The following is a 288,358-nucleotide window of genomic DNA, read 5'->3' as shown; positions in this document are numbered from 1 at the left end:
CAGTCCCACGAATGGGTTTGCCTTTGCCTGAAGGAGGGAAAACCCAAACAGTTTTCCCCACCATATTCCTGTCATGCACCATAAGGATTTTATCCCCTTCTACAGCATGTAAAATGTCTGATTGAGCAGGACCAGCTCGATTGATGGATCCCCTGGTGTTAACTAACCAGGTAGCTTGTGCTAGATGCTTGTCCCAATTTTTAAAGGTTCCACCCCCCATTGCTTTCAGGGTGGTTTTCAATAGTCCATTGTATTGCTCAGTTTTCCCAGAAGCTGGTGCATGATAGGGGATATGATATACCCACTCGATGTCGTGTTCTTTTGCTCAAGTACTTATAAGATTGTTTTTGAAATGAGTCCCATTGTCTGACTCGATTCTTTCTGGAGTACCATGTCGCCACAAGATTTGCTTTTCGAGGCCCAGGATGGTATTCCGGGCAGTGGCATGGGACACAGTAGATGTTTCCAACCATCTGGTGCTCTCTCCAATCATTGTAAGCACATAATGCTTGCCCTGGCGTGTTTGAGGGAGTGTGATGTAGTCAATTTGCCAAGCCTCTCCGTACTTGTATTTCAACCGTTGTTTGATTTTGGCGCACGTTTCACAATTGTGGATAACCTGCGCAAGAGCGTCCATGGTTAAATCCACCCCTCGGTCACGAGCCCATTTGTATGTTGCATCCCTTCCTTGATGACCTGAAGTGTCATGAGCCCACCGAGCTACAAACAGTTCACCTTTATGTTCCCAGTCCAAATCTGTCTGGAAAATCTTAGCAGCCTGGTCCACTTGCTGATTGTTTCGATGTTCCTCAGTGGCTCGACTCATGGGTACATGAGCATCTATATGATGTACCTTTACAACTAGTTTCTCTATCCATTCAGCAATATTTTGCCACAATTCAGCAGCCCAGATGGGTTTACCCTTGCACTGCCTGTTGCTCTGCTTCCACTGTTTTAACCATCTCCACAGAACATTTGCCACCATCCATGAGTCAGTACAGAGATAGAGTACTGGCCACTTTTCTCGTTCAGCAATGTCTAGGGCCAGCTGGATAGCTTTTACCTCTGCAAATTGACTTGATTCACCTTCTCCTTCAGTTGCTTCTGCAACTTGTCGTGTAGGACTCCATACAGCCGCTTTCCACTTTCACTGTGTTCCTACAATACGACAAGATCCATCAGCTGCACTGGAAAACTGTAAGTAATGTATTTAGTGCAATTGTTTTTCTTATGAAAATAAGACAGGGCATAATACAAGAGTGAGGAATAATCGTATCAATAAATTATTTAAAACCCAAAATTTCCCTACATAGTTTTTTCCTGATAATTGATACAGTTCTTTCAGAAAAGTAAAATAGATTCTGTGTTTATGGTCCATAGGGTCCAATATGAATTTGACGGTTCACACCCTGCCATTCCCCACTATAGTTGTTGAGAACTTTATGCAAAAGTAGAGAGATAATACATTCTTTAGGCAGCAATCAGATGTTTGTCTTTACTGTAATGTAGGATTCTCACATAATTTTACATGTCTGAGCATGGTATATTCAATAGCCAAAAGTTAGATACAAAGTTAAACACACTGGAAAAAGCTTTATGTGACCTATTTTAATTGTCTGCTTTTGGATTACATATATTTCTTTCTGGAAGTCTATCTTCCAGGGATGATTAATTCTTAATTTACCATATCCAGTGCAGCTTTCCACATTTGATCAGAGGAATACCATCTCTATTGCCACAACCCCAATCACTGAGTGAGAAAAAGTAATTCCCTTTTAAGTTCCTAGGTGTTCTGAACTTTGGTTCTTCTTCTTCTTCTCAATTTTCCTTCCTTTGTTTCTTTCTTCTTCTCAATTTTCCTTCCTTTTGGTCTCATTTCTGACATGTCATGTTGTCAGAGAATACTGTAGTGCTATTAAATAATAATTACAAGTTTTCAGTCCCTTTTCTCCTCCTCCTGATATAGTATGTGATGATCTACAGTCAATCCATTTTCTTAATCAAAATAATATTTTCCTCAAAGAAGACAATAAACTGAGTTTCATGTCTGGAATATAGCAGCTCTATTTAAACACAGAAGGTACCAATCTGTTTTGTCTTTAAGTGCTTAAATAGTTAAATGAGTACAATTCAGTGGACTTTTTTCTTTACAAGCTTTAATGAATCTTTTCCCTTCTGATTCAGTAGCATCCTCTCCTCCCTCCACTCCAAGGGGAAACAACAAGGCCTGGCCTTTCATTCATAATGAAGGTATTCCCTAATATATCTAGGCCAAAAATGCTACCTTATCCTAACTTTAGTACTTTGTGTAAAATGAGCATAACATGTGATTTAAGCTTTATGAACAATTTAATTGTGCTGACTGGTTGGCCAAAAACTGGCCCATTGGATTTCAAACAATGTGCTTTGGTAAAGCCAGCTGTGTTTAATCTGACCATCCTTTACTGAGATTTACCAGATATCAAGGGCAAGCAATAGAATGAATCATAGAATCATAGAATGGTTAGAGTTGGTAGGGACGTTAAAGATCATCTAGTTCCAACCCCCTGCCATGGGCAGGGACACCTCCCACTAGACGAGGTTGCTCAAAGTCCCATCCAGCCTGGCCTTAAACACTTCCAGGGATGGGGCATCCACAACCTCCCTGGGCAACCTGTTCCAGTGCTTCACCACCCTCACAGTAAAGAATTTCTTCCTAATATGTAATCTAAATCTCCCCTCCCAGTATCTAATCTAAATCTCCCCTCCCAATATTGCTTTTGAATAGAGAATACAGAACTATTTGATGGACCTTACCTGGAAACATAAAAATGAAATTACTTTTCTATATTCCTAAATTAAATTATTTACTCAGTTAAGGCTAACTCGCTAGTCACTATTTCACTTACTATTTATCTATATCCTTCACCTTATAATTTAAAGGAAGCATTACAGCATCTAATTTTCAATGTCATTTTTGGAGCAAGACTCTTATTGCTCAACATTTCCTGTCGTTAGTACGGAAACTAGCTCTTGGCTCTAAGTATAGTACAAACATAAGAGCCTTCCTGTTTTCTCTGCTGTGCCCATTGACCAGTGACAATATCCTCATTCCCAAGACTTCCATATAGTACTCATTATCTTAAGAGGAAGTAGCAAACATCTTATTGAAGATTATTACTCATAGCACATAAGAATCTCTGTATCCCGACAGCTCCAAATCCTTCGTAGTAAAGCTTTTCCATTACTCTTACAATTTATTTATATGCATTTGCTGTTGGGATATTAAAGAAGTTTACTGAGGAAGAATATGAGAAGATTGAATATAGACACATACTATAGTTTCTAAGGTACTGGGACAGCTTTATAAAAAATTAGGAAGGATGCATATACCTCTAGGAATGACTAGGTGGTGAGTTTCAGTGACAGACAAGTATGTCAAAATTTCTACCCTCACCCTCAGGGCCTTGCTTTGCAACCCAAAATTTAGAAGCCTAACAAATTATCAAGGCTTATTTAACTCACATAATAACAACCATAGTATTATCATGCTTTCAGTGATCAGCTTTCTAAAAAAAATTCATCCCACATTCTCATTTGAATTTTGGAAGACATTTTGGTTAGAAATTATAACCTAGCTTAGTTGAAGAGGGTATCATAATTCAAAAAGAATTTGGGCAGAACTGAGGTGTAAGGTAATGTAAACCTGGCTTCTTCTAAAATCTGAACTGTTCACCTATAACATCAAACTGCTTTAAATTTTGCAAGTAAGTCTTCAGGCAAGGTCTGGGAACTTATGTACGAGGAATAGGAAGTGAAGCCTAAATATTCGGCCATGAAGAACTGCTTAAATTACCAAACCAACTACATCATCTAGCAGTAGGGGGCGCTTTGTTTTCCCCACAGGGCCACGTAGCGGGTTGGATGGAGTCTAGTTGGATCTTCTCCAGCTTCAAGGAAGTACAGTGAGGACAGGGGATTTTTCCAGAGAAAAGAGTAACTATTTGGATTATATATTGCTTTTAAAAAAGAGGTTGTTAGGAAATTCAGGCTTTTCCACCCTCACAAGGAGACAGCCTGCTCTCAGGGTTCTCAGCTTGACTAGTGTGGCCAATACTTAACTTGGCAGACTGCTACAGATTTTGCTCATTATGCAAATACCAGGAAGGAAATGGGGATTTTCAGAGGGAGATGAGGATTTTTAAAAGAAAATGGATATTGTTACCTCTTGTCTGATCCAGGCATCATTCTGTGGGACAAAAAGGAGGAACACCTCTGAATATCGGTTATCTGTCTGCCAGATTCTAAAGCTTCTTTACACATGGAGTGACAGGGTTTATTACATAAGTTTTACTGGGATCTTTATACTGGGTTGTGCTAAAAAAAGTAAATAATTAGCAGCTCTTTATATATATAATATAAGAGGACGTATTCAAGACGATCAAATCTGCAAGAACTGTGCATAGTTTAGAAGTGTTGCCAACTGTTGTGATAAAATTCTTGTGATATATGTTGTTTCTTCTTACGCCTCATTGCTTGAACTCATCCTATTATGTGAGAATGTCAGCTTTTGTTTAAACACAAATACATCTTATCCTTGCAGCTAAAGAGATTAAGTAAAAAATACGACATTCAAAAGGTCAACACAAAATAAAAAGGAAGGCAAATTAAAAGCAAACATTTTTTATTCACTGAAACCCGACAATTATGAGGAAAGAGGCTGACTCACTATTTTTCAATACTTAAAGTTGACCATCTTGTTCTAACATAATACATTACACATATTTGAATACAGCATACAGGGTGGAAAGTCCAGAGCCTTTGCCTTTTGTTGGAAGGCACCAGTATGGATCAGAAAATTGTGCTCTATTTCTTACCCTTTCATCAAAAATGGGGAAACAGATTATATGACCTTGTTATTTTTCTTCTCTTTTACCAATTTTTTGCAGTTGGAAACAGAGCTTTGAGACGTGGATTAGTTTACACTTCAAGAAAGAGTTAAAATGTTTTTTTAAAACTTAGAGCTGAAATTCAGCCCTGTACAGATGGCAAACAAAAAGGCTTGTGAATCACTTGCATAGGACCTTGTGCAGGTGATAACCTAATGAAAATGTTCCAAAGGAAAGGAATGGTAAAAGCTTCCTGTGTTCAATGCAATTCAAAACACTCAGATGTGCGAAGAGGCAGTTTTCAGGGAAGCACTGATCCAAAAAAATATGCTACATATCATTGGGTGAAGTGAGAGATTTGCCATTGATTTTGGAGGGGTAGAATTTAGGGTCACTGTGCTTTCTTCACTTAGCCAGTGGAAAAGCTTTCCTTGTTGCAGTTGGGCAATATGAAGCAGGTGGTGGGTTTTTTCCTCTTTACACAATAGAAACTATGCAGAAGTCAACTGGTTCACAAGTTGGGTCCCCAGTAATCTACCCTCCATATTTACTAAGACTACATAAATGTTTCTGATTTTCTTAAAGTTTAGCAGCTTACAAAGAAAAAAATTAATAGTGACAGCACTTATCAGAGATACCAGGAATACTGAAAGGGCTATAGGATTGTTCTTTTGCATCAATATTAAAGGTTCAAGCCTAGAAGGAGGGATTAAGGACAAGCTGGTGTTCATTTCATCATGTTCATATAATCCATCAATTATCCTGTTAAGAAACTGCAATAAAATATGTACTTTATATACTGCCATTGGGCACCTGCCAGTTATCATGGACCATCTGAGTAATAGTTCTAAGAATCACATGAAAGAAGTCGGTAGGGGCCAAAATGTTGAAACTTTAATAATACCTTGGGATCAGAACTGCCTTTGGCCTAATACCATGTACCATACATTTGTTTTGAGAATTCATCACATTTTGAGTTTAATGACCAAATGAATATTAATTTTCCTTGATGTGCCGGCAAAACACGGGGACCTTCTGCTCCCGAGTGTAGGCGCTTTACTCAGTTTCCAGCAGTGTTCTACTGGAGTCACAGGGCCAGATTTTGACGAGTGATTTAGAGGTAGGCACCTGAGACCCCAGAGCTGGGAGTCCAGCAGCCTGCATTAAGCCTGTCTGCAATACTGCAGCAGCTGAATTAGGCATCTTAGAATGAGGTCCAAAAATTACTAGGAGCCTGCCAGGAGGAATTAGCACTTTGAGACACTGATGGCTAGCCAGTAAGAAATACTGAAGGCAGAAGTGGAGAGGCAGTTCAGGATCCACAGCCTGGAGTGGGCAAGACCCCAGTTGTGTGGTTTTCAGTACTCACCTGGGAAGAAGGAATCTCAAATTGCAGTCCCAGGTCCAAGGACTGCTCAAGTATTTTATTCAATGTCTGTTTTATTGAAAGTACATAAGGGTTGTAGACTCCTTCATCACCGGACACCTCACTGACCCAAGTAACCTTAACTTTTTTTTTGCAAAGCAGAAAAGCTTACAAAGAAAGAATTGAAGCGTATTCCATTTTACCTCCCTTCTCCACAGGATCATACCTAGTACATAGACAGTTAGGACACTCCAGAGTGTGGTGCAGCAGCAACAATGCAGTCAGCCATGCTGTTGAACCTCATATCCTGCTTGTTACATTCTTCCTGTATCCTGCTTGAGATGAGCAGACAGGCTCACTGCTGCAAAAGGGCAGCAGAAGTCCCTGCCTGCAATTCTCAGCCACTTTGGGTTTCTGGGCTCTTTTTTGAAGTGATTGTCCCTGTTTCAAGCCTCTATGCTGACATTGGGTATAAAGGTCTGATTTTTGGAAAGGAGTGGACAAGCTAGCCAAAAATGTAAGAACGTCAGTCCTGGGCTCACATCTTACCCCAGTTGCTTCTGGCCACTCAGTGAATATGGCTGTCTTCCACACTCCTTCATTTACCATGTCTTAGCATATGGTTCCCCATATTCATTCAGCATGTCTCAATGCTGAATTCTCATTCTCCATGAATTTTTTCTTACCCACTTTCCTGTCCCCTCTACGAACTCATGTCACATTTGCAGGGTGATCTGTACTGAAGTCCTATTTAAATACACTTTCCAGGAGTGTATTCTCATAAGAGAACAGCCTTACAGGTCAACCATTTGCTGGCCATTCAACTCGGGAATCAGCTATGAGGATAGTGGAGCTAGTGGTGCTTCAGCTACGCGAGTAATTTCATTTGAAAAGTTATGACCAGGGATTGGTTATAAAGAAAACCCACAAAAGTTTCTTCAAAACTATTCTGCCCTCCCAAAGGTGAACCAAAATGATCCCCAGAAGCTGAACCAAGGTCCATCTAATACTGAGGAAAGGAAATACAAGTTCCTTCACTAGCTACCAGTCAATATACATCCTACAGACCTCTAATCTCTGATGTGAAGCAACTAAATTTGAGTCAGCATCACCTGCCTTTGCCATGTTAACCGCCAGCCTAATCTTTTGTACTGAGTTATCTATAAAGCAGCTGTTCTGGCCTCTCCAGCAGCCGCTTAGCTGCCATTTGTGCGAGCTGCTGCATATTTTAGGTTTGCTAGCAATAATAAATCATACAGGCCTTCTATCACTGTCATAAGAAAAAAAAAAGTTCAATTTTTCAACATCTACATTTTTTGTTTCCTATTTTTTTCATTTTACCCAAGTTCAATACTAGGCAAAAGACTAATCAGGGATTTTTAGTGGCAGTTGGTGCCAAATCACATAATACCTACCAATTACAATGAATCAACCCGTTTTAACAATCTTGGCTCTTGTTTCTAGTAAAGTTCACTTACTGATTCCTGAGTTGAAATGTTTGGAATGCAAAAGCTGAAAGGGAATGCTCAAATTCAAAGAAAAACTGTTTTTCTTGGATTCATAATAGTTATAGGAAATTAAAGTTTCCTACTGAAGTAGTGACAAGATGACACTAAGTATAAGGCCTAAGCTACCTGAAAACAAACTTTGAACTAAAATATTTTCTGTATCAAAAAACCAACAATGGCATAAAATATAAAAATTACCTCTCAATTTCCATAATTGTGCATTCCTTTCTATTTTTAATAAATAATCTCCTGGATGTTGTTACAGAAAATTTGAAGCTACATGATAGTTGTCAGAAGAAATCTGACTTGGGAGTCTTTAGCGCAATTTTTCCAGTACGCCACGTCTTCAGTGTGTTGGTTTTTTTGACATATCAGTGATTCAACAAGAACATTTCACTAAACTTTAGCAGAGACTCCAGCTGATTAATAACTGCAGATAAAAATTCAACTGCCCTTTTAAATCTGGCAGATAGACAACAGCCCCCTTGCAACAGAAGAAACTGCTGGTAAAGCGCACCTTCTCCCAGGAACCAGTTTTGCCCACTTCTTGGGGAGAGGAGGTAGGTACTTTTTGATCTCACTTGCTGAAGCCTTGTAGATGAACTGCATAGTTTGGCACAATTGGTAGTTGTCACCGAGGGTAAGACTGGAATAGCAAAGCTGTTGCATAGGAAGTACACTGGCAGAGGATATGTGGAGAAACTAGAAACTCGAATAATGGCAGGCTATGTTATAACTAACTTTAATACACCATCTTCTACTCTGAAGTTCAAGATGTACTTATTTTTTTTAAAAAAACACTATTTAAACAGGAGCACTTCTTACATCAACAAAAAGTTTCCGTACACAAGGCTGACCAAGATGTAGTTTTGATTTAATGCCCCTTAAAAAATTTAAATGAGGAAATATTTCTACATTTGTATACTAGGCTTCAAACATTTTTCCTGAAGCAAACAGTATGGATTATTCATTATAGTACTTTAAACAAATTGCAAAATGTTTTTTGCTTGCCTAGCTAAATATTGAGGTTCTCCGGTAATTTTTACCTGGTCCTTATGCAGGGACATTTGCATTTATCCTTGACTAGGCAAATTGGCAAAACTTCTATTTCTTCTACAGTTAACCTGAATAGCACTGCTCTATGTCTTTGCACAGAAAAGCAACACTGTGTTTCTAGAGCTCCTGCCTGTGGCAGAGACTTGCTGAGGGTCACTTCTGCTGCCTGCTGCACGAGCCCTTCTGCTTGGCTTCAGCATAGGGGGAATACAAGGGACAGAAGACTGTGATATTGCCCAAGGTTTACTGACTAACTCCTGAAGATCAACAGCAGGCAGTATATATACAGCCCTGGTGCCAAGCTGCAAGCTCTTTGGGTTTCTGGGGCCCGATCAAAAGAGTTTATGCTCAACATACTTTCAGTGCTTCCTTTGTAGTGACTCTTGTGTATCTACACATACATACAAACATATACGCACATGCATATGTGTAGCCATATGTGTGTGTCTGTGTGCACTTTTTTCTTTCATAGAAACAGAATCTGAAAGGACAATGTATATTAGGATTATGACTGTTGTCACAAGCATATTGTCAAGGACCTCATAGGTCAGATCTAGTCTTCTGCTATGTTCTGGGTCACACACTTCCATCAGCCTATGTACTCCCTGTGCAGTGATGGTCTGGAGGTTTTTGATCAGGTTAAAGGAGTGCAAAAAATGTAGAACAACTGAGAAATCTGGAGGGAGATCTTCATATTTTCACTGAACTCTAGCAATTTTGAGTTTTCACTGTTACCCTTCTACCCTCCCATTGCTGCTAGCCTGGTATTTTTCTTGGTCTTCACAGCTTTTTAAAGCAGAACTGATTGGGGGCTTTCTCCAGGAGCACATCTTTAGAAATAATCAGCTATTGTAGCCAAAATGTTTTAACCATTCAAGTCCTACAGAAAGAGTTGAGATAGCTCAGTTCTTGTTGCAAGATCTAATTCAAGTTTCTTCTCTGCATGTCTGCTCTCGAACATAAGGACAGAAGTGTTCTTTAGGAGTGTTAAAAGTTGAAACAAGTTCTGCCATTTTATACCAATTGAAGCTTCATCCATAAAGTTACAAGATCGAATAGACCTACACCATTTCTACAACTTGAACTACTTGAATCTACCATTCGATTTTGAGAAAACATTACTGAATGATGGAAGGAGGAGATGAAAGGAAAAGAAAGGGTATTTTCTTCTTCTTTTAAAAGAAATCTCAGTATTAAACAGTACAATATACAAATCACCGGCTGACTATCCCTCTGAACTCAGTCATACTCGCAGGAACACAATGGGGTTCAGAAAATGCTGAGGATGCCAGAGACGAACCCAGAGTGCTGCACCTGCTTTGCCCAGGAGCATCATCAGAGCAGGCAGTTCAGACCACCTGCAGCAGTGGTTCAGACTCCAGTGCATACTGCCAGCTCCATGCCCTTCAATAGCAGCGTTCAGGCTTAGGTTTTCATTACAATGCAACAGTAGCTTTTCCACAACCATTTCCATAGAAACATAAAGCAAATTCTTTCCCTGAAATAATAACTTCTGGTTATTCATTGGTTGCAGTTCTGTTTCCCAAGTCTTCAAAATTTCTGCTGAAATGTTTCCCTCAGTTTGCAGAGGGAAGTCATCTTGTCCTCAGACACTGGCACTGGCCATGGGGCCCTTCAGCAAGATTGAGGGTACTCATGGCACTAGTGGCCCGGTAGGGTTTATTTGTTTCACCCGAAGCCCTCTACTGCATTTCATTTGAGTGCTGCAATCTCCTTGTTTTCCTCAAATAGATTTTTTTCCCCCACCCTTGTTACTTTCTTTGTGAAGTGACTTCGTAGCAATGGGTGAGTGACTTGACCCCACCAATCAGGTTTATTAGAATTGTTTCATGTTTCCAAAGAAGTGGTCCCAAATTAATTTAGCACTTTTTAAGATGCTGTGAAGTATTAGCATTACAAGAATTCTATGGTCTTGTCACTTGCAAGAGATATGAGCTCCGAGTGGTAAGTGTATAACAACTGGTATTGGAGCACCTCATATCTGATAAACTATGTTAACGTTGGGCCAAATTTTATGCCCAGCAGTTACAATGGGCTTTACAAGCCTGCACTAAGCCACTGATGTCAATGCTGTGACTGTGGCACCACTGAATGGATGCAAGTAAATATTGTATGGATTGCAGTTGGATACCATGTTTGTCACTGTTTTTTTAATGACAAGTGATTGGTGTTAAATGTCTTAATTAATAGGGGGGAAGATGTTCTGCTTTAAGATGAAATTTATGATAAATTTTAACAGCTGCACAGAGGCAAAATTCAGCCCAAGAAATTAGCTGTGCAAATTTAGCATTTCTTTGACTTAAACTTCAACTTAAACTAAGCAAACACTTGTTTAACAACTCTTTCTTATTCAGCAAATTCTCAGGAGCTGAGAAATAGAAATCTCCTATCACTTTTCCTTGTTTTTCCTCAGTAATTGCAAATGCCTTTCCTCCCCTGCTATTCAGTCTCACTGAGGGGCCTGCAGGGAAGAGTCAGCGTGCGAGCAGCTGAAAAAAATTCAAAGCTTTCCAAGTATTTAGAGAGCTTTCTGTAGCTCTGGCATGTCCTGCCCATAAGGACTGGCTGATTACAAAAGCCTACCTGCCTTGATTAATGCTGTCTGTTCACCTTTATCTTGATTCAATTTATACTTGTCTCCTTAGTTCCTTGTTTTCTGCCTTGTTCTTCCTTTAATGTTGCTTAAACTTTTGCTTTTACATTCTGTTTAATTTTCCACATTATTCACTTGGGGTTTGTGCTACAAGCTTTTCTCTTGCCTTGTACCAGTACCAGCTATTTCAACCATAAACACTTTAGAACAGCTGCACTCTGAGACTTAGCCCTATTGTGAGAAGTGCAAGTATACTGAGGGCAGATATTTACTAACTATAACAAAAATCCCTCAATTTTTAAATGATAATGCTGTTATTTGATATATTGAAGCCTATAGTGATTCCTTTGTTGATGTATCCAGAAATAATACCTACAGCAAAAGAAGTTATCTGGAGCTACCTGGAACAAGGATCTTTTTAACTCTCTGCAGAGCTCCTGCTTGAAACTCAAAACATTTTAGCCAATCTGTGGCTTTTAGAGGATGTCTATTCCTGCCATTCTTTCCCTTTGCCTCCCCCAGAGACCTAGGAGAAATTGTAAACCCACATTGCAGGCCACAGAAAAGCTCCTTTCAGCCTCAATAAGCTTCCCATTTCACATTTTTTTCTATGGGTTTCCCAAACAAGTGAGAATTTAAAATAAAATTCAAATTAAATTAAATTAAAAATTTAAATTGAAAACAACATATCACAGGGGTTGGGTTGGAAGGGACCATCATCTAGTCCAACCTCCCCTGCAACGCTGTCACTGACATCAATACATTGCAAGCACGCAAATCTGTTTCACAGTAAGGGACAAAATCAGTAAGACCACAGTGTTAGTCACATGAAATTTGTCCTGCCTTTAAAAAGACACAGGTCTTTCAGTTTTATAGTTGGTTGGAAGGCCGGAATGCTGGAAAGCTCCCGCGTTCAGCAATTGAAACTTTTCACAAAAGTTTTCTGTCAGACAAAACATTTTGGAGATAAGGTTTTTTGAGGAAATTCACACCTGTTTTGATGAAACTTCACATACACAGTTGATTCTTTTCCTTTGGAAAAAATCTTAAATCACGTTTTATATGATGCTCTGTTGCAAAATGTATTTTACTTTGACTTTATTTTTCTCCTGTGTTTGCATGGTGATAATGTGTGGTGATGTGATAAGTCACTTGCCTGTTATTTTTCACTTAAATGACAACATATAGAACTGTTTATGTACAACACAAACAACAAAAAATCTCATTTAGTAAAATAAGCAAAAATGTTTTAATATTAAGTAGAAAGTGTTCTTAATGCTTTCCAAAGTAAAAGTACTATCAATTAAATAGAAAAGATTGACTAGTAAAACCTACTGCTTGAAATCTGTAATATGGCATGACTTAGCATATATTATACGTAATCAAATACTCATTGAAACGAAAATTGCATTTTCATATTTGGAAGACCTTTTGTAAACTGAAACATTGCAAATAATACTCTTTTTTTGGCCAAAATTCCTTTTTACAAGCAAGATTCAAATAGGAACTTGGAAACCAGTTTCTAAATGCTGGTATTTCATGAAACAGAAAGTCCAAGTTTGATCTGTTCTGTAAAGAGACACATACTAAGATAAAGGTCCAACCTTTATAGTGAGTGGGAGTGGATATTAATTTTAAGACACTCTCTGTGCAGTGAAGTACTTCCTAAAAGATGATGGCAGGGTTAGCCTTGAAACTGCCTGCTGGGCAAATAAATTTTAATTCAAATATGCCTTCAGAACTAAGCACTGATCAATAACTAACAATGATTAGCAAGAGGCATACTTTCAGAGAAGAGGTCAGGAGTAAAAAGGGTTAAAGGCAAACTATAAAAATGGGGGATCCTTCCTCATAGACTTTGTTCTGAATTTTTCTGTTGGTTTGAGTACAGCCAAGACTATTGAAGCTGTTCATTACAAAAGCAGACATTGTAAGAAAATGTAACTAAGTATGTCATACTAAAACTGTTACTCAGTCTCCAGCTTTTCTGGATCATCAAAGTGACCCCCAGGACTTGAATAAATTTTAAATTTTTTCCCAATTCTTTAATTTGCCCTGATCTTAAGATGCTATAATTTCATCTATTTCAATGCGGAAGTATCTGCTATGTAATGTTTTTTGAAAAAAAGCAAAATCAGGCTTCCTGTATAATCACAAATTTAATCTTTAGTGAATATTCAGCATTTAGAAGAAACTGAATGTTGGCCGACATGTACTGGCAAGCTGACTGCTGTGCAAAAAAGACTAGTAGAAATTGAGTTCATGTAATGTTTGTCACAAAGACAATTCAGATGTTCTGTGGAATCTCTTTCCTAACCTACCCGTATGTCCACAGGTTTATGTCTAGAAACAGTAGTCTGTCCCCATGCATTACAGTGTGCGCCACTGAAAAGTTTACCTGTATTATTTCCATCTTCATTTTTTCTTTCCATTTCTCTGAACTGATCTGCTTTCATAGCAGTGCATTGGTTTGTGGTGTTACATGGACTACAATTAGGTTGATTTCCCTGAAAATTTTAGAATATCCTTATCACAACAATCAGAAAAGCCTTGTCCCATCCTGCTTTCTATAGCTAGGTTACAGTTCCCATCCCTGGAGTCACCGTCAGAACTACTTACCCTTTATTTCTGGCAACTCCCTTCCACTTCTCAGCTCATACATGTAACTGACCTGATGACCTACTTTGTGCTCCTCAGGGGTCTGGATTTTTTTTTCCTTTTGTGTTTTGTTAAAGTAGAGTTTAATTGTATTTTTTCTTCCTACACCTCTTTATCATCCTTGGAGCCACATGCCTTCATGTGTTATCCTCATGCAACCTGTCTGTGGTTTTATTTGCTGCATCTTTCCCAAGGCTCATTTCGTTTGGTCTTCCTGGTAGAGAAGCAGAATATGCTCTGCCCATTTGATTTTTCCTTATACCTTTTAGAAATAACAACCACTGTCAGCTTTCTATTTTTGATAACCCTGGAGTTTGCAGAGATACAGGAGAGTTCTAATCACTGAGCTCTTAAAGAAAGTTTGACAATGCTTCATTTTTCTTTATCACTTAATAAATGCTAGCCTTCCAGAAATATACAACCCACACATCTTAACTAACTTCAAACTAACAAAGAGACTCATAGTTGTACTAGTTTAGAATATCATATGGGCAAGCTACATTTTTGCGCCTTGAGGACCTTGTTGAATCAATGTTTAACGTAGCCCATACAGAGTAAGAACTAAAGGCTCTAAAAATGTGGCTTCCAGAAAGTTCTGCACTGACAGGCTGTGTCCCTCTTAGGTGCAAATGTAAATGTGTGGTTGCTTTCAAGGTTTCCCACTCTGTGCTTTCTACTCTGTGCTGGAACAGAAAAGAAATGTTTGAAAACTTTGGCAAAAATTACATTATATTGTTGTTTGCCATTTTCAGAATGTAAATTGCCATTTTGAAAATTTTGAAAATTTGCCATTCTGAATTTGTGAGTCAGAAACCTTGAGAGGTGCATAGGAAGGTAAAATAAGGACAGGGAGATATTTTCTTGTATAACAAATCTTTTCTAATAAAGCTAACTTTTTTTTTTTAATATAGATCTTCATGGACTTAGCTATTGCCCCTGGAAAATATAACAGCTTGTCCAGACATGGAAGGAATATGGCTTGCCATAACTCTCTCATTTAAAAGGTTTCTGTTTGTCCTATAAAAAGGTAGTGTTTCAAATTAATTTTCTTATAAATAACTGACATCACATATAAATACTTATTTGAGCTAAATAGATGTCATCTACCTTTTTTATATTTCTAAAAAGACAGAAAGTAGTCTCCTGCAATAGTATGTAAGATATATGCTTATGTTCTATTACTGATTCTTGTTTAGCAAAAATTGAGTTACAAAAGACTTTGCACTAGTCAGCACTACAGACTACTACGGACTACGGGTTTTTTTCAATGAAAACCTAAGTTAGTAGGAAAAATGTCACAGCAATCTCTAGCTGTCTGTTGGAGATAATTTTCTTATCAAATTCTGTTATGCCTTTTGAAGATAGAAATAAATTAACTATCAGCCTGTGTTACAGTATTACAGCTACAAGTGCAGAGCACAGAAAACTGAGAAACGTATTCCACTTGAATTATAGTCAGTGCTAGAAACATCATGTAGTATTTATGGGTTACTTTCCTTTTAAGTCACTAGGAATACACTTCCCCACAAAAATTATATATAATCTTGACTGTATATTAAGATACAATCATCAAGTTATTCTCAAATGAAGGATTAAACCCAGGGAATTCAGACTTAAATGTACATGAAGTTGCAGTATATGAAGAATTAGAAACTATATTTTACCTTGAAGGAACTTAGTAAAACAAATGGAGGATTATGAAGGCTTTTTCTTATTTATGGGTCTAAAAGAAATGTGATTTCTAAAATATTTTACTGAAGGCTATAATATTAATTTTCTTCCTCTTTTTATTCTTGAAACAGAATATTTTCAAATACAGAATCTTACTTCCTTAAATATTCCCCATAAAACAATATTTCATATGTATTTAAGCCATTTTTCATTGTAGAGTAGATCTGTTGAGTTTTGTAACTAATCGTTTATCTTAGCCATTTTTCCTTTTTTCTTTTTTGTTACATCTGTCATTTGTTCTACGGAAATAAAATGAAATGCACTTTTTTTCAAAATTGCAGTTGTGCCATTTGACTTAACTAAATTAAGTTAGTTAATGACTGGCTCTGATTAAGTTAGATTTAGAGTAAATGATGACTTTTTAAATGGAATAGGTACTGCTATTGCCAAAATAAGTGTGTGATCCCAAGCCCACAAGTGAGTTTTGGAAGAGGGTAATTCTTTGTGTCGTTTTCTGAAGGTTATTTTCAGCTTCCCCTGAAAGACAGTATTTCAGTTAGAAACATGAAAATGAAGGGAACTGCAAGACTTTTTTAAGCTTTAACTACAGTTACATACACAACACTGAATAATCCTTGCATTGGCTGTGTGGAGAACCCATCATTAAGATAGCCAAGGACAAAGGAGATCTCATGCAAGACAGTAAATTGTTTAAAGGTAATAAACAAGCTTGTAGATTTGTTGGTATATTTTTCAAAAGCATTCTGTTGCCAAGAAATATAGAGAGTAATTTTGGAGAAATATGCTCCTTTTGTCATATAAAGCAATGTGAAAAACTTTGTCCTCCTTCTAGCTGATGATTCCACCAATACTTGCTTAATTTATAATGACCACAGTTTTGTAGCAGGGAATTTGTGTGCAGTCATTTGCATCTATATTTTCTGTATATATATTAATGGGCTTCCCAGAAGCAAAAGGGCACAGTGTCTATCTGGGTAAGACAGCAAGACAGCAAGGCATTATTGCACTAAGAACTTGAACTAGTTTTCACTTACCTGGGGCATCAAAGATGAGCTACATGCTTGTTTCAGCTCCAAGGCTTTGCACAACTGTGCCTTTTGTTTCCATTTCTTCTCTCATATTCCCCAGGGTGCCAACAGCTTTTCCTACCTAAGGCAGGAGTCTGTTCTTTATTTGCTCCTTTTTCACCCTTCACACACACTCCAAACCTTGCATCTTACTCTGTGTTGTCCGGTTGGCTTGGGAGAGAGGAAACAACAACAAAAAAGCCATCCAAAAAAACATTCTGTCAGGCCCTTCCTCCCACTCACTTCAAAGATCCCAGGGGCCCACCTGCTCCACACAGCATTCCAACTTTCACCCCAGCCCTGGGCTCACCCTGCTCCAGTCCACATCACCGGCATTGTGCTGACCTGCAGGCTGCACTCCTCCTGGTGGGGTTATGGTTATCTCTTGGTCAAAGATACCCTGTGCTCACTCTTACGATGTCAAACCAGCAAATTGCTGATATTAGGAGGATCAAATGGAGAGTAATTTCTCTGACATTCTCTGATGTTTTTCAGTAGAGAAAAAGAATGTCACATCTTCTGAATGCTCCTTGGCTGAAGTAAAGAATATAGCAGTTTCAGGGAGTGCCTCTTACAGCCCATTGCTACCTCCCCAACTTGCCTTGGCATGAAAGTGCACAGTGGAAGTTGTATACTTTTTTTCAAGATTAAGACTTTATTTTTGTGCACAGGCCTGAATTTGGACAGGTTACTTTACTCTTGAGGTATGGGTATTAGAGAGGAAAAACTGAAACACGTTGCCTAACTTGAGTCTAGGCATTCATGGTAATCCAACCTTATTGCAGTGTTTTGTGATGTGTTTTGTAGGGTAAAGACCACAGGGGCTTTCTAAATATTCTTTCAAAGGACTTTTTGGATGTCTGGACTGCTTTGAATTGCAAAGAAAACATCAGTAACTATGATGCATGAATTCATTTTTCTGCTTTTCAGCTTCTTATAAAAACTTACTCAAAATGAGCAGTTTCTTACCCCTCAAAGCTTTCTACCTGTCCAGATAAAGAATTCCTAAAATCTGAGGAACCTGTCCCCAAACAGGCATTCTCTGTTGAAAAGAGATTCACTATCTGGCCCAGAGAGGTGTTATTTTTACTCATACAAGTTAAAATTACTTAAAAGCATTTAGGAGTGCCTAAACTGTGTTGAGATAACCCACAAAAAGCTCAGGAGGATTTTATCAGGACAATTCTCTCATGGGGGAGGGACCTTACAGAGCCTCCTTTGACATGTCTGTGCCACGTCTTGGCAGTTACCTCTTGCTCAGGCTCTTTGCTGCTGCTGCCTCTATTTAAGTAGAGGGAGAGAGGCAAGATGGTATAGGAGGAAGGAGTGGGAGAGCTGCTGTGGAAAGAGGAGAACTGCCAGGAAGCAGCAATGGCAGGGTCTGGATATTTTATTTGGTCTCGTACCAAACGAGGCCAAAAAGGCCTTGAAGGCTTTGTCCGTAGCTACTTGAATATAACTAACTTACTTAAGTTTCCAACTTTTAATGCTTCTCTTTCACATAAACTCCTTTTTATCTATAGGTGAATATCATAATTTTTCCCTCTGAGAAGAGTGAATTTGAAATGCTAGATTAAAATCTACCCATTCAGCTCTTACACAGCTTTGAATAAAGTATTCCTGCAAAACAAATGTACATAATGCTTTCCTATCGTGACTCTAATTAACTTGCTAAAATACTCTGACTAGGTATACTGCCCTAGCACATGATAGGCTTAACAATTTGGCTTATTCAATTACTTATCAGGAACACTGAAAAACTGTATTGCCACAAACTTAGAATTTAATTTTAAGTGCCTTTTTGTCAAGAAGAGAGGAAAATCTTTTACATTGTTTTCTCCAGTACAATGAATTTTGTTTAGTCTTGGAAATTGTATTTATACACCAGGTGAGCACCGTTGGCACAAGTCCAGCTATCAGATATGCTGTAAATACTGTAGATCCTTCAGGACAGTATCTTTAAGATCTCTTTGCTAGCAACAATGAGCATGTGAAGACATGCTGATGTGTACTGGTTTGTCTGTATTTCTGCTTCATATATGAACTCACAGTCATCCTGTTTTAAACCATCAGACTTTTCAAACTTTTTTTTGGCTTGCAACATGAAGACATCTGTGTTGTGTTTAGTTTCCTTTCCAAAGATTTTCATATTTCCAAAGATGAACTGACAATGAGACTGTGGCTCCATGATCTTTAATACGGGATCTACATATTTCTGCCACCTGTGGCAGTGCAAGTTTGACACATAGTTCATGTGTACCCCCAGTCATACCTTTTCCAAATTAACATGGCAATTCCTGTGCAAACCAGCATTCATCAAGGGACTAATGCTACATATCCCAGAGTGTATAGTTCATTTATTTTGTTTGTTAGTTATGTTTATGCATAGGAATGTTAACCCTGCCACCTTGGGGGGATGATTCCCAAGGAATGTGGTTTTCTGGTTTTAAAAGGTTACTGGGAGCCACCACTATGCCTGGGGAATAAGAATTTACAATGTGGAGAAAAGAGGTGACTGGGGATGACAGGTCATGTAGACATGCTCCTTGGGATGGCAAGTTGGCCAACTGAAGATAATAATTCTTTGCAGACTAATATTCTGCCGAATAGTGAGAAACCAATCTACGCTATTTCCAGTCGGCAGAATTTCCCCTTCAAGCCAATCAAACAATCCCAAACAAGTGCAGTCCAACACTTTTATTGCACGTGACAGTTGCAGAAGTAGTGAAGTAGCAGACTTCAACAACATAAAGGGGGTGCTATTTCCCTGGCTCATGCTCAGGTCTTTAATCCCTAATGCAACAGCTGAGATTAGAAGCATGATTCATGCTTACCTGTTTTCTGGAAGCTGCCAGGGAGATGGATAAAGGCCATTGCTCTTTTAATTAAAATCTCTTTGGAGTAACAAATGTCTGATTCATTGTCAGTGCCAGCATCTGCATTCTGAAAATTGCTACCATCTAGTTCAAGTATGAGTTTGGAAGATGCATCACATCCCAGAGCATAGAGGCACCTGGAGACAGGCCTACTGGTGTGATGAGACTGGACATGATGTGATGTGTCAGCCTTTCGGGGTGAGTTTGGTAAGCACAGATCCACAAATTGGGAGCAGTTTCCAGCAATTCAAGAATTCAGTGTTCCCAGAAAATTACTTGTCCCACACCTACTTTCTGACTTTGGCCCACTCAGATGCAGTGGTCTGACTATTGTCCTCATGCTTTCCACTTTTCTAGGAGGGGTGTATTGTCATTATACAAAACACAGGCCCAGATACCACCCAGGGATCCACCTGGTACCTGAAATCTCCCAGCTCAGGCTGCAGCCAGGCTCCCTGGGAGGCAGAGGGCACCGACTGTCGTTCCTCTAGGATAATCTCAGATCCTTACTCTTTTCTCTGCACTCCTATTGATAGATGGGATTTCTCCTTTTCATTGAGGACCTCTACATGGATGCTTTCTCCAGAATCTGAGCAGGTCCCATGCCTTTGTGCAGACCAGTTGAGATCATGGCAAACAGTGCTCAAAGAAAATAGTAAAAAAATCACTTTTTGGCCAGCTCTGACTGACCAGTGATGCTATTCTGTAGTTTAACACAGATGAGACAATTTTTCAGAGTTTTTGGAGATCTTCATACATGGAAAGAAAGATCCAAGGTGAAAGAGTGTTCAGATGAAACAGAAAGTATATTATCATGAGCCTGTACACCAGGGAAGGCAGTGACAGATGTCTAAGGACAGTGATCTCATAGCAATGACAGTAAAAAGGCTAGAGCATCTTGAAAATCTTGAGATAAATGCTCATTCACAGAGCAATACAGAAATGTCATGCCCACTCAGGAATAAATTCTACTGGACTCAGAGTAGCAGATTCAGAATTTTAAAATAACTTTAAACCATGACTGTGGCTCTGTGTTGCATTTTCTGTTTACAACAGGATCCGACACAAGGATCTCTCAAAATTACTTCACTAGTAATTCACCATAGCCTAAAAGAGTTAAGTTCCCACACTTACCAGTATCCAAGTGGGTGAAACTTTCATGAATTGCTAAAATCATTGCATTATGTATTCCATTATTATATTCCTTACCACAGCCCAGAAATTGATGCCTATAAAAGTGGTTTCTTGTCTCAAAGGGACTGGTCCTCTCCATCACTGACATGTAGTGTTCACATCAAGGCTTCAATATTTAAAATGTATGAGTGTGCAGAACTGCAAGACAAAAAAGGCCACTTTGTTGTAGCTACCCTTAATAATGGCTTGTCATTGTTTACTTCAAATGTGTGTAGCCTATATTTGGTGTCTTCCAAATTAAGAAGGTATGAATTGTGCCCTAAGATGACCACAACCTATGCCTTGTTAAATTAAAATCACTACTATGACAGTTGGGCTCACTCTTATTTTACTTGAGAACTGGTATCAGTGCAGCATAAAGTGAAGAGCAGCTGAAGGCTTAGTGAAGGGACATATTAAGGCATGTAGAGTACAACTGATTTCCTCATTAGCTAGGTCACAGAAGGTACATCACAACATAAGGAGTCAGAGAATGAATCCCAAGCTGTGTTTAATGGCAGCTTCTCTACCGAACCTATTTTGCCCTCTGCACAGCTGAAAAGCATCTGGTAAGCAGTGAGAAAGGTAGCTTTAAGCAACTTAAGTCCAATCCTCTGATCCTGGGCCAGCTGGGGACTGTTTAGCCCTCTGTATAATTCAAAGAAGCCTAAGGCTGTGCTTTCTGCCCTGTGCTGACATGTCTTCTTCAGAGAAGGTGGGGAGAGCAGGTGGTAGGGAGTAGGCATAGCCCTGCTTGGATTCTCCTCTGTCTGGAACTGCAGAGCTGTAGGGCAGCTCTCTGCCTGCTTTTGTGTTGTTGAGGCAAATGTTACACTAAGTGTTGAGTCTGCTCTGCATGGAGCAATCAGTTAACTTCAGAGATCTATTTATTTATCTTAGCATAAAACACTCTTGAGGGCTTCTGATCCAGATGGGTCATGAGTCACCAAATGCTTTATTTATTCCAGTATCATACCAGGTTGCTGCCCTGGGCTTGTTTCTGATCTTAGGCACTTTAAGTGGAGTTTCGATAGCCGGGCAGCTTTCAAAATCATCAACTCAGACAAAAGAAGAAAACTAACGAAGACGCAGCACACTCATTCTGCATAATTGTCTGACATCTGTATCAGTTAATAGCTGGAGATGAGAAGCAAATAAAGCTCTGTTATGACTGTACAGAGATCAGCACCATTACAAAGCAGGGTCTGTTTCACGTAATGGCCAACGAACAGGCACAAATTGATTTTAATTTCCATTGTAAATAATTTTGCGCTGCTTTCCATAGTTCTTGTAAGACAAGGATTTGGGCTCAGCCCAAGATGCTTTCAACTTTTGTCTCCAACTACATAGGTTCAAAGTGTAAAGAATGACTAACCCATCAAAAGGAGTTTGCTTTAGTTTCTGACCAGAGACTCAACTCTGACCAACCAAAGTAACATAGTTTATTTGTAAAATAAATTTTTTTTGGAGAAGTTCATCAATGTCTTACTTAGTCAAGCAGAAAAGGCTTACAATGTGTTAACAGGCCCTTGCAGGAAGGGGAGAACTAAGACAGTTGATCTTTCCCCTGCTACTTTTAAAACGTCAGTTGCACACAGAACAAAACTGTATTCTTTTAACTTAGACTGAACTTCACTTCCATTAGCATCGTAAAGTCGGTCATGCTACAGGTGCTGAAATGAAGGAGTCTTAGCCATTTAAACCAATGGGATGTTCATGTATACAAGTAGAATTGAGGTTAAAGGAGAATCAGGCACCATATGTCTCATCTATTATTCTCTCTCTCTAAATATAGCCCATGCTATTGCTCAGAAGCTATGTGATGGGCTCACGCAAGCTGGGCAACCTTCCAATCTGATGTCAATACATGGGACATCCTGCCTGCCACAGTGGGAGCCTCATCCAGCCAGCTGGCCCTGCCATTCCCATGCATGTGTATCCTCCTGGAAGTGGGGGCCAGCTTTTGCTACCATACTCAGGATCTCTCCTCATGGTTTTGCTTTCCCTTCCTGAAACAAGAATATACTGAGGAACTTTGGAAACTTACTGGAAACCACTGGAATTGCTGTGAACAAAGGTGGCCTATTAGCTTCCCCCAGCACAGATGTCAGGGCAAGTTCATTATAAACTCCCTGTCTCCCTCATAGAAATTCCTGTCAGGAAGAGAGGTTGGAAAGGGGCCCAAGCAGCTCGCTCTTCCAAAGACTATTCACAGATTGGCAGCCCCACGTGCTCACTACTTATAAATTAAGCCTATGAAACCATGCGGTTACTAAAAATAACCTATCTGTGTGTCTTTCTATTTGTTTTTCATTTTGAGGGACATGACAGTTATGTATCACATTATAATTTTTTGGCTAAACAGTCTTTTTTTCAAGAGAACATTATGAGTTCCTTGCATAGTAACTTGACTCCAGGAGCTGGGATTCTGGAGAACAAAACTACTCCAGTTAGGATTCTCATGCAGCTGTGAAAATTGATTACCATAGTCATGACTAGTGCCTCAGTACGGTCTCCCCTTGTCAGGCAATTGACTTGTACTGATTTTGCTAACCAGAAGAACAGTAATAGAAAGCATTAGGCTGACCTTCGTTAGCTAAAGGCTTGCATGTATGAGAGTAGGAGACATACTTAAATCACCACTAAATAGCTCAATTTTTAACAGGAGCTACTCTTCAACACAAAAAGAAGCCTACAATATAAGATTCAAAAAGCCATCTGGAGAAGTGTCTTGTGGAGACTGTCTGACACAAGGCACAATCTTGTGTATACAGTATGTGTATCTGGTCTTAAATAAAATTGTTAATTTACATAACATTACTTTTTAGAACTCAGATATACACTTTTTTTTCTGGCAGTATTCTTAAAATATGTATTTTAAAACAAGACAACCAACTAAGTCAGAAACTTTTGTGTTTCACAAAGTGTAAATAGATCCTAAAGATGAAATTCTTGTTCCTGCATTTATCCCCAATTTCCTGTATCTAGATATCCTGTATTTATCATAGATGCCTTTTACACACTGGAACAGGATCTTTTGTTGTGCATCTACTAACAGTCAGAGAGCAAGAGAATTCAGAGAATTAATTGTCCACTGCTAGTTTAGGTATGTTTAGAGTAGGAGAAATTTTCCTACCATAACTTCAATTCAGTAAGAATTGTTGCCTTGTTTCACTTGAGAAAACCCAATGAACAAACACAGGCTTTAGCAACCTCTAGTGTTTCAAGCGTAGCACTGGGATCTCAGTTTGCTCCTGAAGAATATTGTGGCTGTGGTGAATCCTTGTAGGCAATCATATGAGCCACCAAAAAAAAGCAGAAAAGTGAGAATGTAATAGGAAAATTGTGGGAAAGATGCTCTTGCATTGTAGAGAAAGTTGTGTAATTAATACAGAAGTAAAGCAAAAAAATGGAGGAAACTAGAAGTGGTGTTATGTTTTCAAATGCGAAGAGTTTCAAAATCAACCCATTCTTTACATATACATGGTGAAAGTTCAGTATATTTTCAGAATAAACATGTTAAAAATAGGTCTTAACAGTTCTTCTCACTGCAGCATGGCTCAGGAAAAGGGAGAGAAAACGAGGGTGAGGTGTGGGGTCTTTACTAAGAGAGAGTTAGTGGCCCAGGAGGAGGGGGAAAAAAAACACCAGTAGAAATGAATGTACATGCTTGCCACTTTCCTCCAGGGGTTTACTGATGAGAAGAAACTGTCAATATTGCAAATGTCCTTAGGGATGATGGGGTTGGTCAGCAATCAGGCTTCGGACAGAGCACCACAAAGCAAATAACAATTGAGAAAGAACTAAATGGTAGACTCTACTTTGCTGCATCATCAATATAGTACATGCAGTATATTGCCTGATTTAAACGTGTATACACCATCAGTAGTGAGAGAGCTCAGTATCAGAGGATTTAAGGGTGCTCTACTCTGATACTCTTATTTGCTCCGACTACCTTCTATTAAATGAGCGCTAACACTTCCCCATGTAGCATTGTTGCCATCCCCTTGCATTTTCACAGGCACAATAAAGGGTAGGAATGTTTTTCATGCAGAGTAAAAGTCAGCTTTCAGAGTTTTTCATTCTCACTTCTGTGCCTGCCAGCATTTTTCTTCTTTTTTTTCCCCCTCTGCTTTCCTATCATGCCTTTTTTTTTCACACAGCCTGTGCATTAATCATTATCATTGTACACAAGAGATCTGAGAGAGTATAAGCGGATCACTCAAGGTGAGCACAGCCAGTCTTACCTGAGCACTTCATCTGCAAGTGTCTTGATATCCTTGTAAATTAAAAGCAGCGTTCACCCTGTTACAGCTTGAAGAGTTATAGCTGACAATAACCACTATGCAGGATGTACACACCCAATCAATCAATCCCTCAGCTTGTTGACAAAAATGCTAGGTATGGTAATTTACTGTTTAAATATTGTGAAATCAGCTGGTGGTTTCAGCAACTCCTAGTCAGCAGGTCTTGTATCACACACATGAACAAAATGTCACAATTGCTTCTAATTGGCAACCTTGTTGACAATCTCAACAAAGGCTCTGAGAAACATGGGCAGAGAAGTTTGACTGTTCTCTTATCCCAAGAATGCAATATATTGGTAGAGACATGGGGAAAGCTGTCAGTGCTGTCATCCATGCCAGTCTTCACCTGTGCTTAAAAATCTTCAACCTCCAGAATGATTAGTGGGTCTAGAATCAGTGAGAGAAGAAGGAGAAAAGAGAGGACAAAAAAAGGTGTGAATGCGTTATTGTGTGTATAGATCTTACGTGTAAAGTTCATTCATATACTTGAGTATTGCTTGTTTTTAGCAGAACACAGTATGCAGTGAGAATGAAATTTTTATGCTTGAGTGCTAAGCTGGAACAGCCTATATATATATTATACAGCTAACAATCACTAAGCCTTTAGGGGCAATGAGTACTGAACACTTCTAGAAATCAAGCTATTTACTTGACCACATGTGAAAATATTAGCCAGAAATGACAGCATACCAGTTTTGGCAGCTAACCACATCAGTAGATTCAAGCGGGAATCCAAGATCCGCTTCAAAGGCCATTAAGCCTTTGAATTTTGGATCAGGCCTCACTTAGTCCCAGGGAATCTAACCTGATATAGCACCTTCTTCTGCCATGCTCAGCATTTAAATTAAACTAGCTTAAACTTGCTTGGGCTTGGTAAGAATCCTAAGCCTTGCATCCATTCACTGATAAGAATCTTGCATCTACTTATACATTGCCTCTCAATTTGGCCATTGAGTCAAAAGTAGATACTATCTGCTTTACTCTCCTTCCTTCTCGGATACAGAAAAGACTCTAACAGAAAAGCAACATAAGGGAGCATTTAAGTTAAACTAGTGGGTAACTCTCAGAAAATCAAAGCAGACAAACTTGTCCTTCTGGAAAGTGCAGCCTTTTTTTTTTTTTTTTTTTTTAAAGCATAACACCTTCTAGCATCTCATCAGATTGAAAGTGGGGAAGACAGGTGATAATTTCTGAATAGCTTAGGAAATGTCCGGTGATGCTATCAATAAGTTTTCATGGCTAGGATATAGCAAGACTGAAATGATCACATAAATTCTACACATTTTGTATAACATGCTGAAATAGTTTTCATTTCCTGACAGCATGAAGAAAGGAAGAAAGATGAGGGAAAGGAGACAAGGGAATGCTGACTCAGGGCTGTTTTCTCCAGCAATAGAACATGACTCCCTGAAGACTTACTTTAATATGCTCCCATGGCACAGAAGGTTCATTGTTTATTGTTCCATTTGCATGTGGATTACCCTAGAAGAAAAGTATTAAAGAATGAAAACACAGAATCATAGCTAGGAAACTCTAAAGGATTTCTAATTTCTTTTCAAAATGCACAGCAACATGCTGAGGTATTTATTCACACAGGTCTATCATTTTATTATATTGTTATGTGCTCTGAAGTGAGGAGACAAATAGCGGCAGAGAGAAAAGTAAACTCATGATAATTCTACTTCTGAACCGGCTGTGGATCAAGTGTCATATTTAGACTTGTCTTGACCTTAATAAATTCTCTCTCTGAGAACTATGTGAAGTCATCTAGCCCCATCCTTCTTTGAAATCTGTATTCCAGAGACTGAAAGATTGGTGAAATCAGTAGCTTTGTGGTATCTTAACCACTTAAAATATCACTTTTTCTGTTTATTTCAACATTTAGGCTTATTGTTAAAATTAGAGAACTTTGATTTAAAATAAATGTCTGTCCTCTATGATGGATTTACCTTCTTTTCACTGTTCGTGTAAGTCTAACAGTGCTGGCATGAAATTCAAAGACAAAGTTCAAGTGGCAAGTTACAGTTACAAGACTGGAGTCCGGTTCTTAAAAATTAGAAGCAAAAAAAACCCCAAAACCCCCTCAAAACGCAAAATACAAGATGACTTAGAAGATCCAAACCACTACCATGAAGTTAACTGAGAGTACCTGGCAACTATTTTTCTTGATTTAAAGGCAAGTGCTTAGGGATAGGATAATAATTTGTCACAGTAATGAAGTCTCACAGAATATCTCCTTCTTCTCTTATATACAGTACTGACTTTCACATAATGTATTTATGGGAGAGGTCTACTTCAAAATCAATGGCAGGACAGGACCTGCCATCTCTGTAGGCAAGAACATTAGTCTCTTTATATCTAGACTCAGATTCTGGTTCTGACTGGTAGACGAGATGTTCTCAAATTATTACCAGTAAGCAGTGCTACACATTAAGACTGTATAACCTGTTGAATCAAATGGTCTTTATTTTTCCACTACTTCCACAGCATAAATGGCTTTGCTAGTGGATATTATCAAGTGAATATAACCTGAATGAATATTATGACTGAAATGAAACTAATATTATCACTGTGAAATATTATTAGTGTGCGCTTAGAAAATGAGATCCATAGCTATCATTCAAAATGCATATATTTAACTAAGTGGTTACTAAATTAGGGCCAAATTGTGATACTCCAGCTTATACCGAACAGTAATGAATCCCAAGGTAGTCTTGTTGAAATGGGGTGATTTGCAGTAAGAGAAATGTGACTAAGGACATGAGCGTCATTAAGACTCAGTGCAATTAAGGACAACAGAACGTAGAACTCCCACTATCAGATGTCTTAAGATTGATTATTTTTTTTTGTTTCCCACAAACAGCATTGTATCATTTGTCTTTGCACCATCTGTATTTCCTGTTTTGAACTCTGTGTCTATGCAGTGTTATTTCTTCTACAGGAACAGCTAAACAAAACAGTGTATGCATCACTGCTATTTGGGTTCATTGCTGCTGAGGATATTTGAAACCTGACTAAGTCTATGTGCATGTGAGTGCATGTGATGGAGAAAGAGGATGCCATGCCATGAAAATCTGGAAAATTTCCACATTATTTTCAGTGACTTTACAAATAATGACAGAATTTGATGACTGTGTACACAAAGGCTCCTGTTCCATTAACATTAGTATTACCTAAGGCATCTTTTTAACTATTACAGTAATGGTTCAGACTGAAAAGCTATAGTGCATTTTCTTCCTCCTACACAATTCAGGAGCATGTTGTACATGAACAGCAGAGGCAGGGCCCTGAAAACAGAAAATTAATGATAATTTGGAGCATCCAGACTGACACAGAAAACCTTGGCCTTCAAGATGTAAGTACTGCCCTTAATAAAAGAAGCACATCATACACAATGCTGATTTACAGAAATACAAAGCAAAAGAACAAATGATTTTTAAATTATGGTGCAAAATGAGTGACATGCCCCATCCTTCTTAGCTGTGAAGAGTTAACGTTTCTCAACATAGCTGTCACTGGCAAGTTTGCCATTATAGATAAATATCCTCCTTACTCTTTTTAATTCCAAAATAATAATGACAACTTGTTGGTGTGAGACTTAAATATTCATCTGAGGGAACAGAAGATGGTAAAGATAATTTCTGCTTTCAGCACAACATTGCAAAGCACATTCTCCTGGCACATGACAGAAGAAAAGCAGTAGTCAAAAAGCAGTAGTCACCATTATCATAGTTATGTGAAACCCTTCTATACCTACACTAGTTGAAGAATCAAAGGGAGAAGCTGCTGTCCAACAGAATAGCCTTGTACAGATTGCAGTGTGCCCCAAGAAATTTCCATAAAAGAAAATAAAATGTGAGATGATGTGGGGTCAAATTAACCCCTGTGAAATGTCATTTCTCTAAAATTCAAGGACCCACAACACAATGAGATAGCTTTGAAAACTGACATATTAAAAACTCTCCAGATATTCACTTTTAACATTTGCTTTGGGATTTGGGGCATTTAGGGTTTTATTTGTCCATATTTTAACTTGTCGTCCCTAAAGAATATATAACTTACAAAACCAGAAGCCATGAGTATTACGTAGCAGACAGATCTGGGATACAGAAATTCTAAAAAACATGAACATGCTAGGATCTTAAATGTTGAATCTGACAGCTGATTGATTTCTCTGTTAATTAATATAACGGTTCTGGCTGGGCTGGAGTCAATTTTCTTCATAACAGCCCATACACTGTGGTTTGGCTTTGTGTCTAAACCAATGTTGGTAACACACCAGTGTTTTGGCTATTGCCGAGCAGTGATGGACAGCATCAAGGTTTTGTTTTTTCCTGCTCTGCAATTCCAAGTGAGCAGGGCAAGAGGTGGGCACGAGGCTGGGAGGGGCCATAGCCAGCACAGCTGACACAAAATTACCAAAGGGATGTTCCATACTGTACAATGTTGAGTGGGTGGATCCTTAGCTGCTGGCTGGGGTCAACCCACCACAATGAGCTAACAGGATTTCATACTCAATTTTGGAAAGCAACAAGTACCTACCTGATGGTAGGAGATAAAGCTGGATTGAAGCAATTGAATCAGAACCATGTTGGATTATATGATGTATAAAACCAGATTTTCAGTTTTATAGGAAGAAATTTTGAGTAACTGAGTACAAATTGGTGAGACTGACTAGGAAGACCTTACGGATTTGAGTACAAGCAGAATTACATGAGGTCTAAATGCCACTGCTATCCAGAGCCAGGCTTCCAAGGAAGGAGAAAAAAAATTGCTAGGAATGGGCTACAGACCCACTAAAATGAATAAATATATCAGACAGGATGTCAAAAAGACAAGCAGAATTGGAGCACAAAAAGAGTGTGATAAGCTAAGAGTGCTCTGTCTTGAAGGTTAGAAAAAAAAGAAATGCGTTTAGTTAAAATGCTAATTAAGCTTTACCTTGGAAGGAAAACAAAAACAAATGCTAATTATTTCTTCACCAGCTATATACAAGAGAAACAAGGAAAGAAAAACAAGCTGAGAAGAGAAAGATGAATAAAGATTAATAAGGGAATGTCCTATATACTAAATTGATACTTTGGTTTCCAGTAGAAATGAAGATTATAAGGGTAATGACAGGGTACCTAATCAGGAATGACAGTAGGAATGGCAATTTCATTACCATATTCAAAGCAAAAGCAGAGTTTGGGCTGCTGACTGTGGTGAAATGAAGGAAGAAAGAGAGGGAGGGAAAAGGGGATCTACTAAAACACTAAAAGAAGCACACATGAAATCACAAGTTCAGTAGCAGACATTTTTAATGACTCTATCAGTTTGGGAACGTGTGGTGTGAAGATGAGAGAACCTGCCCTCTGACTGGAGATAGCATATCCAATTACAGAAAGTTTTTGGGGAAGGAATGGGCAAAATTATCTAGTTGGCTGTATTCCCATCAGTTTAGTCACCCCTTAGCACAGATCTTTAAAGTCAAGAACGATGAGCTGTGGAGGCAAATGGAAAGAGAGATAAACTGTAATGTGGTTTTCTTTATCAGGGATGCATACTAGGTTAGTCTGACATAATTTACATTTGACAAGATAACTTTCTTGTAAGATAAGAATAAATTTCATGATTCTAAGAGTGTAGATTATGGTAAATCATTTTTTAGTTTACCACATAGGAAATTATTGTTTAAGGAGTTCAGGAAGTGTGTTAATATAGCAACTGGAAGATAGGTAAGGCAAAAACTAAGCTAGAAGGCTAAAGAGAGCATATACTGAAAAGGAAGTCCTTATGATGAAATTATCACCAATGGCATTGCATACCCATTAGTCTTAGGACTGATCCTGCAGAGTGTTGTCATTAATGAGAAATCAAGGTGTGTGCTCAGGAGATTCTAGCTGACTGCCAAATGAAGATACTGCTGAGGACTAACACTACACAGAAAGTATGACCTCGAAGACAGAGCAGCAGCAATGGGTTTGCATAGTACAAAGCACACAGGCATCCACTGTAACTGCTGACAAAAGCATTTTCTAAAAATTGGATGTTTATCAGCTGGAGTGAAAGAGAAGCATATGAAACAGGATAAAATAGTCAACCAAAGGATGACAGGGAGCTTGCCAGTGTGACATGGCTGTAGAAGGAGAAAAAAACAAGTCCAGACTCTATCATTTTCACTGAATACAAGGAAGTGCTGCTGCCTTCTATATTTTACAAGGCATTGGTACAAGCAAGAGTAGAATATATTACATAGTTCTAGTCATTTGTATTCACAGAAATATATTTTAAACTGAAATGGAGACAGAAAAGGGCCTTTGGAATGATACTGATAATGAAAAATCCATCTTGTGGCAGGAACAGAAACCTGGCAAAGGGCTATTTCAAATAACTAACTAACTAACTAAATAAATAAATAAGTGAGTAAAAGTTGGAATACTTATCTAAGTTTCCAATCACAACTGCTGTGAAGTTCTTTCTCAAACAACAGGGATAAGAAAAGAAGAACCATACTTGATCCAAGACAGACTATGGATACTTATTGAAGGGCTCTGTGTGACAGTAAAGGATGAATTTTGACATAGAAATTGGGTCAGTCAAGTTACTATCTTCCTAGAAAGTTCTTGATAGACAAAAGCAAAATGGCTTTATTTTTGATGAGGAGACATACACCATCTTTTTGCAATGGTATCACTGCGTTATTAATACCTTTAGTGCTTCAGGGAACTTGGGCACTCTGCCAGGATTATACAGTTAAACTGCATCTGGACCCATACCGGCTCATATTCAGTCAGTGTCAATACTTCTCCAATGTACTTTTGCACTTCAAGATCTTGTACTTCAAGATCTGGGTCTAGGACAGACAGAGAGAGCTTGGGTACATCCGCACCACCCCTGGGAGGGACACGCCGTCTGTGGGATGTGTAGGAAAGGCAGAAGGGATCAACTTGAGCTATGATGTGAATGCACATAACTGAATTTTGGTTTAACCATGATATAGACACACTAACTTGGAAAGTGCCTTAATTAGAGGTGATTCAATTCACCATCAGATTTGAAAGCACTTCAAACATATCAGCTTCATACCCTTCGCTACTTAGCTTTGCTTTCCTGAGCACCTTTGCATCCTGGGTATGACAATCCTTCCTCGGGCCTCCAGGAACATTTCTATCAACATCTGAAAGACGTGCAGCTTTCTTCCGACCCTGTGTCAGTTGTGTTCTGTCTGCCCACTTTTTGACAGGTCTTAGACCTCCCCCAGATCCATCTTTCAGCACAGGGAGAACCAGGTGTGTTTTTCCTGCTTTTCATCCTACCTTTGCATTTGAGACACGTTGCAGGGAGTCCTTCTGTGGATGCTGCAGTGCAAACAGTAAGTCACTGAAGACTTTTCTATCACAGCCTCTTGATAAGCATTACAACTTGGCTGCCTTTTGATTTACCTTTTTGCTATCCACTCTCCAGGTTCAGTGGATGCTTTTTAAGTGTTTAAAACTCACAAGTCAAGCTCTTCAGACACATTATGGGATTAAGGACAAGCTGAAAAGCAAAAGTGCTTGGAGTTGTTTGCCTTTAGTTTCAGAGCCTCCAGAACACCTTCAGGACACAACACCAAGCCATGAAAGCTACAGCTGTATTTCTACCTTTTTAATAAAAAGAGAGGCTTGTTTAATCACTTGTCCAGAGGAATGGACACTTTCAAATATGACATCAAGTACTGTCAGATTTCTGGATCAAACTGCAAAAGCTGGTGCTGCCAATTTAATCATTTTGACATTTTTAGACTGGAGGGCAAATGTAGAAAGCAGAAGCAACTCAATCCTTGGACACTACAGTGTAACAGGCAAAGAAGTATCTTACCTAAAGAGACAGCCTCCAGGGGAGCAGTGCAAAGCCACCTCCGTGCCCTTTCCCTACCTTGGCAGCCGACTGAAGGCTACACAAGGGAAGCAGGGGGCAGGGGAGCTGGTTTTGACTTCGCACACCCTAAAGTTATTCTGCTCATCTGTGATTTCAACTACTGCTTCTGTGGGCTGGCATTGATATGCACAAGTTGTGTACACTTCCCTTTAATGGCAACCTCTTGTTAAGGTAAGGTAAAGAGGGGACATTGACATTTATCCTCCTCTGTGTAGGAAAAGCTTTTTATTTTTTCACTAATGGAAATTCATTCCTCTTTCAAAGTATTTATGGTGCTATGTTGGGAATATTATTCTACTATAAATAAGACTTGTCTCAGGTTAACTTTTAACCTGGTCTCTGAACTAGGTTCCCCATGAGACAAATGTAACATTGTCCAAACCAAGTTTCTAAAATTCTTAACATTTGCCATCACTTGTACCTTTCCACAGAGAACTGAAGCAGATTTTCTTTTAAAACTGTAAAATCAATAAATTGGGTATTTTATTTGTTCATGATCAGTGGAACTGATGCTGAGTGAGCAATGTGGTATCAGCTGGCTACGGAGCTACAAATAAGAGACCTTTCTTCTGTTAAAACACATTTTACATTCAAATATTTCTATTGCCTACTGAATCTGTCTGGAGAAGATATATGAAATGTACCAACAACAAATTAGTGTAAAACTATATTAACATGAATGGTCTTTACCTACACAACTACGGCATCTCAACCCCATTTTGTATACACTGTCACTGAGGATCAAGTGAGTACCTTGCCACCAGGTCCTTCAATTCTTCTTCATGAATTGGCCTACCAGTTGGTGATAGGTAATGCGTATTCTGATTTGGCTATATCTGCCACTAATTGGATAAAGGACAGTCTCACACAAGTCACCTCAGTATTCATTTTGGGTAATAACTTCTGATTTGAGGATGTCTGAAATTAGGTAGTAATTAAAGGTTACCATATCAGGTCAGTTGCTCAGACGTACACAGTCTTTTAAGCTAGAATTTTTTAGCATGAATTATGTCTACAGGATCTCATCTTAAAAGCCCACTTGCTGTGAAAAACAAAGAGACTCTTTGAAGTTAAATCCAGGATAACAGATTTAATATTTTGCTTACTGTTTTTATTAGCTAGGAAAAAGAGGGTATGCCTATTTAGCTATATTCATCTGTCCAACAAATTCCCTCAAATAATTTTTACAACAAATGCAGAGTGGTAGCAATGGCTATTTTCAACCCAACTTGAAAGTAGGGCAGCTCTCAAAAAAACTAAATTACAAGTTTTGGTGTCTACAATGAAAAAAGGTGAAATTCAGCCATGACATGGTATTTAACAGTAGCTGTTAATCAGCACATATGAGCAATATGACCTGTTCAGCCAATCAATGTGACTAATTTAAGATTAGCTGAAGAACGAGAGATGACTCTTAAAACATCTGAAAACGCCGGCATTGCTGCTACACTTGAAGGAAGAGTAGAGTTTTAGTGAACAAAAATACCAACTGTGAGGAAAAAAGATAATTGGTTTAGCTGATCATAGAACAAGTTCTTCAGTTTTGCTAATACAAATGATCTAAATTCTACTGTGCAGGGCTTTTTTTTAAAAAAAAAAAAAAAAAAAAGCCTCTGCAGAACAATTTTTCAGTGATCATATTATTCAACTGGTTTCTTGAGAATCAATACGGCTGTAAGATTGACCCTGGCTAGATCACTAAGATATTTTTAACTATTTAGCTGAGTTACCTTGATATTATATTCAGTTAACTTGCTGGACTTACTTCCATTACAGTTTTATCCAGCAAAGGTACAGAAATACAGTTCATACCATTTAGGTATCCTCCTGTAAATATCTATCCTTCACTCAGTGTCATTCTCAGATTTTAATGGTTAATTTTTCAGAATTTGGTGCAAGGGTTAATTAAAACAAATTTATAATGCCAAAACTGAAACGTGCAGAGGCAAAAGTATTATCAAGATTCAGAAATGCAGACCAGCTTCAGCAAATAAACAATTAGGAATTTAAAAATAAGATTTCACAAAGTTGTAATGCTAATTCATGCTAAATGTCTAGTAAGCTGTTTTCTTTCCCTTGGAAAACAAAGACAGTGTTGTAAGCACCTATGACTAATAAGGTTCATTTACGTACCTTTCTACGTTTTTGACTATAAAATTGCAAAGGATTTGTTAGAACAGGGAAAAGACTGTATAACCTATTGCTCCACAGATATGGATGGGAGGGATTTAAGGCTTGCCATCCAATGCCTCTGGGTAGAGAAAGAGCCACTGTTACTCACCAACCACTGACCAACAGGTTTAGCATTGTCTAGACGGGGATCAGCTAGAATCTCACCAGCACATGGGAAGCTGGGCAATAAAGGCAGAAGGTCCAGGTCCACATTTGCAGGAGATTGCCAAAGAAAGCATGGGATATCTGAAAGAGATCAGAGGAAAAAACTAAGTAGACACCCCTGGACACTCGCATTTTTGACTCTTTACCCACCAAAAAGGCTGCATATGTTCAACTGTCCATTTTCAATACAATAAACAATTTGTTTATTTGTGAGAAGACAAAGAAATTCCTATTCTAGTCCCCCCAGTTTGACTCCAAATGCTCCCTAAGTTCACAGCCACGGAACATATTTTTTGAAGTCCTCCTTATGTTTATGTGTGGTTTACATTATAATTTCTAAAATATATTACAACATGCTATTTGCTTTATTTTGAAATTTCAAGACCTTTCTGTGGCTTTTCCACACCCTAGAAATTTCACATATAAATCACAGGAAAAAAAGGCAAATCTTCTCCTGTTTTCCTGTTCAGCATTCCAAAGAAAACAATTGGGAAGAAAGTTGCCAATCACTAATGTAAACTTCGACGCCAGCTCATCCCAATTATCTCAGCTGGTAGACCTGTTTCTAAAAATGGGAAACACTTGCCAACTGAAAGTACAATTTGACTAAAATGTTCTAACTTGAGTAGATTAAGATTAGGTGCCCAGGGAAAGTGTATAAATCTAAAGATAAACATATTAACTTATTTAAACTCCATTAAAGTCCCCATGCCCAGTTTTTCTTATTGGCTAGATCTTTGTGGCTTTCAACTTTGACTCTGAATTGACCATTGAAAGCCTTCAAAAAGGGGGAGCAAGTGTATTTTCTGTCTTTGTTTCTCTTATTTGAAGGAGCAAAGGCAATGTGCCTCTTCATTTGGGCCTTATAGAATCATAGAAACATAGAATTGTCTAGGTTGGGAAGGACCTTTAAGATGATAGAGTCCAATCATCAATCTAACAGTACCAAAACCACCACTAAACCATGTCCCTAAGCACCACGTCTACCCATTTTTTAAAAACCTCCAGGGATGGCGACTCCACCACTTCCTTGGCCAGCCTGTTCCAATGTTTGATAACCCTTTCTGTGAAGAAATTTTTCCTAATGTCCATCCTAAGCCTCCCCTGGCTCAACTTGAAGCCATTTCCTCTTGTCCTATTGCTTGTTACTTGGGAGAAGAGACTGACACCCACCTCGTTACAGCCTCCTTTCAGGTAATTGTAGAGAGTGATAGGGTCTCCCCCTCAGCCTTCTTTTGTCCAGACTAAACAACTCCAGTTCCCTCAGCTGCTCCTCATAATTCTTGCTCTCCAGATCCCTCACCAGCCTCACTGCCTCCAGAATCTGAATGTCTTTCCTACAGTGAGGGGCACAAAACCGAACACAGTATTTGAGGTGCAGCCTCACCAGTGCTGAGTATACTTTGTGATATGGCACACATAAGATCGGAGGCTGTAGTTAGGAAAGGGACCAGGAAGCCCCGTATCTCAGATGAAAATGTGGAGTGATATTTCATAAGAACACAGTTGTACACTGGTATTCAGTAATCCATCTAAGATGTGGCATCATCCTGCTCCAGAGGAACCTTGCTCCATCCATTGATTAAGTGCAGCTCTTAAGTGAATGTCTGGCATGTGAATACGATTAGATTAGATTATATTAGATTAGATTAGTTTAGATTTTTTTGCAAATCTTTAGATTTGGACAGTCCACTGGAAAAATTCACAAGCCACCTATCTGTACATTTACATGCCTGAATATTTTCAAAACTCTGAACCTGAATGCCAAATTCAGTTGCCTATATCACTCAAAAGCCTGGCTTTTGTATTTGTCAAGAGGTGGGCACCTTTAAAAATGTGACTTCTTTCTCAGGGTCTTAAATTTAAGCTAAGGTATCCAAATTTGCAAATATTGCAGTCTGATGTGTTGACATACACATTCACACATGCTTAGGGTGTAGTTATTGTGCAGTGTCATATTATGTTGCCTCCCTAGCTTGTCTACAGACAAAACTTGTAATGATAACACAGATTTTTTTCTGCTGTAAGCAAAGATGGCACACTGGACAGAGAATTAAAAGTACAGCACAATAAAAGTGAAAACAAATTACAGTAATAGTGTTAATGTCTACATCAGTTTTATTGGTATAATTACGATGCTATAACTGGTTGGTTGGATGAGGGGAGGGCAGCAGATGTCATCTACCTTGACTTCAGCAAGGCTTTTGACATAGTCGTCCCATCTACCTTGACTTCAGCAAGGCTTTTGACATAGTCTCCCATAGCATCCTCATTGGGAAACTAAGGAAGTGTGGGCTGGATGAGGGGACAGTGAGGTGGATTGAGAACTGGCTGTGTGACAGGACCCAAAGGGTAATGATTAATGGAGCAGGTTCAAGCTGGAGGCCTGTAACCAGTGGTGTCCCCCAGGGGTCAATACTTGGTCCAGTCCTGTTCAACATATTCATCAGCGACCTGGACGAGGGGACCGAGTGTATCCTCAGCAAGTTTGTTGATGATACCAAACTGGGAGGGGTGGCTGACACCCCAGAGGGCCGTGCTGCCATCCAGCGAGACCTGGACAGGCTGGAGAGCTGGGCAAGGAAGAACCTCATGAGGTTCAACAGTGAACCTCATGAGGTTCAAAAGTGCACCTGGGGAAGAAGAATGTTAGGCACCAATACAGGTTAGGTGTGGACCTGCTGGAGTCAAGTTCTGAAGAGAAAGATCTGGGGGTCCTGGTAGACAGCAAAATGACAATGAGCAAGCAGTGTGCTCTTGTGGCCAGGAAGGCCAATGGAATCCTGGGCTGCATAGGGAAGAGTGTGGCTAGTAGGTCGAGGGAAGTCATTCTCCCCCTCTCCTCTGCACTGGTGAGGCCACAACTGGAATACTGCATCCAGTTCTGGGCTCCCCAATTCAAGAGGGACAGGGAACTACTGGAAAGAGTCCAGCGAAGGGCAACGAGGATGATTCAAGGATTGGAGCATCTCCCTTATGAAGAAAGGCTGAGAGAGCTGGGACTCTTTAGCCAGGAGAAGAGAAGGCTGAGGGGAGACCTTATTAATGCTTGTAAGTATCTGAAGGGTGAGTTGAAGGAGGAGGGAGACAGACTCTTTTCAGTGGTTGCCAGTGACAGGATGAGGGGCAACGGGCACAAGCTGGAACATAGGAGGTTCCACTGAAATATGAGAAAAAACTTCTTCACAATGAGGGTGACAGAGCACTAGAACAGGCTGCCCAGGGAAGTTGTGGAGTCCCCGTCTCTGGAGATTTTCAAGACCCGCCTGGGTGCAGTCCTGAGTAACATGCTCTGACATGCTCTGGGCAATCCTGCTTCGGCAGGGGAGTTGGACTAGATGATCTTTATGGTCCCTTCCAACTCTAAAAATTCAGTGAAATTCAGTGAAATCCCTTTAGAGCACACCTGTTCCTTAAGCATCTCTATTTCTGTTCTCCCCTTATTAGTGCAATTTCATGGAGAGATGTCACTCATGTTGGCTCTTAAGCAAACGATTTGTCACCTCTACTATGAAATTGAGCATGGTGAGTGGCAATTCCTGCAGAATAGTCAAGGGACTGTATGGCAGAGTGGATAGCCAGCTCATTTACACTCTTTTGAAAAGTCTCACTTGAGGCTGTGGGCACCTGTGCAGGATGCTACAACAGTATTTACAGATGAGGTTACTTCCAATAATTTCTCCAGCTGTTTTTAAGTGGTGTTTTTGTGTAGTTTATTGATTCCCCACGCCCTGGAGGAGGAACACGGAAGTGCTCCTTAGTCCACTGGTGCCAAAATGAGCCCAGCTAGCTCAAATAATTTGTATGTTACACATCTTTGCTCTGGCTCATACTGACTAAGGTGAATTATTCCAAGTGCAGTTCCCCTAGCAGATATAAGAGCTAGTGTTTTCAGTCATAAGTAACTGGTACAGGAAGGAGCTATGTTCAGAGCAGAACAGTTATTGACAGCCTAAGTGTTTACTTACTATTATCATTTACTAGTAAAAAAATGTCACTAGTTCAGAATTTAGAGAGAAAAAGGCAAATGTACACCACATTTAGTGTCATATAGTAAATCCTTCTGGAGGAATTTGGGATTGTATTTATTATCTCGTTTTTCTCTAAGAAATACAGCTCTGAATCTACTCTCTCTAAATATGGCAGTTGAGTTAGTGGAGTTATTGCCTTATAAAAATGGTGCAAAATCAGAACGCTGCTAATATAATCCCTCTTATCACTAAAGGAGTGTTTCATCTAATGCTTAAAGACCTACTAGAAAACCAAGAGCTAGCAATTTATTTAAAGACTACTTATAGCAAGTGCCTTAGCATTATGTACCAGTTGGACTGGAAATGTCACTAATGAAGCTGAATAAAGAGAATAATGGGGTTTTTTTCTGTTTTAATTGTAATCTGTAAGTCCACATCCTTCTGCCAGCTACAGAGTGGATAAAAAATGAGACATTCCCTTCCCACCCTATTACACGCCTCAAAGACATCGAAATGCTCCTCCTCTTTCAATAAATTTCAAATCAATTTCAATACCTTTACATAAAGATGGCAGAATGCAGGCTGGACATAGAAAACTATATACACAAACACCTTTCAATCAGATTATCTTGGCATATTCTCCTTTAATTATTTGGTTGCCTCCTTGAACACCTCTCTGCTTTGCATTCATCCTAGGCTGTCAGAACTAAGATGTATCAATTACATTTCACCTGTTTACACTTTCTCCTCTGAGTTATTGTTATGAAATGAGTAAAGTATCTTCTGAGGCTTGGTGTGTATTTGTTTTGTTTTATTTAATGTTTTGAAAACCATAAATCTCAGATATGACTCAAAGATTAATTAAATGTCTTGCCTTCAAAATTAATAAAGGTGTTTTGTTATTTACTGTTTTCTATAGTCACTAAATAGTGGTCTGGTCCACTAAAGTGCTATGCTTTGTTTGATTCACTCTGACAGATGAGAATAGTTGCTTGCAGCTGGTAGTCTTTAAGTTTTGATGAAAGTGTTATGTAGTGATTAAAGATATGATGGAATCAATTTACTTAGATTAGATTTAACAAAAGAAACAGGTATGGTATGCTGTAAAGTATATACCTTTAATGCATAGGCCAGAAGTGTTCTGTGCAGGATGAGAGAGGAACTGGGTGAATGCTTTCGTCCAGATGGCACTGGGATTAAGTGCGAAGGGAAGATAATGAAGGACTGTTGATCATTTGTCATAAAATAAAAGTTCAGAAGAAGAAAAAGAAATAATGCTGCTGACCATTACTAATGATGGAATATAAAACAGGTAGGGTTTTGTTTCCAGAGACTATAAAGTCCAACAGCTCATGTGGAGAACATCTCTGTTTTCAAAATATATCTGTCTCTAGTGTTGATCAGGAAATTCACAGGCGTCACACAGAATCACAGAATGGCTGAGGTTGGAAGGGACACGTGGAGATTACCTGGTCCAACCCCCCTGCTCAAACAAGACCACCTACAGCTGGTTGTCCAGGACCATGTCCACAAGGCAGAAGACTCCACAGCCTCTCTGGGTAACCCGTGACAGTGTTTGCTCACTCTCATAGTAAAAAAGTGTTTTCTGATGTTCAGAGGGAACCTACTGTGTTTCAGCTGATGCCTGTTGCCTCTGGTCCTGTCACTGGGCATCACTGAGCTTGGTTCCTGAGAGCCTGGCTCTAACCTCTTTGCACTCTCCCTTCAGGTACTTATACATTGATAAGATTGCCCCTGAGTGCTCAGCCTCTCTTCTCCAGGCTGAGCTCCAGGCAGAGTCTCAGCTCTCTCAGCCTTTCCTCAGTGGAAAGCTGCTCCAGAACCTTAATCATCTTCCTGGCTCTTTGCTGGACTCTCTCCAGTATGGAGCCCAGAACTGGACACAGTACTCCAAGTGTGGCCTCACCAGTGCTGAGCAGAGGGGAAGGACTGTCTCCCTCGATCTGCTGGCACTACTTGGCCTAAAGCAGCCCAGGATACCATTAGCCGCCTTTGCCAAAAGAGTACCTCACCCGCTCACGTTCAACTTGGTGTCCACCAGTTTTCTGCAAAGCTGCTTTCCAGCTGGGTGGTCCCCAGAATATACTGGTGCATGGGGTTGTTTCTCACCAGATGCAGGACTTCGCGCTTCTCCTTGCTGAATTTCATGAGATTCTTCTCAGCCTATTTCTCCAGCCTGTCAAGGTCCCTCTGCATGGCATCACAACTCTCTGGTTTATCAGCCACTCCTCCCAGCTTTGTGTCATCAGTAAACTTGCTGAGGGTACACTCTGCCCCATCATCCAGGCCATTAATGAAGATGTTAAACAGTGTTACCCCAGTGTACCTCTGGGGTACACTGCTAGTTACTGACCTCCAACTGGCCTTCAAGCCATTTATCACTGTCTTCTGGGCCCATCCATTCAGTTTTCAGTCCACCTCACTGTCTGCTCATCCAACCCATACTTCAACAACTTCGCTATGAGGATCTTATGGGAGACAGTGTCAAAAGCCTTTGTGAGTTCAGGTAGGAAATATCCACCGCTTTGCCATCATCTACCAGGCCAGTCATTTCATTGCAGAAGGTTATCACATTGGTCAAGCATGACTTCTCCTTGGTGAAGCCACGCTGACTACTCCTGACAACTTTCTTATCCTTCATGGGACTAGAAATGGTTCCCACAATTAGTTCCTCCATCACCTTCCCAGGGCTCAAGGTGAGACTGACTGGCCTGTAGTTCCTGGGGTCCTCTTGCTTGTCCTTCTTGAAGATATGAGTGATATTTGCTTTTTTCCAGTGCTCAGGCACCTCTCCCAATTGCCAATCAAAGATTATAGAAAGTGGCCTTGCAATGACAAAGCCAGATCCCTCAGTTCTTCTGGGTACATCCCATCAGGTTCCATGGACTCACATATGTCCGGTTTGCTTAAGTGTTCTCTGCCCTAGTCCTCTTTCACCAAGAGTATGTCTTCCTTGCTCCAGTCTTTCCACCTGTTCTCTGTAGCCTGGGATTCCTGAAGGCCAGTCTTCCTAATAAAGATGGAGGCCAAGGCAGCATTGAATACCTCAACCATTTACATGTCCTGTGTAATCAGGTCCTCTGTCCCATTCGTCAATGGGTCCACATTTCCCTAGTCTTCTTTTTGTCATCTATGTACTTACAGAAGCCCTTCTTGTTGCCTTTGACATCCCTGGCCAGATCCAGTCTCATTGTGGCTTTGACTTTCCTAACCACACTTGGACAGCGTCCATGTATTCCTCCCAGCTTACCTTCGTCCACCTTTTTTTTTTTTTTTTGGAGTTTTCCCAGGAGCAACTTGTTCATGTATGCATTTGTGCATTTGTGCTTGACTTCCTGCTTGCTTGGTTGGACTATTCTTGAGCTTGGAGGAGGTGACCCGTGAATACTAAGCAGCTTCCTTGGGCCCCTCTTCCCTCCAAGCCCTGAATCTGCAGAACTGTACCAAGCAGATCCCTGAAGAGGTCAAAGCCTGCCCTTCAGAAATCCATCACATTGATCTTGCTTTTTGCTCTGCCTCCTCTCAGGGTCTGAACTCCAACATCTCATGATGACTGCATCCAAAGCTCCCTTCGACCTTCACACCCCCGACGAGCCCCTCCTTTCCTGTTAGTATTTCTGCCCATAACAGACACCCACTACAATGCCACCAGTACCAACTTGCTTTTTAATCCTTACACATAAATTGTCAGTTGGTTCATCATCCATCCCCAGGCAGAGCTCCATGCACTTCTGCTGCTCTTTCATATACAGGGAAACTGCCTCTCCTCGTCTTCCTGGCCTAAACAGCTTGTATCCCTCCATTGCAACACTTCGGTCATGGAAGCCATGCCACCACACCTCCATGATCCCAACAAAATTATAGTCCTGCAACTGCACACAGAGCTATAATTCGTTACGTTTATTCCCCATGCTGTGTGCATGACAGTACAGGTGCTTTGGAGAGGCATCCCAGCATGCTGATTTCCCAGAAAGGGTTTGGGGCACTTCCTTGCTTACACACAAGCACTGGAGGTAGCCCTCCTTCAGCCCCATTTTCTTAATTTTGTGATCTCTTCCTGTCGAATCACTCCAGGCCCTTTGCTCGTCAGACCTGTCCATCACTCCCTCACAGGGCTGCTGGTAACTTTCTCCCTCCCCATCATTGTTAGTTTAAAGCCCTCCTCACCAGGTCAGCCATCCTGCTGGCAAGGACACACAGAAAGGCTCAGGGAAAATAGCCTGAGAGCTGGCTGCTGGTCCGTTCTGTGTAGCTTTGGAATTGTTCTTTCATTGAAGAGAAAGAATCTTGTTCACATGAAAAGGATGTACATGGACTTCAAAATTATTTCCATAAATGCTGGAAAAACTGTTACTTAAACGCGCACATATTTCCATGTTAAAATATGAGGCAGAATGTGAATCTTTGTAAACTATTGTCTATTAAAATAGTACAATAATAGATCTAACATCTGATAGGTAAATATGAATATTTTTGTGTGTTTCCAGTCCTTAATATACTTATAAAAGTTACTTGCTATTTTTTGGATCTTGTTCAATTTCTTTCTCCACACAGTAGCACACTTTAGTGTCTACAGTTATATTTTATTGTTGCTACTTTGTCATCAGCAGAAGCATCATGTAAACAGTTTGGGAAGATGAAGACCTACATTCTGCTTTTGCCAGGGAGAAGTATAGTCAGTCAGGGAGGCAGCAACAGAAAAAAATTATATGTGGCTAGGGACATTTTGCTCATCAAATGACAAAGAAAGTCTGCCGCCTATCTACAGAAAGCAGAAGGCAGGCTCCATCTCAGTATCTCAGCAGCAGTTTAGGAACTTTAGTTTCATATTCTAGTTGATATAGAAATCCAGTTGATATTCCATTGGTATAATTTATCTTGCACACAATGCTTTCCTAGGTAATGGTAAATAGGGCTCTGTGTGACATTCCTCACCCATGTGTGTTAATGTGTATTAAGCCCTGATATTATTAAGAAATTTGTAGCCCTTACCTTCAGAGCTTTCTTTCAAAGGTGGAAATTAAATAACGACACCATTTTTCCAGGTGCTACATTAATGCCATGCTCCGAAACCTGACTGGCAGCCCCAGACAAATGTCCAAAACCCACTGTACACAGTGTAATTGATCTCTTACAAGTACTTTGTTATTAGTTTTATTACTCCCATCCCCAAGGGGGAATGGCTTCGTGGGATAAATTTCATGCTAGAAATATGTTGACTCTCTGGATGCACAGGTTCCAGGCTGCATGACAGACTCAGACCTTCAGCTTTCTGTGGTCAATCGAGTGACTATCATGCACTTCATTCTTTACTGTGAGGGTGGTGAGACACTGGCCCAGGTTGCCCAGAGAAGCTGTGACTGCCCCATCCCTGGAGGGGTTCAAGGCCAGGCTGGCTGGGGCTTTAAGCAAAATGATCTAGTGAAAGATCACACTAAAGGATATCAGGAAGAAATTCTTTAGTGGTGAGACACTGGAACAGGTTGCCCAGGGAAGTTGTGGATGCCCCATTCCTGGAAGTGTTCCAGACCAGGCTGGATGGGGCTCTGAGCAACCTGGTCTGGTGGGAGGTGTCGCTGCCCAGGGCAGGGGGGTTGGAACTCGATGATCTTTTAGGTCCCTTCCAACCCAAAGCATTCTATGATTCTGTGATTCTGTGATTCATTCTGTGTCCAGACAAGCACTGAAATATAAAGGAGAAGTATTGATACATCTAGGATTGCTCACTCGCTCATTGACATTTACTTTCTATCAATATTAGTGGTGTCTTGAAGAACAAAACCTTCTTCAAATTTGCCCACAAATACTCAGCCTTTTTTTATAATTGCTGTTCATAAATAGTTTACGGGCCATAGTTAGAAAAATAAGAGGTGCATGTTTTGTCAAGCCTGAGGGTGAACGCACCTGCAGGACGCAGTGGCCACTGGGATGCTTGCCAAAAGGCAGTGTGTGGCCTTGCTTCTCTCCATCCAAGGGCAGGTTATAAATCAAGAGTAGCTTCATTTAGAGCAAAAGGCTTCCAGCAGTGCAAAGGGAAGATTAAACAGAACCTTTTAGGCTAAAACACATGCCCTGAAAAATCATGTGGCTTGGCATGAAGGTTGCACCACAGCTCAAAATCCAGCAAGATACAGCAACAATTTCGGGAAGAAAGCTGTGCCCTTCAGTGTTGGAACTGCAAAGTGGAGCAAAATAAGTTATGCATGTGGCAAATAATGAGCTGGCTGCTCTCTGGGCCTGGTGAGGAACTGTGAGAATGGGGAGGGCTGAACCACAGAGGACACGAGCAAGCACGGTGGTGGTCGTGGGCCGGTGGCAGCAGCCCAGGCTCTGCTGCCCCTCTGTGTGCCCCTGTTCGGGCCAGGCGGTGACCGGCGGTCCCCGCGACTCCCCCGGCACCCCCCTGCCCAGGGCGGCGGCGGCCGGGGGAGGAGGTCAGTGGGGCTGACCCGGGCGGATGGCACCTGCTCCCAGCCGCCTCCCGAGAGCAGGAGAAGGGACAAAAGGGAAAGGTCGGGGCTCTGGTGGCCCGGTCAGATCAGGGCAGGCAGCTCTGCTGGGAGAGCCGGGGCAGGCGCTGCCGCTCGGCTGTAGCGATGCCGTGGCCTCCCCAGAGGCCCTCTGCATCCCACTGGCACTTCAGGGAGAGAAAGCACCCGGAGGCTGGCAACACCTCTGGTTTTTTACCCTGGGATTCATTTTCTGAAAACTCCTATGTGGTACCAAAGTGGGAAAGGTGCACAAATCTTGTGTTATTATATAGCTGGTTCTTGGATTTTTCTTTGGGGAATGACTGGAAGAATAGCATTTTGACATGAGTAAATTAAAACAACTGCTAAAATTTTCAAGCGGATCCTCATTCATCCACTCTCTCCACGTTCGCATCATGTTTCTCAGTGTTACCAAAGCATTTAATTCCCTGTCATTTGTTAATCTCAATTTAAAGTTATTTTATCAGGCACCTTGCAAACGAAAGCTTCTATTGCAAACCAGTGAAACACCCTAATGTACTCTCTACCTAATTAATGTGTGGGAAACTCAGGTTCAAATTTTGCACCCCTGGCTGCAGCTGAGTTGGAGCTGCAGTGACAGCACGGCTCTCCTGCCATTTCATGGTATCCTCGGTGAGGAGGAGGAGGTCTTAAAAAAAAAAGAAAAAGATGGCAAATGAATGTGCATGTATCTACATAGGTATACATAGGTATAAAGATGAAGCCTCAGGCAACAGAGCTCAGTGCTGCACTCGTGGCTTCTGTGACTCCTGAGAGCATGAGAATATCTTTACTGGTGTGGACCAAAGGTCTGTTTATCCAGTTTCTAAGACCGGCCATTGAGTTGATTCCCAGGGAAGAGTGACAACAGGACAACCATATATGACACATCTCCTCACTCTTCTCCTAATCTCTGGCTGGTTTTAGCTCAGGGGATTATCTGTAGCTGATGTGGTTTGGCTATTTAGCAGCTTTCAGTAGACCTATCTTCCAAGTACTTGTCCGATCTGCCCTTGAACCCGTCTAACCCTTTTGAATGCAGAGGACTCTGTGTTTATGCTATTAAACTAAACAGAGCCAGTTCATAAGTACAAAGCCTTGTTCTGTGGTGCTCCATACTGTCAAATTGTTAGTAAGGGCTGTGGCACAAGCTGATCATCATTCCCCCCAGACAAAGCCTGGTCGGTCTGAAGCATCAGCACACAAAACGCTTGCTGTTTCCCTCCTGTCTGTGGCAGTGAAGCAGTTGTCTACTGGGACCATTCCTGAAAGTGTAATCCCAGCAAGGCTCTGTGGTTGTGTGATGGCCTGAAGGAGACGTATTGGGCAGTCTGGATGTCGCTACTCAGTTTTAGGGGATAGGAAAACTTTGCACTGCAGATGTGAGTCTTGTCATCCTAGTTAGTCTCAAGGCCAGAGAATGGTTCCAGGCATGTTTTGCTTGCTAGCACTAGTAAAGCTAAGAGACTGGCATCATCTGTTGTGCCAAAAAGGTGCTGGGAAAATCTGTTGCACTAGGAACAGGAGCAGGATATTTAGTTTTGAAAGAGCATAGGTATTACAAACATCCCAGGAGTTTTCACTTCATGTCAGAGCCCAGTTCTTTCGATTCTTTAAGGTAAATAAGATTTGTTTATTTTCTCAATAATAAGCCCTTCCAGTTAAGTAGTGAAGTGAGACATCACTGGCTGCAGTGCAAGGAAGGAGTGGGGTATCCTGTTCAGCCCTGTTGGTGCTCCTTCTTTTTGTCTTGCTTATTGCTTAGCACCTCAGCTCCCAGGGAGTCATGAGCCCCATAATCGCTGTGTGGTTTCCCAAATAACAATGTCAGAGAAGCAATCACTCAGTTTAGCTGTTGGACTTTTTTGTTGTTTTATTGATTTATGTTAATAAAATATGTAGGCCTACTTCATGCCTTGAGGTGGTGGAGACTGTTGGTGGAGACTCTTGTCTTTACAAAAGAAAGGGACCACCACAGCACCTGTGCCTGGGTGATACAGGAAGGATCCTGTAGGAGGTTGGCATCCTTGTGGCTCAGGGCAAGTACAACATATGGCAGCAGTTCTGCTCTACTAAACAGCCTTGTCTTTAACGCAAGATCACATCAAGAGTGAGAAAAAAACTCACTGTATGCATGCAGTGTTTGTTCAGTGTTATGATATGCCAACAAAGATGCCAGTCAGCTTTTTGCTACATAGATGTTTCTTAACTAAAATCTGAATCTTGTTGACCAGCAACTCATTCCCCGTATGGCTCCATGCTGCCATCAAATAATATAGCTTTCTGTCAAAGCAAGATTCTGCAAACAGAAGTTAGCCTATGACACGGTGCTAGTGTAAGAAGACAGTATCTTTGTTTAATAGAAAAATTTCGCACATCATGGCTGACACAGTTTTGTTAAGGAGAACCCGTGGTATGGTCACAGCCATGCTGACAGAAGGCAGCTTTTGTCAATTCAGGTTAAGTCTTTGAGAGAGATAGTGTAATTACACTAGCAAAAAAATTCTGTTCTCTGTGTTATTGTGTTTTTTTTTTTTAATACATACGTACATACATACATATGTATTTTTATATATATATATAAACTGACAGTGCAGTTTAACATTGCAGCTCCTCTGGCAGCAAAGCCTCTTTATTAAGTTCCTACCCCAGCCCCCACAGCACCCCAGTTTGCTTCCCCCCGCAGCTGTGCTGCCAAAAGCAATTGCAGACCACACTGTAAAGAGGATGGCTGCTTCCCCTGAAGCCGAGTGACTCGACAGTCTAATGCCCCCTATCTAATCAAGCAAGATCATTTCACTGATTCATCTTGCAGTGTGAACAAACAGTTGCATCTGTGCTTCTGAGTTGACAAACTGCTCTCTAGGCATAGAAACAAAGCTTTGCTAAGGAATAAGTGAATGTTTTATATAGGAAATAAAACCTTTGTACAACTGTATGCAAAATCTATGCTCTGATTTAGAGCTTGGGGGAGTCTAAATCAGTATACAGTGTACCACAAGCAACCTCTTTTATTCTCTTCCTTCTGTTATTTGTAGGATGCCCATGGCAAAGACTGTCTCTTTTCTTATATTTGTACATGCACCCATGCAATCAGGCTGCCTGGTTCTAGTTCAGAACTTTCTGTTGTTGTTAACGGAAATAATAATGATAGCACTATTACAATATTGTGTAACTAGGATGGTAAGATTAGGTTGATCAAAATACTCCACTTTTAAATGTCTCTTATGGAAGTCATGGCAGAGTCTTCTGAAAATAACCCTACACTTAAGATTATACAATTTGTAAATAAAAGATTTGATGGTGCAGATTTTAGTGCAAGTACCACATCAAAGTGTTGTATGAACTCTGCCCGTGGAGTGAATTGTCTTCTTCTATTGATGTTTGTGGGCAGGAGCCCTGGAGCTCATGGTGGCAGCAACAATAAGGCACAAATAAATTTGCAACAGCCATTTTACATATCCTATTGAAAAGAATCCATGGACAAAGAAACTGTGGCAGGTCCATCTTTATTGCACTGATTACAAATAATCTGGCCTGAACAGTAAATGCTGGCTTTTCACTGTTTTTTATTTGTGGAGTAGTAGTTACACACATAGCGTAGGTGATGAGGGTTACTGGCCAATTTCATCCGCACATATGGTTAGAAGCCCAAGGTTTTTTTCTTATAAAAATATTATCATGCTCTCCATAAATGCCACCTGCAGTCATATCCAAAGTCTAACAGCCATCATCAGATCCAAAATATATGAAACAAGTATAATATTTCAGTATTTTGCCAGCTATTGACATGTTCAGGCAGCAGAGAGATTGTTTAAAATTGGAGTTTACTTGGCCAACTCAAGGTGAAAGATCCTTATGTAACTTGGTTATAAAATTGTCCAGTCACCTCAATTTATGACATATTATTCTATCAACATCTAGTCTAAAACCACTAACTTGCATGAATTTCAGAGCTGTGTAGGTTTGATCTGAAGTATTTTCTAGATTCTGTACTTAGAAACCTTGATGTGCAGCCATGGGCTTAAAAAATTATCCATTTTCATTGGCTAAATTGAAAATGGAAAGGCACAGCTTAGCCCTGACCTAGCCAAGTCTGATTCCCCACCTAAATAAATGTTTTAAGCACCGATGCTTTGTGGGGGCTGACTTCATAAAAGTTTAACAAAATATTAATGGATAAATTATCACAATTTTTAATTATCAGTAATTGATAAAAGGTAGCTGAACTCCTATGGAGAACCCTTAAAAACACGCTGACTCTTCGAAAAAAAAAAAAAGCTGGCTGTCTTTAAGACATTAAAATCAGTCACTTCTGAGTATCTGATTATTTGGTAGAAGGCCGGATTAATTTGTGGATTAGGGGTTTTTGGCTAGCTGACAATTCTTACTTTTGAGGCCCAAGAAACTACATCGTCTACTACTTTGGATTTTTATGTTCACTCTTGAAAAGAAGCAGAAAAGACAATTTTGAAAGAGTCCATCCTTCCATTGATCTCCATGGCCTTGATTGACTGTACCAAGAGCATTTACCCTAGCTGTCTCTGGTAGTTGCTGGTGTTTCTGTGGCGTTCAGGCTGCTTATTTCTCTTCTGAGCACACGCACAATGCTACTCCAGCAATTCCCAACCCCTCTGTTAGTGTTCAGCTCCCAGAACAATCCCTCCACCCACACAGCAAAGTGTCTGACCAGCTATGCATGTGACCTGTGTTTTGGGCGGTGGCTCCCTATTGCTCCAACAGTTTCATGGAATAAGGACACAACTACTAATGTGTACCCCCATGAAGACTAACTGCTACACTCAGCAGCTTCAGCTACATCCCATTCAGTGCTAGCAGTATTTTCCATTGTGAGTGATGCAAGGATTATTTGCTTTCTTACGCTTCAGCTTGTTACTGGTCCTTTAGAACAATGGAATTAAATGATATGCAACCAGCTCCCATTTCCTTGGAGTACTATAAGCCTCTCTCTATTCTGTACAGAACTACGGCAGTGTATAAACAGTGTTTATGGGATATAATCTTTGCTATTTAAAGGTGTGTGTTATTTAAATGCCTGTAATACAATAAATTCAAGTAGGCACAGTTACCATAGCAATCAGAATTACAGTATATCATAATAGTGTGAAAGGTATTGCACCATATGGAAATAATAATGTCTCCAGAAGACATAAAATAATGCCTTCATCTTACTACTACTAGCATATTTTTAATGCATGGTTGAAAATCATGGTGCAGTTGCTTTTGAAAGTGCAAAATTCACAGTTTAACAAATTAATTCCAAATGTAGATTTCTTCTAAGAACTTTTTGTTTTTATAATCATCTGTTATTGCCACATCTTGCAGATCCCACGGCATAAGACAGCAGATGACTTAGTTCAAATAATTCTCCATTGTTTTTAATATTTTTAACATCCCAAAGGGGGGGGAGGGTATTTATATGTTTAATAATTTCCAGATTTTTGAGCTGCTAGTCTGTTCAGTTGTGTGGAAAAATATCTGATGGCTATTATTCATCTTTTTCAGTCAAAGATGGTTTTGGACCTCTCATTGGATTACTAAAGCAAAACTGCTCAGTTTTGTTTAGGCGTATTTTCACTTTTTGTTTATATCTAATTGAGAATAATGAAAAAGATAGTTTTTAAAAGCATTCCATTGAGCTCCTTCTTTCGGTCACACATACAGATGTGGGAATGACTGTATGATCCACATGTTCTGATGGCAAGTTTAATATAGTTATATATGTCTATATCTGCCTACATTTATCCATATAGCTATTTTTAATTACATATAATTATTATTCTATTATATATAATAATAATAAGTATTCTGGGAGTTAGGTCCTTAGATTAATATAGAGGTTGCCTAGCTTAGAAAATATGACCTAGTCTCTCTCTAAAGTGGCTTTAAATTAATCCAGTCTCACCTGAGCAAATTCTTAGTGTAGACTGTTACAAGGGAATTTAAGCAGATTTAACTTAAAATACTAAATAACATAAACTTCAATACTAAAGAAGAAAACTATTCTGAAGTCATGAACTGTAGTCCAATAAATTGATTTTTTTGCAGTGCTAAGAACATAAAGGAGCAATGAAGATTTTACAGGAGAGTATATACTGAATGACTGTATTAGTGAGTGTCTTATGGTATGTTGGTATGTGTTATCAATAGCAAGGCTGCAACAGCCTTTTTCTTGAATTTATTGTTCTCATAATTTGGGGTTTGAGAAGTTCTGATGCAGCCTCATGTGTCAGTAGACCAATTATCATTTGTGTCAATTATAAAAGGCTGCTATGGCTGATTCCTTTCAAAACCACATCGGGCATCTATTTTTTTATTCAAATGAATAGGGATAAAATATGCAGTTGTATTTGCAGTCCATGGAAGAAAGTGACTACAATTGTCATGCTGGTGTTTTCCTTAGAGTGGTGTTTATGAACTAGAATCAATTTGAGGCAATTAATTAGGTTGGTTAAAATGAAGAGTAAACAACTTTTTAATGGCAACAGGAAAAGAGACAGCCCTTATCTTTGGCTCCTGTCCAGAAAAATAAAAACTCTTGCTAGGAAGTTTGATTGTGGATGGGCCCAGAAAGCTCAGAAAGCATCTGCTTGAAATCACTTTTCTCATAGATGGAAACAGTTGTACGTCATACAAAATGCACATAGGAGGGACACAGTTGCAGAAATAAGACTGTTATCTTCGGAAGTGCAGCCCTTTCTGTGTCCTCCTGTGATAATAAAGCTGTATGTGAGTATTTAAAACTATATATATATGAGTAAAAATTGCTATCATCATACTTCTGACCAATCCGGCTGAACTCAACAAAGACTTTTACTGCAGAAATAGTCTAAAGAAGAGACAAAGATATAGAAGCCAATAAGGACAGGAGCAGACTGATGCAAAAAATGCAGAAAGCAGACTTTCTGCAAATCTGTGAAATTCTTCTTCTTTGGGGGGTTGGGGAAGAACTGCTGGGCAATGTGAGAAGTTACATCAGATTCTATCAATTTTCATCCATCATTTAGTAGTTTTCGAAGGGAGACTTTTAGGACAGCTTCCTTCAGAGTTGAATTCTGGATTCAAAACCCCCATCCCATACATAACAACTTCTCGAACAGGTTGTACTTTGAATACCACCATGTAATAATAATGCCTAGTGTCCTTTACATTCTCTAGCTAGCAAAGTGAGAGATGTATTCATTCTTTTAATCTCCTTGTGAAGTGTTGTTTTCCCAAATTTACTGCCAAGTGAGCTCTGATACTCAGGGCTTCATTCTCTTTCCCCTCCTGCCTACTTTTCAATGTTCTAGCTCCATTAATTTCATCTGTCTTGTTCTTAATTCTTAGCAAAGTTATGAAAGGGCAATTAAACCAGTGAGAGCACAAGGTGAAATGGATTCCACAATTTATGTAACTTCCATAGTGTGCTTTCCTAAAACTAACTGCCTGTGAGAGATTATTTTGTTTAACTGAGAGCTAGTAGTGTTTCATTTGTAGAGATGTGCTCCACCATGACTTCTCTTCAGAGATCATAGAATCATTTAGGTTGGAAAAGACCTTTAAGATCATTGAGTCCAACTGTAAACCTAACACTATCAAGTTCACCATCAAACAATGTCCCTCAGCGCCCCATCTATACTTTTTTAAAATACCTCCATGGATGGTGACTCAACCACTTCCCAGGGCAGCCTGTTCCAATGCTTGATAACCCTTTCAGTAAAGAAATTTTTCCTAATATCCAAGCTAAACCTCCCCTAGAGCAATTTGAGGCCATTTGCTTTCATCCTAAATGTCAGCAGATGAGCCTCAAGTGCCTGCATTTTCAAGTTACTTTCAATATAATGTTCAATAATATACAGACCACAGTCCTTTTCCTGTAATAAACAACAGAAAATTTCCAAGGGATTGTGCTGTAACTCGAAGTGTGTATAAAAATCTACATGAACAAGTAGTTTGTTGGAGTGCTATCGGATCAGTAAATTGAAGCAGTGAGTACAGAAACTCCTATTTCTGCACTGGGTGGACTTTTGAGCTGTATTTTGGACTAGTCTGCTAGACCTCTTTATGTCTCTTTATGCACATGGATCGAAGGGGCACTCCTTAGTTCAGACCCAAATACCCCCAGATTATCAGGAATATTGCCAATGACTTCAGCAGCAGGAACAGGATTTGATTTAGCCCTCTTGTTTTCCAGTCACACCCACATATATAACAAGGACATGTACGTATCTTTCCAGCATCACTTGTGACGTTTATCCTTCTGAGAAACTACTGTACACAGAAGAAGCAGAATATTTGTTTGTATGCTGTGATTTGACTTTCCAGATTCTCCTAAGAACTGTTAGAGTTTGTGGCTCAGAGCCAGGACCAAGACATACAACATTCTTGTGAATTGGCAGAGATAGGCTTTGTGCAAGGATAACTGCTGAAATTTGGAACAAGCCTATTTACAGTATTTTTTTTAAAATCATGGTAATTTTCTGAGTAACCCTCAGGGAGATGGAATTTTGAAAAACAGAACAACAACAAGAAGCATCAGACAGTATGGGATACTAAGCTTGCATCATCAGATACGCCGTACGTATTGCTGTTCTCTTTCTAGGTATGGCTTTCCAGACTGGAGAACGTGATTGTATTTAAAAAAAAAAAAAAAAAAAAAAAAAAAAGGAAAAAGTTTACAAGTTTTTCTGTTGTGTTCCTGAGAAATTCTTCCTTTCAGTCTGTAGCAGATCTGAGGATCCCTTTCTGCAGTTTCCACATCCAGTGGCCAAATTCATGCATGAAGCTATACTCCAGCTAAAGACCCTAACTAATGGCTCCTACAAGGACAGAGATTCCTATTATATTTGATGGATTTAGGATCGGATCGCTCATAGTGATACTGTGCCAGTCTCCCATGAAGACAGGCTGAGAGAGTTGGGGTTTTTCAGCCTGGAGAAGAGAAGGGTGTGGGGAGACCTTATAGCAGTACTCAAAATTATAAAATTTATCAAAATTTAAAAATAAAATTGCTTGTAAAATTGAAAGTGTCAACACTGCTATCTTCCAAGACTAAAATCCTAGTCAAAGAAATGCAATAGGCGAGTAAACTGAAGTAGAGTGGGAACTGATGGTAATTAATATGAGTGTTTTTTCCTGATACTTGCATACCTGAGTTACTGGTAAAAATTATGTGTATAATAATTGATTATTATAAGATCATAGCCTATTACTTCCTTAGGCATTAGCACCCAGAGGGTTGAGATGCATAACAGTATACATTCATATAGGCCTGAGACCTGACAGTGTGATCAACAGAAGAAAGCACCTTAACTCCTGTGATGCCAAAGAGGCTTTGGGTATCCCATGCTACTCAATGTTGGATGAAGATGCATAGTCTGATACCCACGATAAAGCAGAACAAAAAAGTAGAGTTGCAAAGAGAGAAGTTATGACAAATATTGCCAGTTTACAATCAGTAGTTCAGTGGCTAGGTCAATATATAGGAAGTTAGAGATGCCATTCTCAGCTGGAAATGGTTGAGACTCGTGTGATTTTAACTTGGGTAACTGAAACAATGGACTTAAAATTATTTATCTTCTTTTGCACACAGATTGCTCCAGAAAACCTCATGCTTTTGGTAGGGGAAAACTTTGCAACAGAACTCACAGCATATGCTTTTAGCTCTAACACCAGTCTGTGACAGACAATTTTACAAGTTGGTATTTTTCTTGCTCAACTTACATCCTGCAAAGTTAACAGTGTCTTTTTTTTTGTGCTGTGTTCTGAAGGCCACATGGTAACAAGGCACCTAGATTTGCAGGCATTAAAATTACTGCCTTTTTTTCTAGAATATATAGGTGATAAGTGATAATGTGTATAATATACAGGTGATAAATGATAAATATATAGATGATAAATTCTCTATTACAGGTGATAATTTATAAATATAGTGAGATATTATTGTACTGTAACATAGTGTCATGAAGGGATAGGATTGGTGAATAGAGAAAAGAATCAGCTCATGCTTAAATTAATTTCTCACATATTTTCTTACAGCTTTTGTCTTCTGACCCTGATTGTATGCAAATCCACCTTAACATCAGGAATGTTCATGACCCACTCTCTTCAGACAAGCAGCAAAGGGTGGCATTTTTGAGGAATCCAGTACAGTTTTCTACTTCAGCCTGCACACTTGGCTTAAGAGGGGGTGCTGGAAAACACCTGAGATGTTCATGTTTAGCCCTGAATTAGGAGCAGGTCTGCAGGAAGTTGTCACTAAACTATATTTTTACAGACAGGTGACAAATAATGCTGAGGTCTTAATCCTCGCCTTTGTGAAAACAGTGATCATTTAAAGTATCATTTAAATTAAGTTTAAAGTACATATTTTTTCAACTGACTTCATTGTAAATCTGGGTATTCTACCTCTGGGAAACAAGAACATATTGAGGAAGTCCTACTGTCTGCTGACTTGAGAAGTTTATTGTACAGAAAACCCCAAAGTCTGCAAAAAGAAGAGCAAAGAGGCCCAGATTAAAGGATGATTTCCAAATGTGGATTTAGACCTCAGCCTAAGACGAGCTATGTATCTCTAGATTTCTGTGAAGGTTTTTTTCTGTCTGAAAAAGAAAAAAGAGTTGCAGAATTACACAAGTTTTAAAATGGCATTATATAGGGAAGCTCACATTCTTGAGAGTTAAATTTTGGGTAGTGTAGCCATATGCAGTACAACAGGACTACACTAAAAATTCTGGATTGCTCCAAAATGTATTGTGACCATGCAGCAGAAAGTAGAGCTACTTCAACCACAACTCTAGTTCCCATGTCTTGTCCCTGTAGCAAACACAGCCAACAATAAACAAGTACACAAAAGGTATTACAATAAACAAAATGTCCCTCTACTCTGCTCTTCTGAGACCCCACCTGGAGTACTGTGTCCAGCTTTGTAGTCCTCAACATAAGAAGGACATGGACCTGTTGGAACGGGTCCAGAGGAGACCCACAAAAATGACCAGAAGGCTGAAGCACCTCTCCTGTGAAGACAGGCTGAGAGAGCTGGGGTTGTTCAGCCTGGAGAAGAGAAGGCTCCGGGGAGACCTTATAACGGCCTTCCAGTACCTGAAGTGGGCCTACAGGAGAGATGGGGAGGGACTCTTGATCAGGGAGTGGAGCGATGAGATGAGAGATAATGGTTTTAAAATGAAAGAGGAGAAATTTAGAGTAGGTATTAGGAAGAAATTCTCTACTATGAGGGTGGTGAGGCACTGGAACAGGTTGCCCAGAGAAGTTGTGGATACCCCATCCCTGGAGTGGTTCAAGGCCAGGCTGGATGGGGCTTTGAGCAACCTGGTCTGGTGGGACGTGTCCCTGCCCAGGGCAAAGTGGTTGGAACTCGATGATCTTTAAGGTCCCTTCCAACCCAAACCATTCTGTGATTCTTTGATACTATGGTATCAGGTTCAGGTAATGCACCAAAGAGATGACTAAAGGAGGCGGAAGGATAAAGTGGAAGGGGAAATAAAGTGCAGACTTTTTGTGCTTCCATGAATTATGCTTTCACTCTCTAGAGCAATGGGAGGAGGATGTGAGGTTCTCTGAAGCATGGTGCCTTTCTCTTGTTCCTTTTCTGCTCTCCATGGTCTAGAAATGAATGTAGAGGTTCTGTGTAAGTCCTACATGACTTTAGTCTCCCTCTTCTCTCAATAAAACTGAATAAACAGGGAAAAGATTGGAAAGCCTTTAGAATAAACAGTAAATGTAAATGTGGAAGTTCAGATCTGGTACAGTTTTATAAGCATTGTTACTTTGCATATTTAACCCTTGGCCCTGTCAACATAGAAGAGTTCCTTGAATATTACGAAGGTTTGGTCTATATGTGTAATTGCAGTTAGCTATAGGTGTGTGTTAGGGTTTTTCAGTTTTTTTCTTCATAAATTTCATATCTGCCTTTCCAGATACATTGGTATCCATCTTCTGATTGTCAAGTAGGGCTTTGGACTAAATTCTGCCATTCATATAAATGCACTGTAATGCAGTACCCATTGGTCAAGACAGTGCAAACAGCTAATTGTTTAGCAAAAGCTGTTAGGCCGACATGATTTTTGACACATCACTGGCTTCCTACTCACTTACTGCAACAGTGTTTCAGCCACATCTTAGGTAGTGTTAATTTTCCACTTGGAGTGCCTTTTGTTCAAAGTACCTTAATGTTGCATCAACCTTGGCTTATGCTATTAAAAATATATACTAAGTTCACCAGCTGTGTATTTAAAAGGAAATAAAAGCGGACCACTTTTGTTTGGTGACATTGCAAATACTTCCTCCTATTAATGGGACTTCAAAATGGTGCACCACAAAGTTTGTGGAATGTTATAAAAGAAAGAAGAGAAAGGAAAAAAATGTCTTTCTAATTCTGGGAATCAAATTTCAGCTTTATAAAAATGTTTGTGCCACAATTTGAAATAGAAGTTACAGTGGTAGTAGCGTGTAAGTAAGTAAGAGATGAAGTGTGTGAGACTGTGGTGAAAGAAAACGGTTACTCTCTTTCATTCCTTCCATTCCCTAATTCCCTTTGGCCCATTTTACTTATCTTCTCTCAGCATTTCCTCTGCATTATTGTTTCGGTTTTGAAAGCAGCATACTATAAATCTCCCCCCAACTGAAAAGATGTCTGTGTGCATAGAGTGCACAGTGCTACCCTGCTGTGTTACTGCTGAAGCAGAAAGGAAGAAGGCCTCCTCTTTCTGCTAGACCTAATCTCAGTTCTCTTGATACACACTGCTGGACAATCCCAAAGATTTTCAGACTTCTTCACCTATAAACAGTTATTAAAACCAAAGTAAAATAAAAAGGTAACAGCAAGCCTTCCTATAATAGTCTAAAAATAAAAATAACCAAAACGCAACAACAACAAAAAAAAACCCAAACAAAACAAAATGCCCCCCAACCCTGAAACCAAACATGGAGTATATTTTGCTCGATCATCTTCCCCTTCGTAGATGGGCTCGCAGAGATTTAGTGAGTCTCTAATTCAATCCTGGACAACCTGCGACCTCTTTTGGTCAATTAACAAAACGACCAAGAGGACAAAAGAAGGCTGAAGAGCCTTGGGGCAGTCACCCATCGGGGGATTAAGCAAGGCTGATCTCTCTTCCAGCACATCTTTTTAATTTAATTTCCCTAGGAAAAGTCTCTGTCTACACTTACACCATATTTTTCGCACATAAAATCAGATACTTTTTATCCTGCTATGTACAATGTCCCTTTCAAGACAGTATCTGAAATGCATCATTATGGAATAAAGAACAGAGAAAACAAACTGAATTGTTGGTTCTAATTATCTAAAAAGATCTTATTTGTAAAAAGTGCACGTTTTGAGATTCGCAGTATCATGGCTAGTACCTTGAGAAATAACATATATACTCCACTCTTCCACTTGAATTCAGACACATCAGCTGATGAGTTACTGGAAGGTGAGCTTCAGTGTTAACGATAAAGGAGCTGAAAACAGAGAAGTAGGCTGGCTCTTATCATCCCCAAGGCAGAATATATTTGTATAAGCCAGTATCTGTGAGCATTATTGGTTTTATTTTGCATGAGGAGTGGGCTCCTATGGCTGAAACAACATATATATGTCTACATATACACACCTCACCATCCCCTTCTGCATCAGCTTACAGGAGAGCTTCAGAGAGGATGGTCACAAATTTTGGCATTTCCAATTCACATTTTCTCCATCAAAGCTAAGCCGAGTTAACAGGGGGAGTGAAACAAGCAAAGCAGAAAGGGGGTGGAATTTGCAGTGGCTACAAACAGAACATGGCTATAAGCACATAAACAGTCTAAAATCGACGTAGGGTTTCACTGTGATGGCTTTTTGGGTTTTTGGTTGGTTTTTTTTTTGGGGGGGGGAGGTGGGGTGGGGAGGGTGGGAGGGTATTGTGGATTTGTGAGGATGTTGTGGTGGAAACCATTTGTCTCCTGGACGGAGGGAAAAGTTTTAAGTGTTCAGAAAACACTTTAAAAAGAAAGTTAGGGTAGGCACATCCACGAGGGTGGGGCACCACATGGACCGAGTCCTGTGCCAGAGAGCAACATCTGTGCAAAGTGTGTGTGTGTGTGCATGCATTCCCACATCTTCCTCGGAAACGCAGCTGCCGTGTGAGCCGTGAGCCGCTCGCTCCCAAGGTGTGCCCTGAACCTGCCTCTGTGTGTGTGCGTGTGAGAAAAGGCACGCCTCCCCCATGGCCGGGGCCATCAGTCAGCCCCAAAGCAGGCAGGATTGTGGACAGGAGTCCAAAAAAGGGCACTCTCCGCGAGCTTTGCTGGTGTCTTCTCACCCGGTGCCAAGGAGACGCGCACGGCCACGGCCACACACACACACCGCGCCTTTCCTTTAAACAAAAGGCACACGACGCGCCCCCTCCCCTGAGCCCTGTTCCCTACAGCTGATTTCTAAGAACTGCCCATAAACCCCCGGCACGGCCGCCCCGTCCCCTTTCCCCCGGCACTCCCCTCCCAGCCCTCCCTGACCGAGGCCGGGATGTGAGGGGGGCCGGCGCTCCCCGCCGCGCCGCTCGGCATCCATGGCGCGGGGCGGGCCGGTGGCCGCGGCCCTATATAGGGCGGGCCGGGCGGACACGGGGACAGATGGGCGCGGAGTGGCAGGGAGGGGAGCTGTATGGCAGGCGGCAAAGAGAATAAAAAAGAGGGGAACTTTGCTTTCTTAATTTATTTTTTTTTCTCCCCCTCTCTATTTCCCTCACACACACACCCCCCCTCAGCTCTTTCTCCTTCTTTCTTTCCTGAGGCGTTTTTGGACCAGGTTTTCTTCAGATCGTCTGGGCTTGGCTTTTTAAATTTTTATTTTTACTTTTACAAGGCGTTTTATTGTGGGTTTTTTTTTTCCTGAGTATTGTTTGTGGCAAACAAACAAACAAAAAAAAAAAAAGTGTCAAGCCAAGTGATTCAGGCGCTCTGCTGGGAGGAGGGGGAGTAAAAGAAGGGAAAAGTTGCCTTTGCTGCTAGCGAGCTCTTGCTACCTTTATGTGACTGAGAGCGGGCGACTGAAGAGAGGGCCGGCGGGCCTGCGCCGGCGGCGCCGCTCTCCTGCCGCCCCGCGCCGCTGAGGATACGAGCGGCGGAAGCCTCCTCTCCCCGCAGCCCCGCGGAAGGCGGCGCGGGCGGTGCGGGCGGTGCGTGTGCTCGGCTCCGCGCCCCTCCGCCTGCGGCGGCCCCTGCGTGCCGGCGGCGGACTCTGCTCGTCCCGCTCCCCGCCCGGGGGGTTGCGCGGGGGCGCCTCCCGGCGGCCCCCCCCTCCGCCGGTTGCCATGGTGCCGCGGCCCGGCGTGCTGTGGGCAGTGGCGGCGGCGGCGCTGGCGCTGCTGGTCCAGCGGGCGGCGGCGGCGGCGGCGCTGGCGGGGCCGGTGGTCCGCTGCGAGCCCTGCGACGCCCGGGCGCTGCAGCAGTGCAAGCCCCCGCAGCCCGACTGCGCCGAGCGGGTGCGGGAGCCGGGCTGCGGCTGCTGCCTCACCTGCGCCCTGCGCCCGGGGCAGCCCTGCGGCATCTACACCGAGCGCTGCGGGGCCGGGCTCAGCTGCCAGCCGCGGCGGGAGGAGGTGCGGCCGCTGCAGGCGCTGCTGGAAGGACGCGGGCTCTGCACCAACGCCACGGCGGGCGGCAAGCTGCGGGCCTTCCTGCTGCCGGGACCGCACGCTGCAGGTAAGGGGGGGCCTGCGCCTGGGGGCGAGGGGCGAAGAAGCTTAAAGAGCGCGCCTCTTCTCTCCTTCCCTGCTTCCTCGCTTTTCTTTTGCTTTTTTTTTTTTTTTTTCCCTTCTGTTTGTTTGTTTTTTTTTTTTTAAGTTAAAAAGTAGCCTCCTGCACGTTGCGGGCGGTGGGGGTAGGGGGCGGCGCGGGCACGGTCACTGCAGACCCGCTCCTGCGGAAGGGCCGGCGCTCGCCGCCCGGCGCAGCCCCCCGGTGCCGGCCTGCGGGGGGCTCTTGGGGCAGCCGCGTACCGGGGCTGGGGTCATTTTACAAGAGGGGTACTGTTGACGAAGGAAAGGAAGATTTACCTGTTATGCCTTATTTATGTATATATTTGTTCTCTTCAGCGCTGATGCTAAGAAGTAGCTTCCCGCAGAACAGACAGAGTAGCTCTTTTTTCACAAAGAATGGGGGGTTGGGGAGGGATTGCGTGTTGTTCCTGCGGGTGCGCGGGGCTGCCAGGCTGCGGAGCCTGGATGGAGAGAGGTTGAAATCCTCGCGATTTGTCCCCAGTGTTCCTGGAAAGAGGGTACGAGAAAACTGGCGAGTGTGGGCTAACTCCTGGGCTGCAGCGCGGTTAAGTTAGGGGAATGCTAAGCACAGAGAGAAGAAGAAAAAAAAAAAAAAAAAAAGTTAAAATATGCCCCTGGCCCGGGAAGGTGGTAATTCAGAACAAAGGGTTTGCACAGCACTGTTTAAGAGGACGTTGGGGTTTTGGCTGCACTGCAAATAAATCTTTGGTCAAACAAAGCTTTCCCATACCTCTTACATGTCTTGTAAATGAGACGTTCACAGAGCAGGTTTTGTTTTGTTTGAAGAGGAAGGGACGGTTGGAAAAAGTTCTGTTAGCATGCACATTTGGAAACTTAACACAGGGAAGCTTGGGATTCAGATCAAGAAAGCACAGTCCCTCTGTGCAAACATTTCATTAAACTGCTTGCTAACCAACAGCAAATATGTTAACATTTATTTAATAGAAAAGTGTGTCAAAAGGCTTTCCACTGTTTGCATTTTTAAAAAGCCAGGAGTTTTTCGGCTAGGTTGCAGGGACTCTGGCTGGCCTCTCCTTAGCTGAGGAAGTGGAACCAGTGCTCCAGTTAACCGGCTGCTATGGGAGTAGGGGAATACCTTATTATAATTATTTCTGTGCTGCTCCCAAGCTGTGACAATTTGAATGAGGGAGAGTTAGGAGGTACTCACTGAAGTTTTAAATCTCACTGGAACACGGAGCAGCTTCCTTCATCACGGGAACCTGGCTCTGCGTATTCATCCTTCACATGAATCAGAAACGAGGGGTGTCTCTCCATACTTGAGAGCTGGTGCTGTTTGGTGGAGGGGTAGTTCTTTTAACCATGACTGCTGGATAAGGAGAAAGGGGAAGGCAGAGCTGCGCTTTGCTGAAAACCTTTCTGTTTTCAGCCTAAATAGTCAAAATGCCGAGTTTCTGCATTCTTGGCTGAAGGAGAGCTCTGATTTTGAAGTCACTAGGAGCTTTGATTCCTTAAAAAGTGCAAAGTAGGATCCTTACAGTTCACATTCAAGGAGTGGAGGTTGCAAACCTGGGGTGCAAGAAAGAAGTATACTGAACCTGTGTGACATATAGTGCCCACCTCCTCATGGGGACCGCTCCACTTTCAGCTCTAAATCCAACACTCCCTGGTATACACCCTTCCTGAGCAGGATCACATCATCGCCCTTAGGCACAGCTAGGTCCTGCATCACATGCTACACTTTTGGTCGTTCCTTATTTACAGAAATTGCTAGAAATCAGTATGGGGTGGTGTATATTACAGTAGCTTCTTAATGGCAACTGTATTAGGCTGCTGACTTACTTTCCAGTTCAGATTTTTTGGGCACAAAAGTGTTAAGTAGTAGTGTGTATGTGCAACCCTTCTAATCTGTTTTTTAAAACAGAGCAAGTGACTCCTCGTAGCAGTTTTGTTTCTGTTACAAGGGTATGTGGCACCAAGTTTTGTGAAACTGAATTATTCAAATATGCTTTACAGTTTAAAATGTGGCATTACAACTGTTCCAAATTAAAGTGTGGGAAGTGCTATTGAAACATGATGGTCTGTCTAAACTGAAATGACCAGCCTGGCAATTATTTAATGCCCATTAAGACTATTTTCTACTTATTTTTGATAGAAGAGGCAAACTAATGAACTGGACTAAATGACAGAAAACCTAATAGGCATAGTATTTATAGTTAGGAGATTCAGGTTTATAACATTTTATTGTGTAATTTCTTCATTGAGAATGTGGGAAAAAAATACCACTGTTTAAAACCAGCACATTAAACCACCAAAAATATGTTCAAATACCACTGAGAGTCTGAGTTAAACCCACAAAAGCCAGGAAATTTAGACTTAAGACTCAAACTTCCTTAATCCATTTGCACTGGGAGTTGGATTTTCCTTGTCAATTATGTCCATTGCCAGCAGTGGCTACACTAAAACCACTGGTACCAAGATGTTAACTTGAATCCCTCCTGTTCCTTGTGTTCTTTCCCTGGTCCTGTGTATTGGCAGTGCCACTATCCTGCCTGTGTTGAAATATTTAGAGTCAGTGGGCTATGTGAACATGGGCTTTCAGGTTTACCACTGAATTTCTTGGCTTTTGTGGTTTTTCAGAAAGCCATCAAGTACAATTTTAATACAGATGTCCAGGATGTTCCTTGCACATCAGTTATCATTGTACACTCCCAATATGACTTCCTTAAAATAAAAATAAAAAAAGTGGCCGGCAGCCAAGGCAGGAACTAGTGGGCCCTTACTACTTAGCTGATGGGAATATCCAAACTTGAAAAATTCCCTGGAGGAAATGCAGCTAGTTACAGTTACACTGCAGGAGTCTCATGAGAGGGAGAAATGCAGTGTAGACAAATACCTCAGAAGGTACAGGAACACTGGGCCTATGCAGTATTTTGGAAAAATGTGCTTCTGCTGTATTTTTGTGGACGGTAGTTTAAAGAGAAAATATTTTTGAAGCTTGTAATGAAAGTAGATGTTTGTCCTTTGACACCATTTCAGAATGAATGGCATTTTTTTTGTCCATTACCTGTACAGTGTATTTTGTACACCTAGAAATGTTTCTGATCTTAATAGCAGAAGAATGAAAACGTGCTAATTTTTTCTCTTTCTTTTTCTGTATGTTGAATAAAATTAAGAAAGAAAAAGTGCTAAGAATAGCTGACTAGAACCATGAAACTCAGTGTGGTAGAATTTATTGTATTAAAGACTCTTATTAAAAAAACCCATCCGGCCTTCCTGGGGAAGACAGAGTCACGCTACAGGCCCTAAGTTACCCAAGCCAGCCGCCTTTAATGCCGTTGGTGCAGCCACCCTGGCTCCGCGGGCGCGGCGGGGAAGGCTCCGCGCCCCGCCGCCCGTGTGGCCGCTGCCCGCTCCCCCTCCGGCCGCGGCCGCGTCGCCGGCGGCGCAGCCCTGCCCCCTCCTGCCGGCGGGCGAAGCTGCAGCGACACCGAGGGGCGAGGACGGCGGCGGGGTGATGTCTCGCGGCGGGGGGGAGGTGGCCGTTTCCCAGGCGTTGGGCAGCAGCACGGGCGGTGCAGGGGGGCACCTTGCGAGGCTGGTGGGAGCGAGGGGATGCTTGGCAACAAAGGTGCTGGTGCATGCGGAATGCCAAGTTGTTCATCTTCTGTATGTCGCTATTTTGTAAAGGAAAGTTAAACACATCGATTAGTGTTCTATGTTGCCCTTCCAGACGCAGCTAGCAGTTGATTAACATTGTTTCTTCACTGCGTTTGTTCTTCTGAAGGAAATTCCAGTGATTCAGAAGAAGAAGACCGGAGTACCAGCAGCATAGAAAATCAGGCCATCCCAAACTCTCACAGGGTGCCAGATTCCAAATCACATCCACCGTACACCAAAATGGATATCATCAGGAAAGTGCAAGCCAAAAATACACAGCGGTATAAAGTGGAATATGAATCACAGAGTACGGATACACTGAATTTCTCTTCTGAATCCAAACAAGAGACTGAATATGTGAGTACTTTTGTAAATGGAAAGGCATTTCCCAGCATGTGAGTGTGTGCGTGCATGTGTATGTATATGCATGTTCTGCATATGAAAAGATAAATAAATAAACTAAATAACTAAATGGTGGTAATTGTAACCATTTAGGGCATTCTGACTGTTTAATCAGTAAAACTATTGGATCTGCAAATGCAGACAATCAGCAGACCGAGCAGAGCACATTCAGAAAACACAGAGGCCTGACACAATGATGTTTACCTTGATACAATTACGATTTTCACTAAGTAATTTCTTAGAGACTAAAAGTTCTTGTTCTCCCCTATAATTATCACACATTTGTTTGAGTGGACTTGGCACAGGTTCAATAGTGTCATCATTAAATTTGGTTGCAAACAGCATTATTAGGTTGCAATAATGGAAAAAAGATGTGGTGGAAATGTTTAAGGCCAGGCTGGATGGGGCTTTGAGCAACCTGGTCTAGTGGGAGGTGTCCCTGCCCATGGCAGGGGGGTTGGAACTCGATGATCTCTAAGGTCCCTTCCAACTCTAACCATTCTATGATTCTATGATTCTGTGTTTCACATTCAGTGTAGTGGCATGGTGTTCACACTCCATGGCACAAATCAAGGGAGATTTACTTAAGATGGGTTGAAGATTAGGATCTTGACTGATCAGTGATTGATTGTGTGATGCGCTCTGCTTGCAGTCGTCATTTGGTGCCACTGCCTAAATGCAAAGGCTCATGGGCACATGAGCTGCCATTGCTTCCTACTGACTGTGCCCAGTGGATTTGCAGAGCATCCGGAGTGTGGGGAATCTGAAGGGAGGATAACTCCTCTTCCTGGACATCCTGGCTGATAACCCGGTGGTTATTCTTGTGCCTGTGCCAGATGACCTAAAAAATATGTCTGGATATACATTGGCATTTCATCAAAACAGTCATGGTGAAACCAGACATAGCTTCCCATCTGCAAAAGAAGGTTTTGAAACCTGTACGAGGTGGAAAGTTGTGTCTGAAGAGAGTTAACAAGTTAACTTGGAAGGATGGTGAGGCTGCCTGTTCAGTTTGTCACTGATGTCCAGCTGTCTAGTAAAAGCATTTCAGTATCTGCCTTCCGGCATGTCCTCCCGAAAACTTGAAGTGCCTACAGTAAATGAATGAACTTTGGTAGCTCTAAGGAAATAGGGTCCTCGTCTTAACTAGAATGAACATTTCACTTCCGTGGTAGTTGGACCCCACGAGCAAAGGCACGCTGACTTACCAAGGCTGCCAGTGTCTGTAAGAACCAGAAATAAGCCCATCGGGGACAGGTGCCTTTGTCAGCAAATGCCCTTCTAGCTGTGTCTGCCTGTTAGCTTTTGATATTGATCTCTCTGACTTTGGAAGCCTGCTTCAAAATAACAATTACAAAAAAGCTGTTGATCTTTTTGTAGGACTAACTCAGGACCAAATCTTTGAGCGTGTGTGATTTGCAGTCAGCATGTCTGACCAGTTTCATTTTTTTAAGGAACTGCCAATAAGAGCAGAAACTTAAAGCACATGCTTGGAGCTTGTGAGATTGATGCTGAAAGGAAACATATGGAAGCAGCAAGGAAGGTCTTTGCTAACAAAAAAAAAAAATCCATTTTCAACTCCAGTAGAACTGTGGAGTCTGTATGCTTTCAGATACTCACATGAAAGGCACCTTACATGAGCAAACTATTAATACTGCCACTTAAAAGTATAAATGTCATTACTTATTAAAAATTGCACCAAGTCTTTGTGTTGATACAGCAACCTAAACTTCTTAAACCCGTGCAACTGTGCAAAGGAATTTTTTTGGGTCTCTGCTGAGGAAGTGGGTTGGTGGACCCAGCCAGTAATGTGCCCAGACAGCAGTGTTGCTAAGCTCACAGTTTGTAGTCTGTGACTCTTGAATCCCAGTCCCGCTGCTGACACCGACTGCTTTCTTGGCCTCTGGCAAAATGTGAACTCCTCCGCTCCTGGCTCCTGGTTTTCTGACTGCAAAGTGGGGCTCATAATGCCTTACTCCCTGCCCTGGAAGGCTGCAGTGAGAAATAATTAGTTGATGTTTGAGACATGCTCTTAAAAGTGCTTCTGGAAATTCTTTTTGGCTCGTTGTCCTAGAGCTAATCCTCACTACATTATTGTCAGACTTTTGCAGATGGAGAAAGTTAGGCAAAAAGTGACATACTTATCTAATGAGAGTGTTGCGTGCAGCTGTTCCTTTGCATGGCTGCATGCATTTGGTCCAGTTGAAACTGTGAATTGTTGTCCAAAGTTGCAGTATTTTTATATGTACATATACATTATGCCAAACTACTTGTTTTCAATTAAATATGTTTCATTTAAGCTTTCAAGTACAGCAGAATCACAAAAATGAAATGGCATTAGGGAAAATCTACCATAGTGGTGTATTTCTAGTTGCCTGCCGCCTTCTTTACCCAGCTGGTGCAAGGCCAACTTTTCCAAACCTAAGTTAGGTTATATATAATTGATTTACATACATAATGGATAAGCCTTCCTGTGGCTGTGATTTCAACTGGAAATGCTAGTCTGTGCCTTAGCATAACGTAAGGCCTTCAGTGTTTAGAGATCGGTTTATCCTGAATAAAGCAAAAAGTCAGAATTTTATCTGTGAACGGTCTGCCTTTTGACATATCCAACCATCCCTTTTTTTAATGGATTTTGTTTGGGTTTGTGCTTCTTGCCCTTTAAAGATTTATTACCTCTTGTGTGAAAGGCAGCATTTGGGAATTAAGTTTCATCTGTGTTTTCTAAAATGTGCTCGTTAACAGGGGCCCTGTCGTAGAGAAATGGAAGACACTTTAAACCACCTAAAGATCCTGAATGTCTTGAGTCCCAGGGGTTTTCATATTCCAAATTGTGACAAGAAGGGGTTCTACAAGAAGAAGCAAGTAAGTACAGAGTCTTGATCATTTCGATGAATGCAGTTTACCTTTTCTGCATGTTTACTGAAGGATTGTGCCAGCAAGGTGCGTTATGTATCATTTTACAGAGGAACTAGTTCATTTCCAGTTTTAGGACCTGATCTGGTAGTGCTGAAGCTTGTCAAGTGGGGACAGTGTTTTTATTTTCTGTTGGTCATGACAACAGATTAGTTTGAGAAACTTCATACCTAATCACACATAGATTGGCTGGTGTCCTAGATACTAATGCCCTTTGGTTTAAAAAAAGGCAGTGCCTCTGTAATAACCCACAGAGCTAAATGTTGCAGTCACCATATGACTGCAATAGATCAATGCTTTGAATTGTAAATAGCTGCTTGAGAGTTCCTAGAAGAACTGCACTGGATCATATTACAAAAAGCAACTTGAGAAAGGCATGTATCTGTCCTTTATGTGCTACACAGATCGCTTCCAAAATCCAGGTCATGTTATCGTGAAAGTGATAGGTATAGTAGTTACTCTGCAGCAAGGATGGCTTCTCGGCCCTCTTTGGTTCTAGGGTTGTGACCTTTCTTGACAAATGCAGACTTAAAATGCAGGTATTTATACTTTAGTTGTGTCAGGTTGAGCTATGGCAGCATTCTCCATTTAGTGCTGTCCTTGAAGCTCATTCAGGAACTTGGGGATGTGCAAGACGTGCCAGGTTCTTTGCTTAGTGTGCACATTCCATCTAATTCCAGCGTTTAGTGACCTGCCTCCAAATGTGTTTCTTGGTATAATTCCAAAATTTCCTGAATTGAAAAGTGTCTTCAAGATTTTCCTCAAGGCAAACCCTCTGTAAGGACAGATTTTTGTTTGTGGACCATCTCGTCTCTCCCATTTAGGTTTACACGGGTCAGCCTCTCTCTCTCTGGTAACCAAGGGAGGGGCTCAGTGTGTTACCAGCTAATGCAGGTCGTTGGTTGGAAGTGAGAGGCTAACCTCCGGCCAGGCACCCTTATTTTAGGAATGGTATCTCTCCATTTTTTAGCTTCCAGCTTTCTTAGAAATGGTCTTTCCCTTTTGGGTATTCCCTGGAGCTCTGTGTTAAGCTGGCAGTGTCAGGTGGGGTATTTGCAATAGGGGTGAAGTTTCTAGCCTTCCCTTCTGCCATTAACCCAGCACTGACTGCACTGTTTGACCTTCCGGGCATGTTGCTGAGCTTGTCTACGCTCCACAGCCTTTCCCAAGTAGGTGGTGGCAACTCCCAAGCGGGGACAGAGTTTCTTTTTATTGTCTGGAGTTTTGAGAAGCCCATGTCATTTGTGTCCCACAGCATGTGAACTAGCAGAAAGCAGTGTGCTCACATCTCAGTCTGCATTTGTTCAGAAAATAGGTGGGACTGCTGTGTGGAGTGAGGCTAGGACTGTGTTTTGTGCCTGTGCTGTAACAGCATTTGCTTAGCTACCCTAGAACAGCACATCATGTAACTGTATTCAAGGCACACAAGCGTACTGTAGGCCTTTTCCTTCTCTAGGTATTACAGAAGACCGCAGATTGGTATTTACTTTGTTCAGTAGATCTTCCTTTCATCTGTCTTCAGACTCTGAGGTTTTTGCTTCATCAGCAAAAAGATGGTGGTTTGCACAGGGTCTCTGGCATGCGCATGGAGTAAATCAGCTTCACAGTAAGCATGTATTACAGTGCCTTGCTTTTAAGGATGACTGTACTTTAACATGAAGTCATCATTCTGCCGCTGAGGCAGAAAAAAAGGAAATACAGAGGAAAAAAATAGGAAAGACAAATAATACACTTACCTACTCTTTGTTCCTAAAAGTTGATTTACGAGAGTAAGGTGTTGGTACGAAGCAAAGACATGCTTCAGCCCTCCTGTGTAGCGTCTGTGCTGCCTGGAGACTTTGAAACTGCGTTAGGAAAGGTTCCTGCTCTGTGTGCAACAGCCCTTGGTCAGCAAACAGAGAGGATGAAGGGGCACTTTCATACCTGGCCAGCCTTGTCAAGTGCTGTGCCAATTTACACAGGTCCAGTAGTTTCAATGGTAGTTTGAGACAACTTGGGAGCTTGTAGGAAATGCCCACAAATGGAGCCCATGTGAGTAAATATTCTGCATGAAATGCAGTCGGAGCGCTTCTCCTGTCAATGAGCCTCAGTCAGCGCTGGGAACCGGCCTTCATGGGTCAGGCTCACAGAGGCAAGCTTCTCACAGGAACAAAATACAAACCAAAAATTATGTATATGAGTTGCCCTTGTGGAGTTAACTCCTAGAAAAAGACATCAGTTTGAGAAGTGAGTGAGTCCCGGACAGATTGATTTCACTGTCTGCAGGGCAATGCGACAATTGCATCTCTTTGGTTTTCTCTTTCGAGCATCAACATGTAGATCTGGTATTTTAGACACCATGAGCAGGTGTCTAATCTCATTAACAGAATGCTAGGCTGTTTTATTAATTTCCTTCATTGCTATTATTAGCAACATTCAATCTGTAATTCAGCTGTATTCTGTTGTGACATCAAAATTCAGAACAATAGGTTATGAAATAGACAGTAAATCCATCAAAAAGTGAGTGTGAGCTAGGCATTTTTAATTCTGGAAATAGCTGCCAGAACCACTGTCTAGGATGATAATGTAGATAAGTGTGTAGGAATCCTAAGAATTATGATCACCCTGGAAATCATTAAATCTCATTCAGGAGGCACTTCACATGTTAGTATATTCTGCCTTCCTGGTCACCTCTCTTCCAGTCAAGTTGAAAGCAGTTATTTTTGAAGACGTTTGTGGATATCTAGAAACTGACTTTTCAGGAACAACCATAGGGAGTAATTTGCATATGTGAAACAATTTTAAGAACATAAATCTATCTGTCAGGGTATAACATGAAAAATATTTCACACCTTGTGTTTATATGTAAACTTTTTTAAAATCAGACGTATTAAAATTTCAAATTCTTAATAAATCACACGTACTATTTAACTGTGGTGTATAGGTATATTTGCGTGGAATAGGTTGATACAGGCACATTTCTGCCTCAAGCATGGAAAAAAAAGGTTCTGATGAAATTAGAATTATTATATGGTGCAATTACTAGAATTGCCCCATATTTGTATACTGGAGCCAGATACTCACCTAAATGTGAGCTGGCATCGTTCCACTGAAAACAGGGCTGGGCTTGGCAGGAGCCAAAACGGCCCAACGTGTCCGTCAGTGCTGTATGCAGCCTGTTGCAGGAGACCACAGTTGTAGCTCCACAGAGACCTCTGGGCTGACCAGGAATTCAGTGGGATACCATATGGTTTGCTGCGCCCCACGAATGCCTCTGTGGCACTGCTTTGTAGAAGGGAGAGAGGCAGGTGGCACAGAAGCTGGCAGCTGGTGTTTCTATCAGAAGAAATTATTGGCTCCACCACTTGGGCAGTTTTCCAGCTCTTTGGACTTCTGAAGTCATACAGAAGAGCTGGACAGAGCCTTGAAATGTATGTGGAGTACAAAATTCAGAAGAGCAGATTTTTGATTTTTTTTTTTCTCATATGAACTTCTGTAGGGAATGCAAGCTAGCAGTTTCAGGATAAAAGCATCACTTTGAATCAGAAGTGCTTTACTGTTGACAGCATGGCTGCGCAGGTAGTACAAAATTGCAGATTGCAAAGGTAAATTGTTTTCTCACAGAGCATTATTTCAGCTGTAGAATGATCTAAGGGTTCCATTTTCCAAAGGGGTTGTCTAGAAGAAATAAAGAAATATTTTTAGTAGGGAAGGTGTTCCTGCACACTAACTTAATGTTGTAGTTAATTCCAAAAATTGATTATGCAACTGTAAAAAGCAATCAAAATTTCCAACACCATGAGATAACTTTAATTGATCATTTGTTTTGAGAGTGATGCAAGCCTATGAATCAGCGAGAGTTGTGTGTAACATACTTCATATAGTATTTCTAAAAGGGGAGGCTACGTTACTATTATTAGCAGAGTGTAGTTTCATTGCCGAAGCACCAGGCTGGCAGCCAGAAGCCCTGTGCTATAATTCAGGCTCCATCTGTGTCTGCTCTCTTGGAAAAAAACAACTCAAGAACTGCTGCCTCAGTTTCCTTTTCTGTAAAATTTAAATTACGTAAAGGCTATTGTTTATGAATTCCTCAGTTTCGAGCATGAAGAATTTAAGTCACTAAATGTTAATACGACTTAAGCGAGAATTACAAGAATCAGTGGACTTTGAGCAGCCATTCAGGAAAATCCTAGACAATACATGCAAGCCTTAGTCAGGCTTTTGAGACAATAAACATAAGTTGTAAAACTTACATTTAAAGATTTAGAAAAACAGCCAAACACATAACTAGAACTCAAAGGCAACTAACCATGTATTTTAGCAAATTGTTGATGTAGCTGTTCTCTCGGTGGGTTTGAACTTCTTCACCCTCTGCTAAAATAAGCTGATACGTACTTTAAGCTTGATTTTGTCATCCTGCTGCTGTCCATTTGCATAGGGCTAACGTAGAAGGGCACAAATTCAAAGAAGAGAAGGCATTGCATTATTTCTGCATTGGGCTTGTTACTCAAAAATATATCATGAGGGTAGTAGATGAATTTGCAGTTACAGTGATTAACATTACTTCATTTACTCTAGAAGAAAATAAGCAATATGGAAACTTTTTCAGAAATTTATGTCTAATGTGTGATCTGCTCCCACCTCTCTTTCATGAGCTCTTTGTGAAGACTGTCTACCCTACTCCGTGCTGCCACAAATTAGTTGGCTCAGGGGCCAACGCACTGGCTCACACTGTCCCCGGGAATGACCTGTATTCAGAGTGCTGTCCAAAATATCACCCTTTCGCCTGAGGTCCTAAACTAGACATGGAGAGGGTCAGGCACTTGGGGCAGCATGTGAAGCCCAACACTTGCTTGATGTTTCCTTGCCTACTTGCACGTGGGAGAGACCCCTAGCTTTGTGAGCCGTTGGCATACCCACATGGGAAATGGAGACAACATCTTAGACTCTGGAAAACAAGCAGTTGAGTGGTAGTGGCAAAGGTTACCTGACTTGCACCAGCCCGAACCTCTGAAATACTTGAATTGCTGTGAGTGTGATCTCAGAGGCACCATTTGCTCTGCTTGCAAGATAGCCTTTACATTGTTGAGGGCTGTAAGTGGCTTCAGTCTAGCCTGTCTTCCTTCGTGTTGGCAACGCAATGATGAAGCCTCACTCTTTGAAAAGCTAGGTATATTTGTGTCACTGCCTCCTTTGTAAGTCTGTCCTGACTAAGCAGCCACCTCTGTTAGCTTTTGCAGAGAATCCTGTATCACCAAATCTCAAAACTTGGCTATGTCTTGGTACTGAGATTGACCATGGCAAACCTAGTGAGATAATCTGTGTCCTGGAGATGCGTGCCTTTTGAGTGGGTGAAAACCTTGCAGGGTGCCAGAGGTTCACAGGGTTAACTGTGTCCAGGGTTGCACACTGAATGCAACCTGCAGCATGTCATCTCCTTTAGTCTCTTTTTTTACCATTCTTGGTCCTTGGGGAGAGAATTACTTAGTACAGACGAGACCTTATAATGCATTTTTACTGCATTACTGTTTCTAAAGAAGTTCAGTGTTGTTCAGTTAGAGTTTCAGGTTGTGGAGTTCAGTGGAGTTTCAGGTTGGTCAGCATTGCTGGCAAATTCCACCAGCCAACTTCTAAAGCCGACATAGGCTTTAGACTAGTATATAAGCAACCTTATTTATAGGAAAATATACATGTAAAGTTCTGGTACACCTAGCAGTTGCTGAAGTGGTAACTTCATTACAGAAGGATTATGTGTCTGTTAATAAATGTCAACTACAGTACTGAAATTCCTCCAGCAAACAGATGCAAGCCAAGGGTGTTTATTGCTGCAATGACTGTCTGCCAGACCTGTGCTTTAGCGTAGAACAAATCTGTTACCTTTCTTCTCCAAAGATGGGTCCCAGTCATCAGCCCCGACTGTTAAAAAGTAGTCCTGGCATTCAAGGGGGGCAGCTGTGCTGCTTAAAACAATAGGGAGCCATTCATAAAGGCTGCTTTCTGGTAGTGTTCAGAGAAGTTTTTTTATGGAGTAATTGGACCCAAAGGGGTTGATGGGCAGAGCAGGTAAGCTTTTATTGTAATACTTTGTAGTGGTAATAAATATTCTGTTTGATTTTGTTAGGTATGGCCAGGGTATGGAAGCGCAGCTATCAAATGAGTGGGAGTCCCTGCTACGTAACACTAAGAGCAGAGAAAACAGAAGTAATGTTAACTGAGTCTTTCACTCTGTTTCAGTGTCGCCCATCCAAAGGCCGAAAGAGGGGTTACTGCTGGTGCGTGGATAAATACGGACAGCCGCTTCCTGGGTATGATGGGAAGGGAAAAGGAGATGTCCACTGCTATAACTTGGAAAGCAAATGAGGGCTGGGTGCCAGCTCTTCTGGCATCTGTGCATGGCCACTGGACATCGCAGAGACCTTGGAGGGGCTGGGCAAACACTGTGGACTGCATTGTGCGTGGAGTAACGAGCTCTGCCTCCTGCGGTGATGGGGAGTCACAGCCCCTGCAGGCGCTGCTGCAGCTGCACCCCGCCACCCGCACACCTTGGGCTTCCTTTAGGACGCGTAGGGAGCTCTGAATTCCCACGTAAACCTGCACTATTCACACCCAGAGAGAAAAATAAAAAGCACTTCGGAATGGATTCAGGGAGTCTCCACTGACTTTTTAAAGAACGGCCTGTGACCAATTTGATCCCGAAAGATACTGTTTTTTTTATTTTAAAGAATATAGATTGTAAGCTTGTGAAAGTATTAAAGAAAAAAAACAACAAAGCAAAACAAAAAAACACAAGGAATTTTTTTAATTTTTTTTTTTTTAAAAAAGCTTAAAGGTTAAGCTTATTTTACAGGTCTGACGGGAAACATCTTCACGGGTAAAAAGTTTTATAAAAATCTCAACTTTTTAAAGAAATGTATTTCTAAAATAAAGACACGGCTATTTTTTCTGTAAAATATATTATGAATATTCTGCTAGTCTGTATTTAATATAATTGTTTTTTAATAAACTTTATTTAAATGTAACATGAATACCAAATACTACACAATAATTCTAGCGTATACTTCTGTATGCAAAGAGAAAGTAAGGGTATGGAATCATTTACAAATATGTATAGATCCATATGCATACACAGCGACTTATTCTAGATAATAGAAATGAATTTGTGGAGCAAAGGAAGTGTTTCCAGAAGAGATTAAGTTTTGTTATTTGGAATAACTACAAATAAGGAGATAATATTTTTTAATTTCTTTTTAAATTATTTTATTGGTATTTCTAATGTACCCATCACTGAATTATGCCACTGGAAAGGATAACAGTCGCACTGAGGCTCTCAGTAAAGCATTCTTCTGTTTGTCCTTTGCTTGAGTTTGTGCAACAGGACTTGCATTTCCTCCGTTTCTTGCTCACACTGATACAGAATATTCATGGACAAAAAATTACGATTACAGTACCACCCTTTCTATTATTTTGAAAAGCTATATCTATTCTGTGTTGTGTTTGTACACTCTACCAAAGCACACATTCTGTATGAGGAACTCCTGTTGAAAACAATGCTGACAAGATAGGGGGATCATGGTTGAGGCCCCCAAACTTCATTTACGCTACACACAATTGTTGCTTGCTTTGACATTGGTAGAAATTATTTGCCTGCATCTAAGCATAGAATAGGGATCGTTGGGTTTAAATATTTAAACCATCTGACATGATGTTATATGTCCTTTTAATTGGAAGAGAAGTGATGTGGTTTTGTTCTGGTATGTGATGCTTTCACATAAGGAACTTTGGCAGCGTTTTTTCTTTTTTTTTTTTTTGAGGCTAATTGTTTACTGAACTTCATGATAAATTCTGTATGACAATGAAATCTGGATAAGGAAAGGTGGCCTGTGAAATGTAACATCTCTCTGGAAAGTAATGCCATATTTTGTATATGTATTTATTTATATATTTTATATAAATATTTTATATATTTATATAAATATATAATATATTCTTCTATGTGTCACTATAAATGTTTGATGTCACTGTAGAAAAAAGAAACCTTCAACACTGTAATTTCATGTTGGGTTGGGAATTCTTTGGAGGCTGAGGGCAGTGGGTTTCCAGACGACGGGCCCAGGCGTTGTGCTGACAGAGGAGAAACCACGGGGCTGAGGTTCCTCTCCCTCCCTGTGAATTACAACCACCCTCGTTCCTGCCAGCAATGGCAAACGGCTTGAAATGCTGATGTGAAAAGGTTTGGGGTGTTCATCTTGGCAGGCTAAAGACAGCCAATCACCCACCATAAATCAGCTGTTTAAAGCCTTACCCTGAAATGTATTAGTGGAAGGTCCCTGTGTGCATTCTGCATATCTTCCTGATTTCTGCCTAACAAAATGAGTTCACGTCATCATTAAAACTGACATTTTTTAACCTGAGAGTAAGGAAAAAAGTATACATGGAATGATGCTTACTCCAGGCTAATGCAGATTCCCTGACAGGTGGCTGCAGAAAGCTTTGTGAGGTGAAAATTTATTGCAATATTTTTACTGCTAATGTAAATGTAATGCCTGCAAAGATTTGTTGGCAAAAAAATAAATGCTGGGCCTTTTTTTTTTATAGTTGTAAACCAGTTCCTTTCAAATAATTTTACAGAGGGAAGAAAGTTATAAATACAATATTTCGGCACATAACCATGGATATGAAAATAAGGGTTGGATTCACGGAAGTCCGTTAGTATTTTGCCCTTTTTTTTTTAAATCTCTATCTCATGAGCCTTCTGAAAAAGAAAAGTAGCTTTTCACCAAAAAACATGGATAGCTGCCTTGCAAGCCACATTTTGCCAGTATGCCAGGGGTTTTTCTAACAGCCATGTGGCAGTATTTATGACTGGTGTATTTTGTCAAGTTCGTAAGCTTTTTGTGTTTTGCCCTACCATTAAAACCAAATAACTGTAGAAGCAGCTGGCTAGTAAAGGTCCTTAAGTGATACTAAATTCTGTAATAAACTTTATTTTTAAAAATACTACATCTCAAGGAACACAAACTGATTCAAGCAAGCAATCTGTCACATGGATTATTTAGGAAATTGCATTCAGCTCCTTGAGTGGTATTAATGGTCTTTGGTATGTAACAGAGAAAACATACAACCATAAAGGGGAAAGAAAAAAAAAAGCATGGTTCTGCAAGTCAGTTTGGTTATTTTGCTTCCAACAGTTGCCTATAAAACAAAGACTGTGTCTAAAAATAGCCAACACCCCACACCCTCCCGCCCCCAAAAAGCTCACCTGTAATTTAAAGCTTCCCCCTTTTCAGAAGTTGCATTTTTGATATATTTTTCATGAGCACAGTTGCTTGCACTAGTACTTCCCATTGTCTATCTGATGTTCCTGGCAGCTGGTATTCTTGGTATGAAATGCAGAATAACATTATTTCCCCCCCCCAAAAAATCATCCTTTAAAAGGAAGAGAATCAGTGGTGGCTTTTTTCTTTTTGTGTTTTGGTTTTGTGGGGTTTTTTTTTTACATTCTTATTTCTATGAAGACAAGGGTTCAATTCAATAGACAAGTTGCTTGTCATTCAAAGATTTTTCTTATGGCTGAGAACCAGGCTGCAATTAAAATAAAAATATTTGTGGGCTACATCCAAGCAGCAGAATGTGGGCAGCACGAAGCAAATGTGCAGGTCAGGATCAGTTCAGGGGAAGATCTTTCTGTGCACAGGTTAGAAATGTTTCCTGCTAAGAACTGCAGTGAGGGGAGGGCTTTGGTTTTGGCGGTGGAAATGGAACCAATGCATTTGAAAAATGCCTCCTGTTTTGGTGCCTTCACTGCCTTCAGTTCAAGAGTTCTGGGGTTTTTTTATGTGAACAGTTTTCAGCTTTTTTTTCTTACTTTTGACAAGCTTTTTCAAGAATCTCAGGTGATCTGGGTGAAAGTTATGAAGTCTCAGAAAAATCCATGTAACTGCTAACATTATTTACATCAGGTATTTGCATGAGAAGGCACTACAAAAGCTTGACGTATGTACTGCAAAAGTTGCTATTTTCTTTTCGAGCATATTTTGTCTCTAGATGCTACATGTAGCTCAGATGCATATGTAGCTCAGATTGATGTGGTAAGTATTTATTTTAACCAGTGTAATAAATAGTTGCATAAATCCCTATAACCGACCAGAATGCAAGTTCAAGCTCCCTGCAGGCAATTCTATTATCTTTCAAACTACTTGAGAAAGTTCCTTTTTTAATAGACCTACTGTGCTGTAGTCTTTTGAGCTCAGAATATCCTTTTCCACCTTTTTGGCATGCACACCCTTCAGGGCATAATGTTAGCTATTTGTGCCCAGGGGAAGGAGGCTTCAGTGAATACCAAAACCACAGAATTAATCAGGTTTTAGTACAGTCTGAATTTTTTATGACTAAATTCCATAGAAACCTTAATACAGCATAATTCTTTATTGAACTGAGCCCTAAATTTAAGTAATGGTTTTACAAACCTTTTGGGAAATAATTTTTTGGTATCTCTAGTCATTCTCTGAAACTGTGTAAGCAAGGATGGCTCCACAGAGATTTTACGCATTAGCAATAGGAATTATATTTAAAGTATGAAAAGTGGTGAGCAATTTTCCTGGATGCCAAAGCATATTAGTATTCAAAATGAAATATTTATATGGGTAGCTGTTTTGAATGTGGTTGTATTAGGTTTGCATGGCAAGGTTTTGGTAGCAGGGGGGCTACAGGGGTGGCTTCTGTGAGAAGCTGCTAAAATCTTCCCCTATGTCTGATAGGGCCAATGCCAGCTGGCTCCAAAATGGACCTGCCACTGGTCAAGGCTGTGCTAACCAGCAACAGTGGTAGCACCTCTGGGATAATACATTTAAGAAGCGTGGAAAAATCCCAACTGTGCAATTACAGCCAAAAAGATGAGAATATGTGAGAGAAACAACTCTGCAGACACCAAGGTCAGTGAAGGAGGAGAAGGAGGAGGAGGTGCTCCAGATGCTGGAGCAGATTCCCCTGCAAGCTGTGGTGAAGACCATGGTGAGGCAGCTGTCCCTCTGCAGCCCATGAAGGTTAACAGTGGAGCAGATATTCACCTGCAGCCCACGGAGATTAATGGTGGGGCAGATATTCACCTGCAGCCCACGGAGATTAATGGTGGGGCAGATATTACCTGCAGCCCATGGAGGACCACATGCTGGAGCAGATGGATGCCTAAAGGAGGCTGTGACCCCATGGAAAAGCCTGTGCTGGAGCAGGCTCCTGGCTGGACCTGTGGAGAGAGAAGCCCACGCTGGAGCAGGTTTGCTGGCAGGACTTGTGACCCAGTGGGGGACCCACACTGGAGCAGTCTGTTCCTGAAGGACTGCACCCTATAAAAAGGACCTATGCTGGAGCGGTTTATGAAGAACTACAGCCTGTGGGAAGGAGTCATGCTGGAGAAGTTCATGGAGAACTGTCTCCTGTGGGAGGGACCCCATGCTGGATCAGGGGAAGAGTGTGAGGAGTCCTTCCCTTGAGGAAGAATGAGTGGCAGAGACAACATGTGGTGAACTGACCACAGCCCCCTTCCCCCGTCTCCCTGCACCACTTGGGAGGAGGAGGCAGAGAAAACTGGGAGCGAAGTTGAGCCTGGGAAGAAGGGAGGAGTGGGGGGAAGATGTTTTAAGATTTAGTTTTTATTTCATATTATCCTCCTCTAATTTGGTAATAAATTAAATTAATTTTCCTCAAGACAAGTCTGTTTTGCCTGTGACAGTAATTGCTGAATGATCTCTCCCTGTCCTTATCTAGACCCATGAGCCTTTCATTGTATTTTCTTTCCCCTGTCCAGTTGAGAAGTGGGAGTGATAGAGCTGCCTTGGTGGGCACCTGGCATCCAGCCCACCACAGTAGTCCTGCTGCACCTTCAGGAACTCTTCACATCTATTAATTTATATCAGAGTAACATGCTTGCTTCCTGCATTAGAAAGGACCCCTTTTTCTTCCCCTACTCTCTCTTTTTTTCTGAGACATCCAAAAAAGATATTAGAGTATTCCAAGGGCAAGCTTTTTGTGGTCAGTACCAGTAATGTTTTCATCTGCAAGTTTGCAAAATTCATTTTGTTTAAGGACATTAGAAGAGAAGTGTTTTGGTATGTCCAGTGGACCTGGATATCTTCTCTCAACTGGAAAGTATTTAACCTTCATTTGATTTTGGAGTCTCCATCCTTGGGGATATTCAAAAGCTCTCTGGATGTGGTCCTTGGCAACTGGCTTTAGGTGGTCCTACTTGAGCAAGGGGGTCGTACCAGGTGAGCTTCAGAAATCCCTTCCAACCTCAACCATCCTGTGATCCTATGAACCTGTCAGGATGTGGTAGCTTGGTATCTGGAGTTCCAGCGCATGAGATTTTCTACATTATACAACACATTGATAGAGAAGATGTTAAATCTTTTTCTGGTAAAATGGAAAATAGTACAAATTTGTTGTTCCCCAGAAGAATTTCTGGTTTTAAACCTCTGCATTTTATGTGTTACTTCTTCCAGTTCAGATTTTGCAGCTGTAGAAGCATATGCACCAGCCTTAGAGAAAATCCCATTGTAAAAACTTTTGCTTTTGTCCTGTATGTATATTAAAAAATGCAAATAACTTCAAGGCTGAAAGTTCTAGCTGAAAAAAACCTGGAGATCAGGTGTTAGCGGAAGCAAAGGGTAACGCTGCAAATCGCAGTCTATCATGCAGAATGCATGTCCTGCTGCAGTATGTGTCCTGGCTTTCCACTTCTGCTGACCTATCCAGATTCCTTAAAAGCCTTTCTCTGTCGTGGCTAATTTCACCCACCACCCTCTCCGTGAGCCGGGATGGAAAGAAAGGCAGCAAAGTTATTGATGCAGAGAGCAGTTGAGATTTCCTCCAGAAAAATCTGTGAAGCTGAAGAAAATGTCATTGAGAAAGACTGCTTCCCACAGCCACGTGGGACTTTCCAAAAATGGTGAAGGAACCTGCTTATGAGAACCAGGCTGAGTGTGCATTTCTCACTCACTGCAACTGGGGAGTGGAGGCTATTTTTGCCTGCTTATGCCACAGAGAGAATATTCAAGGCGAAGACTTGTTTCCTACATCTGGTATGTATCACATCACGTGCACACAGTAAAAAAGACCTAACTGAGCTTGAAAAGTTGATTATTGCTTTGTCACAGGGGTGCCACATGCAACCTTCAGCCCTGAGATCCTGTCATACATTTCCAAGGCTACTATTACCCTGCTACCAGTGACATGTTGCTGCTCTTCTTTTTCTGTTCCCTTGCTGCAGCTAAATGGTGAGGGCTCAGCTTCCAAAGCAGCAATAAACAGAAGCCACAGGCAAAGAGAAAATATAAAAGAAGATGATGATATAGCCAGCGTTTGCTCTAGGACTCCAGAGGCATCCCACACTAAGATGCTTTTCTGATGAATCTCAGCATCTACACATCAGCCCACTGAACTACAAAGCATCATCAGTGACAGAGAAAAAAAAATCACACGTCACCACTAGCATAATTATGCAATTAAAAACTTCAATGTAGGCACAAATGGGCTGCTTAATAGCTGGAGGAGACTGAGAGCAGGAGGAAGACTGCCTGTGCTGTGTTCTGCACGGCAGAACTGCAGCTGGGAGGCTCTGCTGGAATGGCTGTGCCCCCTGGCCCTACTGGGACACCTGGGTCGTAAGGAAGCAGCAAGGAGACAAGCCCGGGTGCAGTCCTGGCCTCCCCTGTGTGCCCTTGTCTCTGCTGGGCTTCCCATGCTGCTGCTCAGAGGTGATAATCCCACACGGAGTCTGAAAAGGCAAGCAGAAACTTTTTCAAAATTAAACAGCCAAGAGCTGCAACGGGCTAGGTTCAGATTTGTTCATTTGAATTTACTTCAACACCCATGAACACCCTTGCTCCCATGTCTCTCCTGCGGGGGGTTGCCCCTCTCCCGGTGCCCTCACAGTAGCTTACTTGCAGATGAACTTTGCACCCTGGAGGAGGAGGTAGGGCAAGGGAGGAGGAAAGGAGGGAAAATCTGTTTGTTGACAGAGATATCATCAGAGCTGTTTTCATTACTCAGAGAGCAAGTACTGGTATGTCTGGGCTCCTGCTCTGCTGCTGTTGGTTTTGGTACTTCCTGGTAACACAGAACTGGCTGTGCTCCCAGCATATCCTCTTCTTCTTTGTCCCTTTCCACCTTTACCTAAAAGCGACTAGGTAATACAGGGTGACGTGTCAGTAAGAGAAGCCCTCTACTTGCCCCAGCTCTGCTGCTGTTACTCAGTATATACTATCTACCCAAGTCTTAAGGAAGGCAAATGTGCTAAGCACAATCAGGTGTTTGTTAAGGTGCTCATACCACACTTTCCTGTGCAGTCTGAATCCCTGCCTGATTCTTGATGCAATGTACAACAAGTGCGTAAAATAATTGGTCCATAAATACGAAATGTGTTGGCAAATAGAAAGCCTAGGACCTGTTGTAACTGCAGTCTGGGGAGGCTGTTTAGGCTAGTGGTTTATCAGTGAAGTGATAGCCGAGGAAAAGTAGACCCACTTCAAAGGTGTTGTCTAAATATAGAGATAGAACTTGTCCATTCGACGTGCAGCATGGGCTAGAGTCTAGCTTGGAATGAGTCACTTGGATCTTTTTTTTTTTTTTATGGATGCTTATTATTATTGTTATTATGGGCTGGGCAGGGATTAGATGGTAGTGTTCTGCAATAGCAAGGCAGTGATGTGGGTAGAAAAATAACGTTTCTAATTCTGCAGTCAGTGCTTCTATACTGCTGGTAAAGCACGAACATCTTTGGATCTGACTTTGCAGAAAAAAACCTGCTCTGGTTTGGTATTTTTTGGGGGCTCCCACATAGTGTCTGACGCTATGGGAGCTAAGCTCTTTCCAGGAGTGCAGAAAATCCTGTGACAAGCCTATGATGTGTGCCATTCTTTTCCATCTCACTTTTCTTCCTCTTGAGGAAAGAAAGCTGTAAGTGACACATTTTCTGTTTCCTTTTTTATTTTGTCATGTGTTTAGGACTCTCATTAGCAAATGCAAGGTCAAAGGAATATATTGTTTTTGGAAAGGAAAAGGCTAAATCTTGACAAGCTTAGTATCTGATTGTGTTTTGGGCTGGGTCTGCAGAAAGCTGCTCCCTACCTAAGTTTTGCCTTTGCAGAGTATGTGTTCGTATGGCAGAGAAGTTGATGAGCTTTCAGTATTAGCATTGGCTGCCCTCCACCCCCATTTTCTTTCTCTCCTTCTTTCTCTCCCCTTGCCTTCTGCCAGCACTAGCCTACACGAATGTGCCTCTGCTGTATCCCAAAGTGATGAGCAGAACTGACACAGCGTGAGCAGAGCCCTACAGGTGACTGTAGGCTGTCTTTAACAGCTTTAGGGGAAAAGGAGGGTAGAAAATAAAGTGCAGACGGCAGTGACCTCATTTCTGTGCTATGAGCATTTTGCAGCTGGCATTAGGCCAGGGGCAAGAGGAGGCATGGCTGGAACAAACCCTGCTGCAGGAGGCCTGTCAGGGTTTTGGCAGGAAGAAGCACAAACTGGGTAGGTAGGGTTCTCAGATAACGTGAATTAAACATTACAGATGCTCACTTAAGACATTCCCACCAATTAATTCTTTTTAGGTGGGGTAGGAGAAGTGCAAGAGGATGTGAAGGGAGGGAGCTGAAATAACGAGGAACAGTACATCCCCTTTACACATTCAGCCGCATGCCAGGTGACCTGAGCTGCTAAGAGCATCCTGCAGCGCCTTTTCTGTTTCCCCACTCATTCCCACCAGGCTTGGTTCGCCAGTGCAGGTAGGACCACTGCAGCAGGCACACACTGAAGCCAGGATTGCCAGTTGACACATGCCAAAAAAAAAAAAAAAAAAGCACCCCACAAACAGAAAACAATAACAAAACCAAAGGAAGATTACAGACCTTTGATTTTTCACTGTTACGGAGGCGATCATAAAAATTAGGACAAATCACCATGCATGGCATCTATGGTCTGAACGTAATGACAGCACTGTGATAGGAGAGATAAAATTTGCCTTCTTTACCTCCTTGCATTAGTCCTAACCCCAGCATACAGCAGAGTCTGGCACAAGTCAGACAGCCCATCTCAGAGCAGCTCAGCAGAAGTCTGTCCTGGTGAGTCCTGGCAAGATGTCACATGAGGCCAGATTGCAGATAAAGAGGCACTCATCCCCTGTTGCTTTCAAGTGGGAGGTAAGGAGCTAAATCCCTCTAAGAAATTGGCCTGTCATGCCTGAATGCTATACAAAGCAATTTCTGCTCCTGGTACTTAACATTTAAAGGAAAGAGTGCCCCTAAACCCCTCTCCCTGTTCTAGTATCTTGTAGCTAGGATGAGAACCTGCCGCCAGGCTCTTTGAAAATGTTATTGCTCTCCTTTCAGGCTGTTTTCTCAGGGAGGGTTGGTGCAGACTGTTTCCACGTTTGGGATTTGCTAACTCCCACACCAGTTTCTCCGTGGCCAGAACCAGCTTGAATCTGGCAGGGAAGTCACTTGCTTTCTCTCTTTTTCTCTGCAACCACTAAGTCGAAGGAACATGTCGGGGAGGGAGAGGGAATGCATCCCAAGCCAAGGGGACCCTTTTCTCTGCTTTCAGCAAAAATAATAAGGCCACTTTTCCCCAGCCTCCCTTTTATAACCTCTGACTTTCTGTGCAGGAAATGGTTCTTCCTAGTCTGGACATTATCTTATAAATGCACAAATACTGCTGCCTCGAGCTTTTGAGCAGAGAAAGGCATCCAGCTTTCCCACCCAGAAATCTTTTACTAACTTCCCTTGGAGGCTGCTGCTTTGCCAAAAGCAAAGGCTTGCAGAGCACAGCCAGGATTGGAGAGGACGAGAGAAGGGGAATGGGGCAGGGAGAGCAAAAGAAGAAAACTTATTGCAGGAACATGGTGCGAGGAGTTCAGCAGGCAGATTTGTGAGAGGTGTGTTTTCCTCTGCACTCCCACCTGCTGCTGTGCTGTCCTGCTGAGGTCAGGCTGCTGAACGGGAACACGCAGAGAAGAGACTGGGACAGTATAGAAGACATTATTTAATAGCTCATCTTAAATAACATGACAATGTCAACATGTGAACAACTTACACCTGTCAAAGGTGGTACAGAATATCCTGTTGTGTTTTGCCATTTATCCAGTGCATATGTTTGGAAAATAGAAACAAATACTGTCCCATCAGGACCTTCAGTATATAATCAAGGTTTAGACTTACTTTTTTGAGAAACAGCTTGACATTGAAATAGAGGTGCAAAAGCAACATGATATATAAACAAAACAGGTTTTAAATAAGTTTCTAAGCGTGTTCTCTACTGAAAGCTATTTTTTAAAATTCAGTTTTTCATCTATAAATACGTAGTACAAAAATGCAAGTTTACAAGCCATTTTTCCCAGTAGAGTTATGTCATTTGAAGTAGCAACATTCCTCCAATATAAGAGCAATAATATTAAGTATTTACATATAAAGTTATGAAGTGTTTGAGGATATAAATTAGTAACAACACACAGAGACAAAAATACACGTACTGTGAAATAAATAATTCAACAGCTTTACATATGAAAGTATCTATAATATTATACAAACAAAATCTACAAGATTGTACGACTTGATCTTGCAGTTGCTCATATCTGTCACTCGAGCATCTGAGTAATCCCAGTGCAGTAAAAAAGTTACTTTATGGAGTTACTCATATGCTGAAAATCAGGGGCACAAAACCTATTGAAATGTCTTCTGATGACTAAAATGTCTCCTGACTAGATCAGGCCCCACAGAAAACTTGATGTGAATGAATGTGTTTAGTTTTATTCTTGTGAGTTGAGATACTGTTGGCATTCGGGGTCTCCTTTCATTTCTGGAGATCCAGGAATTCTTCTTCCATTTTTTGGATAGACACACCAGCATCCAGCAGACTCTCCATCCAGTGAAGTTTCACACTAGAATATTATTAGCAAAATAAACCCCACAATAAGTAACTGTAAGCAGAAGATTACCTATGAGATACTGCAAATAGAGTTCTCAGACAGAATTAGGATCAGAAGGTGGGGACCTGACATGCACAGACTTGTTCTGAATGCGGTGGTCCCTGCTCTGACAGAGCCCCTGAGGAACGTGTTTGGTTAGGAAGCCATGACCCAAGCTCAGCTACCACAACAGCAACTTCAGATTTAAAACAGTTTGTCCACTCCTTGGTGAACAGCAGCATAAAACAGCAACATCTTCCAGCGTGAGAAACCGAAGGAAGGCAGAATATACAAGCTGGTAGGGTGAGAGCAATGACTGGATGGTCTGGCTCTTCACACAAGGAGGCAAATAGGGGGTGTTTTTTCTTCGGGAGGGGGTTAAACAGATTTCTGTTTGTGCCTGATTAGATCCCAGGTCACAATGTTTGTGAGTCACACAGCGGTGCCATGCCCAAAAACAAGGAGTCACGGTGACACAGATTTATGCAGACCTACTAAATTTGTATGCATGACCTGTGGTTACAAGGGTGTGGCCCGAGGTCTGGAGCTTTAGTTAGGCTTGCAGGTTACTCTTAGTATAACTTGCAATGGCTTTTTTTGAGGCTATAATGGAAACGAGTATATAACAGAATCCATAGGTGGCACAAATCAGTATTTTTGTTCTACTTTCAGAAGGCTAATTTTGCTGCAGATAATTTTTTCACTGCTTGTGTTTTTCACTGCCTAGGAGCTGAGAGACTCCTTGCTCCGTAGTGATTATTATATATTCAAGGGGCTCTGCAGGCAGTATGGTGGATATTATGAATTAATGTCAACTGGGAATATGCTAAAATCAGGTACGTTGAGCTTGATTTGGCCGGAGAGCTGAGAGGGTTAAAAGATTTTGGAGAAGGCCTTGCATGCACCTGTTCTGTGAATGGAAAAGACTCCTGCCTCCATCGCTGTCAGCCCTCATCACACGGCTCACTTTTAAGAGAACGACAAACCATCTGCTCCCACTACTAAGTATCCCTGCTTTCACAACCTGCTTTTCCAGCAGCTGCAAACTCCTGAGTTTGGGAGCAGAGGGCTATGAAAGGCTTGGCTGTGTCAGGCTAGTCGCAGTGCTGCTACGAGGAAACATGGGAGAAGGCACGTACCTGTTTGCTGTGGTAAAATCCATTCTTGTTGCAGTTGGGCAAGTAGAATTTGTAAATCTCCCCCCCGCTTCTCTGCTGAGCCTTTGCCAGTTTATACAGGGCTCTGTAGAGCTCCTTCTGACAAGGTCCCTGCAAGAACACCATGCAAAGGTCAATACCAAAATCACAAAGAAACCAGCTAAACAAAAAGTGATCAGCATAGAGCTAGCAAAAAGCTGGAAATACTTATTAGTCATACAATCTGCACCCAGGCTGCTTTCCATGCAGTTTTTACTGTTTTTCAGTAGGAGCACAGCCAGAAAACTCTGGTGTTGCGTTTAGGCCTTTGGTTTTATTCTTTGAGGTATTTTCTGTCCTCAGAAACATGAGGATTTAAGACCTTAAATTGCCACACAAGGAAATTTAACCTGTACTAAGTAAACACATTACTGCTTAGAGGGTACAATCTCTCCTATTATGGGGAGGTGCACGTTAGGAGGCTGGTGTACGTGAGACTAGCCACATTTTTCTGGGTTGCCATGGCCCTGCGCTCTGTTGATGTATGGCAAATAGGTGCAAGACTTATATAGATGGTGCAAGAACAAACATCTGAATGTTTGTTATCTTTTGTACAGGACAGAGCTGTCGCCAAAGCAGAATAGAGAGCACCCCTGTGGCTCTGAGACCCAAATCCAATGTGCCTGCAACTGGAGATGAAGAACTGTTTGCAATATTCACTATTTTCACAATTTTCTCGTTCCTTTTTTCAAAGTCATAATGGTCTCAATGTTAATAGTACCTAATGTGTTTAAATGAGTGAAAGGGGAGAAGTGACTGAACAAATATTTTTACTTTAGAATGAAAATAATCATACCCTCTGCTTTTGCAAGACCTCCCTGTGTCAGCCCTTCACATAAGTGGTCCTATTCAAGTCAATGGACTTGTCTGTGGCTCTGGGTGAGAAAAGCAGAAGCCTAAAAATCAGAACTGGCGCTCACAGCACTTATGTATAATAGTTCAAACTAAATCAGTGATTAAGTCCTGTTCTGGATGTGGAATGAGGTTTCCTAAGGTGGGGTTGTGGTTAGTACGGTTTTTTGCCTTTTTTTTTTTTTTTTTCATTTTGTCTGCAACCATTACAAACAAAAACATTACAAAACTGGGCTTCTCTAGTGCCCGATTCTAATTCAGCTCCGTGGGGGGGGGGGGGTGCTGGCGGAGTGGGACTGGTCTAACTGTGGTTCTCTGGTGCCCTCAAGTGGAACACAGACCTGCTTGCAAAGGCCCCACACCCCATGTCCCACAGCGATTTTGCAGGTAGAAGCTTACTTTAATTTTTGCATTTTCTGTCTTTTTACATTCGTCTACCTAATAGCATTTCCTGGTGATCAGAAAGAAACATCTTTTGGTTTGCTGTATGTAAGGACTCCCTTTTATTTCACTGAGCATTGGACCAGTGACAAATGTCTTATTTTTTAACTAAAACACGAAAGGAGTCCAAGATTTTAACATGGCCTCCTGGAAACTAAGGGCTCATGTTATAATCTGATAGTAAATACACGGAGAGATTCAGTCTCTGCACGAAGTCTGTCTAGGATATATCTGATGCACACCTGTTTTTATCACTCCTGCCATTTTGCCTGTTACCCAAGCATCTGGTGATGGCATTCCAAAAGTCTGTTTGCTGGCTACCCAAAATACTGACATCCCAGTGTTGCTTCTAGAATTACACATGCATTTTTATTTTGTATTCTGAATCAACAGCATCTACTGAAATGGTCTCTGAAAGATTTGCAAAGAAAACCCACCTGCTCTTTCCATTTCTTGAGTTCAGATATTCTCTTTGCTTTCATGTTTTCATAAGCAGTGATGGCATTCCAGGGAATGGATTTGTCCTGGCCGATGGGAAACATCAACTGATAGTTCAGCAGCTGATCGTGTGTCATTTCAGTGCTTTCCAAAGGTATATCCTCAGGTTCGATAGAGTCTGGAGAAGAATGATATTAAGGTGAATATCTTCAGTGAACTTTTGCATTTATTTCTCCAAGTTAAAAAGGTAAAGAAAAAGAAGAATCAACAACAGCAAAAAAAAAAGTAATATCTAAGACCAATCCATTAAGCTCTTGCAGGAGTAATAAATTACATGTGCAGCACAGCAAATTAAACTTTTGTCATAAATTCATATGAATCATATGCATCATCTGTTCTCCAGCAAGCTGGTTATTTTATGATCCTCCAAAATCACTCTAATCCCAAAGATTAAGCTGCAGCCAGTCTGTTAGAAATGAAAAAACTTTCTTGACCACAGTGGATTGCAGAGACTTTGCTAAATGAGGAAAGACTGGAGTTAAACTTGTAATGAATTTAGATTTTTGTCAGCATGATGTGTTTCAGGTTTTATTCAGGAAAGGAACTGGTCCAGACCTGATCCCATGCCATCCTTTTCTTTGTTCTGTGGCTTGCCTCACGTATAAGAAGGGGTGTCGCTTCAGAGAGCCAGCAGCTCATGCTGCTCTGCAGTGGATCAAATAGCCAGGGAATAGCAGAAACTGTTTGGATCTGCCTGCTCATGGCACGCACGCCAGTGCCTAACCCAGTGTGTGTGAACTCTCCCACTAGAAGCAATAGAAGCTCTTTGCAATTGCAGGGACTCATCATGGGATAAAAGTTTGACATGTGTCTAAACTTGTTGGATGAAGGCTGTAAACAATCATCCGATGGACTAAAAACCACGTTTTTGGCTTTGACAACGTTTAAGCTAAAATGGAGGTGGAAAACTGAGGAGGGAAGGAAGGAAGGAAGGAAGGAAGGAAGGAAGGAAGGAAGGAAGGAAGGAAGGAAGGAAGGAAGGAAGGAAGGAAGGAAGGAAGGAAGGAAGGAAGGAAGGAAGGAAGGAAGGAAGGAAGGAAGGAAAAGAATAAAATCAAATACTAGACCTTTTTAACAGCAGGAGCCTTAAACGCTCAATTTAATCACTGTTCTCTCCCCGCCCCGCCCCCTGAAGTACAAGAGAAACTCCACTCACTGCCACCAATGGTCATTGTTATTTTGAGTCAACAACGATTATTTTTGTAATGCTACTGAGTTACCTTAATCACCCCTGCATCGACACAGCAGTAATGATGGTTGTGGTAATAATAATAGCAACAACAAGTTTGTAAAATAATGAAATAACACTGAAGAAGCAATAGATGCTTGATATGTCTTTTTGCTCAGACAGTTTAGCTAGCACTGTACTACTTCAGATACGTTTTATTCTTGAAGCCGGGCACAAAGCCCGGTGAGGTCTTTTCAGTCTCTATCATGACTTTTGGAGGTGGACATAAGCAAAGTCTAGAAAATATTCGTCCTACTATGGTTACTGTTTACTACTAGAGAAAAACTGTCTATAACTTCCCAGAAACCTTATTCTGATTATTCTGCATGGTCCCATTACTGCGCTGTAGGGTTTTCCCGCTTGCTGGCTGTGGCGTAACAGCCTGCTGCCAACAGCGCTTGGCTCCGCACCAGGGCGCGTCTCACCTCGCGCAGGCTAGAGCACGTTTTCCTGAAAAACACAGTCCGTCTTCCCCATTTTTCAAACGCCTGCCTAACTTTGCTCCTTTTTCCAAGCTCCTAACGCCCAGCGCCCGCCGCGCCTTCACAAGCATCCCGCCGCCGAGCGCTGGGCCGGGGGTTCAGCCGCCGCGCCCTAGCCCCGCGGGCGTGGAGCGGGGACGCGATCGCAAGGTACCTGCCGGCTCCGCCGTGCGCGTCCCTCCGGCCTCGCTGGCGGGCAGGCACGTCCCGCGGCCCTCGATGAGGGCGGAGAGCGGCCGGGGCTCTCCCGCGGGGACGTGGCAGCGGAGCCCCTGGCGGCAGCGGGCCGTGTAGACCCCGCAGGGCTGGCCTGCCCCGAGGGCGCAGGTCTGGCAGCAGCCGCAGCCGGGCTGCCGGGCCGCCTCCGGGCAGCCGGGCGCCACGGGCGGGCAGAGGGCGAGCTTCTCCGGGGTGCACGGGGCGCAGTGCATGGGCTGCAGGGCCACCCCGGCGGCGAGGCGGGGGCCCAAGAGCGCCGGCAGCAGCAGGTACGGCAGCCAGCAGCGGCGCAGCAGAGACCGCAGGCTACTCATGTCGATGATGAGGAGGGACAGAGAGAGGGCAGTTCAGCAGGCTGAGGAGCAGGAGGCAGTTCACATACATTCAGCTCGCCCGGGCCATTTATACAGTGCTTTGCCTGGCTATTAATCTTTAACCCCGAGTTAACTATTATCTGAACAGGAGGGCTGGAGAAGCATCATTTCACTGGCGCTTCTGGTCTCTGACCGCTCTTCCCCTCCCCTTTCACTTTCCCCCTTTATCTTTTTTCTTTCCTCCAGACATGCAGGAATGCTTTTATTCCCTCACCCCCACCTCTCTGTCCTAGTACAGTTAACAAGGAAAAATGTGGCGAGGGTGGAGGGGAAACGGGCAGAGGGGGATGGATGAGTGGGGGGTATCCCCTCCCCTTTTGCCTGTCGCAAATGTCTCCTGTTCTTGACATTTTATAAAAATGTAAATGTTTTTTAAAAAAGGGGGAGAGGGGGGAGAAGGGGGAGAGGAAGGGGAAGAGGGAAATCCCATTGGAACTGAAGCAACTAACTTTGTATTTCCACAGCAACAAATGCAACAAACCCTTGTTTAATTTTTGTCATGTGGCTCCAGGTTAGGAGTACAGTGACATACCAAAGAGGAGGCCCCAAGGGTGATGAAGCCATCAGGATCCTGTAACCACTGCACACATGCACGTAGGAGTCCTCGCGTTAACCACCGACATGGGCTGTGAGCCGAAGCTGGAGGGATCTCCCACGTCTGGGCTCAGTTTTGCTACTGCTGCTGGGGTGAGAGGAGCATCAGTCCTCAAAACATGCACTTGAGGGAAACCAGTGTTTGTCAAACAGTCCAGAAATAAATGAGATATCTGTTTTTCTGTCTGTCCTGTTCCCCTCTCCACCTCCTCATATATCACCTGGGGAGAAAAAATAATCTTTCCTTTTCTCTTTTGCATGCAGCAGTTGTCACTACAATAAAACCAAAAGTATTCAAACTTCACTGTGCTGAATAGATTATTTTATCCTGGTATTGCAGTATGTACTGAGCTGGAAATAGCAAATTTCACTGTCAAGTCATGTAATGTAGCATGGGTTTTAGTTGGTTGGTTATTTTGCATTTAGTTCTCCTCTTTTGTAAATACATCATTTGTGTGAAAGAAAGTGAAGTGGAACTGCAAAGCATTGTTTAACATTCTATTATTCACTCTTCTTTTTCTAGTATTGATGCCAAAAGTTTTGTTTATAATGTAATGAATTTTCATCCCCCTATATTCATAACAGTTCTAAAAAGTATTCTCACTGGTTACAGTCTTTTACAACTCGAGACATTTTCACTTTACTTCATCTCATTTTTAATTTTTTTTTAATTCAGGTTGTTTTAGGGAATATCTATCTGGATACACAAAGGTTGGTGGCCCTTAAAACTCTCTAGCATTTTTAACAAAACCAATTTTACAGTTCTTAATAGAATTCTGTGGACTTTTTGCTGAAAACCTAGAGCACGACAATTTCTGCAGAACGTCCCAATTAAATTTTTCGAGCTCTGATGCTCTTTTCCCCTTTCATTTCTAAGTTTTGCTTGTACATCTATCTTGGAAAATCACAATTCTTTTACCATTCAATGTGAAGTGAAAAATATACAGAAATATGTCTTCTTTCCTCCCTCAAAGAGAAAAAGAAAACAATGCAAAACAAAGTCCCTTTCATTAAGAAACATGAAAAAAAAATTACAAATGAAAAGTAGAACCAATTGTAAAATGACAAAGACCCAATGAGCTCATATGCATTTGTATATGTGTATGCATGTATTCATTCACTTATCTATGTATGTCTCTCTGCTGTTAGATAGCTTTGTATGAACAGAATTGGGGATCATTCTACTACTGACTGCTTAACATAAGCTACTTGCCCCTGAAATGACTGTCCTCCAGAGTGACTGCTACTTTCCTGCCTGCAGTTTTTGTCTAAAAAAAAAAAGGGACATGAACTGAGAGGAAATAGCTTTTAACAATACACATGAAATGTTTTTAAAAAGGATTTTTTAACACATCACCATCATTTTTACGTAACTAGATACAGAAAGACACTTAATGCAAGAAGAGAGTCCTTGTCTGACATAGTCTACTTCACAAAACTTCCATTAGTTTTAGAAGAATCTCATTTTTCCTAAGCAACATCATGTTTTCAGGACTTTGGCATGTTTTTCCTTACTGTCAGGCAGCTGGCAGTATCTGAACTGGCCAGGCAATTCCTAACAACTTGCAGCCTTTTAGAAGCTGGATTTTTTCAGTTTACCCAGTAAGATAAACAAAAGATAAATGAAAAAACCCATAGATTAAGAAAACATTTTGAAGGTGTTCTTGTTTTGTTTTCTTTATGATTACAGGTCAACTCTAAATGATGGCCCAGCCTTTTTTCCCTTGCTGTCTTTTGTACAATCAAAGTGAGGAGACCTAAAACTCTGCTAAAGCAGACTTCGTGAACCGATGTTCTGCACAAAAGGTAGACCCATAAAAATCAGTCCCTTCATATTTCATTTATATAAATGTAATGAGCATATTTAAGAACAGATTATGATAATTTAGGGCAGTATCAATCAACAAGGCAATGATTTTGTATAGGCCATGGGGCATCAATGAAGTGAAAGTAGTGTATATGTTTATGTAGGCTCTTTGATGTAATACTGCAACTCATCTACGAATCTCCATCTCTGACCCTGACATCATTGCTTTAAAGAACACAAACAGATAAGAGTCTGGAGGTGAAAACCATCCATGATGTAAAGTTGTGTTTACTGAAGACTTTTGATGGTAATTTTTAGGTGTTCCAACTGTCATCCCCTAATTTGAACCACTTGTCAGAAGACACTACATGAATCCTAGGAAAGGGTTACTTTTCTACAAGACTATTCCCATTTGTTTCTCAGTAATTCTTAGCCAATGACCTAATTTTGCATGTTAAATAAAGTTTGGGATTTTTTATTTTTTCTTTAAAGCCACATGGAGTGACTCACAGAACATAAAGTTTTATATAAGTGATCTTTATCCTCTAATCACCAAAAATTCAAGTGACTTGCCAAATAATTTCCTACTGGGACTGCTCCTCTGGATACGTTTAAAAAAACCCCAAACAACCAGTGGAATATCCTCATTATTTTTCATTGGGTAAGAAACTAATCCTGAATTGTAAGCTTAATATCCAAAACTACTATGTGATATATACACACACATATATTGCATCAAGCATATGAAGAGAAACAGCTATGACAGAAATACAAAAAACCTAATCCCTTCTCTGTCATTTATCCTCTATCAAAAATGCTTTATTTCAGGTCTATGGATTATTAGGAATTTTTTATCGAAGTAGTTGACAGTGCTTAAGTTATTGATGTATAATTTGATTCAAGCATGTATTGACTGTTGTCCCTTTGTAGCAATGGCATATATGCCATTCGGTATTATTTTTCCATTCTGGTTGGATAAGCATGACTTTTAGAATTAGATTCTGGATGCAGATAATGAGGTGTTCCAAGTTTGCGTTGCACTAATATTCTCTAACTTTTCCAGATGGACTTTTGCTATTTTTTTCCTCAGCAATTAATTTTGCTAAAAGGTGGAAAATATTTTAGATGTACTTAAAAATAAAACTGCAGAAACTCTAGTGAGAGAAGAGAAGTGAGAGGCTGTCTCGTGGCAAGTCTAGCTAGGGTGGGCTATGGACTTTCTGCATCAAATCATGGGTCATCAGGTTCAAAAAAAAAGAGAAAAAAGTAATGTATTTCTTTGGTGGCACCTAAAGTGTCTGGGCACTGTTGTAAACACCTTGTTCACAATGCTGCACATGCGTAGACCAGCCAGGCAATTATTTTCTAAGAACTATTGAGCTCTTCTGGCAAGACCGGTTCAAGTCCTGTAGTCATCCTACCATGGGCCAGCTGCTCCATGCAGTGATGGCACAGGTGCGAGTTTGCCTAGCTGGAGAAATAATCCAGAAACATTTTGAGAAGAGTCAAAGCTGAAAGCATGTTGCAGAGCATGGGTTCCTATGTGGAGAGTTAATATGAAAAAGCTTCTTCACCCCTTCTGCTGTAGTCGGCATTACTAACCCCAGGTATTTTCTGGGACCAGCCATGGAAATAAAGGCTTTTCAGTGCCTACCAGAGTGAGCTATGGCTTAGGAGGGACTTTGAAAAATGTAAATGATCCCCTTAGCACCGGCTCCAGGCACCTAGCCTAACATCAGCTGTTTAAATCTCTTTGCATTCTTCAGCCACTGTACCTCTCCAGTCCCAGAAACAGAAAAGAGCACCACCAAGTAAGGTGTCCTTTACTGCAGTCCCTGAGGGCTGTGAGCACTGATGACATGAGCCTCAAGCCTTCAACACTGTTAGGTTTGCTTTCTTAAGGTTTGCTATGTTATGCTGATAAAGGAAAAGGTAACTTCCCCAGAGATTTACTCTAAAAGCAATTTAAACATAATAGGGCTTTCAAATACATATTACAGCATCTTATATGAAGAACAGCTTGAGACAGTAACAGAAGGCTTTAATGCCTGGGTCTGTCACATGGGTTAAATGCCAGGAGGCGCACAAAACTCCCCTTTCCTCCCCAAAATGATACACAGCTTTCACAGAACAAGCGTTTTTACAGGATGCACGTGAAACTCCCTTTCCCTCCCCAAACTAATACATGGCTTTCCAGGAACAAGCCAGATGCATATGCAGTAGGGAGAAAAGTAAGCAGTACTGATGGAGAAAAAGTGAGATCCAGCCCCAGACCAGGGGCGTCATAGTCACAGCCAGTTGCACAACTTAGGGGAAAAGTGTCCGTGAGACAACAGACAACAATAGTTCATTTATATTAGTTTCTATCTCATCAAATGCAACAGCAGATATTCTCATTCACAGTAGAGAGGCTGGATTTTTAAAGGAACTTACTGCTAACCCAAAAACTGAGGAGCCCCTGATGTTTCAAATTTCTGCTCTTTTCTTCTGAGGCTTCATGGAGGCTTTTCTCCTCCATGAGTATATTTGACTGTTAGTAGTAGAACCTAAAATGCCATTATTTCATCTTTTATGCTTTTAAAAAAGCTAATAAAAATAGGTATAAGACCCAGACCACAGTAAGTCAAGAGGTCCCTTTTCTCTGGTTATCCATCCTATGAAGAGGGAAGCCAAAGCTGGGGGACAAACACACCTGAGCTGTGCCTTCTACAGGAACAGGAGCTGGGCTGCAGGCAGAGCAGAAGACAGCAGCTAGAAAATCTTAGCAAGAGAACGAGAGCGCTGTTACTTACAGCAAAATGATATGCTGTTAAAAGAGGAGGGCACATTCCTCTGGATCATTTACAATTGTTTTCCATGTTTAGGTTATTCATTTCTGCACCAGTTCTTACAAAAATAAAGCAGTTTGTCCAGCTGCTTTTGTCAAGAAACCTGTCCCTGCCTTTTGTCCTGGAGCATTTCTGATTTCAGCAATATCATTGCCATTAATTATTATAATAATATTGTTGCTAGTAATACCAAGAGTACTTTTTTTCAGGTTTCAGAGCCTCTATGGTTTCACCAGAGCATGAGACACGGGAGTCTGGGACTTAAGTTAGTTCTAGAGAGCTTGAGGCTTGTGTGGAGAACTGAGACAAGTAAGCTGCTGCTGGGATACAGGGTTGCCTGAACCATTCAAACATCACCACCACTGAATTAGTGTCTGATAGTTATCAAGCTATGAAACCTTTTGATGCTCACCGCAGCCTTAATCTACATGTATTTCCTATTTCAAGCTCGTTGCAGGGGATTCACAGTGAGGTACAAGCAAGTTCATACTGTCCAGAGGAACAAAGATGCTCATGCTGGCCTCTTCTTGGGACACCTGAACCTTTCAGTGTGAGGGGAGGAGGGCTTGCTTTCTATAGAAAGAGGTAGGAGAACAGCATGAAGACAAAGTAACTGTGAGACACAACACCCTTGTTCGGGCAGGTCACCCTGTGTGGCACCTACTCATGGATGAATACACCCCAGCCAGCATTTTAGATAAAACTGAAGCTGCTAAGTTTACTTGTCAGCAGTTTAAGGCTTCGTGAAGAAGAGCACATTTTGCAAATAGAGATGTGAAGGGGTTAATCCAACCGGTTATTATATCAAAATCACACTGGAGATAAGATTGAAAGTCATATGAATATTTGCCTGACCTACTGTATAAATAGTCTCTGCCATCAAACACAGAGATCACACAGAGTTACTGGATTAAAAAAAAAAAATCAATATAATTAATGTATAATGAAACAAAGCAAAAAGCCACAATTAGATTGTCAAGGTGCTTTGTTACAGATGAAAGCAAAGTGCATCTCTTTACAAATAGGAATTTGACTGGCTCCAATAAATCACTGTGATTTTGCCTTCTGTAGCAACACCACATGGAAAAGAATAAAACTTCTAGTGACCCACAGTTTGGTAATGATGGGCTGGTTGTAAAAACTAAGACAGACACAGAGAAGGATTATTAGATATCTCAAGTTTTTCTCTCATGAAATCTGGTTGATTGAGCTGTTGTAGAAATGCTTATATGTGTAACTATAAAAGTATGACAAATTTTATTTTTGTTGTTGCTGTTGTTACTACAATCAGTGACTGGTTGACCATGACACGGTCAACATGACAAAAATAAATAACCGCCGCAACACCACCTTTTTTTTAAACATTATTTTCTACATTTTCATATATTCCCCCCCCTCTGATTTGATAATTTTATCAGTATCAAAGATATCTAGTGAAAATGTGTTCTGCAGACTTATTAATTATATGCAAAAAAAATGACACCTTTTAAAATATTTTAAAATATCAGTTCAAGTCTTATGTTCCATTAACTCCACTGATTTTGCATTTTGAGAAACTGGAATGGCCAAATGACCTTTTAGATGTCATGAGCCTGCTATTGTTGTTTTGCTTGCCCTGTTATTGCCCTATCTGTTCTCCAGATGTAGTCATCAGAGTCTTTTCATTTTGCCAGCCTCATGTAAGGGCTTTGCTCTGTGTTTTGTTTTCTTTAATCAATTTTTATCATTACCCAGTTGTGGCCCAAAAAACCCACCTGCTACTGAATATACTAGTCAAGGTCAGGATACACTATCGGTTAGTATGTTTGCATCATAACCTTTGTAGTATTATTTTCAGTCCTATAGACTCAGTGGACTTTTCCTCAGCTAGCCAGGGGCATTCAGGATGCCAAACAGCACTTCTTTCTCCACCATCCCAGTTCCACTCCTTCTTTCTTCCCTCTAGCACAGTTACAGTTGTAACACATATACACATTAACATATGTGTTGTAATTAAAAGTTTTTGATTGCACTTGTAAGCCTTTTGTCTACTTCTAATGGCTTCCCTCCCATGGTGGCAAAGCCTGTTGCTGTTGTTGAGCTATGGTTTGTGCAGCTTTTGAATTTTTGTGTGGGTTTTTTCTGAGAGGAGTAATAAGTGCTAAAGTACCCATCTCCTTTGTATGAATACTCTCATGCAGCGCCAATTGGCTTTAATTGCATGCTGTATGATGCTATAAATTGCTTGGTGTTTTCTTGGCTGGGAAGTATATACTTTGAAATCCATTTCACCTAGGCATCTTGTAAGTGCTTTTTTGGATCCAGTTCCTCTCCCAGTAAATTTTTCAATAGTGTTGGCCATATATCTGAATTCACATCACCTTCCATACTATAAAGTTGGATTATTCCATTTCTAGAAAGAGAACATTTATTTTCCTATCCTAGAGATATAAGATATTTCTTTTCCCCTTTCACTGCTGGCATCTCTTCAGGAGAAGATGTAAGACTCAGGAGTCCAATGGGATCTGCCAGTAGAAGAGGGTCACTACAGGGTACAAACCTGCACTGACATGAAGAGGTGAAAGCAGAAGCCAGTTAGAAGAGGACAGGTAGAGCTAGAGAAGGCCAAAAGGACAACAAAACGGATCAAAATGGCAGCAACAGTAAAAAGCAGAAAAGATATGATTTATTTATTTCTTTTTTCACTCCCTGGGAGTAATGAAGGATGTTTCTCCCCCTTCTTCTTTCCATTTCTTCAATAAAACTGAATTAAAACAGAAAAAAACCCCCACAAACACCCAAGAAATAAAATACCACAGATGCAAGACAGTGAGTCACTGACCTATGATGCAAGTTCAATCTTCATTTCTAATGAATACTTCGACAAAGTAGAACAATTTTGATAGGTACCACTTAGAAGCCTGGACTCTTTAGTAGGTCCAGAGATGGTGATTTCTGCCTTGTGACCTACGATGCTTGCTGTTAAGGTCCTATCTCAGATGAGAAGGGGATTTGAAATGCGGTCTCTCACTTCCTGGAGTTTTTTTCCTGTGGGCTGTTGAAACTAAAGGCAGAGAGACGTAACTTCTGTCTGACTGGTGTTTGCTATGCATCTCCTGCTCACACATCCCGTTTCAGGATGGAGGGATGGGACTGGTGTAAAGTACCATGAGATCATGTGCATGGGCAGAGCCAGGAGACTGGTAACCAAGAGATGCTGTCAAGCTCCATGGGGCTTTGCATGCCTGCTGGGACTGATTGCACTATAAAACAAAATTCATTGTATAGGGGTATTAGGTACCTACACAGCAGTACAAGAACTGAGTAGCAGATCTGAGGTTTTCAGGGGGGTGGGGGTGGGCTATATCCTAGGTGGGGCCCTAGGATCTGTGCTTAGGTCTAGCTTTTAATAACATTTGAAAATGTTACTCAATAGCTTCAACTGCTCAAATTTTGCCAGGTGCCACTCAGTCAAAATTTCAGTATGTTTGTTCATTTCTTTCTAGTAAGTCAAAAGTGTTGAGGAGTGAACTGTTGTAATAGGCATTGTGGACTGTAACAACATATGGAGCTAAGGGGGACTTTTGTGCTTGTATGTCTTATAGAACAAAACATGCTGGAATACAGGTCAGTGACACTGCTACGTGATTTATTACTCAGGGTTTTGTCCATAACAGGAATGTAACTGTTGTGATTTAGAGAAAAAAAAAAAAAAAAAAATCTATTTAAGAGTTTTCCACTTTTCCTAGTTGTCCTAAAATTCTTCGGCTATGATCAGTGAAGAAGTAACTTAGTTACCAGTTCTCTGTTATTTAAATCTGAAATATGTTAAATATGTGTGCTAAACATTTTTCTCTTCCGTCTGGCCTCCTACAGAAGTACTGCAGCTGGGCAGAACACTCCCAACTCTGTCAATAGGAGTGTTACCATTGCTTCAGTGGGAACAAGGCTGAGCTCATAAATCCAGGGTGAAGACATTTCTGTCTCTTCCGTCTGTTCTTGGTAGTGTTTTTGTTCTTCTCCATCCAACATCATGCTTAGTCACCATCAGCAGGTAGATTGTGTAATATCCGTTCAGAGACAAGCATACTGAAAACAGTTCCCTAGGTCAAGGTCATAGCTTAACTCCTAAAGGAAAAATACTGCCCTAAAAGAGCACCCTCAGTGGGAAAGCTGTTCTGAATTTACAAACATGTTCAGTGCTGCTTTTGAAAGCCAGGACCAGAGCAAGGCTTCAGAACCCGTTACAACTCTGATTCACATTCACCCATGCAGGAAAAAAAAGGCTTTATTTTACAAAACACGATGCCTTGGGGCTTATCTTCTCACAAGAATCTGATGTCTGTAGTCCCTAATCTTTTCTAGCCTGAGCACCTGCAATCCATACTTAAGGTCACTAATAATTAGAGGCCTATTTTTTGGAGGTGTTGGACTCTCTTGCTCCCTTTAAGTTTTTTTTTATTTTTACACTGTGGTGATATTGCAATATAAATATGCATAAAGAAATTTTGCACATGAAGAGAGTTGCTAACCAAACAGTAATTTGCCATTATTGCCACTAGAGGATGAACATTAAACAACATTGAAACTGCATACTACTCATGCCTCTCTCAAAGCCTATTAATTCGAAGTATGTGTGTACTGTAAGAGAAAACTATCTCTATCATTAAACTTAAGCATAAAACTCCAGTAGACTTGGGAGTCTACTGGAGAAACAAAGGAAAGTGCAAACCCTGTAAACAAAGGAAATACTAGGTTTTTTTTAATTTTGCCCCAATAGATATACTTATATATATATATGGCAATACTAACACTCTAGTTTTGTATGTGTGGTTTGATATATGTAATTTCATATTCCCTAACAGTCTGGCTTTTAAAAAATAGAGACAAGCCTTTCTTTGGGAACATCATTTACTAGGGGATAACATGCAGTTTAGTGCTGTACAGGTCTGGTTGAATTCCCTTACTATTCTAACCTATAATTAACAATAATACTGTTGATGTAGCGTATCAGACACATTTCAGAAACCCCCTGAAGCACCAATTAATTCTATTAATATTTCCTCCTGAAAGGCTATCAGAGCAATATTGCAACTTTTGCAAATTCACCAGGACCTAAATTTCTGCAAGAGAAATGCTATAGAGTCTTTTGTATTTATATTTAAACATTGCAAAGAGAGGAAATAAAAATGGTTTCCAAAATCCTGAGAGCCTTTAGTTTTGTCCACCTGTCCGCCTGATACAGCTTGAGGACTTGCAAAGACCAAATCAAAGTCAATTCTGTGTTACCACTCTGGGCAACTGAGGAAAGTCTCTGGAATTTTATTGGCACCAGCTACTTCCATGAATTTGGCAGGGTGGCAGCCTGGTTTTCTGGAAAATTTTCCCAGCATTTCGTGCTCTGAATCTTAGAAAGTTTTGCATTGCACTTGGCAGAAACCCAAATATTTCTTAATGTTAAGCAGCCAGATACCCCAGAGTCCTCTTGCATTTAAGAAGGGAAGCAGGGCCTGAGAAGGATGTTCCCAGCAACTATATCCCAGGCCTGCTAAGGGCTGAAAGTTGGTCCAATTGACCTTTAATGACCTCTTCATTTGGCTTAACATCATGGAGGGGGTCTACAAAGGTACTTATGGGTATGGCAGCTAAGTCTGAATTTTGGCAGAAGATTAACATCAGGTATCAGATGGGCAAGGAATCCAGCAGTGAAGAACAGGCATAGAAGACAGAAGACTTCTGCGTCTTATAAGGAAGGAAGCTGCCAGAGGCCAGATTAGAGAAGACCAAGGAACTGGATGGGCTCAGGGAGGAGCAAAGAGTGACTCTGAGATGTGATTGGGAGAGAGAAATGCAGAAGCAGTACCAAGGCTTTTCGAGACCAGGATGAGAAGTCCGAAGAAGAAACAAGTGGAACTGCCTATCTGAAAAGGTACAAATAAACAAGAGCCAGAACTGGGTCATTTGGATTAAGCGTTGGGTCATGTGGCCAGACTAATCTGTGCTTGTCCCAGGAAGTAGAGGAGGGTTTTTATGTTAACCTTGCACTTGCCTGATCTTAGTTCAGCCCATGGCACAAATCATAGGTGCTGATGAAATGCTTGCAAGCTCAAGGGGAATAGCAGCATATCTGCAACCATGCCTATTTCATCTCAAAAGCAGCTTGGGATCTACATCAGCCAGAAGCTCCCTGGTTGCCAGAGGAACCTGTGGAGGCCAGACAAGCAGCCTGGGTAACACACACAAACAAATACCAGAACATTAACTAAACATCAAACCAAGCGAGCATGTCTTGGACAGTGACCTGAGGGGCAACATCGCACCACTGCCTGGCTACCACAGCGAGCCAGGTCTAAGGACAAGGCTGTTCTAAGAAACTCTGAAGAGTTTCACTTCAGGAATCATTAGTATAATAATTCTAATTGCTTTTAAATCCTGAGAGAGGTTGTAAAACCACAACTCCACTCTTGCATTTTTGAGCCTAACACAGCTGCTATTGGTTAGCCTGTCTTATAATGTTGGCTTGGGCCATGCTTCTGCTTCTTGCTGTCTTGAACATAAGATTTTACACGTTTCAGTGTGTAAGAGGGAAACGCAAAAGCTCCACTTGCCTCCATCCTTATTTTGCAGCTTCTTTTGAACAGAACTGATGCCCTTTGGGGTAATTAGGTAATGCCCGGAGCAGGCTGCAAAACCAGTATAGCCAGGAAAGTGCATGTGCTAGAGGCACACAAATACAGGGATACGTGTGTGCACGAGGTAAATTTGTTCTGGGTCCCTGTTGCTGACACCCCATATATCACTTAAAAGTGATCAATTAAACTCTGCCTAAAGATTAAGTAACAGACAGCAGTAGGAACTAAGATGAACATTATGCTTTTCACATCCTTTCTTCAATGGTGCTTCAGAAAAAGCTGTTCTGAGCTAAACTGCCATTTTGCCAGTACAGCTGCCAGGGAGACACCTTCTTCCTCATCATGCAGCAGTTCTAGAGAAAAAACAGAAAACCCATACCTCCTCAAAGCACACAGATGAGCGTTAAGGTCCTCTAATGCAACAGTGAGGTGCATTTACGATCAGGAGCAAACTCATTTTGAACCAAAACTTCAAAACAAACTGTCATTAACTAGTGATCTCTAGAGGCTGGCCACCCTCCTTGGTGCCTCTCACTATTTCCTCATCTCCCCAGCTAGCAGCAAAAACATTCCTGATTGCATCAGCTTTGTTACTCTTCAGATGAGGAGAGTCTCCTTTGGCTAACCAGGATTGCACTCTATGTGGCTACTAGGACTTTGTCACTTAAAGAACATGAGCAACCCTTGAAGATTTGAACGCTACACAAAACAGTATGGTCAGGAAGAGCTGTGGTAGGAAAAGAATGATTCTTACACATAGTTCACCCTCCCATCTTTCTTCCAGGTCTTCAACCATTATAAATAAATATTTGCTTTCATGTAGAGGCACCTGACCCCTCCTAGATTTAAGAGGCAAAAAGAATCACAAAATAACAAAAAGAATATTTTGGAAGGCAAGAGGAAACCTGATAGGCACTATAATCACGTGTGTGATTTATTGGAACCAGCTATTCCCACAAGAAGGATGCGATAGCATTAATTCCATAGGTAATTCGATCAAGCTTCTTCAATTGTCAGTTCATGTTCAGTTGCTTCCTCAATGTTTTTAAGTTGACGAAGCACCCATTCTCTTTGTTTCTTTCTCTGTCATAGAAGAGAAAATATTATTTAGACAACCTAATCCATTCAGATGTCACCTGCTTAAAAAAAAAAAAAAAAAGAAGAAAACACAACAAAAAAACCCAAACCACATACACAAAGGCATTATGAACCCAACTGAATTTTGGCTGAAGTTTTCCATCTGTTTCCATCTTTACTCTCAGAGCAGGCAAGTTTTCCTGAGTTTCCAACACACCCATGAATTGAGGACAGGGGAAAAACAAACCAGAACAGAATTTGGTGGCTTCACACTGACATGACATGTTTCAGAGCCTAACTCTGCTGCCTCCCTATCCTTTCTATGGGCTTTCCATAGGGCCCTTGCCAATAATCAGGGTTCTAGGAAATTGAGTTCTCGTGCTCCACAGAACAGAAAAGTAAAAACCTGCATAAGATCTGTTAATCTAAGCCTTCCTCAGGAAACCCTACACTAATCGAAGAACTGCACACAAGACCCCATTTACAATTTCTTTTTATAAAGCACTATGATTTAGGTTAAACAAGAAGTAGATTATTTTTTCTCCAGTTTTAGTTAACTTGCCAACATTAAGAAATGTAAGAATTCAAATCACTGATTTCTTCCCATTTTTAAGTTTCTCCTAAACAAAGATACATTAAAAAATGTACTTTTGCACTAGTCTACACAACTAGTCATATAAGTTTACAAGCTGAAGCAAGTACTCGTTTGGAAGACTGCATCCCAACCAGTCTGTGATTAGGAATGATACTAAAGAGTCTATCAGGTTATGAACCAATTAATAAATATATGTTCTTACTGGTAAAGTTGTGGAGATGTTCCATAACTAAAATATTCCCATCTGACTAGAAGGATCTGTATATGTTCAGCATTGGTAGGAAATTGTATAGCTTAGCGTTTACAGATATTTCACAACTAAGGGAAAGCAATTACCACAAGAGCTTTGTCAATTTTCTTCTTTCTGGTTTTTACTATCGGGAGATCTTTTATCCCTGGTATTCCAGTAATAAGCCATGAAGTTCCACTCCTGGGATTTACTGCAGCCTCTTCAGATGCTTCAGCAGGAGCTTGCGTTTCCATGTTCAGGTCAACCTCGTCACTTGGCTCTTCATTTGATTCATCAGAGGCCAACACCGTGGAAAGCCTCCTTCTAGAAAACACAACCCAAGAGCTTTGGCTCATCTTCTTGTTTAATTCTTGCGAGTCAAACACTGTTGAAAGCCTTTTTGGGGACACATGAGGGATGTGTGCTTCAACACGTACTGATGATACTTGAGCTAATGCTCTACTTATATTTGATTTTGGCACTGGAGATCCATAAACTCTCATACTGGCATTTTGGTCCTTGATTGAGTGATTTGTCAAATCTGTAAGAGATGGCATTGTTCTTGAAAGCATTGAATCCACTGGAGTGCTGTGTTTCACTATTCTCTTCTTCAGAGATCTTTTAACATTCAGAAAAGAATCTTCTTCATCTGACATCTTGAGGTCAGGTTTATTGCCTTAAGAAAATAAGAAGAGAAAATCATGTCATTGCTCACATAGCGAGAGATGCCATGTGAGGTGCTCAGCTGCTGCAATACCAAATCCAAGGTGTTCCTATTTTCATGTCTGCATTCTGTCTTTACATGGAATTTCTAGTTTATATAGATCAGTGTTCTTCAAGGGTTTGGAAGAGCCATGTTGAAAACAAAACATTAGAAGACAGCTTATCACACATACAACACTTAGTCCTGTCCCAGCACTCTGCACGTGGAGCTCCATATATGCTAAATTTTTTTTTAAGATATCTCATTAACTGTAACATCATTAAGACAGTGTTTTCTCCTTCAGAGTATACAAATAATATACTTTTGGGGTTGCAGCTACTAACACTGGGTAGGTAAATGAGAATTGTTACATGCCAGAGGGATTACCATAATGTAGCAAAAATTCAAGTGCTCTAGAGAGATGTGCAGAAGAGTTCTGGGTTCAAGCAAGCATCTCAACTGCCATTTTGTTTCTCTTATTTTCTTAAAAGGGGGCTCACAAACCTCTCATTCCTTGCAACTTACTTGACATTTGGCTTGCTTCTGCTGATCCTAAAACAACTATGTTCTGTGCAAGACTCTTTTCAACTGAATTTACAACAGTGGCAAGGTTGTTTCTGTTAGGATTTCCTCTACCCATTTACCAACCCACAACAAAAAGGAACTTGACTGCTTACGCATGGAGAAGCCTAAGATAAATATTTCCAATTTAAGATATATTTGAGATAAATATCTTAATCAGATAAGCAGTTAAGTACTTCTAGAAACTGTTGAACTCTTTGCTTTCATAGAATCATAGAATGGTTTGGGTTGGAAGGGACCTTAAAGATCATCGAGTTCCAACCACCCTGTCCTGGGCAGGGACACCTCCCACCAGACCAGGTTGCTCAAAGCCCTGTCCAACCTGGCCTTGAACCCCTCCAGGGATGGGGCAGCCACAGCTCCTCTGGGCAACCTGGGCCAGGGTCTCACCACCCTCACAGCAAAGAATTTCTTCCTGATATCTAATCTAAATCTCCCCTCTTTCAATTTAAAACCATTACCCCTTGTCCTGTTGCTACACCCCCTGGTAAAGAGTCCCTCCCCATCTCTCCTGTGAGGGACTACAGATGAGGCAGTACAGATACTTCACACAGGTTGATTGCATGAAGCTCATCAAGGGGCAATGTGTTTTAAGTGCCCATATTCTAAGCCCTATAAATCATAGGCCTTGGCAGGTGTTAGGGGCAGAAGAAACGGGGGCCACAGGAGAACAGGGAGATATGTTTGCTGAAGTAAAAGACATGAGTTCTCCATTCGTGGTCAATGTTTTGCATCTGTATAGGGTCTGAGTTTAGCAGAGTTTCACATCTGCTTTGTGTTTCTAAAGAACAGGGGGCAAAAGGTAGGGCACTGACTCTTCAATAAACAAGATTCAGGTGTTTTCTGGTGGTGTTTTTTTTTTTGGTTTTTTTTTTTTTTCTCCTTAGAATAAAGGCAGGGGGTGGGTGGGTAGAAAACCCCATTATCACTTTTATTTAGATACCCATTTCTCTTCTCACTCCTTAGCAGTGCTAGCTTGCGTGACACATTATAAGGAAGACTCAGCCTACAGACACTGCCTTTTTCCTTTCCCATTCAGCCACATTGATAAAGAAAGACTAAAGGAAGTCATGAAAGTTCACTGCCAGTAAGCTCGCATGATTAAATTTAGAGAGGGAATAAGAAGGAGCTTGCAACCACCCTCCCCTCTTCCAAGCCTATCCTCAGCTATACATTTTGATGCCTTCCTCCTACTGACTAAAGTTTAGATGGTCAGTTAAAAGCTTTTTTTTTTTTACAGTTAGTTTTATAAAGAACACTTTAAACCAAAGCTTCTGAGAAAAACAACAAAATGTGGTTTTTTTCCTTTCACAGTTTTCTGTGCTTTAGAGATATATACAAGCAACAAACATTTTCTGTTCAGTTATTTTAATAACACTATTACAGGTAAAGGAGGGGAGAAGTCTAAAAACAACAGAGAAAGATAAACCATTGAAGCATATCAGAGTCTACCATGGAAAATGTATCCTGCAGCAACCATGACCAAAAAAACCCCAAACAAACCCAAACCCCAGCCTTACCAGACCTACCAGGTTCCTCCTGATACCTTCCTCTGCTTCTCAGGTGTTCTGGCTTCAGCTGCTACTTGACTTATAGCCCTGCTAGCTTCCCAACATCCTTTGCTTCAGAGACTCCCTAAATCACACATTTAGCATTTTTTTAGGAATTTCAGCAGTGTTGCTAACTGAATAAACTACTAAATAGAAATCTGGACGAATTAATCATAGGAAAGTGGGCTAGCCAATTTATCTATGTGCTATGTTTATTGCTATTTCATCTCTGCTGCTTGCTGCCTATTTCAGTCACAAAAACACATCTAGTGGCTAACTGGCTTCACACAACTGTTTAAGGCACATTGAGGATCTGTCACAAGATGAATGTATGTTGATGCATATATATATGTTGATGGAGTATATCTGTTCCCATCTTAATTTTATTTTCTCACTGCTTCTCTTGCCTAAAATATAAATGAGAAAACAAATGTTAAATCTGCAATGAAAAAGCTCTTGTTTTAGGAAAATAGGTAGTGAGAATAAACTGAAGATTATTTTACTGCAGTCTGAATTTCATGGCCTTTGCAGCTAACAACTGTGGAAATGGCAACTGCATCTTTAAGTAAGTGGTTTCAAAATACCAGCTCTTGGATGAGAACAGAGAAAACAGCTGGACTGCACCAGCCTGCTGAATTGCAAGTTCTGTGGTGGGTGGTGGTAAACAGCTGTTACCACAACACTGTAGAGTAAGCACAGGCATGAGGGAGCATGTGCACAAATGTTGGGGTAGGCCCTTTTGACAAAGCATGACCTGTGGACCTTTGAAATCTAAGCTGATTGGACAGACCTAAATTAAGGGCTTTCTGTGTGTGACCTGAGGTTGTAGAGTGCATCTAGTGCAGACAGAGGGGCGAAGGGCTGATCTCGCCAGGACTTGAACTTGTGGTTCCAGGGAGTCTGGGTATTTCAAACCTAATCATATACCACCCTCTCTTGCCACATTAATAATTGCACTATGAATAGAGAATTGGAGCTACCAGTTCAATATTTAGGAATAACAGTCTGTCAGTATATGGGGAAAGTTGCTAGGTTTAAATTATGTGCCCCTAAGGACCTGAAAGAGAGCTTGAGAAATGGAGGTACTTTACAATCACATGGATTGCAGGAGTAAACATCCTGGAAATAAATAGTCTGTACAGGATAAGCTATTTATTTCCTAAACTCTCAAGGGAGGTTCCTCCAGGAATATTTTGAGAACTAAACAGAAACTATTTTGAGATATTCATGGCTGGGGAAAAAAAATAATATAAAATTCTCAGTCCTTTGTAAACATAGAAGAGACTAGACCAACCCTTACCTCATTTTGAATATTAGTAGTTAGTTTTCAAACTAGTGGCCTTGTGGCTTGGTAAGCAAACCCACCAGGTCAGCCATACTGTACCTTGCAGAACTTGGCAAGCCAGATCCTTATATAGCACAGAGCAGGGAGTGATGTCTTGACATAGTGTTGCAATGTTTGCACTCTCCTGCTGTGTCAGTGGAACATAACATCTCCTCTCCCAGCGAGGCAGTGATACAAATAATGCTGCACGGCATGAACCTGCATGAGAAGCTTTTTGGTGAGTCTGAGCAAAATTGACGTAATGTCACTGGACCCCTTCAAAAACTCCTGGCTTTGATTGCCAGCTTGTTCTTTGTGCTCCTCACCATGTTTGCCCTCACTTTCTAGTGCATCCTTTTCATGGCATCTCACTGTCCACCAGTGCTGTCTGTAGCTGCATCAGCTTTATGACTACCTTCCATGGCCTTTTCCTACAAACCTCTTAAAAAATAACCTTCCCCTTTCCTGCAAAGCTATTACTTGCTGTTTCCTCTAGTTCCTTGCCAAATGTTAGCAAGATATAAATTAGGAGATTTGCAAGTTGTTCTCACTGTTAACCTCTTATGTCCTGCAGATTTAGCTTTTTATGAAGTGGTGACAGCATGTTACAGAGAACAGGAAGGATATAACTATGCAGACACCAGACAGAAAAGAGTCCAAAATTAATGTAAAGCGTGCAAAGCTCAGCAGATCAGCTGCAGTGATGATGTTTCCTTGGCCTTGATGTATCTGTAGCCTGGACAGAAAAAACCCAATCTCTGGCATGAGTGACACCTTGAAGGCTTCTTGCATCTTTCAAAGAATGATACATACTGTGTCCTGTGTATTCATTATGAACCATTCCTTCAGTAAAATTACATTCTTTGGTATGACCATCATTGTCAGCATTGTCTACCTGATATTTTTGAGCAGTAACTTCATAGGTCTGGATCCAGCTGTTTGGCCTATGTTTACACACTTTTCTCTCTTTTGCTGTGTGATGGAAGTTGACACACAATTTTAGCAATATTATTATGCACCTCCATGTATATTATATCAGACCTCCCACTGCTTTATGTTTATGGGTTGAAAGATTCTTTGTTCATCTCATTTTAGGAGATAACTTCATCTCCCTTTCTTAATTAGTTGCAAAAATACAAAACCCACATAGGAAACATTAATTCTTAATATTTTTACTTCCAAAACTAACAAAAATAGAAAAAACAAAAACTGCACAGTGTTTTGTTCAAATTTCAGCCCTTTCATTCTAGTTCAAATGCACAAATTCACTGCAGAGACATGGGAGTTTGAGGAGCACTCATCTGGGAGAGGATGAAACTGGAATTATTTTTCAGCTTGCCAAGGAATAACATACATACAGGGACATAAAAGGACACCTTTTTCCCTTACTGTTCTGGTCTAATCTGAGAGACTGCACTTCTTTAATTGTTCTTCTTTTAATTTCTTCATTTCCCACTCTGATGATGTCGCCAGCAGCTTTCTTGAAGGGATCTTGGATGCTCAACCAGCCCTTAGCTCGTATGCTTCCCTAACATGTTATATTGAATTGGATGTGTAATTCTAGTTTGTGAAGTCACAAATCTTGCAAAAGTGTCCAAGCAGTTAGGAGTTAGGTGCAGTCTTTCCTGAGTAGAACAGTATCAGGCCTTCTCCCTGATCTTGCAACTAGTCTGATGGTTTTTTTGGTGCAGAGTGTGATTCCACAAACAAGGACATAATAGGCAGTAGGACCTAGTATATGGAGCTCAGCACTCGGGATGACCCTTTTTTGGACAATTGGAAGAAGGAAGAGCCAGAAGAAGAATACATATGGTGGTGGGGAGTAAAAGGAGGGTAAAAAGAAGAAGAAGAAATGAAGAGAGGGACACAAAGATGAAAATACTTTCCTAGATTTAGAGCCCTATGGAAAGAATAAATTAGAAGAAAGATTAAAGGAATGGGCAAGACAAAAGAAAAAATAAAAAAAAAAAGGGAAATTCAACTGTATTACCTAAATGATTTAGAAGACTTAGGTCCAGATTATGAGTCATTTATGGATGAAGCTCCATTAAAATGCAAATCTGATTCAAATTCCCAAAACCTATTCTTCCTGTATCTGTATCTGAGTTTTGTGTATAGATGAGTCAAACAGGAGTGCTCTAAGACTGCTGATCAGGCTGAACTCCCCAGTGAAAATAGGAGTAGAACATCTCCTTTATTGACATGAAGGCTGAAACCAGCAGGGACCCTCATCGTTAAGTAACCTCTGCAGATGTAGTGCCTCCCTTGGTCTTTCCAGCATTATGGTACAGTGGGCCATGCAAGAGGAGCATTCTGTCCCAATGAATTGTAAGCTCCTTGGGCAGCCACAGCCACTGAAATGGAAACAGTCCCTGTGGACATATCCTCTTTAGGTACATAAAGCTGCACAGAGGAACCCAGTGGGACTTTTCAAAAGCACCATAGCACTTTATTTCCACTTCTTTCAGTAGGAATTACATGCCTGGGCACTACTGAAAATCCTGGGATTTGTGATAGAGTATACAATGGGGACAGTTATTTTATATATGTGTTTTGAAGACACTTTAGGATAGGATAGGATAGGATAGGATAGGATAGGATAGGATAGGATAGGATAGGATAGGATGGGACATTTTTTTTCCAGTTGGAAGAGACCTACAATGATCATCTAGTCCAACTGTCTGACCACTTTAGGGCTGACCAAGTTAAAGCATGTTATTAAGGGCATTTTTAAAATGCATCTTAGACCCTGATAGGCTTGCGGCCTCTCTGGGAAGCATGTTCCAGTGTTTTACCACCCTCTCGGTAAAGAAATGCTTCCTAATGTTCAGTCTAAATCTTCTCTGGTGCAACTTTGAACCATTCCCATGCCTCCTGGCACTGGATCCCATATGCCATAACCCAATATGCTAATTGGGTTTCATGGCTGCTCAGAAAGTCAAACCCTTATTTAAACATCTAAATCACCTTCTATGTGATTCATTTCAGTGAGAGTTTGAGGAACAATGAGACTTGGCTCTTTGTCTCTGAACCATTGCAAATATTCTTAAATGCTTTTAATATAGATGTTCATGTTATAAAATTTTCACCTAGGTCTACCAATTGCAGGTAATTGAAAGTAGTATTTTAACAGCTGATTTTTTTTCTGCTTTAATATAACGTTAGGCCTGAGTAAACAAAAGCCTTATAAAAAACATTATCGCTCATAGACAAGTTCAGTGCCACATACTACCTCAGCACGGACTAGCTCTGCCCTCAGATGCAATGCTTGGTGTCTAAGTGAGCGGAGGATTAGAATGTACATATTTAAAGATGCTGCTATCTTAAGATCAACGATAAAAACGGCATTAAAGATTGTTGCATCTCTTGGTTAAACAAGGTTAAAATATACAAGTACCCACTCTAAAACAATTGTGGGGAATGTCAGATTGAGAAGACTTTTTTATCCAAAGGTCTGGTAGACTAATATTTGACTTCAAAAAGTCTAATTACCTCAGTAGTAAGAAACTAGGTACACTTTAATAGCAGTAGAAGTCATTGACCTTGATAAAATCAATGTGCCACCACCTGCCTTTGTAATTACGTCAATGACTCCTCTTCATTATATGCTTATCCACTTCAGTCTTACCCGAGTGCCACAATGTGTTCTATCTGCATGTTGTTTATTCACTAGACCCTGTCCTATACACTTTCTACGTGTTTCTACACCCCAGAAGTCTGTCTGAGTTAATATTCAACTGGGACCTTTCTTCAGTAACTTGCTGTGTGTTTTCTGATATGACTGCTCCTTTCTAATTACGTTGGCAGTGCTGCTGAGGAGCACATAATATTATTGCCAAAGTTCAATAAACATACAGAGTAACTATAGAGTTTAGGGGAAAACAGTCGGTGGTGCTTTCATGACCTTTGGCAACAGTATGAGCACAGTTTGGCCAATGCCAAACAAATGTCTAACTTCAAATCTCTCAGTGACCAGAAAATGATGGATTTGTTTTACTTTATTACATCTATTAATAAACAAAAAATGCTATGTTTATGCAGTGCAGAAGCGTGGCCAGACTGAGCATAGTCCTGTGAAGGAGGTCAGGCCAGATGAATATCAATGGCTCTTTTTTGTCATATTAGAATCGTTCAGACAAATCACCAGGTGGTCTGAGATGAGGGAATGCTAGTGAAGTCATTGGAGTCCCACTGACTTGGTGAAGCAGAGCATTGGTAGAGCTCATCTGCTCCATCTGTGGTGGTGCAGTAATTGATATGTTACACTGTTTGTATGAAAAGTCCTCATTGGCATCTTCAGACTATGCCTAGTAAATGAAAAGGTGAACATCCATAATAATCATGACTTCATCTCTAGCTCCTCTACTTCTTCATTGCGAGCTCGCTATGGCTAAACCTAGTAATAGTGGACCGAGGTCTGGTTATAAGTATAGAAACAGCATAAGCCCGGGAGGCTCATAATAATGTAATATTAAAACCCAGTTTCTATTCTATTTTAGAGGCCTATTTTAGGGGCCTGGGGCATCTCTCTAATGAGGAAAGGCTGAAGGACTTGGGTTTTTTTAGTCTGGAGAAGAGAAGGCTGAGGGGAGGATCTGATCAACACCTATAAATATTTAAAGGGTGGGTATCAGGAGGATGGGGCCGGTCTTTTTTCAGTGGTGCCCAGTGACAGGACAAGAGGAAATGGGCACAAACTTGTACATAATAAGTTCCATCTAAACATGAGGAGGAACTTCTTCACTTTGAGTGTGAGAGAGCACTGGAACAGGCTGCCCAGAGAGGTGGTGGAGTCTCCGTCTGGAAATGTTCAAAACCCACCTGGACAGGTTCCTGTGCAACCTTCTCTAGGAGGACCTGCTTTGGCAGGGGGGTTGGACTAGATGATCTCCAGAGGTTCCTTCCAACCCTGTATCATTCTGTGTTTCTGTGATTCTCTTGAGCCTTGAAAACCTACACTAACTACTGCTGCAATTGACAGCAGAAATAATCTGAGCAGAACTTGATGTTTAGGATCAGATCAGGACTTCTAAGTAGCCTGGCTATACCTGAAGATCCCCATCCTCAAATGCTCTCTCCACAGTTCAGTGGGTTTAATGGCAGCCAGAATTGTCACAGACAAGTTCCACTATTTGACTCACTTTCCAGTTATGGCTTTTTTTTCCCATTAGAATGGCCCAAATGAGAATATGGTCCTGACTGTACCTGTATAATTGTTTCCTTCCATTGCACATCATGAACATCATGAACATCATGGAATGTGTTGATGACAACTTTCTTCTTCAAATGATTGAAGAGCAAACGAGGAAAGGAGCTATGCTGGACCTTCTCCTTACCAACAAGGTGGGGAATGTCAAGTTCAAGGGCAGCCTTGGCTGCAGCAATCATGAAATAGTAGAATTCAAGATTCATAGGGCAGCGAGGAGGGTGTGCAGAAAGCTCACTACCCTGGACTTCAGAAGAGCAGACTTTGGTCTCCTGAGAGATCTGATTGGCAGGGTAGCATGGGAAAAGGAACTGGAGGGGTGAGGGGCCCAAGAAAACTGGTTGGTGTTCAAGGATCGCCTCCTCCAAGCTCAGGAGAGGTGCATCCCAAAAAAGAAGTCAGGCAAAATAGCCAGCAGGCCTGCTGCAGAACAAGGAACTGCTGGACAAGCTCAGGACCAAAAACAGGAGACCTGGCCACCCAGGATATGGATAAGGCTGAGTTACTGAATAACTTTTTTGCCTCAGTCTTCGCTGGCGAGGGCTCTAAGCACACTGCCCGAGTCACGGAAGGCAAAACCAGGGGCTCTGAGAATGAAGAACTGCCCACAGTAGGAGAAGGTCAGGTTCGAGACCACCTAAGGAATCTGAAGGTGCATAAGTCCATGGGACCTGATGAAATCCATGCACGGGTCCTGAGGGAGCTGGTGGACGAAGTTGCTAAGCCGCTTTCCATCATATTTGAGAAGTTGTGGCAATCTGGCGAAGTTCCTGCTGACTGGAGAAAGGGGAACATAACCCCAATATTCAAAAAAGGAAAAAAAGAAGACCCAGGGTGGGTGACAGGCTGGTCAGTCTCACCTCTGTGCCTGGCAAGATCATGGAGCAGATCCTCCTGGAATCTCTGCTAAGGCACATGGAAAATAAGGAGGTGATTGGAGACAGCCAGCACGGCTTCACCAAGGGCAAATCGTGCCTGACAAATTTGGTGGCTTTTTATGATACTGCCACAGACTTGGTGGACAAGGGTAGAGCAACAGACGTCATCTACCTGGACTTATGCAAAGTGTTTGACACTGTCCCACACGACATCCTGGTCTCAAAATTGGAAAGTCATGGATTCAATGGATGGACCATTCAGTGGATAAGGAACTGGCTGGATGGCCACACTCAAAGGGTTGTGGTCAACGGCTCAATGTCCAAGTGGTGGCCAGTGATGAGTGGTGTTCCTCAGGGGTCAGTACTGGGACCAGTGCTGTTTAACATCTTTGTCAGAGGCATGGACAGTGTGATGGAGTGCACCCTCAGCAAGTTTGCTGACAACACCAGGCTTGGTGGCACAGTTGACACGCTGGAGGGAAAGGATGCCATCCAGAGGGACCTGGACAGGCTTGAGAGGTGGGCTCGTGCAAACTTCATGAAGTTCAACCAAGCCAAGTGCAGGGTCCTGCACCTGGGACATGGCCATCCCAGGCACAATTACAGGTTGGGCAGAGAATGGCTGGAGAGCAGCCCTGAGGAGAAGGACTTGGGAGTGCTCGTGGATGAGAAGCTCAACGTGAGCCAGCAGTGCACAGTGGCAGCCCAGAAAGCCAACCACATCCTGGACTGCATCAAAAGAAGTGTGGCCACCAGATCGCGGGAGGTGATTCTACCCCCTCTACTCTGCTCTCATGAGATCCCACCTGGAGTACTGTGTCCAGCTTTGGAGTCCTCAACACAGGAAGGACATGGACCTGTTGGAACAAGTCCAGTGGAAGGCCACAAAAACGATCAGAGGTCTGGAGCACCTCCCCTATGAAGACAGGCTGAGAGAGTTGGGGTTGTTCAGCCTGGAGAAGAGAAGGTTCTGGGGAGACCTTATAATGAACGGCCTTCCAGTACCTGAAGGGAGCCTACAGGAGAGATGGGGAAGGACTCTTTATCAGGGAATGTAGCAATGGGATGAGGGGTAATGGTTTTAAATTGGAAGAGGGTAGATTTAGATTAGATATTAGGAAGAAATTCTTTACTGTGAAGGTGGTGAGGCACTGGAACAGGTTGCCCAGGGAAGTTGTGGATGCCCCATCCCTGGAGGTGTTCAAGACCAGGCTGGATGGGGCTTTGAGCAACCTGCTCTAGTGGGAGGTGTCCCTGCCCATGGCAGGTGGTTTGGAACTCGATGATCTTTAAGGTCCCTTCCGACTCTAACCATTCTATGATTCTATGATTCTATGTTCTGCCAGCAGAAACCGTGCATTACGTGACCCACTGCCCTAGGGAATGGCTGCAAAACTGGAATACTTTGATATGGATACCGTGGCAATAATGCCTGTATGATGTACACAATATTCTTATTTTCCATTCTCCCCTTTCCTCTAGTTTAAACTGTCAATATCCTCTGGGAACATTTTTGGACAAGAACACCAGTTCCAGTCCTGGCCGGTTAATGCTATAGAAATGCAGTCTCCGTGGAATTTCTCATTCAGGGACTGCATTTCTATAGCATAAACCAACCACAAGTGGAACTGGTGTTCTTGTCCAAAATGTTAACAGAGGATATAAGAAACCCACCTCTTATACTACCTCACTCTTTAAGCAAAACAAGTTATCATACTGTATGGTTGTGCCTCTGAAGTGATCCAGCTGTGTAACGGGGCATGGTAGAAAAATGTTTCCAAGTACCTGGCCTGGATCATTAATCCAGAATGTACACTGTCTCATAAACATATGTGTGGATATGTATTTTATATATGAGTATATATATGTGTGTGTATTCGTATACATAAAATCCCCCAAAGCAACACAGGGAGGGTTGCGCATTTTACTGCTAAAAGAAAGATTTAAAATACCAATGTGGCAGGACAGATCTAGTGAAAGATGAGGGCCAGATTTTCAGTTTATTTATGTCCTTTTGACTTCAACTGAGCTATTCTGATTGACACTTATGAAGATCACACTGTCTTTCAGGAGGGAAGAAGAAAAAAAAAATGGCTACATAAGGCCTCAAACAGTTCTTACTGGTGTAAGGGAAAACCATGAACAGTTCCATCATGCTCACTGTCATCACAATAATTCTGTACAACTCATATTGTGCTCTCTAACCTGCAAGAGAAACAGCTGGGGAGTCTTAGTCTAGTGTCTGGAATAAAACCCCTTGCATCTGAGCCCAGGCTGTTTTCCATCACAAGGGACTTCGCATTTCCAAGTTATCTCAGGGCATATCTGCATGGACAAGGAATTGAGCCCCTCTGCTTTTGCTCTGAGCTGTCCAGATGGGAGTCTGCTGTGATTTGGAAGCAGTACCATCAAATTACTTTGGTACAGTGCCCAAGCTTACAGAGTTCCTGGAGAGACATGTTACCTGATACAGCTTCATCAGTTTTCAAATCAATTTTAAGCTAAACTATGCAATTTTGCACTTAGGTTGGTTCTGTATCTTGCACAATATAATCTGCTTGGACGATCTGCCTTTGGCCTAAGTTGACCAATTATTTCTGGCTTGTGGAAAGGGAGAGATGAGTTTCCCCTCCCCATCTTCTGGTCTATGTGGCCAGTATTTTGCAAGTATTTGCACGTTTACTTTCCTGCTTGCACAATGGATGGAGCACTTGACCCAAACTGCCTTCCACTGTGGTCAATATAGAAAGTCAACAAGACTCACAAGGGAGCTAAATTGTTCCCATAAGATTCTTTAGTTCAAAGCAATTGTGAAAGTAAAATTACAGTATTTCTTGATGCGTGTTCTTAGCCTGAAAACTGTGAAGCTGTAGTTGGACTGTCTGAAAGGCAGCTTGGTATAGAACAAGGAATGCAACTTGATTTTTTTAAAAAAAAAAGCAAAACCAAAACAACAATACCAAACAGCTGTTTATTCGAGCAAATTTTTTCCCTTTATTTCTATTAGATTCCAGAAATTATAATAGTGCAAACACTCAGTATAAAAGTTGCAATAAGAAATTTACATTCACATTTAACATTTCAGTCCATTCACTTTTTAACATAAAAATAGGACAAATATTCAATTGCTCTTCTCAGTTTAACAATCCTGAAAAAGACTGGAAGATATTCTACAATATTCTATGTACATAAAAATAGACCCGTATTATTAATGCAAATCTATCATGAGAAGTTACCCAGTGTTAAGTTATTGTATTGTTATTATGTATATACATACGTATATATATATATAGTGTAACTATATAGATATAAAAATTATTTATAGGTTCAGTGGGCTACAATAGTTGGAAAAATGACATCTAGACTTACTGGTTCATTCCTTTAAGTTAGGACTATTCATTTTATTTACCTACGTAGATCTTTCTATTGTGATACACTAGGCCTCCTCCTGGTTCCTTTGAAGTCACTGGCAACACCCCATTTGACATCAGTGGGAAAGGAGCAGACCTTAGAAGAAGGCCTGATATAACAATTGAACAATCATGGAAACCAATATTTCCATTAACTTTATTGGGCTGTAAATCAGACTGAAAGATCTTCTGAAACCTCGTATGCCAATTAAATAGAGAGAAGAATACATCTTGTTTTCCATTTGAGGAATGGACTATCTCTACCTGATGCAAATAATTTTTTTTTTTCAAAGTCTAAGCAGAATATTCAAGTTAGTTCGGAAGCAATACAGAATTTGCTGCAAACATCTGCAGGTTAAGTAGCTGATATGGTTCCTCTTGCACAGTCTTCTTCCTGAATAGTTCAATTCAACCAGGCTTTATAAAACCCCAAGATTGTATCTTTCCTTGCTCTTATTTTTTAATAAAGACTGGCATAGAGACACAGATGACATGACTGCCCTTGAAATGGATTTGCACATTTAGCAAACTGCTAGGGAACATGAATTAGGCTACCCTGCTCCTCCTTATCTGTCTCTCTTTGGGCACATGAGCAGAGATGCTGCTCTGTCTGCAGCTGGAAGGGTTAAGCCTCTCTGCCCAGCGTGCTGCCAGCTGCTGGTGCCTGCACTCCCACCACAGGCTATGTTTATTCACCTTTTCAGGTTTCCTCTCATATGTACTGCTTCCTCACCAAATTATTTCAAAGCTATTTCTTTTCCCCTAAACACCTATTATATGAAAAATCTGCCTTTTGAAAAAGAAGTTTGACAACCATGTGCTGAGGACCTACAGAAGGAGTTGGTAAGTGGGCCTGAGCAGACAGTCACTGCCTGTGACAAAAATGTAATGGCACTGAAGAACTGAAGGTCAATTAAGGGCAGCAGGGGCACTGATTTCTTAAGAAGCAGTGTTTTATGAGCTGCAAGTCACGTTTTTATGTCCAAAGAATTATGTCGCATGCCTAGCTCCATTTCCTCTTAGTGCTATGGTATATATATTATTACATTTAAGTATTTCTAGGATGCTTAAAATTTTGGGTAAGCCTGCAACGGACACTGTGCCATCATGTGTAGGCAGACCAATTTTGACTGTACAACACATGCTCTGTGTGGTTTTTTGCTTCTTACCTTAGCTGAAAATTTCATTATGAAAAGAAGGAATCACATACACTTTTAAATCTTTTCAATTAACAGATCAGATAAATACTTAACATCTCATTTCCAGGCAGAACTTATGGGCATATACCAGAAGTCTCCTGACTGCAGAAAGTACAAGGACTGATCAACAGGATAAAATCCAGACAGATGTGAGTTGCAGCACAAGTTTTAGTGGTAGGGATGGGTCAAATTTGGCTGAATCGGTTTGAAACTGTGAAATACGTGTATTACTGTTTTGCATCACTATCCACATCCTATGTATAAACCGATGATTGGCACACAGACAAATCTACACACAAGTAGATTATTGAAAAAGAACCTCCAATAAGAGGTTTTTAACCTCTGCCAGAATTTCACTGAAAATAATATTACTGCTTTAGAATTCTCTGTATTGGACTAAATTACGCTAGAAATGGTAACTTCTCTTGGACTTTGGTTTTTGGACCAGTAACTCTGAAAGCATTATGTTCATTCTTACTGTATTCTGTAACATTTTCCAAGGCTACCTCTGTGTTACAACCAGCTGCTTGAATGCAGAAAAGAAATTCCTGATTTGCTTTGTCTAAGTCCAAATTTGTGCAGACAACTGTACTTGTAAATGGGAGCAAGTTACACAATCCCTTTCCTTATTTTTTCCTAATTGAACCCTAGCAGAATTACTGTTAAAGCAGGAATTCTAAGTGAACAAGAATTTCTACTGTAACAAATTAAAAATGTAATAATCATGAAGCAATTTGTGATGGCACTGGTAGTTCATTTTCATTTCCATTTCACTGAAAATTCTCGATATATTGCTCAAATGGCGTTCGAAATGTAAGAACAGACAAGGTGTGCACCCATGTGCACAAAGGAATAAAAGACACGAGAAATCACCTAAATAATTTCAATGTGCCAGCTCAAATTTTTCATAACTGATGCCACCATTGACAGGCCTAGGATCAAAGCAGTCAGTCAGGCACTTGAAAGTAAGATATGATAATGTGCACAGCCGCTGTAATTAAAACCCACCTTAGCCTTGCTCACAACGACAATTGTTAGCTGTTTTACCACCAGCAGTCTAACCTCTGTCTAACAAATGTGTCAGTGCAGTGACAAGCTGTAGGTAAGTGTTCTGCATGTTTTTAATCAATGTGTTGTGTAAGCCTGTTCTGAAGAGGAGGACAGCCAGCTTTTTCAAAGGAGCTCCAAACTATCTGGACAGATTTTCTGCAGAACCCAGCTCACTCTGTGGCGGAGCTTTCCAGGAAATCTGTTCTTATTTAGCTTGGACCCACGTATACCTGTGTATGGCCTCCCTCCAGAAACACTTGGAGTACTCGTTGCATCCACATAGCTCTGCCGGTAGTAAAGCAAAGTAGGAAAGGAAGTAGCAAAAAAGCTTCACAGTGTTTCAGCACTGTTTGTTCCTTCAGTTTTATGCAGGTGTGACATGCCTGATGCCACAGAAGGCATAAAATGGGGATCCTAATATAAAGAAGCAGATCCTCCAGCATGCAATAAGGCACAAGCAACACCAAGTCCTTTCAGCACATAGGCTATGTACATAAACTAATGCTAATTAAAATTTCAAGGTGCTTCCTCGTGGTCAGAAAATAGGCATTAAAGGTGACAACTCCCAACCATTTCTAAGAATTCCTTCTGAAATTCTGAAAGCAGTTCACCAAGAGATAATGAACACTCTTGTGAATGTGAACAGACATGAAAACTCAGAAATGGATCTGGCCATGCAGTTAAACACAAGCCTTATTTTTGTTGCACTAGGCATCTGGTTGAGTACTCTACCAGCTCAAATACTCCAGATCTGTCCCATGTCACTGAGAGCTTTACCACTGACTTCAGAAGGAGTACTGGCTTTTCACCTTTTCCTTTCAGCAATTGCTATCTCAAAGGTTTCTTTTTTTTTCCTTGTTATTTTGTGCTCCTGGTAACTTTGTGCTTTTTTTTTCTTCTTTTCCTCTTTTTGTCCTTACACCAATCAGATTATAAATCACAACAGGCCACTCAAGCAGTGTGACATTTTGAGGAGTAATTAAAGAGCAACAGACAGCCCTCCCTTATGTGTACTTTTTTCCGTTTATTTACATGTACATATTTATTCATGATTTAGATTTTAATAGCTTTTTATTTGAACAGACTTAGATTTTGCCCAGGGAAGTGGTTGAGGCACCATCCCTGGAGGTATTTAAAAGACGGGATGACATAGTGCTTAGAGACGTGGTTTACTGATGGTTTTTATCAGTTAGGTTGATGGTTGGACTAGATGATCTTAAAGGTCCCTTCCAACCCAGACAGTTCTATGATTCTATGATTCTAGATTTGGCCTGAAAACTCAGCTAAGAGTTAAAAAAAGCCTGTACAAATTTCTGGAAAAAGCTGATCATAGACAGAATTGGGGTAGAGAAGCAGAGTCCAGATTGTCATTAGTCACAACAATTATGCCACACTGAGATGTGAAACTCACTGAATTTGAGATCAATTACTTTATGACTGTTAGAAACCCTTAACTGCTCTATGAAGCCAATCATCAGTACAAGGTAGCGGTCTTGTATGCAGGCAACTGCGATACGTTGTATGAATTTACATCTTAATTTAGGATGACCGAAGTACTTGCAGAAGCTGCACTGCTTTGTTAACACCACAGTCACCTGATTAAACAAACAGATTAACAGACTTCTAAGTCCTGTATATAAAACTAGCTCAAATCTTTAAAATACAAGAAGTCCTTATTAGTCCATAGTAGAAAGTACTCACAGTCCACACCCATTTTCTTCTGCCACCAACTCAGTGTTATGCTTCTGCAATACTCCTCATTTATCATACAGCAATTATAGAACTAATTTGAGAAGTAGACCCAGGCTGTAGTGACACAGATATGACAACTTTCAAAATGACACATGTAAAGTGCCTCAGAATTTAAAGGGTTTTTTTCAGCAGCAATATGGGAAAAATCAGCTAGAGGATTGGATATTGATTTCTTATTCCTATGTCACTAACTGACATAGGCCTTGAGCTGTGGGTTTGGCTGTGATGCGTAAGGGAGGCATCCCTATAAGCATGGCTTTAGTGACAGCAGGACTAGCATCGGCAGAGAACCCAGATGGCTCAAAGCCAGAGAACCCAGTGAACCTTCTCCTAATAGATCTGTTAAATACTTTCTGCTTAGCAATAAAAGTTATTGGAAAATGAGTCAAAAAAGCTAACAAAAATAAGGTAAAATACTTAATTTTTGTATATATACATACATATATATACATATGTATGTATCTAGGAAAACAATCTATTCTCATTGTGTACTTTTCACATACAATAACTTATTACCACATTAGAAATATACTCTGGGTAACATCAATGGGCCAAACTCACCTTCTTTACCTTCCATAGTGTTGCACCTGCATACAGCAATGATGGATTTGACACTTGGTGCTTCTTGATGACACATCAAGTACTACATCAAATGCAGTACCAGAGAATACCCATTGAATGTCAGATATTACACCATTATGAACCAGAATATCTGCTTGCTTTTTATATTACAGTAAGTAGAGTTTATTGCTTCTAATGACCGGAAAGTACCTTATGAAGACAGCATAGATGTTGATAACACTTTTCATATACTGTATTATGGATCTTGGAACACTGAGCCTGGCAGATTACAATAATTAAATTATTTTTCTTCTTTATTTGCTGTCTGCATTTTGATTTTGCTTTGCTGAACGCACATGCAACTAGAGGATTTAACTCTGTGCCAGAAGTGATATTTCAAAAACATTTAGAAAACCTTACTGTTTTGTTTTGTTTTGTTTTACTGAAGTCAGGCATGAGTGGCATGCAGTAGATTGCAAGGAAAAACAAAAAGACATCCATTTTCAAAGGATTTATAATCTCCATGCACATGTAAAATGTCTCTTACAAAAACCATTAACATTTGTTAAAAGTGTGCCTTTTTGCCTCCTTTTATACAAGTGTACATGCAATTACCTGTCAGAGCTAAAACTATTTACAAAATTTCATAATACAATACATCTTTTAAAGTGAATAATACATGAAAGGCCAATGTTTTCTGTTGTTTTGTAACACTGTACAAGATTAAAAATAAATAAGGCATTATAATACAGGTTTATCACAAATTAAAAAATGTTGGTTTTCACTGTAATACAAAACTCTAACTTGAAAGAACATTATGGCTAAATACTCCTTCTGCCTGGGCAGAACACATACAGGATCTGAATTTGCTGATGTAAAGAAAATACTGTTTCCGCTACAAGCAGGAATTCAACACATGAAAATGATTCACGCTACTTACTAATGAGTTCAGGCTCCTCAAAGCACTGAAATGGCACAGGTAATATACTGTTTCCCTCCGAATAGTGACCCCTAAGTACTTCCTTTTGCCTGACAGATAAATTGCAGGCAAAAGCGTGGAAGAGATTTAGGCGCATAACCCACTCTCAGTTACAGTGCTGTAAAATATACAGTTCAGGACCAACATGAGACATCACTGTAACCCAAAGCAGAACTTGGCCTACAAAAGCTCAACTCCTGACCTTTATAAGTACGCTAAACTCCCAGTGATTTCTGCAGGCCATAAGGGATGCAGATTCAGCCATAACGAGCTGAAGCGTTTGGCTCTCAGTCTCACCTAGAGAAAGCAAGGGAGAATTTGCGCGTATTTCAGTGAAACAAGGGAGCGTGACTTGCCACAGCAGGAAGCAGCTATAAAAACTAACCTATTTTACAGGCTGGATAAAATAGCTTTCTAGTCAATGAAAATGGAAGATGTTTGGAAATATCTAGCCAGTAATTCAACTGAATGCCAGTTTGTAATCTCAGCAGAGAATAATAATTAAAAAATTATTTAAAGATAAAGATAGCATAGGAACACTTTGAAATTAACTCCCAAGACAGTGAAGTCTGAAGATTTCTCATACTTCTCTCTTTATATAAAGAACAAAAGACTTTGATTATTACTATTATCTGAAAGAGGAAACGTGCAAACTGTTGTGAAATATTGTGCTTGCTATTGACAGACACCGACATGCCAAAATGGCATCACTTTGTGATAGGGCTCATATCTTAATTTTTTCAATCTAATAGCTGCACTAAACAGTGAACAGAAGTGCAGGAGGCTATTCTGCCCACAATGCAACAAGGTACTATCCTCAGTTAATCATGAGGGACTTTGGGGTACTATAGGGCAGAACTGACTCCTCGCTGGGGCTACAGCAAGGACACCCAGGCAAAAGTTACAGAGCTTGACCAGAAAATTAATAAATGCAAGATAGGAAATACAACTGTGTGCATTAAGGTGGATACAACCCAAATCCCACAAAAATCCAAGGAAATCCTTCTGATGATTTTCAGGGATATTGGAGTGGGCTACGTATTATCTCCAGCCAATTGCCAATAAAAATTTGATGACGAGCTTCTCTAATTTGGCAGAAAATGTGCATTTGTGGAGTTATCGGAAGTGTTACTACTACCTCCTTCCATGTATAAAAATTGCCGAACATATCAAAGAATGCAGAAAAGCAGAGAGTAAATCTGTCATTTAAAGCTATCACATGAGACCTGAAATAAAACAAATGTACATAGAAGAAGAAAATGGGGAGAAATTATATAAATAGGGAGGGAAAGCATAAATGCAAGAGCACAGCTTCATTATATTGTTATTTCAATGGGCGTCTAGTTTTCTCTGTTGAAATGTGTTGCACACTGCCTATCATTTTCACATGGCCTTTTACTAATTTGTGCCTTGGCTGAACTTTCTTCATGATTCTGTACTACTCAGTCCAGGACTACATAGAAAAATGTAGTTTTCCCCATAGTAAAACCCTCAACAACAACCACAACAAAAATATGAACAATGTTAACTCAAGCAAAACCTGGAAACTGACTCCTAATAGACCATCAGTGGGTGCCAGCACACCCACACTGGACTGGCTGCAGCACCAGGAAGCCATCCTGGTCCACTCTACCCGCTCTGGAGGCACAGACCTCCTGCAAAAGGGCCCAAGGTGAAACTGATGATGGGCAGCACCTTCTGGTCCTCCCCATTCAACACGGAAAACATTCTTACTAAAGTCACGTGCGTCATTTGACTGTTGGAGAGGAGGATCAGGCTTAGAAAAACTTTGGACTAATTCTACTAGCACCTGCTAATCTTTTAAAATACTAAAACAAATAGTCCAAATTTACCTTGCTACATTATCTACTGCTGACGTTACTCCAGGTAGCCTGGAAATGATTCTGAGAATAAGAACAGTCCTGAAAATATTAACACAGGGGACAATTCACTTCTGCTCACTGTCCATTTAGTGATTAAAAGAAACAATGGCAATATGCCTATATCTTGGACCTACTAAAAAAGTAACAAAGAAATAAATTCATTGTAAGCTTTTGGGATGGGTCAATGGCTGTATTTGGTCTATGTGTTCATGTACTATCAGATCTACTGCTAGGATCTGAAGATGCTTTTAGTAAGAGTATACATAAAAATAATGTTTTATTATTATGGATGATGTTATACCAAATTCACAGATTCAAAAATTGTATAACTTGGGGTCTTTGTGAGCGGAACTCAGTGATTAATGCTATTGCACGTAATACTTTCCATTTTGCTTAAATATTTAAGTTCGCCCATGTGATGATTTAGTTCTTACAAACCAATTAAAAACCATAAATACCCAGTGTAGTTTACATGGATATCACTTATTCAGCTTAATTATATAAATATTTGTTCTTTTAAATCTGTATTCTCTACATTTATTTATTTAAACGGCTTTGAATGCCTCAAAAACAGAATTAAATTATTCAAGAAGAATACCTTTGAACTGGATAGCTGTTAGGGAGATAGAGAAATGCAGTGACTTTCCACAGATCAGTCAGGGTGCATACACCTAGTACAGTTAGGAAGCAATCCTCAGTTTTTTATAGTCACTTTAATCACAACACTAATATTGCTAGCTTTGTAATGAAGCACTTAGCTGACAGGGTACATAAAAATTAATTAAAAACCCTGCTGAAAACCACTGGAGTCCCACAGCAGCCTGATATGGCTACATGGAGAATGGAAACTCCTGTAGCATTGCTTTAACCATTTGCATCTGTTGCCACAGTATTTGTCCATATACTTTTAATACAAACAGTGACTGCTCCAAAGCAAATGCTGATTGCAGAGGAATCACTCAGAATCTCCTTTCCACTGAAATAAGTAATAAAATAGCCCCACCAGAGGGAAATGTGACATCTAGTACATGCAAGTTTTCTACCGTACATGTACAACCTGGACAACTTCTGCAGTCTTTGGTGGGTTTTTCAAGTTTGGGGTTTCTTTTTGGGGTGGGGGGTGGTGGTTTTGTTTTTGTGGTTTTTTTTTTTTTTCAGTTAAAACAAGTTTTGCATGTTTACTTCTTTTTTGAAAAGCAAGGAGGCTGGTTAGCTTGTGTATCCCCACCAGGACAGCATGGCACCTGTCCTCAGCAGGATGACCTCCAACTGCCCCCACCTCAACTACGGAGCTGCACTTCACATTTCACATCCAGACCAGCGTTTCAAGATGAAACCATGAACAACAGAATGTGGGCTGCATTAGAGGAAAAAGCAGTCAAAATATGTTCCCTTTTATGCAGTTTAAGAGCAGGCCTCACTCTCCTGGCACGTTTACCAGCATGCTCCTCATTTGGGCAAAGTTTGACTGTGCTTGTTTCTCAAAATTAGAGCTTTCTATAATTGTACAGCTTTGAAGAGTGAGCCTGGGTAAAATCAAGATATAATAAAACTGTGGCATAAATTTAAAAATCAATTAAGATGTAAGACTATGTTGGCAAACATACAAATGTCACAAAGCTAGCAACAAGCATGTTTGTCACCATTACTGGACTATTCTTTCTTAAAAAGGTAAAGCTAAATACTGGAACTGAGCCACAGGACCTGTACTGTTTGTAAAAGCCTGGAATAATACCATCCTTCTGCTCTTCAAAAATCAGCACTGTATGTAAAGGAATGTTTCTATATTGCATAACCATATTGCTGTGCTTGCAGGGTGGCTCCTCTCTCTTGCACGGAGTCAGACAACCTGTGAAGAGGCAGCAACTTCTAAACTCTACTATCCTACTATCCTGTTTTGGTTTTTTTTTTGAATTGAAAGAATATATATTGCTCTTCTGCCAAACCTTTAAGCTCTGTGGTTTATCTACTTCATATCTTAGTGTTATGGTTTGGTTTGGATTGGAATTTTTTCTTGAAGTTTTTGGAGCATGGAAGGAGAATTTTAAAAAATACATGGGGTTTAGTAATTCGCTGAATCCAGCCTTCATTAATCTGCCATTGACAGCAGAATGAACACTGTCCTCCTTGCTTTAACTCATGCACTAGGAGCACAGTTTCTCTAACTCTTGCTATAGCCCTGGAGAGTCTCCAGCTGCCCCACACTCCACCGTTAAATGCAGTTTTGCTAATCCCAGACCCAACAATGCTGGTTATGACAGAAAGAGAAATCTCTTTGCTATGTCATTGCAGGTGGATGTGTAAATAAATACATATTTTTATGTGTATCTCTATAAATCCCTATTAAGTCTACACAGGACTGTTTGTATATGTGCATATATAGATTAAAACATATATACACACACACATAAATAGTTGCTTGCACGCTTATGTCTTTTTTTTTTTCATTTACCCTTTAAAAATGCCAAGAAAATATTCCTCATTTCCAGAAAATCAGGTTTTGACTTTTCCTAACAGAATTGCTAGCCCTTATATGTTCCATCCCAAGAGTTCGTTACACAAGTCCCCAGGTTCTCTTTGGTTGGGTTGTAGTGGTCCTTGGTTAATTCCATGGCCTATGACCTCTGATCTCTTGGTAAAAATTCAGACAACCATTGCTTTCCCAGTTCACTTCAAACGGCATAACCAAATCTCCTTTGCTCTATGCCTCCTTTACAGCTGGCACAGAAGGAAGATAATGTAGTGTTTGATTTGTGTGACTGGCAGATGTTTGACCTGCTCCAAGCCCAGCTTTTACAGTAAAGCTAGCAACTGAGGACACTGATGGACAGCTGGTGCCCAGTTTTGTTTGAATGTTTGCTCTCCCATAAGGGTACATTTTCCGCTCTAAGTTTAAAGACCGTGTTTGTGAATTATTTCCATCAGCCTTTCCTTCCAGGAAATAGGTCAACATTTCACCTTTTCCCTTTACACTGACTTTACCCCTGCACACGAATTCATAACTGCACCTTTTTAGTATCCGCTGAACTTCTTCTGTCACCTGAAGACAGAAAAATAAAGAACTATTAGTTTTTCCTGCTCACATAAGGTTAATCCTAGAACTGCCCACCCCTCCCCATTTTATTTCTCTGTCATGGAATATGTATAAGCAGAACGAATTAGCACCTACTGCTGCTCTTGGGCTCACTTAGAATTTTCTTAAAGAATTAAAAATCACTGACCAAACTGGAATCTGAGAAGCAGAACTTCTGGTGTTGAGCTGACACAGTCAAATTAAGCTCTGTCCGACAGAAATGTGTAACCAGTGTGTCCACTGTTGTAAGCTGGTTCAGTTCCAGTGACGTTAATTTACTCCAGAATAACTTTTGATCCCTGGAGACTAGACAGGTATTTTGGATAAAGGACTGCAAGAGTTCATTGAGATTTTGAGAGGTGCAGCATAGCTTCTAGCCAAGCTCTAGTAGAACAACAAAGTTCTCTGTCAGTGTATCCACTCCGATCCAAAAGTATACAAGGAATTTTTAAAGCTACATAAAATGCAGCGGGATGCAAATGGACATAGATCCTTTCCTTGTAGACCTTATTCAGGCAAAATTCTTACAGCACAAGGACTAACCCATGCAGTGTCGGCATTCCCAGGCTTGCCTCCAACTTTGTGCAATGCAGCAGAGAACTCTGTTTTTTTCTGATGATTGTTTATTTGAGGATTTCATTGCCTAGTAGTAGTGAAGCAGATATGAGGGAAAACAACTATACCTTTGATGCTTGAGTCACTGGAGAATGTTGTTCTTTTCATAAGAACCACAAGATAACGTGAAGCTGCGTTTTCTAAGTGATCTTGAAAATGTAACACATAAAACAGGAGGTATATAAAGTTTGAAAAATTGTCTCAGTATGCACTGACCTGAATTTTCCCTTGCACTCCGGTACTATCCATCCGGCTGGCAACATTCACAGTGTTCCCCCAGATATCATACTGTGGTCTTCTGGCTCCAATGACTCCAGCCACTACCGGCCCAACATTAATACCTAAAATCAAAACAATGAATTTAGTTTCAAACACCACAGCATATTATCCAATCGAATCCTGCAAAATAGATTTAACACAATCTTTTCTGGTCATAAGGCATAATATGTCAAATTATGCCAATTGGACTTCCATATTTGTACGAGGTTTAGAAAGAGAATAAAGACATACACAGAGATATCTTATTGGAAATACAATATGGCACATCTGTGGATTTTCTTTTTTTGTTTGTTTTGAGAAAAAATGAAAAGCAGTGGTAGTGCAGAGTATAGCTATAGAACAATTCAGGACAAACTGTTAAAGATCTTTAATTGTTTTCTATGACTTCCACTGTGGTTGGTCATATAAGGCCTTTTAATAGAGATTTTCCAAGTCAAACAGAAATAGTGGCCTGGAAGACACAAGGAATGGGGTAAGGGAAGTGTGTCACATTGGTTGTCATTACTAGACAACACAGATCAGGGAGACACCGAAAGAAGACAAAAGTATGTGAAAATAGCTCAAGCATCTTTTTTCTGAAACCACAGGGCTTGATTCTACATTACTGACTGATTTTGACACCTTGTTTTGAAGATAAAAGAGCAGGTTCCTTCTTCTGAGTGCCCTAAAGAGCTGCAGATGCTAAATCCTGCATGAGGTTCATTGCAAGGGGTTTCCCAGGCAATTTATGCAGCAGAATGGGCATTAGATATTTGTCTTCTGCCCCTCTGTGAACATGGAAAAAGCAGTTCAAAAATAATTTGGGCTTTATAATTATTAGAATGTACAAGAGGGCAGAGATGTATAACTCTCCTATTGCTACCCTTGATGTCTTTGGTCTTTCTCAGTCTTCTGCTCTTAGCAACCTCACTTTTCTCCTGGTCCAGCCCATTATCTCAATTCAGCCATGAAAATATATAGAGAAAGAAACTGGAGAAAACTATCTGTGTTAGAATATGCAAAAAAATTAGAACAGCAGTGGAAGTACCATTGGAGAGGATTAGGATGCAAAGAAGGAAGGGAAGAGGGGAACTTACTCTATAAGAAGGCTGGGAGAAAGGAGTCTGAGAGGTTAAGACACATAATAATATGTAAAGGATTGCACGGGAAGGTTTGTGTTGTGAAGACCAGAGGATTTCTGGATTTCTTGGGGGGGACCTTAATCCATCCCACTCCTACCAGTATGATGCCAATGCCCAGAGCGATAGATGCCCAGAGGCTGGAGAAGGATTTCAGGTCAACAGAATACCTGGAGTTCAGCACAAAGGCATTCCAGACAGTCCAGCCAGTAAGTCATCTTCATCAGGGGACCAACTTAAATGCCTCTATGCAAATGGATGTAGCATGGGAAATAAACAGGAGGAGTTAGAGACGTGTGCACGCCTGAAGGGTTATGATCTTATTGTTGTCACTGAGACATTGTGGGATAGCTCCTATAACTGGAGTGCTGGAATGGAAGGCTGCAAGCTCTTCAGGAAGGACAAGCAGGGGAGACAAGGAGGAGGTGTTGCCCTCTATGTCAATGACCACCTGGAGTGGATGGAGCTCTGCCTGGGGATGGATGAAGAGCCAACCAAGAGCTTATAGGTCAGGATTAAAAGGGAGTACAGGGACAGGTGACATTACAGTGGGGCTCTGAGTGGATGAGGCCCTCTATAGACAGATAGGAGCAGCCTCATGTTCACAAGCCCTGGTCCTCATGAGGCAAGTGCTCCAGCCACACTGCCCAAATCACAGAAGGCAAAGGCAGGGACTGGGAGAATGAGGAACTGCCCACTGTAGGAGAAGACCAGTTTCTAGACCATCTAAGGAACCTGAAGGTGCACAAGTCCATGGGACCTGATGAGATTCATCCATGGGTCCTGAGGGAACTGCAGATGAATTTGCTAAACTGCTATCCATCAAATACAGGCTGGGCAGAGCCTGTACTTGAGAGGATGACTGAGAGCAGTCCTGAGGAGAAAGACTTGGTGTGTTGGTTGATGAGTAGCTCAACATGAACCAGCAATGTGCACTTGCAGCCCAGAAAGCCTGCATCCAGGGCTGCGTCAAAAGAAGTGTGGCCAGCAGATCCAGGGAGGTGATTCTGCCCCTCTACTCTGCTCTGGTGAGACCCCACCTGGAGGACTGTATCCATCTCTGGAGCCCCCAACATAGAAAGACATGGACTTGCTGGAGTGAGTCCACCCGAGTGCCATGAATATGACCAGAGGACTGAAACACCTCTCCTCCGAAGACAGGCTGAGCGAGTTGAGGTTGTTCAGCCTGGAGAAGAAAAGGCTCCTGGGAGACCTTATAGAGGCCTTCCAGTACCTAAAGGGGACCTACAGGAAAGATGGGGGGGGGACTCTTTATGAGGGAGTGTAGCGATAGGACAGGGTGGGGTAACAGTTTTAAACTGAAAAGACGGTATATGTAGATTAGATATTAGGAAGAAATTCTTTACTCTGAGGGTGATGAGGCACAGGTTGCCCAGGGAAGCTGTGGATGCCCCATCCCTGGAGGTTTTCAAGACCAGGTTGGATAGGGCTTTGAGCAACCTAGTCTAGTTGAAGATGTCCATGCCTATGGTAGGGGGGTTGGAACTAGAGGATCTTCAAGATCCCTTCCAGTTATAACCATTCTATGATTCTGTGATGCTATGATTTGATTTGTTGGAGAAAACAGATCTGGTTGAGGTGATTTGGCATCTGTGGACGAAAAGCTCCCATCACGCTTTTAATGCCAACAAAGCTTTTGCAGATGAAACTTAACTTCATAGTTAACAACTTAATAGTTAAGTACAGTCAGACCTAGTTTTCAACAGTTTAGAAAGGCAAACCAGTGTAAGCCACAAGACGGGGCACACTAGTAATATTGTATAAAATTATCGGTGCAGTTTCCTTTTAGGAAACTTTAGGACTCCTTTTAGTGTGTAGATTAATTAAACACAGTCGAATTGGACACAATTGTAATTCCTTAATACTGATGCTTACCATCCAGCCTGCTGACCTTCTACATGGATGTGACTTTACCGCTAAAGGGGGCTTTTCAATTCTATTCATGAGTGCAGGATAGGTTATTCTTTGCAGACAGCACAGGGAAAGCCAACAAACAGCAGTGTTCTGCTTGTAAGATAATCGTAGAAACGTGACTTACCAACTCGTAGGACAAAGTCATTGTAAGACTGATAGTTGATTTCATCAAGAACGTCAAACATCTCTATTGCAAAATCTGCCAGTGTACTCAGATGGGAATAAATTGATTTTTTAGCCTAGAAACAAAATAGTATTGCACATTATATTTGTATGTTTCTGAGAGGCAGGTGAAATACCAAAGTGAAAAACAATGAAAAGCTCAAACTAGATGGCTTAGGAAAAGAATCTAACCCACTTTGCTGTTTGTGAAAAGAAACTTTTGATGGTGGTACAGCACTTGCATTCTTTTCTCAAGTACTGGTTTTTTTTTTTTTTTTCCTTTCCTCTCTGTTTTTGATTTCTGGGAAGAATGGAAAACAAAATTCCCGTGGTAAAGTGATTCTGTTGCTAGAGAGCTGCAGATGTTTGTTGTTAGGGTGGCAGGGAATACAACCTGCTTTCTTACAAAACTGCTTTGCCTGATGATTATTAATAACTATAGGTTTTGCCCTCTTCTCCCCTTGGGGCTTTTGCTAGCTCCCAGCTCCATGGGGTGCATGCTGTTCCCATTGACAAAATCCTGTTTAATCCTGTGAGATGCAGAACACCCCCATTTTCTTTTTTCTTTCCAGGCAAGCTGAAGTGGTTTTACTGTACATAAATGAATTAAAACAAAAGAACCAGAAGGGATCAAATCAAATGCTGAAGTACCAACTTGTTAAAAAACCCCAAAACATAAGAAAATAATTTTTACAACTTCAGTCTAATTAAACTGTGCAACTCAGTTTCAGAGCATATTTTGGATTTCAAAAGTTAGCTAGATTCAAACATAATTACTCAAACTCATGGAAGAAATATTTGCTACAAAGTATTAAAAAGATATTATCTGTAGCTCTAGAATTTCTTAAGCAGCATATCATCAGAAAGTGGAAAAGAGAGGTTTGCATGTTGTCCTGTAACCCATACCCTTCCCGCAGGATCTACTGTTGGCTAGTTAAAGACAGGTTACTAGAATAGACCTTTAACGTGACTCAGTATGGTTGCTTCTATGTTATGCTCTGATTTGAATATTAAATATGAATTATTGAATAGATTTGAAAAGTGAAAGTGGGCTAAAGGTAAGATATGGTGAAAGAAATACAGGGTCAGTGGCAGTCTAGCTTCAGTAGGATGTTGCACAACAGGGCTGTGGCAGCTGGCATGAGATGAGAGCTCGCTGGGTTTTTGTTATGATAGTGAGATTGTATAAATGGAGCACTTGACAGTGACTGAGAAACCTGAGAAACAGATTGCTATGTGTTTTATAGTTTGAAAGGGCTCAGTTTGAAAGGGTTCCTTCATGTGACTGGGAAGTTTACAAAAATTAGAGCAAAGTGCTAGCAAAGAATTGTGAAAGTCATCCTTGGGCCAGTCCCAAGTTTTAGGAAGTATATTTTTATTTACCTGCCCTGGTCTCTCGCATTCTGCTTCTTGCAATGTCAACTAGCTCTACTCTTTTCACTGAATTTCACTGAATTTTTAGAGTTGGAAGGGACCATAAAGATCATCTAGTCCAACTCCCCTGCCGAAGCAGGATTGCCCAGAGCATGTCAGAGCATGTTACTCAGGATTGCATCCAGGCGGGTCTTGAAAATCTCCAAAGAAGGGGACTCCACAACCTCCCTGGGCAGCCTGTTCCAGTGTTCTGTCACCCTCATTGTGAAGAAGTTTTTTCTCATATTTCAGTGGAACCTCCTATGTTCCAGCTTGTGCCCGTTGCCCCTTGTCCTCTCACTGGCAACCACTGAAAAGAGTCTGGCTCCCTCCTCCTTCAACCCACCCTTCAGATACTTGTAAGCATTGATAAGGTCTCCCCTCAGCCTTCTCTTCTCCAGGCTAAAGAGTCCCAGCTCTCTCAGCCTTTCTTCATAAGGGAGATGCTCCAATCCTTGAATCATCCTCGTTGCCCTTCGCTGGACTCTTTCCAGTAGTTCCCTGTCCCTCTTGAATTGGGGAGCCCAGAACTGGATGCAGTATTCCAGTTGTGGCCTCACCAGTGCAGAGGAGAGGGGGAGAATGACTTCCCTCGACCTACTAGCCACACTCTTCCCTATGCAGCCCAGGATTCCATTGGCCTTCCTGGCCACAAGAGCACACTGCTTGCTCATTGTCATTTTGCTGTCTACCAGGACCCCCAGATCTTTCTCTTCAGAACTTGACTCCAGCAGGTCCACACCTAACCTGTATTGGTGCCTAACATTCTTCTTCCCCAGGTGCAGGACCTTACACTTTTCCCTGTTGAACCTCATGAGGTTCTTCCTTGCCCAGCTCTCCAGCCTGTCCAGGTCTCGCTGGATGGCAGCACGGCCCTCTGGGGTGTCAGCCACCCCTCCCAGTTTGATATCATCAACAAACTTGCTGAGGATACACTCGGTCCCCTCGTCCAGGTCGCTGATGAGTATGTTGAACAGGACTGGACCAAGTATTGACCCCTGGGGGACACCACTGGTTACAGGCCTCCAGCTTGAACCTGCTCCATTAATCATTACACTTTGGGTCCTGTCACACAGCCAGTTCTCAATCCACCTCACTGTCCCCTCATCCAGCCCACACTTCCTTAGTTTCCCAACAATGATGCTATGGGAGACTGTGTCAAAAGCCTTGCTGAAGTCAAGGTAGGTGACATCTGCTGCCCTCCCCTCATCCAACCAACCAGTTATAGCATCGTAGAAAGCTATCAGATTGGTCAAACATGATTTACCCTTGGTAAACCCATGTTGCCCACTTCCAATAACCCCCCGCTCTTCAACTTGTTTGGAGATGACATCTAGAATGAGTCTCTCCATTACCTTCCCAGGGATGGAGGTGAGACTAACTGGTCTGTAGTTCCCAGGGTCCTCCTTCTTGCCCTTTTTGAAGACTGCAGTGATGTTGGCCTTCCTCCAGTCTTCAGGCACCTCTCCTGTTCTCCATGACCTTTCAAAGATGATGGAGAGTGGCCCAGCGATAACATCTGCCAGCTCTCTCAGCACTCGTGGGTGCATCCCATCAGGGCCCATGGACTTATGAATGTCCAGTTTGGCCAAGTGGTCCCAAACCTGGTCCTCCTCTACTGGAGGAAAAACTTCCTCTCTCCATACCCTCCCCCTTGCCTCCAAGGCCAGAGATTCATGAGGGACAGCCTTAGCAGTGAAGACTGAAGAAAAGAAGGCATTCAGCAACTCTGCTTTCTCTGTGTCTTCCACCACTAGGGTGCCCATCTCATTCATCAGTGGGCCCACATTATCCCTAATCTTCCTTTTACTGTTTACATACCCAAAAAACCCCTTTTTGTTATACATAACTGTAGTGGCCAAGATGAGCTCAGCTTGAGCCTTGGCCCTTCTAATTTTCTCCCTGCATATCTTCAACACTTCCTGGTATTTCTCCTTGCCTGCCAGGCCCCTTTTCCAAAGATCATAAACCTTCTTTTTGTTCCTGAGCTCCAGCCAAAGCTCTCTATTTAGCCACGCTGGTCTTCTTCCCTTCCTGGTTGTTTTTTGGGATTTGGGTATGGCTCTTTCCTGGGCTTTTAAGAGTGCCTCCTTGAAGTACGACCAGCCTTCCTGGGCACCTTTGCCCTTCAGGACTGTCTCCCAAGGGACACTTTCAGCCATGCTCCTGAAGAGGCCAAAGTCTGCCCTTCAGAAGTCCAAGGTGGCAGTTTTGCTGGCCCCCCTCCTTGCTTCAGCAAGAATTGAAAATTGTATCATTTCATGATCACTGTCCAAGACGACCTCCAACGTTTACATCCCCCACAAGACCTTCTGAGTTAACTATCAGCAGGTCCAGTAGGGCACTTTCCCTAGTCGGTTCCTTCGCCAGCTGCTTTAGGAAGTTGTCTTCCATGCACTCCAAGAATCTCCAGGACTGTTGCCTCTCTGCTGTGTTATATTTCCAGCAGATATCTGGGAAGTTGAAGACCCCCGTGAGTACGAGGGGGAGTGATCGTGAGGCCTCTGCCGGCTGCTTATAGAATATTTCGTCTGCCTTTATATCCTGGTTTGGGGGTCTATAACAAATTCCCACCATGATGTCTGCCTTATTGGTCTTCCCCTTAATTCTTATCCATAGACACTCAACGCTGTCATCGTGCGTATTGCTAAGTTCGAGGCATACAATACTGCTCTTAACATAAAGGGCCACCCCACCACCTCTTTCCTTGCCTGTCCCTTCTGAAAAGTTGGTAACCATCAATCACAGCACTCCAGTTATGCGAGTCCTCCCACCACGTTTCTGTGATGGCAACCAGATCATAGTTTTCTTGCTGTATGATGGCCTCCAGCTCCTCCTGTTTGTTACGCATGCTGCGTGCATTCATGTAGATACACTTCAGCTGGGCTAATCGTCCCACTATTTTGCTGGGAGGGCAAGCACTAATTCCCACCTGTTCATGTGCAGACATTTCTGCAGTTACCATCTTATCACTACTCATGTCTTCACTGCCACATGTGTCTTTCTCTCCCACATCAACTGCCGCAACAGGCTGCAAGGCCTATTTTCCAGCCTCACCAAGACAAAGGAAGAACAAGAATGAATATTGGCTACACTTCTAACCATGAAGGAGAAGAATGTTGAATGTCTGGAGGACGGAAGGAGGAGTGTATAGTTTTATTTAATCGTCTAATCTTCTTTATATTCTTTCTCCTTCCATTTATTTGCTACCTGATGCATGCTTTGATTTCCTGCAATGTCCCCCGGGGTTTCAGGAGAGAGGACTGATGACAACTACTGGATGTGCTGAGATGCCTCTCAAAAGGATTACTTGCGACCTCTTTTGAACCTGCACTGAAGAACACCACAAAGTTAGGAGCCTGGCTCCCCATGGACAGATGCAACTCTGTAAGGCAGCTCAGGGACTGTGTGATGGCTGGCAGTGGTCATCTGCACATGGTGGGCTCCCCAGGATCATTGGACTTTTAATACATAGCTGCATGCTGAAGACCTAGTGGGAAACTGCCAAGAGAATGTGAATAATTTCACTGGTTTACATCACACGAGCAGTGGGAAGAGATCACAGAAGAGCTGAAACCCCAAGTTAAATTAAAAGATATTGACTGATTCATACAAGATCTTTAGGTTTTCTGAATGTTAAATAAATTCTACCTGTACAGATAAGATAAAAATTTGCCCCAAGATTTCAGAGAAAGGCAGAGTTCAGTACAAGACCTTCTCCAGTGATTTAAAATGCATTTCTATCATAAGCTCAGAGTGGTATTTTCAGTAATGGGCTAATTCAGCTGACCCTTCAGTTAGCAACTATAAAATACAAGAGATAAACATGTTTAGGTTTTGGAACATATACTGCCAAAGTTACCCAATAACACACTTGTTTTCAGGATTATAGTTCAAAGAGCACTTATAGCAGACACACAAGTATGCTGTTGCCTGTTTGCCTGAGATCACACTGAACAAAATTCAAAGGATCAATTTTTTTGCCTGCCTCAGGACCCAGAAGTCAAACATTTCAGCATGAACAGAGTCTTAAAAATACCTTTTTGTAATTTGTAGATTCCTAGGAATGATATAAAAGAAAGCATCAGTTGTAAATACCTTGCAGATCAGAAAATTATTTGCATGTGATACACGACAACATGATTCTAGCAGTTGATTTCAGTGTGGCCTTGTTTTTTATTTACTTAACAAGGTTAATTGTTGCTAGAAAGTTCACAGGCCATCTTCTGGCCCTTTTTGCTTTCACCCTCTAGTTTGGTGTTATTTTGCAATGTTAAACCCTATGCATTAGTGTACCTCTATAAGATATGTACATGAATCAGAACAGAGGAGAGATGTCTGGAAATTGTGGGCAGACTAGGTGCATGGATTACTTTAATTTTCATTATATTCCTCATAGTATTAATTTTATTAACTTTTCATACATTTATTTTATTAATATAATTATTAATGTGCATAGTACTCTGTATACAATATATTCAGCATACTGTCCACAGGGTTCTCTGCTTTTCCAGGTGCTACATGCAAACTTAGGAAATCTCTGTTCCAAGACATAAACTTAAGGTGAGAAACACACTGAGGAGTAGCAATGAGGATATAGAAGAAGAACTGTGCCCCAGAACTAGTGGGTCTGAAATGACTTTGACTTTTTTTACTGCTGAGTAATTAAAGGGGTAAAAAGAATGCTGGCAGTAGAGACAAAGAAGAGCTGATTTGGAGGGACCAGGGTAAAGTGCAGTAATGTACCTAGCACTAAGTTCCTGTCCATGCTGGGGGTTTGGAGAAGCTGCTTGTTTTGATTGTAGGTTGCACCCACATTTCAATATAAGAAAGAAAAAAATAATCACATTTTAATATTCTTATATTAGTTTTGCAGCGATTCATTACACCTGGAGTCTTCCCTTACCTGCATCTTATGAGGTCATCTAAGATACCAGGTTTAAAACACTACCACTCTGACTTAGGAGCTTCATATGCCAGTTTGCAGAGAATCCAGAGCTGTAACTAATGAAATCCCAAGTGAAGCCATATAAGAAATGGCTAGGATAGCAATTTTTCTTTTCAGGCTATAGTTGTTCTTTGAATTTCAGAATTAAATTGTAAAGAAGTAGTACATGTTACCTATAATCACACAGAGTTTGTTGTGTTTCTCATGTTCCTCTGGAAATTGAAGGAGAATGGTTCCTCCACAAATGACCATCATGTAAGAGCTTCTTACCTTAGTTCCTGAAGTAGGTACGAGTCCCACAGCTGCCATATATGTACTTCCAATTGTCTTGATCTTTTCTATGTCCTTATAATATTCCTTGTCCATAAGCTTTGTTTAAAACATAAAACTGTTAAATATTACATAATATTTTAGACAACAACCATAGTTATCAGCAAGTTGATTAAACCATATTATTTTTGTTAAGTTGAGCCTTGCCCAATTTGAGGTCATTGAAAAAACTACCATCAACTCACATTTTAATACTCTTGCTATATTCGAGGACTTTGAGGTCAGACTCTTGTGCCCAAAAGTACAAACTAGGCACTTTGGAGAAGCCCGGTGGACACCAACTACAATTAAAAGGAAGTTTACCATACTGTTTTATTAGGCAGTTCAAGATACACTGAATTGCTACAGATAATCTCTGTTGATAATAATTTGGTAGAAGTGATATGGTCAAAAGACAAAGTGTTTAGACCTTACCTCATCAAAATCAGCAATAATTTCATTTAACAGGCGTAAACATTCCACTCCCATATTATTGCCATCCAATTCAATGTAGAAGTCATTGAAATTTGGGATGGAAGCAAACATCACTCCCACTTGTGAATATGACTGGTAATAAAGGTCCTGCAGTTCATAATCAGATAAAATTTTTATTTAAAAATATTAATCTAAACCAGGCATCATTATTATGATATCTATTCTATTGCTAAGCAATATCTAGGAAAAAAAGCCATCATTTTTGGTAGAGAGAAAGCCAGCCTTATTTAAAAAAAATTGTTGAAAGATCTCTCCACTCAGAAACACAAAAGAAAATTGACACCTAAGCTGTTAAACCCATTTAAAGCAACTTAGTCTTTTTCTCTGCTAGACGTCGAAGCAGTGAGTAAAAATTTTTTAGAAAGTCTTAACAGTTGTAGAAATTTTATTGTATAAAAAATAATTGCATTTTCTCCATTTTGTTTTATAACTAATCAGAGATGGAACAATTTTGCCCTCCAGCACAAAACCAGCCTCATTCCTTCATGTCTTTCCCTGAGTTGCAAAGTCCTGTATTCAACATTAAAAATGTAATGCTGCTCTGTATGGTAAGGTTTCTGCTTAAGAATTTGGAGGGCTCATGGAAAGTAAAACCACTCTTCTGTGGTTCAAACATATTGATCCAAACTCTCAAGAGCAGTATCATGGCCATTACGGCTACCCCAGTGCTGCAGGTATTGCAGCTGCACGGAGAGGACTCTGGTAAGGACTTCCCAAACCACTTTATTTAATCACTGCAGCCTTTCATGTTAAAAGCTATTGTGTCTTCCTTGAGTGTGTTCAAGTCTCTGTTTTTAACTTCAAATGAATGGGTTTCGTAATGCAACGTATTTCCAGAACTAGAGTGGTTCATATGTAAATGTCTAGCAGTTCATATATTTCACCATTCAGAATTAAAATGAGCTCATGAAATACTGTGATAAATCCCAATACTTAAATTGATTGAAAAAAGAATAGTGATTTGCATGCAAACATTTGACTGCCTTGATGGTGAATGACACAACATTCCCTTACCCTGCTTTTTACTAAAATTAGTCAGAGGAAGAGGACATTACAGTGAAAGAAATAATCCCAATCTTATTCTTGGACATAACTTTTTACAAAACTATTCCTTTTAACATGAAAGAAATTTTGTAAGCCAAGCCTTTCTTGAAAACATACAGCTGAAAGGGACCCAAGCTACACAGGGTTACCCCCATACAACATCAGTATGTATTTAAATTTTATCTTGGTTTACCATATTTCTAGGATTAGACATAAGAAAGTGCTGTGCAACATGTGCTGGCAACAGGTTGAAGAGGATTCTTTTATTATCCAGCTTGACTCTCTCCATATCATCTCTCTCTTCTTCTGCCTGTGGGGACAGAAGAAAAAAATAATCTTTCCAAAAAGCAAAAAATTAGCCGAAGCAATCAAATAGCTTCTATTAATTCATACTTTGAAACTAAAACTGAGCAAAATCATGCCTGCAAGGCAGAGCGGGAACAGTTCTCCTATACTATGCTTTTACATTGAGGCAAAATCCCTTTTAAGTCCTTTGTAATTCAAGCTAACGTCTCTGGGCTGATGACTACTTTCAGGGCTTGATCAGCTAAGTCTATTGGTGTCTTCTGTAGTTGTCTGGTTTTTTAAATAGGTCCTTGATATTTTCTGTCTGTCTTGCTTCAACATGGTCATGAAACTACTGGTAGAGAAATGCCAGTGGCACTAGACTGTGTGCGCAGGTATGGATGTGACAATGTTCACAATGATGGAACCACAGCCGTGACTAAGAGGATGAGAACTGAGCTCCTGAGTGAAGTAGTGGCTCAAACCAAACCACCAAAGTCAGGATTGAAGGGGTTGCAAAATATCCTTAAGAGCAGGGGAAGGCATCAAGGATGTCACCATTTCTAGGAAACATAGTAGAATGCTACATTTCCAACACACCTAGCAAGTGTCTCTTCTGCTCTTTGGATGCAAAACTTAACTACAATTTTGACTCTGAGAAGTCAGTTGCCAGAAATGAGATGAAAGCCACTAAGGTCTGATCAACGCTTATAAATACTTAAAGGAAGGGTGTCAAGAGGACAGGGCCGGTCTCTTTCAGTGGTGCCCAGGGATAGGACAAGAGGAAACGGGCACAAACTTGAATATAAGAAGTTCCACCTAAACATGAGGAGGAACTTCTTTACTTTGAGGGTGGCACAGCCCTGGAACAGGCTGCCCAGAGAGGTGGTGAAGTCTCCTTCTCTGGAGACATTCAAACCCCGCCTGGACACGTTCCTGTGCAACCTGCTCTGGGTGGACCTGCTTTGGCAGGGTGTTGGACTAGATGATCTCCAGAGGTCCCTTCCAACCCCATATCATTCTGTGATTCTGTGAAGGTCATGGAAGGCCCTTGATAATACCATGGGGTAGCAATGGCCCTTGAATAATACTAATGGTAGCAAAACCTAAATAGAGACAAATTACAGAATCACAGAATCTTCATGGTTGAAAGGGACCTTTGAGATCATCGAGTCCAACCACAAAAAAAACCAAACACAAAAACAAACAAACAAACAAAAAACAAACAAAACAAACACCCTCCCACAACACACCCACTACCACACACCACACCCACCCACAAACAGACACAAACCAACAAGCTCGGGCACTAGAGCATGCCCTGAAGTGCCATGTCTACACATTTCTTAAATACCTCCAGGGATGGCGACTCCACCACCTCCCTGGGCAGGCTGTTCCAGGGCCTGACCACCCTCTCAGTAAAGTAATTCTTCCTAATATCTAATCTAAACCTCCCCTACCGCAACTTCAGACCATTTCCTCTGGCCCTGTCATTATTCACTTGGGAGAAGAGGCCAACACCCACCTCTCTACACCCTCCTTTCAGGGAGTTGTAGAGGGCAGTGAGGTCTCCCCTCAGCCTCCTCTTCTCCAAACTAAACATGCCCAGTTCCCTCAGCCTCTCCTCATATGACTTGTTCTCGAGACCCCTCACCAGCTTGGTGGCTCTCCTCTGGACACGCTCCAGCAGCTCAATGTCCTTCTTGTAGTGAGGGGCCCAGAACTGAACACAGTTCTCAGTACACAGTACTTTTTTTTTTTTTTTTTTGTGGTTGGACTCGATGATCTCAAAGGTCCCTTCCAGCCAAGAAGATTCTGTGATTCTGTGATTCTGTATTATGCAAACAGCAGAATGAGGGGAATGTAGGTCAAATGCTCTTAGCTTTTTGTGCCCTGGCCTATTTCAGGTCAGGCACTTCCTAGCCAACAGGGAGAGAGGAGTGTACTGTCTACCTGTGGGTCAGGGAGATGTTTGCACAGGCAAGACCTATATGAAGCAATGCAGTACTATGAAGAATAAGCTATGTTAACTCTGTCTGATATAGCCCCAGACCTAGAAGCAGAATGTTCATGAAATTAGCACAGCATTCCTTCTGAGCTGCTTAGTCGTGTTGAAAAGCAGGGTATATTAGCTTAGACTACACACAGGGTTAATACTGCTATCTTGTTATGGATACTGTAGCCAGAGTCTCTGCAGGGACTGCATCAGCCATACCAAAGTCTAACATCCTGCCTTTATTAAAGCGATCTGCTAGGAACATGAAATGAACTGTACCTTCTCTGCTACTACTGCATAGATTTTGAGCATCCACCCTTTCATCCTGCACTGCCTAAGAGTTCTCATATATGCAACTCCTCAGGAGCTGCCTGGGTAAAGAGGAAAGATCTCTTTGTGTCTCTTGCAAGGGAAGATAAGCAGTGAAAGTGAGGTAAAAAAAGACTTGGTCATGTTCAGCAGTGAGAACTCTAAAACTATCCCATCACATGGCTCTGTGTGTGTGTGTGGAAAATAAACTGATTACTGATATTTTCTGGACCTTTTTCCAGCATCCTGCTTTCTGCCATTTGGGGGAATACAATGAAAACTGTCTTTTTTCCTTGTGATTCATTAAATCCTACTGCCTACTCTTTGAGCCGCTGATATAAAAGGATGCGTAGGCATCACCCTTTCCCAGGCAAAATAGACACTGAGAAGGGAGAAGGAGTACTTGGGGCTGGGGAAAGAAGATTATAATAGTACAGATCATAGGTATTTACATTCCTGGAGGAAGTGGTACCCAGACAGTTAAATAGCATCCAAACCTTCATCTATTTGTCCCTATTCCTATTGGTTAATTAAGAAAAGCTGCCTGCATGATATTTATGCAATAGCTGCTGGCTGAAAAACTAAGGCATATTATTTTGAAAACAAACAAGAAAGAAAATATATAGGCATGAGCAAAATAATTTTTTGCATTCTGCTTATTGCTATACCTGTTTGATATTCGTGGCACCTAGGTCATTTTACAGAATGTCCCGGTTTGAAGTAAAACTGAACCAATATTGTGTTCTGTAACTTTACATCCTAGCTAGGCCTCCTCTAACTCTCTGAAAGTAACGGCATATTGTGGAGAGAACTGCTCGTTCTCAGAATGATAAGACCAATGTTTGTGCTCCATGCCAAGGAATGGTGTGCAGGGAGGCCCTTGCTTATACTTATTGCTATAACAACCAAGGTCAGTCAATTTTGTTATTTGCCCCCTTAGAGGGTCGGAAACGGAAAAAACGTAGAGGGGTCACAACAGTGGGGAGGAGTGGACAGGACAGGTGACCCAAACCTGACCAACTGGGGTATTCCATCCCATCTGCCCCATGCTCAGTATAAAAGCTGAGGGATCAAAGGGTCAAGCCCCTTCCTGCGATGGCCGACGTCCAGAGAGGACTCTGTCTGTCCATCTGCCTTTGGTCCCAACCCGTGTGTTCCTGACTCCAGAGCTGGAAACCAGTTCCCATTCGTCACTGACTCCAGACTGGGACTTCCCCAGTGCCTGCCGGTGACGTGACTGTCATCCTGGGAGCTTGATACGGTTTTGTATATATTGTATCTATTTCATTATTTTCTTCTTTATTTTTATTTTAATATTAATTCTTCATTAAAGTAGTTTAGTTCATTCTAAACTTCTGAATCTCCTTATCTCTTTCTCCTCCTCTCTCCTCTTTTGGGGGGGAAGAAGGGGGAGGAAGGGCCATCTGTCGGTCTGGTTTTGGTAAAGTCGGCCGAAACCACAACACAGGACTTAATTGTATTTGCAGAACTGCAATATTTAAAAGCAGGCTTTGTTTTTGCTTCAGACCTGGTGACAAGATTTAAAATGTTCTTTGGTAGTATGGCTTTTGACATCAATATAATTAACAGCTATTGCATTTTACAAAGTTACTTAGCATCCCACAGTTTTTACAGTGCTGGTAACTGGTTACATATCCTCTGTTCAGGTAGTGGTCTGAGCTGCTGTATCACTTTGAGCTATCAGGTGACTGTTTAATAAGCCTAAAAATGCTGTAGCAATGTCACTGACTGAAGAGTTATCACATGAAAATCCACTGTTTCAAGACACAGCTAAAAAAAAGCTGGGCACCGGTGCTGCAGAAACCTCATCTTTGTACCTGAAGGTGGCACTAAAAGCACAGGGAAGAGACCCATCACGCTGCTTCTATAGGGCCAGATTTTTAAGAGGAAATGCAAGCACACCTGGCAAGTCTTGTCTGCCGACTGTAAAACACATATTTCTTACAAGTGTCACAGATTAGAAAAGACAGCTGAATGATATTCTAGTATTCCCTAAAGGATGCAACAATCAGTCATATCATTGTATTATTCTTATTTTCCTCCCCTGACAAATCCAGCATGACTGAGGAACTCCATTTTTTTGGCAGTTTTCGCTACTTCATAAATTCATTGCTTGTATTTATTTGTCCTTTTTTTTTTCCAGTTTTGTTGAAAAACTTGCATAAGCAAAAGTGATTATCAGTCACAAATAAGTAAAATGCTCCTATATTTGCTATTCACAGTTATTGTCATATGAGGCACACGGAGTTACTCGCAAACATCATGTAGAAAATGAAATTCTCCTCCCACTGCTTCTTAAAAAAAACAATCAAAACTAACAGATATTTTCGGGAAATATTGTGATATTCAGAAAGTTAAACTTGGTACAGAAAAAAAATTGCAAAATCAACATAACCTTTAACACCATTGACACGTGAACAGTAAGTACAAATATAAATGTTTTACCAACTTATCATCAGTCAGGAAAATGTATTTTTTCCGCATGATGTACATAAATTGCACTGTTATTATCTCTGTTCTGGTTACATAACCTAAATGCGTGGAAATCAGATGTTCTTTCCTTGAAGCTATATCTTTTTCCTAAATAAGTTTTTCTTGTTTAAAATCTGCATTACCTCAAAACACATTTTTTTCCTGATATGGCAGACAAAATCTATGGAAATGGGTTTTCCTCCCACCTTAGCAAAGGCCAGAGAACATCTATCTATATATTCTTATTAATAATGGTATTAATTGCAGAATACTTTGTGTTTAAAATATCAGTTAGTTAGTACTAGATGTTTGCTGTTCACAATGAAGTAAATGAAAATATCTATGAAATTCTTTTTATTGCAGCTTATGCCACAAATGATTTTATTCATCTGAGGACATTTTTACAGGATTAGTGCTTTCAACTTCTAGAACAGCCTTTGAGTCTGAAATTCTCCCAGTTGTAAGCCAACAACTGAGAAGCTTCCTAAAAATACATGTTCACACGTCCTTCACACAGCAGTGGCTGGTTACTGGGAGATGCGAGTCTCCAGGTTTAGCAGTGGTTCATGCAATTAAGTGCTTGCACAAAGAACCATCACACTCATTCTGTAAAACAGAAGAAAATCTCCACAGTCCCTGTCTGCTACCAAGAATGTAACCAAGTTAAGCCAACATGGTTCAATGGCAAGTAGCACTGCAACTGTAGAGAAGCATGACCAAAAATGCTGTTTAACCATATACAGGGCTCCTGCAATCCAGCAGCTCAAGAAAACTGTCATTCAGGAAGGTGGTTTTTACTCTCAACTCCTCTTAAAGATTGTCAAACAATTAGTAGCTTGGAGTATGCTTACTCTTCAAAGGCAGTTTTAACATATAGATCTTTCCAACCAACAGTATTCCAGAACTTTCAATACTCAGATTATTACTATGCCCAAAAGCCTAATAAGTACAAAGATAATGGTTTTTTTACTTATTTAGTTGAATAGGTAAGTACCATAACCACTTCTGTAATATCCATCATGATGATACTTCTGCTGGTATGTTAATTAGCCCTTGTATTCAATATCATTTACAACCAATACACAGAGTGGAAACTAGGACAACATTCCTTACAATATATTATCCACTATTATTTATTGTACAGGGAGTAGATCTTCCACGTGGAACCAAGAATAACGATGGTATATGCCCAGATCATCAAAGAGGCCAAGCATCTACCCAGCACACTGATTTCAAAGAATGGTAGTTGTGTTGATCCCTACTTCCTGAATTTACTACCTAGCTGATTTGTTTTCCTTTCTGATTATCATACAAATCTCACAGTCAAGATGGTACCACCTAAGTACCTGATTGGCAATTGAAAAGATCTGAAAATGGCATTTGATCTTCTCAGATGAAAAACACTTTTTGAAATGGCACCTGAAGCTGCTGCTGGACATTACTGAAATTTGATAGGCATCCATATGTCTTAACTCCCCTTATTGTCCTTTGGAGTAAGTGCACAATAGTTTTAAGAATTGTGGTAGATGACTAGGTATTTCTGTAGAACGTGGCCCCAAGAGAACAGAAAAAAATTATATTTCTTCTTTTACTATTGTCCAGTTATGGTCTTTCAGCAGGCAAGCATCCCATTATTCATGGATCATATGGCACTCACATAGCTCTACCATGTGCCAACCTATATAAAGATAGCCGGTCTACAACTTGTTATGTGCTGCTCTGAGTTTCAAAGTGAGGGCATTTCTTTTTTCCCAACTGGAAACTACATTTGGCACCACAGCAAGCGGAAACCATTATCAGTTTGTCCAAAACAAACTTCTGAGGCTGACAGGCATAGCAGCCATCAATACTGCAGGTCATAGGACAAAAATTAAATTAAGTGATCATGCATTGTTTACTCAGTTAAACAGCACAGAGTTCACTGAAATTATAGAACAAGATAAACTTAAATCATAAAGGAGGTGGACGTGATATTGGAAATCAAGACACAAAAAAAAATCACAACAGAGCTTAACTGTTATGTTGAAAAACTTAAGAGTGGAAGATACTAGACTTAAGTCATTCCTGATTTCTCCATTCTAGGTAACACCATAGAGTCAGGGATATGTTTAACTAATGTGTTACAGTCTTGATCTTACATGTAAAAGCTAGCACTGTGATGATTTATGCAGTCCTCTTAACAACATAGTAAACAGGATGTAGGTGAGAACAGGATGTGACCTCTATGAACTACAAAAGTGTAAGATTTATCAGAAAAGCAACTTCCAAATTCCACCAAAACAAACTTACATCTTCTTCAACTTTCTCCTTCCCTCAGGGGCCAGCGTAAAACACTTTGGAGGTGGGAATAGGGCTGCTGAGAGGTGTGACAGGAGGTAGATATTTCCTGATGCCCCTGCTTATGGCTAATATAATTTCTATAGGCTTTGCTGTGATTATGATACTTAAGAAATCATTAAAAAAAAAAAAGATCCATGCACTTGGTATCTAAATAAATTTCTGATCTTCCTATGGGAAAGAGTTCCATAGTTTCACTGCATGATATGGGTATAAGTATTTCCTTTTATCAGTTTTATTTGCTTCTTTTCAGTTTACCTGAACATCAACTTATTTTCACCCCTTTTTGTATTATAAGATGAAAAAACCTGATGGATTTAATTTCTTTATCTCATGTTTATATTGCTAACAGTCAATTTCCCATGTTTTAAATTCTCTCTATTCATAAAGCAGCTTAGGTATATCTATATTACTTCATTAATGATGCGCTGTTGTGGAACAACTACAAACAAGCTTGGTTTGGATTTTCAGCTGGAAAAAGGTAAATGAATGTTATAGACCTGTGGAAGAAAAGCTTTAATAATTTTTCTCTGTAAACCCCAACAGACATGAAAAAAATTTGAAAGTGTCTTAGTCCAACTAATTTGTTCTGAAAGTGTGAGTCAATTCAAAAAGTCAGGCATCATTTTGTGTGCATGGAAAGTAGAAAGAAAAGTCTTATAACTTACCTGCACAGCCCAGAGGTAGTCCAGACGCAGCTTCAAGTCCACTTGCCTGGAATGCAGTGCCAAAGCACAAGAAAATAGCAAAATGGCTAGTATTGGTTCATAGCCATGCATATAAAAGGAACCACCCCTTAAAAATAAAAAGAAAGTAAATGGTTTATTCCAGGTTTTTTAATACCTAACACTGCATATTTTTACTATCAGATCTTTAGTTTAGACCATGTGGGAACTCCCTAATCATTAGCCTTTTCTGAAGAGGCTTATAAGGGCAGGGAGATGGGTGACAGTAAATCTGATCACTGCATCACACCAACACTGAACTTCTTGAGGATTTTATAATGCTATACATTATTGTAATGTGTGTGCACACTTTTAATTAGGATATATAAAAACACTCAAAAGCTTAAATAAAATTGGAATTAGTTGAGGGCTGCTGAAATATGGAAGTGAAGTTTTTAACGGTGTTTTTCTATTTCATATTATTAGACTGCAGTGTGTTCAGCTGAGGTATGCTAACATAAAACTACAGAATAATGGGACAACAGCTGCTAGTTCCCAAAAGCTGATGTCCTGTAGGTGGATTTTACAACTCCTATAGTTGCTGGCAAGAAGATGGTTTAAGCATTCCTTATGCTTTACTGAGTATATAGCCCTAAGCAGCACTGAATGCTAGAAGACAGTTCACAGGGGAGTAGTCAATGTTGTGACTATCTATACAGAAATATCCATTGCTTTAACTTTGCAAGATACCTACCCCATTGCTTTTCTGTAACCACTGAGTTCCAGAATAGCTATGTATAAAATTGTAACAAAAAGCAGGAGAATCATTTTTGGCAAGGAAGATACACGTAGAAATACTGCCAAGGTGAGAGTCCCCACTACACAGGAAAGAAAAGCATAGTGGGCTGTGTCACATGGAAGTTCATTCATTGTTTTATTTGTTCCACCAGGAGAAATGATAACTATTGAACTGCTTGAATTGGTATTCCAAACCCAAGGCATACAGCCAACCTAGAAGAGATGGGAGAGGTAAGAAGGGGAGAAAGTTAAATACTAAATAAACAGAAATGCAGCAGCTATGGGGGCTGACTGTAGTTCATTTCTAATTGGGAAAATATGGCTGTGGCATTTCATCCAGCTCAGCGCCCTAGTATCTCTCTCCTTTTCCTGTAACACTTTACTCAGTTTTAGTTGGGAGATGCTCTTTGTTCATTAGATGCCAGTAAGACCAACAAATTAAAGTCTGGAGCTAGTTGAATAGTTTCCCTCTCAGTGCTCAAAACCCAAGAGAGTCTCAAGCCAACATATTCCTGCAAAATTAAGGAACTTGAGTAAACATTTTATGTGTCTGTGTGGGCAAGGAAAGTTCTTGCACAGAGCATGTGTTTGAAAAAATGTGTTTGCTTTATTGACTATGTAAATTGTATCAACTTCGATTGATCAAATATAAAATAAAACATACTGTAATCTTTTATTGAAAAGCTGAATATGAATAATATCTTTTCTCCACCTCAGACCTACTTCTGCTATCCCATATGATTCAAATACAAGGCTTCATCTTTAATTACGCCTGCCATTACCGTTATCCAAGGAGTTCCATTTCCTCTCTAGACTGGGAAATAAAAAAAAGTTTTAGTGCATTTCATATGGGAAATTTGAGGAAATTTAACCTGCTTCTTCCAAAGGCAATGTCATGTACACATCTCAGAGCTGTTACCCAAGGAAGGGAGGAATTTCTGGCAAATAGTGCAAGTCTCTAGAACTCCAGTTTTAATTGCATTCCAACCTTCACCCCGTATGAAGGGAGAGGATACGAGTTAGCATAAACAGGGAGAGTGAGATGATAGTGTGAAATTGATTTTAACAGGCATCGTCACATAAGCCCTGCCCTGTACTTAAGCTTCTCTTTTGAAGTATGTTATTAGACCTTTTTATTTCATCCTAACCACTGATAATGAAATTTTATAGCATGCTGTAAAATAACTGACAACCTGAAAGGCGATTAAGCAATGTATTTTACAGTGTGGTAGTCATTTAAAAAGATGAGATATAACAGATAAAATGACCCATAATGGCTAACATTATGAAATGAGATGAGAATGACTGAAGTGAAAAATCTATTAAATGTGATTTTGTTCAATATCACTAAAAATGCTGTTCATACTAAACTCATCCGAAAACATAGGCATGCATAAGGGCTTCATAAATGATGTGCAATCCATCCAGGAAAATACCATCTGCTCTACAACTAAGAGTGAAAGCTCTACACCTAGCTTCTCTGCTAATTGAGAATTCTAAAGGCATTATTTTGCAGGAACTAATAATTTCTACCGATTAAACATTTCTCCTAAGCATTTTAATGGTTACAGGCTATTTTTGCTTGAATAAAGGATAAAGTTATATTTGTGACCTATTCTAAGTTGTAATTGAATGATAACTGCCTTGTTGGAGGCCAGAACTTCTGAGTTCTAATCTGCCTTCTTCCACCAGTGTTCAACATTGCTTTATGCCTTATGATGTCTGTTTCTAATTTTCACCATCTTTAAGTGGCAAAAATGGTGCTTGTTCCATTTGGTCAAAGTGTTAGATCTATGGGGGCTGATGCTGAAAGGTTCCAGCTGCCATAATATGCATCTCAATCCCAAAGTCAGATACACAGAACTTGCTGAGATGCTAGCTAGCCTGGAGGCATTGCACATCTCTATGCATTTTGGGTTTATATGCACATTAAGAACGACATATATGTCTGAGTGCTATTAGGGCTGTGTGTCAATCACATGGCTGGTGTTCAGGAATTCCCAGAAATGTCTGAACATCAGTAATACTTGGTACCTCTCAGGACATTGGAATTCACAGACAAGGGATCCTCTGCCCATTTAGTTCATGGGGATCAGCTTAGTAGATGTTCTCAGGGTGGGTCCAGGGACGAGTGAATAGACAAAATACAAAAAAAGGGACTTGGCATCTCAGCACTGTGACTTGCTCATGAAATCACTGTCTTTCTATTGGTCAGAACATATTGCCTAAATTCCACAGAGAGACATGGTTTGAGACATCTGCCTTCTCAGCATTTCCAGTTGTGTTTAGTGTGCTATTTCTGTGAGGATTCTTTCCTTTGGGTACCCTAACATGTTTAATTCATTAGCATTAGCAGCCAAAATGCTGAAATCGAGTCCTAGGAATTTGACAAGGCAACTAAATGCCAAATACTTAGGTGGAAGTTTAAATCCGATTTGACATTCAAGTCCACCAAGTCCACCAGAACTAGCTGCTAATCTACAGTAAAAGAAGCTCAATTTTCAGAAGTATTGAGCAAGTTCACTTCATACAAGAGAAGCTTCCTAGACATTAGATATGAATGGATCATGTAAGTAGTACAGTGTGAGCACCTCTTCTCATTACGCAATACTATCTATATTTTAAGATCTTGTTATCTTTGTTGATCTGCCTGGACTAAAAATATCCACAGAAATACGTTCTATAAATTGCCACATAGAAATAAGTAATGTTGTTTGACACCATGCCTTGCCTGTCACAAAATATTAGCCATTGAACTAGTAACCAAGTTGAACATTTAAAAAAAGTTTTCCCATAAAGTACATGACAACAGCAGACTATCAGATTTGATATAAAAATTTATATAGGTGTTGACTAGGTATTACCTATGTAATTTGCTCATAGCTTTGTCATTCTTAATTCAACATCCTGACTCAGGGCAGTGAAAGTTCAAATTATAGAAAAGGGCTTTAATTTTGAAGAAACATGTTCTGCAAGTATGAATAATAAAAAGAGTAGGAATTCACCAGACGAGAATATGGTATGTATTTAACAGATTCATACCAGGTTGTTCTTTAAACAGAATGCTAAATTAAGCAATACTTGTTTAAATACTCACCACACATCCTTGAGCCACAGAGTATATTAAGATCACAATAAAAATACACAAAATGGTACGAATTTGTATTGTCAGGCACCCTGGAAAACACTAAGAAAGAAAAAAAAAGATTTATAAAGATTTAAAAGTATTTTTTAAAGTGGGGTTGTTATTTTTCAGTAGTCTATAAAAAGAAGTGAATAAGGGATACACAAATTTTGCCTGCACTGCAAATTATGAAACAAGCATGTTGTGTACATGCGTTTTAATGGTAATTGCATTTTTGGGGGTAATAAATGTGAAATTATTATTACTATATATTATTTCTCACTATAATTAAAGCTCTTCAAAAGGTTAGTAGGATGTCTTCTCATAATGCAAATAATAAATTAGGATGGCATTTTGCCTTGCAAATTATCAGCTGCAAATAGTGACCCAAGAGAACATACTGTGGTAGCATAGAACTTTGGAGTGGTATTTGTGTCTTCTGCCATATTAGTCTTGTTAAATGCCAGGGTGGTTTTAATTATCAGAACTCATCAAAAATATTGAATTTGTCAGAGCAGAAAAAGCAGTAGAGAATAAAAATGTCTGATGGAATGGAGTCTTGTGACTCTCTTGCTCATCTCCATTTTTACCCTGATTTCATCACTGTGAAGCGTGAAGTGCTTGCCGCTGTGAGCATATACAAAGTCAGTGAAAGAAGGTGAGAGAGGAAGGATAAATCTGTCAGGCTCTAGTACTTATGCTTGTTCCAGTCATACTAATCTACTTGGGTATCAGGGAAAGCTACTTTCCTTCTTTTCCCCTTGCATTAAGAATATTTGTGGCACCTATTATCTACTGGATACACGGTATGTTTTTCAGACCACAGGACTTCCTCCAGTGACTTCAAGGGGCAAGAATCAACTCCAGGAAACAATCAGATTTAAAGGGGGAACAATCCTGTGTCCCTTAAAAGGAGGAGGCTCAGACTTATCAAGGCTGGATTTGATTTATGATCAAATGGAGCAAGCAAACTCCTAATTTCTGGATGAAAGTCACCAGTCCTGAAGAAAAGCTGTTCATTTTATGGGTATCATCTACATCAAAAGCGTAGCTTCCAGCTGGCAGCAAAGTACCCGAAGAGAGGGGCTTCTGTGGCCTTGGCACAGGAGAAATCATATGTTGAAATTCCTCCCCTTCCTTTCACATATGCAGAGATATTTCCCCTGTATGTGTGACTATGAATTAAAAGTTTGAGATAGTTATAGGTGAATCAACTTCACCTGGGCTGTGAAACATGAGAATACAGCAATTACAGAAAAAACAAAAAACGTGTGATCTGCAAATACATTCTGGCTTCAGTATGGATTAAGTCCATGTAAATATAGGTGGGGAACAACCAATGTAATATCAATAGTAGATTTATATAGGCATATAAGGACCTGAGTTGATTTGCTGTACCAGAAACCAGTTTAACTGTTAGCATTAGTAAAATAGATTGGGATACTCAAGGTATATCACCTTTAATAAAACAGTGAGCATATTGTAGAACAAAACCCTTGAATTGTAAGATTCTCACATTGAAAAGCTGTTTCTCAATGGAAGGGATACAGCAATGTCCAAAATTACCCTATGAAAAAAGAGATAGACTATTTCTGCATTTATTCACCATTATCATACAGTTCAGGTTGGAAGGGACCTCAAGGGGCCCAAAAGTACTGTCTACCTTGACACCCAGGGCCAGTTCTGCAGAGCTGGTCAGTCCTCAGCCTGTACCATTGCATGGAGTTCTTCCTTCTCAGGGCCTGGACTTTGCATTTCTACATGCTCTATTTCATAAGATTCCTGTTGGCCCTTTCTGTTAAGCTATCTAGGTCCTACCCAGTGGTCATCCTGCCAGTGTGTTGGCTGTTACCCTGAAACTGGAGTCATGCGAAAACTTAACATGAGTATACTCCATGTCCTTCTCCAGGTCATTGATAAAAATGTTTAACAGGACAGGTCCCAGGATAAAATCCTGTGGTATCCCACTTATTATTCCAGGTACAGTACGACCATAAACTGCTATGCTCTGAATGTGATCATCCAGACAGTTTTTTAAGCATCGAATTGTCCACCAAACTAGACCAAAATCCTATGCACAGATGAGGTGGAACATATGTGGTTTTAGCCATATAAATAAAATACAAAATAATAATTATGTTTGAAGGAAATATATAGATATTCCAGTAATTCAGTTTGCAACCAAATAAGTTATCTACTGCTTGTTAAAGAGAGAATCACGGTAGATCAAAGATAATGCTGCATGTTTAATAGTGACAAATCAAAATGCAGATTCAAAGACATGTTGCATAGATATTTTTATGTGTATGTGGTATTGGGTTAAAAAGGTAAGTTATGAGACATGTCTGAATTAAAACTCTGACTGACACTGAAAAGATTTAAAGTTCTGACTTCTGGTCATTCTAAGATCACTTTTTTTTTTTTTTTGGTGGATTTTTTATTAACAAAGTAAGTACTATCAGATCCCCAAAATACTAGGTAACAGATACAGTAAAACATTATTATAGTGGTTTTATGAGTGAGGCATTTGATACTAAAGCATGGAGAAGTTGAGTCACTTGTAAAATAGCAAATAAGTGCCAGAAGATTGATTAAAATAGGGGGATGACAGGTTTAAAATTATATATTCATTATACATAGCATATTCATTATCTTTTATTTAATATATAAGACAAATTTTCATCAAAAATTTCAAACTGCATTATTCTGAGGTTTTATATTTATTTATTTTTCTAATGCTGGATTTAATCCTGTGAGAGAACAGGAACCTCTAGAGAAAGCTGGAATAAATTCAAATTCTGTTGACTGCCAAAACAGCTGGAACAAATCTTAAGTTTGCACTAGCCCCAGGGCATTGGCACAAAAAGGAACAATTTCCTACAAACTTAATGTGTGTTTCTGCTGTCCATAGACAGAACAGATGATAAACTACTGTGCCTTTATGAAACAAAAGAGATCATCAAAATTACTCCAAAATAATTGTGCAAGTTTATAAATACAGATCTGCTCTGTGTCAGATACTCTGCTTATATATATTTATGTTTGCATGAAAACGCTTACTTTCCTCTGGCCAAAGGGCATTTTTTCTTAGATAAAAATTAGCATATGCTAATCAGCAAAGCTGATTAACTGTGGAGGTGTTTTCTCCTGATATTTTTCTGAAAAGACTAAATTTAGATTAAGCCACTACAGATTTCCTTAATCAGAAAATTAGTCTGTAGGTGCTTTATTCTGATCTGGCAGACCTAGTTCTCTCCTCTGACAACCAAATGTCCATCATTACTGTTGTGAAAATGCAATGCAGGAGAAATAATCATTACTAAAAGTTTTTAAAAGGTCAAGGGTTGCATGTGCAAAACACTGCTTTACCATCCAAACAGCTGCTGCTTTGGTAGGAAAAGTTTTGAAAACAGAGGGGAAGTTAGCAGGACTTTACACCCAGATACCAGTCAGAATGGAAGGGAAAGCTAGCGTGCTCTGTGGTCAAAAAGGAGAAAAAGTCAGGTTAAAGCTGTTTATCTGAACACTGGAATGATTCAGGAGCTAGTCATAGGTGTTGAGGGAAGATGTAGCAAAAGAGACAAAAAGCATAGCATTAATGGCACTGAATGCTACACTGCTGTAATGATTACTAATGTAAAAAAGTCTGCTTTCAGATGAAACATCTTTGTTTTTTAAAGTGCCTAGTACATTGCTCAGCAAGGAACTTGGAAAGCACATGGATTTCAGACTCTATGAATCTGTGAAACATGCACTGATGGCTTCATGTTCCAAAGGACAAATGAAGCATAGCCACCAAAAGGAATAGTCATAAAATCTTAAATCACTTACTTGTACTCGTGTGACGTGTAGGTACATAATACAAGCCACTAGGAAGCATATGCAGAACACCAGGAGAACAAGAACTATGGTACTCCTAGAATTAAAACACAATAGAAGTAAAGGAATTCAACTCAGTAGCTGATGAGAACAAACAGCACTGGGGACCTTCTGAAATGGTATTTTGGATGAATGGTGGAGGATCTCACCCTTGCTGTAATACTAACCATTGCAGATGAAACTTCACAGTGAAATGCACTGTTCCCAAGAATGAGAAATCAGTAAATGCTCTTGTATATGGTGTCCACTCTGGCCTCAGCAAGGAGATCAAAGCACCTCAAAAATTCAACTGTATGGTGTGTTAGGAGAGACACTTTCTAATTTTAGGTTAGTGCATCATATTCAGGATGATGACTTATAAGTGGAGTGTGTAACCCAATTATTTGGCCTCGGCAGCTGTATAACAGTCACCAGGTGCTTTCCCCTTGTAATGTCTCCTTCTCAAAGACTCAGAAATCAGAAATCTGTTAACTCAGTCACTTACCAGGTCAAACAAAATCAAACAAGACCAGGATCCTTTCTAATGCAACAAAGCAACTCCTTCCTTTTGAGTCTTCCTCAATGGTTAGAAAAATCTTAGGTTTCATAAACGTGCTGCAATAATTCTTTAAATTCTTAATCTTCCCTCTACTGATCTTTCAAAATAGGCTTATTCTTTGTGAGAAGAGGGGTGAAGACCAAACACTTCCCTCCTCCAGAAAACCTGTGTTATTGGAACAGGACCTTATGGAGGTAAGCAAGCTGGAAAAAATAAGACCACCAGTGCTGGTGCTTTGATTTATGCCCAGGGACAGCCTGGCCCCAAGACAGCCATGGAACCAGGGCTGTATGACAGCAGCATAATATGATCTTCACACCTTCTTTTCTAGTCTTGTGAGAACAATCCAGCCAGTACAGGAGATGTGAGCTATGGCTGCAGGCATATATGTATCTATACCCTTGACCATTACTGGGGAAAGATTGCTTATATAGGGTTTCTAACAGTAGAAGAGAAGAGTGCAATTCTCCTGCAGAATTAAGTAGAATTTCTCAGTATTTGGCTTTGATTTCAAATTCATGTAACAATTCTCACGAATACACAAATAGGGAAAATTCTGCCATGTAGTATGTATATCCAAAATGGGGACGTGATTCCAGATGCTGTCAGCATGGATTCTGAATACAAGTATTAATAGACAGCAGTCTCTCTTGTGCTTTTAGAGAATTTACTTGTATTCAAGATGGTAGTACGCTAGAAAAATTGCAGGGGATATGATTGCAATAGCATCTTTTAAGGCAGCAACAACCAACAACTGACGCTAAGACTGAGTGGAACCCTTACAGAGATTTGAGTTGACACCAGTGACAAAGGGCTACATTGTTTTTTAAAAATAAACCCAGCAGAAGACAACAGAAAGTTTCATCATCAGGGCTTTTGTTGGCTACGCTGCATGTGTGCCTCCATAATTGGACAGCTTAGGTTGACAGGAACATAGCCTTACTTTCACCAACTCCATCTGGGGAAACAAAATATGTCTTTAGCTGAGAAGCTGTTCGGCTCAGATGATCATAGGAATTGTGAGAATGTCAAGCCCATTGTTTTCTGTGTATTTATGCAGCAACTGGCTTTCTTACAACATTTTCTTGTCTCTAGATTTTGAACCTCCTCCTTGGAATACTGTGATACATGTCAAACACTATTATTATCATTTCTCCCATTATAGTAACACATTACACTTCTTGTCTTGGCTTTTGCATTCTCTTGTCATAATTACTTTGGCAATCTAAGGAGCAACTTAAAGCTCCAAGTTCTGTAGAGAAGGAAAATTTTGCAATACTTCCAGAGTTTTAGTCTAGTTCATGATTGCATCTCTGTCACACTGAGGGAAAAGCCCAAGCCATAAATTTGGTTGTATGAAGCCACCACCAACAGACACTGGAAGAGAGAACTTAAGACCATTCAGTGGATGGCTTTTCTAACTAACCCAGTGATGAACCAGTCCATCTTCATGCCCTTCAGTGGTCATGTTCTAACTGGAGCTTGTGTGTCTGTCATGTCACAGCATAAACTGTGTTTTAATTGACAGTACTTTTTGGAAAGGTTGCCAACTATGATACCATATGATTCTTGGAAATTCATTCTAGTCTCAACTACGCTAATACTCTTTGTCTCTTCTTGCTCTAAATTGCCATGTACTGCAGCTGGGCTTTACTTTAAAAGTAGGTGAAAGAGTTCTTAACTATGCTTCAGTTAGTCAGCAGAGGTCATTAGTCTGGAAGTTAGATGAGTTTTGTAAATGACTCTGAATTCTTCAGAAGAAAAGTGTTCTATAACAAATTTAAATGATGATCATTCTTACTAAAGTAAAAAAAGATGCTTCTCAAACTTTCAATTAGAAATAATAGAATATAGGTGTAAATATTATTCTGAGTGGGGATTTGTGAATAGAAAACAGCAGGATTTAAAACAGGATTTTCAAAAGCATTATCCTGTGGCCAGTACTATTCCCATTGAAATTCTAAAAATCAGTAGAAGTGAGTGAAGCTTATTTTGAATGTTTTGATATTCTCATCTGAAAAAGCTTATTACTAATCATTTTTATACATTGAACAAAATTCTATTTATTATAACCCATAGATTTGCAAGTGAAAATGAATTCTTTTTTTACTTAGTAAGCATTCACATAGAATTGACAAAATCTGAAATAATCACTAAACTATATCATTCAACAATAGGCATCAGATACCCTCAAATACATCATGAGTATTTGGTAATGTCTGCATTAATGCAGCAAAGGTCTGACTGCAACTGATGTGGGAATGGCCAAACTATGCACTAAGCAGTTTGTGTAGTGACAGAATCAATATCAAACCTCAATGCAGGCTATAAATTTGTGTTAAAAAGCTGGATGGATACTTCAGTACTGAGATCCCGTTAAGCTCTGTATAGCTTTATCTACGTTGCTATCAATACCTGAAGTACCTCATCCAAAGCCAGCACAAACATGTTTAGAAAAGCTGCAGTCTTTGTTTGTAGTGCAGCTACAGCTTTAAAAAGTTTAGCGCATTACAGCTTTAAATAAGTTTAGCAGATTTCAGTGATTTAGACTTCTAAGAGCATCCTTCTACCAAAAATTAAAAAAATAAAAGAAGAAAAAAGAAAAAAGAGAGAGAACAGGAAAGGAATTGTTTTAAATAAGATCTCAAAATGTGGCTCCTTTGGACAAATGGAATAGGTAACAGTTAGACTGCGGGTACACTGACCTGGGGGCTAATTCCCATTCCAAAGACATTAATGTTTTGACCTGTGCAGGATGCTTGAAGATGTTCCAATTTGAATTATAATAGCAAAAAGACAGAAACTTACTGTGGTATTATTAGAAGGTAGACAAGGCCAAATAAGGCAGCTAGAATTAGTGAGAGAACTACAGCACTGGTGAAGTACTCATCCTGAAGCTGGTGGTACTATTAAAGAAAGGAAGAAATGAAGACAGTGAGCATTTTACACACCCAGCCACCCACGCTTGTCCATTCTCAGTAAGAAAGAACTCTAGCCTAAAATAAAACAAGCCGCTACCCATTTTACAAGCATACAAATAATCATTCCTTAATTCTCACCCACATAAAAAAATGAGGCAAGTCTACACAACATTTTCCTTGACAGGCTCATTTACAAAATCTCATTTACAAAAGACTTTCTTATTTTGATAGAAAACAATTACAATTAAATAAGTCACGGCGGAAACTTGAAATCAAACTTAATACTCAAAACTTTAAAGAAATTGAGTCCAATGTGGCACACAGACTTCTGACTCGAAACAGTACTGACATGAGATCTTAGACTACTAAGTGATTTACAGGGGAAAAATAAATGTTACTGCCAAATCAATCCAAAATCATACCACACTTTTGCTTTTTCAAATACATAAACTAAAGTATTTTCAATTTTTTTTTCAATTAAAACAATTTGTATTTACAAACAAAACGCATACAAGGTAGGAACAAACACGTCTACTTTGTTAGCTTATATACATGCTTATCAGTCTGGAATAAGCCCACTGCTTTCAGCAGAGTCACACTGGCATAAGATCACATCCTTGCCCAGAGATGTAAGATTTTTTAATATTTTTCTAGGATTGATGGGAACAATACTTATCATGTTACATATGCAGAGGGAAGCATCCTCCTGTCATTAATGCATCTCCAGACCAGACAAGTCAATAGGCAGACACATTGCTACCAGACAGCATCAAACAGGTGATGCAGGTCAGGCAGTTTGGAGAAGTAAAAAGAAGGCCAAAGCACAGGATATGTAACTCTAGGGGGGCGCGTCTTGATGAGTAGCAAGATAATGATTTTTCTTTTTATCCCCTGCAGGTGCTTCCATAGAAGGTGGATATAATGTCTCCCTTTTAACTGAGAGACAGTTCAGAGGATTATTTAAAGATAGTGAGTAGAATTTAAATATTGTCTAAAAGCAAACAAAATCCCCAATGCTTTTTGGTTCATGGTCAGTGAAATCAGTAAAAATAATTAAAAAAACCTCCTTACTTTATTTTCACGCTCAATTTGCTTATACTTCAAGGTAATGAAGTTCAAGTCAGCCATCTCAGACTCAGTTTGCCGGGCCTCTATCAAACGGCTGATATATCTGTTTACTCGAGTTCCTGGAGTGTTGTATACAACACTGGTAGAAAAAGAGGAACGATTCCTGAGTTTTTCAGAGGCTGTTCTTAATGCTCTCCTCTGTAGCACAGATAAAGAAAGAAGCACAGATATTAACATTGAAATTTTTCATTGCTGTTCATATTATCTCAAGCTCACAGCCAGGATGAGGAATTCATTACAACTACAAAAAGACAGAGATCTTATCTCCATCTTTTAAAAACTCCTTAACAGAAATCCCAATGTCATTAAAATTGATGAGAAAACCCCCACTATACTCCACAATTTCAATCCTCATCTGCAGAAACTGTCTTCATGTACTGCCCTGACACTTCTCTGCCACTGAGAAAATAATCAGTTTGATTCCAACCAATGTGACTTTACTCGAAAAATAATTAGATTTTTTTTTCTTGATGGAAGACACGGAGCTCTGGATATCTTGAAGATAACATAACCAGGCTTTTCATGATGCAAGAAAGCCAGGAGGCCTGCACGGATAAACAAGGAGCTCCTGGATAAGCTCAAAAACAAGAAAGAGGCCTACAGAGGATGGAAGCAAGGATAGGTAGACTGGGTGGAATATAGAGAAACTGTCCGAGTGGCCAGCAACCAGATTAGGCAAGCTAAAGCCCAGACAGAATTAAATCTGGCCAGGGACATCAAGGATAGCAAGAAAAACTTTTGTAGATCTGTCAGGGATAAAGGGAAGACTAGGGAAGTTGTGGGCCCTCTCTGGAATGAAACAGGAGACCTGGTCATCCAGGATATGGAGAAGGCTGAGTTACTGAATGACTTTTTCCCCTCAGTCTTCACTGGCAAGGGCTCTAACCACACCGCCCAAGTTGCAGAAGGCAAAAACAGGGGCTCTGAGAATGAAGAACCACCCACTGTAGGAGAAGATCAGGTTTGAGACCATCTAAGGAATCTGAAGGTGCATAAGTCCATGGGACCTGATGAAATCTGTCCACGGGTCCTGAGGGAGCTGGCGGATCAAGTTGCTAAGCCGCTTTCCATCATATTTGAGAAGTCGTGGCAATCTGGTGAAGTTTGCACTGACTCAAAAAGGGGAACATAACCCCAATATTCAAAAAGGGAAAAAAAGAAGACCCAGGGAACTACAGGCTGGTCAGTCTCACCTCTGTGCCTGGCAAGATCATGGAGCAGATCCTCCTGGAATCTCTGCTAAGGCATGTGGAAAATACGGACGTGATTAGAGACAGCCAACATGGGCAAATCATGGCTGACAAATTTGGTGGCCTTTTACGATATTGCCACAGCATTGGTAGACAAGGGCAGAGCAACAGATGTCATCTACCTGGACTTATGCAAAGTGTTTGACACCGTCCCACACAACATCCTGATCTCAAAACTGGATAGTCATGGATTTGACGGATGGACCCACTCGATGGATAAGGAACCGGCTGGATGGCCACACTCAAAGGGTTGTGGTCAACGGCTCAATGTCCAAGTGGTGGCCAGTGATGAGTGGTGTTCCTCAGGGGTCAGTACTGGGACCAGTGCTGTTTAACATCTTTGTCAGAGGCATGGACAGTGTGATGGAGTGCACCCTCAGCAAGTTTGCTGACAACACCAGGCTTGGTGGCACAGTTGACACGCTGGAGGGAAAGGATGCCATCCAGAGGGACCTGGACAGGCTTGAGAGGTGGGCTCGTGCAAACTTCATGAAGTTCAACCAAGCCAAGTGCAGGGTCCTGCACCTGGGACATGGCCATCCCAGGCACAATTACAGGTTGGGCAGAGAATGGCTGGAGAGCAGCCCTGAGGAGAAGGACTTGGGAGTGCTCGTGGATGAGAAGCTCAACGTGAGCCAGCAGTGCACAGTGGCAGCCCAGAAAGCCAACCACATCCTGGACTGCATCAAAAGAAGTGTGGCCACCAGGTCGCGGGAGGTGATTCTACCCCTCTACTCTGCTCTCATGAGATCCCACCTGGAGTGCTGTGTCCAGCTTTGGAGTCCTCAACACAGGAAGGACATGGACCTGTTGGAACAAGTCCAGTGGAAGGCCACAAAAACGATCAGAGGTCTGGAGCACCTCCCCTATGAAGACAGGCTGAGAGAGTTGGGGTTGTTCAGCCTGGAGAAGAGAAGGCTCTGGGGAGACCTTATAACAGCCTTCCAGTACCTGAAGGGAGCCTACAGGAGAGATGGGGAAGGACTCTTTATCAGGGAATGTAGCAATGGGATGAGGGGTAATGGTTTTACTTTGAAAGAGGGGAGATTTAGATTAGATACTAGAAATAAATTCTTTACTCTGAGGGTGGTGAGACCCTGGCCCAAGTTGCCCAGAGAAGTTGTGGATGCCCCATCCCTGGAGGTGTTCAAGGCCAGGCTGGATGGGGCTTTGAGCAACCTGCTCTAGTGGGAGGTGTCCTTTCCCAGGACAGGGAGGTTGGAACGTGATGATATTTAAGGTCTCTTCCAACACTAACCATTCAATGATTCTAAAAGTCCTAGTGTCCAAGACTGTCTAGGTAACAATATATATTTTGAAAAGATAATTTTCCTTAACCGTATGCAGAATGACAATATGTTACTTCAGAAGGTCTGAAGTCTCAAGTGTTCCTATCTCTTGGGTATGCCTTAAGTTCACTTGCAGATCCAGATGGAGGAGTACAATAAATTATCAGAGCTAACTTGTGGCTCACTGGGGTTAATTCCTCCACGGCTGAGATAGCACAACTGTCAAGGTGATCCCTCTTAGTCCTTTTCAGTGCAAAAGATTTATCACAGAGCGTATGTGCAAGGGATTTTAGACAATCTGTCTCACTTTTCACAGAGAGCACTCCAAAGATGGTGAGCAGCATCTCAGCCACCCAGGCAGTAACTTTCAGTTGATGGCACTGTAATCTAAACCATTACAGCTAGATCTGCACTGGTATGACTGCCCATTGCCCAGCACACTGAAAGGATCAGGGCCTTCACAAAACACTCTTCTAGATGCAGTGTTTTTTAAACACAAAGTGAGAAAGATGTAGGCCATTCTCATAAAAGAAAAAACAGTCACCTAATGGTGACATAGAGCAGGAAGAAAAACATCAATTAAATATCCTTTTCACCTCAAAAGGGATCAAGCCTTACTTCCCAGAAGAGTTTTGACAACCAAGCTCAGGCAAGTTGGACTCTTTTCATCCAGTTAACGGAATACTTTTTTAATCTAACATCTGCAGAGTTCAGGAAGACAATTCAAAACATCATGAAATGACAAGTCTGCTCACGGAGAAGGACAACGTTGGCTCAGGATATAATCAGTAGAGTCTGTCACCAAACTTACAAAAGCACACAAAATTTCTCTCTTCAGAACAGTCAGTACGCAATAGCCCACTCTTTAAAGGCTATACTACAAAATATCCTTTTAAACCAGATGATAAAAAGAGGTGGCAATAGCTATTTAAGTAATTCTGCAGGAACAGCCGTTTCCTGTCTTATTCCAGAAGAAGTAGTTCTCATGAGATCCTCATCAGTGAACAGTGAACTACAGCAGTTCATTAGCTTACATAGCTTATGTTATATGTGAATACTTATCAATAGTGGGAAGGGTTAACTGCTGACTAATACCTTAATTTTCTGATCGTAGAGAAGAATGGACCTTAGCAAAGATAAAATAACTTTCCAAGTCCTGTTTAGCTGGCTTTATATGGAGAGAGCAGGTTCTACCACCATTAAACAATTATGAGGCTACTTGAAACATTTTTCTTCAAACTATCAGATCTCATTACTTGTTGTCTGTGGTGTAAGAACTAATTGTTTCAACTTGAAAAATAATCTTGTGGACATACATGGATTAGAGCTTTCAAATCCAATCTTCTGGGTTTTGTTAGCCATCATAGAAATCTTAAATTGCCAGCCAAATGACTATTTCGAGTGTTTTAAAATAGAGATAAAGTCATCTTCTGGCAGAAGACATTTGTCCCACGAGTTTGTAGGGAAACTGAGTGCTTTCAGTCAGGAATTTTCCTCTTCATAAAGACAAACAAAAATTAGTTAGCACATGTATTGCTGAAGGTACAGCAGAAAGTACAACTTTGGGGATTTTTTATAATCCAAATTTAAGCCTATTGCATAATAATAGGAGTGAGCAAAATAGCATTTAGAAGAAAAAAAAAGAAAATAGATGATGGGAGTTATTCTGATATATAGAATAAATTATATTACCTATTCTGCGACTTTCAAGTAGGGTCAAAGTTACTGTGCCTAATCAAAATAGCTGTTGTTATACAGATAATTATTGTCTCTAGGTATCTTATTTTTATCTCTATTATTGTTTCACACAGTAGACTTACATTATGTCATATATGTGATCAAGATCCAGTATTTATATTTCTCAGAAATTAAGTAAAAGTCTGCTACAGTAAAATACTGGCTTTGAAGCCTTTATACCCATAGCTTGTTTTACATAATTTGAGGATTGATATCTCTGAAGAAACCCTGCATTGCAACACAGTGTATTTATATTAAAATCATATATCATGCCCCACAATAAATGTTATCTATTAGGTACAAAAGCTCAGAACAACTGGTTCAGTTAAAGATAGCATTGTAGTACTTCACTGCAAATGTTTTGACACAAGAAAAGTTTCAGCAGACCCCTAGCAACCCCATATTGGGATTTTCTGCATATACTACCATATTTATACATATATATGCACAAGACACATTGTAAAGTATTGCATATGCTTCAAAGAATGTGTGAGTTACTTTTTTTTAAATACTCAAAGATCAGTACTAATTCACAGTTGGAAGGCCTTGTACATGGTGAATTTCAAAATCAAATCTGGAGTTTCTGATAGTCTTCACTGAAACTGTTTTAAATTAACTGATAGACTTTTCTCCCTTTTTCGTGCAGAAGAAACACAAGCACATGTAAAATCCAAAATATAAAATTTAGAATGCTTTCTGAAAGTAAGATTTAGCCTGAATCTTCAATAAATGTATATTATTAAACAAACAAATGAAGAAAGGTGGAGCAATCAGCCAAGATGAAATAAAGATTCTAATGCACACATGCCCTGCTTTGGGGTGCTGGTAGAGTGACCTATGTAATATTGCCATCTGCTGGCGAAGAAAATGCAGTGAGCAACTCTTCAAAAGTTTGTTTCTCCATAAATTTCTGGGTAGATCCGCACGAAGAAAAGGAAGCAAACCAGACTACTAGTATTTAAAGCACTTTTGAGTTATGGCATTACAAGCCATTCAAGAAAGCAGTATTCACAGCTGTATTAGGGACTTACAGAATCATAGAATGGTTCGGATTGGAAGGGACCTTAAAGATCATCGAGTTCCAACCCTCCTGCCATGGGCAGGGAACCCCTCTTTGCAAAGAGGGATTTAGGATTTATATTAGGGACTAAGGTCTTTTGGTTATTCAGTTGCCTTTCATTTTTTAGAGAACTATCTAGAGATACAAAATTATTCTGTTATTTTGCATTTGCTGCCATCAACTTCAGATTGTGATGGACTCATGATGCAAAAGAACAGCTCTTGGTAACTGCAGAAAAAGCCTCAGAAACTCTTAATTCCTGTGAAGGAAGCCACATAGGCCACCTGTGCTGGCTTGTTCAAGACGAGCTCCAAATTTGAGGCCTGTTATAATTAAGTTTTGTCTTTACTGTGAGAAGACTGTGGGCATCAGACAGCTCTAGCTCCAGCAGGAACACCAGAAACTCCTCTACCACATCAGGTCACCCCATATGTCCTCAGAGCAGATTTGCTTGATGCAGCCCAGGAACTGATGCCCAAAGAGCCTACATGGGTTACCTTATCGTCATCCTCGCATGTCATGACATTGGAGAAAGGGATCTCCGCTTTGAACATCTTACGACAGTGCATGAGCTGAACAAGCAGGTAGCAGACTGTCTTGAACTTCATTCTTTTGGCAGGCTTAATGTCTGAGAGAATCAGTCCAGGAAATATCTGTTTGTCAGAAAAATAATATTTATAACTGTATCATTACATCCCCATGCAGACATACATATGTGCAGACATTTACACCATCTAGTGGTCAGAACAAAGCAATATTCTAATCAAGAAGCAATGCATTTTGATAAACATCACCTATTTGCAGATGAAGTTTACTCCATATTTTTCTGACCTGAGATATAAAGAATCTATTGAACAGACAGAATTTAAACACATACTTAACATTTTGGGAACTGTTTTCTACATAGAAATGTAGACTATAAAAAGGTGTATTAATGACAAACTCATAAAAGAGGCAATATTTGTATTTCTTTTACATTAAAATAAATTCTAAAAAATACAGGAAAATATATGGAGGAAATTAGCATTTTTATTAATTGATATTAAAAATACAATTTCAGGTTTTTTCTTATTTCCTCATTTTGTTACTTCAGCCACTGGTAAGCCCATTAAAATCAGAAGAGGATAGCTTTTGCTTTAAAGATAAATTTATATACATGCCCTTAAAGGAGGCTGTGAGGCATTGAGGTTGTATCTTACATCTTATTTCTTCAAAGCAAGAAGTGTTATACCACAAAGAAATATTCTTAAAGAGTTGGGTATAATATATTCCTTTTACCATGGAGTTCCCAGTTCAGCAAGGACAAATATTTTCTTGGTTAAGCGTGTATTTAACTCTTCCTGACCTTAATAAACCCCTAGCACATGTTCAGATGTTTTCACAGATTTATTTCTCAGTATTTACACCAATCTTATTCATGTTTTTGGCATGTGGAATGTATAAATGGGAAATGCGGAAGGATCCCATGCCACCACAGCTTGTAAAATTAATCTTTTCTGGAACAGCAAAATAAAGAAGCAGAGAGGATTTGGTCTCAGTGTTCCTAGGTACAAAAGACAGAGCAAATCACACTCCAAAAACTTTATTCAAATGCTCTAAAACCCACAAATGGCACTGAGGATTTGCTGTTCAGTCTTAACAATACTATGATTTACTAAAACAGCTTACATTATTAATTCAATGATCAAGGAATGAAGAAGAAATTAAACTGGAAGCATCAATTCAATGCATGTTTTCGTGGATACCTAAATTTAGAGGGAGAAGGTAAGTGATACTGCTTATATTCTGAATGGCATCTCAGGTATTGGTTAGCTATGCTGTTTAACACATACAGTTATGCACTTGCATTTTCTGGAGAATCAAGGGTATAACGTATTGATCTACCAATACTCTGTTTAGTCAGTTACACTGTGGCTATGAAACACAAAAATGACTTGTGTATAAATACTTGCACATTTTTTATTAGCAGATGGCTAAGTTATAAACATGTCATGTTTCAAATGTGGAAAGGTGCCTAGGTATGCTCATGTGCTTTATTGTCCCCTGGCTGAAGCCAGCTAGCATCATTGGCACTGTATTGCACAGTCATCAGCTGGAATCTAAAAGGACGCTAGTGTACCTAGTGTGCAAACATTGTATAAGTGACAGTTTTAACAAAAGTCTCCATGAAGAGATTCCCAATACGAACCCTTTCTTTTGAGGACTTTCTGGCAGAAAACTTGCTGCTGTATTGCAATAACTGCATAGAAGGTACTGTATGAGGATATTCACATACTAATCATCCTTTAGGTATTCCTAAGGACACCTAGTAGATAGTTGTTAGGCTTGAGTATGGCAGATATGATCAGCTTTTGAGCTACCATTCCCAACAGCTAAAACATACTTTTTGGGCAGGTACTCTACTAACAAATTTTCCCAATAGAGTCATAATTCCTCTAGAAATACTATATATTTTACTCAGTCTCCCTATCAACCTTTGGATACAATGAAAATGAACAACTTTCTTGAAACTCCCTTCAGTTTTGCATTTTGCTGCTTTTTTTTTTCTTTTTTCTTTTTTAAGACCCAGAGTTAAAAGGGAATACACAGATGTTACAGGTTGGACCATGCAGTAGTTAGAGAGAAGGCAGAGGCAGACTCATCCCAAAAATGCTCAAAAAAAAGCACAAGAGGCAATGAACATAGGCTGGACCAAAAGAAATTCCTATTTGGTACAAAGAACAGAAGTTTTAACCATGAGGATGATCATGCACTGGAGCAGGCTGCCCAGAGAGGCTTCTGAACCTCCAGGCAGGGAAACACTCAGCACTCGCTCAGAGGAGTTGCCCTCAGCTACCTGCAATTTCAAAAGTAGTTCCAACATGAAGCTGGCCCTGCTTTGAGGAGGGAGGTTCACAACACAACCCCATCCAAATTCAGCTACTGTGCGATGCTATGAAAACGTATGGAACGTATAGATACCATTCTTCACAGCTGGCTGAGAACCTAACCACTCAAAGGTCATTGAATTGAAATACACACAAGTAGGGCATGCTGGCAGTTCTCAGATCATGTATAATTTTATATATATAGCTTTTCTTTGTTTGGTTTTTATTTTTTTTTATTTGGTTTGTTTGTTTTCTTTTTAATCTAGTGGTCAGGACATTGCACTGGGACTGAGGATTTTCCATTCTACTAGTATATATATACAATGTAAAAAATACAAGCAAAGGAATTCTCTCCCACTTTCATCTCACAAATCATGTTCCTTTTTTTATTGTTAGTTTTATGGCATAACCACACTTTTGACACAGAGAACTTCTGAGTGGAATATTTAAGTAATCTCATCTTCTGCTGTAAGTCTCCGATAAAGGCAAGACATGCAGTACAGTCTGTTAAAACAGACTTAAAAAACCAAACCAAACCAAACCAAAAAGCCAAATCCCAATGTCTTTCACTCTGCCTTTTCTCCGAACTTGTTCCAGGGCAGAATTACAGGAAAGCTGGATGGCAGCATTGTCATTCCAGCTCATTTTGTCAATGCGTTTTACTTTCGCACTTCTTTTTGACCCTCAGGATCATCTCTTATTCTGTTCACTGTTCATTTGCTTCATAATTTTAGGAAAGGTTTGTTGCAACACAGCTGGCAAATAAGGTTAAGAGCTGGGATTTTCTGACAGAGTATTCTGAAAGCAGCCAGACTATCTACAGCTTTGTGAATGTCTTTATGCAGAAAACAAACAAGCGCTGATTAAAATTCTGGGAAAACATCCCAGTGTTTGAATCTCATGTAATACTCTGGTAAGGGATTCACCGGTGCTTATCTAGGATTCTCAGAAACAGCACCAGGCTGTTGTTTCCCTGACTATATTCAACCGCAGTACTTAAAATGGCACGGGAAAGAAGATGCTATTGACATTCAAAACACATTTACATAAACCATAAATGCTGTAGCACTATGTCCTTCTGGGATTTCTATCTCTTCAGGCAGGCAGGACCATGCCTCTTGGAAGTAGCATTTGTTCCATTGCTATCTACAAGCCATTTTGTCCTGAGATAGGTGAGCAAATCTTACTCAATTTTTTTCTTCCTACAGTTAAAATCATCAGATGTTTTATTTTCCACCCTTTCCTACTGCCCTTATGATATACTTTGCTTATCACATCTCAGCTGTCTGTCAGGGAAGTATATTAGGGATTTTTACTAGTAAATAATACAGCTTCTATAAGACAAACTCTTAACATTCAGAATGGTGTGGCCACTTTCTCGACACTCATGTAGGAAAAGTTTTTAGCAGCTGTGAAGACTAAAACAATCTGTAGGAGATCAATAATAGAGAAAATCTTATATCAGTGCCCCATGTTTCTCCCTTCTACAGACTCTGCATTTCTGAAGGAAGAAAAAGAAGAGAGAAGAACAATGTTAGAGCACAGAACTAATTCCACCCTCACTGACAGCCCAAGCTGCAGGCTGTCACATTGATGATGATGTACTAGCAGCTTCAGAGCAACTGCAGAAACAATCCTGAAGATACAGAGCAACACTCTCTGCAACACAAGCATCATTCCTCTGTCTGTGTTTGCTGGGTGATAACACAAGCAGTCTATTTCCAGTGTCAGGGTGCATATATTCCAACAACTTGTGCAATGGAGAGTCTTAGGCACAGATCAGCCTCTGTCCAGATACAAGCTAGAGCTCCCATCAAAAGGCTCTGTGTCTATCTGTTAAATCAGATCTGCTAAGGTATATCTGAGGTGTTAAAACCTGAAATGACCAAGTTAGGCATTCAGATCTCTAGTTAAGTTCCTCAGTAGGAGCTGTCAGCCATTTAGAGCAAATTCCACCCTGGACGCTCCTAGGCACGGCAGCAGCAGTAGCTGCATTTAGCCATCAATTTGAAAGCAATCATCAGTGTGTGACCAGCTATGGACTCAGATGCATAACTTGGGGCAATGAGAATAATTTTGTCAAATACATTTTTGCTTGCTGTGCAAAGGAGACAGTTTGTCTAAGCAGTTGGAAAAGTTTTCACATGTCCTGCATTAACTGTAAAGCTCTCTTCTTCTATTACTACTTAGAGCTTAGGAGTCAGAGCACTAGCACTCCATAAGGACTGGTAAGCATAAGGTCGCTTAAGTAAAAATATCCTCAGAATTAATTAGTCCAGAAAGCTGACAACTTAGAATGACCATGAAAACTTTCTTGATCCAAAATGGACTGGATATTTTTGGAAGAGTCAGATGTAAAAAAATCCTAGGGAGCTGCTAGCCGTGTGGATGGATTTACTGGGCCGTAAGTGCTGTGTGAAAAACACAAATTTTACAAGTTTGGAAAAAAAGGAGAATCTGAGACTAGCATGGCATGTTTATGTAGGCCTAACCAGAATGATTAAATCAAATTAACTTTGCAGAGAAAGAAATTTCCTGCATATATAGATGGAACTTCAATTTGAATCAAAATAACAAATTAAAAAGAACTAAGTGCAGTAATTTTAGACCTATTGTTTCACTCAGTTTACTCTTTTCCTTCTGTAGCCTTCTTTTTCTTCTGTTGCCGTTTACATGATGATGCCAAGATGACATCTTTTAATCATCAGACAAAATCCAACAACCCGCTATCAAAAATCCTAGTAATACATGGATTATATACATCAAATTCCTTCACTTTAAAAAGTTAGATGAAAGTGATATTAAGACATGATAAAAAGCATCTCGGGACTGTACATGAGTGGTTATACTTGTGAAACAGGCTAACAACGATTCACAGGTAAAAGTGATTCACCAATGAAGTCAAAAGGCAAGCACATGTAGTTACTATGAATTTCATCTATACAAAGCAAAAAAGACATCACAAATATATCTTGTTTTCTCTGTGCTATATTGCATAAATTTCATTTCATGCTGAGGAAAAAAAATATCAAGTCAGCCACAGGAAAGACATAAGCAGACAAAAGCCATTGGTTGGTGGTGGAAAGTATGGAGCCTAGTAATTAATTTTAACATAGAAGGCAGATCATCTGCTTCATGCAACAAAGCTATGCTGATTAACAGTAGAGGAGGATGTTGGACTTCAAGGCAAAAAATATCGCCTTTTCAAACAGCAGAGTGGTAGAAAATTTGTTTATTTTCCTGTTACTCCTTGGTGACTGGACTGCAATGTAGGAAGCTTAAAATCACATCTGTTTATGCTAGATGAAACAACACATATGAAAGTGATGTGCCTTTGCCACTTTCCTTGCACCTATTGTCATGCAAGTTAGAACAAATCTCAGGTTGCTGAATTTCTGCCTATTTTATAATGAGTCAAAGAAATTAACTGATCAACCTTTGGAGCTGTAAAATCCATCACAGTATCTGTTAAATCCATTCACAATAAATTATGTCACAGGTGTGTTGTGTAGATAATTGCTCTAGATATTTCTGATATTTGCAAGAGTTTTTACATTTTAAATAGTATTTTCCAAAGGATGTTCCTGAGCTATGTTTGCTTATTGAGAAGATTCTTGAACCTTCAGGCTTTCAACTGACTTTTCCTGAAATCAGAAGACTGACAAAAGTGCTCTCTTCTTCCTCAAGTACTGCATTAACTTCTCATTTCAAATAGACTGCTGGTATTTTTGTTTGGCTATAATTATTTTTTGGACAAAAATAAAATTGAAATTTTAGCTGCCTGCGGTGGAATATTTAGGGCATGATTCAACACAGCAAACCAGGCAGGAGACAGAGTGCCATACCAATAACCAGCATCCACTTCCTTCCAGCTGGATAACTAAACAAGTACTTAGAAAATAAAACATTAGACCCTTTCACCTGGAATTTTCAGGGTGGTCATAGCATTTCTCAAGAACTTCAGATAACAGAGCAGGCCTGCTCAAGCTACAGAAAAGATTTTCTGAGGCTGCCTTACATGGCTTTCTACGTGCATGGTAAGGTAGGGAAGAGAAATGTCAGCCTTTTCAGAGAAACAGTTAGTTTCCAAAGGGCAAACAGGTGGGAAACTCACTTTCGTGGACTTTTCATGAATGTCTATCACTTTGTGCTATTCAAATAGTAGATGCAGATACCATATGATTTACATTCCACAAATAAAAGATAACTAATATCTTTGAATACACAGTTAGTTGGTGAATAACTCACTAGTACATTAGTAGAAATTTTGCAGATGGTGATTAGCAACCTATTAGAAGCTAATTATTGATTATATTTGAGGTATGCTGTAAAATCCATGAGACGCTTATGAATGTATAGGTATAATTTATAAGTTGTATCTATACTGTTTCCTTATGATTTTCATAATTTTTATTACTTCCTTTCCTGGACACAACTCTACTGCTTCATGTCAATGTTCTATAGCATATTTGTCTTTGTCTTAGGTCTGGGGTCAGCAAAGTTACTCAGGGAAGCAGATTCCCTTAAGCTGGAAGACCCACTTCTGTAAATGCAAAAACTAACACATTCTGAGAATTCTTTCCCCTCACAAAAACTTGACTACTTCTGACCACTGCTTGGCTATCTGTAAAAATTCCTTAGGAATTTTGCTTAATTTTCTGTGCCGGGCTGTTTTCTCAGCTGGCGAAATTAACGAGCCTTTTTAAAACTAGAGAGGTGCCATCAGAGAGTGAATTGCTGCAACAAATACAAACAAATAAGCCCAAGTACCACCTGGTTATCACTGAGCTTGTGGCCAAACCTTAGGAGGTGTTATACTGAAGGAGAATCATATTTTCTAGAGCAACTATAGAAGGGAAGTAGACAGTCCAGCTAAGCTCACTACCTCTGCTCTGCTTCTGGGAATCAGCTATGACAGCTGCAAAACTGATCCTTTGACTAACATAAGTGCTGACAATGAAAGAACAAAGAATCCTGATGAAAGCCAGACCCACTCTATTAAAAAAATACACATTAAATTTTAAGGATAGTTTGAAAGTAGGAACCAGATTAGTCAGGTATATTACCAAGGAATCATTAATGGAAGAAGTTATCTAGCTGGATCTAAGAAGTTATAAAGTTCTTGTAAGGGACTCTGAGATTAACAGATCTGGCCTAGATTTTTTTTTTTTTCCTGAAATAACATCCACATATAGTAATAATTACAATACTTCTGAAAACTAGAACATTTTGAAACTAAGAGACTATGTGTCTAAAGCATAGAGTATGGATCTTGTGAGTATTTAATATATTAGAAAGAGATGTATTTTTCTAACTGGATCAGACCAGTCTTAAAAGTTCAAGACTTTCATGTATGTGGTCAGACTTGTGGTTAGTTACATTAATCAAACTTCTCAAATCTTGTCGCAGTGCAATATTTTGGTCACATTACTGTAAATTTTAGTATCAATACAAAATATCGTGAAGACAGTTAAACTTTACTTAAAAGAAATGTACTGGTATTTTCAGAACTAGAAACTTTGTCAGAGCAGTATAACATTTTGTACTATATTTAAAAAGCATATTTGAATAAGTTTTTAACTATGATGGCCAGCAAAAAAAAAAGTAATTTAATTCAAAATATTTCTGTATGCCTTTGGAAATCAGATGAACTATTTAAATCTGTTTAGAAGCTGGATGTTATACAGTCAAACATGCATAATTGTTGCACCACCACCACCATCATCATCATCATAACAACAACAACAATAATTATAATAATAGACTAATATAATCTCTACCAAAATAAAAACTGTAGCAAAACAGAAAGGAAAGTATTCCTTCAGTGGCCATGTAGAAATACTCTCACACATACTAGATTATACAACAAACTAGCAATCAGACCAGATCACAAAATTGTGGTTGTTAGCTGATTCAATAAAAGATTTTTAAAAAAGGGAACATTTTATTTATTTTACATTTAAAATGTAACTGGTACTTGAATGAGTCGTCTTATACTGTTAGTCCCTTTCTTGGCTTGCGTGATATTTGTGATGAAAGATCTTCCTGTCAGACCAAATATAGACATACGCAGGGTATATGTCTTCTAAATAAATATATAAACATTTTAAAAGACTGAAGTGGCCCTATTTACCTTTCATATTCAACAGATTCTTGGCCATCTGTTGCTCATACCATTGATTTTCATTCCTCTTGGCACCATACCTGCTGAAGTCAGTTCACATTAATGTCAGGGATGATGCATAAAGAATAAAAAAATGTGTCTGCATTTCAGCTACTGAGCCTCCAGAGGAACAATGCAATATTAAACCAGCAGATACTTGAATTCACCTAAAGAAATTCCATCTGGTCTGTGCTTCTTGGGTAGCCTTCTGTTTCTATGTCTCTGAAGGGCTAACGCCTGAATGGTAAGAGGGGCAACAGGTGTTTATTTTGAATATAAATATTATGTAGCTTGTGGTCCAATGATCAGTATGTAAGTATACAAAGACTGGGGACAGCTGTGATGTACTGTACAGCAAAGTGACATGCTGATTGATCTGCGAGTCCAGTGGAGAAGCAAGTCAGTACCAGTAAAACTCATGAAAGTGTTTCTTTCTGCCAGTTTGGCTGACACGCCATTGATGTGTGCTGGAGAGCTAATGTCATTATCCAAGCTGTACTGCAGCGTCTGCTACTTCCACAAACCCATCAGTGACACCCATGGGTAAGATGGCATTTGGTTTATGTGGCTGTTGACAAATCAGTCAGTTGTTTCTCAGCAGTCACCAGTAGTTTCCCAGCAACCTTGCAAAGATGAAGAAATGTGTGCTTACACAGTAGTAGATTCTCATCATTGCACATTAACTATGCATTGACCTGGTTTACTTTATCAGGTGAATGTCAAGCTTCTGTTCCTCAATCACTGGTTTATGCAGTGGAGTTGACCCAAGACATTTTCTATATGTAATAGCCCTGTTTATCCCCTTTCCTCTCTACTTGTCTCTGTGCACCAACCTATCAATAATTTCCTGAAATTCAGCTATTTTTCTTCTCCGTATGAAATGAAATCTGTTACATAATAACATAGGAAGTGAAATGATACATAATGCTGTAGGAGTGAAAACAGCAGAAAACCAAGACAAATCTAGTAGCAATAAGCCACATACCTACCTTAATTCAGCCCCTCTTATGTTTACTTCTTTATTGGGATTGATTAATTTAGGAACTAATACTGGTTTCAAGAAAGCCACCAGAAACCTCTCACTGACTGCCAAAACAGAATCTAGTCCACTGGTTTTCCACCTGTTTTCTTTCAGACTACCTAAAACTGAATCTAATCATATATACCAGCAGAATAACAAAATGTGCGATTGTATGGTTTTCATAGCAGATGAGAACATTCCATCTCTCCAATAACAAGACACCCTTGCGGCACCTTTTCTGGGATAAAACAACAGGAGTTTTCACTTCCCAAATCAAATTCGCCTGGTGACTGGACTCCCAACATTTCCATAAAAACCGTCTGAGTCATCAAATTCAGAGCAAGAAACTCACTGTAGGCATGGAATTCAAGATGACCTGGTTTTCCCTGATTGCATTTTTGTCGAACATCCATTGACTAACACCCTCAAGAATGGAGCTTTAACATCACATTAAAACCTTGTTTGTATTGTTTTCATACTTAGTTTCAGAATTGGATATTGTAATTTTCCCTTTAAGGGTCAAATCCCCGAGTGAAACTTGTTTGGGCAGAATCTCAGAAAAGAAGGGTGCAAAAGTCTGTATCTCAAGTCGTCTGGCTGAGATAAAGAGCAGAAAAGTTCCTCTTGGCCTATGAATGTTATGGCAGATAACTTCTAAGATAAGCCTCATTTCATGTGGAAGAGGTTGGAACAGACTGAATGTGTTTAAATGATGATTATGGACTTTCAAGAATCCATTTTGTAGTTGAACAAAATGCTGTCCTAAACTCACTATCTGGTTAAGGAAGAAAGGTGTGACTACAAATAAACCTGTTGGAAAACCACTGTCACCATCTTCACTCCATGCTGAGACTCAAGATATTACCATAACATTGCTGAGCCTCTGTTCTTCTTATCCTGAAAATCTGGTGAGAACGAGGAGTCACATCCATCTCCATCAGGGTGGCTAAATCCTGAGCAACATCTAAGAAATAAAGTTCCTGCTCAAATGACCTAAAATCTTCTCTTACATTATTCTTTCCACACTTCAAATTTTCTGTTCTCCACGAAAAAAAGAAAAGAGCAGTAAATATTATTGTCCCTCAACAGCACTGCTGACTTATTCCTCTTTCCCCAGGTGTTTGACAAAAGGAAGAAGCTGAAGGGAGAGGAGAGCTCAAGAAAATTTGGAGGGAAAGGCAGCTGAGATAAGAAAGGGATGACCAAAATCATTGTGGGAGTCTGAGGTGGCAGAGCAAGCAAGGAAAACATTGAATTTGTCATGAGCAGCTCAATGTAGCAGAAGAAAAAAACATGCATGTTTTGGACAGAGAATGTATTATTTGTTGCTATAATCTTAGAAAATTTACTCAGCTTCAGCATAAATACCTGATCCGTGGTACAATGGTATATACATTCGAAAGCAGGATGGTTGACTGCAGCCTCTTCCTCTGACCTGGATAAAAGGGCTTGTGTTGTACAGCTTGGCAACATGGCAGCTTTTCCAGACTTCCAGGGGAAGTTAGCTCAATGAGTTCTGAATTCATTTCACTAACTTTTCGGTTGTGAGCATGACATGTCTGTAAATACTAGTTTTTCTGCATCTATTCATTGGAGAATCCTCCAGGCCCAGTTAAAGGAGCCACTAGTACCACAAGTAGTTGTAGAGAGGTTTAGGACACCCTGAGCAAAATGGCAGGGGAGTATGAGAATGAAAGAGTAAAGAAAACTAGAAGAAAAATAGCCAAGCTGTGAGCATTAATATTCTAAAACACCCTTTTGAAGGGAGAAGGAAGGGAAGAGTGAATTAAATTTTTGGAGTAACATATCATATAATTTCTAATAGAATGACTACAGAATCTGAATAAAACAACAGTTTTCTTTTTGGGGGGATAAAGGGAAAAAGTTTTTAAGCTTCAAAAGTAAAGTGATCATCTTCTCTATGTAATGTTCAAGGTTAGCTTTTTTCGCATTCCCATCTCAGTCAAAACCAAAAGATCTAATTTCAAGAGTGTTTGAAGAGCTTTTAGAAATAAGAAATACCAGTATTGCCTCTGCTTTCAGAATATCACAGAATAGTTCTTAAATTATGAAAACATATCACAGAATAAGCTAGAATTTGTGGGGCTTACCTTCCTACGATGAGATGGTACAATAAAATATGTTTCAATATTATGCTTCTTCAAGAAACTGTTCCTTTCATGACCATATCCTGGTTCTACCTCATAGTCCCCGTTTAGGCACTCTAAGGTGGTCTTTGTTATGTGAACTTTGCTGAGGAGAAAAATTGGACATTGTTGTTTAAAGCAAAGATACATTATGAACTAGTTGCTACTGAAATACACTCCTGTGCAGAAGATCATAAAGAGGTCAAATTATGTGCAAAGCCCCATTTTTGATGTAAAAATGTTTTGTTTTGTCTTTTCAAACAGAACATAGAAATATTTCTATTACATGCATTTTCTGAACTTGAGCAGACTGAACAGAAAGATAACTGTAGACTGTCCAAACACTTGCAAATTTGTTGATTTGTAGAAAGTGAAAGTCTGCACATCATCTTCCACATTGTGTCGCTTAAGTGTTTACTGCACTGCCTGCTTGGAAAAACATCCTGCTGGTTGAAATTTGTGACTTCACACTCTGAATCTCTCCTGTGCATGAAGGAGAAACTTCTTTTTCTGTTCCCCTTCACATCTCTGACTTGTTTCACTTAATCACTCTGTTTTGTAGGCAGATTTCTAATTTACTTTGTTTTGCCAGAAGAAACATCTTTGACACTATTCATGAGTTTTTTTATCGCCAAAACTGCCTTCACTTTTTCTCCCAAAAGATCCCTTATATTTCAAATGCCTTCACAGAAGATACCTGGAAAGCTATTACTGCTTTCCACTATCAAACATGTTCAGATTTTTTTCACTGGAAAGCCTTAAGGTAAGGAACATAAAAAATACACTGCCAAAATTGCCTAAGGCAGACATATGTAATAGACAGAAATTCACTCATCTTAACCACAAAAATTAAGAAGTGATGTTGTCCCCTTGTTCAAATCATGATCTTGTAAAAATCCAACAGAGGATGATAGGTCCCAGAGCTGCCAAGCTGGTGAGGGGTCTCGAGAACAAGTCTATGAGGAGAGGCTGAGGGAACTGGGTATGTTTAGTTTGGAGAAGAGGAGGCTGAGGGGGGACCTATTTGCCCTCTACAACTCCCTGAAAGGAAACTGTAGAGAGGTGGGTGTTGGCCTGTTCTCCCAGGTGAATAATGACAGGACCAGAGGAAATGGTCTGAAGTTGGGGCAGGGGAGGTTTAGATTAGATATCAGGAAGAATGACTTTACTGAGAGGGTGGTCAGGCTCTGGAACAGCCTGCCCAGGGAGGTGGTGGAGTCACCATCCTTGGAGGTATTTAAGAAACGTGTAGATGTGGCACTTCAGGGCATGCTCTAGTGGCCGAGATTGTGGGGGTCTTTTGTGTGTGTATGGTTGGAGTCGGTGATCTCAGAGGTCCTTTCCAACCATGACAATTCTGTGATTCTATGATTCTGTCCCAGTCCAAAGGTGAGTTGCAGACAAAAGCACACCCATCAACATGTGCATGTGTATTTAAATTGGTTCCAAGGCGTACTTAAAATTCCAGGTCATGCCTCATGCAGGCTTATGTGCTACCATATCACTTGCACACAAACCATCAATATTTGAGTTTATAAAGAGGTATTTTTTTCTATAGCACACTACTAGTGTTGGAAATCTTGGAATGTAAAAGGAGTAAGGCACACACATCCCACATGTGTAGTGGTGCAAGGCTAAAAATTTCCTGGAATAACTAGAGGCTCCTACTTTTATAACACAAAATGGTGAAAGTCTAGCATTCCTACATTCCTAGCGTTGCCTCATTCCTACTCTTTATATTTGGCACCTTCTAATAAAGATTTTGTTTGGAAATGTTTTTTCTTCTAATCTAATCTAATCTATTACTAATGTAAATATCAAGATCATTTGGAGAATTCCACAGCATAAATCACACAATACATTGATTGCTCTTGCTGAACACAACCCTTCTTATCGCTAGCAATTCCATTGCAAAAGCCCCAAAGAAGGAAACAAATTCTTCACCCATACAGGTTTCTGTTTCTTTCTCAGACTTACCCAGGCAGTCCTCCAGCTTCCATCACATTAGCTAAAGTCACATCATTTGACCAGACATCATATTGCCATTTTCGGAGACCTAGGACCCCACAAAGCACCCTGCCTGTATGCAATCCAACTCTCATGTTGAGATCAACCTCTGTGGCTTCTGCAACAGATCTGGAATAGACAGCATCATAATATTAGTCTTTAGACAACGACATTGCTCTTGACTTTCTTTTTCTCTCCTTCCCCCAAAGTTTACATATATACACATGACTGAATAGACAGGATGTTTTAAAAGTCTCAAATGATATATTCAGCTACTGTTCTTTTACTTCACTAGTTTCAAAGCCCCATTTGTAATTCCAAAGAAATCATTTTCTTGGTCATATTTTAATTACCATTGAACTAAAATCTCAGTATTTCTAAATATCTTGACCTAATACATTAAAATTTAATTTTCCAGATTTCAAGGAAATCCAGAAAAATGTTACATTTCATTACATTTAATAAAATAAAATTTAAAAAAAAAAAAAGGACAATAAAGCAAGTGTAATAAATGGCTTTGTCATGAAACTTCCCTAAGACTATAAATTTTAGCTTTTATTTCCTGTGTTGCAGTATTTGTTATCATGGTCCTATAGAAACTTAGATATTACTGGGAGATAAACAAAGAACATTCTGGCTGTAACTCAAATAACTTAGAGAGGGACAGCTTAACTTCTGCACTTTCCTGTTTATCTTGCTTCTCACACATATTTACTTTTTTTTAATCATGAATGTTCTTTTTTTTTTCCAATCCATATTTGGATGACAAGTGACCATAATGTGATTGTTGGAATCAGAAGTTTTTTGAAATTATCTCAATTTTAATCTGACATGAAAGTAAGCAAACATGTTAACATGTTTCAATTCTACCGTTACTCCAGACTGCTCTCAACTCACTATTAAAATGGGTTACCTGCTTTCTTCTTTTTACTAAAAATCTCTGTTAATATTTCTCCTTATACTAGCCTTGGGTTTACTGGTTGGTGGATTTTTCTCTCTCTAATTCCTTTTTTACATGCACCACTTCACTCATACAAATATAATGATTGATTCTATATGGGCTAACTGAATTTCATCATGAAAGAGTTCAATATTAGACATTAAGGAAAAGATTGGTCTTGTGAGTAAAATATAAACTTGAGTCACTCAAAACTTACATTTAATTTCTCTCCTCTTTTACCACAGTTCGCTGTGACTCAAAGTAATTTTATCCTCTTTCAGTTCTCCATCTGTAATATCAAAATAATACTTTCTTTTCCTTACTCCTTTTGTTTGCAGTGGTTGATCTCAAAATAATAGTGTAAAACATATAATTTTTAATTAATAGAATATAAAATAATCTGGAAAAAGAGCATAGTATGGAGCCCAACACTTCTTCTCTGTGCATCACAAAGAGTTAAAAATAATTTTAAAAGTTATTGTCTCAATTATGTTGAGTTTAGATTTGTGGTGTTCTCTAAATTAACCATTGAATTACAATTCCACTTTAATGAAAACCTACTCAGTTAAAAATTAACATTTTTTTCCCAAGTGTCTCAGACTGTCAGTCTTCTTGGATGGTACTTTTCAATATTTCATTATATGTTTTCAACTGATATTTTCACCCTTGCCGCTGCTAGGAAACTGTTGCAACTACTAGTAATCACACAGAGTTGTGCTGTGCCTTTACCTTTATGGTACGCTCAGCTAAGCGCCATTTCCTGTGGTGAGACTGAAAGGGCACAGACTTATATTTAAATGCTCTTACAGTTTCTGTGAGAAAAGAGGTATGAAGAGGTACTAGTTGAGAAAGCAAATGTTCTAATTGGTCCAATTACCCAGTTACGGGACAAAGAAAATGGTGAAACTAATGAATCAGTGCAAGAACAGCAGATGAAGAGTGATTATAAATAGTAATATCTTTCCAAAGTTCCTGCAAGACTGGCACAGAAACCACCTATAACTATGGATTTGCACCTGTAAATTAAATCTAACCTTTGGAGATTTTTATTGCATAGCTGGGAAAGGAGGAATTAATTGGCAAAGTCATTGTTAAACGCATTTTTAATTTTGGTGCCACAGTAAGGAAGGATTCTTCATTTCTGTCAAATGCAGGACATCCTATAACTCGTACTGACTTGTGAACACTGAAAAGGAACCTTGAAGCTAATAATCTTCCACATTACATGCAGAGATAACACTGTGCATAAATGTTTGCAGTTTTTTCTGTTACAGAGACACTTGGCATTTCACAGTTAAGCTGCAGTCCAAAAAGAGACAATATCAGTGAATATACGAAACTGACCAATCAGTGTAAGATTTGATTTCCATTTGGTTTTTAAATTTAAATTTTCCAATGCATTTAATAGAAGAAGACCTTAAACTGAGGCGCTGACTATAATTTCCCCTTGATCTTCATTGACCATTGTATTTTTTAAAGTATTGTCCAGCTACGCTAGGTTTGGCAGAGAGGTCTTTAGGAGGACTTTTCAACTATTTCAGGAGTAGTCTCCTGTATAGTTGTACTTGTTTAAATACAAGTAATATAAAGGTCAGCATAAGACAAGATGTGGGGTGAGCAGTACAAGGTACCTGGCTTCAATTTAAGTAACGAACTCTGCAGCCATGAAGTGCTGAAGTATATACCATGGCAGCCATGACTAATGTGAGGGCTGTGGAGATCTGTTCTGTCCCCGTAGGGAATCTGGGCATACTACATTTTTCAGACATATGTTATGCAACAGCCCAGAAAGCCTTATGCACAGCTTTCTGAAAGATTGAATATTTCCTTCTCTTATTTCTACTCACTGCAAGTCAGCTTTCCTTTATTTAGTAATTGTTCCCAGTCAAGCCTCAAAAATTACTCCAAGGAGTCCTAAAAGGATTTTAGTGTTACAGGGCTTGTTGTGCACACCGTCTGCTTGACAAAGCCTTGAAGGAAATGAAAGGAGCTAATAATATAAGCCACCTAATGATAGCTTAACCTTTATATCTTCTCCTGTACATGTGTACTGTGCCATTAACAGACTGACCTTACACCAAGACCATACTCTGCAAGCCAAAGCCCTTCAGGATTACACCTTGCTTGCCTGCCTATGTCCTACTGCATAACCAAGTACTTATATAATTATCTTCATTAGTCAACCTGCAAGTGTGTGAATTTCTATGTTCACAAATGAATGATTTTTTTTTTTTTTTCCATCTGAAACAGTATATAAAACCTCAGGCTAAATGTAAGTGGAAAGATACAATATACTCAAAAGTTTTCCAAATGTTAACACAAAAGTAGTCCCAGAAACAAATGGAAATCGAAAACCATTTTTGTTTTAAAATAGAAGCGAGCAGAGTCTATGTAAGTGACTAATAAGATAACCATCTATCTGGACAGCTCCAGTATCCCACCAAGCCTTTACATTTTAGTTCTCTCCTTAGCTACAAATATTTCATGTACTGCTACAAACCATCAAAGTAATTTAGATCATCTGCAGAACAGCTCCAGACCTGTGCGGCATTTGAAGGAAAAAAAAAAGCAAGCTCTGCATCCCATTTCTTATAAGTTATTTAGGACTTCTCTTTAGGTCCAAAACTATCTGCACAGAAACAGATGATTCCCAGTTAAAGGCATAGGCAAGATTTTTGGTTCAGTTGGTTGGTTCAGTTACCAGTTTTTATATATGCACAGTTCTAAGATAAGGGTGTCCTTTAATTTGCACATCTCCCTAAATATTTCGGTGCCAGTTCCCTTTCAACATCAGGAGTTGGCTATTTCTTGGTTGTTAATGACAAAGACTATCTCTCTGTGCACTGCTCTGTCAGCCCAGCAGGTCATGGGAGGAGAGGCTGCAGGCCTTGTTCCCAAGAGGCACCCATATACAAGGCCCCCTCGCCCTCTCTCAGATTTGTCTTCCCTCAATGCAAGGCGATGTAAGTTCTCTCAAGTAATTAAGTTTTGTTGTTTGAAAACTTTTGCTGTCTTGCTTCAGCAGCCGTTTCTTCAGGTCAGGTTTGGATTTTTTTTGGTTTGTTTTGGTTTTTTTATGGTGTTTTGTTTGCTTGTTTGTTTGTTTTTAAATGTTGACCAGAGCTGCAGTACCTTGCTCACCTGGAGCATGGCAACCAAGAGCTAGGGCAGAGAGCCTGGGCTGTGAAGGTCTGATGGCTTCAGCAGTCAAGATGCTCACTCTGACAGTGAGCCAACGTGGTGGAGTCACCAATGGTGGTGAAGTCCTCTCATGGTAGACAGTTCTCCACTGCTGAAAATGCAGTCACTGGTTCTCCCATAATTCAAGGTCAACTGACTCCTGACAGTCCAAACCTTCCCAGGCCCTGGATCTCTGGAGGATCAGGGGAAAAGTATCAACAGCGTTGACATCAGTAACGTTAGTGCTTCTGCCTTCTTCCTCAGACAAAAGATCACAACAGAAAACTTGGAATTTCAGTTGGGCTTCCTCAAAATGACTGCAGTAGGTCCTCTCCCTTCCCCAGTGCCTTTGATCAGGTGATGACCCAACCCATGGGAAGGAGACAGTTTAAGCATCAACCTACACGATGTCCCATGCAATGCAGCAGCAACACAACGTGTAAGTAATAAGCCCAACTTCCATTTGTGAGGTCTTACATGCATGAATGGTGGAGTCATCCATATCAAGGTGGAGTCATCTGTATGGGATAAACTCACCTATGTGACACAAAGAGAAGCTGATCTATCTCCTGACAGACCCCACCGGGGTGCCCAGGTTTGAAGAAGCAAAGGTTCATGGACACTTTCCTTCAGACATCTTCAAACTCCATGTGCAATAGGAACATTCAATACAGGGGGGAAGACGAGATGTATTCTAAAGTAACCCTCTGCTCCCTCCCCCTACAATACGTATAGGTTGAACTGAAGTAGTCAGCACCAGCTGCTGTGATGTGCTCCTACCGTGCCATGCTACCTGCTAATGTAGACATAGCCACTGATGCGGCTAGTGGTGCAATTCATTCTGAGTGAGTACTAAAATGGCATCCTTGTAAGATGTCAAGGAAAGGAGTATCATGAAAATGTACCATTTATGTGGCAGCGTGAATGATTACAAGATCCCATTACACTCTTGACAAGTTTATGAATTTTAGCCCCAGTATTCTGGCCCAGTCCCAAATCTAGTATTTATATCCTGCTTACCCAGATTCCATCCTCATTTCTAATTGGAAACATTACAGTTCATTTCTTGCCCTGTGGTATTATTGACTGCATTTAAACAACTCCCTTCTTTCATCACATTTCATCTCCTAAGAGGCTACATTTCTGGACTGAGCCAAAGAAATGTTTAGTATAATTTATATATGTTGATGAAGTGCTCTGTAACGAAAGACAAACTATTATTAGGAAAGTATAAAATTGCCCTCGTAACACTAGCCTGAATCAGAACTCTAGCCAATTTATGGGGGAGAGAGGGAAGAGCTTGGGTAGCTGGGGGAAACTTTCCTACATGGCAACTTGGAAATAAATATATCTATTTAGAAAGTAAAATACTGTAGTAAATAGAGTGGAACCTTCTAAGGTAAGCAATTTAAGTAAGGTGAAGAGCATACTTGGCCTAATGCACTGTTCAAAACTGAGGTGAGGACAACATCTGCCACATCAGAGCAACATCTGGCACATTAGAGGCACTAATGGACATGACCTATTTTATATATAATTATATTACTAACAAAATTACTAATTATATTACTAACAAAAAGCTGAAAGTTAAAACTCGCCTGATTGAAGCAGCATCAGTGGTATCCAACACTTAAATACTGCCATGATGGTTTAAGTGACTCTGAACAAACACTTAGCCTGTACTGATGCACTGACACAAAATTCATTGGCAGCAGAAATTCTTTTGGAATAGAAACAGAATATAACACCATCTGTTTTGTGGGGGTTTTTTAAGGACAAAAAAGATCCTCCCATAATGATTCTGGTCTGATTTTAACTGTGGCCTTGAAAAAAATACTTTGTAGAAGACAGATGGAAATGTTAAAATTTTAAGTATTTTATAATGCTATTTGAAAATTACCTTGAAAATCTCAATTTAAATGTAATGAGGCAACATTCTCAGATAATATGTGCAGCACCATATTCTAGGATGCTTAAATAACTGTTACACAGAATATGAAGACAATATAAACTATCAATTTCTATGAACTCATTACAACGTTCACCTCTGTAAAATCACAGATCCATCACCCAGCTACTAGAAGCTTCTATTCCTTCATTTCCTGGAAAATGGACATCTTGGTAGTACGTATGTCTGGGACAGGCACTTTTCATAGATCTATCAGCTGAATAATAATTCAAGTGATTTTATTTATTTATTTATCCCAGGTAACATGACAAACCTGTCACTAGGGATCATGACTTCCAAGCAAAAATTTACAATGCCAATATCTGATTTCTGCAGTAAAGTGAATAGACTTTTAGAAGACTACCAGATGCCATCCAACTCCGGATGAAAGGTGGAAGTTTAAAAGTAAAAGTGACTCTGCATCTCATGGGACTGATAAACAACACCACCTAATCATCATACCAATAGAAAATAAAATTTTGCATTCCAACTTTATTGTCATAAGCCCTTCACTTCTCCTTTTCATTTGCTCAACATATTTTCAAAAAAATTAATCTGGGGAATCAGTCTTCTAGTTTTGGTCTCTGTGAAGGACTGAAGACTTTTTTCCTCTTCTTCAGCAGAACCTATTTTCCTTGTTTGGAGCTCTTTGTACAGTTGGCTTGGCCACGCACATCTGTCACCAAGAGAACCTCACCCGGAATCCAACTATATCTGAACAGATGATGCTCCACTTTCATTACAAGAAAAAAAATAGTACTGCCATCAAAGGCAATGGTACTTGGAATGCACCATCTTTCTGTTTCCTAATATAAGCAGAACAGGCACATTCGTTTACCTAAGAGAGGAAATATGCATTGAGCCTGGATCTTACAGTCCTTACATTACTAATTCCTCATTGAAAAAAGAAAAAAGGGATTAATTAATTGTGCTTATGTACAAAGGATGCAGAACAGGTTGCTAGTCTTTAAGAATCCTAAATAAATCTGGCAGTCTCTTATAACCTTGCTCCTTCTCCATCTTGCCCTTTCACTGTGCTCTGGCTACTGACTACACACTCTAAAGACTTACAATTTATGAATTTTTTAAAAGAAAACCCGCTGAAATTGTCAGTTAGTTATCTTCTACCAAAGCGTCTGACTAAACATGTTGAGATAACACACTAAAGCTCACTTAGAATCATGGAGCTGCTGATGCTGGAAGGGGCCTCTGTAAATCATCTAGACCAACCCCCTTGCTCAGAGCAGGGTCAGCTTTAAATCTCCCCAAGGATGCAAACTCCACAACCTTCCAGTGCAATGTCTCCAGTATTTGACCACCTCCACAGAAAAAAAAGTTTTTTTCTTATATTCAAATGGAATATCTTGTATTTCAGTTTGTGCTCATTTTGTCTTTCTCTGACACTGGATACCACTGAAAAAAGTTTGGCTTTGTCCTCTTTACACCCTCCCATCACGTATTTGTATGCATTGGTGAGATTCTCCCTGAGCCTTCTCTTCTCCAAGCTGAATAGTCCCACTTCATTTCCTCCTTTTTAATTCAACTCCTTTTTCAAGTTTACATACAGCAGCCAATAAATGACAAGGGAATAAAAAGGGAACATGTTTCATTTCTAATATTAGTAAAACCGAAACATTCAAAAAAGGAAAGTTCAGTCAGCTGTATCACTACCTTATTTGTATAAATGAAACACAGCACAGCTAATGAATTAAATAGGTTTAAAAATAAATTTAATAGGTTTTAAAAAGGATGAGAGCATCAGCTACTGCTTTCCAGGGATTTAAAAAAAAATACTTTGGAAAATGTGTACAAGGCCTGTATATCTAATTATGCTTCTAAAGGCCAAGGCTTCCTTATAAATGGAGTATCCATATACTGCTAGAAGAATGCACATATACATAATTTGCAGACTTAGGATATTCTTTTAGGATTTATAGTATCATAGACTATTGTATATTATCATACATTACAAGTCTTTTATCAATTTTACAATTTTTACAAAGATCACAAACTTGCATTGAATGAGAGGGAGAATATGGATTCATTTACCCAACTCTTCACATTCTGAGAGATTTTATAAATGAACATTATAATAAAAACACATGGATTGAGCTAGAAATGAGCCTTCAATTGCTTTAAGTACTGCTCTCCTTTTTTCTATGCTTTAAAGTTGTTTGCAAAGAAAGCTCGATGAATCCAGGTTCATAGAAAAGTTTAAAGTTGATATGAAACAACAAATATGTGTGGTAATGTCCATGTTCCCCTAAGCCATTAGCAGAGTCTGAACGACTAGCTATTACTTCCATAGAGGTAAGCCCAACTCTCTCGAGCAAAACCTACAGTGAACTCTGAGAGGATCATAATACATTCTTCTACAACACCAATACTCTCCACAAATGAATGCAATTTAGTTTTGGGAAAACAACTTCTTTGTGTGCATATATGTGCATAAACATCCTCATATACAAATGGAGGACAGGAAATATATGATGTGGCAAAAGCTTTATTAGAAACAAGAAGGTAAAATGTTCCAAATAAAAAATGCATACTTTTAATTCATAAGCCTTATGTTTGCTTATTCTATACCTTTTTTTTCCTTTATTTAATAGTTTACTATTCATTTTTAAATTGAGATTACACTGTGATCTATTCACCGTCACAGAGAAAGCAGATCTTCTCTGTGTATGATGCAAAAATTTGGGAATTAAGTGAGGGGAAGCAGAACCTTGAGTCAATTCCATACATCCAACAGCCCAGCTGACAACAGAGAGAAAGAATAACTGGCTACTGGAAACAGTGACCAAACATTTTCCAATACAGAACAGGCTAAGGCCCCTAGCGTGAAGCACTTGTGCAAGCTCATTCCAAGTGTAATAGCACTGTGCTGATCAGTATTTATTTATATACAGAATTAATACAGGTGTGCACTCCTTCCTACAGCCTCCCTACAAAACACATGCACAAGCACACACACACACACATACAGCAATACAGTAGTGAAGAAATTTCCCATCTTTATCCCTTCCCTCGTATATAATAAAATGGATCTTAGGCTCTCGCTGAACGCTCATTCACAGTTCTCTCACATTCACATTTTTCACCTTGGTAAAATAATGATGAATGCAGAGCTCTCAAGCATAAAAAAAATCTTTTGATCAGCTAAGTGAATTTCACATTACATTTCATAAAGCAGAATAAATTAAGGGTTTAAACATGACATACAGAAAGGAGAAATCAGCAAGCTATCGTTTTGAGAATGCAAACACATATATAACATGTACACATCAGGACTGGCTTTGAGTTTACATACTGGTATGCAAAATGAGCAGTGTTTTATCTCTGTAAAACAGGAAATTGGACTCCTTTCTTTGTGACAAATGGCCATAGGAATATTTCTTTAATTCCCAGTATTTTTCTGTCCCCCAGTCAGTACTTGTATGTGCCTCTACATACTCATACTTGTGCACTCTATCCTTACAGAAATTAAATGGAGTGGAAAATTGACGTCTAGAATGACCCTTCCTAAAAATCAGTATCATCTGATCTGAATGCAACAGGTGGGCAGTGCTAGCAGACACTGCTGTTTGCCTGAAAACACACCTCCTGAATGCCACATAGAAGTTGTTGAAGCTTCTGGGTTCACTGCGCACAGTACTTACGTGATGGTGTCAATCATATCCAGTCCCATTTCAACACAGCAATGGGCATGATCTGTTTTGGGCTGGGTCAATCCTGAAACACAGTAGTAACAGTCCCCTAGAATTTTTATTCTTCTGCAGTGGTTTTCCTTTAATAAAAATAGAATGGGAAAAGTCTTATTATTAATATAAATATTCCAATATTTACAGGATAAAATCTTCTCCAATACTACAGAATCATTCAGGCAACCATTTTGTGCTTAAATGAAGTAATCTACAGCTCATGAAATCTGGGTTCCCTGTATAGAACAACTAACATATACATATTTGTTTGAGTGTTTGTTTGTTTGTTTATAAACACACACATATATACTGGAGGTCAGCCCTGCATTGTTCAACACACAGGGGGTAACACTGCTTAAAGCTATAGTTATGAACAAATATTATTTCCTTGCCTTTACATTAGGTCAGTATGAATTCAAGATTTGGAATGAGACTTTACTTCTGTATGAATCCAAACCAAAGGGCTGAAGCCAAACAACTACTGAATATCAGGAAATGTTTGTATTCTGAAAAGCTTTTATTTCAAATCCAGTTCCAGCTTACCAGGAAAGTTGGTGTATTTATCTGTGAAGGTACACACATTTGTGCAGTACCAATTCATAAATCACAATTTACAGTACACCATGATCAATGTAAATATGACACACTTGCAGATCAGAAGATACAGGCAGTTTGCATTATCATCAAATTTATCTCCCATTTGCATACAGTTTAATTTCTACAGCCAAAGAGAACTGGCTGAATGTATCCCATTTTGAAAAACCAATGATGGCAAGTGATGATTGCTACATTGGTCTGAGGAGAAAGTTTACTTCTAAACAGAAAGCACATAACAAAATACCTTTAATGAAGCAGTGCCTTTAACTAATAAACTATGAAGAGACATGAAGAGATGATGGTATCCCTTGCAGCTATACTATGGCAACTTCTAAACATTTAGAGTATGGCATAGAAAAATAAATAATATGATTAAATGAATCCAACTTACACAGTTCGGACTGTGCCAGTAAGTGCCACGCAAAATTAACTCTTGTGAATATGAGGAGAGAGGATTAACAAAAATATTATTCCCCCATATGGCATTATGGCATTTTATGAGTAGAATAATTATTGATGTGCACAAAGTAATATGCAGCCCTCGAAATCTATTCTGACACAAAACAGGCCTTCCAACTCAAGGTTTTAGGACTGAAGTCTCTAAGTTTATTAAAAGAAACCACTAAGTTTTTTAGCAGAAACCACTAAATCATACTGTCAAAATAAGCCACTTTTTAAAATCGTGGGCAAATCTTGAAACAGTAGAGGGTACTCGGTAGTTATAGCTGGAACCTACTTTGCAAAATAAATCCTGTTTTGCCCCACATCTTACAATCCTATATAAAGCCCTCTTCATCTTCAAATTTGGTATGCATAATTTGTGGACAGGCAATGACTATCTGACCCAGGCAAAAGTTATTCAGAAAAACCATTTCAGTAATCTGGGCCGGACAATATGTATCTGTTAATCAATCAGTGTTACCTCCAATTCAGCGTCTACCTCCAAAATGGCTCATTTCTAATTAATTGGTTCGTAGAACAGTACTGCACATTTTATAATGGGGTACACAGAATTACTGTCAGGCTGGCACAGCACAGTCTAGCAGCCTGGTAGACAGTTTAAGAGAGGAAAAAATCAAAACAGAGCTTGATTCATTACCACTTTCCAAGTCAGTTTATTATTTGTGCAGGAGAAAAATAAAAGAAAAAGAAAATAAGGACTACAGCATTTTTCTAGAGAGATATTAATTTTGATGGAAGACGTATGACAATCACTTACTGTTTTTGAAACCACCACTTTGTTTCTTATCAGATGTTATTCTCACTATCCTTATTTATAATAAATTATTATACAGTAATCTGTAGCAAAATAATTTGTTTTCTTTCTCTCGATTTGTGAAGCAGACTTCCACAAACTTCCAGCTTTGTAAGAGCAATATTTTAAAGGATTGATATGCAAATTAACAAAACAAACCCGTTTCCCTCTTTGTTTTGTTTCCTCAGCAACTTCCAAAGAAGCTAATGACTCGGCAAAGTTTTTCACATTTGTGACAGTGATGAATTCAAGTGTGATAATTACAAATTCTAGTCACACTTGACACAAGCAGTGTCTGTTTAGAAACAGCTGATATCTTGGTTTTATGCCCGTGATACCAAACAGCAGAGATTGCTAGCGCTGCATTAGCCGGGCAGCTTGCCCACCTGCGGTGCCTTACCGAGAGGCTACCGAGCAGATCTGCAGAATTCCCTCTGGCGTAACTGTCAGTCACAGCGTTTGTCAGGGTGAAGTGGAAGCCCAGCTCACAAAGCAGAGGATACCTCAAAGTTCCTGAGAGCTTTCTTGACACTTCCGGACAAGCACTTAATGAGACAGTTCATTCTACCTATCTGCTAGGGAGAACGGGGCTGGGGAGAGGGGGGCGCTTCTGTTCCAAACAACTCGGGGCTTTTGTTGTTGTGGTGGTTCTTTATTCAAGTGCATTTTGCAGAAAGAGCGAAGTCTGACAACTTAGACTGCAAAACTGGAAATTCAGACCATTAACTCCATATTCTTCTACTATACAAGTCAAATATTGGTTTGTATAGAGGTTTTTTTAATAAAAAGTAAAGAGCAACAAATTTGTAGTTCTGAAGAAAATTTATATATATATAAAAACAGGTTGTCTCAAAGAAATATTATATTATTAACAAAGTTTAAGGTGCTTTCAGACCTCTCCCAGCAGACATAGGCAGACAGCTAGGTGTTCTCTGGAACAGAGAGATTATATAAATAAGTGTAAAGTCTTTTAAGGGAGGATCTTTCTCACCTGCCAGATTGCAACAATTCTTACTGTTGCTGCTGGGGTTTTTTTGTGGTTTTTTTTAATAATCAATGCAAGTAAGTAATTGTTTGTTATGTGAATACATCTGAAGTCAGGGATGCTTAGTACATTATTTTTGTTTCTTGTAACACTGTCTGGTAGGAGAATAGCCTCTTTAAAGCTTTTCTTTATTTTAGAGACAGCATATGCTAATGAAGGAAAGAGTCCCTGCTCTGCCTTCTGTTACTGCAGCAATCAATGTATTTGTACATACCCATGTGTCATCATGGTATGTGAGTACCTATCAAAGTGTGCCAAAAAGGAAGATCAGACAGATTACAATTTTAAAAAGCAAGATTTTAAAAGCTAAACATTGAACTTTTCTCTCTCATAACCCCAATAACTGCAGTGGAATTATACCAAGGATGAATCTGACCTTGGGTGACTTAATTACAATATGTTTTATGCTTATTATACACATTCATTTCTTTTTCTGCAAGCCTGCTAACAACCTGATTTGCATATGTGCTCTTCAGACTTTTATTGTCTTACCCTTTTTTTGCTGTTCATACTAATAAAAGCTGCATCAGCTAAGGTACATAAAAAGATTCTTTACCATATTCAGCAAATTTAGTTTTAGTTAAACTGTGCAGAGTAAGAGAAAATACTAATAAGGCCCCAAAAAAATGCATAAGCAGTGATTCCCATTTCCCCTAACTCAGACCGTACCAGACTTACACTCTCCGAATGCTCTAGGACGTGAGCAGTAATAACATTCAGTTTTGTTTAGGCTAGAAAAATGTGAACAAGAGTTTGGACACTACCTATGATGCTTAGTGAATGTAAAGTTAGAGTCTTAAAAAAAGAAATAATAGGAAAAAGAGAAAACCAAAAGTAACACATATCCAGGTTCAACTATTTAAGCGTTGGGGTAAAGGGAGGAGATCTATTAGGCCTGGACTTCCACTGAAGGCTTTACTCTCTCAGGGAAAGGCTTTGGCATCCTCCCTGGTTTGCCTCATTAGTGAGACCTTTGGGTATTGCCCCTGAACAGCTGCAAATTAGTACAGAGCAGTACTGCATGCAGCAGAAGCGTGGAAGGAGATGCCCTGCCAGCACAGGGAGCAGCTCTTGAGCTCAAAAACTCTTCATGCCGCCTCCATCCATTCACTGCCTGAAACTGTTTGAATCTGTGGGGAAAAAAGCCCATTGCCCTAATCCTTGAAAAAAACACTGTTAGCTAAATGTTTTCTTCACGTATTGAAGAGAAGTCTTGGGCAGATGGAAACCGTCAAAAGGCATATCTCTGATGGCTCAGTTTTCACTAAGAATATAATTAATTCTGGGGGAGTAGTGGTGTGCTTTGGGGGCTGAAGAAGGAATATACACTGCTCTCCTGGCCCCGTCGCTGCTCTCAAGAGCTTTGTCACTGGGGCCAAGCAGTGCCACAGAGGGGCATGGTCACACTCCCTTACAGACATTCAATGAGCCAAAAGGAAGATCAGCGACCCTGAGGAAAGGACCCATCACAGAATTACTTTTGTGTTTTATTCCCCTTCATATTTTCCCTCTTGTTTTCCCTCCTTCCTGGTTTATCAGACATTTTCTTTTGGAAAGACCCATTCCAACAGCTTCTTTTGACAGCCTGCTGTGCTTATAGCTGAACTGTTTGTATCAGGTAGGCAAAGGCAATACAATTTTCAGTTCATATTAATCAGCATTGCGTGGATTTCAGGGGAACTACACTAATTTATAGCAGCTATCCCTATAATCCTCAGGAACCCAAGTCATAATTCAATAATCCACACTAACCACATCGCAGTTTAAATCCTTGCTTAGATATTACAGTATAAAATGACTATAGGGGGAAAAAAATGCAAAGCACCTCTAAAAGTCCCCGAAGATGTAAAATAGCAATAAAATGCATTCCCTATTTATCTCTCTTCACAAACCTAGAACTTCATCCTGCTTCCAAAGAGCTCTTGAGAGGACAAGATAGGATTCACCACTGTTAGCACTGCAGCTTATTTTTAATGTATTTAGTATGTACAGCATACTTAACATTACAACACTTTATGCCACAGTGCTATTAATATCAATAGAAATTTGTATTAGAAAGCTTTGAATCATTCTAGAAGTTAACATAAATTTATCTATATTACAGATGTGTACGGAGACACAAAAGAGACTTGCAGAAAAAATAGCATTTTCTACTACATCCTCTAAAGCTGGAATGATGTCTCTATCCATTTTCATTAAATTTATCCATTAGATTGGAACAGAAGTGGAAAAAACCTATATTTTGGCTATCATGCTGTATAAATATATGCATCCATGATATATCACAGAATCACAGAATTGTAGGGGTTGAAAGGGAACTTCAGAGATCATCTAGTCCAAACACCCCACCAAAGCAGGTTCCACCTAGAGCAGGCTGGATAGGAGTGCCTCAAGGTGGGTTTGGAATGTCTCCAGAGAAGGAGACTCCATGACCGCTCTGGGCAGCCTGTTCCAGTGCTCTACCACCCTCAAAGTAAAGAAGTTTTTCCACATGTTCAGATGGAACTTCTTGTATTCCAGCTTGTGTCTTGTGTATATGTGCGTGTATAACATGAACAGACACACATTTCTGCAAATTTACTTACATTCTCTTGCTTATATACACAAGATTTGTGACAAACACAAATTTTAATATTCATCCTCTGGACTACTGACATAGTAACCAAGGTGGCTAAGCCTGACAGTTACAGGCCTGACACCAGTTTTGAGCCCCAACTTTCAACAGATTTGAACACAAACTGGTAGAAGATACCTGGGTGTTGATACCTGTTTATGGCATTACTAGTCCTAGCATTACTCCTTCTTTTACACAGAGGTATAGTGGATGCCTTACTGCTCCAAGAGCTTTTGGAAGGGCATAATACAGTGTTCTGCTGTTAAGGAAATAGTGAAGCACAAGCCACCTTCCTTCAGGGTCATAGAAGAAAGGCAGTGGATTAGACAGAATTAACTGGAAGGCTGTACAGTGCAACTAAGCAATACCATATCAAGTTATCAATTTAAGTTCAGTGCACAGTGAGAGGGAGAGATCCTTTACAAGAGATCAGTTTACATTTTTGATATTCACACATTCCTATTATATTTAATTTCTGCATAAAATTAAACAAAACATAAAAGATCTTTCATTTTTTTTTCCCTAAGCTCTATAACTCTGTTTTGTGCACTGAAGAGCTTTAGAGAAAAACAAAACCAAAAACATTCCACAGGAAGGACAACCTAGTGAAAGTCTCTTAGACTGCAGAAGTATTCACAGAAGATGCAGCTAGATGCAGAAAAAGATGAAGGAATAGTTTTAGATTCACATGCAAAGCACTTCTTAGAACCTTACTTTGAATCTCCTTTGAATGGGCCCTCTTTCTGTGTTGATGAAAAGTGGGGCTACTTAGGCCCCGTTTTTAAAAAATTTAAATTTTTAGATATTTTAAAAAACTTACATTTTTAAATTTTAGGACCCATTTTTAAAAAGGGTAGAAAGGAGGACCCTGGGAACTACCGACCTGTCAGCCTCACCTCCGTGCCTGGGAAGATCATGGAACAGATCCTTCTAGATGCCATGCTTGGGCACATGGAGGACACGGAGATGATTCAAGATAGCCAGCATGGCTTTGCTAGGGGCAGGTCCTGCCTGACTAACCTAGTGGCCTTCTATCATACAGTGACTAGGTCAGTAGATAAGGGATGACCTATGGACGTGATCTATCTGGACTTCAGTAAGGCCTTTGACACGGTCCCTCACAACATCCTGCTTGCCAAATTGGAGGGATACGGATTTGATGAGTGGACTGTTCAGTGGATAAGGAATTGGCTGGATGGTCGCACCCAGAGGGTGGTACTCAATGGCTTGAAGTCCAGATGGAGAGCAGTGACAAGTGGTGTCCCTCAAAGGTCCATGCTGGGACTGGTACTGTTTAACATTTTTATCAATGACATAGACAGAGGGATTGAGAGCACCATCAGCAAGTTTGCAGATGCCACCAAGCTGTGTGGTGTTGTCGATACACCAGAGGGACGGGATGTCATTCAGAGGGACCTGGACAGGCTGGAGAGGTGGGCCCAGATGAACCTCATGAGGTTCAACAAAAGCAAGTGCAGGGTTCTGCACCTGGGCCGAAACAATCCTCAGTATAAATACAGACTGGGGATGAGGTATTAGAAAGCAGCCCTGAGGAAAGGGACTTGGAGGTGCTGATGGACGAGAAGCTGGACATGAGCAGGCAATGTGTACTTGCAGCCCAGAAGACCAATCACATCCTGGGCTGCATCAAAAGAAGTGTTGCCAGCAGATCCAGAGAGGTGATTCTGCCACTTTGCTCTGCTCTGGTGAGACCTCACCTGGAGTACTGTGTGCAGGTCTGGAGCCCTCAATATAGAAAGGACATAGACCTGATGGAGCGGGTCCAGAGGAGGGCCACTAAAATGATCGGGGGGTTGGAGCACCTCTGCTATGAGGACAGGCTGAGGGAGCTGGGGTTGTTCAGCCTGGAAAAGAGGAGGCTCTGGGGAGACCTAATAGTGGCCTTCCAGTACCTGAGGGGGGCCTACAGGAAGGCTGGGGAGGGTCTGTTTACGAAGGCCTGCAGTAACAGGACAAGGGACAATGGTTTTAAGTTGGAGAAGGGGAGATTTAGATTGGATATTAGGAAAAAGTTCTTTACTATGAGGGTGGTGGAACATTGGAACAGGTTGGTGGAACAGGGAGGAGCACTGGAGCAGGGAGGTGGTTGAGGCCCCTTCCCTTGAGATATTCAAGGTGAAGCTCAACAAGGCCCTGGGCAACCTCGTCTAGTTGGGGGTGTCCCTGCTGACTGCAGGGAGGTCGGACTAGATGACCTTTGGAGGTCCCTTCCGTCCTGGACCAGTCTATGAATCTATGAATCTATGAATCTATGAATCTAACTTCTAACAGCTAAATCTGTGAAAATCATAGAATCACAGAATCATAGAATGGTTTGGGTTGGAAGGAATCTTTAAAGATAATAGAATCATAGAATGGTTAGAGTTGGAAGGGACCTTAAAGATCATCCAGTTCCAACCCCCCTGCCATAGGCAGGGACACCTCCCACCAGACCAGGTTGCTCAAAGCCCCATCCAGCCTGGTCTTGAACACTTCCAGGGATGGGGCAGCCACAACTTCTCTGGGCAACCTGTTCCAGTGTCTCACCACCCTCACAGAAAAGAATTTCTCTCTAGTATCTAATCTAAATCTCCCCTCTTTCAATTTAAAACCATTACCCCTTGTCCTGTCACTACATTCCCTGATAAGAATTTCTTCCTTATATCTCATATAAATCTACTCTCTTTCAGTTTAAAACCTTTGCCCCTTGTCCTATCACTATAGATGCCCATACAAAGTCTTTTGCTGACTTTCTTATAAGCCCCCTTTATATATTGAAAGGCCACAAAGGTCTCCCTTGAGCCTTATCCAGGCTGAACAACCCCGATTCTCTCAGACTTTCTCCATAGGAGAGGTGTTCTAGCCCTCCTGTCATTTTCACTGCTCTCTTCTGAACTCACTCTAACAGGTCCCTGTCTTTCTTTTACTGGGGGCCCCAGAGCTGGATGCGGAGTTTACTCACACCATCTGCAACTTTCATTAATGACGAACAGTAATTTCACTTACGAATTTACTTTTTTTTTTTCAGTAAAATTAAAAGATTTACCAACATAGTTTCTCTGTGTAGTATCCAAATCTATTTTAATAGCTATACTGAGTGTGGGCCACAACATGCGAGAGGTCATTGAAGCCAGTTTATCAGATGAACTTCACAGTCAAATCCTGAGTTAAGTGACATGGAAATTACAACCAGCTCCATCACATTGCAGTGTGCCAATAGTGATAATACACTTTTGAAAACTCTCCAACCCATTAGAAAATTTCATTTAATCCTGTCAATTACTGCATACACAGTTAAACATTTACTTTCAACAAGGTTTTGAACTGTGGGTTTAAAAATTGAAACAATTATTTTAATAACTTTTTAATGGAATAATGCCTGCAAAGAGTAACTTTACCAATTTACACTAGTTCTTGCACATCTGCTAGTCCCAACATAAGAAGCTTTGAGAATGAGCTAACTGCAATACTCTAGAGAGTTCAATTTAGTAGGGTAATGGAGACATATTCATAGCAATAAACAGCTAGTATAGACCTAGCAAGAAGAGCTTCTACAGAGTGGTAGAAATAATAAGAAAGGAAAACAAATCTGGCTACAGCATAGGAAGTACCACAGAAAATGGCTTGATAGGCTCTGATTGAGGAAAGCTGGCCATCTCCGGATGAGCACATGTAACTTTGTAACTTAGTAACGTATTTGTGAAGTCATTACAAATTGTCTGCCATCATGGGAGCCATATCATACATGAAAAAATGTAGAATTCAGGATAGTTATAAAAAGGAAGACATTTTGCATCATATACTTTCCCTCAATTTTAATGGCATTTATATATGCTGATCTGCAATAACCTACTGGTTCTTGGCCTAACATTTCTGTGCATTCTTATTCTCACAATAAATTCCTTACCTACTCCACCTGGAGAGTAATTTTACAAAACCAGAAGGTTAAATGTTTTTAGCCCTGGAGAGTGAGAACCTACTTAAGTCATATATGTTAATTTATTTGGAAATGAAAAAGAATTTTAGCAAGAATATTTTACACAATCACATTTGTGCACCAACAAAGTATGAAGTTCAGTCACGCTCAGAACAAAAAAGCATGGGAAATCTTCAAGACCTAATCACTCGAAATGGTCATTCCCCCCCACTTGGCAAAATTACTGAAAAATGATGGCATAAGAAGAACTAGCAAAATATTGTATACAGCTGGTTATAAAGAAAGATTTTTTTCAGAAAGATTTCTGTAGACTTCAAGGAGATAAAAAGTCTGGCTTGAGAAGAACAAAGCTGACTGTTCTAAGAGTGCTTCTGGACTACAGTGCAGGAGGCATGGTGCCCCCAAGCTGAGGAGAGGTCCTGATGACTGCTCCCCTGGTGCACTGCTATGCCCCACATAAGAGATCTGAGCAGGGACAATGGACTCCAAGTAGGGCTGTATATGCAGAGTACATATAGACAGCTAAAATACAGACCTGGGTTATCAGTTAAACTGCCTCTACAACAATGAAGTGAAAGAGGCACATCCGGACTGCAATTAGAGATCCCACTTTGATGATACACACTGAACTCCAGAACTACCTTTCTCTATGCTAACTGCACAGCGAGTCAAAACAATTCGTTTCAGAAAAAATGCCCACACCATGAAACCAATCAGAATAATCCGACACAGTCCTATACAAATCCACAAATCTCAGATTTGCAGAATACAAACACAGGAAGAATTTGGTAATTTACCACAAACATGCAAATCATGACAAGAGTTATGGCAGAGAATTGGCATAACAAGCACAGTATCCTCTTACTTAAAAAGTACCATGAAGGACATTAGGCAAGATGTAACCTCTCTGGTACTTGTCCATTTCTATGTTCCCATAGTACTTCACTACAAAAGTCTGTGACATTATCTTTCTCCCTGGAAAACTGTCCCATTGACATTTAATTTAGCTTCCCACCATACACACATCATTAGTCCCTAAGCCTATCAAAGAACCACAGAATGATACAGGGTTGGAAGGAACTTCTAGAGATTATCTAGTCCAACCCCCCTGCCAAAGCAGGTACACCCAGAGCAGGTTGCACAGGAGCGTGTCCAGGTGGGTTTTGAATGTCTCCCGAGACTGCCCGACTGCCCGAGACTGCGAGACTGCCCGACTGGGCAGCCTGTTCCCATGCTCTGCCACCCTCAAAGTAAAGAAGTTCCTCCTCATGTTTAGATGAAACTTACTATGTTCAGGTTTGTGCCCATTACCTCTTTTCCTGTCACTGGGCACCACTGAAAAAATACTGGCCCCATCCTCTTGACACCCTCCCTTTAAGTATTTATAGGCATTGATCAGATCCCTCCCCAGTCTTTTCTTCTCCAGACTAAAAAGACCCAAGTCCCTCAGCCTTTCCTCATAAGAGAGATGTTCTAGGTGCCTAATCATCTTTGTAGCCCTTTGCTGTACCCTCTCCAGCAGTTCCCTGTCCTTCTTGAACTGGGGAGCCCAGAACTGGACACAGTACACCAGATGGGGCCTCCCCAGGGCAGAGTAGAGGGGGAAGATAACCTCCCTCAACCTGCTGGCCATGCTCTTCCTGATGCACCCCAGGATGTCATTGGCCTTCCTGGCCACAAGGGCACATTGCTGGCTCATGGTCATCCTGTTGTCCACCAGGATTCCCAGGTCTTTTTCCTCAGATTTGCTCTCCAGCAGGTCAGCCCCCAACCTGTACTGGTGCAGGGGGTTATTCCTCCCCAGGTGCAGCACCCTACACTTGTCCTTGTTGAATTTCATCAGGTTCCTCTCTGCCCAACTCTCCAGCCTGTCCAGATCCCGCTGGATGGTGGCACAGCCTTCTGGTGTGTCAACCACCCATCCCAGTTTTGCATCATCAGCAAACTTGCTGGGGGTACAGTCCATCCCTTCATCTAGGTCATTGATGAATATATTGAAGAGGACTAGACCCAGTACTGACCCCTGGGGAACACCACTTGTTACGGACCTCCAACTAGATTCTGTGCCACTAATGATGACCCTCTGAGCTCTGTCTTTCAGCCAGCTTTCAATCCACCTCACTGTCCATTCATCTAACCCACACTTCCTAAGCTTACCTATGAGGTTGCTGTGGGAGACTGTGTCAGAAGCCCTGCTGAAGTCAAGGTAGACAACATCCACCACCCTCCCCTCATCTATCCATACAGTCATGCCATCGTAGAAGGCTATCAGGTTAGTCAGACAGGATTTCCCCTTGGTGAAACCATGTTGACTACTTCTGATAGCTTTCTTTTCCTCCAGATGCTTTGAGATGATATCCAGAATGAGCCGTTCCATCATCTTTCCAGGGACAGAGGTGAGGCTGACTGGCCTGTATTTTCCTGGGTCCTCCTTCTTGCCCTTTTTGAAGACTGGAGTGACATTGGCTTTCCTCCAGTCCTCAGGCACCTTGCCCGTTCTCCAGGACCTTTCAAAGATGATGGAGAGTGGCCCAACAATGACTTCTGCCAGCTCCCTCAGCACTCACGGTTGCATCCCATCAGGACCCATGGACTTGCAGCTATGCAATTTACTTAACTGTTCTCTAACTTGATCTTCCTCAACCAAGGGGAAGCCTTCCTTCATCCAGACTTTCTCTGTTTCCTCCAAAGTCTGGGACTCCTGAGGGCTGGCCTGCAGTGAAGACTGAAGCAAAGAAGACATTCAGCAACTCTGCCTTCTCTGCATCCTCTGTCACCATGGCACCCGTCTCTTTCAACAGCGGACCCACATTTTCTCTCGTTTTCCTTTTGCCTCCAATATTCTTGAAAAAACCCTTCTTGTTGACTTTCACATCCCTTGCCAGGTTTAATTCCAAGGAGGCCTTGGCTTTCCTCGTTTCATCCCTGTATACTTTGACAGCATTCTTGTAATCTTCCCAAGTGGTCAGTCCCTTCTTCTGTGCACTGTAAACTTCCTTCTTCCACTTGAGCTTTTTCAGAAGCTCCCTGCTCAACCACACAGGTCTCTTGCTTCCCCTTGCCTGATTTCTTGCTCTTAGGGGTGCACTGATCCTGAGCTTGGAGAAAGAGATATTTGAATATTGTCCAGCTCTCTTGAGCACCCCTACCTTCCAGAGCCCTAACCCATGGGATTTCTCCAAGCAGTTTCTTGAAGAGGTTGAAGTTAGCCCCCCTGAAGTCCAAGGTTTCAATCCTACTTGTTTTGCGCATACTACCCATGATCCTGAACTCTATCTTTTCATGGTCACTGCAGCCGAGGCTGCCCCCAACCTTAATGTCCTTCACCAGTCCCTCTTTGTTTGTCAGAACTAGGTCCTGTAGTACACCTCTCCTTGTTGGCTCCTCCATCACATGAGTCAAGAAGTTATCATCACTACAGTGGAGGAACCTCCTGGACTGTACATGCCTGGCTGCGTAGTCTTCCCTGCAGATATCAGGGTGATTGAAGTCCCCCATGAGAACCAAGGCCTGCGATTGTGAGGCTACTTTCAGCTGACTGTAAAAGGCCTCATCAACTTCCCCATCCTGATCAGGTGGCCTGTAATAAACACCCACAACAGTGTCCCTCATACTGGCCTGCCCCTTAATCCTCACCCACAAGGTCTCAACTCTCTCTTCATCTGACCCCAGGGAGGGCTTGATACATTCCATTTGCTGTCTCACATATAGAGCAACTCCACCACCTCGCCCTTCTGGCCTGTCCTTCCTAAAAAGGACATAGCCATCCATGACAGTGTTCCAGTCATGTGAGCTATCCCACCATGTCTCAGTAATTGCAATGAGATGATGGCCCTGTGACCACACACAGATCTCCAGTTCTTCCTGTTTATTCCGCATGCTCAATGCATTGGTGTATAAGCATTTCAGAGAGGGAGTTGAGCATGTAGATTCTGCCCTTCAGGTGTGGTAGGCCGTCTGGCTCTCAAAAATACTAGCCCGCTGCCCCACAAATGCCAAGCTACTACACCCAGACACCTCTCTAGCAAGCCCAGTTACATCCCCATCCCTCTTCAAATCTATAGAGTCTTTAATTTAAGAAAGCTTACTTCCTAGGTGTCTCTAGGAGACCTCTCCAGATGGCCTTTTAGAACCAGTCTCAAGCTTACATGCATTATTTGCCTCAGTGGGATCCTATGTCTGCACTATCAAGGGAACTTGGGGAAACAAATCTTCTTAAAGTTAGCCTTCATAAATATTCCCATCCAGTGCACACTTACCAATTTCAACAAAGAAGGGTTAAGTGCTATAAGTTTATAACTATGTTTTCCAGCACTAACTTTCCCATCTTACCCAGCCCACAAAATTTTGTTCATTTTATATTTAAAAATACATCATTATTATCTTCATATAAACTCAAAGCATTCTGTAGATTCAATAGAATCAATTTCTTAAAGTGATTGCTTTTAGGAATACATAGTTCAAAGCACAGCAAAGGACTGACTGTTCTTGACACATTTAAAAAAATGCAGCACAGAAGCTGATTAAATATATTACTTACTGACCCTTTGCCTAAGGCTCAGCAGCAACGTTGTGAAGTTCAATACCTCTAAGGCTGAACATGTACAAAAAAACACTTCAGTAACATCGAAATTTGGAAAGCAAAAATTGTTAAAAGCTAAGAAGGTAATCAGGGAAGGATACTAAATTAAAACTGAAAGAAATAAAAATAGACTCAGCCTACAAACACTGACAAAGCCTGAAGGTGTATATAACTGCAAATGGAAAGAACAAGGAAGTGGTGTGTGTCAGCCTGGTTAATAGATGAGATGCCAAAAGTGGTACAAACAAGTAAAGTCTTTCATTCAGAATATCAAAATCCTCTTCTAGTGATGTCCTAGACCCTTCCTTCATTTATCCTTATCCACTTGTAAATAGAAAGTCTTAGAAGCCCAGGATGCAATAACACAGAAGTTGAAAGGGAAATAACTGAACCCATAGACACAAATAATTAATTCTCCACGTAGATTAGATGCAGGAAGTATGTGAGAAAAATCTACCAAAGAAAAGAATAATTAAAGAAGATCAAAACTTTTCTAAAAAGCAAAGCTGCTTCATTACGATGCAGGATGCGGGAGAAATAGTTCCTCTTTTCTATTAAGATGACTTATTTTAGGTGTAGCTGAACTGTATCACACAATAGTGGAGCTGTGACCATGAGAGTACCAGAGCACGGGCATGTGCAACTCTGTGCGATGCTACATGGGTAACTGCAGCCTTGAGAATGTCTCTCATTCACAGTAAATCTATGCTACAGCTAAAGCATGACGAGAAAATGACAGCGTATTAGAGAAGACAAAGAGAAAATATACAGTGTATTAAAGCAACAAGGCACCCAGTGTCATGCGCCCAAGAGTTCCTAGGGAACATAAAACCAGCATGATGCAAATGGTTGTATCATTAAAATTTGTCAGTCTTACAAGTAAGCTTAAGAATGACAAACTGGAAGCTGGCTATAGTGTTAAAGGCTAATTTCAAGGCATCTGAAGACCTCACGCAAAGATCAGTTGTTTAAAGCATTCATTGATAATATGTAATGTGGAATGACTATCATTAGGGCAAAATCTGAGACCAGACAAAGCTACTCTGCTTAACGAAAACTGAAAGAAACTGAGGAAGTTCAGAAATAACAGCCTATGACATGTGACATGGCACTGAAGCCAGGGACATGGCTACTGCACCATGCTTGCTCCCCTAGCAGTGGCCAGGTGCGGTCAACTGGAGCCAGGGTACCAGGCAGACACCAGGCAGACAGCGAAGTCAGTTGTTTGTCAGGGAAGAAGCAGATTCCAGACAGCAGAGGAGCTAAAAAGCTTTAGATTTTCTGTTCAGCTTGCATACATTCTTTTTCCAAATTGAAATGAGATCTCATGGTTTCTTTCAGCTATGTGAAGATTTGTTATTTACTTGTCCTCCTAGTTCAGACTGTGCTGCATCGGGGTGTGATTAAGGACAGAACATACGAGCTTTCCTTGGTGCCTTCTGATGTGTTAAAGGGAGGTTTGTTATTGTGTCTCCTACAGTCAGAAGAAATGTGCTGTGAAGTGTAATTTTCCAGAAGGATTCCTATCTTTTGGTCAAAGCAACTTCTAGATATCCATTATCAGATCAAAACAGAGGACTGGGCTGATTTTAAAACAATGCTGTGCTTTAGTATTCAGAATGATGTAGTAGGAAACTGCAGGGAATTTAAAGAAAAATGTAATGATGATAGGTATGTTCCCTGGGACTACTAAACTGTGATCTGTGAGTGTGCATGCTGTGCGCTACTGCTTCTTAGGAACAATGTCAACTGGAAGGGGCAGTTTATGACAACCCTCGTTAAAACAATTGTCCTGTCTTAAAACTGTAGTGCTTTAAAAAAAATCCCTGTCACCACTGTGGGAAGTGTAGTAAGTGTAACGAAGCATATATTTGCTGTAACTCTCATGAAGGGTCTCAATCTTGTCAATGTCAATTCCTTCATTGACACATTGTAGGAATAGACAGTATAGCTCTTTTGACAGTATAGCTCTGAAGCCGACCAGAACCAGATGCTTCAGATGAACATAAAAAAATCTTGTTGAGATATCTGGGACAATTTAATCCTAAATTTTGTCCTTCTGACACTCAGAAGCAGGTTTGTGCTCTTCAGCATTAGATTTTTCTATCGTTCTTTATGATGTTTGTTTGATTTTTTTTGGTAAGGCAAACAGTTTTGCTCTTGTTGAAATGCTACACCTTTTAAATCACAATAGCTTCAAATATAGTTACAGCTTGTAACAGGGAGTTCTGAAGGCAAACCTTAGGTTTCAATTTATGGTCATTCAACTCCTTTGACTGTTTGCTTGTGCATTCTGTTCATAGAGATGGAAGAAAATTCCTGATTGTCTTACTCCCTACTAGAAGTTATTTGTACTTTTATCATGTTCTTTCTTTTTTATTCACCTTTAGAGAAAATATGTTTTTCAAGCACTTATTTTGTACAGGTTATTTTACCTTGCAAGTCACTGAGTCTTTTTTTAGGAGGAGAGGTGATCAGAATACAGTACTTAAAATAATGGTATGTTCTCTGTTTTCACAACAGCACTGTTTCATTTCTTAAAGAAGCAATCTTAGGTAGTCATATTTTATATAGGACTTTGTGGTGTCCTTAATAACTTTTGAGTCTTTGGGCCAACTTCAGTCACTTCGAAGAATGGAAAGTGAGTCTTGAAAATATAAAGCTAAACAAAAATCAGTGACAATATTAGTATCCTTGTGGAAGTGTAACTTCATCCTAGACAGACATCAGAGAATCCACGTGGAGAGGCGCTGTTATGAATGCCTCAGGCTTCATTTCTATTCTGGTTCCTGAAGTACTTGTCACAGTATTTAGGCACCTTGGTTTTCTATAAGCATTTTGGATAAGTTTGCCCATTCTGTAGAGGTTCCCTTGGGACTGTACACAACAACAGCAAGCCACCTTCCTGAACTTAAGCAGTTAGTTAAGTTTATCATAAGGCTTATGAATAGTTCAAATAGAAAGAATGATTTTGCATCAATTTCTATTGGATTTTATCTGCTGTTCAGGCTTAGTTTACTTAGTTCAGGCTGTTATTTCTGAAGTTCCTCAGTTTCTTCCAGTTTTCATTAAGCAGAGTAGCTTTGTCCAGCCTCAGATTTTGCCCTAATGATAGTCATTCCATATTATGTATTGTCATAGGCATGTGTGCACATCTGTGATCTTGTGCTATGTCACGATGCTTCCATGTTATTACACTGCCTTGTGTTTCATGGTTATGACAACTCTACAAATGACAGCATTGTAAGTCTTAAAAGAGCTTATTAGATGGCTGGTTGATATTTGGAGGATGAAATTCAGTAATGAAACTAAAGTTAGGAGACTGTTTTAACTTTTTTAGGCCATTTCAGCTCTTGCCAATGATATCTACATGGCAGTCCCTTTTATTTCTAAGGTATACATCTATGAAGTTCTCTGAGGGGGGACCCGTGCTCTCTGTGAGGCACTGCCAATACTTCCAGTCATGAATGCACAAAGGCTTTTGAGTGTTTAACAAATTCATACCAAAAAAATGCACCTCCATTGGATCTCTACTCAGCATCTAAGTTATTCTTCTGTATTTCTTGAAAAAAAGGAACATACAACAGTTCCTTTCTGTTATGACTTGAACAGCTAGTACAAATCAGGACATAGCACTTGGTCAAATGATAACCCATTCAACTAAGAATAGGTCTTCCTCAACTCTGGCATCCTGTGGAGCAGAAGATTTCTTTCTCCTTGGAGGACTCACGTGGAAGACTACATCAAGGAGAAGTGAATTCAGTGAGGACTGAAAAAATGTGGATGCTGTTCATGTTGGAGACCTAAAGGCTCTAGGCTCTAAAGTCTCTAGGCTCTAGACCTAAAGTTCTCTAGGCTGTTGCAGAGTCTGAAGATAGTGAAGGAGCATAATTTATGTGGAGGTGATACTTCTCAGCAATGAAAGCTCTGAGGACATGGCTGGCAAACAGGATAGATTTGATTAAATTTTGCTTTTTTTGAGGGGAAAACACATTTTCAGCATATTGTTAAATGTAATTTGAAACAAGATGTGTGGCTTTTTCAAGCACAGCCATTCCTCTCATTTCTTGTCAAACGCTTGTGGGACCATTAGACTGCTAGGAGTTATAGGCAAGGAACATTACTCTCGTTTTCTTTTCCTTGGGGACTTGCACAATGTAAGTGCAGTGACCAAAACATAAGCATCAGTTATGATACGGATCCCATTTTGCCTACAATAGCCTCTCTGAAAAGCTACCATCATTTCTGTGACAAGGGGCGCTCTCTGTGATGAACTAATCCTACTCTCTAGCTTATTATCACAGAAAGTAGTTTAACGCTGTACTGCCAATATTTTCATATTTTCCATTATCCTGTTTTTTTTTCCACGCAGGATAGAAATGTAAATATTGAAATATTTTCTCTGTTTTGTGCAAACAAACCCAATGATGAACACTGATGCCCACCAAGGAGGGGGAAGAAAAATGTATTTTAAAATAGCAACTTAAGCTTCTTTCCTAAACAATTAAAATAGACTGTTTTCTCTCTAGAGTATTAATAAAAAATGGAAGCTTTAGAAATCCATGACACATGGGGCTAAATCAGTCTATTACAGATTTCTAACCTGCATAAGACATGCATCATTTTTCCGAAGGGATTTTAAATTAAATTGAAATAAGAATGTTGTACTTACTGTAGCTAATTCATCAAATTTGCCAAAGAGCTCATTCAGCAGCTTCACCAGCTCTTGGGCAGTACATTGTGATGCCAAACTAGTGAACCCCACAATGTCTGCAAACAAAATGCTGTAAAAAAGGAAAAAGACACAGAGATATCAGTACAGAAGACATCTTCAAATTCTCGTTATCCTCATTTATGGCATGAATGTGACCCAAAGCACAAACTGAAACAAGCCCTGAAACAATGAAGGGCTCTTAGGAATAAAAATGGCAAAGATTCAGAAAATAGGCATCAGTCTGGTGCTGTCAACTGTTGTAGAGAACCCTGGGACACTTTCAATGCCTATATACCTATGTGGTGTAGATATGGCGAAGCACCTCATTCATGATGTTCCCCTGTAAGCACTCCAGGAGCACTTGTTTCTCCTCTTTACAGCTGTGATCTTCTCAGCTCAATTGGTTTCAAAGACAGTTCTTGCACCAGTAGAGTTCCACAGCCAAATTGATAAACCTTGCATGAGGTTTACTAAGTACTGAAAGAGAGGAGTTAATAACTTCCACACAGTAGCTTCGTGATGTGGTCTAACTGCTCCCTGTGAGAAGCACAGTATCCACAGCATCAGGCCATACTTCTCTGTACTGTGCTGCATGGCTCAGGTAAGTGTCCAGCGAGCATCAGTGGATGGCATTGAAATTCATTAGCCGGTTCATTTAATTTTTGCTAATGTGCTGACCAATATTATCTCTTGCACTTCTTCACCTGTCTGTGCCATCTGTTGCTTCTTCCCTTATTACTTGGACTACAAGTACTGTGGGGCAGTGCCAACACTTACTCTTTATTGTACAATATCTAAAATCAGGGCAGCATCTTGGTCTGTGACATGGGGTTTTGACTATGGAGTCTAATCACCCATCTGATGCAATAAATTTTTTCCCTCTTTTACATCCTGCTCAGGTTTTTGGAATGTAAAGAACACAGAAGGCCTTTATCGGGAGGTGGGAAAATCTGCCCCAGGGAGCGAGAACACAAAAGAGATTGTAATTCTTGCTATGGCCATGTAAATCAGAAGGGTACTAAGGAGAGAAATGGTAAGATATACAGTGCCAGAATTCTAGTGATATGTTTGAAGTGTTTCCAGGGCCAAACCATATTTTCAAATATATTCAAATATTTTCAAAGTCCAAGTCCCCACCTGTTTCTCAACAGAACACAAATTAACACTGAAATTCCCTTTCCTTTGATTTGGATATATTATTCACACAAAAGTAATGAGAGTCTAGAACATAGACCGTGTCTAACATTGATATACTCAGAAAAGTTAAGACAAAGCAACTGCAGGAGTTAAGGCACATTAATCACCTCTGTAGATGCACTCATTCAAGAGCAAATTGCCATGCTAATTGCCATGGAGGTTCACATCCTCAGAGAGGATTAAACTAGAGTAAACTAGGGCTTATTTATACATGAAAGAGACCTCATAATAGTATGGTATACTAAGGGGCACTTCACAGCTATTACCAAGTGATTTTATTTTAAAAAAATATATACTAACATATATAGAAACAAGAAATGAGAAGCTACCCATTAACAATTGTTTCTCTTAACGACCGTTCAGGGATATGACTCTCCCTGCTTTAATTGCACAAAAATCTTAACAATGCCATTGGGGTGCTCTGATGAAAAAACAAAAAAACCCAATGTCAGTTAAACTGCAGCTATTAAAGAGAGATGAAAGTGGAAATAAAGTGAAAGCAAAGGACAAAGGTTACTTCTGCTTGTTCAACAGCACAGCCACCACACGATTCAAGCGCTGCTTTCCGTGACAAGCAATGTAAATGTGATGGTTAGCAAGGCTACCTAGTTATTACAGTGCTGAGCCTGGTGCTGCCTCATTGCCCAGGGGCTGAGCAATGCTCTTATTCCTTCCTCCCACAACTAAGCAAAGGGACCCCAAGGAGCTATCATTCTCCTCGCTGCTGTGCTACACCAAAAAGTCTGCAATCCTGTGCTCTTTGAGATATTCAGCATTTGTCCTGTAGTTTTCAGTCATACTGGGATTTTACCAGTAAGTTCATAGGATCAGGAAGTTTGGGTAATCTGTTTAAAACTTAAATCATTTTCGCTTTGAGACAGACAAGTTATTAGCATCACAACAGCATGTCAATATTCTAATTAAATCCTAAGGGGAAAAATAATCAATTATTGAGCAGAGCTTTGTCAAACTTCTGCTCTGGTCTTGATTTTGAAGCCTGTGGGATGCCATTGTGTTGCAGGAGCAGTGCAGTGCTGTCCTGGGTTAGAGGTTTGCTTGCTCCTAAAGCTGCCTGCTTGCTTCCAGGTGGTGATAAACATATACAGAGTATTACTAAAGTGCAAGACAGCAGCAGCAGGAGACTAGTTTGAAATCTTTCCTTCTGATTGCTTTATTTGAGATGCAAGACATACTTCTGTTACTGGTTTTCTCTCTCAAGGTAACAGCTGTGGTTACCCTTTCCATGACTTAAAACCCCCCATTGCTCCAGCAACACCTTCCACTCACGGCTAATAACTGCTGCTTGGTGCAGCTGCAATGGGTGAGTATTGCCTTTCTTCCCACAGCATTCCCAGAGCAAGGCTAAAATCCAGTTCCGACTCTAGCTTTCTTGTGGCTATTTTCTGAAACTTTCAACTGGTCTTACTCTAATTTAATAAAATAAGCTTAAAACTACTTGGTTTTTTGAACAATAACATTTTAGTTTTAACATTTTTGCAAATGTACTGATTGCTAGATTGCAGCTTAAAAGCTCCCCACTGAAAACACAGCTTATCTTTCTAACATTTGCATAGTCACCTTTCCACATATGATAGGAAAATGAACTTATTTCTGACAGAAAGCTACCTAATTTTTTTCATTGATAATATTTTATACAGAAATGGCTTGTTTTATTAACCAGCAATACTAAATGACAAAAAGTATGTCCAAAACATTTTGAAATATATATAATCTCAAGAAGTTACTTGGAACTGCAGAAATCACCAAATTTGCTAATAAATTTCTTCAAAGGAGTTTCATTTGTTACAGAACATTTCTTGTTACAGATGCTATGCACTGCATCTTTCCCTCTAATCTTAGAATACTTCCTCCTTTCTTAATGAAATTCACCTACCTTTCGGAAAAGATAACTATTCCAAAAAAGCTTGAAAAAACGTCCTCCAAACACAGTGTACAGTAATTGCATCTAAAATTACCAATGAACAGTTCCTGCTAGGCACTCCACACACAGACAACATGCCTAATTTCTAATATCCACATAAATTTAGTATAAGACTGTATGCTTCACAGACATATGATAGATACCTGTATCTTAGTGTGTGAATACAGACTGGTAAGCATTGAAGGGCAGTGTTTTTCTTTTGACTATTTCTTTCCTTCCTAATGACACAGAGGGAGTGAGTGCACCCTCAGCAAGTGTGCAAATGGCACCAGAGTGGTGCAGTTGATATGTTTGAGGGAAGGGATGCCATCCAGAAGGGACCTTGACATGCTTGAGAAGTGGACACATGTGAAACTCATTAAGTTCAACAAGGCCAAGTGCAATGTCCTAACCTGGGTTGGGGAAATCCCAAACATGGATACAGAGTAGGGGATGAATGGAACGGGAACAGCCCTGTGGAGAAGGACCTGGTGGACGAAATATTGGACTGTGTGCCTGCAGCCCAGAAACCCAATAGTATCCCAGGACACATAAAAGGAAGCGTGGCCAGCAGGTCAAGGGGTGTGATTCTGCCCCTCCTACTCCAATCTCATGAGACCCTACCTGGAGTACTGCGTCAGGCTCTGGGGCCCCCAACATAAGAAGGACATGGACTAGATAGAGAGGGTCCAGAGGAGGGTCCCAAAAATGATCAGAGGGCTGGAACACCTTTCCCATGAAAAAAAGGCTGAGAGAGTTGGCGTAGTTCAGCCTGGAGAAAAGGCAGCTCCAGGGAGACATTCAATAGTCTTTCAATACTTAAAGGGACTTATAAAAAAGACAGACAGAGACTTTTTACCAGGGTCTGTAGTGACCTGAAAAAGGGTAATGGTCTTAAACTGGAAGAGAATGCATTTAGATTAGATAAGGAAGACATTCTTTACTATGACAGTGGAACTAGCTTCCCAGGGAAGGGAATGTGTGGATGCCCATCATAGAATCATAGGGTGGTTGGAGATGCAAGCGACCTTAAAGATCATCAAGTTCCAACCCGCTGCCATGGCCAGAGACACTTTCCACTAGACCAGGTTGCTCAAAGCCCCAACCAACCTGGCCTTGAGTACCTCCAGGGAAGGGGCATCCACTTCTCTGGGCAACCTGTTCCAAGCTGTTTCTCACCACCGAGTAAAGAATTTCTTCCTAATATCTAATCTAAATCTCCCCTCTTCCAGTTTAAAACCATTACCCCTTGTCCTATTACTACACTCCCTGATAAAGAGTCGCTCCCCATCGCTCCTGTAGGCCCCCTTCAGGTACTGGAAGGCAACTATGAGGTCTCCCTGGAGCTTTCTCTTCTCCAGGCTGAACAACCCCAACTCTCTCAGCCTGTCCTCACAGGAGAGGTGTTCCAGCCCTCTGATCATCTTTGTGGCCCTCCTCTGAACTTGCTTCAACAGGTCCATTTCCTTCTATGTTGAGGACTCCAGAGCTGGACGCAGTACTCCAGGTAGGATCGCACCAGAGTGGACTACACAGGGAGAATCACCTCCCTTGACCTGCTGGGCGCACGTCTTCTGATGCAGCCCACGATGTAGTTGGCTTTCTGGGCAGCAAGCGCACATTGCTGGCTCATGTTGAGCTTCTCCTCAACCAACACCCACACGTCCTTCTCCTCAGGGCTGCTCTCAATCCAGTCTCTGCCCAACCTGTATTTGTGCTTGGGATTGCTATGACCCAGGTGCAGGACCTTGTGCTTGGCTTGGTTGAACTTCATAAGGTTTCCACAGGCCCACCTCTCAAGGGCCTGTCCAGATCCCTCTGCATGGCATCCTTTCCCTCCAGCATGTTGACTGCACCACACAGCTTGCTGTTGTCAGCAAACTTGCTGAGGGTGCACTCAGTCCCACCATCCATGTTGCCAATGAAGATGTTAAACAGCACTGGTCCTAGTACTGACCCCTGAGGAACACCACTCATCACTGGTTTCCACTTGGACATCGAGCCCTTGACCCCAACTCTTTGGCCATCCAGCTAATTCCTTATCCACCCGGTGGTCCATCCAACAAATCCATGTCTCTTCAATTTAGAGACAAAGATGTTGTGTGGGACAGTGTCAAATGCTTCGCACAAGTCAAGGTAGATGATGTCAGTTTCTCTTCCCTTATCCATCAATGCAGAAATGTTGTTGTAGAACACTTCCTTCCCTAGAACTGTTCAAGGTCAGGTTGGTCAGGTCTTTGAGCGACCTGATCTACTGAAAGATGTCCCTGACCATGATAGGGGGATTGGACTACACATGATCTTCAAAGGTCCATTCCAACCCAAACCATTCTATGATTCCGTGATTCTAATTTTTAACAAAGGTTTCCTAAGGACTTTTATTAAAGTTACCTTGAGTATTTGCTTTGATACTCAAATATGCACCACCACCCCCAGCTACTTCTAACTGCTTCTGGTATAAGAATTCTGAATAAAAGCAAAGCAACACTGCTGTGAGCAATTTCAGAAAAAAAAAAAAAAAAAAAGAAAAGAAAGCATTATGAATAGCCATTTCTCTCATCTCTGTCATAAACAAGGAGCTGTGCTGGTTCAGTACAGGCATACAAGTTACATACATTATTATCTCATACTCCTTGACTCTCTGGAGCATTTCTGTGTCAACAAGCCCTGAGTCATCCCTCCAGGACCTCTTGTATTCCTGTTTCCTCCCCGTCTCTCCCCTGTGATCCCTGCAGGCAGGCACAGCCAGCACCTGCCTGGTGACTGCAGTCCTTCCGCAGCACTGCGGGAACCTGCATCTGCTAAAACCCAGCATGGAAAGCCTGTGGCTTGGTTTAAGGGATTTAAGCTGCCTCCCATCTGCGAGTATTGATGGAGCAACCCTTGTCTATGTCATTCTATGGGGCATTCAGAAAAAGAAATCCTGCCAAGTTACACAAGAGATTTAAGAGCTGGTAGGTGGTAAATGTTTGCTTTTAACAGCACTCGTACATGTGCTTTGTGCACTTGCATAGTCCTGCTGGTTCAATGGAGCCACTTGTATAAATAAATACTAGCAAAATAAGGAGGGGTTGTATGCACTGTTTTTTCTTACCACTTGGACTTTTGTTGGACAATTGTTTAATTAGAGTACAACTTACAATAAGAAAGATGTTTTAATGGTACATGCTGCCTCAGGAAGGAATCTGTAGGGTCATTTTTTTTTTTTCTTAAAGATCAACCATAAGGGAAAATTATTAATAATTTTATCTATAACTCAGTGCAATTGGGAAGAAACAAGTGCTCTCAAGAAATTAAAGAGGGCTGTTAAAACTGAAAACAAAGGGAAGGTTGTTTTTGCAAAATAATCATTCATGAAAACTACTTCACTGTGAAATCTTAGGTCAGTAAACCTATATACAAAAGCCATGATAGACATCATCATCATAGCTTTTTAAAATGTGGGAATGGGTAAGTTAAATTCAAAAATTTTTTGACTTATACTGCTGTCTAGAAAACAAGACAGATCAGAAATATTTGCATATAAATAGCTGCAGACTGTGCTCTGGCTTCAGACTAGGTCACAATAACCTCTAAATGGCCACAAGGAATCTTTTTATTGGTAGCTTTGCATCAGGCAGTGTATTGCCTGAAACTAGTATCTCTTCTTACAAAGCAGCCAGTTCTATTTCACACTTGTAAAAATTAATCAAAATGAAATTGCTGTACCAGAGGCTCAAGAAATTGGTGGCAGCTCAATGTTCATTTTCTGTTTATCTCTTGAACATTATTTGAGTTATGGAGTAGTGAGAAGTTGTCTGTTAACATACTGAGTAAGCCATATCCTCATCCATGCATGTGTTGAAACAGTTTCCTTCATACCTAATGGAGTGGGAAAAGTTCATTTCAAAAGAGACAAACAACAAAATGTGTTGAGGGCTCCGTACAGGGCATATATTTGAGCTGAAACACAACTTGAAATTACTTAATTGAATTATAGTTGCATGGAGAAATTAAGTCAGGAGTAGTGTGTTTTTACAGTAGCCACTGTGCATATATATGTAATCTATAAATTCCTCAACCATGTAGGGCCAGATAAGGGATAAGAAAAGGAAATATTAATCCTACATTACTTAACCTAATTTGGGGAAAAAGCTGGCTCTTGTATGTTACAAACGATACTTCTGAGCGTTAGAGAAGAGCTGTTCTGTTGGGAAGTGACCTTGGCTGGGGTGACCCCAGTGAGATTATACCTATACTGTGTTGAAATGGTTCCTGAACTGTATATGGATTATTTCCTTCTCATGAGGTACAGATATTATACTGGTTGTGATTATTTTACCTTCCTGTTGCTTGAATTTTGTGTCCTCATAGGGTTCATGTTATAATAATTTTGGATGTGTATTTGCATGTCTTATTTGCATATTTCACTTGCACTAAGTTGTTTATTTCCATTTAAAACACATGCACTCATTTCCTACTGTACAGCAATTATGTTCAAAGACTTTACAATGTAGCAGATATACAAAAAGCCTCATTTCTTCCTTTTTGACAAAAAAAAATTGTATCTTCTTCAAGATCATTCAAGTATTCCACAAAAAACACAGGAAAAGAAGCAGCACATCAGTACAGTGAAGAATTTGTTGGCAAAGGACTGATTTTCATCACCTTGTGACAATTCAAGACCAGGCTAGATGGGGCTTTGAGCAACCTGGTCTAGTGGGAAGTGTCCCTGGCCACGGGGAGGTTGGAACTAGATGATATTTAAGGTCCCTTCCAACCATTCTATGACTCCTTTTGACCTCTTCTTTGGGAAGGTTCCACAGATAAATATATTCTGTTTTAACCACTGTCCTTTACAGAGTGTACACAGGAGATAATAAAACTTGCCTGGTAAAGATTTCTTGTTCCTTTTTGCACAGACACAAACACATACAGAGGGTCAGAATGGAAGAAATCCTTTTCTTGTACCATTATCTCACTTCCAAAAGTAAGGTGAATTTGGGCCTTAGCGGTCTTTTTCTTTTGACACAAAATTGCTGCTGAACAGAGAGCTTTGATGCTCTTCAAAAGTTAACAGTTAATGGATTGTGAGAGAGGAGAAAAAAGCAGTTCTTTCCAAATGTTTCACTTAATCTTCAAATAATGCAAAAAAAAAATTACAGAACCACCACAAAACTGGATTAGGGCAAATCAAATAAAAGGAAGGGAAAAAATGCAAATAAAGGTGATAAAAAGTTGACATAAACAAAATATTCAGAGAAATTAATTTAAAAATATAAAAGGTAAATAAAAAATAAAGAGTTACAGAAAAAGAAAAATATCTCAAGTGGTTAAAAAACATTTCAGAACGTGGACTGTCAGTATTTGTTTCTGCAAAGCTTAAGCAGTAAGCACAAACATTGTATAAAGGATCTGCTTCTATTGGAACTAAATTGTGAAAGTTCAAGCTCTGGCATTGGAGGAACATGGAAGGTTCAAGCTTTCAGTCTTCCCCTGCACTTCTGGCACTTTTGGTAAATTTTTATAACAGACCTTCACCAAGCTTCTCCTAAAGCTTGTACATGTCTTCCTTAGCAGGAATTTTTCATTTGCTAAATGTGAGCATTTTGGAAGAGAAAAGGGGTTTTCCCCACAAACCACTAGAGTTCCCAGGGCCCTTGCAGTTCCTTTGATGGCACTGTCAGTTCTGCATAGGAAGCCATCTATTCATGCTCTTTTATGGGCCCTTCACTGATGCCCTTAGAACAGTCTCAAATGGAAATATAAAGTAAGTTTTGAACTGGCCCCCTCTCCACACAGAAATCTTCAATTGATGTTGAAGGAGTTAAATGTTTTGTACTGCAGAAAGAAAAACAAAATACTGGGTACTAAGGATGGAGGTCTGAAATGATTTCTAACTGAAGAGAGCTACCTGTGAGCTAAATAAATTCCCCTTTTTACTACAGATCTGGGAAGAGCTCATTGAAGTGTGATACAACACTTAGGTCTGTGCCCTCAACATGGAGAGGTGTGTTTCCGTTTCTTTTTGGAGGTGCAGTCAGTTGCAGGCAGCCATTCAACAACTATTTGATAGTTGATATAATATTTACCAAATAAGTGATAAACCAGGGCTGTTGCCATGGTGTATGAAATATGCCACTAACTTTTCCCAGTCCATCATTCACTTTTTATAGCAGTGTTTATATATATATATCTCCACTGTAATGTATCCCCCTGTGTTTTTCTGGGAGAAGATAAAGAAGATAGTTGTATGAATCTCTTATTTTTCACATGTAAGATCTGGTGCTTAAAGATCTGGGTTTTTTTTCAGGCAGCTATTTAGAAGACTGAAATGTGGATTTTTTTGCTGGTGATTTTTTTTTTATTGTTGGGGTTTTTCTTTTGGTTTTTTTATTTGTCTTTTTTTAATAGGTGAGGAGTGGAAAAATCATGCAGTTTACCAATTGCATGCCTACCTCCAGCCTATCCTTTCTGGATGATAATGCTCTGACACTTCCAGATATTTGCTGGGAAAAAAAGACAGTGTTGTGATAGGAAAGATAAAAGCACAGCTTGTTTTCAGTTTTCCACTGTGTAGCTTTGGGGTTAAAAACTCCAGGAATTTATAACAATCGAGGGGCTTTTTGGTTTTTTTTTGTTGTTGTTGTTTTTGTTTTAACAGAACTGTTAAATAATAACAACTGGTTTTGTGTTTTACAGAACTACTTGGAGTGAAGAGGGTCATGAGAATATGGGAATGGCTTCTCAGGTCTGCCCGGTGTAGCACTGAACTACTGTTTTATTTTCTTTAAAAGGTAAACCACACATCTTATTATTGATACTGACTACCAGGAACACTTTCTGGAGGGATGCTGTGGTGCTGTCCTCCACACTGGTATCAGGGTGGCACCTGCAGGGAGTTCCCCTGCATCCCTCAGATCTGCAGTCACATAGCTCCTGAGGTGAAACTCTCATCTACTGGGACCTGCTAGCAACAGATCACTGGGTATTTACTGGGACACTATGCCCTGCCCCCCCCCCCCCCCCCAATCTTCTTTTTTAATACAATAGCTGCATTACTGAAATAAAAGGTAATACAGTTTCTTACAGTACAGATGGTGAGGTGTCCTGTTTTCAGATCTCTTCCCTGAGGATCTTTCCTTTGTCATTAAAATGAGACCATCTTTCTTTGCCTCCATTTGCCCCAAAAGTACCCTCTTAATGTCAGAGAATGAATTCACCTCTCCAGACAGGGTATTCGGGTTCAAAAACTTTTCTGAACTCCACATCAAAGCAGTGAGTAAGGCACAGCAACCTTGGTGGTCATGTGAAACACCATTACACGTAGGAAAAAAAAAAATTACTCCTGAGGTTACAGCACAAAAAGATCTCAGCACAAGAGAGGACTCAGAAGCATTATAGTCAACCAGTCCAGCGGCAAGACTACCCACACTGTAACCAATGCCTGTGACACGTACAAGGTATAAGTGCAGCAGCCAGGATATCATTATTGTCGGCTTGCCTTGAACCTGAATGTAAGTGCAACCAATAGTAGTGTACATGTTCTTCATAGCACTGTGATGGCATAACTAGACACAATTTTTATAAGTATATAAGCAATGTGATCACCAAAGGGACAAACAAATATAGTAAATATAGTAAAAAAAAATATATAGTAAAATGCACCCAAGCAACAAAAATCTGACAGGCAGCATACAAGATAAGCACTAGAGACTGCAAATAGACGGGACATCATCCAAAGATGAAAGACTGGCAAGAAAAAGAAAAAAAATACAAATGATGTTGGAGGGGCAAAAGCATAAAAGCATGAGGTATAAACAAGAAAAATTGGAGAAGGAAGAAGACAACCCACTCCAATCTTGAATTCTCTCCTTGAGGAGCTCTCAAGCCTGACTTTGACAATTGAGAACCACCAAAGATTGTAACCACCAATGCTAACTTTGAATTGTCAGCTCTGGGGTACTGTAAATTGATTGTTAAATACCAAGAGTTTTGTATTCGTAGTGATGATGATCAATATTATCTAAGATTTAACCATTAGCAACAAGTCAGCTGCTAATTAATAAATTCAGCAATATTTAATTTTACATTGTAAAACTGACCTAATTTGTCAGTCTTCTAAACACTCCCATCACAGTCATCCCTGACTCCCTCACTGATGAATGCTTTTAGTTGCAACAACTTAGTCACTGGGAAATGGTCCTTGGAAATAATAGTCAGCTCAATGGGAGACAGACTGAACCCCAAAAGAAGAAACTTACCAGTGGGTGAGGGACAGGAGGAGGTGCTAAGGGGGTTTATGCCTTTGCCACAGGAGTACACGATGCAATTCAAGGCAGCTCTGCAGCATCACTTATTAAGCCTGCACCTTGCTTAGTGCAAGGGTGGCACCAAGTAAACCTCTGACACTGTTTTTGGTGTGGAAGCAAGGCACTTGAAGAAAAAGTAGGCAGAGGCAGTATGATAAAAGAACACTGTTCAGACAAGGCCTTTAATGATTTTTTTGGGGGGGAGATGCAAAGAATATCAAATGAGAATGCACTTCAACCACACTTGCACAACAGTCTGTTACTATGCAAGAGCAAGAAGTGGAATTGAGCCTCAGTCGATAACCTCTGTGGAGGAATGCTCATATAATGGGGACAGATACACATTTTTTAAGTTTACATCACAGTTTCTTCATGTATTTCCATGCTATCACCTAGAAAATCTATTGCATTAAAAATAATTTATCTTACTATCAGGAAGTTATAAATGTGTGAAAGTTACCATGCAAAATAAATACTCCCAGTCATCCAAAATGTAATACACTACAGAAAGAATGACTACTCATTTGAAAAAAAGTTGTCTGCCTCCCAGCACTACTATTCTAAGCCATTTATTGATTCACCATTATCTTCTGAGAAGACTATGAAGTCTTCCTCCTCTGCATAAATGACAAATCTTCACAAATCAAAACTAGTTTCTTTTTTTTTTTTTTTTCTCTAAGACCTGACTGCAATTGCATGGCTCTGTATATGTACTAAATATTCTCTCCTTTAAATTATTTCATGTTCTACGTCAATCCTACCTAACGTTGTCATGCCTTTGAATGTAAATCTTGTGGAAAATCCTTTCAGGGGGCTTCAGGAAATCTTCCTTCATTTCCATTGCAACATTCCTGGGCAAAAGACTCATCAAGAGACGTTCCTAAAAGAAAATGTAAACAACATCAGTTTTGAGGTGTAGTGTATGCCAGTTATTCAAAAGCTTTAAACCAGCAAACCAGACAATCTTTCCCTAATCTAGTCTTCTTCCTGAGAATTTCCACTGCATAAATAATATGAACCGTTTATCTCAAACTTCTGCAGCCTGTGTGGGTGTCTTTTTTAAAGTCTTCTGCACTAAAAAAAAAAAAAATAAAAAAAAAAATTATCAAAACACTATACAGACAGGGAAGAGCCAGCTTCAAAAGCAGATAATTGTCCATAATTTTCATTAACAGCACAATGCTAATAATAACAACTTACTTTATTGTTAGTAGCATTTATCTGTCTGGGAAAAACTTCCCAGGATGATTTGCTATCCTTTTGTGTGTCCTATTTCTGAATCTAATGAAAGTGTTACATTACAAGGACTATGACAGCTAGTAATTAAGCAGTGAGAGTGGATGATAGATTTATCCACAGTCTGAATCAGCAGAACAGTAATAGAGCTACAGTTTCAATGGCATCTCCTCCAGTGTGGCAATGTCTGTTCATTAATGGAATGCATCAGTACAAACCTCTGGTTAAACAAGTCTCTTCTTGCTATATCCACAGAGAGATTTTTAGCATGGGTCATTGACCTGCATAAAAAGGACCTCTAACATTTTGGATCTCGTCAATATTGGCTATAAAGGCCTATGTAGTTTTTCAATACACTCTGGCACATTCACAGGTACCATCTGGAAAACTTGCAGCAGGTGTTCTTAGGTGTTGTAAGGTGTCCTGAGACACTTTATTTTCACACAGAAAACACTTGCCATTTAAAATGCACTTTCAAGCTTATCCATCAGATCTCACAGCTTCAGCCATGGCAACAGTCTGAATGAATTCACATCTGATCTGATTCAGGAATCCCAGGTTCCAGAGAACATGGGGAAAGTCTGGAACAAGGAAGATGTACCCTCGGTGGAAGAGAATCAGGTCACAGAATACTTAAACAAACTGGACATACATAAATCCATGGGCCCTGATGGGCATCACCCACAAGCACTGAGGGAGCTGGAAAATGCCATTACAAAGCCACTCTCAGTAATCTTTGATCAAACATGGTGACTGGGAGAGGTGCCTGAAGACTGGAAGAAAGAAAATGTCATTCCTATCTTTAAGAAGGACAAGAGGAGGACCCAGGGAACTAGAGGCCAATCAGTTTCACCTTGAGTCCTGGAAAAGTGATGGAGCAGCCCATCCTGGAAACCAGGGTGGTCAGACGAGATGACCTACAGAGTTCCCTTCCTGTCTCAACTATTCTGCAATTCTGTTATCTGATGATCGAGAGCCACCATAATAGCAGCTGCGAGACATGAGAGAAGTGGAGATCCTGGCCAAACCACATCCTCCCTTTATTTAAATGACATTAAATAAATATGGAGCAACAATTAACACTGAGACAAGTGCTTTGTGTTGTACACATTCACCAGCCAAAATCGCCAAACCCACCAAATAATACTCAAGGAATTTCTAATTTTAGAGTTTCTTCTAGAAGAAGACATACTGGATATTTATGTCAGCAAGTAATAAGTTAAACTTTGCAAAACTGCCCTGGTACTTACGGTAGACTAAAGTTCCTTCATATGTTTGTGGCAGTTCATGCGGACTTGAGGCTAAAGATCATTAACTAAGGCTATTTCCTACTGTTCTCATATGTATACTGAGAATATTGAAAAGAATATGATAGAACTAAATATTTTTAACAGCTTATGCATATACAAATTTCAGATTAACCAGCCTCAGATCTTGGTAAGAATGGTTAATTACTATAATTTTTATGTTAATTTAATTAAGTATGCCTATATCTCTGCAGGAGAATTATATTTAGGTAACCCAAAATCTGGGTTAAAATCCAAAACAAATAGTTTCGTCAACAGTGGATCTTACAAAGCTGTGTTACCCACTACTTATGTCTTGCAGTTTTACATTCTCACTGTTTTAACTGAAATATACTGAGGTTGTAAAATGAGCTGACCACCTATCAGACAATAGACAATCCACACAAGAGAGAAATTTGGACTGATGGTTAAATTCTCTAGTGCTTAAGATGGTATAAACTCCAAAGGATGCTGGAATTTCATAAGTATTATCCTGGATGCCAATTTTATGATGTCTGATAAGGACTAAATATTCACTATAACTTCTCTTTAAGTGAGCATATTAAACAAGATCTTTGCCGTTTTGCTGAAATGGACAAGTAAATTCCAAAGTGGTTATGGAGAAAGAGTGGGGTTTCAGCTTCTCTTTCCTAGAAAGTTAGACTAAAACAAACAGACAAACAACCAAATAAAAATTATACTGACAGACTCTGACAGAGGCCAGTGCTGACTGAACAGTTCTTCTGTGGCCTGTAAACACAATTACAATACAAGATGGGAATAAAAAATTCACAGATAACTTCTGCAGTGCCTGGCAAATAGCACAGAAAACATGGAAGTAGTAACAATTGCTAATGTGAAAGTAGCATTCGAGAGTAGCAGAATGCAGCACTTGACAGCATTGAAACCTGCAGATGTCAGAGGTATTAAAGGAAGCTACAAATATGGTGATTCCTATACACGTTAGCTTGACTATTACAAGACCTGAAGAGACCTTATGAAAATCCTATATCAAATTGTAGTGGCTTGCCTTTTTTCATTAGAGATGAAAAAAAAAAAAGAAAAAAAAAAGAAAAAAAAAAGAAAAAAAAAGAAAAAAAAAAAGAAAAAAAAGGATGGATTACTGAGGAAGAATTATAGAGTCTTTACAAAGAGGGTTAGTAGCCTCAGACTCACCGAGCGAGGAAAGACTCAATTATGGCTTTCTCAAAGAGTAGCCACCGCTGACCTTTCAGGCCAAGAAGGGAAGCAGCATCGTGGCTGTAAAGAACTGGAGGAGACTGTAACTGTCACTGGAGGAGAGGCTGGAAAATGTAAGAAACAACCCCACAATGGAAAGTATCGAAGCACTGAAAATAAATGAAAGACAGCATCTAGCACTCTAGAAGAACATCTAGGAAATGTCGCTTTTACTTTGGGCAAAATCTCATCTTGTCAAGCAAGACCCCTTCAGGTCAGCCTAAGGAATGATCAAGGACTTCAAGGTTTGGAGCTGCAAGAATGTATACCAAATACAGCCATTGGAAGGCTTGGGAAAGGGTTCCGCCTGGATCTCTATTCAGCAAGTCCTACCATAGTTGTCTGATTTTTTTTTTCATTTGCTCCTGTATGGCTGATCTGATTATAAACATAATCTGAAAATCAGACTCAAAGGAAAACTAGATGTGCACGGCTGCATAATGCGTTGAATGGAACAAGTGACAAGGCCAGTCACATTTGTGGTGACATTCATGCTTGAGTGATTGTGGCCTCTGACAGGGATGGGTGGTGACAGAAAAAAATTGAAAGAGTGAGGCAGGGAGCACTAATCAATTAGCAACAACTTTGACTAGAATAAAACAACACTCATGCTGCGGACCTTCTTATTGGTGATAAATGATGGTGCATTGAGGTACCCTCAATATGTGGCATATTCCAAAACACAGGCCCTAGTAGAGAGAAAAATCTTTCCACGTTTTCACCTTTCTCACTGATCCACAATACTGTTTAGGCTTATTACAGCTGTTTTCTACCCAGAAAATTAAATCTTGGCCCTGTGACCAACATACGCTATTTTAGGAACTTGTACTCTCTTCTTCTCCTGCTATAAATCTTCACTCAGCATTAACATGGTCTAAAGTGAAATTGGATGCTGAAAAAAAAGATTTTTTTCAGAGATTGTAATTGTCTGCCAATGATTTTGCACTCCCTGCACAAATCTCACCAAGAAAAGAAAATGACAAATGAGGATCTGTATCTCCTTCATTCACATCATTTTTCATTAAATTTGTATTCTAAATTGCCGGTCCTAGCTTTGGATTCGGAACACCAAACTGGGCTGACTCTGCCAACTCTTTTATCCTTATTTATGAGGATTTCTGCACCATTAATAAAGACTTAGTGACTTTTGAAAAGGACACATCCAGATTTCTTTCTCCTGCAGCAATGAAGCCTTGCTAGAAATAAGAGAAGGAACAAACATTCATTTGACTTCACGGTAAGTCAAAATGTGCATACCAAGCCAATTAGGAATTTCTCAGTGTTACCTTGGCACTATTCAATAACAAGCACCACTATGGACATGACAACAAAGGAAGATATGCAAAGGCAGAGAAATTTGGAAAAAAAAACACAACAGTTTCCCATTGTTAATGGCCAAAAAGACCCTATAAAACTAATTGTTGTTTTGAACATTCTCAACCTTAGTTGCAAGTATAAGCTCCTGTACTGCAATTCTGACTCCAGGTTGGCCCTGGAGAAACACTTTAACAGTCTTGCAGTTATCCAAGACTTGGCTAGACAAAGTCACAGTTGACCAGACCTAGTGTTGCTGGCAGTCCTTCTTTGAGGGGGTGGTTGGACTGGATGATTTCCAGAGGTCCCTTCTGACCATTGGGTACCAAGGGGGACAATAGTAAAAGGGTCAGGAGTGGAGGGTGCCTGTGGTTTCCTGGGGAGGCCTGAAGCCATCCTACCACCTTACTACATGGAAGTGTGGCTTCTAAAATAGCAGGGGAGCTCAAGGCTCAGCACCCGCTAGCAGTAGTGTGATTTCTCTTTCCTGAGTGGGGAAGTGGAAAGAAGCAGGCAGACAACAGACACTAATGCAGCAACAGTTTCCATCATCTGCACACTCTGTTCTGTTCCAACGGTCTCTTCAGCTTTCTCCAGTTTGGAGGCTTCTCAGCAGAACTTCCTCTCCTATCCCCATCCCTGGCCTGGACAGATTCTCCCACCCACATCCCAGCTCTACTTTTATGGGAGTCCCCAGGGCATGTTCCTAATACGTTTCTTACACCTGTCTCCAAATGGGAGATGCTCTTCCCCTCCCATTTTGAAAATCATTGTCTTCCCTGTTTTACTGCTTCTTCCAAACACTTATGACTTTCTCAAAGTCCCTTTGAAATTTTTACCTTGAGTTTTAGTCATTTTATGCAGCTCCCCAAACAATACTATCCAGTCCAATACCATATTCTATTCCTATAGTACATAATGATATATTTTGACATCTGTATGGAAAATGACTGTGATACATTTTCAAATTCCTTCAGCAAGTTGTAAATCATTTATGAACCTAGTCTTTCTTCATCAGAAAAGGAGACTTAAATGCAGAAAAATGTATTAATGTTCCCAGCCAGCATCCTCTGCTTTCTTTCCCATTGCCTGGCAAGTGCCTTCACTTCCCAAGCTGAGTGACCCTTCACAACTTCTGCCCATAAACTGGATGTATTTGCTGTGCTTCTCCATACTAAATCTATTCCTGTAGATTATCATATGAGGTAAATAAAAAACAAAATGGAAATCTTATTTATAGTCAGTGCAGACTATTCTATCAAAAGAAAGAGTTGTTGCCATTTTTTCTGAGATGCAGAAGAGAAGCAACCAGAGGAGCTGTGGCATTGCTCCAAAGGTGAGGGTTCTCGTGTTTCTCTGGTTCTTTGAATCTCATTGCCCCTTGTCCTCTCATCCTACTGTATAGGCATATCTAGTGGAATTCATTTTGAGAATGAAACTACAGTCTGGACCTAATGAAGGGTCCTGAGATAAAAATTAACTGCTTTGCATGTCTTTTAGTCCCATGAGAACAGGACTGTAATGGATGCAACTCAGTCTCTTTTAGTCAGCTTCACAGGTTACTCCTGCACTGTTGCTTACAGAATGCTCAAAATGGGGCTCGGGTTCCCAAGCTCATCCTGGGGAAAGCAGTAACTGTTGATGGCACTACAGATCCTTGTCCTTTCTCACACTCCCTGACACGGAACAACATTATTCAGGATAGACTGCATGCCTGTTGTCCACTGCTTTTCGCAGTTTAGGGACTTTAAAAAGAAGGAAAGAAAAAAGAAGCATCTAACAAAAACAAGGTTGGTACCTTCGTTTCCTGGCTGATAAAATATGAATATATATGTTTGTTTTACTAACACTCCAACAATGGTGACAAATGGGAAAAGAAGCTCACAAAAGAAGGGAGCATTTTGATCATCTAATCTACAATGTTTTTTACAATACAAAATATTAAATCTAGCCCACCAATTTTTGTAGTCTACCACAGAGCTTCTTTAGTTATTGCTATACTTAAATGGAAAGTGCCACTATATTTAAAAAGCACTTTTTCCCCTGGACAAGACAAGCATCAGATATGCATATAAAATATCGATAAGAGTCTTTCAAAGTCGAGTCATCTATATAATTTTGAGATTCAGCTTCTACTTAGTCACCTGGGATTCCAAAGTACATCCTAAATATTACCACCTGCTAACTAATTATATCTTGATAAGTTCACTTTTGCATAATTTTAAAAGCTACTGCTTAGTGGGTTTATGGTCTCTGTCATCCCTGTATTACACAGAACAGCCATTTTAATTTGCTGTAAGGAAAACAAAAAAATGAGAGAAAAAAGGCTCCATGCAATGCATGGAAGAACAACTACTGGGATTCATTTATACTTCATATAAGCTGGAAAACACAGACAGAAGATTTCATTAGTGAATTAATTTAGATTAAAATTTGCTATGTCCTTTCTTCCAACTAAGTACAAGAAAAAGCACTGCTAAAGGTGATGAATTTTTACAAGCCACAAGGTGGCAATGTTTCAGAACATTACTGAGATTTCCTGAAAAATTATATTTACCGGTAAGTGATTATTACAATCATAATTATAAAAGATTATCCATAAAAATGCCATCTAATGCACAGATTTGAATAGTAAGAGGATGGCTAAAAACATAGAGTTATGGTAGGGTCTCACCAGAGCAGAGTAGAGGGGCAGAATCATCTCCCTTTCCCTGCTGGCCACACTTCTTTTGATGCAGTCCAGGATGCGGTTGGCTTTCTGGGCTGCCAGCGCACATTGCCAGCTCATGTTGAGCTTCCCCTCAACCAGTACCCCCAAGTCCTTTTCCTCAGGGCTGCTCTCAATCCAGTCTCTGCCCAACCTGTATTTGTGCTTGGGATTGCCATGTCCCAGGTGCAGGACCTTGCACTTGGCCTCGTTGAACTTCACAAGGTTCGCATGGGCCCACCTCTCAAGCCTGTCCAGGTCCCTCTGGATGGCATTCTTTCCCTCCAGCATGTCGACTGCACCACACAGCTTGCTGTCATCAGCAAACTTGCTGAGGGTGCACTCAATCCCACTGTCCATGTCTCCCACAAAGATGTTGAACAGCACTGGTCCCAGTACGAACCCCTGAGGAACACCACTCATCACTGGTTTCCACTTGGACATCAAGCCGTTGACAACAACTCTGAGTATGGCCATCCAGCCAATTCCTTATCCACCAAGTGGACCATCGGTCAAATGCATCTCTCCAATTTTGAATCAAGGATGTCATGAGGGACAGTGTCAAATGCTTTGCATAAGACCATGTAGATGACATCACTTGCTCTTTCCTTAACGACCAGTGCTGCAACCCCATCCTAGAAGGCCACCAAATTTGTCAGATCCAGGATCTTTCTGGGCACAGAGGTGAGACTGACCAGGCTGTAGTTCCCCAGGTCTTCCTTTTCTCCCTTCTTAAAAATGGGTGTTCTGGTTCCCCTTTTCCAGTCAGCAGAAACTTCATGGGACTGCCACGACTTCTCAAATATGATGGATAGTGGCTTAGCAACTTCATCTGCCAGTTCCTTCAGGACCCACAGATGAATCTCATCAGGTCCTGCAAACTTGTGCACCTTCAGGTTCCTCAGATGGTCTCAAACCTGATCTTCTCCTAAAGTGGGAGGTTCCTCTTTCTCCCAGTTCCTGCCTTTGCCTTCTGCAACTTGGGCGGTGTGCCTAGAGCACTTGCTGGTGAAGACTGAGGCAAAAGTCTTTGAGTACCTCAGACTTGCCCATATCCTGGATGACCAGGTCTCCCATTTCCTTCCAGAGGGGGCCCATATTTTCCGTCGTCTTTCTGAGACCCCACCTGGAGTACTGAGTCCAGCTCTGGGGCCCCCAACATAAGAAGGAAATGGACCTGTTGCAATGAGTCCAGAGGGCCATGAAGATGATCAGAGGGATGGAGCACCTCTCCTGTGAATACTGGCTGAGAGAGTTGAGGTTGTTCAGCCTGGAGAAGAGAATGCAACAGGGAGACCTCATAGTTGCCTTCCAGTACCTGAAGGGAGCCTACAGGAGAGATGGGGAGGGACTCTTTATCAGGGAGTGTAGTGGTAGGACAAGGGGTAATGGTTTTAAACTGGAAGAGATTAGATATTAGGAAGAAATTCTTTATGATTGGGGTAGTGAGACACTGGAACAGGTTGCCCATAGAAGTTGTGGATGCCCTATCCCTGGAAGTGTTCAAAGCCAGGCTGGATGGGGCTTTGAGCAACCTGCTCTAGTGGAAAGTGTCTCTGACCGCGGCAGCAGGTTGGAACTTGATGATCTTTAAAGGTCCCTTCCGGCTCTAACCACTCTATGATTCTATGATCAAGATACTGTGTGTGAACTCCAAGATGGATTCAGGATGAGTAGACCTGTACCAGGACCAATCTGACATCTTTCTATGGTAACATTATTTTTGTCCAAATAAAGGAAAGGTAGGATATATCATCAGCATAGTGTTTAATGAAGCATTGATAGGTTCCACATGGAAGATTATTAATTACAATGGAGTATTAGGGGAGGGTGAAATCTTGGCTAAAACAGAGAGAGCAATGGCCAGCATGGAGGGGAGAAGCATCAGGCAGGAGAGTGGGCATAAAGAGACTGAAAAACTGCTCAAAGGTACAAAGTTCACAGGGCAGCATACAAGAAATTGAATTATAAGAAAGAGAAAAACAGAAAAACTCAGTACATTGCACCTTTTAGGTACCAGCAACAAAAATACAACAGATAAGTTGGAAAACTCTGCATGTAAAAGAGCCCCAGATGCCCACTGACCACTGAATGACTATGGAGTGTTTTTGTGACACTACCCTAAAAAGGCCAGTGTGATTCCAGAATGGACTGGAAGATTGCTAGCAGGATAACTTGAGATCAACTCCACATAGCTTGTTCAAACTGGAGCAAGAGCAGAGAAAGACTAGAAGGATAAACAAGGAAACCAGAAGTATAAAAAGCATAGCCTGTTGTTTTCCTGGTTGCCCACTTATCTATTAAATCAGAATGCTCTACAAATATATCAGTAAGGATTAATCTTCAAAAAGGCAAGCTAACAGCACTGACACCAGATATAAACTGGCAATGAAAAAATTACTGCAGCATCAGCCTACCACTCATCTTTTTACTTTCACCCAATATCCTTACTATTCACTCTCTCTGAAACCTAACTGGCAAAATTCAATGTATTCACAAAACCATCACAGAAAACTTGACAAGAAAATGATTATACTCATTTCAGTTAATAGAAATCTTCCTACTGGAAGCGAACTTGAGTGAGAAGCAGCTAAATTCATGCAAACAAACAGTGCATCTATACTCAAGGCATCTTTATTTGCCTCACTATAGTGCATACAGATATAATCAGACCATTCTCTAGAGCAGATAACTTCAAACCGTCCTCATGTTTGGCTGGGAAGAAGGAATAGCGTTTCTGCAGTACATTGCTAGGGACAGGTATTTCTCTACTCAGTCATTATCACCTCAAAGTGACTACTTCAAACTAGATGTGAACACCACAATTTTTATCTCTTCTGCTCAGTGAAGGCAGAAACAGATGGAGGAAAACAAGAGAAGGCAGGGAAAAAAAACAATGCAGTGGCAAAACTCTTTGCCTTTCTGCAGTGAATATGGAGAAGGAAAAGAGAGGTCTAAAAAATTCCCTGGGTGCAACCTCCAGTGACAGAACGATCAGCAATTATGGAATCATATCCCTAAAATACAAATTTCAAACATATTCCAACTCAGTGCTCTTCTTTTGAGGAACTGGAATTAGGATTTAAAGCACGTAGTCTCAACGCAAATTTCTTATTTTAGTCTTATCACTATTCTGTTCAGCAAAGACATGCTACCAACCATGAAAACATTTAGAAAAGGTTAGTGGGCATGGGAAAATAGTAATACAGTATACTTGGAAATATCTATTAGGAAAAACCCCCCAAAAGTCAAATGGGAGTAAAAGTTGTTCTTATTTATTAAATGTTAGTTTAATAAATGTCCTTGTTTCTATCTATCAAGTTCCAGTAGAATTTTAATAAGTGGGGTTTTGACAACAATACCAATGAAGATGAAACTTTTTTGGGCACAGAACAGTCACTGGAGATACTGTTCTAAATCTTCCTATGTGGAAAGAAAACATTTTTCCCATTCTCTTGCAGAGTCAGGAAGGCCAGGTTTCATCTTTCAGTGAAATGATCCCCTCATAGTAGCACTGGGAGTACGCATATGAGTGGAGTACATATGTTAAAAACAAAAAGCCATACTTCCAAAAATTGCCAAAAAGGCACAACTCCCCCAAATTTAATTTATTTATAAAAAGGCTTTTCTGATTCAAATAAAGAGGGGCATTAAAGATGATCAGAAAAAGTACCAAAAGTACCAATCATCTGCCCATGTCATGATCAGAGGGAACACAGAAGTGCTAATGCAATTCCTAGGCAGGCCTGCAGCCAAGACACATGTGAGCTTAGGTTTGCTAGGCTAGAAGCTAGAGGCTTCTAGCAAACAATGAGTTCCACACAGAATGATGTGTTCCACTGTGAACTGGACTGGGACAACACTTCTGTCATTGTATCTCTCTCTCTTCTTCTAAAGATGCTAGGAAGATGGCATCACAAGCAGCATCAGCTTCACTGATGCTAAGCCCATCCAGGGTACATGGAAGAGCAGACAGAGCCTCATTGGCTTACCCATGCTGTCCTAAGTCTCCTCTACAGTTACAGGTTCAACTCTTTCCAGTCCACAGGAATGTCTGGTTTGTTCCACCAATGTAACACTGAATACTTGGGCTAGGAAGTGAAAGTCACAGAGCTCAACCTTCAGGAACGCAGACGCATCCCCCCCTCTTCTCTCACTAATCCCCCAGTGCCCAGCTAGTGGGATTTTTCTCTAAGAACATGCTACAAGTTACAGCTCAAGCTGGTACTGGGGCTGTGGCACACCCTGCTTTTCCTCTGCCCATAAGATATGACATCCTTCGTCACCACGCTCCGTCTCCAAAACCCAGATATCTCCACCAGCTCCACAAAGATATGTGGCAAACCTGCTGTGGTCTGCTCTGGCACCTTGCTGAGAAATGGGGCCAGAGTAGGGGAATGGGAGGAGAAAGGCTGCAAACATCTCCAGTCCTCTTTCCTCACTGCTGGAGCAGACACATTCTGCAGCATGGGGAAAGAATCACAGGAACTTAAGGACACACTGCTACACAACTGCTGTTCCAGTGCTTCACAACATTACTAGTGCCTGATACAGCACACATTTAGAGCTGCAGTAGCCACTCAATATGTGGCTACATGCCCTTTCTTATTACAGATTTTTGCCGGTGGAGGAACAAGCAGAACTCTTCAATAAACTTTTTGATCCCTAGTGATAAAAACTGAGCTCTGTAGTGGGTGTAAGCAGACTAAGGATTAAAAAAAAAAACAGGAACCACAAGCCAAAAGTAATAATTTTAGAACCTAAGTAAGACATATGAAGTGGTAAGCAGTTAGTATTTCCTTTAGTATAGCAATATGAAAGCAAATCACAGCACAAACCAGTAAAATGGAATAGATACCAAAATCTTCAGAGACTAAGATATAATACTTTGCTTTGAAAAATCTAGAATTTTTCTAATCTAGATTAGAAAAATCTAAAAGCCTTTGTCCTTTGGTACTTGTTCTCATTTTGTCTTCACAGAGCAGGGAAGCAAGCATAACCCATCAGCAAAAAGTCTCATTGTCATCCAACAAAGAAAAACAAGGACCAACCATGAACATGCTAAGAAAGCAATGAGTGTACTCACTCACTTAAAATAACAAGTGTGACTCAGATTTTAGTTCATTATTACCATGTCAAACTGGGAAATTCCTAATTAAATGTGCCTGAAGGGAAGCTAAACTCCAAATGAAATCAGTTTATATTGAAGAGGTAATGGAGAACAGAAACCTTGGAAAGAATTTAAATTACATGACAGACAGAAGTTCACTCTAGAATGGCAAATCTGGAAAAAATAAAATTTACTGTAGAATGTATTTTTTTTGCCAGTTAATGGGATGTGGTCTAGCTCTTTTCCTTCACAGAAGATTGACCAAAATGAACAGGCAAAATGTCTATGAGAGTATGTGTGTGCACACAGCGTGCACTGTCGCACACTGGAATGAAATCAAAGTGCCCATCTCAGCATCCTGTTCATGGAGATAAACTGTGCTTAAGCATTAACATAGCAATTCAGGAACCGTTTGGCAAACTGCACATGTGGCTTGGCCAGCTGCTGTAGTGTGAAGCACATATGTAGCAGAGCTGCTGATCTACGGCGGAACCACCTTGCATTTGAAGAGTGGCACACGAAAAGTTGTGTCAAACTTGTGTTAAAGCATTAGCTAGCTTTTTGTTTTAGTTAAGACACTTCTATAAGTGAAAACAATTATCTGGACAGCAATAAAAATATATGTAAGAGAACTTTGCTACTGACATTTTAAAGCTCCCTATGAATTCCTGCTGCTGAGGAAAGAACATCAGGAATCACTCCTGAGGTTGCACTACTTTATACTGTGGCATTCTCCTAAAACACATAAAAAAAATTGTGTGAGTGTCCACACAGCACTGCTGTCATGGATATCGCTCTAAATTTAGAAATCAGCCATAAAAACTACTTTTGTACTTTTGAAGTATTTGTCTTATTATTTAACTTAAGGACCTGAAGCACTATAGCCAGTGTTCTTACCTATGATAATTTGCTTTAGCAACTGTTATCCATGATGTTATCTGCTGAAAACTGGATGGCAGTGCATTTTTAATCATCTAATGGCAGGTTTGTGTGCTCTTATTTGTTCCTCCTCCTCCATTCTCTCTAATGGAAAATACAGAGAGCAAGTAGCAAAAATAAACTGACAAATTAACAGAGAGTCAAACACCACCAGCAAATTTAATTGACAGTTGTTTGAAGCAGAACATATTCAAAATTTCCCAATACTTATTTCAAAATTCCTAACAGGCAAAGTACCAACAGGTTTTAGAATGTTACAACCGCTATTTTTTAACTTATCTATTTATGTTTGTCTAATCTACTCAATGTAAGCCAGCATCCATTACAACATATAAGAGCTTAGAACAGGTGCCATGACTATATGTCATACATACATCTATGGGAAAAAACAAACTGCAACACACAGCAGTCCAAGACAACCCTCTGTTAGACTGAGTATGAGTGACTACACAGATTTATACTAAAAAGCAAAATTCATACATCCCATTTTCTTCTTTAGAAATCTGTTCAGTTGCCATAGTTCATACCTTGTGTCAAAAAATTAAATTGCTGTTAACTGATTTAATTGACGTGCTTACTTGTATCAGGAAGCTTTCAGAAAGCGAAATAAAGTTAAATCAAATTGTTATAGTACTGATCTGGCCTGCTGTTGCAAGTGTGGCTTTTTAAAGACTTCTGTAGATTTTTATGTAATACCATATGTTACATTTTGCAAATTAAAAGCCTGTAGGTAGAGTAATACAATTACAATGCAATTAAAATGTATGTACTTTGTATGATTTACAACTGTGCAATTTTTCTTGTGTGTTACTGAGTTTCTACACTGTGACATTTCAAGTCCAGTTGCAAGGCAGCTCTCTCTCTTATCACACAGCTTGTAACCCTAAGCTGAGGTGTCCCCCTGTAACCACTCCCAGGGAAAAACCTCATCTCATCTTCAGCAAGATGTTCAGCATAAAAGGGATGAACTACCCTTGTATGTGTCTATTGCTACTATAGGTTGAAAGGTCAGATTACGTTTCACTTTTGCTTGGCCACAGTTAGGTAAGAAGAATCCCAATGGTACGCCGAATAACGCAGCTTCTGATACTAACCACATTCAGATGAGATGTTTATTCTGCATAAAAAGAGGTGCAATAGATAGAATAGAATAGGTGCTGTAAAATTAGAACACATTTATTTGTTTGATATACCCTGCCTTGCAAGGGGTAACAAGCAGTTCCTGATGGCTTCATGGCCATGAAGCTGAAGCCTTCCACCTGAAGGTTTTCATTTAACCTGAGCAGCCCTCAGATTTATTATTTGCTGTATCTAGGATAGACAGGTGCATGACTGTTGCAGGACTGGGTACTAAGAGATGCTAGTCAGTGGAAAGCTTCTGGGCAATTATTGCTGTGTGGGAGACCGAAATATGCCTCTTCACAACTCCTTTTACCTGAGAGAGGTGGAAGACAGACTAGAGGTGCCATGTAGCAGGATAAAGATAGCCAACAGTTCATCCCAGCTCTGTCTAAGGATCTAAGCAGCCAAAGGTAGCAAACAAAGCAGAGAGTAGGACAAGTTCCGATCTCTGCTCCTGCTGCTATTTGGCTAAGAGTAATTGCTGGACAGCTGGCACGAGTGGGAGTGGAGCCCAGCAGTCCAAACTGAGCCCCTAACACTCCTTATTTTCTCTTTTCCCTGATCTTAGAAAAGAACGGAGAGGTTTTTGAAGGTGGACTTTCCTCTTTAAGGTTGTGGCTCGATGACACAATAAATTCAATTTTAAGCCTCCTTGTAGGAGAGAACACAGTGCTAATGTGGTACAGGCTCAATCTGTCAGCTAAAATTAGTTAGTCCACCTACATTTTTCAAAGATTGCACTGGCTAGCTTTTGCAGAGGATCAGGTATCATCTCTCGCCTTGCAATTTGTGTAAAAACACGATCACCTCCCTGTTGCATACTAGATAATTTGACAAGAACATGTGTTTGTGCCCACACATGATCCAGATGAAATTTCTGCTGCAGGCGATTTGCTGATGCATAGAGCCAGTATGAATGATAATGGAAACAGGGCCTGTGTTTTAATGCTAAATTTCATATTTTCTTCTGCACTGCAATGAAAAAAGATGCAAGATTCTGAGAATAAAAAGTGTGGGAAACATGAGGAGAACCTGATTAGGCATTGATAAGCATACTGTCAGGCACCCTAGAAATTACTTCTGCCTGAGGCTGTGCAAATAACTAATTCTTCAGTTTCGTTGCTGAATTGGAATAAAACCAAACATCCAGCAACCTGTTATCCATTACCAAAATGGAAGTCCAACATGGTTTGCTTTATTCAAACATAATGTTGTATTTTTTTCCTTTTTTCATAAATGCTTGAAATGAAACCTAATGGACAAAACCACTGGAGGGTTGCTAAGGGTGTCATCCTTTTACCCAAAGGTACAGGAGGTAGTACACATATCCAAAACATGTAATATCTAGATTAAATTGTTTTGAAGGGGGATCTGAACCCATCAGGGAATTTGAACCCAAAACAGCCTAGCAGCAGTTCAAAGTATTCTGCATTGAGACTCATGGTATCTTCTGCTGACACTGTTTCATTTTCCACGAATAGTTATTAATCAAATCTCTGACTCGTTGATGTCCAGTTACTATACTCAGTGTTAAGGATATTGCCCTAAAATGAAGCAGACACTTGGAATGCATAGACATATACATTCAGACATTTGTATGCACAACTCAGCATTGCATAAAAAGAATTTAGCTAGCTTCAAATGATCTGGTGAACAGGTATGGAAGCACTGCAGAGCAACAATGAGGTGCTAGTCTGTGTCTCAGAACCAGCATTACTTCAGTAGCACAGTTCTGTACTAGCGAAGGGAACCAACCTACCTCTCAGCAAAACTCATTAGACCAGCTGGAATGCTGTGCTTCTGGCTCTGAAGATCTGGCTGTCTCAGCCCAGTGCTTCCTAACCCCCTGTGGTTTTTAGTGTTTCCTTCAGGTTCTCATGTTAAAGCCGGTAATAAACTTAAATTTCATATTGGAATACACAACTATTTCATGAAAGATGGATGCCACCACTAAATACATTTCTCCAGTCCCAATGGTTTGACAGACTAAATGTGAATTCACAAATAGTTTTTAGATAGCCAATCCCCCATTCTGAAGACTTCGCTATTCTCCAGTTATTTTCCCACCATTATGAGCAAGTGAGCAAGTACAAAAGTAACATTTAGGAAGGAAGGAAAGATCTAAACACATTGCTTGAAACATGCAAACATATTTGCATGTACTTACCCAATTAAAAACCAGTGAAAATATCTAAGCTGTTTTTGTGGGCTTTGGAAGTTTGCATGAAGGCAAACATTTTTCCAGCCTTCCTCATACGAAAACCACAGGTGGTTTCCTCATCAGCCTGTGCTGCAGCAAGTGCATTTCTTTGGTGAAAATTATATGCTTTATCTCCAAATCCAATGAATGAATATGCATAAAAATATTCTTATTGTCAGGGAGAGGAAGGAAAGACGTGAGTAAGATTCATTGCAAAGTTGGCAAGATTGAGACACAAAGCCGTTTCCACGCATCAGGAGACTAAACACAACATTTCCTCAGCTTGGGAGGAGAGATGAGCAGGGTTATGAGAGAAGTCGACAGTGTTAGGAGTGGCATGGAAAAGGTTACTGTAGAATGATTACTCATAGTTTATCACAAAACAAGAGCTGGAGAGCACCCAATCAAGTCATCAGACAACAAATCTATGACAAATAAAAGGAAGTTCTGTTTACTAGAGTGCGTAATTAGAGTGAAATTCACCACAACAAAATTGTGGGGAGGACAAAGCTATACACATGCTGAAGGAGAGAGCAGAAACATCAGAGTCCACAGGCTTTTAAACACAGTGGTCCAGTTGCACTCAGAATTACAATGCTACCACTTGCTAGGAGCATGGCACCGCTTCAGGAGTCGCCATGCTGGGAACACGGTGAGTCACAGCTTCCTTACTGGTTTATCCTCTGAATAGCCTCAAACAGGAGCAGATTACTTCTTTCTCTACTCTGAACCCATCCCCATGCCTGCTTGCTCCTTTCTTGCTCACTTGGGAAAGGAGTGAAGCACTGCCTGGAGGCTACTCTCAGAATCAGTAGGGACATCTATCACTCCAGGGAGCAGGGTGACAATGTCTTGCTTACTGTATGGGCAAGGGATGTTCTGGAATTAATGAAGTGGACACAGAGAAATGGTGCAGTGGGAGTAAAGGGGAAGTGCTCAGATCCTCTGATTGAGCAGGAAGAGAACAAGCACAGTTCCAAGGAACAGGACCCACCTCACAATATTTATTCTTAACTGCTTGCTCTGCAGAGGATGGTCTTGCTGCTGAGATTTATAGACAACAAGAGAAGCAGCTTATCCCAAGTGAATGATTATAATCATTTGCTTATAGTCTAAAACTTATTTGGTTCTTGGCCTTTGCTTCTGATGTTACTATAGAATTGTAGGCTAACATTCAGCAACGTAACAAGTGGATGATGCCACCATCAAGGCCAGTTATTTGTTGTGACCACAGAGAACAGATAACAGGGTGGACATTAAACTGAATTTTAAAATAAATAAGGTCCGTCTGGTCCCATTCTCCCCAGGAACACTTTCAAAGCCTACTTGCAAACTCTTGCATGATGACTTCAGAAATGCTACAACATGAGATATTTGCTCTTGCTCATAAAAATATATTTATCAAAATTATCACATTGGACTATTACTACAAATGCATCCCATATGAGGAGACTCACTCTAAGTAGGACACAGAGGAAGAAATCTGACTTACAGTTTCAGATGTGGTATCTGTCTCACACAGTCAAGACTGTGTATGTTCAGAAGGCTGTATATGTTCAAAAGCCAAGAGCATGTTCTCTCCTTTCCCATTAGAGACTTGCACAGAAATGCCAGGGAAATGTTTTATCATTTTGGATTACAATTCTCAATGTAAAAGGGATACAGTATTTAGGTCAGGACATTTGAATGAGACAAGGAAGTCTGATGAAAAAATTCAGTCCTTTTTAACATGTACTGTTGGTACTTCAAAGAAAAAAATACAAGAATGATCACAAAAAATTGAACTAGGTCAGCAATGTCTCTTTTCCTCTCAAACATGCTTGAGTGTTGCCAGCTGCAAACTTGGGCTACATTATGCCACAGCAATTGCAGAATAATTTTGTAGCCTGTAATCATGTCTTAATTCTTGCCCTGGTTTTAGAGGTATTCTCAAGCAGTGTGAGAGCAGCCACACAAAGTATTTTGGTGGTACTTTTGACAGCTAATTAGTATATTTCACCACTGTATTGAGTTTTACACTGTGTTGCATAAAGCTAATTTCACAAGTGTAGGAGAAAAGTATATTCTCTTCATTGACCTGGATACTGCATTGGAAAAACATTTGCAGGATTCTCTAGGTATACTATCAACAATAATGGTACTTATGTGTAACATTTTTGATTTCTTGTGTTTCCATATGCATGGATAAAATATAAAATAAGACAGCTTGCTAATGTGCTTACTAGAGAAAGACAAAAATCAGTATTATTTTCATGTTGGATCTCAGAAGAGGGTTTTCAAAGGCACAAATGGCAGGGCTGCCTAAATCCCATGGAAATTCATTTATAGCACATTTACGACTTTGAAAATCTGCATCTTTGGAATACAAAAGACCAGAATCAAATCTAAAGGCTTCGATCCTAATACCATTTTTACACAGCCAAAGTATGCAGTGTTCAAAGAAGACATCTACTTATTGCAGAGTATGTTCAGGTCATAAAAATGCATTCACTCAATTCATAACAAAAAGTACTTAAGGACCTATGTTATTTCATACATAGGAATAGAATTGGTAGAGAAATTGCAGATGAAGAGAAGTAAAAGTGTGTGAGGTACAGAAGCTTTGAGGACCCCAACATCTTGTATAGCAAGGTTTGAATGAGACTTAAGTCCCTACTGGCATGTTACCATAATTCCAGGAGAGGTCAATGGAGTAAGATCTATGTATTCCAGCGTGGCCCTCTATTATCACCTAGACAGAAAGAAAAATCTAGTCTAAACCTTACAGATGGCCAGATCTTAGTAGGTTTAACATTCCGGTTTAACGTTTGGACCTGTGAGTAACAACAGCAAGCTCCACAATACAGCAGTTTTTCTCGTTGTTTCCAAATACACTTGGAAGATTGATTGATAAACTTCTATGAAATAAACCATCAAACTACTAAGGTGGCTTTTGAGAAAAGGAATAGATTGTTATCACAGTTATTCCTGTATATCAGTGCAGCCCCTACACCCCAAAATGTAGACTTTTGTTTATAGGTATCATGAATGCAAACAAGTTATAGTACACCCAGCCAGAAGAGAAGTATTTACAGCTTTATCTCACATCCACCCCAAAACATCCATGCAGAAAAAAACCCAGAATTTTAGAGTGCAATAGTATGTTAGCTTTGTCTCAGACCTAAAATACATCCCCTCTGGTGCTGGAGCTGACAGTAGCCATGGGGTCAGCCTGGACCTTCTGTGTGCACTGTAGGTGAAGAGCACAGTGTGCACACACTGGTGAGGAAGAGCTGAAGCCAGTGCAGGGAGGCAGCACCCTTCCTTTGCAATGGAAACACACACACACCTTATCAGGCACTCGGTAGCAATGCCTTGACCTGTGGTTAACATAACTACAGTCATTTCAGAAGAAACACAGAAAAAGAAATAAGACTTAGAAACTGACCTGCTTTTCATTTTCATCCTCCAGCCTCAGCCTGTCCTCAATGCAGTTCCTGGCCTGAAGGAATGCCTTCCTCTGAGCCCTTTCTGTCAAAATCCTCACAAAGACCCCATACAAATTTACACTGACAAAAAGGATTGCATTGGCCACAAGCTGCAAAAAAAAAAAGAAAAACAAATGAGTACTTAAAAATACAGATTTTTATTTTACATTTCTACTCAGAAAAATTGAAAAAAAAAGCAAAAATAAACCCAAACAAACCAGCACTGGAAATACACCTGTCTTTAAAAATTCTGCCTTGCTAGCCATGTCACTTATACCCCTTCCCACAACCTAACTGCAGTGAAAGAATTATAGCAGCTACCACAAATCCAGGCAAGCAATACCGCATAATACATCTGCTGAAGTTAATTTCTCTTACAATGATCTGTAGCTTATCACTTTCATTCATGTTCTTTCATCAGCCAGTTGGTAGATCTGTCCATCTAGTAAGGAAAGCATCTTCAGCATTTGTTCAATTGCAAGATGCCCGGAAGACTGAAATTATTTTCCTATGCCTCTGTAAAGTAGGGATATTATTGTCCCTTTTTTTATAGTTGAGAAACAAGGCACTGACAAAATCTGTGACTAAATCAAAATGTGTGCCTGGGTAGCCTAAGCTTTCATATTGTGCAGTTTGCACTTGGAAAATCTACTTATCTTCCCATATCTATGCTAGTAGTGACTATACTGTATTTTTTATGAAATCAGCCAAAATATTGTTGATGCTACCCTGCAGCAGACCTCTGAGAAGGTGCTGCGTTCACTTCTATGAACAGTACTTTGATGAAGGACACATAAATGACCCAATTGCCCTTCTGCTTTTTTTTAACATTTTTACAATATGTGATAAAGTTAGTTAACTGACCTAAATAACTCAACAGTGGCTTGCCCACAACATCCCTATCTAGGACAACCCTGTCCAAGTTTCTCACCTCATCTCTGATGTCTGAAACACATCTTCAGATGGTAAATTCTGCAATGCAATGCAGTTTTTGTTCAGAAAGGAGGCAATAAGGCCTGTTTACCCAGTACCTTTTCAGTCTCATTCTCCATATTTACTCTAGTTACTTCCACAGCATCATGAAAAGGATTCCCGGGACTCATAAATTCCAAAATTTCAGAAATCAGTTCGCACATAAATTGGCCAAGATTGGGTATAATAAGAGCAAAGAAAAACATTACAGCAAGTAACACAATTAATGTTCAATTCCTATGCACCTGAAATAGTTCATATAGACCATATAACTGACATTTATTACTTAATTGAAGGTATACATCAAGCTAGTACATTTCCACTGTTGCATGATCTACTAGTGTAAATAGGAGACCACTGCCTTTGTTTGCACTGCATAGTGAATCCAGATGTGCCAACCACACAATCAAATTCTAAAAAAAATAAAACCACCAACATTGTTGTAGAGAATGCTTACTGAGGAACAGGACTAGGGCTGAAGGCTTGAATTCAGCCAATATGGTAAGTAGAGATCCAAAATGACATCCAGAAACTCCCTGCTGATTTTGGAGAGCCTTTGGGAAATATTTCACCCTACAAAAATAAGAAGCAAGTTTCTGATGTGTGTAACTAATGGCACTAAACACCTCCATCTTCTGTGATCCCAGTATAGTGGGGAGAACTGAAAGATTCATGCTGTGTGGGTTCTCCAGACCTTCACAGGTTCACAAGTTCTCTTTTACCTTCATACCAGATTGTTATTAGTTAACAGGACATCAACAATACTTCCCTGCAAACATTCTCCCCAGGACAAAATTGAAAAGATACCCTGTGACAAGTAAGGGAGCTGTGTCTAGCATTAGTGTTTTCTTTCTCCTCAGATATCCAAAAAGAAATGGTTATCTCACAAGAGCTAACACCAGTGAAGGATGGTGTTACAGCTTCCTCCTGAGAATTGCAAAATGTGGGTTCAGGTGCCATCAGTCAGAAAAATTTCAACCTAAGAATGTGATATACCAGTTAGTTACATGTCACTTCTCAGAGATGGTAAGACAGATGGTAAAACTTTGAAGATGAAAACCAGTACACAAGTGTATCATTTCATGATACAGGCTGAGCATAAAACAGTCTGCAGTTCCTATGTTGCTTTATTTTTGCTTCATCACAGAGAACTGTTCGAGGTATATCAATTTTCAACACAAGTTAAAGCCTACTAAAATGAAATTACTGTAAAAATTGCAGTAGGATCCTATTTTTAGAGATATGAATGTGGTCACACTCACCTTATCCCTGCATTTTATCATACTGAAGTGTAGTGACAACAGTGTATTTCAAAGCTAATTCTTATAAGCACAATGGAATAAAAATAGAAAGGATTTGTAAAGGCCATATTCAAAGGCAGGAGAGAGAGCCCACAGAATAAACAGTCAAGACATTTACAGACAGTGCAACTTCTTGACCCTGTCCATATACAAAACAGCTGTTAACAACACAAGGTGAAAAACTAATATCATCTTTATGTGCTGACATCAGAGTGGCACAAGACATAAATAATTACTTCTAAATAAAATAAAATAAATAATAATAAAAAAAGAGTCAACTCAGTTTCTGGTCTTCAAATCAAAGCAGCAAAAGACCACATATTATAACAATCTACCAGCTGTTCTGGGACTATCATTATGATTTCGCTCAAGCAATGGCGATCACCTGGATTGGGGGTAACCAGTAGGTGGGTTCCTCCTATCATGCAGTCACTTTCAGATTCAGCAGGCTAAGTCGTTTTCTGTCATGCTTTGAACAGTTTAAGATAAAACAGAGGCTTAGCTGTTCCCTGCAGGGAACTGAGAAAAGTGATAAAGCAAGTAAAAGATTCATGGATTTCAAAATGCGAGAAAAGAAAGTAGGGCAGATTGTCTCCTGAGGTAAGAGTTCCTTCCCTCCACAACCTATTTTCTGCTTAATTACTATTTTTTCCCCAATTGCAAACTACATATATCTGTCTCTCTAGGTTTCTCAAATGCATGCCATTTCCTGGTCCTTTTCATTTTAATATGTAAATATGTACCTCTATATATTCACACATACATACATATATAATTTGCACACATTATGTGCTGTAACTGCAGGAAAGATTGAGAGACTTGCTGTTAAAACTAAGCATCTTTGAAGAAGTACTGAGGCATCCAGAACTACTTAAATATCAAGGAACTTAATTTTAAATCATTCCTACATTGCTACTAAGCAGTAGTATAGTGAATAAACAAAGTGCTCTTCAGGTTTCACCATCACCTTCTATTTACAAAGCTGTGTAATGTGTATGTGCGACATACACATGCATATGCAGGGCTTGAATAGTTTTGTTTGGTTTTTTGTTTTGTTTGTTTGTTTGTTTGTTTTCCCCTAGAATGACCTCCCGCTTCTTGAGTGTCCCTTGGGATTAGTTGAGAGACTCTCTGAAGAGTCTCTCAAAACTTTTCTCTCAATTCCAGGTATGTTTTATTCTCCACTTCTTTTTCCTTCGAAGTTCCTCATGTGTGCATTCATGCATGCATTTGCTCTCTCTCAAACAGATGGTGAAAAATTCTTCTACGTGTTGATATTTGCCTTTTAAGCAGACTAATTTTGCTACCAGGTAAACAGTTGGATAGTAGATGGTTCAAACCTGAGGCTGGTTTTCACTGTGGAGTAGCTTTCTGTTTGTCTCACAAAATTGGCTCATCGAAAAACATGGCTAATTCACAAAGGTGTGAATGACTTCTGGATCACTCGAAGACTTTTTTACAAAGTGGCATTCATGTGGACAGATATTGAAATGCCCAACTGAAGTAGACTAAATAAGAATATAAATTACCAGAGAAGAAAAATGCAGGTGACTCCTTCAGAACTTCATTGTGCTTTCTACAGGCTGGGCTTGTGGTGTTAATGGAACTAGGGAGGATTTTCAACAGTTACCACTCCCAGGATTGTAGTATAGTAGCTAATATCAGTATTTGACTTATTCTCAGCAATATGAGTTCGCAGGATATCCCATGAAGTAGAGAAGAGTGGAATATGAGGAAATGAGGCCAGCATTTCGAGGGGAAGGTTGAAATTTGCAGAAAAGACAAGACCAATGTGATTCATGTATGTCTTACCTCTCATTTTATCAGGTATCTGAGGGTTATAAGGGCCTGAATTCTACTTCCAGTTTTCTCTGTTAGTTGAATTTTACTGCAATTAATTTCTGTGCCACTATTGTTGTTCCTGTTATGCAGACAATGTAGCATTATTGTAAAATATAAATGTCTATTGTGAAGCATACGTCGAAGGAGGGTCATGAACAGCTTACCAAAATGAGTCAGTGCTTCCACCATTAAAACTCTTGAAGAGCAAGGCAAGACTGTGCTGCTTATGAAAATTGTTGATATAATGAAAAAGACCTCTTACAAGTTTAAACAAAAATCGTTTCTTTTTCCTGTTATGGAAAATGTTAACATTAGAGCAGTGCTTAGTTTACAGCACAAGACTGCACGAATGAGAATGCACAATTGCCTCTTGATCCTGACATGGCTTTGTTAAGTTTAGTATTTCACTTAACCAACTCACTTTGCAATCTTTTGAGAACACTTAATTACTACCTCTGCTCCCTCCATTTGCTGAAGCGGCATAACACAGGAGCACAGATCTCCTTAGTCCCTGACTGCATCCCAAGAAGCACACTCTCCCACCAGAGAAGGCACCCAAACACATTTTCTCCAGATAAAATAAACTTACCTCATTTTGAATAAATGTCACTTTCTTATTTTTGTTAGGTTTTTTTGGTTTTTGTCCTAACTGTCTTATGTCATGTACTAAGAAAATACTGTTCTGCTGTGCTATTCTCCGTGGTTTCTGTCTGCATTCACTCCCCTCCTGAATCTACAGCATACTCTAAGAGGGGATTAGTGACTAGTTATTTCAGTGTTAATGTGCTGAATGAGAGCAGATGTCACTGTCAAGGAAAAGACAGTAGCACTGGGGTGTCTATAAGCATACAAGTGAAGAGAGACTTTTAGGATATCTAGGATGCTATGTCAATTAACTACAGCTGGTTTTTTTATATGCACAACGTGTAATTGCAGAAATCCACTCTGGGTCTCTCCCTGTTTGCATAGCTGATCAAAGTACAAGACACAGTTTATAACTGCCATTTAAGATATATGCCACAAACCTTTCTAAAAGTGCCCCCTGCAACAGTAGAGTCATTGAGAGCCATCGAGCTCTCTAGTGTTAAAAAGTTCATGTGTTGAAGGTCATGTTCTTTTATCTTGGAAACATACACTGGGGGAACAGTCAGTGCACCTCCCTCACGTTACCTCGGGCTTTTGTCTGGGGTCAGAAGCGCTTACCGCTGACATTAAGTAGCAGAGAATTATGACAGATTATCAGATTTTATATTGAATTGTAAATTTTGAATCCTAAACCTTATGTAGTACTGCATCGTAAAAACATTCTGATAAAGATATCTGTGATTACAAAAGATACCAAATATTTGTTTTGCTGAAGTCCCAGTGTGTCAACTGCCTGCCCATCAATACTGTCACTCAGGTGTGTGGCATGAACCTATGACATTAATTTCAGGCTCCTATTTTTCAGATACTGAGCTCTTTTGCCTTTTTTAGTGAATTTCTGAAAGGAACTCACAATTCCATCATTTTTACCTTTCACATTAGCAACAAACTAAATCTTTATTTTGATGTACTAAGACTTCTGGATTTTTTAATTTTATTTTTTATGTGTTAGGAAGACAGAAAGAAGCACTTATGCGTAAGAACTTCAGTTATTATAATTTTTTTTTTAATAAAAAAAATGCAGCTGATTTTTAGGGAATAAAAAAAATATCAGAGAGAACTTACAGGTACTATACGACAGAGCACTGATATATGAAATTTTAGAAAAGGACTGGATGTAAATTACCACAAGCAACAAACAGGCTGAAATACCTTCAAGCATAACTTCTCAATCACTTCAAACCATTCCAAATAAGAAATGACTTCATAAAAGCTGTATTTTGGAAGAAAAAAAAAAAGAATATGTAAACGCATAGCAGTATTCTTTTAGAAATGGTTGGCACAACTGCAACCAAAAAAGCAATACGAAAATGCCCTGATTTGTCTCTGTCCAAAGCCTTTTTTAATGCATAATGTGTGTGTACTGATACACATTTGTAACAATGTAAATTATTTCTCTTGCTTTCATATTGGTATCCATTAAGCCCAGCTGAGGTTAGTATCAGCAGTCTTTCCATATATCAAACCAGACCTTACAGACAGATAATTGGAGGTTACATTTACACAAGGCAACAAACTTTCTCCAAAGCCCGCAGAAGTGCCTGGGCTATTGCAGACAGCAGAGAATATCTGAAGAATATTACATGTGAAGCAAAAATAATTTCCCGGTCATTCATACTAATCCGTCAAGTCTAGGTACACAAAAGAACTGGCTGATCTCCATGGGTTTTCACTGTACAAGATGCTATGATTGCCTCTCAGATAAGATACAAAAGAGACGATCTCTCAACCATAGCTTTCTCTGGCTCTAATATCATGGTACTGCAGTCCAGAGTGTTTAAGACGTCCACAGCAGAATGTATACCTTAAACATAATAATATGGTCTCAGTCACTTCCGTCTGTGGAAAGCTGAGACAATAAGCTATCCAGAAAAAAGTCAAAATATTCTTGCTAACTGGCTTACACGTCACATCCCACAAATTTCTTTGTGCTGAGAAGAGAGAGGCAAATGTTGCTTATATTTCTTTTCTGATTTAGCTGTTGCATTCTTTTACAGTGTATTGTAAGTCACCATAGAACAAATAAGCCCTCAGATCTTCTTGCTTTTGGGGTGAGTGGTTATGATTTGGGGTTTTTTGAACAATGCAATTTTTCCCAAGCATTATGAATGGCTGATGTCACAAAAGACTGAATAAGTTGCCAAAGCCACTTGAAATCATTTCTATAGAAATTATGTCCAATATTTTTATTTATTTATGCAGGTTACTTACTTGCTTGACAGAACCCAGGTGATCAGCCCCTGAAGCTGTTCTACATCAACCTCAAATCTGCAGCTTTCGCTGCTTTTCCTTTTAGTATAATGCCATGTTGTGCAACTAGAGCACAGGACAATAATATGTTTAAAACTTGTTTTGTACTTGTGCTGTATGCAACATGTGGTTCCTTGTTCCCCCCAAAGAATCCATCTGAACATCTTAATATCCCTTTTTTTTTTTTTTAAAGCTGCAGTAATTAAATACATTAAAAATAAAGACTTGTGGGGATACACAGCCCAAGCTAGTTTGAAACCTTTGGCGGGACTATAGTTGCTAGGTGACTGGACCTTCAGATCTTATATGCAGTTTTTCTTCTTTTGAGTCCTGTGGCTGAGACACAGCATGTAGCAGCCTAAGTCTGGTGCCTGGCTGCCGCCGACAGGAAACATTTCTTATATCTAGTCTACTGCTCTTAGACTACAGAGACACAAAATGAGGCCCTGGCTTCAATTCAGGAAGGGGGCACCACGTTTTGAGATTGCTCCTGTAACAACCCAGGAGGAAGGTTGCTCAGCCTGAGTGGGACAGCCTCCTTCCCAGGCTCCTAGCCATGCTCCTTGTGCAGCCACTGGCCAAGAGAATTCACTGTTGTCTCATGCTCTTGTGGCCTGGTTTAGTTATATCCATAAAACATACTCCACAATATGTCTCTGATGGGACCTGGCTTACTGAAGACTGACAGATATGTGCTGAGCTTCTGCACATTCTGGCAGCTGGAACGTGCTCCCAGCTTTTCACTTGGGACCTCTCACTCATCAGCTTTACTTTAGTTGTCAAAGTCTTTTCTGTAAAAACTCAAAAGTGCTCTACAAAGTTTTGCCAATGAACAGTGTTGGGGCAGAGGTCAGCAACTGAGCTGGTAACAAAACATAGGTCTTCCAAGCCCTGGCTCTGTTCTCCAGCAGTTCAAGCTCAGTCTTGCCAAACCTAGGAACTGTGCTGCTGAGGACAAAGTACAATCCCCAGGGCTTATTATAGATGCTGCACAGACACTGCACCATCTACCCGTACACTGACAGGGGACACTCCTGCGCTGGACACAGGCTGTTTCCAAAGAGGGCTTGAATTTTGCTACTGGAAGGTTGGGTGTGTAAAATCTTGAAAATGGAACACCCATGCCTAAAACCTCTAAGTGCCTTTTTTTAATTTAACTTCTGGGAGACAGCTATGCATACTAGCAGGTTCCCAAGGCAGTGTATATCGGTTAGGTATGATCCCAGGCGTATTGCAGATGAGAAAATAAAGACAGGTTAAGTTCAAGCAGCTGTCCAAATACTACAACGTAATGAACTCATTGTTAGGAAATCATGATGAAATGCATTACTTTAGGTCCTATATAGCAAATTGAAGTCACTTTTTGGTGATCCAAGCTGTGTCAGGTACACATTTTTCATATCAATCACGGGACATCATATTAATTTTATGCCACTAAAAAAAGTTTGCCCCCAAAATGTCAAGAAGTATACAGAAGTCTTCTAATAAGTCACCTGTAAATTAAATTGAATGACTAAACTGCAAGGCCTTGGTTCTCACTCACTGGCAAAACACCTGATTCTTTTCCAGATGAGTGAAGGCAGCTGGAGATAAAGAAAGGAAAAAGTGCACACGCTATTGCTCTGGCTGCCTGGGTACTGCTGAGTGAAACCATGGCTGCATCAGGACTAAACTGATCTCAGCCTGTTTCCCTTTCCACCAGAAGGATTGCCTGCTAGACTTGATAGTCTCTTGTATCTCTTTTCTCTTTTTTTCCTCTCCATGCAGATATTTGAAGCAGTTGGTGAATGATGTCACTTCTGGTCAGATGTCCTGAAAAAATGAAAAAATGAAAAGAGGAAACTATGTTCTATTACACACAGCCCGTTTACTTTTCTCCTATTGTGCTTTACAACTTGCAAGAGCTGTCTCTGCAGATAATAAAATTTTCACTCTACAGGGTCATTTTAACTACGGTATCTTCTGTCAGTGTTGGCACTTGAGAGCTTTAATACTGTCAAAGTTGCAAAGGAGCAATTTAAGTTGAAGAGACAGAGAAAGCTAGCCATTTTCTTGTTCAATTTTGAAAACTATTTTTCCAAAGAGAAACCAGCTATACAGTATGTCACTAAGCAACTGATCAAACAAGAAACTGATGGAAGATTTAAAAAAAAAAATTTCCAGTCACATTGGCACTCAAGAGACTTATTAGATAAACAAGAGGATATATCCCTGTTTAGTGATTCCATTAAACAATTGAATTCCTTGGTCAATAATTTCAAGAGAAGCCAAAGAAATTCTACAGATTTAAGACCAAAGGACCAAATTCTACTCTTTTTCAGTTAGCAATCCTAAAAATCAAGTTTGTTAGAATCTCTGTGCTCTATGATTAAAAATAGTCTGAGCATGCTAAAAAATAGAGGTGTGATTCCATGGTTGGGAACTTGGGTAGCGTTCCAAACTGATTCATAGAAATCTCACTGCTGGAGCAGGACCTTAGAAATAAAATATGCCAATTTTGTGAGCAACAGGTTGCTTTTAAAGACTTATCATGAGAGCACATGACTAATAACTTCTTGGGTTATATGATCTTGTCATGTGTAGGTTTTCTGGTTCTGTTTTAATGCAACATCATTTGAATGCAAAACAATTATTTTGGAAAAACATCACAATATTGTGAATGTCAAACATTTAAAAACACTGAGCTGAACTGCAGAAATAAATCAGTGTTAAATCACAAACCTGGAGGGGGGTAAGAAATAACAGGACATAAATCAAGTATGGTTTTGGAAGAGGAGGAATAAACGGGGGTAAAGGGAAAATAAAAACAGAAAGAAGGAAAGTAATGATAAAAAGTGGAACTGAAATATGCCTACTCTGAGCAGAAAAGAAGAGCAAAAGAATAATAAGGGGGCTAGAATTACAGATATGATGCCAAATGTAGAGAAATTTTAGCATAATCTTGAACACTGTGCTAATTTTTTCTTTTCTTTTGCCGATGTCGTATTTCATGCTGCCTCATTAAAGAGGTGTTTTTTGGTTTTTGTTTGTTTTATTTGAATGAAAGAGATGACAGGTAAGGATCATGGACTGCAATTCTTTGCATTGTGAATGAGGTACCCTCCTGGGATTTTTTTGCTCCTATAGCTACTGAAATACTCAGAAACTCAACCCAACCTTCATTAATCAATTAAAGGCTTCACTCCTACAAACTGTCTGGTGGGTTTAGTTTTTGCTTTGAATGTCTTGTCAGTTCTGTTTAGCTTAAGGCTGTCCATCAAATTAAGAACGTGCAATCTTATGAGAAATGGTGTTATGTACAAATTATAAGAGATTGCAAACAGCAGAATTTTATGCCCTGGAAAAGACAAAAGTGGGATTTAACTGAGTTATTGAGAATTCTGAAAATTACATGGAAAACAAAATACATCAGCAATTTCTTATTCTGCTTCAAAACAAATGAGACAGAGGAGACAATATGTTAAGCCCCAAAGCAAGCTGTTCACTGGTAAAAAAATAATATGAGTCAATTGCAACTACTGTAATATGTTATATTATGTCATATTACATCTTTCTTAACAGTACACAAATACCCTCTTAAGGGTTTGCTGACTGCACTCTTTTTTGCACAAAGAAATGAAGAAATAACAAGTATGGAATAGGACATGTACTCTTCAGTGCTGCTGTATTTTTGCTTTCTTCTGGTGTGGGCAGTGTGTTCTTTGTCTATCCCCAAAGACGCAAGATAAATCAAGGACTGTATTTGACTACATTTACAATAGCAAGAAAAATGCCCAGCAGGTGTGGACTTCCAGCTGGAAAGAAGTGGTGCTGAGTGGTACCCACACTACGTGTATTTTGGGAGAGGTTACTTTGGATCAGCTCTGTCTTTGTCCTGTGGACCGAACACCAGTTAGCCCACTTTCCGCTAAAGTCTCTGGTCTTAAAGGCACAAGATTCATTTTCAGGTAACAGATGAGATTCAGGCTTTTTCTTTTTTTTTCCCCAATATAGCAAAAAATAGAGATTACTTTTTTGAAATGATCCACTACCCTGCAAGTCTCAAAGGACTTGTATCATACAGACTGCACAGGTACAGGAAAAGATGGCACTTGCATCACAGAGATATGTGCTGAATCATACTAAACGTAAATGGGTATAAAAGGGGCTCATAATAAAAGCAAATATAGCACTGTTGATTATACTGTATGTATATGAGCAAGCTACAATATACACAAAAGTATGGCAGATGTTTATTACTCCATGGCAAAGCTTTGCTAACTACAGAAAGAATAAAATATTAATCACCTATTCATTCAATAACTTGTCAACCATTTTAATATTTTCTAATGTCTCCTGATAACAGTAGTCTCCTGAAATAAGTAGTTCCTAAATCATTATAGGATGATGTCAGATACAATCCTGGAAATTACAAGTCTATAAAAGGGGATTTAAACATTAGATATGTGGTATTGAATTAAAGTTTCATAATAACTGTGCAGATACCTAGACTTTTTTAGACCAGAAATGTAAGTGAGAAAATATAATTTCACAGTACACTACTTCTCCATTTTTCTTCTTTTTTTCCCTTTTCTGTACTTAAGAATAAAATAGATGTGAAACATACATTCTTGCAACAACAGCATAATACTAGCTATATTCATTTTTATGACTCTGTAAAGAATTGTACATATTAGATTATGCTAATTATGAGTTTGCTTTACTGTTATCATTATTATACTTTTTAAAATCTATGTTTCTGATGTGAAGATAACAATAACTAAATAAAGACAAATCTTCTATATCAAATCCTTCAAAAAAATTTTTGGCCAGGTTCTGATGCACTGAGTATCTCTTGGGTGACTGCCCCAAATACTCTGACAAAGTATCCATGTTAGCTGTTCACAAGCCCTTTTGTAAGAAATCCTAACAAACAGATTCATTAGGGGTAGTGCTCCTGCCTTCGGAACTAAACACCAGTGATCTGATCCTAATTCCCTCAATGAAGTCATCTGAAATACTTCTTAAAAGAACATGGCATCAAACACTGTGTCATGGGGTACTTAAAAGTTGAGGTGATAGCAGAAGTTCAGTGAAGATTCTTCAAAAAACGCAGATGTTGAATTAGTAATTTTGAAACAGGATGAGATTTTGCAAGCAGGAAACTTCATAGAAATAAAAAGAATGGGTCAAAACAAAACTAAGAATTGAGGAGTTTTGACAAGGTGGAAGATCACACAGTTCAAGAGTACACATCCTGTACATGTGAAGTAAAAAAAGATTATTTAGACTAAGGACAGGTGCAGGGAGAAACAATGAAGAACGTCTTGAACCAGTGAAGTCCCATCTAAACAGAGTGTAGGAAGTAGATAGTCAAACCAAATGAGGATGTGCTTGTATGCCAATACAGAAGGGGGAACTGGGATGAATTAAAACTGAATACTGGATGAGAAATATCATATTAGAAGGATACTAGAAAGAAAATACAGTGGGATACTGTATTTTCAAGGTGCAAAATACATGGGGAAAAAACAAGAGGCAGGATGACAGGAGTGGTGCTACGCATTAAAGTATGCAGCCCAACCAGGTGATTAAGTTAACTGTTCTGAGAAGTAACAGAATCTACATGGATTAAAATTTTATACTTATGTAGGAAAAAACATATTAATAAGGCAATACTATCGCAGCCTGAGGAGGACGGAAAGAGGGAGTATGGTTCACCTGGAAGCTCTCAGAGAGGCTGTCGCTGCAGAATATAGATGAAAGGGAGGCCCCCGTCATTCCCATGCAGACTCAGTAACTGTTACACTGGTCCATAAAACTATGGCAAAAGTGTAGATCTCATAAATGACAGCTTCCTGGGGCAGCCTAATGGGGAACTAATAGGACGAGAAGCACTCCTGAATGTTTTTCTGCCCTCTTTCTTAATACCTGGTTCAAAATGTAAACATCAAAGTACAAGTAAGCATAAAATACTTAGAGATACCCTTCCAGGCGAAAAAAGAAAAAAGAAAAAAACCCTCACAAAACAAACAGAAAATCTACAGTAGTGTTTGATTTCAGAAGGAGGAAGTATTGTAACTTAAAAGGAGCATATCAGGGAACCTCTCTTAGATTGAATTGTCCATAAAACAGGTTCTAAAACAGATCCCCAAATAAGAAGGATCAGATTGCCAGGACCAGGCCATATTCTGCTAGCCATTCCTAAAGAACTCCAGTGTGACATTACTGAACTATTGCCTTTATGTTGGGCAAAGTGGTAAAAACTATGAAAAACAACAGAATCTGCAGAAAAAATGTAGTCAGGGAAAAGTGAATACAGTGCTTTTAGAGGAAAGGTATGCCTGCAAACATGAAGTCTGTCTCAGTAGGTATTTTTATTGAAAAATTAATATGAACTAACACAAGCACCAATCACAAGAACACTACTTCTGTTCTCCTTTAGGGGTCTCCAGCAACTTCTAACAGTATTTTTCAGTAAGTTTAAGTACCAGCTGAAACACCAGTAAGAGGCAAAATCCATGACATTCATTCAAAGTTCTGACAACTTTAGAGATACAACCCTACTCTTTACATTGACACATAATGATTGCCCCAGTGCAATTATTTTGACTACCTCTAAAACCCCAACATATAGTCTATAATCAGTGGACCAAATTCTGCCAGTAGTCACTTCACACAATCTGGTTCATTTGTGCATCTACATGAAAGTCAGAATGATAGCATGCTTTCTGCCTTAATAGCTTAGGTTTCCACACTGTAATCTAAAGACTCAGTTAATGAAGCTATGTCACTATTGCCGGCCTATCTACTTATCTCTAATATTTTGAAATGTATTTAAATTCTGTGTTGTGTTCTGTTGCATTTGCTATATTGTCTTGCTTTGGCATATTGAAAAAAACCCATTTATTTAAAATAGGCAGATTTTCATATTGGGTAACTATTTTTTTTAGTCAGAATTAACTAATCATAAGAACTGAGGCAAGGGCTAAGATTAGTTTTAGAAAGAACTCTAAGTAACTTTATACATGTTAATATATGTTTATAATTATGTTCAGATTATATAAATTGCATACAATTCTACCCTTAAAGACCTGTGCTGATAGGGACAATGAGTGAGATATTTTTCCCGTGTAAGGCACTGCGTAATTAGTTCGGTGTAGAAAGTATACCAAGTAATTACATTTTTGCCTGCCTAAATTACCTTGGGTTCAGTTGATTATAGGAATTTGCCAGCTGTTAAGCAGCTACTGTGTTTCACCTCGATTAGCGGCTTTTCAGTAATGCAGTCAGCAAAATAATTTCTGTAAAGTCTCACCATGCTTTCAAATGGACCAATATACATCCAAATCTAACTTATCATCTGTGCACTTAATGAAACCTATCTGTTGCTGTCTCCAGTAGTGCAACATTACACAGCAACAACTTGGTGGGTTAGAGCTTACCCCTGCAGTGCTTTGCGTTACTGGTAGGGAACACCATCAGTTCTACAGTTTTTTTTAGTAAGTAGTGCATGCACAATATGACATAGCATTTTGAGTAATCAAGACAAGACTACTGATACAAGTAGCGTATAAGTAAAGGTGGATCAATAATTCGACCTAGCCATTAAACTTTTTGGCAAAAGACATTGCATCATTTAATGAGTCAGTTTGTTCAGGGAGTCAGACTCCTTTGCACAGTCCAAATAGAAAGCCAGCCCCCTAACACACTTCAGAGGTAGGTGTCCTAAGGTTTACCAGTCTCCTGAGCACAGCACAGCGCTGCAAAGACACCACCAGCTGAGCTTTGAAAACTGTCCATCCAAATCTCCATCCAAATCAGTGCAGTCTCTCTGTCTGAGAAACTCGAGACTCTCACTTAAGAGAGTTTGTCCTCCCGGGTGCAATGCAGTGCTATTGTGGCCATACTGCTTCTGGTTTCAGTGCTTGAATAGGTTCTGTAAGCTCTGCACTATGTCCTTATTAATGCTGCTACGTACGCCCGTAGCAAATGGGGAATGGGAGGCAGGGGACACCAAGGGAGCTTGAGCAAATAGAAGGAGAGACTGCCCTGATGTTACTTCCCCTTCTCCTGACTCTTGTTCCTATCCTGTGCCAGCAGTCACACGTTTAACTGGCTCTGGGAACTCACCTGGCCAAAAATAACCCACTCTTTACAAATAATCTTATTTTTCAAAATTGTGCCCCTTAAGGGATTGTATGTTTTGCAACAGTAAGCAGCATGAGATGAACCACTGCATGTAAACTTGTTCCAGCTAAACAAAATTAATAAAGCAAGATGCCACAGACATTAGTATTAAGCCATAAAATGTTTGCCCTGGTTATTTCCTCACAGAGGCTAGTGACAATTATGAAGGTGCTGACTTTGAAGATGCATAGTGCATTTCAGTTAGTTACAATGGCAAAAGAACCTAGAAAAGGACTTCAAATGTCAAGTTTATTTAAGGGTACAGGTACAGAACAGTAAGATGGAACCAATATTCTTTGCTAAGCCTCTGCTCTGTTGAGAACATCCAGTTCAGAAGAATAGTCCAGGCTGTCCTGGATCAATCATAAATCTACATTCTGAACCCAACAGTGATTTCTTAGAGATCTGGTCCTCCAACCACACAGCTCTCATCCATGCTGCCCATATAGAGAGATCTGGCAGGTAAATCTGGCAGGTCCTGCACCTGGGGAGGAAGAACCCCAGGCACCAATATAGGGTAAGGATGGATCTTCTGGAAAGCACTACTGAGGAGAAGGATCTGGGAGTCCTGGTGGACAGAAAACTTTCCATGAGCAAGCAATGTGCCCTTGTTGCCAAGAAGGCCAATGGGATCCTGGGCTGCATAGGGAAGAGTGTGGCCAGTAGGTCAAGGGAGGTCATTCTCCCCCTCTACTCTGCACTGGTGAGGCCACAGGAATACTGCATCCAGTTCTGGGCTCCCCAGTTCAAGAGAGACAGGGAACTACTGGAGAAAGTCCAACGTAGGGCAACTAAGATGATTGGAGCATCTCCCTGATGAGGAAAGGCTGAGAGAGCTGGGGCTCTTTAGCCTGGAGAAGAGAAGGCTGAGGGAAGACCTTATCTATGTTTACAATTACCTAAAGGGTGGGTTGAAGGATGATATAGCCAGACTCTTTTCAGTAGTTCCCAGTAACAGGACGAGGGGCAATGGGCACAAGCTGGAACATGGGAAGTTCCATTTAAATATGAGGAGAAACTTCTTTATGGTGAGGGTGCCAGAGCCCTGGAACAGGCTGCCCAGGGAGGTTGTGGAGTCCCCTTCTCTGGAGATTTTCAAGACCCACTTGGATGCAGTCCTGAGTAATGTTCTCTGGGCAATCCTGCTTTAGCAGGGGAGTTGGACTAGATGATCTCTAGAGGTCCCTTCCAACTCTGAGAATTCCGTGATTCCGTGAAATGCCTCCAGCCTTCAAACAGAGACCAACTATAGACTAAGTACAATAATTACCTACTACCACTATGTTGTCTATGGACTGGGAAAGTTTGGGATCCACTGTACTGGAACCATGCTCTGAAAGGTGCTAAATGCTCTCCTGAAAAGTCCCGAATATGGAGCAAAATAGTTCACTATAAAGAGAAAGAACAGTTTGTATCAGAGGTGCAGTCTGATGGTGCCAAGGGCTACAGCGGAAAGGTTTGGAAAATTGAGCAGAATTAGAGTACAAGGGAGAAAAATTGAATAGCATTTCCTTAAAAAAAAGGTAGATGCTTCAGGGAAGAAAGCTCAGAGAAAAGATGTTAGGTTTTCAATCTGTTGGGGTTTTTTTTGTTTGTTTTGTGGTATTTTTTTTTATCCCCAGCTGAAAGCAAGGGAAATTTCATTACTGAATTATAAGGGAGAATACGGTTGGGCCCAAAGTAGAAATAAAGCTACCAGGTAACACTTTATTTTTTCATAAAGACCATACCATTATAGTAAAGTATATACACACAAAGTGCCATTCTAATAAAGGTGGGCCACACAATAATATTCACAATGTTTACAGGCTCAGTGAAAAAATATTAAAGGTACAAAAATTACAGACAGACATATTTGAAAGCTACAGAGACTAACATCAAGTCTGCAGTTATGAAGCCATAAATAAAGAAATAAAGAGACAGCTGGAAACAAAGAAATTTTCATGTCCATGCTCTAAGCATAGATAGACAGACAGTAGACAGCCTGCCTACTTTTAAGGCCTAAAGTCCGATGAAGAAGAGCAATACTGCTAACTAGCTAATGTTCATTTGAAAAACCCAATCAGGTAACCAAGATCCAGGAACCACAAATCTACTATACAATATAGATGATAGAAACGGTATCAGTAGCGGCCAGCTAGGAAGTAAGGCAAGTCAGCCATCACTTTCTAGGACTACCAGAACTGACCAGAAGACCAAGGGATGAACAAGCTAACTGCAGTACCTAGTGAACAGATGCCTACCCACCACAGAGATCACATGAAGAGTTAAGAAGTGGAACAGCCAAACCCACAGTTCCCAGATGGAATAATTCTTCACAAAAGATCAAAGCTCAAAATCAACGTTTTCAGCAGTTACTGAAGGTTATGAGTATCGTGCAGTATTTTGATAACATTTTTTTATTTAAATAAGCAGCCCAGGAGAGGACTACAAATATCAAATGTCTCTTGCAAAGATATGTCATACAGTTCTGATTCAGCAATATTTAATTCAGCTGCTGCACAACTCCTTTTATTAAAAAAAAAAAGATCACTTTTTTCCACACCTCTGGCTTTCTTTGTCAAACAGCAGTTTGCTCTGGAAATTTTTACTCCACAACGGCACTCTGGCAAACCTGGGAAGGAATTCAAATGTGCTGTGAGACAGAGCCTGGCTTGGGACCATGAAAGAAATCTGATATCAAGCCCACCAACTGTGACATTGAAATGACTGCGCAAATTATTATTTTGTCATGTGCAGTTAAAAGTAGTTGATGGGGCCTATGATGAAATATGAACAGGAATACATGCAAGAACTTTGTATTTTTGCCTTTATCCAAAACATGATTATGCATTTGACTCCTGATATGGAATGAGGCAGTTTCTGCACCCTGACCTCCAAAAAGGACACAGGCATCACAGCACTGATGACAAAACTGACTGAATGGCCCTAGCAGATCAAATGATGGCTTGTCCCATGCGTTTTTGTTTTTTTTTCCATTTTCTGCATTTGGTTGCACAGCCCCTCCTCAACAGTTCTGCTGGGTGAGAAAAAAATGAACTGAAGCAAACCCCCAGTGGGACAGACTGAACCAAGCACAGCCACGCAGAGCACTCTCCAGACTCTCTCACAAGCAAACGCTAGGAATAGTGACATGCCATGCTCTGCACAATAATTACGATGGAAGAATAAGCTGTGGAAAAATATAAGGTCTCTTCTGTTCTTATCACCTAAAAGAGAACCCATTCACAGAGCAATGGGATGTGGGAAAGGGACCTTGGCTAATCTGGTGATATGAGAAGTGGCTGATGCACACCAGGCAGGTATGCACATCCCGGCCTGTGTGTCGCTGCACAAAGCGCAGGGTGTGAGACACTTGCTCTGAAAAACCAGGTGTGGTTTCACAGAGGTTTGTAAAGCCAACCTGATGTTTTCACTGTGGAGATATTTTATGTATATATATAAATATATGAAAGAATCCTGAAACGCCACTGTGAGACACTGCATGGCATAGGACCAAGACCAAAACCAAAAACAGATCAGGAAGAAAGAATTGAGGCTAGCCCTGTAACCCTGTCAAGAGATTTGAAATAGCACAGTAGGAAATCCATAGGAGAGCAAATCCCTTTCATCCCATACAATTATCCTTTGTGACATAGTTGGGTTTGGCTATCTCCTTTCAAGCTGCAAAGGCCTAGATACTTCTCTGCAGAAATTAGAAGTTTGCCTGGGTATAACATGATAATTAATAATTCTGAGTTATCTAAAATGCAAATTAGGCTATGTTCCATTAATGATCCTTTTAAAGTTACAACCACATTTTCAGAAAAATTATTTCCTCACAAATGTAGGTCAGTGACTGTATTCCACTGATCAGATAAATAACCTACTTAAAGGAGTTGAAATTTAAACTTATTTCCCAAATCATTCATTGCAAAATGATATGTGTATCGATATATATATGTGTGTGTGCCATCTGTATGTTTTATATATGTATATATATCTACAGATGCGTTCCTAATTCCAATTTAGAATTACTGAAAAAGTCATCCCAAATATTATCATAAAATCAAAACATATAAAATATAAAACATCGATGCAGTAGTCCTTGATTAATTCTAGTTGCAAACCCACTTTTCATGCTGCCCTGCCATATTGCCCATTCTCACTTCATATAGCCAATTTTTCACAGCTTTGCAAGTGAAAGAGAGATGCTAATGCTTTGATGTAATTCCATACAAAATACCCCTTGACGCACTTTATTTGTTTTTCTAATTAAGTGCGTAGCCAACCCACACAGCAATATGGACACATGTAACTCTGTGAGTGTACATCATGCTTCTCCACTCCTGCAAATGACTCCCACCTTCCTGGAAACACGCATGCAAACCTCCTACCTCCCAAATGGAGATGGTATTAATTATAAGAAAGGACTTAAATGTTTACAACAGGGATTTAGCATTTTCATCAACATGCTTCTTTATTAAGAATTAATAAAAAAATACGTGGAATAAGGGCAATGTTTGCCAAACTAGAACCAGAAGTAATGTGAATTTACAATTTTCATGCAATTCTGCTTTAAACAGTTACTCAAAGATATATCCATTGCAGGATTTACGATGTACTTATCATTGAATAAGGTCCAATTTTTATACAGCAACTATCCACTGACTCAGATAAACTGTGACTAATTAGTTCTACCCTTGCTTCTAACATTGGAAACTGGAGGACTTCTAGTCAGAGTGAAGAGAGCAGCATTGCAGCATCATCTGCAGTGGACTCTCCCATTTGAGTTTGTTGTGCTTGGGTGTTGGCCCTTCCAAGGACCTGTTGTGAGTTTGAACAGAATACAATCCACAGTGCAAAAAAAGTTCACAGCACGTTGAAAGTATGAACTGGTTTGGTAGTCCTTGAAGCTGAGCCACCTCAGCACACAAGACAGTATCTGCCCCATCACTGACCTCCATCTGAGGGCCAGCAACAACCATGGCGAGCAGCCCAGCACCACGGGTCTGATGGTCATGCTCTGCCCTGCTCACCTTCCTGATACAAGCACCAGTGTGGCCAGTCTGCATGGGGAATGCCAGTTCATTTCAATTACTGGACTGAAGGGCCAGCGAGTGGTAACCGTGTGATGATTATGGGCAAGATTATCACAAAATCAGTCATTTCTTACTATTAGATATGCAGAACTATAACTGCATGGAATTTTTGTTACCCTTGTAGATCACAGTGCATGGTTTCCCACAGCCTGACATAATTCAAGGGCCTGAATTAACTTCACTGAGAGATCATCCCACCCTGATGTAGAGAAAAGGAGAACAGAGAGACAAAAAAAAGGGAGTGGGAAGCAATTTTCCAAACCTGCTACCAACAGCATGGCCATCAGTAAAATCTCTAGGAAAAAGCTCTGCTGAGAACATCACTGAACATGCCCCAGGCACTAGGAACAGTGAAGCAAGCATAAAAATGCAAGTGAGTAACAGGCCATAAAATAAGAGTTTCTTTGATAATTAAATGTACCATATTCTTGACCACAGTCTCCATGAAAGTAACTGTGACATGGAAGTTTAGATATGCAGAGACACATCCAGAGAGTAGCTGCGCTGACACACACAGAAAGCACAGATAGATTCCCCTTCTGTAAAAGATTAAGATCTCCCTCACCTGTTGTACACCGAGCAAATACCTGAGGAGAGGCTCATTTCATCCCAAGCAAAAAAACCCAGCAGAGAGCTGCAGCCCTCCTCTAAATCAGCTGATTTCTTGGATGCTTTCCTTACACTGTCAACCTGAGGTCAGCTTTCCCTCTCCCCACTACAATACTTTTACACTCTATTTGGCCTCATATTTTGCTGTATAAATCTCTGTATTTATGACGGGCAGCTGTGACTGTTACCTGAGCCACAAGGAGAAACTTTTCCTGGAACAGATCATTGCTGGAGATGTGCATACACAGCAAACCCTTCAACAGGACTAGAAGTGCTCTGCTGGAGCGCTCACTACCAAAAGCATTCCTTCAGCAGAAGTTAAGGAACATGGTGTCACAGTGACTGGCTATAAAGACAGAAAGGATTATTTCCAGAAGACACAGGAAGCTCTTGAACAGGTGGGACAGTTCCTTACCTTCCCTGAAATCTGTTCCTTTCTAAATGTACGTACGTGTACCTTAAGGCAATATGGATGCATCAGTGATACAATTACTATGATAATTTGTTATCCTACTTCTGTGCCATAATATTTGCTGTTTACTAACAAGCACAATAATAATACATTTATCTGGGAGGAGACAGGGGCCCTCTTTCTGTTTTGCACTAACACACCACCCAGTTCAACGAAATCCTGATGCACATCTTTGCTCGAGGATTTTTTAAAATTTATTTAATTAAATTTAGTTTTCTGGGCAAATGAGCTAAAGAGGCATTGGAGAAAGGAGAGTGGAAGGGTTTTGGGGGTTCATTTGCCTGTCTGATTCAAAGGTAGGGATGGTGCTATAGACTCTGATACTCAAGTGGGAGGTGACTAAGGAACAACCTCTATTTTAAGGTAACCTATATGTCATGTTGTCTTTCCTGTATCATAGCTTAAGAAACCTTCCCTTTTCAGGATGACACAGGCCATAATGCTGCTTTTAAGTGGAGGCAAAGAGAATTCCAAAAAATATTTTTTATTCTTTTTCTAAGGGGAAAACATCTTCATACCAAATTAAATCATCCAGACCTCAAGTTCCCACAGATTTTTCAGACTTCTTAGCATGAAAATTTAGCATGTGTTTTTCATACGCTCTGTCTTCACTAATTGCTAGTGCTCTGAAATCCCCCACCCTGGTGCCCTCTTGCTTGTGCTTATCAGTGTGATTAAGAACAAAAACCTAAGATGTGCAATTACAACCAAATGATGATGGCCCAGCCACCATCCCTCCTGCTAACACAGCACTTATCTGTGTGATTATGTCCAATCATATTTTTCTTTCTTCTCTGTGTATGATCTCATCATAGGAAACTATGTTATTCCTGTTACTGAGCACACGGCCACAAGAAAAGTCTTAAAATGCCTCTTTTTGCCTATTTTCAGATTGCTAATTCAATGATGGTAAATGTACTGCTTCTCTGTGCAAAAAACCCTAAGAATTTGTTTCAAACCACAGAAGTTAAAATGCTTTAATCCATGAAAGACTACAAGCAGCCAGGAAAGCAAATCTTGAGATCTGTACTTTACTTTTCCTTAGGCTTTTCTAGTCAAAATCCCCACTGAAGTCAGACGCAGAACACATTCCTACAGAACAGCACAGGTTCTAGCCCTGTACAGTTCTTTACAGATTTTTCAGTGTGCTAGATTTTGTGTTACTCATCATCTGAGCAGTCTGCATGAACAGAGTGAAGTCAACATTTGTACCTGAGGGAAGAAAATAAATAAAGAAAATAAATAGGGCCTATTTTTTTTCTATCACCTGAGAAAGAAAGAAAGAAAGAGAGAAATACGAGAAGAGAGAAAGAGGGAATCAAAGTAAGAGGAAATGAAAGAAAGAGGTAAAAAGGGAATGAGAGAAAGAGAGAAAGAAAAAGAAAGAAAGGAAAAGAAAAAAGCATGAAAGGAAAAAGAAAAGAAAAAATGAAAAAGTACAAAAGAAAGAAAGAAATGGGTGGACAGCCAAACAGATAAAAAAGTAGGAAATAATGGACTCTCTAAACCTGTGTGAACTTCACTGGAGACAGATGTCTTAACAAATAAGCACAAGTTCTCATCTCACTTAAAATTAGTAAAAAAAATGGAGTAACTCTTTAAAATGTACTAAATTGAGTATACATAATTAAAACAAGCTTCTAATCTAGGTCATTGTTTTGTATAGTACTCAGATATGCATGAACGCATTTGGTGCAGAAATCAGGAAGAGTTATGCAAATATAGCTGAAGACAAGCTGAAGATCTGGTTTCTTTTCCAAAACTACTATGCCTAAAACACCTCTTTGGTTGCACAAGATAACTAAATAATATTATCACAGCATTACCATGTTCTCTAAATCTCACCAAGACTAATCACACTGCAAATACTGACAATATATTACCCAAAGCACAATTAGAAAGGGACTCAATTTTTTGCATCTCTGTTTTGGGCTTGACTTTTAATGTATCGACATGTCATTTAAGTCCAGCCAAATCAATTAATTAGCTGTTCATAGACTACATTGATTAAACCATATAAGAAGGGTAAGGTTGACATACTGTCTGTTGGTCTTGCATTAATACTTAAATAGGACATGCAAAAGCCAAGTTTGTAATGCTTTGATTACATGGAGTAGTATATCACAAAAAAAAAGCAGAAAAACAAAGAGTTTGATTCAGAGCCTAAAGGATGAAAATAGTGTTCATAAACAATTGCTTTTTTTACACAGAAAGTACATATGTTGAAGTCAATAGTAAAGTATACATTTTTTTCATAGCTATACCCCAAATATATTCTGTCAAACAAAAAAAACCCACTGTTTCCACACCTGAACAGAAATAAAAGCCTCCTCTGGGATTTAACAGTGATCTTTCAGCAGACAGGAGCGGCAAAGCACCCTGCACCCCTTCTCAGGGGGCTGCGTGGCAGTCCCTGGCTTGGTGGCAGAGGAAAGACACAACTGCAGCACGTGAGGAAATCTGCCAGCTGGCTTATATCACACTAGTCATATTTACAGCCCAAACCCCACTTACATGTGCCGTACAATATATTTCCATGCCTTACTTTCAAAGAACCCAGACCTGAATGAGGACGATAGAGGTACTTATACACTGAGGGGGGGATAGGATTTTAAAGGTGAAGTAATCTTCCAGCAGACAGACAAATGCTTCTGTTTGAGAGCACTGTGTTTATGAAACAGCAGGCCCTTTAGTTGCCATGGAAACTATATTCGTAAAGGGCCACAATTTATATTGTCCCAGAGGCTTTTAACATTTGCATCAAAGCTTCAGAAGATGAGAAGTGTCAGTGAGTATTTATTCACAAAAAAAGCAATATTCACCCTAAGAAGGTTGAGTGGTGTATTTTTTTTTATTTTTTTTCCCCTGGCTGATGATAAATGACCTTTCAAGAACCAAACCAAAAAAAACCATGAAGTTGTGCTTGTGTGATGTGTTTACGGGAAGTCAAGAGCAACACACTTAGGATGTTACACTTGCTGGTCAGAGTTACAGAGGGAACTTCTAACCAAATAGAAGGCAAAAAAAAAAATAAAAGGAACACCAACAGTTTAAGTACTGTCAGCATCTTCTGCTTTATCGCTGTTCAGTAATGACCCTGACCATCCGGAAACCTCCATCAGACTAGGACCTACTCTGTAATCATAGAGTAAAGGAGATCTCCTTGGAAAAAATGTAAAATGCAGAAAGCTAAAATTAAGCAGGCAGGAAAACCTGAGTTTAGTTCAAATACTTAAATGACAACATGCTCTAAATTTTAGGAACAGGAGAGCTTTATTTTTTCCAAGAACTCTGGAAAGAGACCAACCCTTCAGCTATTATCAGAGGTTCACAAATTTAAGTTGTACAAAACAGCGTGCAGAAAGAGTAAATACACTTCTTACTATTTTATGAACTTAGATACCAAAAAGTAGTCTACAGAGGTGTCTTGATGCTCATACTCAAGCTCATCCACCACTGAAGTCACTTGCGGAATTGCTTATTCTAGGATGAAGCAGAATAGTCAAAGAGATATCCTTCGATTTTTCCCATTTCTGCATCAGTTTCTACTCTTGAAAAGTGTAAGGAATGGAAGCTGCAACAAGATTAATTCCTCTTTTGAGGGTCTTCAACAAGCAGGAGTTGAGGGAAAGATGCAGAATATTGTATTTATGGCCTGTATAATAAAAAAATTCAGAAAAGATATAAAAAAAAAAAAAAGAGACCTTCCCCTAGTCATAGAGATGCTTAGAGATGACTTGAGGGAAATATATTTGAGAGGTCTGTGTAAGAACACTAACGAGGAAAAGAGACAGACAGAATGAGAAATTAAGAGTTCTCTGACTCATTTCCTTTGGGGGGGAAAAACTGAATGAGGAAACAGAAAAAATAGAAAACAGGCAGGATACTTCTTTCAATAACTTTCAGAATAGATCTGCTCTATCTTTGTGTAGGTGATTGTATACTTTAGACTAGCATTTGCAGTATTCAAGTGTCAGATTCAAATAGCAAAAACTGAGCACAGTGAAAGCTTCAAAAATGAAAGCAGACAAGAGGAGGGAAATGGCAATTTTTCACAGTATTTTATAAAACAAAGCCACTTATATTTCTCATCCTATTTTTGTCTATTCTTTGATCTGTTTGATTTGTTCTGCTAAAGTATGCTTCAACCATGCGCTGTCAAACATACAGCAACAGGTAAAAGTCCATAATGTGCGTGGCAAGATTTTTCTAACTCACAATACTTGTGAAGCTGCTCCTGGCAATTATCATCAGTTAGCAATGGGTTACAGGACACATTCCCTCTTCTTTTTTGTTTGACTAACCACTGACTCCCTCAAGTTTTCTCTCAACCCGGCCAGGTACACATAGATCTCTTTCATGTTGTGGAGCAAAAAGAAGCCAAAATTCTCTGCAGGTAAACCAGTGTACTACCTCCAAAAAGTCTGTTAATATTTCTTTAGAAATGCCAAACATAAAATAATCTTTATAGAAAGCAGCATTTAAGAACCATGTTTGTTTTTCGGATTTCACATTGCTTAGATTTAGTTTCTTACCATTATCAGAATTAACATGCAATATGCTCTGGCATAACTCCATTCATCTTCATCTCAACATTATATCTGGAATACAGAATAATAATGAATAGCCATTAAAATGTACAAATTATGTCTAGTTTCTTCTAAAATGTGGTGGGAAAATATTCAGAAACATATTTGTATTTTCACTTTGCTCAAGAGAGAAAAAGCAAAGTGAAAGAATTCCAACTATTATTGGAAAACGTATAGATAGGTAGCTATTCTTGGTTGTGTATATTCACATCATTGCTTTGGGTCAACAAAATCAACCTTTCATCTGTATCTTATGTAGTTAATAACAAAGTTATTGAGGGTCCATTTAACTGTAACATGAAACTCCTCACTCTTTTATGAACATCCAGCCTCAAGTTATGCAGACCAAAGGAAAAGGTTCATCTCAAAGTAACTGAAAAGAAGAAAACGTGACAGTATGGCTTAGCTCAGAGTAAAAGGAAATATTTTAAACTATTCCTTGGAGCTTTAAGATGCTTAAGATGAAGTCTTCTTCATGAAATTCTTGTCCGAGACAAATGCAGCTGGAGTCATGAGACTCACAATCTATTCTGACTGACCTCTGAGTTTTGGAAAATCATCTTGCTTCTCCATCTCTAGTCTTTTTTCTGTTCTTTGCCATGTCTAGCAGAGGACAATGGATTGCCTGTTATTTGTGCACTTGTACAGCAAGCAGTGAGTTGAGAAGCTAATCAACATTGACACCTGTAGGCATTACCATAACATCAATGGTAAATAATAAGACAAGCTGAATTTCAGCCTAGAATTTGATATGTAAGTTTTGTGAGCAATCCCTTATTTGCTTTGTATTACTGTGTCTTCATGCAATGAGAAAACAGTAATTGAAAAAGAAGCATCTTAAGCAAGCAGTGCTTCCCTGAGACACTACTGCGAAGTGAGACTGGTTTCAGGATGTTAGAGCATTGCATCATTAATTTTCAGCAAGTGCTTTTGTGTTTTCCATGAATTTGCTTCAAGACATCTTTATTTGAATGCATGCAACTGCACTATGCAAAGCCTCTTCCTGAAAGACACTGCAAGATAAATTTAAATATATTGTGAATCTCCTCCTGCTCTTGACTGTGACTGGATGCAGCATTGCTGAAAAGCACAGATTATTACAGGGTATCATCTTTGCTATCAAAATTAAGGTGGTTTTTAAGTACCTGCTTTGTAACTCAGGTATTCAGAACCAAATATAGCCAAAGTAATAGTAAAAGATAGAAACCCTATTTTGTATGCAGAAAAGATAGTTTCTGTCCATTCTGAAAGAAATTCCATGTTCACATAACATTTTCATGCTAACATGCAAAGCCCATTGATTTCCCATATCAAAATCCCATATAGTATCTTCTATACTTGGCACCAGACACATCACTACCTGTTCCCTGATTCACTCATTGAATCCACCATATTAGTTATAAATATAAACCTTCTTCATGGACCTTGAGGAAATTTTTAACATTTTGGGGCATTTAAAGATGCCTAAAATGGCACCTTGTAGGAATTCAAAATCTTTAAACAAATTGTACTTGCTTCTAGCCATTTTTAAAAGTCACTTCCCTCTTTTGGCACCATTTAACTAACTAGTCCTTCTATATAAATGGCTGAAGTGGGGATCTTTGAATTACTTTTAAAGGGTTTTTGAAATATAAGAAAATATGATTGCTAGTCCTGAACAGTAATATATGTTTACAAATTGCTTATAAATATAGGTTTTGCTTATAAATAAAGGTTTGGCACATGTGCTGAAAGCTCTTCCAGGATCCTTCAATGAAAAACACTGTTTTAAAGGCTATACTAAATCAACTAAACCTTTAGTTATATCACCTGATTTACCTATTTTTCAAACATCTGTATCTAAAGTAATGGGCATATACTTAGCTATAAAGTAAAAAGTAAGGCTGCATTTGCAAAAGACGTCATGATGGCATTAGATGCTATTCCCAGTGAAGTTCACGTAGCAATGAAGACAACGTGGCTGCTATTACAACAGGAGGATGTGAACCGACAGGACAGTAAAAAAAAATCATTTCTGCCCTCTTTTTTACACTGGTTGCTCATTCCTATTTCCAGCGTTTTCATGCCAGCACAGAAGCCTATGCAGGTGTGAACAGGACTTGCGAACTCATCCATCCAGGGTCGTTCTAACCTGCATTGACTCCCTGATCCATTCAGTGCAGAGCTTCACCTGTGTTTGGGTCATAAAAATAGGTGAAATGCAGTATCACATCCACAGGACTACTTCTTTCAGTGATAACAGTGACTTAAAATATGGCCTGAGAGTAAAACTAAGCCATTAGTAGCTGCCTTAGGAAACACAGAAAGAAATGCTGGCCTTTTCATTATTTGTGTAACCGTAATCACTCATCTACTAGACTCTGGATATCTGATGTTCCTGGAGTCCGAACAAAGTCTGAGCACTGGCTTTCAACATTAGAGACTTCTGATTTCTGTTCAGAGGACATTACTTGAGCATCACACGTCACCACACCTGCTGATGGTTTCAAAGTTTATTATTCAGGACATAAACAGCAGATGTGATGATATCACCAATTATCCCCAGGCTTTGTTACCTCTCCTGTTATGTGACCTGTGTGTTAGCCCTTTTATGCCTCTTTAAGATCCACACAGAGATGAGATTACAGCTGAGCAGGCTGTATTACCAAAATGAACCTGGCTGAGTGACAGAATTTATAAGCTCATGTGACTAAGCTTGACTGACAGATTCCCAAAAGCATGCATCAGGTGAGACAGTAGGGAGTGTTACCCACCCATAGCAACGGCACAGGCACAACGGAACTGGCATGGAAGGAGTGACTCCACAGCGCAGAAAGTGAATGCACCAGAACATAGTGCACCAAGGTGTCTCACCAAGGCTCTCCTCTTCTGAATACAAAGACTTGTGTTCTAGTTTGATTGAGTCAGAGGATAAAATGTATTAGCTGGAGTTACTGTTCTGTTTGCACACATCATATAGCTGGCACAAACGTGAGTTAGGGTTTGTACATGGAGCACCCCATGCTGGAACAGTGTGCTTCAGAGCTTCTTGTCTTTGACATGATGTTTGACTAACACTGACAGTCTTCTGTGTCCATGAGTTTAATAAGGACTAAATTAATCCATAAAATGGAAGGTGGAACCAAGCCTCTGGTGTTTATTAATTGTGAAAAGAAAGTCTAGTATCTGTTTACATCTCAGTAATTTTGTCTTGAAAAAAACCTTCCTCGAGTCTTCCCAACACTCAGGGAATCATGTGCTGGCCTAGAAATTAACGCCTGAAGAGAGGCTGGGAGAGGTATAAGACACGAAGCATTGTACCTACTGGGCTAACTAGATCCTATTTTTCCTATGGTACTCCTTTGTCACATGAAACTCCCCAAAAGAACTTAACCCATAAACTTCTCAGTCTACAGACTGATAATACCAATCAGCATCTACAGTTGTTGATTATTTTACATCTAGGTATATGGTGACATTGTATTATGTATGCTGATCCCAAGAAGCTTTTCAAAAGGAGGTAATCAACTCTGAAAACAACTGATTTCCAGATGTTAGAGAGAGAAATATTTCTCCTGAGGATAAGTAACCTGACCCCTAATGGTTTTTCCTTCTTCAGCTACTCCAGGACAGCCTGCTGTGTGTCAGCTTTTGAACTACTGTACCCATGAGTTTCCAGATGACTTAAGGGTTCCTTAAAGGAAAAAACCCACACCTATACTTACATGTTGCACCGCTGACACTTGCAGACAAGTCAAAGCCCTCAGTTCTCCCTTGGGACTGATTTAGGGTCAATGTGATGTTTACCACCATAAGAATCATGATATTTACATAACATGTTAAAAGTCAAACACAGCAGCAGACTCTGTAATACCCTGGAAGGATGTTTGCCTCACATTCTGTTGTTATACATATGAATACCATCAATGCAGAGGCCCTGTGAACTTTCATTACAATTCCATGTAAGACATATATATTACCTCATAAGCAGTCTTAGCAAAACAACACTCATGCTTGTCTACAGACTAAGAAAAAAACTTTAAGTTTGCTGGGCTTACTGAATTACCAACAGCGATGCTAAGTAAAAAATCCACTTTTGCATCTCAGAAATTGGACTATTGGCAGCAGTCTTTCTCACACATTTTCATAGATCATCAAAAAATCTTTAGACAGTAAAGAAACTTGAACTTTGGCAACCTAAATTTGAACTCTGACTCTAAAGAAGAAAAGATTTTTCCCTCATACAGCTCCACTCTTGAATCCCTTAGCTGCAATAAGGAAATTATATATATATATTTCTTTTCCAAGGTTTGTGCAATTGAATAAAACCATCTACATTTAGAACTGTGCATAGTAAGGTTACTGTAACTCAGCAGTGCATTATATATGAGCTTTAGGATTACTTTTTTTTTAAATTACAACTTCAGAAAAAGGTTTTCAACTGTCTTGTAAAAAGCTGTTGTAAGTCTGATTTTTCTTTTTTTCAGTCTTGTCTCTCTCTTTTTTTTTTTTTTAATGGAATGGCAGCAGCTATCATACACAAGGGAAAAGAAGCCAAGATAGCACCTGATATCTCCCTGTAAAGAGAATTTCTTTGACAATGTTAGACAATGTATTATATATGTGTCAAATTCTTACCTTTACAGAGGACCAGCAACTATAAGTAAACTTCAAAAGACAACTTCGGGGGCATGTAAGACATTTTGTAAGAAATAAAATTCCTCGCTAGTTTAGGTATTATATCTTTTGCCCAACAGAAGGAAAAATCATTATAATCAGTAGCCAAGCTCAGTTCTTCAGTATATGATCATTCTGGAGAAATGGGGCTTTTGCTAATGATACCATTGAGATTTGGGACAAAGGTTCATGACTGTAGACTCACTAACTGACAAGACAGATGAAGGCCTGGGACTCAGTGTTTTGCACCCTTAGGGAAACTAGAAAAGATCAACTTCCTTTCTGTAGTCATCCCCACTCCAGGAGAATGTTCCCTCTTTTGTATCTGGTTGATGCTCTCTTTTGGGGGAAGTTCAATAGAGGTCACTGCACCAAGAACTGCAGTGGTCAGCAAAAAACTGATGCACTGATTCCACAAAAGCAGCAGCAGAAAAAGAAAAAAAGCAGGCAAGCAAAACATTTTTTTTTTAATTATTAGGTCCTCTGATGATAAACTAGTAAGGCTACAAAAACATGTTAAGGTTAGAGAATAATTCATCGCTTTTTGTGCCCCAATTTCAGTACTTCTGTTCACCCTAACTGTAAAATACCAACCGTAAAATTTTTCACCATATTCTCCTAAGACCCAAGAGTAAGAAAGGTGCAATTTTTCATATCCCCTGCCCATAGACAAGCTAAGAAAATCCTATAGCTTAGCCTATATATTGCCCACCAAATATTGCCCTACCAAATATTAACTACACATAATATTTGCCCTAAGTAGTGAGCAGATATTCAGGATATTCACAATTCCCTTAATATTTCTGTCAGACATCAAATAAAGCTTAGAAATAAAGCTGTTGAGATTAAAAAGCCATGCCAAACCATTTTATCAATCACCCTCTTCTAGATTTCGAATTTAGCAATAGCAATGGAACTAATTAGCAGTCTAGCAAATGAAGCTCGCTCTCTCTTCTTAAACACCATCATCCTTTTCAGTGAAGGATATTCCAGAAGCTGTTATAAGAAGAGTATTGCTCTCAAAAAAGCATATTACCCTCCTACAAAAGCTGTTTCACAGAATCACAGAATGGTAGGGGTTGGCAGGGACCTTCAGAGATCATCTAGTCCAACCCCCCTGCCAAAGCACATTCACCTAGAGCAGGCTGGACAGGAACACAACCAGGTGGGTTTTGAATATCTCCAGAGAAGGGGACTCCACCACCTCTCTGGGCAGCCTGTTCCAGGGCTCTCTCACCCTCAAAGTAAAGAAGTTCCTCCTCATGTTGAGATGGAACTTCCTGTGTTCCAGTTTGTGTCCATTGTCCCTTGTCCTGTCATCAGGAAAAATGAGAAAAGCCTGACCTCATCCTCTTGACACCCGCCGTTTTGATATTTATAAGCATTTTTTCAGCCATTGTGTTAATCTTAGTCGATATTGTTAAATGCAGTTTAGAACAGGAATCCTCTCTTCAGGCTGTGGTCTTTTCAAAGAAAAAAAAATCACACTAATCTTAATAGTGTAAGCAAGAAGAAATGGACTATTGATAAAGTAGTTTACTTTGACTAACAGGCGAGGCAAATTAACTTGGCTGCAATCTCCTCAATCTACTGCTGCCTAAAATAGAGAGTGAGTTGCATGAAGAAGGCCAATTAAGCTAATGTAAACTTTCCATCTGGGGGAACTCGAGCAGCTATCATTCACCACTGCCCTTTACTTAACTGAGGGTGGGAAGAAACTCACATTGTGAACAGGGAGATAGCGATCAGTTTGTTTCTCTGTTTTGGAAAGCATCATTATTCCTTATATTTGAAAGCACAGATGAATGATGGATAGAGCACTCATCATAGCTAATCCAACCATGGACTTAAAAACTAGGTTTCTTCAATTCCCACAGTCCTGCTACACTTGATTTGCATTAAACTAGCATGGATCAGCGGAGATATCAGCACAACGGTTGCACAGTTCAGTACCAGGAATCATCCCGGACATGCGTGAGAGGTCATCCTCAATTTCCAGAGCGTAGCACCTAAACTCTGTGACCCATACACCCAGGTGAGGAATAGCATCCAAATCTTTGACATCCACGACAGCAGCGAGCAGGAGCCTGCAGAGCAGTCTCCAGAGACAACCTGAAACAGTGGGAATTTGATCCTGATATATCTTCTCTCTCACAGGCCTTTTTGCCCATAAGGAGAGGTCCCTTTCCACTGCCATTACTACTGTCGTGCCATAAGGTAAACAAAGAGATCTTGACTTCCTACATAGTTCACATTAATGGTGTGCCCTCTTGGTTAAATCATTCTGGAATGAAATTATTACAGGCAAGAAGAATTTTTGGCACATCACATAAATCTTCCCAAAGCCGAGGTGGTTTTTTGTGTTTAAAAGTGAAATGAAGCTCAGGCCTATATCCTTCACCTTTGGATGAACACTGATCAATTTACCTCAAAGCTTCATTTTGCCACATTGTATTATATACAGATTAATTCAAACTCTGTACAGAAAAAAAGATATTCTTTACTCAGAAGGCATAGGCCTATTCTCAACTTTATATGAACGAATTTCACAAGTTCTGCTCAAGCACAATATTCTTTTTCAGGCTGATCTATTTTATGCACATCTCTTTTACAATCGTGTTTATTAGTGTTATTTCATTTCCTAATTTTGTGGGGGTGAATAATTACTTTCATCTTCTAAGAGAGAAATCATAAGCAGATTTACGGAAATCGAAAAATATTTCTCTGCTATTGTAGCATATGAATGAGCAACCAATACAAAAAGAAAACATGTTGGGTTGCCTATAAGCACCCCTTAATTTTATGTGATAACCACTGTAAAGAATAGTTAATTATGTTTACTTCTATAAAGTTGTGTAGGAAGATGCACAACCACTTGTTACTGAATCCAATAACGAACACCTCACTCCAGAACAAATGTCTGAAAGGTGGTGTTATACTGGAATATTGTTCTGTAACATTTTTCATATTAGCCACACTTAGATGATTTCTTGCAACATGTATCTCTGGATGACAAAGGACTTCTGTTATTCTTGAACCACAAATAAAGAAATAACTATATTTCTTACAGATTTGTCACACTATCGCCTGCCTTAGAGCAACACTAGATCCACATTTCTGGGATTTTTCACTATTTCAAATCCTGCTGGAGAAAACAGCCTTTCTGTACATATAATGTGCTTGGTGAATTTATTTCTTCAGGAATCAGATCATGTGGAAAGTTCATGCAGAACAAATATTCCTGTATTATATGCATTATACGTTTATGTGAATTAAAACTCATATTATTTTAACATCCACTGAAGGGCAGTGCTTTGCCCAGATTACACTCAAGTAACTGAAAGGTAATGCTATTGTCTTTGGTTATGCCAAATACAGAACAAACAGGTGGACAGACTAGTAACTATGTTGTTTACTAAAATTCCTCCAGGTACATATCTTAAAAATTTGAAGCAAAGACTATTTCTTCCATGAAAAGTTTCCCACAGAAAGAAAGTAAGAAAGGAATGCTTCAGAAATTTTTTAACAAAACATATGGGTTACATTATACTCTTTGATGGTCTCTCAGACCCATCCATCATAGCAAGCCAAAGACAGGGCTCAGCCCCAAAGCTTGAACCAACCTCTTTCACTTGCACTATTTCCTCCCCTTCCCAACAGCAAGGGTCTTGCAGGAGTTAATACTGCCTGACTTCTTCCTGTCAGTAATGTTCAAGAGTTGTAAACCATGAACATTTTAAGTCTGAGATGAAATCTTCTTAGAACATATTATGAATTAATCAGAACATGAAACCTGCATGAAACCATGCCATCCCTTTGCCACACTCATAAAAGATTTTCTAACAATTATTCCATATTGGCACAACCAAGAGCTCACAAGCAACAAGGAAGAGTGTTGTTCTGGCTCATCTCCCTCTTTCCATATGTGCCATCCACATTTAATTATGTTTTGTACTACTTTATCCTGTAGGGAAGACAGGAGTATATGGGCTTTTGAATCTCAGAAAGTATAAGACAATAACTAACCATGAGAGACAGAAAACATTTTTTTACGCTAGCTGATGTTTTCTGAAATGGCAACAGCAGAATTCAGCATGTAAGAATGCAATGCATCTAAGGTGTCAGAATGAGAAAAAGCTAGAAAGAAAACTTCTGCTCTATTTAGTAAGGACATCTTATATAGACATGCAGACATTCAGGGCTGTGTTTAAAGTAGATGAAACTGAAACCTGCACTAGCTAGATGTTATATTACACTGGTTCTGTGTAGCACGCCATGCACTATAAGAATAACAAGGTTAAAAAAAAAAACCACCAAAAATGGGAAAAATCAATGTATAATTTGAATCCAGAAGAAGAAATAGCAGATCACACCAGGGACAACTATTCCCTATTCTCAAAATTTTCTCATATGAGTTTAGCACTGAATATATCCAAAATCACATGTTCAGAAAGGAAAGGAAGGGAGGAAGGGAGGAAGGAAGGGAGGAAGGGAGGAAGGGAGGGAGGGAGGGAAGGAGGAAGGGAAGAAGGAAGGAAGGGAGGAAGGGAGGGAGGAAGGGAGGGAGGGAGGGAGGGAGGAAGGAAGGAAGGAAGGAAGGAAGGAAGGAAGGAAGGAAGGAAGGAAGGAAGGAAGGAAGGAAGGAAGGAAGGAAGGAAGGAAGGAAGGAAGGAAGGAAGGAAGGAATAAAAACCCTCAATAATTCATCTCATAGAAGCCTCAAAGATCTTTAAACACAAATTGGGAGCCCCTAAACTCAGAGCTGCACAAACACATACAAAACCTGCTTTTTCACACAGTAAGTATGTAAATTAAACACAGTCCCTAATTGCTAACATTACAACTGCTAATGTTAGTTAGCTGCTAGTTGGTTGCTACTAACCAGGGTCTAGACAATAAAATTTTGCGATTTTGAAATGAAGCCACCATTTGGCCCACTTCGTTAGCATTAAAGCAAAAGCAATAATAAGACACATGGAGATAGTCTAAACCACCAATATATATTAACAAGGACTGCAACCATGTAGCCCTGTAATACTGTATTGCCAATGCTATTACTGTATTGCCAATGCTATATAGAAAGCCATAAGCTTTGTTCCAATTTTGCAAGAACTCTGCAAGGCATATCAGACTTGCTCTGGACTAAAAGCTTATTTTCTCAGGCTACACTTTTTTTGACCTCCTTGGACTTTCACGGAATCACGGAATTGTCAGAGTTGGATGTGTTAACCCGTGGTGTTATTGCAATATGAACATTAATACATGAGCCACAGGTACCATACCATTGCAAACTGATTGCAAAGGACAAATCACTGCAAAGAACTGCTACCAAAAAACCCAAATTCTTATAAATTTGTGAATATGGTGACATTCATTGGAGGGAAGATGCATTCTCACTAGGCTGTTAGGGAGAAAAACAACTAAACTTATCAGATAAATTATTTGTTATTTATTATTTCTCCAAGTCTGTATGATTTCCCAGTTTCCCAAAAGCTTCTTGTTTCTCAAGCATGCATAAACATCAGTATGCTGTTATTGTTTGGAAACCCATTAAAAGTAGCAGTGCCAGCAGTTTGCAGACTCAGGAAGCCAAGAGCATATCAATCTCTATATGGAAAAAGACACTGAGCTCTACAATCCATAGAAAATCCTATACTTCAACCTCTAGGTTAAAGGAGTGTGGCCAGTATCCGTGAATCCCCATGCCACAAATGAAGATTAAAATCCCACTTTAGCTGGGGGAAAAAATAAAATCTTACCAATCTTTTAATATGGAGTAAATGTCAAACTAAAGTTAAGACTTACACACAGGTATTGACAATCTCTAAGAACAGTGGACTCAGTCTTTGGAAAAAGAGGAAAGCAGTGAATTCAAACAGATTATTAGTGCATAGATGTGCTTGCAATACTAGAGATATTCCTGATACTAATATTTGAAAAGCACCACAGAGAATGAATTAGTACAGTCCCTCAGCAGTACTTCATATGCATGAAGGAGAAAACTTGAGCTTTGCACTGAATAATAATGACAATGGAGCTGAGCTGTCTTTGATTTGCAACCCCTTTTTATTAGGCTGCCAGAGCTGTGTGAGAGACAAAGGGGTGGAGATTAACAGTTCTGTCAGTGATGTGTTCATTAATTACATTTTAAACACTAGCAGAAATAAGATTAATGTTAGCACTATAATGATAATTCCTTGTAATATTCCAGACTACTATCACACTAACCTGTGAAGAGATAAAATAAAATTGTAATCATTAAATAAATAATTTTAAATAACTGTTACCAGTTTGTCCATGTTATACTTTTTCATAGTTTACCCATTCCCCACTACAATTTTGACACTTGCTGAATCAATAAAAGTGCTAATCATACAAATAAATAAATACATGCACAAAACCAGTTTTAAATACAGCCAAAAAAATACTACAACATTTATTTCACCACACTACTGAAAAAAAAATATTTTTTTTCACTAATTTACAATAGCACCTTTCTTTCTTCTGCTCTGTTACTAATGTTGGAACTTTGGTTTTCACAAAACATTTGCTCTTTCACAAAGATTTCTGTGATGTGTGAAGGCACTTCGTTGGTGCATGATTTGCGTTTGAATTCTCTGGAAATAAGCACACATTTTAAAAAAAAAAAACAAATAAGTGGACAAAAATATTTAGAGGGACAAAAAAAGTTATTTAACAGTAAGTCATGGAACTGTGCACATGCCACCGAGTAATTTCTGTGAGCAGCCTTTGCCTTTCTCACCCCATCTGGCCTTAATGTCTCTAACACCCACTCACTGCATCACAAGAGAAATGAGACTAAGCTCTTTGGAGCAGGGTTCTATATTTCTGTAAGTGCTCTGAAGCACCTAATGTATATCTGGAAGCTATAGGGGGGGGAAGGGGAATAATAATAAAAAGACTAGAGTCCAGGCTGTTAAAACGTCATTTGTAGGTTCAGCCACCTGTGTATACCTTGTCACATTATGTGGCATGAGCATTTTCTTACATGGCTCTAAAGGAAGTGAGAGTCCAACTAACGTGACCAATATACTATTGACTATCTACACTATTTACATCCCTATCACAGTGTCTAGTAAGACATGCAAAACCAGCTGTGAAGTCAACATGACTTTTGCCATGAACTTATTCCAAATGGCTCAAGGTTGTCCGCAAGTACTTTGCATATTTTTAATATTCCACTTATTTTAATATATATATATAATCTATGACTACATTTCTCTTAAGAAATGCGCAGGACAGATTAGCAGATTGGAATGTTTCATTTGATGAAAAATCAGATACTGAGTAGAAAGATGAAGCTCAAGAGGCTCTCTTTGCCTCCCTGCACTTGTGTTCCCCCTCTCCTCTTGCTTTTACACGTACCTCTGTCTCAACTATGACGTGACATGACATGACATCTAATGCCAAAGAGAGCTAGAAGAAATAAGCCTGTGATCTCCGTAGACCACACACAGATAACACCGTGCTGTTAGAAAACTACCACTTGCAAATGAAATGTGGTTTACTGTGTAGACCTCATAACAAACTTCTCCCATAATGAGCTGATCCATTGATTTTAATATGCTGAATTGTTTGTACATTTATATGAATGCAAATTTTAAGCACGCCATGGGACCCACTCAGGGTCTGATTCAGCACTACTGAAGTCACTGAGTAGTGATCATATACATCATCATCTGTATATGATGATTCCTCAGATAGCATGGAATAGAGACATGCATCCAAAAGCCCAATTCAGAACAACCTCCTTAACTTGGCTATGCCTTTTTTGACTTTGACTATGACTTTTTTTAATTGGTTGAACTTGAAACAACATGAGTGCTTGGTCTTGCTGACAACTTAACTTGCCTGTTTAACTTCAATGGAAGTTACTAGATCTGCACTTTATTAAAGCTCAGGCTAAACAAAAATAAAACTGGTTCCCTGCCTGAATCACCCAAAAATCAAAGGCTTCTTTAACAGCACACTGGCCTCAGTGGTTGGTGCAGGTGCTTCTGCATTTCTGGACACATCAGATTTCTATTTAAAGATTTATATTCACACATCTGCTTGGGGCTAGGGAGCAAGGGGTTGGGAGAAAGAACATAGCCATTCATGCTATTGCAGCTCTGCAAAAAGCCGTCCAGTTTCCTTGGCAGGCTGGCTGCATGCTGTTTCTACAAGCACTACCACTGGGATGATCATGATAAAAGCCAGGGGCTGGGAAGCAGATCCAGACAGCAAGCCAGCATCCATTCTAGCCTTTACAGAAAAGGCTGGGCTACTCTCAGGCCAGGAAATAAAATTCAGATGATGCGGCTTTTACATAGCTTTAAATTTCGAACCTTTGTGAATTGTTCTTTGGAAAAGAAAAAAACAACTTCTCTGTAAAGGAAGAGTCCCTTCCATACACAAAGATAGGCTTCAAATCAGAAGATGTTTTGCTTGCAAATATGTGACAAACCAATGTGCATTTCTGTGTGACACAAGTTCACAGATCAGCTATTTTGTTTGATTCAGGGGTGGTTTCTGCCTCCTGTTATCAGCAAAGCGTACTGCTCTGGGGACTGCATACAAATTACTGAAATTACTTTGGTAGGGGGGAAGAGAGTGATGAAGAAGAAACATGCATGTGTTACACCAGCTGTTAGTCAACTATTTCTAAGTATTTTTAAGCCAGCTTCTCGCCTGTTCAATAACTGAGTTAAACTAGTATGAAGAAAGTAAATTAGCAGATTTCCTCTCTTCAAAATGTTCCACATTCAAGCCCTTGGTTAGATAATTTAGTGAGCACACTTTATTGTCAGCTTCTTTATGTTGTTCATCTAAAACAGCAGGTGCCACACTGAGCTGCAACTTGGCATCAAGGAAAATCTGCCTCTGTGTCAGGGCACCCAGGATAGCCTGGACTCTCATAAGGACTAATTGGTACTCCAGTAAAAATCACTATCTTCAGTCCTAGTCAAAGAGAAACATTCTAGTGGTTTTAGCATCCTTTTGGATGCTTTTAAGGAAGGCTCCTCTCAGTGCTCCTGCATTTCATCAGCTTTCCTTCTCATGGAAACTCTAAATCACGCATTTAAAAATAGACCAGCAGATTATCTGGGTAAATCATAAAGCTCAGCTTATCTCTCTCTTCCCCTTCAAAAAATACAATTTATTTTGTCCAGCAGCTCAGCAGCATGAAGCCATGAATAATCCTGTTTGTTTCAGTAACGCCACTCTTTTGATGATTCCTGTGTATCGCCATTATGTGCATGTATGTCATGCTGGGGTGTGTGCATCTGTGCGAGCACATAAGGAGGAATAAGGAATTCACAGTTCTGGGCATAAAGGTGTATAGTTCTGTTTATGGCAGTGTTTATGCCCATGCCAACTGTGTGTATCCTATCATCACAACACAGCCTTACACAGCCATGGAGCATAATACCAGGATTCAGCAGAAGTAATGCATGAAGTACTTAAATTATGCATTAAATTGTTGTTTAACAGTAATCTAGACCGCAGAATCCGTGTGCTCCCCCTGTGGGCAGACATAATCAATGCAATACGAGAAAGGGCACAAAAATTTTTCAATTTCTCTTTTCCAGTGGTTCAGAGGCACCACATAACGGAGCCCTAAGCATCAAACCCCGGCTCCCAGCCCCAGCGTTTCCCACTCCCGCATCTCCTTATCCTCCTCCCCCTGCCAGTGCAGCCCATCAGGCCACGGGAGCCGGAGAAAGCCCTGCAGGGCTATAAATAGCTACTCGGGTGGGGGGGGAGGAGGGGGGGGAAGAGTGCAGCAGCAAAGATGCTTGCTGCAGGGGGAGGTTTTGCTGACTTAATTCAGAGGGAAAAGGGAACCGCTAGGAAGCTCACTTACATAGCAGGTAATGTCTGTGGAGGGGGGGCAGCAGCTGCCCCGGGGAAACTGAAGGGTGAATGTCTCCATCGCTGCGAGAACAGCGAGGGGGTTTCCCCGCCTTTGAGTGTCCCACCTATTTCAGATGGTTTCTGCAGAGACGCCCTGAGATGGGCTATGGGCACGAAGGCTCCACGGCTGAGCGAGACAGCGAGGATACGGATCAACTCGATGGCAGTGTTAGCACACGCAGCTTATTGTCTATGCCAAGTTTGTACTGAGAAAAGCGCTGTTATTTATACACTCTGGGTTTGCACTGACTGTGCCTGAGGTGCCCCTGAACCTGCCCCAGCGTGGAAACGCTAGTGCTGGCTCCCCGACGCTCCCCCCGGTTTTCCTTCGAGACAAAACCGAGCGGACCCAGGAGCCGCCCTGTCCCCGCTGCCTCCCGCAAACTTTCGGGAACTACAGACACCGCCTGAAGCACAGGCGTCTGCCGGGGACGCACCGGGCACCCCCCATCCTCCGCCTGAAGCCCGGGGGGCGGCATGCAGCCCCCGCCGCTCTCGGGGCGCGCTCCGCGCTTCCCCGCGATTCCCCGCCTGCCGGGCAGGCACGGCGCGGCTGTGCTGCAGTGCCCGGCCCGGCCCTCGCTCACCGTCCTCCAGAGCCGCTGCCGCTTGGAACTGACGGAGGTGGCGGTGACGATGAGGTGGGATACGGACACCACCAGCCCGAAGACGATGGCCAGCAGGGTCCGGACGGGCAGCAGCGAGTAGGAGACGAAGGTGACCAGCATGAGCTGCCACATGCCCTGCTCGGGAGCGCTGGGGGGCTCCACGCCGTAGGTGCCGAGCGAGAAGGGGCAGCAGAGGAACGAGAAGGTGAAGCTGAAAAGCAGGGTGAGCTTGACGATCTGCTGCAGCTGGGTGACCTGCAGGTACTTGACATTGGTGACGATGAAGAGGGAGAGGAAGATGATGCAGTGCACCGGGTGCGAGCCTTTGGAAATGGTCAGGCTGGGGCCGGAGAGCAGCTCCACGAGGGCCAGGCTGGCGGTGAGCACAATGAGGACGACCAGCGCCTTGAGGGTGGACGTCTGCTCCAGCTTCAGGTTGTAGCTCTGGAAGAGAGCCTCCAGCTCCTTGCAGTCAAACTCGTCCTCGCAGGCGATGGCATCCAGCAGCAGCAAGGAAGGGGGGTCCCCAAGCCCGGCTCCCGCTCCCGCCGCCGCGGCAGCCGGAGGCGAGCAGCAGCAGTGGCAGCACTTCTTCCTCTTGGTCTTGACTTTCTGAAACGGTATTTCCTCCATGTCAGTGCCATTCATAAACCCCGGGGAAGAAATACTCCTCCTGGTGTCCCTCGCTGCCGCTCCTCCGTTTCGCCACTCATAAGAGAGAGAGTGGGGCTGCGAGCAGGAGCCGCGGCCGCACGCCCGCCGGCAGCCGCCGCAGCTCCGCGGACGCGGGCACCGGGCGCAGCCCGCCAGTCACCGGCCGCAACCCGCGGCGCCGGCAAACGCCCCCCTCTGCTGCCACCAAGGAGCGGAGGATGGCTGGGACGGCGGGGGGAGAGCCTCACTGGTGTTAATATTCCAACCTTCCTGCCTGCTCTCTCTCTCTGCCCTCCACCCTCCCCCTCCTCCTTCTCCTTCCCCTCCTCCTCCTTCTCTTCCTCCTCCTCCTCCTCCTCTTCTCCCTCCTCCTCTCCCTCCTCCTCTTCCCCTGGTGCTCCAGGGATGTTAATCTCCTAATGACACCAAAACACCATCCAAAGGTTTGAAATCAAGCGGAGGGAAGGGAGGGGACAGGAGGCGGGTGGAAGCGGAGAGAAAGGGAGTGGGGGACAATCAACAGGCGGGTCTCCCTTCAGATAACGCTATTTGGAGGAGCAGGAGGTACGGAGAGCGGGTGGCAAACGGGCTCCCGGGGAGCGGGCAACATTTTGAAAAAAAAAACCAATAAACAACGATAAAGGAAAAAAATAATGGAACCCAGCCAAGGGACTGGGCTAAGAGGAAGCAAAGTGGAGCAGAGGGGCCGGAGGGAAAGCAGGAGGGAGGGAAAGGCAGGGCGATCCCTTTCCCACCTCCGAGAGCATCAGACCGGGGCCTGGGAGCGAGGGGCGCCTGCGTGTCGCCCGCGGGGGGAGCCGGACACGTCCCCTGCCGGGCCCGGGAGGGTCGGGGGGGCAGCCCGCGCCGTCCCCGCCGGGCCCCCCGGGCCCTCAAGCTTCACAGATATACACGCCTTCGGGTTGCGGCTGCTGTCTGACAGCTTTGTGTTGCCCGCCCGCCTTTACGTCTATTTATATATATAAATATACAAAAATCTATATATAAAGACATGTAAATGTACATACATATGTAAATATATAAAATCTATATAAATTTATACATATCCGTGAATCCTGGTTCCCTTGAGAAATGAAGTCCTCTCTGCCTGTATAAGCATGCTGATTTTACTGGTTTTGCCTCCTAGAAAAAGTGCAGCGAATGAGAAATATTCAAGAAAACATGCTTCTGTGCACATTTCTGCCTGTCTGGGAGTACAAATCAGTAAGCGGCTGAGGAGGGCTACTCTTGTGACAGGAGTTAATTATCGCACATAAAATTGCACTCAGTGCCTCATCAAAAAGTTGAGTTGGGAATCTTTGTGCCATTTTTGAAAAAACCCTCGCACTTCTGCTATAATGCTGCTACCACATACCACTATTACCAAGTTGCCACCAAAGAATACAATACAATATTATTTTCTGTAACCATTTCATCTAATTTTGGGATTGTGAGACCTATTCCACATTCACCAAAGACTAGAGAAAGGACTCCAATGTTTCTTTTGGCTTTGCATCAAACATTTGTAAGAATCAGGGTTAGAAAAATGTCAAAACAGAAGACTTTAATAGATTACAAACATTTGGCTTTTCAAAGGTACTGCAGGAATACCTTCTAGAATCAAATCAGAATCATACTGTCAAAGGTGTGTTGAATATCTAATTGCTGATTTTTGTGGTCAGTGATGTCAGATTCTGGTTCTGGATTTGGGCTGAAGAGCCTTAAGATCAACAGCAGGCAGGGATTCCTTAAGATTTGTTACAGCTGTGAATGATGTTGGCACTTCAGTTCTGGATACTAAAGTAGCTTAAAAAAACCCTCTGATATATGATCTAAAGCAACACAGTTTTTTACATAAATATTTTAGAATTTTATGTTAGTCTTAGCCCTCCGGGCTCAGTATGCAGTCGTTCTTTTGAACCTGTACAGACCTCATTAGGAAAAGGGAATGAAGCAACATTGATGGAGTTTGTGTGTTACAGATTCAAAATATTTCTCACTTGAGACAATGACTGTTACTTACTCTGTGTTCATGTGATGCCACTCACGGTGGTTTCCAAATCTGTGACTTAGACCCTCGAACACTGTAGAACTGTAAAAATAGCTGGTATTTAGATTTTTATAACGTCCTTCAGGAAGAAAGTAAAAGGATTGGATATACTGGCCCGAGTGCTGGAAACAGGAAGAGATGTTTAGCTGAAATGAAATTAAATCTAACAAAAAAAAAAGGCTTCCTTTGTTTTGTGGTATCTCTAGTGTGTTTGGAAAGCTAATAAAATCCATTTGCTTGTTCATTTTGGTTCATAAATTCACTTCAGTAACACATATATTAGACAAATACACAGCGTTATATTTTCACCTGTCTGAGCTTTCTTCTGAGTTCCTATATCCTGAGGGATAAATTAATATTTCACATCTCACACCGCATAAGAGGTGGTGCCTAGCTTCCCAGCCCTAGGAACAATCCACTGAAAGAGTTGTCATGCTAGCAGTTATAATTTCTTCTGGCTCTCAACTTGCTATTGGGAAAGCAGGAGGTGAGTAATTCCCTACAAGGCACCCTGTGGTTTAGATTGTTTTCATGCTTCTTACAACCTGAGGTTGGGCTAGTTAGTACATATATTCAGCAGAGAAGGCCCATGAGATATACACATCTCCATTCTTATTAGGTCAAGAGGAAGCAGTGAACTATTGAAGCTTCATCTTCCATAGACACTGTAAGAATATGGAAATGCCACACTGATCTATGAAGCTGTTGCATCCTTCCTACACTGCTTCACATCACAGGGCAAATACCTCACCCTACCCTGCATAGTGAAGAGCCCAATTTTTACCACCTAATGTCACAAATATAAAAAAGGAACCTCAGAACCTTTGTCTGAGACAGGTCCCTTATTAAAGCAAATAACCATAAGACTGCTGGAACGTACTTGACACAGTGCTGTATTTTCTGACCAAACTTATCTGCTGCAGATGACGGCAGCCTGCTTGGGGTTTTGTGAACTCTGAACAACACTTTGTGGTCTATAGTGCACTTGTGTCTCATTTCTAAGGAAGATACATGGTTGGTTTTGATATATAATGCCCTCAAAGTTCTGGATGTTGGCCAGATCCAAGCCAGCTTTTCCTGTTGAATGTCCTTGCATTTGTAACCAGAGACTACTCTGGCAGTAAATGTGGTATTGATATTAAAGGGCGATTAGAACCCAGCTGTATCACCTTTTGCATTGCAAAACCTATCTGTTTTTTCAGCCTTTTCCTAAGAGGCAAGCTTAGGAAAAGTTGTTTGAGTCACCGGAACACATTTCTTCATGGAGAATTGGGCAGTATACGGATCTAGATTAAACTAAGCAGAGGTCTCTCTGAGTTGTCTTGAATTAAAGGGCTACTCAGAATTTCAGAGTATCTATTTTTATTTACTTTGTGCATATAGATTACCCATTTAATAATTTTTCACTGTCCATCTGTGTTTACTTTACTGAACTCAGTACTTGCTTTTTGGATCTCCTCTCCTCCAGCAGTTTGAAGCTCTCACTGCCTAATGCACTGGCTGGAGATCATCTTTGGAAGCAATACTTTTCATAGGACTAGAACTTTTGAGATTCATTACAACTCTAGAATTAGAATAATCAAAATTTAGCACCAAGAGCATTTTTATCTTGGGTAATTTTTATCTGAGTAAGGATTGCAAAGATGTTAATCTTTTATCCATGTTTAGTATTGCCCACTTGTAACATAATGTCATGCTCTATCATCTGAAACAGGGATAGAAATCTTTTTTCTCCTCACCCCCTCTGACAGTAAGAGTAAGGACTCAGCATAAAGCTATTGAGGAATTTTTGCAGACTCATTCTAGCAGGCGCAGCTTGTTAATGGCACCACAAAAATACGTCTAGTAGGAGAAAAGGAGCGACATAGGCAGGAGAGAAGAGGTCCTGCAGAAAATTGTAGGAACGGCCAGGCTTAAACATAAAAAT

General features: G+C 40.3%; 4 protein-coding genes across 4 annotated transcripts; 1 reads left to right on the top strand and 3 right to left on the bottom strand.

Annotated features, from left to right (window-relative positions):
- Positions 1–61,221: 61,221 nt before the first annotated feature.
- Positions 61,222–75,639, top strand: IGFBP3 (insulin like growth factor binding protein 3). Its single transcript, XM_074145699.1, has 4 exons — positions 61,222–61,612; positions 65,435–65,664; positions 68,455–68,574; positions 74,839–75,639. The coding sequence occupies exons 1-4, from the start codon at positions 61,222–61,224 to the stop codon at positions 74,962–74,964; spliced, it is 867 nt and encodes a 288-aa protein (XP_074001800.1). The 3' UTR covers positions 74,965–75,639.
- A 10,762-nt stretch (positions 75,640–86,401) lies between these two features.
- IGFBP1 (insulin like growth factor binding protein 1) lies at positions 86,402–91,790 on the bottom strand. Its single transcript, XM_074145712.1, has 4 exons — positions 91,412–91,790; positions 89,487–89,665; positions 87,700–87,828; positions 86,402–86,533 (listed from the first exon to the last, which is right to left on the bottom strand). Exons 1-4 carry the CDS (start codon positions 91,788–91,790, stop codon positions 86,402–86,404), a joined length of 819 nt encoding a protein of 272 aa, XP_074001813.1.
- A 12,896-nt stretch (positions 91,791–104,686) lies between these two features.
- On the bottom strand, positions 104,687–106,934 carry CCDC201 (coiled-coil domain containing 201). Its single transcript, XM_074145910.1, has 3 exons — positions 106,820–106,934; positions 105,699–106,267; positions 104,687–104,773 (listed from the first exon to the last, which is right to left on the bottom strand). The coding sequence occupies exons 1-3, from the start codon at positions 106,932–106,934 to the stop codon at positions 104,687–104,689; spliced, it is 771 nt and encodes a 256-aa protein (XP_074002011.1).
- Positions 106,935–129,369: 22,435 nt separating this feature from the next.
- Positions 129,370–284,375, bottom strand: ADCY1 (adenylate cyclase 1). The gene is made up of 20 exons (XM_074145330.1): positions 283,707–284,375; positions 242,576–242,725; positions 222,757–222,875; positions 210,545–210,656; positions 191,801–191,928; positions 182,044–182,202; positions 180,031–180,172; positions 168,366–168,521; positions 162,476–162,670; positions 161,292–161,389; positions 157,898–157,982; positions 154,040–154,129; positions 150,899–151,155; positions 150,148–150,274; positions 142,253–142,369; positions 140,956–141,102; positions 140,482–140,580; positions 133,813–133,927; positions 130,573–130,697; positions 129,370–129,708 (listed from the first exon to the last, which is right to left on the bottom strand). The coding sequence occupies exons 1-20, from the start codon at positions 284,373–284,375 to the stop codon at positions 129,370–129,372; spliced, it is 3,429 nt and encodes a 1,142-aa protein (XP_074001431.1).
- Positions 284,376–288,358: the final 3,983 nt, after the last annotated feature.

Source organism: Numenius arquata, chromosome 3 (assembly GCF_964106895.1).
Source record: "Numenius arquata chromosome 3, bNumArq3.hap1.1, whole genome shotgun sequence".
In the NCBI taxonomy this organism is placed as follows: domain Eukaryota; kingdom Metazoa; phylum Chordata; class Aves; order Charadriiformes; family Scolopacidae; genus Numenius; species Numenius arquata.
The sequence above is the reverse complement of the archived record's forward strand: the minus strand, read 5'-3'. Positions and strand labels throughout refer to the sequence as shown.

Excerpts from the sequence above, each read along its gene's own strand:
- IGFBP3 (XM_074145699.1), top strand. The coding sequence starts at position 61,222 with ATGGTGCCGCGGCCCGGCGTGCTGTGGGCAGTGGCGGCGGCGGCGCTG. Across the intron at positions 61,613-65,434 it reads GCCGGGACCGCACGCTGCAG|GAAATTCCAGTGATTCAGAA; the intron begins GTAAGGGGGGGC and ends GTTCTTCTGAAG. Across the intron at positions 68,575-74,838 it reads GGTTCTACAAGAAGAAGCAA|TGTCGCCCATCCAAAGGCCG; the intron begins GTAAGTACAGAG and ends ACTCTGTTTCAG.
- CCDC201 (XM_074145910.1), bottom strand. The coding sequence starts at position 106,934 with ATGGGTAGAGGAAATCCTAACAGAAACAACCTTGCCACTGTTGTAAAT. Across the intron at positions 106,268-106,819 it reads AGAAGCAAGCCAAATGTCAA|GCAATAAACCTGACCTCAAG; the intron begins GTAAGTTGCAAG and ends TATTTTCTTAAG. Across the intron at positions 104,774-105,698 it reads AAATTGACAAAGCTCTTGTG|AGAAAGAAACAAAGAGAATG; the intron begins GTAATTGCTTTC and ends CTTCTATGACAG.
- ADCY1 (XM_074145330.1), bottom strand. The coding sequence starts at position 284,375 with ATGAATGGCACTGACATGGAGGAAATACCGTTTCAGAAAGTCAAGACC. Across the intron at positions 242,726-283,706 it reads GGCAGCGGCTCTGGAGGACG|CTTGTGGCCAATGCAATCCT; the intron begins GTGAGCGAGGGC and ends TTTTTTTTGCAG. Across the intron at positions 154,130-157,897 it reads TACACGTCACACGAGTACAA|TGTTTTCCAGGGTGCCTGAC; the intron begins GTAAGTGATTTA and ends TTTCTTTCTTAG.
- IGFBP1 (XM_074145712.1), bottom strand. The coding sequence starts at position 91,790 with ATGAGTAGCCTGCGGTCTCTGCTGCGCCGCTGCTGGCTGCCGTACCTG. Across the intron at positions 87,829-89,486 it reads TCAAGAAATGGAAAGAGCAG|GGACCTTGTCAGAAGGAGCT; the intron begins GTGGGTTTTCTT and ends GTGTTCTTGCAG. Across the intron at positions 86,534-87,699 it reads GATTTTACCACAGCAAACAG|TGTGAAACTTCACTGGATGG; the intron begins GTACGTGCCTTC and ends ATAATATTCTAG.